The sequence below is a fragment of the Delphinapterus leucas genome, chromosome 21 (assembly GCF_059928025.1).
Source record: "Delphinapterus leucas isolate spDelLeu-1000000601 "Yukka" chromosome 21, BTC_Dleu_Yukka2, whole genome shotgun sequence".
Lineage (NCBI taxonomy): Eukaryota > Metazoa > Chordata > Mammalia > Artiodactyla > Monodontidae > Delphinapterus > Delphinapterus leucas.
Genome location: NC_143149.1, coordinates 17,433,998 through 17,686,760, shown reverse-complemented (window position 1 = coordinate 17,686,760; position 252,763 = coordinate 17,433,998). Strand labels below are relative to the sequence as shown.

General features: G+C 39.6%; 4 protein-coding genes and 1 long non-coding RNA gene across 10 annotated transcripts; 3 read left to right on the top strand and 2 right to left on the bottom strand.

Annotated features, from left to right (window-relative positions):
* The first annotated feature begins 10,558 nt into the window (after positions 1-10,558).
* Positions 10,559-77,771, top strand: ZDHHC2 (zDHHC palmitoyltransferase 2). 2 transcript variants are annotated; one of them, XM_022571093.3, is made up of 13 exons: positions 10,559-10,891; positions 38,803-38,829; positions 39,942-40,036; positions 50,107-50,227; positions 54,325-54,394; positions 55,134-55,166; positions 60,933-61,053; positions 63,189-63,321; positions 66,585-66,711; positions 66,984-67,076; positions 70,878-70,981; positions 72,790-72,864; positions 75,811-77,771. In XM_022571093.3, the coding sequence occupies exons 1-12, from the start codon at positions 10,765-10,767 to the stop codon at positions 72,828-72,830; spliced, it is 1,092 nt and encodes a 363-aa protein (XP_022426801.1). In that variant the 5' UTR covers positions 10,559-10,764; the 3' UTR covers positions 72,831-72,864; positions 75,811-77,771. The 2 variants fall into 2 exon arrangements, with proteins under 2 accessions (XP_022426801.1, XP_022426795.1); XM_022571087.3 differs by having other exon boundaries at positions 10,561-10,891; positions 70,878-70,990.
* On the bottom strand, positions 76,367-99,147 carry CNOT7 (CCR4-NOT transcription complex subunit 7). Of its 5 annotated transcripts, XM_089903669.1 has the most exons (8): positions 98,410-98,574; positions 97,519-97,572; positions 96,595-96,805; positions 94,545-94,738; positions 91,005-91,166; positions 88,116-88,260; positions 85,674-85,784; positions 76,367-84,038 (listed from the first exon to the last, which is right to left on the bottom strand). In XM_089903669.1, the coding sequence occupies exons 3-8, from the start codon at positions 96,709-96,711 to the stop codon at positions 83,910-83,912; spliced, it is 858 nt and encodes a 285-aa protein (XP_089759795.1). In that variant the 5' UTR covers positions 96,712-96,805; positions 97,519-97,572; positions 98,410-98,574; the 3' UTR covers positions 76,367-83,909. The 5 variants fall into 5 exon arrangements, with proteins under 5 accessions (XP_089759795.1, XP_089759793.1, XP_089759796.1 ...); XM_089903667.1 differs by lacking the exons at positions 97,519-97,572; positions 98,410-98,574 and adding an exon at positions 99,045-99,147; XM_089903670.1 differs by lacking the exons at positions 97,519-97,572; positions 98,410-98,574 and adding an exon at positions 99,095-99,113.
* On the top strand, positions 84,021-86,004 carry LOC149744432 (uncharacterized). The gene is made up of 2 exons (XR_016391151.1): positions 84,021-85,431; positions 85,693-86,004. It is a non-coding gene; the product is annotated as an uncharacterized LOC149744432 (long non-coding RNA).
* On the top strand, positions 98,859-137,633 carry VPS37A (VPS37A subunit of ESCRT-I). Its single transcript, XM_022571086.3, has 12 exons — positions 98,859-99,101; positions 111,693-111,767; positions 113,664-113,778; positions 114,321-114,421; positions 125,153-125,378; positions 126,833-126,903; positions 129,472-129,599; positions 129,680-129,738; positions 129,817-129,885; positions 133,543-133,686; positions 135,407-135,487; positions 137,037-137,633. Exons 1-11 carry the CDS (start codon positions 98,977-98,979, stop codon positions 135,485-135,487), a joined length of 1,194 nt encoding a protein of 397 aa, XP_022426794.1. The 5' UTR covers positions 98,859-98,976; the 3' UTR covers positions 137,037-137,633.
* A 7,033-nt stretch (positions 137,634-144,666) lies between these two features.
* Positions 144,667-238,566, bottom strand: MTMR7 (myotubularin related protein 7). Its single transcript, XM_089903547.1, has 15 exons — positions 238,261-238,566; positions 237,976-238,023; positions 201,149-201,271; positions 199,776-199,938; positions 192,383-192,540; positions 183,936-184,064; positions 177,208-177,342; positions 167,963-168,095; positions 155,525-155,646; positions 154,318-154,443; positions 152,447-152,496; positions 150,178-150,378; positions 148,438-148,578; positions 146,971-147,097; positions 144,667-146,252 (listed from the first exon to the last, which is right to left on the bottom strand). Exons 1-15 carry the CDS (start codon positions 238,564-238,566, stop codon positions 145,890-145,892), a joined length of 2,325 nt encoding a protein of 774 aa, XP_089759673.1. The 3' UTR covers positions 144,667-145,889.
* Positions 238,567-252,763: the final 14,197 nt, after the last annotated feature.

The window sequence follows — 252,763 nt, the reverse complement described above, 5'->3', positions numbered from 1 at the left end:
CCAGGATAGCACCACAAATTGGACTATCCTGGTAAACTAGGACAACAGTCACCTTCCCCATGTCCCTCTCTTACTTTTTCTCTTTTATTCCTTCTCTCTTCTCTCCTCTCTTCTTTCCCCTCTCCTTTCTCTTCCTCTTTGTTCTCCCCATGTCTCTCACCAACTCGTTCCATGCAGCTTAAGTGACAATAATTTGCCATGATTATCAGGAATTGGTATGCTCACTAAATCCCTCATATTTGAACTTATGTAGACAAATGCTACAAAACAACATTTTCTTTGCTACTATATTAGTTGTGGCTGCATAACAAATTACCCCAAAATGAAGTGGTCTAAGAAAACATTTATTATCTCACACAATTTCTGAGAGTCAGGAATTCAGGAGCAGCTTAGCTGGGTGATTCTGGCTCAGGGTCCCTCATGATGACCAATCAAGCTGACAGCTAGGACTGCAGTCATCTGAAGACATGGCCGGAACTGAGGGATCAACTTCCAAGCAAGCTTACTCACATGGCTCTTGGTTGGAGGACTCTGTTCCTTGCCACCTGGACCAATCCACAGGGGTGCTCATGACACGACAGCTCACTTCCCCAAGAACAAATGATCCAAGATAGAGAAGACAGGCACAATGCATTTTTACAACCTAGTTTCTAAAGTTTCCCTCTCTCAGTTCTGCTATATCTTGTTTATTAAAAATTAGTCATTAAATCCAACCACACTCGCAAGAAGAGGAATTGGACTCTGCCTCTTGAAGGGAGGAATGTCAAAGAATTTGAGGAGACATTTAAAACCACCAGAGTCCATCCTCTGGCCACAAATTATTTACATTCTTCCCACCTGCAAAATATACTCACCACTCCCAAGGTCCACAAGATCTAATGCATTAGCTCGAACTCCAGAATCTAAATCAGTTCCTGGTATGGATGAAGCTCCTTGGGTATAGTCCTTAAGTACAGGTCCCTGAGTACAGTTCCTTTCAACCTGAAAATGTGTGAACGAACAAGACAAGTTACCTGCTCCCCCTGCCATACACACACACACACACACACACCAAAAAAAACAAAAACCAATATACAATATATTGTACAGTGGTGGAACAGAGATAGATAGCCATTATAGGCATTCTTCTTTAAAAGGCAGGAAACTGGAGGAATGAAGGAGTCAATGGTTGATAGCATTTCTGGAAGTATGTTAAAGTGCTGGAAGTTCTTGATAAAGATTTAGTATTACTCCTGCCTGGGAATAATTCTCCATGGCTCTTAGGTCTATTCTCTGGGCTCTTGGTTCTGCCACCTTAGTCATCCTTCCTTTTCCATAAAAGGTAGCATGTGTTTGCAGCTCTGCGATTTCCTTAGTGGTTTCCCACTTGTAGAAGTCTGGAATCCCAAAGGCCTCCTTTTATTATGTACTGTCTCTGTCCCTGGTAGTCCGAGCTGGCTCTATTTCTATGAAGATAATTCTCTTTAAAACTTTGTGGCTCTCCTATGTATCTTCTTGGGATTCTCTCCATTAGACAAATGCCACACTAACAGATCTCTTTGAGATCAGAACTTCTCTATGTTGGATATCTGCTGAGACACAGAAGACTTGCCCAGAGGTACACTATCCACTTCCAAGAAGACTCACTCTCATGGCTGTTGACTGGAGGCTTGTGTCCCTTGCTACAGGGCTCTTCCATAGGGCTGCTCGTGACATAGCAGAGCGAGTGATCTGAAAGAGAGAGGAGAAAGTCACAGTGTCTTTTTTACCTAGTTTTATTTTAAAATAAATTTATTTATTTTTGGCTGCGCTGGGTCTTCGTTGCTGTGCACAGGTTTTCTCTAGTTGTGGCGAGCAGGGTTACACTTCGCTGTGGTGCATGGGCTTCTCGTTGCAGATCACGGGCTTTAGGCGCATGGGCTTCAGTAGTTGTGGCATGCGGGCTCAACAGTTGTGGCTCGCTGGCTCTAGAGCCCAGGCTCAGTAGTTGTGGCACACGGGCTTAGTTGCTCTGCAGCATGTGGGATCTTCCTGGACCAGGGCTCGAACCCATGTCCCCTGCCTTGGCAGGTGAATTCTTAACCACTGCACCACCAGGGAAGTCCCCTTACCTAGTTTTTGAAGTCATCCACCATCAATCCTGCTTTATTCTATTCATTAGACATAAGTCACTAAGTCCGGTCCACACTCAAGGGGAGGAGAATTAACCTTCACTTCTTGAAATGAGGAGTATCAAAGAATTTGTAGACGTTTTTAAAAAATCACTACAGCTGCATAACTTTTTTCAAACTTTAACTCTTTAATTTTATCTCTGGGACTGTATCCAAAAAATCAATAAAATATAAGGGAATGCTATGTGAGCCAAGCTATTTACATTATGTTATACCAATGAAAAATTTAAAAAAAAACTAAATATCTAGCAATAGAGGAATGGTTTGATGAATTACAGTACTTCTACAGAATAGAATATTGTACAACTATTTAAAATTATTCTGAAACCTGTATAGTAACGTGAAAAACGTTTGTGATGAAATCTTTATGAGAACAGAAAATTGTACATTGAAAAATTATGCACAAAAAAGAGACCAGATAGAAACATACCAAAATAACAACAATGGTGAAATCATGGGAGGTTTATTTTTCTTCGTTTTCAAATTTTCTGTTATGTAGCTGTTTCCAAAATTTTTCTTATGAATTGTTCTGTAATGTATAATTCTGTTACGATTTTTTTATTTTAAAAGAGGTAATTAAAGATAATACTGACTTTATAAATAAGGATTCAGTAGGCATTTATGTATTTTTTTTCCCTATGTAGCAAAAAATAGACTGTGCTCATTTATAGATAGACTTGTGAGGGGTTATATTACTGACGGAAGAGGTAGGGAAGAGGTGACACACTCGAAAGTGGTCATTAATTGGGGAGAATTTAATTAAAGGAGACAGAGTATGGTTGAACACCCTAGGGAGTTAGGTACTCACCCTGCTTTGGCTTGAAGAGGCAAAGGGAAAGAGTATCTGTAGCTCACAGAAGCTGTGATCTTCAGTGATCAGGCTCAGGGAGGTGAAACAAACAACCTTATGTTATTCTCTGACTCTCTAGATCACGAGTCCACCTCCCACTGATTGAACCAACCAGAATCCAGAGTGGAAAGAGTCTTCCAATAAAAGGTGAGCCTCCCATAACACAAAGAAGGGTAGAAGATGGATCTGGAAAAGCAAATGGAAATATCTAGCACATGGGGATTATTTAAAATAGCTGCGTGGTGCTCTGATGAGAAGATTCCAAAGCTCTTACATACAATTTATACCTTTATACTAAAACTGTATATCAACAATGTTTGAGGAATATACATTTTGGCATCAAACTGTTTACATAAAGATGTCCAGATATCACACTAGTTATGGACATTTACACTTTTAGACACAAACACACTGCCCGCATTTTAGATCATGGCAATTCAAACTGATTCTTGCATCTGTTCATACATATCTTACACCAGGTTTTATATTAGTATAGACAGATGTACACAAACCAGAAGGACATTTTCAATGATACACCAGTGACCCTCCTGATAAAGTTATTCCCATTCAAGGAAGAGATGTAGAAGTGGACATTTCCTTTAGCTGGACCATGAATTTCACCAAGGCAAGCCCCTTATTGGGTTGGGTTTAATTTGGTTGGGTTTTTGCTCACCATGCAACCATCACCTATCATAAATGTTAACAGGAAGTCAACAAAATTTGTTCAATGGATGAATGAATGGATTTATTAAAGACTTTATCTTTTAAAGCGCCTAGTGATATTTAAGGAGGCTCAATAGATACATGATTTTTAAATTTTATAAATATATTGGAAACTTTAGCTGTTTTCTAATGATTATAGTTATAATTGACCTTTCTATAGAAAAAATTAATTAGTACTTTTAGCCAAACTAGATATTTTATTCCAGTGTTGGAGGCAGTATAAGTCATTGCAGTGCTGTCTATTTAACAAATAATGGAACGCTGATGCTCTTAACGTTAAAGTCACTGGAATTTGCATTCAAGTATGTATATTCATATTCCTGCTAGTTAAAGAGTAGTTATAAATTTCTATAGGTAACTATCTTTACCACTGTAGAAGTTTCATTATCACATCGTGTATAAAGTCCAATTTACCTCTTACATCCATTCAAAATATTTTAAACCTGCATAATTTCTGCATTATTATTAACATACTTTCCAACAATTCACAAGGTAACTATTCCAAGCTGTCAAGTCTTTTCCACTTCTTCCACTGTTATCGTTACTATTTTATGGAGTTCAAGGGAAAGCTTAAAAGAATGAAAATTTATTACCCAAACCCATTATTTGGTTTAAAGCATAAAATCCAAAACCTCTAATCATTTGGATTTTGAACCTTCAACCACTATATAGAGTTTTTGAAAAACAAAAAACCCATGTTGTCTCATATTCCAGATATAAAGGTTACTGATATTCCACTGCCAATCTAGCATTTCATAGCATGACCCATTATCAAAAAGACTGAAATATAAGCAAATGGAGAAAGGTTTTAGCAACCAGTGAAACAGTCCAAAGAAATTCAGAATCCTGTGTCCAAGTATCACTTGAAAATAATTGTAGACTCAAAGACTCTGAGGTATAAGAAATAACTTACACTGAAAATATTCTAGCTGATGGAAGAATCCCTGATAATCAAAAATTTTTTTCTACTACAAGTCTGAAGCCAACATACTTTTTTGTTAAATGTCATCATTAAATATTTATTCTCCATTTTCCCTGCTCTTTTTAAAGGCCTGAGAAAACCCTGGTAAGATTTTTTTTTCCCTTCTACAGTAACAAATTGCAATGTGAGCTTGATCTCCAAGTTACATTTAAAGTCTTTGACAACACTTGGAAATACTTAATAATATTAAACATATATATATATATATATTTTTTTTTTTCAGGACAAACGAGTGTCTTGAACCAGAGCCAGTGTCAGTTTCTACAAACCACTGGGCAAGACATATTAATTCCACCCCCTCCCACATCTGCCATATAGAAAATCCAGCATGACTAATCTAGCCTACAGCTTGACAGAAACAGAGCTGAATATAACCGATTATTCTTCCGGTCCCCCAGTTATTATCTGCTCAATCAACAGAACAGAAAGTGTCCTGACGGCCACTGGATGCAGACAGACGATCCTGTGCTCAAAGGCTGGAGTTATCCCAGAATAAGGCTGTATCGAGCACTATTGGATGAAAAGCTAAACCCAAGATCTAGCTTTATGGATAGGAATTTGAGTGAAGTATTGAAATATGTTTCTCCCTGCATATCCCTTGAAAGTAATTATTTGTATATAAACCTCAGGTTGAAGAATCTATAGTGTGACCTCTTGTCCCTTTAGTATGGCTCCTGACTCTTTAGATTCTTGTCTTCAAAGGAAGAAAGCTCCTAATACTATTAACCTAAAAGTGTCTTTAACTTCCTATTACCTCTCTTTTTTTTTTTTTTTTTTGGTTTCTGTAAAACAGTAGAGATCTAATTAGAGGCAATTATTTTGTTTCTTGCAATTATAAATATAGAGCTTGCCTCATGAATATTCAGACAAGATTAGTCAGCGCTTCCAATGGAACCTTCTGTGATGACGGAAATGTTCTAGATTTTCACTGTCCAGTACGGTAGCCACTAGCCACATGTGGCTCTGAGCACTTGAAATGGGCTGCTGCAACTAAGGAAATGGAATTATTTTATTTTACTTTAATTAATTTTAATTTAAATTTGAAAAGCCACACGTGGCTAGTGGTACTTACTGGACAGTGCAGGTCTGGAGAGTGCAATTTGAAGGCACCAAGTTGGCTCCCCTGTCCCCAAATTCCTGTATCCCTATTTCTCATAATGCCTTGGTCTCCATGACCCTTTAAGAAATGGGATGCTGAATGAAATTAAAATTCTGTTCCAGTCAAAGTTCTTGGTTGCAAACACAAGTCAATGCCAGTGGACTTACATAAAAAATGTCTTTGCGAGTATGTATACACCCCACAGAATCAACCAGAAGCCTGGAGAATCAAGCTTGAGCTGACACAGAGGAAGCTGATGCCTGGCCAAGGGCCTGCCACTGAGAACAGGCTCCTAGGATGCCATTGCTGGCCTTGACATTGCTGGACGCTCGCCACCACACTGCAGGATTCTGCTGCCCTTGGTCATTCTCTGCTGGCCATTGAACTCTCCTCTCCACACAGTGGCCACGTCTCATCATCTCTAATTGAACTTTTGCCATTGTGTCACCACTTAAAGATCATGCCAGTCCATGGAGAGGAAATACCTGCTCACCTTTTGGGTTCATAGATTCTGCTTTCTCCCCATGTAGGGGCAAGGGAGGGGGGGCTGGTGTAGGCAAAAGCACTCATTTAAGTGAAAAGTTCCAATTTTATTTCTAAAGAGATTAACCTTCGTGCAAACTGTAAAGAAGTGGAAGCAGAAACAGAGCAATTTGCATTCTTTTCAATTTTCTGAATATGGTTTTCATTAGCCACTAAATTATAGCATAAAATTGTATAAATATAAAATAATTATAATTAGTTATAAGTATATATAATTAGTCATGCAGTTATAATTCATAATTTATAATTGGCTTGGTTAAACTAGCGGCTGATTCTATCGAAATCTCTACAGAAAGATGTCAGGAGAGCTGCACCGCTTGGTGTGCGCCTGCCCTCTAGTGGCAAGATGCTATTAACACTATCATGAGATCCCACAGGGCTTGAAAGGCAAGGTTTGCCAGAGTTTTTCCCACTTTACTGTTTTCCTAACGTTTTAACCCAATCCACCAGATACTCCTTAGGACTTTGAAATTCTCTTCCATTATATTCCATTCCACTCCACACCAGGTTGACTGCAAACTATAAATTTCTGAGAACCAAAGTGTATCTTAGCAGCACTTTGAACCACATTCCCTAAACCAAGTTCACTAAGACTGCTTTTATGTTACTTGTGTCCAGAAACGATGCGTGGATTGGGCATACTATTAAGGTCCCACAGAGAATATCGTGGCCACTATTACGAAAATGCAAATTAATACTGGAGTCCTTGATGTCATGGATTTCTGACTTCTAAAGGGATTTTTCTTTTCCCCAAAAGAGTGATAAGCTTAGTTTAAGAAAACAATGAAAGAGGATCTATCGGTATTTTTTTCGGACCGCTCTAAGGGAGGTCCATGCTCCCCAGGGACAGGCTGGGTCCAGGGGCTCCCTGGGCTTGCTTCAGGCTATTCTCGATTCATACTATGAAAGGCAATAAGTAAACATTTTTAATCTGGATCTGGAAGTAGGAGGAAGATTTGGAGTATTAGCCGGGATGGCAAGACAGATTTGAGGTTTGGGGACTGGAGAATCTGGGGACTATTTCAAAGTCGATCTTGACTGGAGAAGAGAAAGATCGTTTCCTATGTGGGGGTCAGGGTATGATGATAGGGGTTTTGAAAAGTGAATGACTTCCATAAAACTGCTGAGTGGGTGGAGCATGGAGGCAGAGGTCTGGTAAGGGCGGAGCTACGGTTCTTGGGGACTGCGTGGGCCAGGTCAGGGGGACTCGCTCTTCTCAGATGCTCCCCTGCCCTGATGCTTGCCTGGCCGTCCCCTTCTTCTTTGCCTTTGTGTTACCCTTTCCCTCCTTTGCAGTGGCTGGCTCGTTTTTTCATAAATAGCTGTAGCAGTTTTATCAAAATTATTACATGGAATTCATAATATGACTTACTGGGTATCTAAAATTGGTGAGTTGAACCTTCTGTACTTTTCTCTTAAGTCTCCAGTGAAGTTCCTCTCTTAAGTCTCCAGTGAAGTTTCTTCTTAACGGTTGATGACCTTCAAATTGTTTTCTTGTTGATGCACAGCTCTAAATCAAGCCAAAAAAAAGGCTCTCTGATCCTAAAAATTAAAGTTACCTTTCCACTCTCATCAGAGCCTAATATCTAGAGATTGGCTACTCCCCAAAGAGCTTACATTTGTGCATGCATGTTCATGCCTGTCTAATTAGAGCCTAGGCAGAGCTAAATCCTATCATCATGTGGCTTTAGAGACAATTATTCCTGAGATAGACTTTCTTTTTTAGGTAAGAGTGATACCCTTGGAGAACTCAGTAATAGTAGTACTCTTAAAATGACTCAAAATAGGTTGCGATTATTCCACAAATATTTATTATAAATATGAACAATAGCATGTTAGATACATAATAAAAATGTAGCCTCGGGGCTTCCCTGGTGGCGCAGTGGTTAAGAATCCGCCTGCCAATGCAGGGGACATGGGTTCAAGCCCTGTCCCGGGAAGGTCACACATGCCGCGGAGCAACTAAGCCCGTGCGCCACAACTACTGAGCTACTGCGCCTGCACTCTAGAGCCCGCAAGCCACAACTACTGAGCCCCCATGCCACAACAGTATGGTACTGGTATAAAAACAAATAGATCAATGGAACAAAATTATGAGCCCAGAAATGAACCCAAGCATACATGGTCAACTAATATTTGACAAGGGAACCAAGAACCGTAGCTCCGCCCTTACCAGACCTCTGCCTCCATGCTCCACCCACTCAGCAGTTTTATGGAAGTCATTCACTTTTCAAAACCTAGAGCCCGTGCTCCGCAACAAGAGAAGCCACCACAATGAGAAGCCCGAGCACCGCAACAGAGTAGCCCCCGCTCACCGCAACCAGAGAAAAGCCTGCGTGCAGCATCGAAGACCTAACGCAGCCAAAAATTAAATTTTTTAAAAAAGCATCTTAAAAAAAAAAAAGTCGCCTCCTTCAAAGATGTTACACCTGCATATTCTTCCAAAAGGGTAAAAGATGTGAAAACTGTCGAATGTTCTCCATTTCTGATCTCAAGACCCTGTAAGACTCTTTGCAGAGAAGCAGCACAGGGCGCTATAGCATCTAATATCTAAAGAGGCACACTTTGCGCTTTCTTCCACTGTTTCCAGTATGGGAAAATTGATCCCTTACTTTTCATTCCTTAAAATTTTTCAGTGACCTTCAACACTGATTTTCTCATTTTGTGGAGGTATATCAGTCCTGGTACGAACTTTTGTTTCTTGTTTTTAGAGTCTTCGGACTGGGAGCATAAATTTGATATCCATGGGAAAAGTTGAGTATTCCAAGGAAGTTATGTTCTTATATTAACCTACCCTATAGGATATCCATAAAGGGTATAAGGCGTTATACCAATATACAGTGATTCACTGGGATAGAAATGATCTCAGAAAGATAATCGCAAAGACATAAGAGCTTAAATTTCTTTATGCAAATCAGTACTTCTTTTTATCTGTTCATTCTACAGATGAATACGAAGTCATTTCATCCAATATGGTTGCTGTGTAGTGTACACACATATATTCATTAATGTTAAAATCGTGCACATTATATATAATGATTATGCACATAATTCAGAGACACTCCATTTACTGGGGTGCTTCCATGCGGAGTCAGGTGCGTTCATAATCAGAGGAAAGGAGAAAGAAAACAATCTCAGAAGCATTCGTTTCTTTTCCGTTTCACCAACCATAAAGCCGGGCCTTCAGTCTCACTACCTTCAGGATTCTTTCGGGGTTTTTAGCAACCACTTTAGAACCAGCTGTATGCTCAGTTGAGAATTGCCACCACAAAAGAAAACACTGTAGTGAAGAACCGGCTGGGAAAAAAGCGTACACCAAGAGAAGCCCCGGCCTTTCCGGAGGCGGCGGTGGCGATGGTTGCTCCTACAATCCCTAAGTGGCTTAAAAGAGTTCAAATTCTCAGAGCACATGATTTGTGTTTCTAACTCCGGTGGTTTCTGGATTCACAACCCAAGGTGTTCCTCCTCACGCACAGTCCACGGCGGACGTCGGCCCCGCAGCCCCTGTTGGTGGTGCATTCCCGCGTCCCCCCAAAACGCCCCGTGCAAAGGAGGCGCCCCAGCCGCTCGCGCCAGCCTCCGGGTCTGGAGCACCAGCCCCGCCCTCGCTGACCCCCGCCTGTTTAGCGGGACCCGCAAGTAGAGGCTTCCCTTCCTAGCAGGAGGCAGGGACGTTGGCCCCGGCGCCTAAGGACGTCGTCGAGGCGCATCCCCAGGGGTGGCGGCTCGCCCGGTCCGCGCGGGGCCGGCGAGGAGTCCGGTCAGTGCACACGACTCCCGTGACTGCCCCTCCCCGGCCATGCCCCGCGCGCGTCTCCGCGGCCCGTGTCCGCCGCCAAGGGTCCTCGCCCCCGGCCCGGCGCGTTCGCTCCAGCCCAGGGGCCAAGCCGGAGGCGGAAGGGCCAAGGTGGGCGCCTTCACTCCCCGCCTCGGGCGCCCCTGAGGTGCCCAGCGACGAGGGCGCGAGGCCCCGGGGCGCAGCGGGGACAGCCCGGAGCGCCGCGAGAGGCCGCCGGGGGGCGCAGCGGGCCACGCCGGGCAGGCGGCCGCGGGGGGGCTGGGGCGCGGGCGGGACGCGCGGAGGCGGGGCGGAGGCTCCCGCCGCCTCCTCCTCCCGGACCTCCTCAGCCTCCGCCTCCGCCTCCGCCTCCGCCTCCTCACCGTCCGCCTTCTCCGCGCCTTCCTCTCGCAGCCACCGCCTCCGCCGGACGGAGGAGCCGGGAGTCCGCGGCGCCGGCTCGGGGCTGCGGGATGGGGAGTTAGCGCCACGGCGGCGGCAGTGGCCGCGGCGCAACCGGCCGCCGCCCCCGGGCCCGTCCCGCCGGGGACGCCGGGCGCGGCCAGCCAGCCCCGGAGCCAGGCCCGCGGGCAGCGGCGGAGGCGGCGGCGGAGCTGGGCAGGTGGATGCGGCTGGAAGATGGCGCCCTCGGGCCCGGGCAGCGTCAGGCGGCGGTGCCGGCGGGTCCTGTACTGGATCCCCGTGGTGTTCATCAGCCTCCTGCTCGGCTGGTCCTACTACGCCTACGCCATCCAGCTGTGCATAGGTGAGTGCGCGCCCGCCCTCGCTCGGCCCTACCCCGCCCCCGGAGGGCCGGCCCGGCCACTCAGCGGCCTCTGCGCTCGCCCCTCGCCCCCTCCGCCGCCCACTCGACAGTCCCGGGACGCCGGGACGCCGAGCGCACGGCGCCGCGCGCCCGCTTTCCCCACCCCGGAGCCTGTCGCGCCCCGTGCGCCGCCAACTGGCTGCTTCTCGGCCGGCGCCGCGGCCGAAAACAGCCTCGCGGCAGCCTCCTTCCACTCGCGCTACCGTCGCCTTCCCCTCGCAACTCTCCGGCTACGGTGTCACCTCCACCCCGACGCTCGCGCAGCCCAGCCACCCCCGCCCTCGGCAGGACGGCACCCGGGACAACGGCGGTGTCCGCCGCCCCAGCCTCCGCCGAGGGGTGAGGCCCGGAGAGGCTGCGCTGGAGGCTGGAGGGCTCCGAGCTGGGCCCAGGATCTGAGCTGCGCCAGACCGGCGCGGGGGACGGTGGCCTCGCGTGTCAGAGCTGCCCATTTCTGGTTGTCCTTAATCCACTTTTTAAAAATTTGTGACAGCCCGCAGGGGCGTTTTTGCTGCCTTTATGATCTTTGAGCGTTGCCAATTGGACACTTGCTAGTGAAGTGGAGGTGGGTGGGTGGTCAGCTACTATAAAGTATTTTCGAAGATACATGCAGTACGCAAGACCGTAATTTACATGTTAGAATAATAGAAGGAAGAAAGGAGGCGACCATCTGATGTTTCTTCATCCGGAGAGCCAAGTGGCTCCAGTCCAAGTTTTAGGCTCCACAATCGGTTGGATGGGGTATTTGCAGCGCTGAAGATGAAAAGAAAAAAAGTTGATTACGCACGATTAGGGAATACAATTCTGTTTCTTAATGTAAGCCGGTTTTTACCTTAGAGGTTTTGTGAAAACTCCTCTGTGTTATCAGAAAAGGTGATAAACCAGAGGATGACCTTTCTGCCAGTGACTTGTGAACGCTTTTTGTGTTTTGTGTTTTCGCCCTCGGGAGCATTAGCTTCCCGTGAGGCCAGGAGAAAGGTTAAACGGTGGCCTGTTTAGTTGAACCTTCTCAATTTAAGTGTTTTGCAAGCTGCAAGATTCAGTCATAGAATCTTCTCTGAAGCCATCTTACCTCAAAATGTTGCCCCTTGTGAGAAATAATAGGTGTCAGAATAATACACCAAAATAATTACTGGCAAAACTTTTAACAGAATTGAGACTAACTTCCCATTTCATATAGTTTTAAAATTTGATATTATTACTATATTGTTTATTGAATTTAGAAACAATATTTCAGTACAAAAGTAGCTTTTTAAAAAAAAAAAGGATTGGGTACCGAAATCATCAAGACAGTGCAACTGAGTATGTAGCATTCAAGTTATCAAAAATGTACAGGAAAAAATTTTCAGAAACGTACTTTTTGTATTAACTGTTAATATTAAAACATCTTGCCTTATTGAGGTATACTGAAATGTTACATAACTATTAGAAACGTTTGTTGTATTTCATTCCTTCTCTTAAAGAGAAGCAGTGAGCAGTTTCAATTACTGTAACTGGTGCAAAAGAGGAAAGTCTCAGAAGACCTCAGTTATCAAAACAGGCAATTTATTTGCCTACATCCTCACATTAAGATAAGAAGCTTAGCCTGATGCAGTCTCATGCCCATCAGGAAGAAACACATGAAGGCTGGGAGAGCTTTTCTTCCCTTACAATTATCTCTGCCCCAGCTGAGTTCTACATAGTATGTCTTACTGTATTGAGTGGACAGGTGATGGGGAGGAACTAAATGGAAAACCGCTGTTTTATCTGGATATTATTTATATATATTTTATATATTTATATTTTAATTTCTGTAAGTTTAAGGTAAATCTAAAGTATCCATGAAATCCACATCACTATTTTAGTAAGTGAAAATTTGACTGAGAGGGGAATGCCTCTTTTTAAACTGCCTAAGTGACATGGCCTGTTTTTGATACTTTCCCTGGAGATCAAAAGTGAAGTCTCATATCATTTCTCATCACTGCCTCCCTCACCTGGTACAGTGCGTGTCATGTTGAAAGCAATAAATAGCCTTGAATAAACAACAAGAACAAAATAATTCAGAGGCAATCTCTCTGAAGTTGTCAGAAAGTAGTTTTTATATTAAAGCTATAGAAACCAATTGTAAGTAATCGTATGAAACGTCTAGATCCTACAGTCAAGAAGACAGAGAAAATTGAAAATGAATTTGATTCTAGACGCTGTGACAGTTTAGGAGGGGTAAGCTCTAAAAGCTTGGATAGCCTTGGTTGGGTGGGAAGTTGAAATTAACTGTACAGTTCCCTTACAGGCACTGGGAAAGGGGGCCACTGGTGTGGCAGGCACACAAAAGCAGGCTTCTCTCCTTTTCACAAACAAAGCAAAGAGGAATGCCAGCCTTCCCAACCGCCCAGCGTTATTCGCATCTCTTACGGCCCTGCCCTTTGTGGATTCTGTTGCTCTTGGAAGTTGCTGTTTACCATCAGATTTTCCAAATTTTACCCATAAAACATTGGCCAGGGTTGGGACCAGGGGATGGGGGTTGGGGGTTGGGAATTAGAGTGAGTAACAAACAGAATAGAAAAACAGGGTGGTTTACCCTGGCCTTCCTTCTGTATCTGCTGTCAGCAGAGATGACCCTGAATATAAATTACTTTGTGCCCTTTGCTGAATTAACTGCAATTTAGGAGTAGTGCTTACCCTGGTATCCTTGGAAACTGGAGATAATGATTCTCATTACAGTTAGTTTCTATATTTAACGATGTGGATGTGTGTGGCTCTCTAGGCACTTTTTCAATTAGCATAATGTTTGCTTAGTGTTTGTATTTAGAAAAAATAAACTCATATCTCTTTTTGGAATATGTGTACATAAAAAATATACGGGATGTACATATATTGTATGAGAGTCAAGTATTTGGGGTTAGTTTCCTTCCTCGTCTACCAAAGAAGAGATAAAATAGAGCTGCTGCTATGTGTGCTCATTTCAGAACATGTTTATCTAGTTAATTGATTAACTGATCTCTTCTAGTCCCTCCTTCTGCCTCTTACTACTCTCTCCACTCCAGCTTCTTTTGTATCTTATCTGTCTTTGGATCCCTTTAATTACTAGTTAGCTCATTTTCCATAAAGTAAGATAAATTCAAAGGGTAAAATCTGTAAGGTGGGTAATTAGGATGCAGAACAGAGGGAATGACGGTAATCTGCAGGCGTGCTTGGTTCAGGGAACATACTAAGCATGGCGTATGTGTTTTCCAGATCCATTATGGCAGTCATTGTGTTAACTTTGTGGAATACGGTGACTGAAGTTTTCCCTTTTAAGTGCTAACATTTAAAATTGTTTTAACTATTTTTATACCTTTTAATTTGATAATTTCAAAGTTACAGAAGAGTTTCAAGAATAGTACCAGAAAGCTCCACATACCCTTGTTTAATAATTTTGGTTTCCACTTTTCTAAAATGTATTCCTTCCCTGCCTTCACCTTAGGCAGGTGCCATGAAACATTTATTATTAAGTTGTGTGCTCATGTGGTTCTGAGTTTGCTTATGGATTTACTGAAGTCATTTCAGAGAATCATGAAGATTGCAAAGCTTAAAGATCATTTAGGCCGACTCTCTCTGGCATTTGTAGATGCGGACATTAAATGTCCAAGAGTTGCTACCAGTTCTATGTCCTTTTTCCAAATTAACCAATGTGACTTCAGCTTCTGTGGTACAAATGTTAAAATGTCTCCCTTTCCTTGCAAACCCCTCACCGAATCTCTCTAGCCCAATGAAGTCCTTTAGCAAGTTCATTAAACTTTATTGTTGTTGTTTAATAAGAGTTAACACAGCTCTGAAAGTAAGGGAAACAGCCTTTATATAATGATTTCAGAATTTTCAAAGGGTTTATAGTTTGGGCCAGATAGTTACAACCACTCAACACTACTGTTGTAGCACAAAAGCAACTTTAGATAATTTAACAAATGGGTGTGACTGTGTTCCAATAAAACTTTATTTATAAAAATAGTCAGCAGGCCAGACAGCCCTTGGGCAATAGATTGCTGACCCTGGATTATGTTAGAAGTTAGACCATTAGAATATTGGGGTTTTACTCATGGTTTTGCAGTCTTTATTATTAATAAACACCTCTCAGAAATGACTGCAACCTCTTGTATTCCACAGTGATTATTGAAGATGTTCAAGAATTATAAGATTAGTCTACATACTTAGGGATCAGTTTAGGAGATAGAAAATTACGTTTTCCTTCTTTTAAGGATATCTTTAAGGATAAAACATATAAAACCTCATACGTGGATTCTGTTATGATCTACCATTAATTCAAGGCCATTGCATGTTCAAGGATGGAGACTGAATGGGGCTCTAAGTTGTTTTCCATCATGAAATGAGTTTGAGCCCCACAGAGAAAGAACTGTGTTTTTGTTATTGGTAAACTATCATTTTTTTAAATTATGCAGGACATTAAAACTTTTTTAGAAAAAACTACTGACAAACGATTTTGAGAATACAAGTGTTACAAGTCTGTAATTATTAAAATAGTTTTAAATGACACAGAAAGCACATCCATAGAAGATGTACACATGCTAAATGTTTAATGCCTAAATACTTAGAAATTATTTCTTGTTGACAGTTGATTTAAAATATATTAGTTCTTTAACTTTTCTTGATATTATCAAATACTTTCAAGATTTTTAATTGTCTAAATAGAGGGATAACTCAACATTTCTTCAGATCTAAAATTCAAATGTATAAAATGTGATATACTCCAAATTCTTGACCCGTGTACCATTTGACTTTAATATAAATGGTCAGTGGGAAAGGAGAAAAAAAGCCTCTGCTTAATGCTTTCTTGGTTCCATTTAGTGTGTCAGAAAACTTTTTAATTTATATATTGGACAATGCAGCATTACTGTTTGCTATTAAATCCTGTTAGAGATGACATGACATAGGTAACGCAGTTACCATGGTACTTAGCATGCAGAGGTGCTCACTAAAAGTCGAATGAATTAATGTCTTTGATTTTTATGAAACAATTGTATAAAGTAAATAGGTAAGAGAAGAGGGTCTAGAAGTCCAAACTCAATTTAAAGTTTGTTGTGGAGAATAAAAGTTTACTTTGAAATGCTTATTGAGAATGCCGTGTCCATGCCATCAAATTAAATACTTGCGCAAGTGTTTCCAGTAGTTAAGCAGAAGCTGAAGGGATGGTTTCTTAGGTCAAGATAATTGTCTCTAGAGAAGGTGCATTTCTGCAAGGTTAGAAAGAGGCCAGCTTCAGAGGGGTTTGAGCAGGGTTCATTCAAAAGTGTTTATTGAACCTTTGTTGTGTGCTAGGCACTTTTTCCCCACAGAGATGATTTAGAGGAGAACTGAATAGACATCTTTTCCTCACAGCTAAGGGGAAAAATTGCCTCTGGAAAAACAAAACAGAACAAAACTGAAGCCTTCCCTCCAGCTTGCGCATGAGGAGAAGGGTTGGTAACTTTCAAAATGCGGCTCCCATGGCACAGGGGCAGGAAGGAGAAATGGAAAATGAAACACCCCACTCCTGGGAGCCTGTGAGTTGGTTGCTGTACCAGTGTTAAATCAGAATGATCAGTACAGCAGGTAAGAAGAGCCGATGGAGAGCATTTCACTAGTGATGACTGTCTAATCATATTATCAATCTACCACATATAAATATCTCAGAGCGAGATTATGACCAGCAATTTTTGCCTCAGCTACGTACTACATGGTTGTTTCAGTTGCCTCATTTCTTACCCAATGCTTGGGCAACTTTTACTGTGCTCTCAGCTTAGGGCCTGTGGCTTGGTGAGTAAATGTGAGAACTTCCTGAACACACCTCATTGAATCCATGGAGAACCTAGCTTAGAAAATGAGCAGAAACCAAGAGAAGGTGGGTGAAGCAGAGCTGACGTCATACCCTTGGAAAGGGCTGCTGCCCTAGTGGCCAGCCATCCCAAGCCCTGGAGCCATCCCAAGCCCTGTGACTCCATAAAGATGGTTCTGGGAGCATCAGCTGGCCGAGCTGTTGTTGTACCCACATCCCAGGCAGCAGGGTTTATTTAGCAAGAGCAGGTGTTTGATCTCTTTGGCCTCCGTAGTAGGAAGAAGTGCCAGGAGGACAAAACCCAAACAAACCAAGAAGACAAATATTCCAGAGATTAGTATAGATGGAGCGTTCTCAGTGAGAAGATTCTCAGTGGACTTTGTTTGCTTCGTTTGTTTTTCTTTTTCATCTTGATGGAAAATTTGTGGTTTTTCTTCTCAGAAAAATGGAACCAGGACTTACATGTTGTAATTTATACTGCTGATTTCATGCATTTTGACTGTTGTATCACATCGCTCAGCTTTCTTTCCTCTAGGAAGTGGTGAGTTCGTGGGCCCCCTGAGACTCCAGCATTGTCATGACTGGAGAAATACTATCTCATCTTACTTGCAAAATGATAGATTTGCCATAGATTCTTAATGTTCTCCGTTGGGCAAACAGTTTTACAAAGATTGTTTAGAAAGATAGTCTTAATAGTATGTGGAAGCCTATGATGTTATATTACCATGTAGATATATACCAGAGAATTAATAATAAAAGCATGACATAATTGAATTAATTTCTTTAATAGTCCATTAAACATCGTTGAAATATTTTTCTCTAATTCTTCTAAGGGTAATTTTATGTTATCTTAATTGTTACCTCAGTCAAATGCTGAGAATGGAAAAGGGTGGAATTTGCAGGGCAGGGGGGTGGGGTGAGGGCAGCTGGGAGGAAGTAGATGACCTGATTTCTTAAGAAGCATATGTTAGCAATAAAGTAACTGGCTATGATTGCCTGAAATTTTTCCTTTCAAAATTAAATCACATTTGAAACGTTTGTGTAGCATTTTTCCTAATTTGACTTTTCATCTGACTATGACTTTTAAATTCAATTTTAAATATTTGTGCCAGAAATGTTAAAAATCCATTTTTATTTGGGAGACGCTGGAGCAAAACGATCTGCTGCATTTATCATCTTAGCGCTTCTCTACACTCTAAAAGATGCATACTGATGGTAGTTCATTTTAGATATGTTGTTGATTACATTTTAAAATGCAAATGAAAGAGAAGTGCTTTTACAGATCACTGAGCTTTATTTCTTTGCCAGTATTTCCCATGGTATCCTGAAATTTCTCCTCATGTAGAGTGTCAGTTAAGCTTTCCTGCTATAAAGTATTTTGACTTCTGGATTTATTCACTAGCATCGCCACCCTAAAGGAACAGAATGGTCCAGATCAGTTCTTCAGTAAAATAAACGCCAAGCAATAATCAAAAAACCTTTTTCTCTACATCCTTTAAAACCAAATACCCAAAGAGTACAATAGTTTCAAGGTAATTTGTTTATCTTCATGGTCATCTTATAATAGCAACAGTCCTTGTAAAAAGCAGCTCATGTATTTACAAGAACTTTAGAGATTTATTTGATTATAACTAGGTGAAATTTGGCAGACCAGAATGCTTTGTAATGCTTATCTATTTTCTCACATATATAGATACAATTAAATTTCTGACTCTGTTTATTGCATTATGTAAAAAGTGGATTTTCACTGTATTTGAATGAGTATGTTTAGAATGAGGTGACTGAAAACCCAGACCAGACTGTGTCCCTGATGGTTTTGGGGGTCCAAAGGTCATCTCAGGAGAGGTAGTAGGTGGCTGAATCTGAAGTGTGGCTTTTCACCAGATTGGTAGGGATGTGAGAGATGGTGCAACTTAAAGTACAGTCTCTGTAATGTCCGTATAATTCACATTGGGAATATGGCAGTGGGAAAAACAGCCTGCTGCAAAACAGCTGATGCTGAGCCCGAATGGGAGACACCTGGTACCATTTACCGCCGGAGAAGAAGATTTCAGTGTTATGAGCCTCAGACTGTAAGTCCCAAGCCTGCTCTGAATTGCAGGGACTAATTTGTGATCAGGGGTGGCCACCTCCATGTGAAATGTTGTAGGAAGAAAGGCAATAAGGGATTTATGTGCTTAACTATGACTAGATTATACAGGACACCTCCAGGGAGGTCCATTAATGTGAAGGGATGCAGGGCAGAGACCATCTGGAATTAATCAAGGTTTTAATTATAGCATATTTTTAATGAAATGCAGCTTATTCCAGGACTAGGACATACTAAAAACTAAGATATGCACAACTGAGAGCTGTATGTAGGTTGGAGGGGGTGGAGAGCAGTGATTCATTTGGAGGCCCCCATAAACTTGCATTTTAGCAAGCAATTTTAAAATCCAAGAATAGAATGCATTTCAAACCATCCATAATTTATTGAGTACCTCCCTAATTTGTTCATTCATTCAGAAATATTTGTTGGGCTTCCCTGGTGGCGCAGTGGTTGAGAGTCTGCCCGCCGATGCAGGGGACATGGGTTCGTGCCCCGGTCCGGGAAGATCCCACATGCCGCGGAGTGGCTGGGCCCGTGAGCCATGGCCGCTGAGCCTGCGCGTCCGGAGCCTGTGCTCCGCAACGGGAGAGGCCACAGCAGTGAGAGGCCCACGTACCGCAAAAAAACAAAACAAAACAAATTAACGGCTCTTAGAGTTTACATTCCAGTTGGAGGATAGGAAGAACAAGAGGCACAGTAGCTTATGTAATGTGTTAGAGGCTCCTAAGTATCATGACAGCAGAGCAAAAATGATGGGGAATGCCAGTGGAAGTTTTCCTTTTTTAGTTTTTAGATCACCATAATAAGTCTAGTTGTCATCTGTCACCATTCAAAGATGTTACATAATTACTGACTATATTCCCCACACTGTACTTTGCGTACTTGTGACTCATTTATTTTGCAACTGGAAGTTTGGACTTCTTTATCTCCCCCACCTATTTCTCTCCTCCCCCCACCAACCTCCCCTCTAGCAACCACCTGTTTGTTCTCTGTATCTAGAACTGTTTAGTTGTGTTGTTCATTTGTTTTTTAGATACTACATATAAGTGAAATCACATAGTATTTGTCTTTCTCTGTCTTATTTATTTCACTTAGCATAATGCACTCTAGATCCATCCATGTTGCTGCAAATTGCAAGATTTCATTCTTTTTTATGGCCAAGCTATATTCCGTTGTATATATAGACCACATCTTTTTATCCATGCGTCTGTGTGTGTGTGTGTGTGGGTGGGTGGGTGGGTGGGTGGAGGGATGGTCAAGGAATTTAAGCAGTGACTCAAAGATGCTGAGGGATTGAACCATGCTTGCACTGGGAAGAAATGCATCTCAGGTGGAGGGAACCGTCAGTATGGAGGCCCTGAGGCAGGAGTGTGTGAGCATGTTAGAGGAGGAACAAGGTCATTTTGGCTGGAGGGGTGTGAGCAGGGGGAAGGGACGTAGGTGACAAGGTCAGAGAGGTGCAGAAAAGGTACAGATTATGGGGCCTCATAGGCCATTGTGAGGATTTTGGCTTTACTGGGGGTGAAACAGGGACCCATGGCGGAGTGCGGAGCAGCACAGTGACGTGCTATGACTTACGTTTATGAAGCTCTTCCTGGCTGCTGCGTACTCTGGGCTATCTACTTCATCAATCCAGGTGAGAAATGATGATCTGTCAGACCATGATGGGGACAGTGGGAAGGGAGAGAGGTTGCCAGCTTCTGTATTTAGTTTTAGAGCCAACAGGATTTCCTGACAGACATTTGGGAGTTGTGAAAGAAAGGAAGGAGCCAGTCGATTCCAATGTTTTGGCCTGAACAACTGGACGAATGGAGATGAGCTGAGATGCACAAGATGTAGGTAGAGTGGAGCTGGGTGGGGATGGGGTGACCGTAGATCAGCAGTGGTATGTGGACATGGAAACAGAGATGCCGAGTGAGCAGTTGTGTAGATGAGTTTGGCATTGGGAAGAGAGTCTGGACGGGAGGAGTAAATTTGGGAGTCCTCAGCGTTTAAATCGATTTAAAGACTTAACATCGGATACATTTGTCCCAACAAGAGAGTGAACGTAAGTTGAGCAGAGACGAGGACCAAAGATGACCAGCACTGAGAGCTGAGGAGATGAGTAGGAACCAGCAAAGAAGACTGAGAAGGGACGACTAGTGAAGTGGAGGAAAACTAAGAAAATGTGGGGTCCTGAAGCGTGGGGAGGAGAAGGTGTCAAGGAGGAGGGAGCAATCGATGTTGACAGATAAGCTCATATGTTAAGTAAAATAAGGACTGAGAATTTAACAATGTGAGATTGAACTCTTGTTTTTTTTTTTGCGGTACGCAGTCCTCTCACTGTTGACTCTCCCGTTGCGGAGCACAGGCTCTGGACACGCAGGCTCAGCGGCCATGGCTCATGGGCCCAGCCGCTCCGCGGCATGTGGGATCTTCCCGGACCGGGGCACAAACCCGTGTCCCCTGCATCGGCGGGCGGACTCTCAACCACTGCGCCACCAGGGAAGCCCTGAACTCTTGTTTTAATTTATTACTGACTATGCTCTGAAGACCCCCGAATTTAATTTTAAAAGTTTTACCAAAATGAAACACATATACCAGTGTGTGAGTCGCTGGGATATCTGGATTCCTTCAATCCACATTAAAAAGACCTTATTCTATTAGACAAGCTTAACTTTCTTATTATCTGAAGATTACCTATAGAAAATTTCATGAGAGCAGTAACCATGACTGGTTACAGTAGTAACCCTGATGCCTGACACAGAGTAGCATTCAAGACATACTTTTCTTAAATGAATGGATGCCCACTGAACTTGTTTTAATTGAGCCTTTTGTGATCGCAGTAGACATTTCAAGCTTCAAAGAACATGAATCTTTTATGAGAGACTTACCTGCTTAGCTTTTTATTATTTGATCACTCAGATGTTCATAAACGAGTTTGTAATATTTTTATGGTTTCAAATTATTATGGGCCAAGTTGTACCCTCCCCCGCCATTTCATATGTTGAAGTCCTAACCCCCAGTACCTCAGAACATGACTGTATTTGGAGATAGAGTCTTTAAAGAGGTAATTAAATTAAAATTAGGTCATTAGAATGAGTCATAATACCAGATGATTGGAGGAAATTTGGACACACACATGTAGAGGGAAGACCATGTGAAGACACAAGAAGTCAGCCAAGGAGAGAGGCCTCGGAAGAAACCAAACCTGCTAAATCTTGATCTTAGATTTCTGGCCTCCGGAATTGTGAGAAGATAAATTTCTGTTGTTTAAGGCACCCAGTCTGTGGTACTTTGTTATGGCAGCCCTAGTGAACTAATACACAGATATAATAATCAAATGGCTCTTTTTTTTCTTTCTGAATATTGAAATGTAATCATCTATAATAAGGATTTAGATGACAACATTAATTTTATAACCCATTTGAAAAGTTAAAAGATTAAGAACTTAGAATATGCAAAACATTTGCCCTAATATATAAGTATAAAATAATCACTAAAAAAATGAGTGAAATGCATTTGCAGGAAGCGCTCAAACTTAGCCAGCATTGCCCAGAGATGCTACATTCCATTTTAAAAGTTTTCAGCTAACTAAAATCTCCCCTTATAATGCTAAAATTTTTACCCATTTTAGATTACAAAAAAGAAAGACTTTCTAAAATATTCAACTCCCCCTTCCTTGCCCCAGCCTTCTTAAATAGAGTATGCTGTACGTAATTTAACTTTAATTTGAAGCTGTCAATCTGAGATGGATACATGTACGCAGTTAATATCCAAAAATACCCAAGACCCTTGAAGTCTTTGGATTTTGCATTCATTCACTGAAAAAGGCCCAGGAGGTGTGGAATTTGTAATTTTGCCTAGGTGTTCTTCTGAATCTCAGACACTGAGAATCTGGGAAGACTCATGAATGAACCACTTCAGTGGAAATGCCTAGCTAGACATCTGCATCTCAACAAAGCTTTGTTTTTCTTTACTTACCACTTCTGAGCTTACTTTCTTGAAAAGATCAAACAACAAAAATCCTTCATTGTAGAAATAACCAGAGATGAGAAAGAAAACTTTAGCTACAGGTGAATATTAGTTTAATTTGTGGTTTGAGAATAGTCTCTGGAGCAGGTGATTTTTAAACGTTTTGATTGTGGTAAAATATACGTAGCATAAAATTTTGCCATTGTACCCATTTACCATTTTGACTGCATTTTAAGTGTGCAGTTCAGTGGCATTGAGTACATTCCCACTGCTGTGCAACCATCACCACCATCCACCTCCAGCCATTTTTAATCTTCCCCAGATGACACTCTGCATCCATTAAGCAATAATTCCCCATTCTCCTTTTCCCCCATCCCCTGGCATCCACTATTCTACTTTCTGTTTCTATGACTTTGACTATTCTAGGTACCTTATGTATGTGGAACCATGTATTTGTCTTTTTGTGTCTGTTTATTTCACTTAAGCATATGTCTTTAAGGTTTATCCATGTTGTAGCATGCGTCAGAATTTCATTCCTAATCATCTATAATATTCCATTGTGTTATATACCACATTTTGTTTATCGGTTCATTTGCTGGTGAACATTTTGGTTGTTTCCACCTTTTGGCTATTGTGTATAGTGCTGCTGTGAATATTCGTCTGCAAATACGTGTTCAAGTCTCTGATTTCAGTTCTTTGGGTATATACCCAGAAGTGGAATTGTTGGATTATATGGTAATTTTGTGTTTAATTTTTGAGGCCCGCCATGCTGTTTTCTTGGAGCAGGTGATTTTGATGGAACTGTGATTCCAGAGAAGCCTGTATATACCCTTGTAAACATATCTAAACCTGAAGGTCTCTGGAAGTGTCTGTGAGGTCCATATTCAATGTCACTGGAGTAGTTTTTAACTACCTTGCCCTTTCACAGTGCAGCAGGAAAGCTGGTGGTCAGGGAATTGAGAGTAACTCCATTTTGCCCATGCAGTAGCTTTCTTCGTTCCTAGGGACTGTGTCCCTCATGAGAACACCGGCCATCAGGTACGGCCAAGGCAGGAATGTTGAGAGCTGCTGGCCTACTGTACGTAGTCTAAAATTCAACAACAATTTTTGGGTAACCAGAGCACTAATGATAACTGGTAGAAATTTTATCTTTTTAAAGAGCAAGATGTTATGAGTTTAAATGGTACATATACTGGGTAAACATGAGCTGGTGGCATGAGCTGGTGGGGAGAAGTCGAGGAAACATACCTGTGTCTCTGGATGCGTCAGTATCCCACGGTGTTAATCATGAGCTAGGTCCTTATACACAGCACAGGCAGTGAACACAATTCATGAATGAATATCAGGGCATTTGTTTTGCCTGCAGATCTAGAGTAAGTGACCGTGGTTTCAGGAACAGAAAACAAAAATCAGCACATTAATTGGTGGAGAGATACAAGTAGGAAACATGAGATGCAACTCACACACTGAGCGGAGAAAGAGACTCAGTCCAAGTATTGATGACTGTCTTAGTTCTGTACACAACTGTGTAGAACTTCCTGTTTACATTAATGAATACATCTAGTTAGAATTAGGTGGTACTTGTATACTATTGTGCTCTTATACTGTGCCTTAAGCAGTAGTAGGGCCCGTCTTTCATCTGTGACCTGCCAGTTTACAACTATGTCAAATTTGCTTTTGCTGCAACTGAATATAGGTACTATCACTGCAATTACTGTCCGGCGGGCTGTGCTAGTGCTGTTGGTAAATGCAGTACAGAGTAAGGGTATGATTTGCTGCAAGTAAGAGGAACAAGGCATACTGTAATTCACGCTGAGATCAAAGAAAGATTGTGTGTGTGAGAAGTTTACTTCATGAATATATGACAGTGAAGTTATAAAAGAAAATACTGACTCACCCTTCAATACCCAGTACAGAAGGGTGAGTCAGTGAATAGTTTAATACCTTTGCATGTTTTAATAGATGTTGCGACTCATTGCTCGACTGCAGTAATTACTGCTGGTGCTAATATTGTTTTAAATCTTTTAATTCATCCCTTCAAGTGTGACACTGTAAATTCTATTCTGATGAGCATCGTAAACACAAAGGTTGGAATTATAGCTTTGTACCTTTCTCTGGAGTACTATAGAAGTGTCAGATAATTTACATGAACCTAGAAATATTGGTTTAATTTTTAAATATGTTATATGTGCTCTGTTGTAAGTGCTCTGGTCATTTGGTACTCAACATGTAGCTGCTAACCCCGGGAGATAGTTTTAGAAGGTTATCTGTTTCCGTGGAGAAGCACACAAGAAGCACTGATTTTTCTACTTAATAAATCAGAAAGCTAATGTTCGGTAGTGAAAAAAAAAATTCTCTCAGTATTGTCCTCTGTGATAATTCTGAGTATACCAGGTAATAAGGGATTGATCTAATGACATTAAAAAATACACTACAAAAATTGTTTCCATCTGATCTTATATGTGTATTTTTAAATGCTGAAATAACCAAAATACAAGTGGGATTTTTGCTTACTACGAATAAATAAATACATACATATATAAGAAAGATGAGTAGTTAACACTGAGCAAAATAATCATTAAGGCCCTTCCAGTTCTAAAATGTGGGTTCTGACTAATGAGGGGGATGTTTTCAGGATTTAAAGTCTCTGCTTGACCTTCCCCCAATAGTAGACAAGCATTATTTGGGAACCGGGGAGAACTTTGCTGAAGGTGTATTGTCCGTACCATCCTGCCTGATTCAGAGGAGTCGGTCATGCCTCTGAGGGCCAACCCAAAGAAGGGCATGTGGAATTGGAAAGGAAGGGGACTGGAGTTGAAAAGACCCAGGCATTGTTGGAACTTGAGTTGAGCTGTAGCCACGTGTGGAAGAGGGGGGGACCCGTACAATTCTGTCTAACAGGGTAAATAAACTCACCTGCCTTGAAATCTGTACAACTTGCTGGCACTGGGAATCTCCTCTATTTTAACTGAGACAGAGGGATCATAGGGTTCCATTGAGTAGGCTTAGAAGTGAGGGCACTGAGTCAGGGACCAGCCCTGAGATCAGTCCCTCGTTTAACAGTACCGCTTAGTACCCCCAGTGAGTCAGGAATTGTCTTGCTCTTTGCCGAGAGGAAAGTGGCAGTGAGTTTTCTCAGGGCCATAATAGTGAGACAAACTCTTCATTCCCCTTTCAAAACTACTGAATCAGAAGACCACACATCCCTAACGATTAAGTACAAACATTCGGTGTGTTCCCAGCCTTCAGTTGGGAAAGTCAGAGTTTACACCAAATGTTTCTGCAGAGCAGAGCTTAGGTATTGAGAACAATGATGTGGTCAAACTGCTAAAGAAGGGAGAGAGAGAGAGAAGAACTTCTAACTTGGAAAATTTTGATAGCGGTAGGAATTACAGATTCCCTTTCCGGGACAGATGTATGTTCCTTCACTCTTCATTGCCAGTTTCTACAAGTGAGGGATCTTCCTGTAAGGGAGTGTACCTGGGCTGTACTGACCTCAAGAATGATCTTTCCCTCTGCTACTGAGAAGGCAGGTCAGGAAGTCCCAGTCTCCTCTCCTAACCTTCTTCCATGCATCACCATCTCACTCTTATCCTTGGAACCTGGAGCTCTCTTCCTTCCCCAGCTCTTGAATTGAGAACTCAGGAAAGCCAAGCTCTCGGCACTGAAATATAACCAAATATTTGAATTTTTTTGTGCCCAGAGTTTGTAAAATGACCTGTTTCCAGGTTATGTTTAGGTTGGTTGGTGGAGGAAGGGTGACAAAAAGAGGACGTCTTAAACCTTGATCTCCAGAACATCCCTCATCACAAGTAACAGGTAGCGGCCCAGGTGTTAAACACAGAGGGGCCACTGTGTGGGAGCAACCAGAGAAGGAACAGCTGCCCAGGACAAAGAAGCCTGGAAGGGATATGCAGTCGGGGGCACCAGATGTCACACATCCTGGGAGGGCAGGTGGAATCCTTGAAAGAGCTTTGGAGTCAGACAGACCTAATATGTAGATCCTAGCACCACAGGTTATGACTGAATGACACTAGGAAAGTTATTTTACTTTTGGGAGACTGTTTTCCCAACTTTTAAAATTATGATAATAATACCTTCCTTACAGATTGTTGTAAGGTTTAAATGAGATAAACATTTGAAAAAAATTAGCACAATTCCTGGCATAGAGTTAACATTTAACAAAACACTCCCTTTAGTTTATTCTTGCCCCTTGTCATCTGACTGCCCCCACCAGCCCAGTGATGCCCTGTCACCCCGACCTAGCCTTCACCCTGCTCGACCTGCAGGCTTATTTCAGAGAGTGTTTCGGGCTGAATTGTGTCTTCCCCCAAGTTCATAGGTTGAAGTCTTAACCTGCAGGACTTCCGAATTTGGAGATGAGGACTTTAAAGAGGTAATTAAGTTAAAATGAGGTCATTAGGGTGGACCCTAATCCAGTATGACTGATGTGCTTGTAAGAAGAGGAAATTTGGTTCTAAAGATATACAGAGAGAAAACTATGTGAAGATACGGGGAGAAGATGCTCATCCACAAGCCAAAGAGAGAGGCCTCAGAAGAAACCAGTCCTGCCGACACCTTGATCTCAGACTTGTATCCTCCAGAGCTGTGAGGAAATAGCTGTCTGATAAAGAGGCCACGGAGTCTGTGGTAGTTTCCCAGACCCCCTAATACAGGAGTCATCACTGAAGACTTGGGGTGGGAGGAACGTCTGCTCTCGTAGCCCAGCAGGTAGGGGAAGAGAATGAGGGCAGCCTCTTGTCTATCCTGGTGGAAGGAGGTGAGTTTGGACCATCCGACAGCCAAAAAGCCTCCCCTGACACAGAGTAGCTGATTTTCATAATATTGTTAATTCACAGTTTTGTAATATTGTTTCAGGTACATTAAGCGTTAGAAAGGCTTTTGATGGCTGATATGGAGGCATGACCACCCAGATAACATACAACTTGCATAACCTTTTGGATCATAACCTGTTCTTTTTTTTTTTAAATTTTTATTAAAGTACAGTTGATTTACAGTGTTGTGTTAGTTTCAGGTGTACAGCAAAGTGAATCAGTTATACATATATCCATTCTTTTTTTAGATTCTTCTCCCATGTAGGCCATTATAGAATATTGACTAGAGTTCCCTGTACTATACAGTAGGTCCTTATCAGTTATCTGTTTTATATATAATAGTGTGTATATGTCAATCCCAATCTCCCAATTTATCCCTCCCCCCACTTTCCCCCCTGGTAACCATAAATTGGTTTTCTACATCTGTGACTCTGTTTTGTAAATACGTTCATTCGAATCGTTTTTTTAGATTCCACACATGAGCAATATCCTATGATACTGGTCCTTCTCTGTCTGACTTACTTCACTTAGTGTGATAATCTCCAGGTCCATCCATACTGCTGCAAATGGCCTTATTTCATTCTTTTTTATGGCTGCGTAATATTCCATTGTATATATGTACCACATCTTCTTTATCCATTCCTCTGTCAACGGACATCATAACCTGTTCTTAAGGTTCCTCTTCTTCCTGTGTCTTGGTTTATATTGACTGGTTTACTGCCATTCATTTTTTTTCTTTGATGTTGCATTGTGCCATTCTTCTGGAGAAGGTCTCCCTGACCATTTTTCCATGGTTGTTTGATAATTTCTAGCACACAAAACATCTAGTTTAGATCAGTATAGTTTGTTAGATATAAATCCTGGGATAGAGGCAGGGGGGATGCATCAGACCACCTGGGAAATCCTACTTCTCCCCAAATTACACAATTTCCTCCACTCCTCACATTGAGATGCTGATGCATGCCAGACCCTATCAGAACCTGGACAGGCCTTGGTGGAGGCCTTGGCATTTCACTGTCCAGAAAATTGTAGCACTACAGCAAGCTAAAAATGCATGGTGTGCTTCTTTCTCCAGGTTGTTTATAAAACTGTTAACACTAAACATTGGGGGAACTCCTACTCTTAAGGTTTCACTGTTTCATGATTTATTTATGCTCCATATTCAACTAACATTTATTGAGCTCCTCATATATGCCAGCTTCTATTCGAGGTGTTTTTACTTACATTACCTAGTTTATTCTCAAAACAACCCAATGAGATAAATATTGAGATAAGACTGAGGAGAGAATAAGTAATTTGGCAGAGATAAAACACCAAACTGGACAGAGCCAGGATGCATACCTCAGTGAAGGACATAGAAAAGAAACAAATAAAAACAATCACAGACTGTGCTAAGTGCTAAGAAAGAAACAGTGTGTGGTGTAAGGATTGTAGCCGGGTACTGGACAGGAGGACCTCTATGAGAAACTGACCTGTCACTTGCAAGCTGAAGGACGATCAGGCGTGAGCCAGGAGTGGCAGCAGGTGAAGAGGGTAAAGACACTAAAGTTTAGTGTGTTCTGGAAGGTCAGCCTGTTTGCAGCTTAGTGAGCAAGAGGATGAGGAATGAGAAGTGATCTTGGAGAGGTGGGTAGGGGCCAGAGTGTGTTGGTGCACTGAGGCCTGAGTAAGGAGATTGGACTTTTAGTGTAAATTCAGTGCAAAGCCACGGAAGGATTTTTAGTGAGATGACATCAATTGACATTTTAAAAGAGACCATGGTTTTCTTATCCCAAAATGAGTATTTAAGGAGCCGTATGGGGATCTGACAAGGAATGTAGACTGCCTGGCCTGTGTTTGTGGTTGGGATTGTGACGTCTGGCTTTTATGTAACCGTGAGAACCCACATTGGAAACCATGTGTTTTCGGGTCCAGATAATGTGAAGCCTTACCCTTATTCTTTGTTTCTGTTCTGAAACTGCTTTCCTGTCCTTGACAAAACAGTTCCTACAAACCCACCGATTCTATTTGTAGAATGACTTTTGCCCCAAGTTTTTATTTTTATTTATTTATTTACTTAAAAAAATTATTTATTTAATTTATTTATTTTTGGCTGCATTGGGTCTTCGTTGCTGCCTGCGGGCTTTCTCTACTTGCAGCAAGCGGTGGGGGGGGGCTACTCTTCGTTGCGGTGCGCGGGCTTCTCATTGCGGTGGCTTCTCTTACTAAAATGGTCTAGCAGCAGTGTCGCCAGTATTCATGGGAATGATTTGATGTATTCTACTGCCCCAGTTTTGATCTCTAATACATTAAAAGTGAACTAGTGCTTCTTGGAAAGTAGCTGAAAGGACAAAGGATTCTGCTTCAAGGGGTTTTCACTGGCCGGTTTCACCAAAGAATTCACTGTCAGTTCAACAAAGCATTTCAAAGAGAGAGTAATTAATTCTGTTAGAGTAACTTGAGTACCAAGAATTAGGGAGGGTATTGATGCCTTGACAGGACTGATAGCAGTGGAATGTTGGGGGTGCAGAACCACTTGGTGGTGGTCGAGTAAGTAACAAGAAATTAGGGGGTAGGGACTTCCCTGGTGGTGCAGTGGTTAAGAATCCACCTGCCAATGCAGGGGACATGGGTTCAAGCCCTGGTCCGGGAAGATCCCACATGCTGCCGAGCAACTAGGCCCCTGCACCACAACTACTGAGCCTACGCTCTAGAGCCCGCGAACCACAACTACTGAGCCCATGAGCCACAGCTACTGAAGCCCATGCGCCTGGAGCCCGTGCTCCGCAACAAGAGAAGCCACCGCCATGAGAAGCCTGCGCACCGCAACGAAGAGTAGCCCCCGCTTGCTGCAACTAGAGGAAGCCCGCGTGCAGCAACGAAGACCCAACGCAGCCAAAAATAAATAAATAAATAAACAAATTAATTGATTAAAAAAAGAAATTAGGGGGTAGAGGCAGTGCGTTTGGATGATTGTTAAAATAAGCTTTCCTGTGAAAGGGCCAGAAAAATGGGGTGGCAGCTAGAGACTTGAGGTCAAAGGAGAGATGTTAGGACAGGAGATATTAAAGTATATTTGTAGCACTATTCCTATTTTCATCTTAATTTTCTGAATCTGAGGGGCTTCTGTTTCTTAACTGAAAATGTTTTACTGTTTTAATGTCCTTGTTTTTTCTGTTAGTTTCAACTTCTATGTAAAATGGCCCCATGAACTCTAAGCTTTTTGAGCAGAGGGATGGAGCCTCATTTACCATTTTGTCCTCAGTGGTGTAACTATGGTAGAGTCAGTGACTGTTTTTCAATAAATGAGTTAAAGATAAGTAGGAAAAAATAGAGCTTGGCTATAAAGTTACCCTTCAGATTCATTCATTAGAACCAATTCTTTACTTTTGGTGTTCTTCATTATCAGACTGAATATATGGGGCTAAGGTATATCTGTGTCAGACTGCCCTAGTGGATTTATACAGAGACGGTACTGTGTTTATGCAATAAAAGTAAATTATTCTTCCAAAACAGAGTTTGAATTTGAAGGCAAGAAAAAAATTCAGATTAAGAAAAGAAATAAAAAATCACAGCAGTATACATTTGTGATGAAAACACCCCAAAACCAGATTGTTCTGGAAAAAATTATGTAACTGTTCTTTGCTAATTTAAGGGGGAAAGTACTTTTTTTTTTACCTACTATGAAGGCTTGTTTTAGTATCTGAAGTTTTGGATGTACTTAGGACTGAAAGTTGAACTAGATTCAAGTTACTGACTAACAGTGGTAGCCTGCTACTTATCAATAGATAACATTTTTGACAGCAAACTCTCAATTGTATAATCACCAAAGCAAAATTTTAAAAAATCAGTTGGTAAAATATAGGACTGGAAGGATCTTTGAGGTGAACCTTTGCTTTTAATCAAGATTGAATTTAAATCAATCTAGACTAAATCGGCTCTAATATTTTTAGAGCTCTTTAGAAAATAGGGTTGGATAGCATCCTTAGGGAATCATATGGGTGTATATATAAAGTTAATTTGAATAGGATTATTTGCAGTCAAGCTTTTAGAGTATGACAAAGGATTTCATTATTGTTTTCCCTCTAGCAGGTACATAAAGTTAGTTTATGTAGTTACTTTGCTGGCTATAATTCCAATTTATTAATTTACAGTAAATAATGAACTTGGCTTCAGAACTTACACAGAAGATCAACACATGTCTTCTTAGTAAACTGTTTCTAGAATAAAATTAGATTCTAGATGCAAGGTGTGATGATTAATTTTTTAATTTTATTTTATTTCTTTTGCGATACGCAGGCCTCTCACTGTTGTGGCCTCTCCTGTTGCGGAGCACAGGCTCCGGACGCGCAGGCTCAGCGGCCATGGCTCACGGGCCCATCCGCTCCGCTGCATGTGGGATCTTCCTGGACCGGGGCACGAACTTGTGTCCCCTGCATCGGCAGGCGGACTCTCAACCACTGCGCCACCAGGGAAGCCCCAATGATGATTAATTTTATGTGTCAACTAGGCTAGGCTGTGGTGGCCAGTTGTTTGGTTAAACACCAGTCTAGCTGTTGCTGTGAAGGCATTTTTTTAGATGTGATTAACATTTAAATCAGTGGACTGTGAGTAAAGCAGGTTACTTTTCATAATGTAGGTGGGCCTCATCCAATCAGTTGAAGGCCTTAAGAGCAAAGACTGAGGTCTCCTGAGGAGGAAGCATCTCTGCCTCTAGTCTGCCTTCAGACCCAAGACTGCAGCATTAACCCTTCCCTGGCTCTCCAGCTTGCCAGCCTGCTCTGTAGAGTTTGGACTTGTCAGCCCCCATAACCCTGTGAGCCAGCCCTTAAAATTCATATTCATTCATGCTCTACCCTCTCTCTCTCCTTCCCTCCTCCCTCCTCTGGCCTCCCTCTCTCTCTCTCTCTCTCTACACACACACACACACACACCCCCTATTGGTTCTGTTTCTCTGGAGAAGTATATTTATACCGGGGTTGAAAAGCATTCTCTATAAGAAGGCCAGATGGTAAATTTTCTTGGCTCTGCAGGCCATACTCTTCCTGTCACAACTACCCAACTCTCCATTGTAGCACAGAAATAGCCATGTAAATGAATGCGTGTGTCTCTGCTCCAAAAAACTTTATTTACTGAAGCAGGTGGCTGGCTATATTTGGATTGAGGACTGTGGTTTACTGACCCCTGGATTAAATGACTGCTTGATAATTCATGTGGAAGAGATAAGTGAGGTATGCCTTTAATTTTTTTTGTATGCATTTTTAAGGATGTTTACTCAAGTCAGGTTTGGAATAAGAAGCAGTTTTTCACCCTTTTGTATATTAGGGGTTTCTACTTTGGCTGACAGTCTGACTCTTCAACTTTGGTTTTACCTGTTTTATTTTTACACAAGAGTTTCTTAAAGATCAATACTACAACAAAAGTATCATGCATCAATTCTAAACTGATGGCTGACCAATCAGCCTTTTCTCTAATGCCCCACTCTGTTTCTTAGAAAAATGACTAATGAGGGAGGAGGAGGGTTAGCAGAAAGGGTGGCCAGAAAACACAACTGGCCCCCCGACCTACCAGTCTTGCAGTTATATTGACAGTTCCAGATTCCAAGATGTAATTCTTTTTTTTTTTCCTGGTACGCGGGCCTCTCACCGCTGTGGCCTCTCCCGCCGCGGAGCACAGGCTCCGGACGCGCAGGCTCAGCGGCCATGGCTCACAGGCCCAGCTGCTCCGCGGCATGTGGGATCCTCCCAGACCCGGGCATGAACCCGCGTCCTCTGCATCGGCAGGCGGACTCTCAACCACTGCGCCACCAGGGAAGCCCCCCCAAGATGTAATTCTTAAAGGCCTTCATTGTCCTCTTGGCAAAAGGAACATTCTTGCAAACACTGGTAATAATTTATCATTCCCACTTTCTCTCTTCCAATAGACCACCAGTGCCAAGAAAGTACTTCAGTTCTTTAGGATCTTTCAACAAGGCAGAGTTCTTGTTGCCTAGTTGTACTGCACTTAATCTGGGAGGAATGTTAAGTCCTGCAGGTAGATTGAAAGTTAGCGATCTCTAAAGCAGCATATTATCATTGTAGGCTATGGAACTGGAAAGAAATTAGGCTAATCCAAGATAAAATTAGGTAAGTTTTTGAAATGAAAATTAGAATCTTGACCCATGGTGTTACTATTGTATGTATTTAGATGGTCACCATATGTATGAAGGGTAACTATTTTAGTGTAACAACAGCAGTGCTCTTATTCTCAAGAGTAAATTGCATCTAACTTTTTTGGAATGAATATAATATTTAGGCCTTTAAAAAAAAAGTCATTGTTCTTATTCATTAAGTTGAACAGATTGTGTCACATCCAAAATAGATCTTCTCACTTTTAGTGAAGTTCTCACATGGACTGACTGCCACATCAGGAATGAAGTCTTTATGTCTCATCATTACCCTGTGTAAGGATGAGTACCACCATTTTTATTTATCACGTTTCTGGAATGACACATCTATATAAAAAGGCAAGATATGGAGATCTAAGTTATTTTTCACCTTTTATTTTTCACTTTGTAAAGTCTATTTTTAGTCAGAATTTTGCATTGATGTCTTTCAGAGGTCTGTACAAATACTACTTGTCTCTTTGTAATTTGTAGTCCCTTTCCTATATGTTATCTATTACAGTTAGTATTTGCAAAATTAAATATCATGTATTATAATTGCTTGTATATTTGGGGGGCTTACTGTGTGCCAGGTACTATGTTAGGTACATTACATGTATTACCTCTTTTAATTCCACAACAGCTCTGATGATATTGCTGTTGTTATTACTACCCTCACTTCATGATGGAATATGTAGAATCACTGTGTAAACCAGCAAGTGGCAGAAATAGGATGGAGCTTTGCCGGTCTTTATCCAGAGCCTTTGCTCTTTAGTTTGGTTGTGCTTAGTAAGATTCTTCTTCACTTTGACAGACTGAACTATTAAAAAGTAAAGTACTAAGGAAGAGCCAAAATTAGGAGGGAAAAACCCTATAAACGTATAAAACCTTTCTATCTTCTTTTAAAGTTGCTTGAAGCCAAGTTGAAGCCAGTGTCTTCTTCAAGCTTTTAATTTTTAGAGGATCATGAACCACTTGGTCGTCTCTGTCTCCTTTGTGTAATGAGGTATTGTCTTCACTTCTGGGGATGTATGCTAGCAGGCAGTACAGATAAGATTACTCTTGGTTTTGCAAATTACTAGTTGAGTTTCTACAGTGTGCTAAGATGACAGGTAAAAGAAATAACTTTGTTCTTGAAATTTTCAAGTCAACAGAAGAATTAACGTTTCTCATAGGTGTGCTTTGGGATTCCACTTTTATGATTCAAATTAATGGTGTTTTCTTCTGTTTGTCTTTTTTTTTTAAGTAAATTTATTTGTTTTATTTATTTTTGGCTGCACTGGGTCTTCTTTGCTACGCGTGGACTCTTCTCTAGTTGCAGAGAGCAGGGGTTACTCTTCGTTGTGGTGCGCGGGCTACTCTTCGTTGTGGTGCGCAGGCTTCTCATTGCAGTGGCACGGGCTCTACGCGCGAGCTTCAGTAGTTGTGGCTCGCGGGCTCTAGAGCGCAGGCTCAGTAGTTGTGGCGCACAGGCTTAGTTGCTCTGCAGCATGTGGGATCTTCCTGGACCAGGGCTCGAACCCGCGCCCTCTGCACTGGTAGGCAGATTCTTAACCACTGCGCCGTTTCTGTCTTTATTCAGTAAACATTTATGGGGCAGATGCTCTATGCCAGTTATTGTACTTTAATAAGGAACTAATTTTAATAAGATCCAGCAGAGCCCAAATCATAATATTTTTGTCACATGCGTAAAACTTTAAAATTGAAAATAAAAGAATTTCTCAGATAGAATTAACTAATGTGCTACTCATTGTGACTTGGAGTAAAGCTCATCTGCCTCCATTTTCTTTTAATAAAAATAGAAATAACTATATTAAATTACCTCAAAAGTCATTTTTACAAAATATGTTAATGATGGTTATAAAAGATTTGAAATTTCTGTGTGTGTGTAGTTGGAGAATAAGTATCAGCATAATTTTTAAATAGACCAAACTGAAATTCTGTGAAATAATAAAATTAATACTGAATAAAACTCAAAATTCACATTAAAACCCAGTAGATCTTTGGAAGATCTGTCATAAATATGATCAGTATTGCTATTTAATTCTCATGTTGATGTAAATAGTCAAATTACATTTGACTTACCATCTATTTTTGACTTACCATCTATTTTTTCCAAAAATGAGTCTGTATTTCCCATATATTATCTTTATATACATATAACATATGTGGCTAAATTATAACCTTTTCTTCAACAGTCATTTATGAACAAAATAGAAAATAACATTGTATTCTATGTGGTTTTGTCTGAGAAAGGAAATGTTGAAATTGACAACTCTTCCACTAAATTGAAAATTACAAGGTGAACCATTGACCCACTAAACAGGTAAACATGGTTGAAAGAACATTAATTTCCTCAAGATCATAAAGCAAAACCAAGTATAGTCCATATATCTGTTAGTGAAATAGGTCAGTTTGAAAGTTTTGATACTGCTGTTTAATCAGGGATAAACCATAAGATTTTGCTAGTATTTATTGTCTTTTTTTTGCTGCGGCATGCCGCATGTGGGATCTTAGTTCCCCAACCAGGGATCGAACCTGCGCCCCCTGCGTTGGAAGTGTGGAGTCTTAACCACTGGACCGCCAAGGAAGCCCCTAACCTATTAAGTCATTTGAAAGTAGTTATACACAACTTTATTTGGAACATATGTAACAAATATGGGATTACTTCCCAGGGTACTATATAAAAGGCTCTCAATAAGTAAAAGAGAAGTAGACCAATGGGAAAGTGGTAATTTAATCAGAAGAGATCGGAAAAGCCAGTCATTTTACTTTTTAATAAAAATTTTTAAAAGTTCACTAGTAATCAGGGAAATGAATACTAAAACAGTGATTTTTTATTTTGGCCTAAAATGTTGACAAAAATTAAAGACATTTTACATTCATAGGAAATTGGATAGGTTCACAATTTGGGGGAGTGTAATTGATACAGCCTTTTTGGACCTTCACATTTAACTCTATAAATGTTATCAGAATTATTTACCGTAAGCATGCATCCATGAGTAACTTGTTTAAATGAAAAAAAAAGAAGAAGATCTGTGAATTTTGAAGTACATTAAGAGAAAAACAAACTGTGAAGGGCAGAAATAGCTTTTTAAAAGATGTCTTTGAATGCATATCCCGTCAATATAATAATGGTCCAGGGCAAAAAACTTCTCACCTCATACTAACTGTACTTTTTCTTTTTTTAATGTCATTTTGTTTTACTGTTTCAGTTCTGACAGCTAGAGTCATGGGTTAGCAAATACATTTTCTTTAAAACACCAGCACCTCTGAAATGGTCATTAAGGGTCATTCCTATATAAATGCACGAATGCATTAAAAGTGCTTTTGCATTTCATTAGATTAGCTGAAGGAGGAAAAATGTTGATCCAAGGAAGAGCTGTAGTCAGTTTTGGAGCACTTTGAAGACAGGGAAGTCAGAGCCTGGAGAGAAATGCATGAAGGGAGAGGTAGAGGTCAGACAGAAAAGCCAGGTTGGTCCTTCCTCTGGCCTCACATTAACGTCTTCACGTATTCTATGAGAAAGTGCGCTATGACTCTCACCTCTGGTGGACAAGCACACTTGTGGAACAGGCCATTTGTAAGTCAAAGATCACCTGTGTCTGCCTGTCCCATCATGGGGATCAGAAAGGTAAAAGGAAATTGAGAGACCAGGAAATGTTTAAAGGAGCCACATCAAGGTTGGTGAGAAATCTGGAAATCATCTATTTTTCGGTACGCAGGCCTCTCACTGCTGTGGCCTCTCCCGTTGCGGAGCACAGGCTCCGGACGCGCAGGCCAGCGGCTATGGCTCACGGGCCCAGCCGCTCCGCGGCACGTGGGATCTTCCCAGACCGGGGCACGAACCCGCGTCCCCTGCATCGGCAGGTGGACTCTCAACCGCTGCGCCACCAGGGAAGCCCGAAATCATCTATTTTTTAGGTTAAAAGAGAACACATGAAGGTCTGCCATTTAGATTTTCTGTTTATTGCTACAGATTGGAAGCCTAGATTCCATTAGGTAGAAGCCACAAGAGGCTCATTTCGGCACCCTCTGATCGTACAGTCATTCTTAAGAGCAATCCAGGAAGGGAGTGGGTTGCTCTCCAAAACGGTGTCTCCTGCTCACTCTAGAAATGGCTAAACGGTAGCTCTCCTGTGAAGGAGGTTGGTTGGATCAGGTAATCTTAAAAATCTCTCACATTACCCTGATTTCAGTGCTTCTTAAGGCAATGAAAATATACTCCAGGACAAAGGCCCAGAATACTGTATCCCTTTAAATAGCCAAGGAGGAACAAAACTACGTAAATAAAGTCAAATCTTCCCTTGCTACAACTGAGATAGGCCAGAGCTTCCTGAAGACTTTAGTACAAATGGAGGATGACCACCACATGGGAAACAAAACAAGTAGACAAACAGAAGGCAAGAAAACTGCTGGAGTGGGGCTTTTTGTCCCAGCTTGTTTGAGCTCTGTGGTCCCTGCCCTCAATCTACCTGCCACCTTGTGATATTTACAGCAGCCCTTCAGGGATGGCAGTTTCTCGGGCACGTGGTCTGGGCCCCTTGTTGTACAGTAGGAAGCAGTTAGTAATCGGGCGTAAGAATTCATCCTTTCAGAAATACGGCAAGAGAAGTGTATGCCGTGGACACAACATTTTTTTCCTTCTGGAAAGCTAACTCGGTGGTTGCCAACTTATAAAGAGCAATCAGTGCCACTGGCAATGTGATGAGCTGGAGAGCTTTCATCTGAGCTCTGTAGTTGGAAGGAAACCCGAGAAACCGATCGATAAAGGAGTGAGACCCGCCAGGGCCACGCTTGGCAGGGTTAGTTTTCTGCGTGGCAGCCAGGGCTGGAGCGCCAGCGGGGGCCTCGTGGAGGGCGGCCACTCGCCTTCCCTCCCCACCTGTCTCCCGTAGTGCTCATCCCTCCTCGAAACAACGTTGAGCAAATATTTAAAGAACGTTGGTTTGAAACAGAGCCACATTATTAACCTACTCAAGCGTCTTCTGTCTCTGTCAGGCCCTCTGTTTGCCATAAGCTTCTTATAACCTATTGCCTGTCTCTTTTCTCTATTTATTTCTATAGTGTCCATGGAAAATATTGGAGAACAAGGTAAGATATATCACTGCCTTCAGTCTAAAATTTTAAAAATCGTTGGCAAAAACAAATAGCATTCATTTTGATTTGGTTGGAGTAAGTCATACTTGGAGAATGTTGGAGTCAGGATGGGTTAAAGGCGTCTCATTCTCTCAGTCCCCAGACTGAATTCTCTCAGACGCTTGGCAGAGAACTTAACCCTGAAATGGCAGTCACTGTGCCAGGTTCTTATGGCTCCAAGATAACAGGAATATCAACAATCTCCTGTTTCAACTCAGAGTCTGACCCCATACCTGAGTCACCTAGATAATTCATGAAAAATATCATTGGGTCTAGTCATCTCACACCGATTTAAGTGCCTTATGGGGTAACTGAATGTTTTAATGGCTCTATAATAGGAATATCAGCTGCTTTTAAAAAGCCAAAATGGCTGTTAAGGTTTAAAAATACCAAACATGCTATATTTTAAATTAAATTAGCATATCTTATTCAACTGTATCTTACACAAGTAAGTTATATATTACTGTATTATGCAGAATTAATCATTATCACTGTGTACAAAATTAATATTTCAGCTTTGCATAAGACTTCAAGACTAAAATACCACACAAAGTGTGTTTAGGTACACTACCTTAAAAAAATACTCAGAATGCTTTTGTTAACAATTGTCCCATGTGATCAGTAAGAAACTTGAACTGCTCTTGGAGGAAATCTCTCTTTGTTCAGAAGATCTCTGTTTCAAACTACTGTCCTTGAAACAGGCCCACCAGATTTGACTCGAGCTGAGCAAAATAGGCAAACCGCTCAAGCAGGAACTGCTTTTGCTATTCTTTGTTAGTGAAGCAAAGTTCTTACAGCCTGAATGTCTTAACATTCGTTTAACACTTTGTTTATTATTTAAAGTTGCAGGCATAGCTGCCTTATTTTTACAACTCAGGAGAGGTCCCCGTAGCCATTTTGCCGATAGATGGGCTTGTCTACAGATGGGAGGGTTCTAATCATGGGCTAGTAAGTAATTAAATAATTAAATTATTTGGTTATTTTAGAACAAGCACATCTTTTGTGAATACCATGATTTTAGCATGTACTTGCATATTAAAGTGACAATTTTGTTTCTCTCATTTTAGTTGTGTGCCTGATTGCGTATCATCTACTTTTTGCAATGTTTGTCTGGTCGTATTGGAAAACTATCTTTACATTACCAATGAATCCTTCAAAAGAAGTAAGTTAAAATATTAGTATAGTTATGTCCTAAAGATGGAAGTCTGTAATACTGATGTCTGAAGAATGAGTTTTATGTCTTTTTATTAATGTTGCAAACTTAGTGTAGTGATTTTTATATTAATGTGTTAATTAAATACTTGAATTTTCACTTGATAAATATTATTTTTGCACTGGATGAGTATTATATTTACAATATTAAATATGTTATACATTCCATTTCTACTTTAGAGTGAGGCAGAAGGATGGATGGATGGATAGATAGATAAAAAGATAGAGCTGAAGGTAGACATATTTCTATTATAATTGTCATACTAATGGTGCATTAGTTGGCTGTCAGCCACCAGAAACAATAACAACAAATCAACGACTTAACTAATCTTCTCTACTTTATTTTTTTTTAAATTAATTAATTACTATATGTTAAATAGAGTTATATGTTCAAATATGCATTTTGAAAAGATCATTCTGGCGAACTTTTTGTTTCCTGGTTTTTTTTGTTTTGTTTTGTTTTGTTTTTTTGCGGTACGCGGGCTTCTCACTGTTGTGGCCCCTCCCGTTGCAGAGCACAGGCTCCGGATGCGCAGGCTCAGCGCCCATGGCTCACAGGCCCAGCAGCTTCGCGGCATGTGGGATCCTCCCGGACCGGGGCACGAACCCGTGTCCCCTGCATCGGCAGGCAGACTCTCAACCACTGCGCCACCAGGGAAGCCCATTTCTGGGTGTTTGATCCTGGTTAAATGTCCTTGAAGCAGAGGACTGTGTTTTACTCAATTTTGGACCCTTGGCACTTAGTCTAGTACATGGTATTGAATAGAAATAAACTCTGCTCCAGTAATAATAATGTAGTTTTAGTAGGCTAACGTTAAAAAAAAAAAAGAAGTCTAGGCATCACTTAGAATTGTTTCCTGAAGTAATCTGTTTGAAATGCAAATGTGGTCAAAAAGGCCAATAAATGTGCTTTATGAACTGGGAAAGGATATTAAAAACAAAACCACAGATATTTGCACAGTATTAATGGCATGCTTGGCCTAGAATGCATTAGATATATAGCCTTTTTTTCTTCTTCTCTCTACTTACTTTTTTTCCTACCTCTTTTTCCTCCCTCCTACCATGTTCTCTTCTTTCCCATCATCTTTCTTACCCTCATCCTGGCCTTAGTTGTAGGCTTGAAGGAAAATGCTGACTTTTATCGTAGGTCATCTCATCCACTCTGGTGGTTTTTGCCTGTGACCTCTGCGTTGACATATCCCAGATCTGTTTCTAGCCTGACCTCTCCCACGAATTTCAAATTTATATATCTCCTTGCCAAACAGCTCCTTGATCACTGCACTGACACCGCAAACACAACACATCTGAGACTGAAGCCACCACCCTCTCCTTCCCCAAACCGTGACTCATCTGTTTCTTCTACGGGTTAATGCCACTGCCAACCACGTTGTCATTCAAGCCAGAAGCTTGGCATCCTTGCACCTCCCCCAGCGTCCAAATCCTGGAAAGGTTTGCACTTCCTAACTTTTCTTTTTCAGTTCAAGCCCCTTTCTCTTTATTTTCCATCCCTGCCGTAATTCAGAGTCTTGGTCATCTCTGTCATCTGAGACATTGCAGTCTTCTCTGTGGTGTCACCCTTGACAATCTTGCCTGCATTCCCTTCGGAGAATTCTGCAAAAATCCATCCTTCACTCTGCTGCTTGTGTCTATTCAGTGACTCTGCCCATCCCACAGGGTGAAGGCCAGTCTCCCTAGTTTGGCAACGATGACCCTCGTCCAAATTTCTAACTCCTCACTTTGTACTCTAGTCGTTCTTATGTACATGGTTTCCTGTGTACACCATGCCATAGTTTTCTTTCTAGAATGTGCTTACCTCCTTTCTCATCAAAATAATTTTATTTTTATTTATAGTGGCAGCTCCTTCTAGGTCTCCTCTGCTGGTTCCTCATTATCTCCTGAACTTCTAAAGCGTTGGATTATCCTAGAGTTCAATCTCTGGACCTCTTCTCTTATATATCTACATTATGACTTTATATACTATCTCATCGCTTTCAAATTACTCATTAGCCTGATCCTCTCTCCTAAACTCCAGACTCCTTTCCTGCTTCCTATTTGGCATCTAATAGGAATTTCAAATTCAAATTCCAAGTACCTGGAAATAAACTTATGATTTTTTACTTGCTCCCCAAATCCTTCTATTCCTACATTTTTCCCATCTCAATAATGGCAACTCCATCCTTCCACTTGTTCAGATCAAAATCTTGGAGTCACCCTTCGCTACTCTTTTTCTCTCAGACGCCACACTCAATCAATCACCCAATTCTGTAGGCCATACCCTCAGAGCACGCAAGTGTTAGCTCGTGCCCCTCCATGCTCCCACCGTGGTCCAAGCCACCAGCATCCCTGCTGGTATATGTACAGCACCCTCTCAGCACGTTTCCTTGCTTTTGTGTTTGCCCTCTTCCGTATATTTTCAGCACAGTACCAGAGTGATCCTTTCAAAACACAAGACAGGACTTCCCTGGTGGCGCAGTGGTTGAGAATCCGCCTGCCGATGCAGGGGACACGGGTTCGTGCCCCGGTCCGGGAGGATCCCACAAGCCGCGGAGCGGCTGGGCCCGTGAGCCATGGCCGCTGGGCCTGCGCGTCCGGAGCCTGTGCTCCGCAGCTGGAGAGGCCACAACAGTGAGAGACCTGCGTATCGCACAAAAAAAGAAATTAATAAATAAATAAAAACAAAACACAAGACAGTTCATATTATTCCTCTGCTCAGAACTTTGCTGTCATATCTGAGCTCACTGAGAGTAAACACCTAATTCTCTACTGTAACCTAAAAGGCTGCACATGGCCTGGCCTCACACCACTTCTCTGACCCTCTGTAATGCTGTTTTAGTCACATTGGTTTCCTTGCTGTTCTGTCAACACACTAAGCATGTGTCTCCTTCAGGGGCCTTGAGAGCTGCTATTACCCCTTGATCTGGAACACTCTTCTCACAGATAACTGCATGGCCAGGTCCTTCATTTTCTTGCTATCTCTGTGTCTCTGCTCAAGAGTACCTTTCAGGCATTCCATGACCACTTCCTCCAAAATAGCAAAACCCTATCCCTGCATCCTTCTAAACCTTACCTTGCTGTATTTCTCCCCATGGCATATCATTCTGTAATTTATCCCATGGTCATTTTTTATACCATCCCTAGAATATAAGCTCTACAACAGCATGAACTTTATCTGTTTTATTCACTAATCCATCACCAGTACCTGGTGTCTGAGCAGTGTCTGACCCCTAAAAGGTACGCAATAAATATTTGTTAAATGACTGAAAGTTGAGAAGTTATGTGTATAGAGGCAGGTTTGTGTTTATAGCTTTGGTGGAAAGTTGAAGTGACTTCTGATTTCTCCCTAAAATTATATGTGAGATCAACAACTAAGAATAATGGGGGAAGTAGGTTGACTGAGGTTTGGAAGAGCAGAGAAGGTTTGAAATAGCAGTTAGAGAGAGAGGAAAAATGAAATGATAAAAAACGTGGAATTGAGGGAGTAGTGGAGTTTCATAACAGTGAATTTACAGTTTTGTACCAGGCCTTGTTGGATGACTTTTGTACAGAAGATGTATACCTTATTTGATTCATATTACTGTAGGAGATGGATATTATTTATTACCATTTTACAGATGGAGCAGCAGGCTTGAACATGAACTAATTATCCTAAGGCATCAAGCGCTAGTATGTGGCAGAGCTAATAACGTTCAAAGCAAAGTCCTTTTGACCATGGAGGCTGCACTCTTGTCACTACACCACGCTCTAGCATGAAGAGTGGACCCCTCGTGGGGGGGCTGTGGAGGGGACGTGTGCCAGGACATCAGTTGGTGCATGGAGGAAAAAAATAGCCAAACTTCTATTTATATGCTGTTCTTTTATGTTTCTCCTTTTTAAAAGTTTCTTATATAAGATACATACTATATTAGCTAATAGCACATCTGTAAATAAGTAAATATGCATATATTGGCAGTGCAGTCTCAAATTATTTTTTATTGGTAGGGGTACATTATCAAAAGAGTTTGGACAGGGCTTCCCTGGTGGCGCAGTCGTTGGGGGTCCGCCTGCCGATGCAAGGGACACGGGTTCGTGCCCCGGTCCGGGAGGATCCCATATGCCGCGAAGCTGCTGGGCCCGTGAGCCATGGCCGCTGAGCCTGCGCGTCTGGAGCCTGTGCTCCGCAGCGGGAGAGGCCACAACAGTGAGAGGCCTGCGTACCGCAAAAAAAAAGAGTTTTGAGACCGTTGTCATGAAAGAAAGAGCCCTTGCTTGCTGGTTAAGAATCTTGGGTTATTCCATTAATAAAATGCAAGATCTTGGGTTTAATCTTCGCTTGCTGGTTAAGAATCTTGGGTTATTCCATTAATAAAATACAAGATCTTGGGTTTAATCTTCTAACTGATTTGCAGCCAGAGACCCCCTCACTTGTAAAATGAGGGTCTTGGACTTCAACTGGGACTAAAAAAGTAGGAGAAGAGATAATATAAGAAAATAATGTAAATATTTTCTTTTCACTGTTCAGAGAATATAATTTTTCAATTCATAACATTTTCTCCCGATATTAAAGTAATATAACCATACGAAATTATATTTTGAAAACGAAGAGTAGGCAGAAAGAAAAAGAAAAAAAAAATCCCACCACACTAATTCAGCCAGTTTATATTCTGAATTTCTTTCTGGTTATTTTTCCTAGTGGTATTCAGAGCACACATATTCCAGTTTTTTTCATGTAATAGTTCTTCCTTGTTTTATTGTCATTTTTAATAACAACATGATATTCTCACTGAAACACTGGATTTTTAGTCTGACCCCAACTTTTCATGTTATAAACAGCGTTGTTAAAGTGTTTGTTCATAGAGCTTTACCCATATTTTGGGTTATTTTTCTTAATATAAGTTCTCAGAAGTTGAATTACTAGACGAAGGAAACTTAAGTCACTTGCCAAATTGTTTCCCAGAATAATTACAGCAATTTCCAAAGCCACCAGTTTTTATCAGAACCTTGGCACTGCATGCTGTTCTTAAGAAAACTGTTGTGAATTTAATAGGCAAAAAAAGTTCTACGTTTTAATTTGGACATTTTAGATACTAGTGAGGTTATATTTTAATTTTTGTCCTAAGTCAAAAACAACTAGCAAAAAAGGAAATACAATTCTTTGAGTTTTCTGTTTATTACTGGATTCTGTTTTTTTTCTTAATTTATGCACCCTTTTAAGATTATACTCTCCTTTAATCGGAAAACTGTGTTTGGTCCCAGATGTTGGTTTCTAATATCATTCTCTAAGGAAAGGAAGAAGGGCTCCTTGGAGAAATGGCTGATTCTAGAACTAGGGCAGGGTATTTTGAAAATGAGCCTGGAGCGTCTTATGCCAAAAAGTGAAAGGTACTCCAAAAAATAAAATAAAATATATCGATGGTGGTATATCAAAGGGACATAGGATCCAGTTGAAAATGTCCCAGTGACCAAAGCCGGAACAATTTCAGCAGGAAAATAAATAAAATAGTGTTCATTTATAACTCAGAGTATAAATAATGTATAACTAAATAAAGTATAAATAAAGTATAAAAACTCAGAGTATAATAAATATCTTTGAGTCTACCGATACAAAGAAATGATTGAATGAATAAATAAATGGGGAGAAAAGAGAAATCTCTTTTACAGAAGAATTCTGAATAATTTATGTACATACTCTGCCCTCAAGGAGGGGAAGAATAAATCTCCACTCCTTAAATGTGGGCTGCATATGGTGACTTCCTTCCAAAGAGTACAGGGTGAAGACAGGGAAGTAATGAGTCACCTTACAGCGGAGAAACCTGGAAAACACTCCCTCAACCAGGTGATTAAAGCCAACATCAACAGTGCTAAGTCACATTGATAGTGTGTTCCCTTGATATGACGTGGTGAGAAGGGCACTTTGCCTTTGTGGTCTTCCTCCCCAAAACCCGTAACCCCAGTCTAATCATGAGATAGACATCAGAAAAGTTCCAATAGAGCAGCATCTTACAAAATACCTGATCAGTACTACTCAGAATTGTCAAACTCAACAAAAACAAGGAAAATCTGAAAAATTGTCTCAGCCAAGAGTAAGGAAACATGAAAAATAAATGTACTGTGGTCTCCTAGATGGGACCTTGGAACAGAAAAAAAGATCCTCAGTGAAAACTAAGGAAATCTGAATAAACTGTGGACTTTGGTTAATAACAATGTATCCATATTGATACATTAATTGTCCTAAATGTACCATGTTAATATATGATGTTAGGAATATCAGCAAGTTGATGAGAGGATATATGGGAACCTTGTACCATTTCCTCAATTTTTCTATAAGTCAAAATTGATAAAACTATTTAAACAAAAACAAAACAGCTTGCATTACTGACCAAAGGACTGCTGCAATCTGGAAGATTGGAGGTCAGGTATATTATCTTTTTCACCCCAGGAGATCTCTCCTTCAGATCTCTACATCTTTCCTGAGATCTGTGATGTGCATTTGTACATAAAAGTGTTCTGAGGGGGAGGGGACTGCATATTTGATGCATTCCAAGATAGAACTAGATATTTTGACATCCATCTTACATAAATAACAATTCCACCAACATGTATTTGGTTTTTAGGACCTGATGGTTGCAGTGTGTAATGTTTATTTATAAAAGTATTAAACATACTAAGGGCTCTTCCATTTCCATCACTCACTAGAACTTACCCCTAAAGTTAAAAGGATCCAGAACTCTGTAGAAAATGTAATAAAATGTCAATGGTTTTATTCCTTTTGAGTATTAAGTCTTTTACGAAACTAACTTTCAATGCTAGGTTTTAAATTACTTTTAGAAATGGGCAAGGGAGATATATCTGCCTGAATTATGGGACTGATGGTTCTGACAATGGAAAGTTAGAGACTAGGATACAAAATAACTTGCTTTGATCTTCAGTGCTCTGACTTAGGCTTCCTGGTACTTTCTCCTTTGTCCATTCCACAGTTCTAGTAGAGGGCTTACTCTGTGCTAAGCTTGATCCCCTTGTGGGGTTACATGCTTGTGGAAGAGACAGACAAAGGACAAATGGACCAACAAAATAATTTCAAATTATGGTGTGTAGCACAAAGAAATCACACATGGACCTGATGGACAGTATGGCAGGGGGAAGGGACAGAATGATCAGGGTCCCTATCTTAGTAAGGGAATCGTGGAAGTTCTTTGAGAAGATGACATTTAAGCTGAAACCTGCAAAATGAGAAGGAGCCATCCAGAAAGTATAAGGAATAATGTTCTAGGCAGAGGAATCAACATGTACAAAGTTCATAGATACTTTCTCCAGATCAGCCCTACCTTTTCTCGACTACTGCAGAATTACAGCATCATTTGATGTTATACATTTTATACCACTCAAATATTTCCAAACAAGATAAACAGTTCTATAAAGACCATCAGTACACTTACCTGTTTGTCAGTGTTTTCTTTTTTAAAAAACAATGAATAATAGCATGTTTCAAATTTTAAAGTAGTGTCATCAACAGGTGCATGGTGCCCAACCTAGAATTTTTAAGTAAGAAAATCTGGCAAATCCTCTGATAAACCAATATGATTGCATATGATGGGTCAATAAACAATTTGGATTTTTCTTTGTTAGGTCTTTAATTCTGTTAGTGAGACCTGAATGGTGACAGCTTTCTCATTGACTCTGCTTCCCAGTGAACTGCTTTTTCAGAGTAACTCTGAAAACAATGGAATAGATTCTAGGAATCCACGATCCAATTGGGAGATAGTTTTCCACCTGTTGGAAATGTGGTTCCCAAACTTTTCTTGGACTCCAAGGTATTTAATCTGCTGCTACTCCTGCCCCAGCCTCTAGGATCAGGCTGCAAGGTCCTATTTTTCTGGGTTGGAGACTCGGCACTGCTCACTGCCACTCACTGCCCTCATTTATATAGTCACGCAACCCGAAAAATTGTGTAAATATATTTCGTTTTATAAACTGAGATTTAAGGTAGCAAACGAGTGAAGAGCACCTGATAGAACGAATACACCAAGGCTTTATAAATGTGGCCTTCATTTATTTGTTATTCGTATTCATTTGAAAAAGGACTGGTTAAAGTGTAATTTGAAACACTATGAAATTAGTTAATAGTAAGCAAATGCTGTGAGCATCTTGCAGGAGGAATATTTAATGTGGAGAATACTTTTTTTCAAATATCTTTCACAAACTCTTAAGGGGCCTAACTGTAACATACCTACTAATTGAATGTAAGTAAATTTGATATACTAATTTGGAATAATTCATATTATGTAAATTTCTACTTAGAGAAAACTTATTTTTATTTTCTTTACCTTAATGAGTCTGAAATTTTACAACTATATTAAAAATCATGCATTTGTGAATATTATGGTACCTTAAAATTATTTACATTTGGAAGCTGAAGATTTGTTTGTTTGTTTTTTTTAATTTATTTGTTTTTATTTTTGGCTGTGTTGGGTCTTCGTTGCTGCGCGCGGGCTTTCGCTAGTTGTGGTGAGCGGGGACTACTCTTCGTTGCTGTGCACGGGCTTCTCATCGTGGTGGCTTCTCTTGTGGAGCACAGGCTCTAGGCACGCGGGCTTCAGTAGTTGTGGCACATGGGCTCAGTAGTTGTGGCTTGCAGGCTCTAGAGCACAGGCTCAATAGTTGTGGCTCATGGGCTTAGTTGCTCTGCGGCATGTGGGATCTTCCCGGACCAGGGCTCAAACCTGTGTCCTCTACATTGGCAGGCGGATTCTTAACCACTCCGCCATCAGGGAAGCCCTGAAGATTTGTTTCTAATTTTAAAATAACCTCAGTAGAATTATCAACCTCTAAACAAAGATTTTTAATTTTTATTTCTCTGAAGATAATTATTTAGGTTCAAATATCATGACCTCATTTTCATCAAATTGTTTTTCTTTCCTTCATTGACATACTTAAATCACTTTTTAAAAACTTTAAAAAAATTGTAAAATATGTCTTACATTCAAAAACCATATATAAGGCACAGTTTAAAGAATAATAAAATGAAAACACCTAAACAGTCACCCAACCAAATAGAAGCATTATTTATATTTGAAGTATCTTCTGTGTACTTCTATGTTGTATTTCCCTGCATTTCTCAAGAAGTAACAGCTATCCTGAGTTTTGTGTTAATCATTTCCTTGTTTTTAAATAATTTTATCATATGTACATATCCCTAACCATAATAATATATAGTAGTTTATTTTATATATCTGTTCAATAGGTTGAGAGTCTTGGTTGTACACAGCTGTAGTTCATTAAATGTTAAGTGCCATATAGGATTCAATTATTTGGATAGATCATACTCCAGTTTATTTATCTATTCCCCTTTTGATGGACATTTGGGTTGTGTTTAGTTTTTTACATTTTAAACAATGATGCTGTGAATACCCTTGTACATGTCTCCTGGAGTACATTTATAGGAGTTCAAATAGACTTTTAAAACCATATTTTTGTGATTATCAAGTTGGAGCCCAAACAAATTTTCATTTTTCTCAAATAAGTATTTTTTTAAATTGGTTGGGTCCAGTTGGCAGTATAAGAAGTAAAATCAATGACTAGTTCTTCTGAGTGCTAGAGAATTCATGTAATGATTATCCCTAAGTTAAAACTCACTTAGATGAGAATACATGCTTGAAGTATTTGTTTCTATTTTTGTTTTTAATTATAACCAATTGAAAAATGCATCCACTGAACCAAATTTGTTTATTTTGCCATTTCATCTATTAATGTAACTAATATTTGGATAGAACTCTACAGTTTATAAAGCACTTTTACATACCTTATTTCTCTTGAGTTTCACAAACATCTGAGGAAGTAGGTATTATTATTCTTCTTCTCTTTTTTTAGATTTATAAACTAATGATCCATGAGATTAACAGACTTGCCCAGATTTTAAATCTATTACCTCTGAATTTATATGCTATATACTGTTAATATTTTATAAATACCTCTTTGTGGGTATAGTAGATAAATATGTTACCATTTCTTTGAGAACACTGATTAAAATTTAACTTTCTTCCACAGTTCCATCTCTCTTATGCAGAAAAAGAATTGCTAGAGAGAGAGCCAAGAGGAGAAGCCCATCAGGAAGTTCTTAGGCGAGCAGCCAGAGACCTTCCCATCTACACCAGGACCATGTCTGGAGGTAGAGGATAACGAGTGCTTTGGCAGGATGGGTTGTGGTGATGGTTAGAAAGCATATCTATACTTGAAACTGTCAAGCACTCATTGAAACACATTGTGCTTCAGCTTGGATTATTATTAAATCTCTCCTGTACAGTCCATAAAACAGAATGGAAACATGAGTAATGCTATGGCACAGAGATCTCAACCAAGTCCGAACTGACTTTACTTCTATTCTGCCTTCGTAGCTGTGACTCAGTGAAGTTGTTAGAACTGCTGAAACTTGATTTGTAGTTGCGTTCATTTTTAAAGTTTTAATTCCTATTCTTATTTAATTCAAAAGAGCAGTATCTGTTATGAACATAACATTGATAATTTTACATAAATTTTAAACTTAGTATGTAAATTATACAAAACTTAATTCGGGTATTGATAAAATTTCTTTATCTTTAAAATTTATGGTTTTTTTTTTTTTTTTTTACAAAAGCAACTCAATAAATCTCATTTACTTGGACTAAGATTTTTAAGGTAATTTAACAGCTATCTAATTAAAGAATTGTCTTAAAAACTGACACACATGGACTGCTGGTACTTGCCCACAAAGGCTCACCCAGAAAGAAACTCTGTGACTTTAGACGTATCCTGTCCCTTTCAGTGGCCACTAGCCCCATGTGGTTGTTGAGCACTTAAAACGTGGCTAGTCCAAATTGAGATGTGCTTTAAGTGTAGAACACACAACTAGTTTCCAAGACTTGGTATGAAAAAAGGACTGTAAAATACCTCGTTAATATTTTTATATTACTTATATTTGTTTCTGACTCACTTTAGAGTCATAATTGAATATAACGCTAAGCTTCACACTTGATTTTTTCCTGTTGCTTTTACTGTTTCTCAATGAGCAAGTGGTCATTCCCTGATTTAATATTATGCCACTGGTTCTATCCCATAAAGAGAGCGATGTGCTTATGTATGTTTACATATATTTACTCTGCATAAGCCTAAACTAATATTGAGGAAATTTAAGCCCCCTAAAAATAAGTTACTACACAAGTTGCCAAAACTAGTTAATGGCGGTGACAGTATCAGGTGCAAAAATCTTGTCTCATTCCTAGTGAAGTGCTTTTTCTGCTAGACCCCTTGCTACACCACATTAAGACCAAGGAGGGAAGTATAAGTCATACCAGGATAGAGTATTACTATTCATTAATAACAACTACCCTTTGGATTTATAAGTTATCTTCTTGTGTGGGTTATGTACTGGTAAGGCTGTCATCTCTTGTATTGTGTGCGTATCTCCTGGGATGAACTTATGTTTCTCAGTATTTGTGACAGTCTGGGACAGAATCTGGACTTCCTGATACAGTCTTTCTATTTTTAGTGCAAAAATTCTGGATGCATGCTAAAATCAATATTAACTGACTAGAGTCACTGACTCAAATTACAGAAAGTATAATAGATTATAATGCTGGTGTGATTGCTCTCCTTCTGGAACATGTGGAACGTAAAGGTAATCATGATGCAGAAAGGGCGTCCAGTGAAGCAGCCACAGTACCCCCAAGGCAGGAATGTGAGCAGGGTCCTTCTTACCCCATCCCCAGCAAAGACCCTTGGGTCGTTTGGATAACTTCCTTCTTCACCCTGCGAAAGGCCGTGGACTAAAGCAACTGAAAGGCTCAGTTGATGTTCACACACTTTATACGTCTTAAGAGAACTGAAGAAAGTAGATGGCAATATAATTTGGGATTTTCCCATTCATTTTCAATCCACAGTCCTTCCTCCAAACCTAAAAGAGAAAAATACTAGCTGCCTATATACTGACTGCTGTACCCAGAGAACAAAGTCAACCATATACGGACTTGGGTGTAGGGTGTAGTGAGGCAGGTATTAAGTCTCCTCATCTCACTTGTTTATCCTGTGCTTTCTTCTGATCCAACCATCTCCTGCTTTCTTACAGGGTTCTCCAAACTCTGTTATATTATCATTTATTTTTATTAATGAGGACTATTTGCTTTCTTAGCTCTCCCTTGCTATCGATCCTTTCCTACAAAAAAATATTTGTAGATTTTTTGACAAGGAAGGTAACCATTAGAAGTGAGGTAATTAGTCTATCATTTTGCACACAGATGTTGGTAATGTTTCCTTTTCAACATGTACCAAAGAAGTTTTAAATCACATAATACATGAATAAATTCTCAAAAAATTCAAGCAAGACAGTTAAAATAAAATGCCCCCTCCACTGTTAAGACTTTTTAAGTGATAATTAGATGGCTCATTTAAAATTCCAGTGGGATGATTTTAGTTGAATATAATATGGCACGTGGAGTGTTTTTTTATTATAAGACTAAATTTCTGTTTCTGAAAGACTGTAAACAAAACCTTTTTCTACGTTGTTTTGATTTCTTGTGAGTTATTGCCCACTTTAATTTGAAAGGTTTTTTTACCCCAGTGTACTTTAGAGATAATCACCACTTGGAGAGAATCTAGCATTGCCCACCAGAACTCACCTGGAAATTCTGTGACTTTAGACCCATGCTGTCCATTGTGGTAACCACTAGTCTTTAAGTTGTGATTACTGACAACTTAAAATGTGACCGTAAGTGTAAAACACATAACAGGTTTCAAAGGCTTGGTATAAAAAAAAGTAAAATATGTCACTAATATTTTATATTAATTTTATGTTGAAATAATATTTTGGATATATTAGGTGAAATAAAATATATCATTAAGGGGCTTCCCTGGTGGCGCAGTGGTTGCGAGTCCGCCTGCCGATGCAGGGGATACGGGCTCGTGCCCCGGTCTGGGAGGATCCCACATGCCGCGGAGCGGCTGGGCCCGTGAGCCATGGCCGCTGAGCCTGCGCGTCCGGAGCCTGTGCTCCGCAATGGGAGAGGCCACAACAGTGAGAGGCCCGTGTACCGCAAAAAAAAAAAAAAATATATATATATATATATATATATATATAAAATTTAAATTAACTTCCCCTGTTTCTTTTTACTTCTTTTAACGTAGCTCCTAGAGAATTTAAAAGTACTCATGTGGCTCACATTATATTCCTTCTGGACAACACTGCCTCACACTTTGATACTTCGCATGAGCCAGTAATACCTTAGACCTTCACTTGGGATGTACCCGTGAGGCTTCTTCATTCAGGAGATGAGCAGGCCATGCCATCCATCTCTGGAATTTCTGAAAAAGAAAGTTATAAGGGAATGATTAAGGAATTATTTCAAAATTGAAAACAACTCCATCTAGGCCTTGTTGTCTTAAAAATAAACCTCATTTTATTCTTAGTTTATAGCAACCATTTCTGTTTTTTAGAGATTATAGTATTAGCTAATATAATCTTGGTAACCGTGTTGCAAGTATTTTTTCCAAATTTTAAGTTCATTAGTATTGGTTTTGCTGGTCCTACTGGACTGCCCACTTAACTGATCTCCTGTAATTTTGGCAGACTGAGTGCATCCTGTCAGATGCCTGTGTACTGAAGGAGCATCTCCAGATCAATCCTCCATAATTGTCTTTGATATCTGTATTAGAGAAGAAAGGATCAGGACTTCAGTCACAAGAATTAAAATTCTCTATTGGAAATACCTCTTGCAATACTCACTTCTAATCTTGTATTTCACCCAGCAGAAAAGATGTGAGTGCTTTCCCAATTCAAGCAACCAATTGAGTTTATTCACAAATTTCTAAAATGTGTTTCTCAAAAAACTTCTAGAATGTGGTTGTATCCTCCCCTAGTTATCCTGGCAGGGTACTGGAAATGAATTGATTTAGTCGAGGGAGACATTCTGTTTACTTTGATAGAAATGGACATGGTTGCACCCTTTGTGAATCTTACTGTGACTGCTTTATAATTATATAGTATACTTATAGTTGAGCGTGCCTTAGAAAAATTTCCCCAAAAGATTTTCTATTCTTGGGAAACCTCTCCAGACAACTGAGGCTATAGGCAAGTCATTCCATTTTTGTATTTACGCAGTCGGATATGTCATTTTTACCGAATTTAAATTCATTATGCTTTTTAGAATTTAAATTTGGATAGATGATTAAAAGCTATTTAATTGTATATTCAATTCACTGTTAAATCTAAGGCTAAGTGGAACTCTTTTTTCATAGCAATCCGCTATTGTGACAGATGCCAACTTATAAAACCAGATCGCTGCCATCACTGTTCCGTCTGTGATAAGTAAGAAAACCTTTTACTTCTAAAATGTCTACATGCTGGTGGTCTTTTTATTTAATATGTTTCTTTCCTCACCGCTTTCCACATTATTTCCTTTTCTCCTTATTCATGCTTCTCAGACCTTTATTTAAGAAGTATAACCAGCATGGTCCCTTGCATTAATATGAGTGTGGCTGAGGGCCGTGATTGGTTGCCCCTCTCCCCCCAGATTTTCGCTGATATGAATGAAGTGCATGATTTTTCGCAGCTCATACTTGGCTGGTTCTAGTTAACAAGTACTTCTGTGATTCATTTCCCTCTTTATAAAGATAACTCAATTGGCTTCATGACAGTCAGATGTTATTATATACTTATACAACAAGGACAGTACTACTTGGCTTAAGGTTGGATATTAACGGAAAAGCTTTATCCAGACTTCGTATAAATCTGTTGACATTTTGCACTTTATCTTTAGCATAAGAGTTGTATATTAACATACTGCTTGTTTTTAGAAAATTGTTTTATTTGCATCTTAAAGTATGTATATTTTGAATTTAAAGTTCTACTATTGGATCGTCTAGAATTGGCTGTAGTGTGTTTATTTTAGATGAAGCCTTTGGCTACTATTCAATTTTTAGATAAGTAAATAACTTTGCAATATTTTACTCACCACGACTCTTTTGAAATAGTATTTCCTCTTTATAATATATTGGGATTAAAACTTTGTGGGATGTTGAGTTTTGTATGTGTGATTTTTTTTTAGATGTATTTTGAAGATGGATCATCATTGCCCATGGTGAGTATGGCTCTATACTTAAAGAAGTTTCTGTCCGTTATAACAAGTTGAATCATAGATCTATTTAAATCTTGTTATAAATGAAATCTTGCCTTAGCTGACCTAGGAGGACCTTTCAGATTAAGTTTCTAGTATTTGTTTAGTTAGCTCAAAAGAGCCTTTATTCGGGAGAGTTTCCGTGAAATAATTTTAACACCAGTAGGTTAACAATGTAAAAGTTATTTTCTCATATTTGCTCAGAACAACTGGTTTTCTTTGTATGCACATGCATAAACACAGAGATTCTAAAATACTTCTCAGAAATTATACCAAAATGTACACATAAATTATACACGATAGTGCACTCAAAGTTTCTAATAAAGAATGAATTCATCTAGAGCTTTAATCTATTTTAAATAAAACGACATTTAGGAGTAGAATAGGAAATATACAAATACACACATATGTTTAAAAAAGGGTTTCCACTTAGAATTCATTAATATTTTTTTTTAAAAGTCTAAATCATGAAATTAGATAACTTAATAGAGGATTATTTGAAAGATCTATTTAACTAATGAAGGTTGATTTTTCTACCTTATAATTCTTCATCTCAATGTGCACATCCCTGTGACAACCACGCTAAAGTTGCCAGCCAGGTCGGATTTAGACATTAAGCATGATCATTCTAAAAGCCTTATCTTCTTTCAGGGATGGCACTAGGGAAAGGTAGATGTGCCCACAAATCTACACCGGGGGTAGGTGGAAACATACATAGTAAATGGTTATCTTAGCTACCGGAAACAATAGAGGAATGTCGGGTTTGCAATGTTATTTACCTCTCTCCAGGGTACCCCGTACTTTTCTTCACCTAGATTTTCTGCTTTAACATGTCAAGGCTAGTTAATGCCTATGAGAAGAATGCTCCTCTCAGAGAAAGTTGTCAGTAAATAATCTCTCTTTGGAGTATTAATTTTCATTTGAGGTCATTCTTTTGCTTTCCTCATTCTTTCCTTCATTCCATTCATTCTGTTCTCTTTCTCAGCAAGTTCTTTCCCCCTGACATCTCCAATTATACGTTTTCTTAGTCCTCCTTATACTCCTCTGTTGATCCTTCCAGTAACACCTGCTGTCAGTCCCTCCCCACTGCCACCATATCCCCACCATCCACCTGTGCATTCTCTGCGCCTGTGGTGGACACTTCCCAAGCCCACCCACTGTTCCTACTTTGGGCACTGCCTTTTCTTTGCTTCTCTGCCTGAGGGCTCTCTTATGTCTGGGGGGTTTGTTCAGCTCATAATCCAGGCAATTCAGAAGTGCCAGGCCATTAATGCTTCCAGAGGCCATTCTCACCCAGTGAGGGCCTGGCCAGGAACACATGCTTTCTCAGCTTTTCTCCTCCTTTCTGGATAGCTGGGTGGTCTAGCTGTGATTGAGCAGAGTGGTAAAGAAATCAGGGACATAGAATTCACTCCCGTTTTCCTATCTTAAAGTGATAATGGATAGTGGTAATAAGCAATGGAGAGCTGGAAACAGGATTAATCCCAAGCTAGTGCACACCTATAAAGCTTGCCATGCCCTTGCTATCCTCAGAAAATTACACATATAGAAATGATGATTTACTACGATAGCAGTCTTTCTGTTTGTTTTTTTTTTTAACTAATTTATTTTTGTCTGCATAGGGTCTTCATTGCTGAGCGCGGGCTTCTCATTGTGGTGGCTTCTCTTGTTGCGGAGCATGGGCTCTAGGCACGCGGGCTTCAGTAGTTGTGGCTCGTGGGCTCAGTAGTTGTGGCTCGCGGGCTCTAGAGCACAGGCTCGGTAGTTGTGGCTCACGGACTTAGTTGCTCTGCAGCATGTGGGATCTTCCCGGACCAGGGCTCAAACCTGTGTCCCCTGCATTGGCAGGTGGATCCTTTAACCACTGTGCCACCAGGGAAGTCCTGATAGCAGTCTTCCTAAACCTGAAATTAATTTGGCTTTAAAAGAAACATAGCATAATTGGATAATCTTTTAAATTTTGACAGACCCTGTTACATAAGGGGGGCAGATGTGACCCTAGAGTTTTTAAAAATGCGTTCAGATTACATGTCTATACACTACCTGTTGTCACCTTCACGCTGCGTGGCAATGTGGAGGAAGTTGAATGGACTCACTGCAGTGCCTTTCAGCTTCTGCGTTGCTGCTTCTCTGCACTGTCACCTCCTGTGCTGCAGCCACTGCCCCAGCCACCATCCAGATCCGGACACTCCCTTGCAGAAAGCAGTAACCAGGTCGACTTGTGAAGGGTTTGGTGCCGAGGACCTAATATTCACCTGGTGCCAGCTAATGGAGCAGCCATTTTATTTATTTTAAATTTCAAATTAAAATTCTAAATGAAAAAATGTACAGATAATACACGCTTGCAGTTCTAAATTCAAAAATAAAAAGGTACAGGTGTTCTTCTTAGCCCCTCCTCCCCACCTCCTTCCACTCCTCACAGGGAACCAGTGTTGGTTGCTAAATGTCACGTGTGCTTTTCAGATATAAACCTGTATGTGTGTGCTTCCCTGGTGGTGCAGTGGTTGAGAGTCTGCCTGCCGACGCAGGGGACGCGGGTTCGTGCCCTGGTCTGGGAGGATCCCACATGCTGCGGAGAGGCTGGGCCCGTGAGCCATGGCTGCTGAGCCTGCGCGTCCGGAGCCTGTGCTCCGCAACAGGAGAGGCCACAACAGTGGGAGGCCCGCGTACCGCAAAAAAAAAAAAAAAAAAAATCTGTATGTGTGCGTGTGTTTAATATTTTTTATACACATAAGAAAAATTTTTACACATTTTTTTTAACACAAGTGTTTGCCTTATGGACTGGGTCTCTGCCTTTTTTTCCCTTCACTTAATATATCCTGGAAATTGTTTCATATCAGTATATAAAAGATCTTCTTTACAGCCATTATGTGAATGTGTAACAGTCACTTACTAAGACCTTTAGTATGTTCCCAAACTGTGGGGAACCTTTTTATCCAGGTCTTGTGTATGATTTTGAAGTTCAGTATCTGTCAACTTTTAGTGTTGGAAAGATCATAGAGCCATACCTCTTCTGTTCTCAGTCACTTCAGCATGTCTGCTGTGGCCAGTTAAGAGTACCCATCAGGGTGCAGGGGATCAACCTCACACTTCTTTTTTAACTAAAGTAGAGATCCTGCAGTATTTGCCTTATTGGGTTTCCTATCAAAGAAGTGCTTTTTCTTTTAATATAAAATTTTCATGTATCAATTAATTATATTAACAGTATACCTTGACGTGCTTGCCAGTGGTTAGGTAGCCCTAATTAAATTAAATAATTTTAGCCTCCGTTTATTGAGTGCCTGTAATGTCTAAAGATGATATATCCATATATCTGTAAAAATCTGTAATCCTTAAAACAGTGACAGATATTATTAGAAATTACTTGTTTCATTTTAAAGAAGAGGAAAGTTGAGCCTCAGATAAATTAAAGAGTGGGCTTAAAGTCATATAGCAAGTTTTTTGGACTTCAGAGGCTACTTTCTTTCCATCCTTTTTTTTTTTTGTATTATGTTCTTTTTCCAGTTTAGACTCAGAAAGCAATTTCCCTAAAACAGAGCCAAGAGCTGTTTACCCTGAATTTAAACAACATATAAGGCATATTTACCTAGAATGTGTTTTATTTCTCCATATAAAGTCATTCAGACTCAGAAACATGCACTTCCTTTTCAAATTGAGTCTACAGAGTAGTAGGCAGTTAAAATGTCTAACCAAAAGCTGTCTGTCATGATGAGACTAAGATGTTATTAGAAATAAATATTATTACTCTATTTCCTCAAGTTCAAAGTACCTATCAGACTCTAAAATATCTACCTGGTCTTTATTTACTGACTTTCTCCTGTTTCCTGGCTCTGACATGGCAAATTACACCATGACCCTAAGTAGAAGTTAAAGTAAGCTAAATTACGTGTTGTAAAATCTACGTTCAAAATCATTTTCCTTTCTATAAAAACGCTATTTGTCACCTAACACAAAAGCTGCGTCTTACATTCCTGCAGGAAGAGAAACAGTCTTTTCTATCCCATCTCATTTTCCCCTCGTCCACAAAAGAGTCGTTGTCTCCATCCACATGTCCAGCCTTAACGCACCCAGCCTTTGTCTGCCCGTTCTCTCCTCTTGAAACCAATGCACGGAAGCACAGGGAATATCCTATATCCTTTTGTGATAGAATACATTTAGGCTAGGCTAGTCTGGAACTGTTTGCAGTATTATTTCTTGCCATTATTTCGTTCAGATGTCGTAAGAGGCAATCTCAGTAACTGGTTTGCACTCACACTGGAATCTCTAGAACTGCAAATGTTACTGTTTTCATACAGCGTGCACCCACAGTTTTGCCTTCTTTATGCATTTGTCATACACAACACCCTTAAGTTCCAAAATTACTAAATCTAATGCTGTTCCCTTTGCCTTATATTTTTTAAGGTAGATGTACACATTTTCCATTTTTGTTCCAAATTTCTGTTTATTCATAAGCCCAGTGTTTGACTTCTGAATTTTTTCAATTACAAAATTTTTTTTAATTGTATGAACACTTAGCATGAGCGCTGTCCTCTTAGCAGATTTTTAACTCCACAGTACAGTTTGCCGACCACAGGTACAGTGTTGTACAGCAGATCTAGAACTTGTTCATCTTGTGTAACTGAGTAAACATTTTTCATATGAACATAGTTTCACCGTAAGAGAGGCAGAAAAATGTTTCAGTTTATTGGCAAAGGCAGTAGAGAGCAAGATTACCTTATACTAACATTAGAGTAGGAACAAAGGTGTTTGAAGAGAGGAAACACCTATGTGTTCTATGCAATGAGTTTGTTATACCAATTAACAAAGTGAACCCGTGAAGATAGCAGCCAGTTCCACTTAGGTGTTGTGTCACATTTATACATTATCTAGGAATTCCCTTGTCTTTATGAAAAGGGGGGAAAAAGCTTTGATAGAAAAAGTGTGACTGTAAAGTATGAGTTGTATTTGTATTTATGTTTATTGGTACAGTAGTTTGAATTCTTACCACCCCTCTTACCAAATAGAGTGATTTCAGAGTAAGGACTGAGAATTATATATCTCCATTTTCGGAATCATAACATATAGAGCTGGCTCTCAGAAAGGATCTCAGAGTGCTTGTTTGACAGATAAGGAAAATGAAATTCTTAGAGACGATAGCACTTTATCAGGGCCACATAGTTATTTAGCATCAAATGTGCACGACGACCTGGCTGTCTGGTTCCCAGTCCTGTTTCTTTTCTTAAACCTACCACTTAATATGCTTTGATAATCTGGTTGCTTCAGTGCTATACTGACGGCATGCAAGTAGTCTCTGAATAAATTTCATCTAATTTGGGAAAACTTGAAAGATTTTTAAATTACTTAATCGTAGTTAGAAATCAAACCCAAAGGCAACGCAGAGAAGAACTTAGAAAATTCCTTTTATCTGCTTGGTATGAGTAGATTTCTCACAGTATCTATGCTTAAGGCATGTGTTTATTTGTGTAACTGGACAGGAAATATAGGGGTCATGATTGATTAAAGCAGTATTACATATATATCAAATTTTAAAAATCTGAACATAGAAATCCATTTTTAGTGAAGTGGATTTTTTAATGTTTGTATGTGTAAAGAAATCTGAGTTATGCTTAAAGAAATGCCAATAAATTTTAAATGTTAGGAAACAAAATACTTGTATTAAGGTTGAGCATATGTATACCTAGGGTGACAATGTAAAACTCATTGAAAATGTTGTTTTTGTTTTGTTAACAGGGTGAACAATTGTGTTGGATTTTCAAATTATAAATTTTTCCTCCTTTTCTTGGCTTATTCTCTGCTGTACTGCCTTTTTATTGCTGCTACAGATTTACAGTATTTTATCAAATTTTGGACTGTAAGTCATTACCTTGGTGACTTTTTTGGTATATTATAGATTTTCAGTAGTGAATTAATCCTGACACTAATTTTATAGAAGAGAGCTAACATATATAGTCAGTCCTCATTATTCGCAGATTCTGTGTTTGTGAATTCACGTACTTGCTAACATTTATCTGTAACCGCAGAGTCAATACTCAACGTAGCTTTTGTGGTCATTTGCAAACATGCACAGAGTAGGGAAAATGTGAGTCACCCACGTGCACATTTCTAGTTGAGATCAAACCAGAGGACCTGCTGCCTTCCTGTTGGAACTCACATACTGTAAATAAGTGTGCTTTTTCATTCTATTTAGTGCCATGTCTTTTGCATTTTTTGTGCTTTTTTGTTGGTGATTTCATTGTTTAAAAGGTCTTCAAGCCTAGCGCTGAAGTGCTGTCTAGTGTTTGAGCAGAAGAAGAGACTGAGATGTGCCTGACGGAGAAAATACATGTGTTTAGTGTTTAGATAAGCTTCCTTCAGACCTGAGTTATGGTGCTGGTGGCTGTGAGTTCTGTTATTTAATATGCATTAAATAAGGTATAAATTAGGTTTTATAAGCAGAAACACACAGAACAAGGTTACGTATTGATCATTTGACAAAAATATTGTGACCAGAGGCTTACAGGACCCTAACGCTGTATCTTCCCAGGAGAAATGGCTCAGGATTCACAAATTCGGTGTTCATGGCAACTTTATAGAACAGCACCACTGCGAATAACGAGAATTGACTATATAAGAAGAATGTTTTTCTTAGTATTGAAAAAATAGAAGTATTTCTTTATGTGTAAAACGATTATTAAACTATTATACCTATAATGTCCTGAATTGTTATTAGATATTGTATATGCTTTAGGCAGCTCATTTGTTTTCTTCACTGTATATTTTAAACATAAGCAAAATGAAGTTAGAACTATGTGTTTTAAATACCCAAAGATATTCCTTACAACACCAAACAATGGTAAAAAATAACAGTTATCCCCTGCAGGGTTGCTTTATTACATTCATTAAATTATCCTTTCTTATGGTAAGGCTTTCTGAATTGCTAGATCACTGATGTGAGATTTGAACCACATTCAATACTAAAGATTTATTGAATCCTGTTATGTGCCAGTTATATTGCTAAGTGCTAGGAATCCACAGGTGAATGAACATGGCCTAGCGTTCAAGGATACTTCCAGTGTCCAGCTGGGAAGAATGATCTCTAATGAATGTCTGAGAGCCTGTGGCATCACTGCTCCTCATTCCTGTGGATGATTTTATTTCCAAACCACAAATAAATTTGTAAAGGCACAACTGGTTTTCACTGTGATGACTCTGCTGTCAAAAGCTATCAGTGAGATCTTGTGACCTGGGTCAATCTGACAGGTACTACAGGATATTGAAACAGAATATCAGAAGGGGACACGTCCTGGCAGCTCTGGTGCTTCACTAAGTGTCCCCAAGCCTGCCATTCTAGAGGGACTCGAGATCTCCTTGGACATACGAACAAGGAGCAGTCTGGGCTTTTTCATCCCATGGGTACTGTAAGGTTTATTTTAGACAGGTGTTATAAACCAGTGTTGATCTTTTTTGTGACGACGTTGTTTAAAGTAGCTTGAAGTATTATTGTGGATGTGTTCTGTGTGTTTGTAGTTGATGCTGTTGTTTGTAGTGATGTAAAACATCAATGAGAAGAGTAGCTAAATTATGCCAATTAACCTTCCATTTTCTGGCATTATAATCAAACTGTTTAAGCATTTGTAAATCTGGAGTATGTTAACAAAACATTTTCAGGAAGTAAATTAAAAGCTATATTTTATAGCTTGTTTTATCTTGTTCCCTACTGATACAGTTTACACACCATAATTTTTCTATGAATTTGGTTATACAAAAGAAAATAAATATCCCAAATTTTAATATATTTTCCATATATATATACATATATATTCATGTTCTAGTAAACATTTATTCGAACCTGAAGATGTATTTTTTCCTCAAAGTTTTAACATAAAGCCATATATCTTTCTCCATACCTAAATTTAAGAAAAATTTTATGGAAAAAATCTTACTTATAAAAGTAGGGGAATACTTATCCCTTTGACAAAACATTTTATTTTCTTCCTTTCTTTATAGAATGGCCTACCTGATACTCAAGCCAAGTTCCATATTATGTTTTTATTCTTTGCTGCAGCTATGTTTTCTGTCAGCTTGTCTTCTCTGTTTGGCTATCATTGTTGGCTAGTCAGCAAAAATAAATCTACATTAGGTGAGTATCCAATTATTGTAGTTAACAGAACTTTAAATACAAAACCAAATAGTCATCAGAAGTTGCCATATGATTAAATGCTAACCTGTCCTGAAGCTGTAAAATCATTCTTGTTTCCCACATTGTCTTGTGGGACAAATACAAATTCACTCATTCCATATATTTTTTGACTGTCCATTGTGTGTAAAGCATTGTGTATATACAGTGGTTAGCAAGGGTGAAATAGTCTAGTGAGGGACACAGAAAATCAATAACCAAACATAAACGTAATTACAAAATGCGAAGTGCTTTGAAAGAAACAAACAGGATGTTCAGGTATGAATCAAGGTCTGGGGATGGTAGAAGGGAACTATTTAGATGGAGTGGTCAGGGAAGAGCTCACAAAAGCAAAAAGTATATTTAAACTAAGAAGTCAGAGCCAGAACATCTCAGGCAGAGAAAACAGTATGTTCAGAAGCCCTGCAGAGATGGGATACAGCAAAAGCAGTGCTTAGCAGGAAATGTATAGCTATAAATGCTTACATTAAAAAAGAAATACCTCAAATCAATAACTTTACACCTTAAGGAACTATGAAAAGAAGAGCAAAAAGTAAACCCAAAGCCAGAAGAAGGTGGGAAATAATAAGGATTAGACAGGACATTATGGAAACAGAATTCTAAAAAACAGAAGATCAATGAAATCCATAATTAGTTTATTGAAAATATCAACAAATATGACAAGCCTATAACTAGAAAGCAAAAAAGAGGACTCAAATCATGAAAATCAGAAATGAAAGTGGGAACATGACTACCAACCTTGCAGAAATAAAAAAGTTTAATTAGGTAAACTTGGGACTTCCCTGGTGATGCAGTGGTTCAGAATCTGCCTGCCAATGCAGGGGACACGGGTTCAAACCCTGGTCCAGGAAGAGCCCATGTGCCATGGAGCAACTAAGCCCGCGCACGGCAACGAAGACCCAACGCAGCCAAAAAATAAATTTTAAAAAAAATTAGGTAACCTAGGTGTAATGGACAAATTCCTAGAAACACAATCTACCAGTGTGACTCAAGAAGAAATGAAAACCTGAATAGACTTATAATAAGTAAGGAGATTGAATCAGTAATTTAAAATCTCCCAACAAAGAAAAGCTCAGGACCAGTTGGCTTCACTGATGAATTCTATCAGACACTTAAGAATTAACATGAATTATTCTCAAACTATGCCCAAAATTAGGAGAGAAGGAAACATTTCCTAAGTCATTCTGTGAGGCCAACATTGCCCTAATACCAAAGTCAGACAAAGACATCACAAGAAAAGAAAGCTATAGACCAATATTCCTTATGAATATAGGTGGAGAAATTCCCAATAACATATCTGCAAATCCAGCAGCACGTTAAATCCTACTTTGTCATGGTATATAACCTTTTATCCCAGGAATGCAAGGGTGGTTCAATGTATAAAAATCAATCAATGGTAATATACCACACTAATAGAATGAAGGGGAAAAAAGCACATTTTTATCTCAACTGTAACAGAAAAAGTGTTTGACAAAATACAACACCCTTTGATGATAAAAACACTTAAGCTGGAATGGAAGGCAACTTCTACAACCTGACAAAGGACTTTATGAGAAATTCTCAGCTAATATGATACTCAGTGGTGAAAAATAAACCTTTGCCCTAAATAAATAAACCAAAGATTCCGTCTTTCACTATTGCTGTTTAGCACTGTACTGGAAATTCTAGCCAGAGAAATTACTCAAGAAAAGAAATTAAGGCATTCAGATTGCACAGGAAGACGTAAAACTATTGTTTTTGTGGATGAAATGATCTTATATATAGAAAACCGTAAAGAATCCACAATAAAAACTATTAGAGCTAATAAAATCTGCAAAGTTGCATGATCAATATGCAAAAAAATCAGTTGTGTTTCTATATACTATCAGTGAACCATCCCAAAGGAGATTATTGAAATTTCTATTACAATTTCAATGGCCTTTCATGCATAAATGGAAAAGCTAATCTTCAAATTCATATGGAATTTCAAGAGGCCCCAAATAGCAAAAACAATATCCACCAAAAAAAATTGTTAAGTTCTTCCTGTTTATAAAACTTGCAACAAATCTATAGTAATCAAAAGAGTGTGATACTGGCTATGAGATTCCGTTATTATAATAGTGAAGATTAATTGTAGTATATAGTCAGTGAATGTTCATTTTTAGGATTCAGGTGAAATCTTATCCCAGCAAGTACTATTAAGGTGAAAATATTGGTATAATAATTTCTAAACAAAGTACCTTATTTCAAATTATATGTAGAGCAATTAAATTATTTTTCAAACGTAAATTTTTCTACTAGCTTTTAACTTCTAGAAACGTCTAGATTTAACTTGTAACACTGAAAGGACTTCCTCTGGACAGTATGGTCCTATAATTATTAAAGTGTTTTATAAAAAGCTATATAACCTAGGTTGATAAATGTTAAGGATCTTGCAAATCACATTTTTCATAGTACCATGACTCTGCTAGTTATATTTTTCCTTTTTTAAATTATGGGCAGAAATCATTACACTTCTATGTTTATTTGCACCCCAAAACTAACATGTTAGATTTTGCATCTCGGCATTATTTAAGAAGAAAATGTAGCATCATAGACAGAACTTTGATGACCTTGTTCAAGTTCCACTTCTGTCATTTATTTTTTGTGATATTTTGAGCAAGTTGCACGGTCTCTCTGAACCTCAGCTTCCATATGCAGAGTGGGCATAACCAGCTATGATGTACGGCTCTGCATTGGACCCTGGTTTGGACAAAGATCAGCTAGAAAAAAATTTATGATTGGATGAGATAAAATTTTAATGAAATTGGAAAATGGAATTTATTAACTGAAAAAAGGTTGTAGAATGTATCTTTAGTCGCACTTTGGTTAAAAAAATGTACATTTGTAATTATTTTCTCTATCCATCCAGCCGTCCATTTAATAAAGATTTAGAAGATATAAAGTTTTATTTGCTTGTTTGCATTTTCTAATTTTCTGCAATGCAGATGTGCTGCTACAAGAATAAAAGGGTTACTTAAAAACTAAAATAGATCTAATCATATTTTATGTTTGTTTTAAAAGAATAGACAGTCTTCATTGCAGGGCTGTTGATAGGCACATAAGCAGTCACAGGAGGCTAGCCATTGGTTTTCAGAGTTTCTTCATTTAATTCAGTCATTTCTAACTATAGGGGTTGCTAGATGATGTGCTCTTTACTCATGTGATTGCTCTACCATCTTTTCTAGAGGCATTTAGAAGTCCAGTATTTCGACATGGAACAGATAAGAATGGATTCAGCTTGGGTTTCAGTAAAAATATGCGACAGGTTTTTGGTGATGAGAAGAAGTACTGGTTGCTACCCATTTTTTCAAGGTACTTTGTTGTGAAAATTTTCAGGGTTTAGACTGAAAATGGAAGTAATCCAACAAAAGAACTCTGTAATTCTGCATAAAAACTATTTTTTACAGTATTATTTTATGACTCACTGTTGTATCAATGTGGAAATCAGTTGACTCACATCTCCGTAAACATACCACATTCAAGCCAATGTCTGATATACACGTTTTGTCCATAATATAGCTATGTTCTACTCACAGAGATCATCTTTTTTACTGCATAATTGTAAGTTTTTATTTTAATTACAGTCTAGGTGATGGCTGCTCCTTTCCAACTTGCCTTGTTAACCAGGATCCTGAACAGCCATCTACTCCTGCAGGATTGAATTCATCATCTAAAAAGTGAGTCCATTTTTTTTTTCTATTTTACTTTCAAAGAATATATTTTATCCTCTTGTGTCCTTCAATTATATGTTCCTTTGAAAAAAAATTTTAAGAACTTAAGATAATTTACTACACTGGTTTCTACCTGGAATGAGGGTGAGAGGAAAGTATGACTGGGGAGGGTTACATAGGGAGCTTCAGTCATAATTATAAAATTCTGTTATTAATCTGGGTGGTCAGTAAACAGGTGTTAACTCTCTATACATTTTTGTTAACGGAAATAAATTGTGATTTTTTTTTAAATGTGGTGCTTAAAAGAAAATAACGTAAGTCCAAATTAGTCCCCCTAGTGATCAGGTGAGCAGACAGGTTAAACTTTCCCTCTGACCCTCCGGGCCTTTCTTCTCGGCCGTAACCGTTATAAAGAGATCAAAAAACTTCCCTGCCTGGATCAGGCCTTTGGAGATGAAGTGGAATCCCAGACATCTGCTTGACAGTCCCGTTAGCAATGGGCACCATATCCTTGGTACTCTTCCAAGACCTCTAAGCATGATCTGAGCCATTTCTGTGGAGAGAGAAAGGAGGGAGTCTCGGAAATTCATTGTCTGGAGACTTTGGTTACTGCTTTAAGTCTCTTTTGGTTCCAGTCTATCAGGCATTTGAGGAAGACCTGAAATTGGATTCTGACTTGGCTACTAACTGCCAAAAGGCAAAACTATCTAAATGTTTCAAAATGCTCTACGTGAAGTTTTAAGTTGAAACATTTTTTTACATGTTCAAGAGAGACTTTTTTTTGATGTGACCATACCTCTGATTTTTAAATGAAAGCCAATAGTAAAAGCATGACCATAATATCATTAGTTAAATTTTAAAGGTTTTCTTAGTTGCTGGAATGCTGTGTTCATAGCACCTATGCTTATAGTCTCCCCATCTAGTTCGTGTTTCTTATTGATCACGGCGCTTTGTCCCTTGGAGCCTCATGTGACCCCAGCATCCATCTCAAGGTGGCGATTCTGGCAGCCATTCCAAAGTCATCTTAAATTGTCATGAGATGAAACCTATTTGCCCCCCCCATCCCTAGAGTGAGCTATGTGCAGTCCAGACTCTGCCAGTTAATGAGGAGGCCGTTCTCATGTGTGTCACATTCAAAGGCACCAGAGTCTTACTGGGTCCTGCCCTGTGAGTTTTGGCTTTAAAATTCCACAGAGCTAAATGCTAATTTTTTTTTTTTATATACCTCAGGGCAGAAAAATCTAGTTTTAATAAATTACTTAGAATGCTTTCCTGCTTTTATAAAAGTTAACAGTAGTTTTCAATAATGTTTTTTATCCTTGTTAAGACGTTTTTGCAGTTTAAGACTATTTGGGTTTTAGAGATAGTATCTCTCCTACTAAATGTACAATGGGCGTTGGGAGAAATCCTAGTTCTGGCACTGTTACCCAGCTAGGTGATCTAGAAGAGGTCACGTAACCTCTCCGGGCTTCTCTTCCCTTTCCTTTAAATGTTGAGATTGGATTTTGACAGCTAAAGTCTCTTCTACAAAATTCTATAATTTCCCCCGATTAGCCCCTATGAATTGTCTATGGCTAGTGCTGGTCTCCCCTGTGTACTCCAGAGTTGTATATTTGATTGTCTACACAGTGGTCCCACCTAAACATCTAAAAGTCATTGCCAGCTGAACAGGTGCAAAGCAGAACTCTTGATTCCAAGCCATCTATACCCTTGCCCCACCCAAAACTCGATTCTTCTTCATTCTTTCATGTATCAGTAGTAGTGACCTCCATTCTCCCAGATGCTCAGGCCAGAAACTTGGGAGTCATACTAGATTCCTCTCTTTCAGGGACCCTGTATATACAGATGTAGATCCTGTCAGATATCCCCTCCAAATATATCTATAACCTGGATACTTTCTTACCACCTCCAAGGCTGCTTTCCTGGTCCAAGCCATCATTTCTCACATGGATTATTTCAGTACCTTCATTACTGACCTTTCTGATTCCATGTTTGCCCTCCTCCAGTTTATTCTCCATTAAAATGTCAGAGTGATCCTTTTAAAGCGTAAATCATATTGTGTCACTCTTCTGCTCAGAACCCTCCACTGATTGTCCATCTTGCTCAGAATAAAAGCTAATGAATGTCCTTACCTTGCGCTGACTAACCTCTTCCCCAGCACCTCTCGATGTCACCCCGTACCACCTTCCCAACACTCACAATCCTCAGACACACGGATCTTGCTGGTCCTCAGATACACCAAGCATGTTCCTTATTGAGTGGCTTTGTACTTGCCAGTTCCTATTCCTAAAGGTTCTTCCTCTGGATATCTGAACGGTCTGTGCCTTCACTTTACTTTCTGCTCAGGTGTAGCTTTACAGTAGAGGCCGCCTTTGGAAACCCTTGGATAATCGTAACTTGCCCCTCCATTCCCTTCCTACTGTCTTTTGCTGTCGTCAGAGCTCTCCTTACCACCTGACTTACTATATATTTATTATACTTCTTCCTCAGTTACAACAAAACTTCCATGAGATCAAAGACTTTACTCACTGATGTAACAGATATTCAATGAGTATTGTTGAATGAGTGGATCCTTGCCATTTGTTAGATTCCTGTTAGCAGTAATGAATCTCCAAGCAGTCCTTAAACCAGGACTTAGTTAGCTGTACTTGGTCTAAGGTCCCTTTCCTGAGGAATAATTAGAATTAGAGTAAAAGAGATATTTCATATGAATAGGAGACAAGCTTTTCTTTTTTAAGATTTTCCTCCCAAAATTTTAGTAAGGGGTTGTTAAAGCAGCACAAAATTGAAATAGTCTCAAATTTTAGGTACGAGGTAATTGTTAAGGAGCAAAGGCATATCCTTTAAAAAATATAATAGTTATAGTCAACTAAAATATGTGAAATTACTCTTGGAAGAATTTTAAGTGGGTTTTTCTTTTGAACATTATTATAATTTCTATTTTGGTGTGTTGTAAAATAATACACTAATAGTTTCTGTGCCAATAATTTTTTTAATCTAAGTGAAATTCTATTTTATGTACATTTTTTTCATACCATCTAATATGTCATATGTGGCATGTCTACTTAAATTTTAAAACCTAAAGTCTTTCTTTTAAACTCTTTATTTACCAAATTAAACGTCAGATTTTTAAGACCTGACAATGTCAGATGTTTTCAACATTCCTGCAAGATAACGTTCAAATTTGTTGTTTCAGTTTTATAGAGAAAGATAGAGAATTCTTTGTTTGTCGAGACCAGTTTGGCCACTTTAGAAACAATAAGTAGGTCAGTTTTTCTCAAACTTATCTTTCTACCATCATCTTCATATATTTTTTTCCATATGCTTTCCACTTGTAAAATTAATATTTTTCTTTAATATTTTTATTTAAATTGCCACTTAAATTTTTTTAAACCAAACTTTATATCACTGTCATAAATGAGAAATTAGTGTAATTTGCCATAGAATATAACTTAAAAAAAAATAAAATCAATAATAAAATACTGTTAAGTTCTAACTAGATTCCCTTACCTGCTAAAGTCTTAGGCTGAGGCCTATTCTCCATATGAAGAATGGAGATTTGCCAAAGTCAGAGATTGTCATTGTATTGTAATCAGAAGAAAGAAAAGTGAACTGAAGGGAGAACGCTTTTTTCATTGTGAGTCAGTGTGATTTAATGCCTTGTTCCTGTTTTCCCCAAATTCTCTTGTGTAACTCCTACAATTATCTTGCACCACAAGTGGGTTGAGTTCCATCCTTTGCAAAACACTCACCCTAATACTATCAAGAGCTAACCTAATGATCATGATGATAATTATTGTTATTCAGTCCTGAAAACCATCAATTTCCTGCAAAGCCATTGAGAGAGTCCCAGAGCCACCTTCTTACTGATTCTCAATCTTGGACAGAGAACAGCACAAACCTGGGAAAAGGTAAAGCTGGTAAGAGTATGCTTGTTCGGCTATTTCGATATATTTTATTTTTAAAAGGTGAAAGTGGTAAAAATTTTTCATTCTTATTAGCTGTAGAATTTTTCTTGTTTTGGAGGCAGACTACCATTGTAAATATAGAACTGTTTTCAAAGAACTGCTTGTGAAGTGCTTTGATTAATGTCTGGAAGCTGTAGAAAATCATTTTGTGAAAAATAGATTTACATGGCCTTTTTCCAATTTAGAAAACCAAATCTTTATTACCGCATATTAAATAAAATGGTAAACTCAAAATATAATTTATTTAAAAATTGGAAAAAGTGCAGTAAGCTCAGACAAAAGGTTGAAAACTATCTACTGAAAGGGATCTCAGATTATGTAGTTTTTACTCAAAAGTTTTATCCATTTCAAAATGTCGAAGTAAAGCCACTGCAGAATTGCTATAACTTTAGCTACCTGTCATTTCTTCATATCCCACTCACAGTTCTCTTGATATTGTTGATTTGAATCTTTTGATGATATGGGTCAATATAGTTTATTGGCAAAAAACAAGGAAGTGTTTGAAGGCAGACAGACCTGATATCAAAGCCCAGTTTGGGCACCTAATCAGTGTGTGGTATTTGTTAAGTTACTTAACCTCCTTTAGACTTAGCTTCATCTTTAACATACTACTTATTTCTCAGGGTTGTTAGTATTAAACAAAATATGTGATCATATGTGCAGGGGTGTGTATATATTATATGTGTGGCCTCCTGAGTGCGAAACCATGCATGCTCAGTTAAGGCACTGTTAGCCAGAAAATCTCCAAATTGACCTATTTAAGTCTTCAAATTTGGTTTCCCCTTCATTTCTAGTCTTTTCTTCAAACCTTTTCCTAGTGCTTGCCTGACTTTGGCTTACTGCACTTTAAAGTGTTTCCTGGTTTATTTGAAATCTCTTTGGGATTTAGTGAAAAACAAACGGATAGTCCTGAGTAAAAATTCTTAAGTCATTATTTAATATATAATCAGTCACATTCTCTCTTTCTTTAAAGAGTCTTGTTCTTGAGAAATGCGTATGCCCTCTGAAGATCCCCGTGATTTGAGTATTCATAATTTGGTCTGTCTCTTCACCTTCAAACATTCCATTCCATTTTTCAGTCTATGGGAGGGACTAGGTATTACCTGAACAAAATTGATGACACCTGTTTGCCTTTTGAATCCCTCAGTTTCCTTAGAGACAGAAGTGATGTATATGTGGGGGGTAGAAAGACAAAGAACTGTCTTTCAGAAGAGATTCATATTTCACTTTATAGTTCTACATTAATGTAGAAGTGATTTTCTGGTTTCTGTGTGCTGTTAGTTTGGAGACATAGATTAATTTTCTGTTACTGTGATAGATAAATTGAGAAATTATTTAAAGTTTAAAGGATGGTGTAAAAGAAGGAAGAGAAATATGAAAATGGTGAGATGAGAAAGGGCTCCAAGATTAGTTTGACAAGAAGGAGGTAGGTAGATGAAGAATTAGAAAACAGTGATTTAAGGTAGTGTGAGAAGTGCCAGGCTCAATGTTTCTTACGTTATTTTATTCACACCCCTACTTCCTCAGGTGTATATATTTAACTGTTTTTAAAGTGCTTTTTTTGTGACACCGGTTGTGGCCAACTGTACTGTATGTGTGTGTGTGTTCTATGTAACATCTTCTAAATACCCATACTACGTACAGGTCACTTTTGGAAAAACACTGGCAGGATTCATGACTGAATAAACAAGTCTCTGCCTATTTGTTCAAAAGCAACAACAAAAATTGCTAACTTATGTTCTTTCTTGAAGGTATGAGCAATCCTGCACTTACCATGGAGAATGAGAATTAACTCTTCTAACAAAATTTACTCATACTTCACGGAAGTAAGAAAAGCTTTTCCTTTATTGTTATGTTTTATATTTTCAACAGTTCTCTAGCTCTCTTAGTGCAAATAGTTTCCATAAACATTTATTTATTTATTTATTTTATAAATTTATTTATTTATTTTTGGCTGCGTTGGGTCTTTGTTTCTGCGCACGGACTTTCTCCAGTTGAGGCGAGAGGGGGCCCCTCTTTGTTGCGGTGCACGGGCTTCTTACTGTGGTGGCCCCCCCACCCCGTTGTGGAGCAGGGGCTCCAGGGGCACGGGCTACAGTAGTTGTGGCACGCGAGCTCAGTAGTTGTGGCTCACAGGCTCTAGAGCGCGGGCTCAGCAGTTGTGGCGCACAGGCCTAGTTGCTCCGCAGCATGTGGGATCCTCCCGGACCGGGGCTCGAACCCAGGTCACCTGCATTGGCAGGCAGGTTCTCAACCACTGCACCACCAGGGAAGTCCTAACATTTACTTATGAGTGACTCAAATACAAGATGTCTTAGCTGACCCTTGGGATTGCATCAGTCATGCTGGAGACCTCTGGACATGGATTTAGCTTGAATGTTAGCTAGTACTTAGGTTAACTTGATAAAATATAAGTTGAACAAAATTCATTTTTATAGTAATGCATTAAATAGCAAAGATTGATCCTAAAATATTGAATTTTACATGACAATTGTCTTGTCATTTCATAGGATCATGCAATTTTTTTTTTTTCTTTCCTTCAGGATATCCAGTGGTCTTATTCTTGACCACCCATTAGTTGAATCTCACTGGGTCTAAATACAAGATAATTATATCTTGTTAGCACACATCTCTGCCACCCCTATTTTTGGTCACAGTAGGACCCCAGAGCATGTGTCATCCTTAAAATACTAGGTGTTCCGAGTCATTTTCTTTAACCCGTAATTTTTTTAAACCTGTAGTTCCAAATTAGTTTCCTTAAAGTGAAATCTATTTATAAGGCTGCAGTCAATAAAAAGCTAAAAAGCTACAATAAGGAGCCCCTTTGGAACAAAGCCATAAACATCTTAACAAATCGAACAACTATGTGTACTGTTACAATAAACAATATGAAGAATTGGACTTGTGGTTGTCAAGGGGGAGGGTGGTGGAAGGGAAAAGGATTGGGAGTTTGGGATTAGCAGTTGCAAACTATTATATATAGGATAGATAAACAACCAGGTCCTGCTGTATAGCACAGGGAACTATATTCAATAGCCTTGATAAACCAGAATGGAAAAGAATATGAAAAAGAATATATGTATATATGTATAACTGAATCACTTTGATATACAGCAGAAATTAATACAACATTGTAAATCAACAGTACTTAAATAAAATTTTTAAAAATTAAAAAAATATATGAAGAATTGAACATTGAAATTATCAAGATAACTCTACTTATAAAACTGTGACCTAGCAAGAGAGTAGCACCTAAAACAAAATTGTGTCGAAGTAGTTCATGGATATCTGGTTTTTATTTTACTTGGTTTTGGTTTTGATGAATAGCCATGTAATTCTGTGTGCCATTTGGCCAGTGTTTTGGTTTTAGATGACTCTGTATGATGGTATAGTAGATCAGATTGATTGTAACTATGGTTAGGATCGTGAAAATTTAATGTTCTTAATTTGGTTAATTAGCGAATACAGTGTAAATTTATGGAAATAATTCTTAAAATATAACTGATTATATAAATATGAGTCATTAGCTAATACCACAAGCAAAGTATTTTACAGAACATAGTTCTGCAAAGCATACAAAGTTTCACAGGATTTTTTTTAGTACATTGAATTAGTTATAATTACCATTGTATGTGAGGTTATCTGTGTTAAATATTTTATAAGCTTACATAGTAACGTAACTTTGTGTGTAAATCCGGTAGATTTCCCAGTATTTGACAAGATCAGTGTTGTGTTTGTTCATCATTATTCTCAACCCTTTGCAGTGCCAGACACATAGTAGGTTCTAAATAAACAGTTGGTAGATGGGTGATAAAATAACATCATTGACGTTTAATATCTCACAGAAAGTTGACGTTATTACACTTAAATATATGACAGTAGTGGTCATAAAAATCAACTGCGTTGACGTAAAAGAAAAAAAAAAGTGTTTTCTGATGTAATGTTTTTCATTCTGTTGACATACCAGTGAAAAGTTCCTTAAAAAATTGAATTTTCCTAAGGTAGCTGATAGTCAAAATAGTTTTTTAAAGTTTTTCCTGCTTTACACCTCAGACTTGCAATTCATTCAATACACATTTATACTGAGCAATATTATCTGATATTGATACACCTAATTTGATTATATTACTAAATGATATCTCTTCTCCTTTTTCAACTACATTAGTAAATGACCTGTGACCTTTTTATAAAATATTTCTTGGTTCAGTATAGTTTCCACACAGTGAAAATGTGCCTAAATCCATAATAGTGCTAAAGTATAGGTTAAACTTAGCCTGCCCAACCTTCACTCTTACCAAATAGAAACTTTAAAATGCTGTGATTCTATGCACATGGTATTCCAGAATTACTTCCCTAAATCCCCTCACAACTCACTTGTCACTTGTAAACTCCTGTTGGCCTCAGACAAATTCAGAACTAAGAACATAGAACCCTGTGGCTCAAACTGGGGCCCCAAACCAGCAGTATTGACATCACCTGGAGCTTAACAGAAATGCAGAATTGTGGACCTTACCCTAGACTTACTGAATCAGAATCTGTATTTTCTGCATTTTAACAAGATCCTCTTCTCTTGTATGTGTGTATTATAGTTTGAGAATTGATGTAAAGTTCTGTCTGTATTCAAGAACTCATCTGATGAGCCTTCTAGTATAGAAGACATTTAATTTTGAACAAGGGATGTTATTGCAGCAATGAATGAGTTGGTTCATTTTTTGTTTGCTTGTATTTTTAGAGTTAACACGAGAGTTTCATGTTTTCTGTTTCATCCCAAGGTAATCAGTGCTGTCGATGGATGGAAGAGGCTTCCCGCAGGAAGGCACCACTAACTTGCTGTTCCCACCCCCTCTGGCTGGATATGCAGAATGTGAATTGACCGTTTCTCTCCGAGCTGTTGCTTAAAACAGAACACATTTTTACTCCAGTATACAGATTGTTTCACCTAACACAAATTCCTCTTAAACATTAAAAGTAGTTATGGTTTATGAATCAAGGACAAAAATATCTTCTATCATAAAAACTTGGAATAAATTCATGGGCCAGTTTTCACCCAGATATTTGGGGAGCACAACTTACCACATAAAAAACCCACTGATCCTCTGATTTTCTGATTCAGAAAATTGAGACTATTAAGGTACTGAGATTTAAAAGATTTCACGTAACATAAGGATAAGCTTTATTTGTAAAACCTGTTACCTACGAGAAGGTGGAGGTAGCAGATGAGACTTGTTTACTCCCTCTGATGTGAATCTAGCCTTAGGCTGCGTGAACTGTAAAAACTATGAATTCATTACAAATTTCAAGTGGCCTGCAGTTGAAGATGACCATCCATTTTTTTTTTTTTTTTTTTGCCAGACTTTAATTCTAGCCTTTGTTCCCTGCTGGAAAAGAAGTGTGATCATTGAAGCTTGAGCTCAACTGGCTGGAAAATCTTTGTCAGAATTAATACATTTCTATTACATCACAAATATATTTTTCATTTAATTATCTGAAAATGGGGGAAAGTCTATAATAACAATTAAGAAGATTGGTTTATGATATTCTTTTGCTGGTTTAGCTTTTAAAAGTCTCTTTTTAGGTTATTCTATTGAACATAGCAAACATTGAATTTTTGTTAAGAATCTCTGATGGGCCAATGGATTAATCCTTTTGACATCTATATTATTTCTTTTTCCTCTCATCAGAAGTATGACAATTAAACTACATAGGTCCTCAAATACCTGTTAAGATTAAATTATGCAAATCATCAAACAAAAGTCATATCCTTTTGGAAATTTAGTCCCACATGAACTGAATGGTGTGCTGTTTGGAAACTGAGTTTAAGATAAACTACAGTGGTGTGTTTGTTGATGCCAAAATGTTCGGCTTCAGTAAATATACTAAGAAGCTCTTGTGCCTTCTATGCACTATTAAAGAGTCTTATTCTTTTTTAATTTGATGGAGTGCAAGTTTTGTAAATGTTAGCAATTAGAATACGCTGTGTACATTTTTTTGGTACTGATTTTGAGAATTTAAAGCAGATTACCCTTTAAGACTACCCAGCTAAGGAACTGGTATTTAAACAAAGAGAAAATGGTATTAAAGTTTTCAAAATCTGAATTAGATAAATTCAACACAAAGTAGACTAGAAGACCAGAGGATAATGGAGTAACAGATCTTTGCAGTTGCTCATCCTTGCTAAAAATATGAAGTTTTATATTAAATAACTTCATAAAAGAACCAGTGTCAGCCCAGTCCATTTTATAAATCATTTGAGTGCAATTCTTTGAGCAATAGGATGGTGGTCTTTTTCAGGTTTTTTTTTTTAAACTAAAGATTTTGATCTGACAATCTACTTCAAGAAAACTCAGAAGATATGATACATTCTTACTTTTATCCTAAAGCATTGTTTGATCATCGTTTTCATTACCTGAAGTGCCAGGTTGGAACCTATAGCTCCTGTTAGAAGTCTTAAGGGCAAGAGCATCACATAATGTATTAAGAATTATATGCAGCCTGATGCTTTTCAAAGCACAGGACTAGAGCTGTTTTTACGGACAGGATTCTGTTGGGTGACCCCTCCTGTCAAACTAGAAATTAGGGGAAAAAGAGGGATTTTTATTCTTTACCTTGCTAGAGTACTGTTAATTTCCCCCCCTCCCTTTAGCTCTTTCATGTAATTATTCAAATCCATAAGTCAATATACATTAGAATCAGATGAAAACATTTTTCAAAATAAAGTTTTTTTCATTAAGTTGTAATGGTTCCCTTTTTGGTTTCATACAGTGACTAATCTTTAAAATGTTTTTTGTTTAGTTTTAACTCTAAGGGGTTATAATTTTTGGAGATGATGGCATATCATTAGATTTGCAGTATAAATTTTATCTGAGTGAACAGAGCGTCAAATAGACCTACATTTTGTATATATTTATAAAATGTACCTTAAAAACACTTTAAACACTGCTTTAAAAAATTTAATTGCTTAACTCAAACTTGAAGACACTTGAAGTATGTCCTGACAGTCCATTAAATGATAATTTTGATTTTTCCTGTTTTTAGAGATTATATCATATAGGTATCAATATTTAAGAATTTTTTCATTTAAAAATGTTGTACAAATGCTTCATATACATTAGCTATTTGCCATTGTGCAGTGGAAGATTTGTTTTTTTCAAAGAGAAAAAAACTGCATCTGAATACAATGATGAGACATTCAAGTAAGTGCTTATCTATGAATTCCCTCCTGTTATACCATAATAAAGTCTGGTTGATCACCTTTGTTAGCTGTCTATATGAAATTGCCTTTGCACTAACAATCTAAATTGCTTTAAAGATATACTTTTCCTAATCATCTACCAGAGCTCCTGCAGGCAAGATTCATGTCTACAACCTGGTTATGACGTAGGTCTTTGGAGAAGTGGATGACAGGATGAGGTGATTGCTCATTAGTAGTTAAAGGAGCCTGAGGACAATTAGAAAAAGACTAACATTTGAGTGTGCTGGAATCAGTAGATGGCTGTTGGAAATATGGCATATGTTTGACAAAAAACCATCTTCACTGGGAAAATCATACACAAAGGTCTTATAAACCATGTTCATAAAAAATTAAGCTAGAAATGTGATTCATGCTTCAAGAAAACCTGTGAAAAAGCTGCTACTCGCTTATATTATAAACTAGCAAATTTTCCCTATTTTGCAATAGTACATGTAAACCTGCTGGGCTGATTCTTACTGTATGTATACTGTGGTGCACACTTACTGTCAAATATTTACCTGTAAAAGTGATAGTTCTGATACTATTATGAATTTTTTTTAGAAAAGCTACCACGTATATTCAAACCTCATAAAACTTAAACGCAAATCCACTTACACTGTAAACCGTGATGAAGGTATCCTCCAGTACGACCATCCCCCTTCCACAGACTACAAATTCTGATCTGCTAACATTTTATCTGAAGTGATGCATTTCAACAATGGATTTTCGCTAGTAACATACATCTCTGGGTAAGATCCTTCTGTGGAAAACTGTTCTAAGTAACCCCAAATGTTTTTTAACAGCCTGCACTCCTTTTCCACATACTTAGACAACTTAGAAGTGTTTCCTCTTACCTGTGGAAGCAAATTGTGTTACACACCTCAAGGATTTGTTACTCTTTTACGAAGACACCACCAGAATTTTTTTACCTTGGTAAAAATCCATAGATTCTAATTTTTATTAAAACTTTAGCAATTTGATCATGTCACTTACTAAAAACATTAAATACCTTCCAACATTAGAGAATTCTTGATTTTAAAACTGAGCAATCTCTTCCTCCACTAGATTAGAATTTCCTACCAAAATATCTTACTTTGTTACAGAACACAGGCAACTGTGTTAGACTTTATAATGGTCCAAACCGTGCACCCTTCCTTTTGTCTTTGCCATGATGGATTTGTTATTCTTTTACAGTAGTGTCCCGATTTGTATCAAGTGGACATCACTGAAGGGATGAGTTCAAGTAGGCTTGTTTCAAAGGAACTCCTGTGGATCACAAACTATGAAGTATCTCCCAGCACGATGTTCAGTATAGCAGGAGGCTCTGAAATAGGATGTTTTTTCCATCTTCCAAAAAAAAGGATGTAAGTAAAGAGGATGCTTGTCCATAATGCAGTCTAGGTTATTAAGAGCTCAGTCTCTGACACCCTTGAATTGTTCTTTACCAACAAAAAGGTCAAATGAAAGTCTGGCCAATGTCAATAAAGACAACTTTAAATCTCTTGAAGCCCTCTCACTGCAAAAGAGTGACAGCAAAAACAAAATGCTGACAACGCCCAAACGTGGATCTTTGATGTTCCTGTTCATATAGCCAATATTCAGTATTTCTGTACTGTTAGTTTACAGGTGGGGGGAAAATGTGTTAATGTTATTCATCTTTTGTGTTGACTTATTTCTGAGTACCAATTAAACCAAAGGGGGCCTTTTGATAAGCGACTTTAAGCTCTGGTTTATGCTAAAGCAGCTCCTTATTGCTCAGAAAAGACATATTATTTTATGATTCATGAAAACAAACTGATTTTTGTTGCATCTTCCAGGGAAGATTTAACAATGTAAGGAGTTCAATCCTGACCTGAATTTAATACTTAATGTTTCTTGTTTGACAGATAAAGGTGCTTAATCAAATTAAGAAAAAAACATAATGCCCCAAAGTAGAGTTCTGTTGATGCTGAATTAAAGAACTGTTACCATGGAAAGCTTCAGTTCTGTTGTTCTTTTATTCAGCTGAAACTAAGACTATTGTCAGAATTTAGGTTTGTTTCTTTTTCTGTCAGTATGTATAGCCCCTAAAGCCTAGTATTGAAAGCATCTTAAATGCCCTAATCATTTATAATGTGAAAGTTGAATGTTTTAAAAAAGCAACCTTGATTATACACTAATCTTAGTGTAACATACAAACATGTTTTAAAGTTCTTTAAAAAATATACTTAGGCAAGAAGTAGAGAATATGGATGAGCCCTGGAGTAATGGCTAGAAAGAATCAACAGAAGGACAGTCTGTATACAGATGTATACTTCAGGTATGGTTTTTTGTTTTTTTTTTTTTGGTTTATGCTCTTTCTACATGGTCTTTGCAGTGGTATAAGACACCAGCTATCAGTAAACAATGTTAATTCTTGTTAGGAAAAGAAAACAGAGGTGTATGACACAAGTGAAATGGGTCCCCACCAAACCAAACACCTTACATTTCCACAAGTTTTAAAATTTGATCAATTAAACTTTTTCCTGCTCCATGCATACTTTTACCACCATCAGTTATATCACATCCTTGTAGATTCCACTTCAGGTTGTACTTAGTGGTTTCTCAACTTCTCTGAAAATATTCTCACCTGTAGTTGTTTCTTCTTTACTCAAACTCAGCACTGGTTTCTCAGAAGTAAAGAACAGCTGGCAGTACTGATAACATCTGACTCATTAAGAGCCAAAGAAAAACTCAATCATTTGTCTTGTTCCATAATTAACTGCTGATGTGCCCCACTCTTCAAGCAACTGTTCTCATCAGAAAGCTGTACACAAAGCTTACGTTTTCTCTGGATACTTCTTTGGGCTACTGCATTCAGACATGATACATAACTCACCATCAGTAAACAGCTTTGCTTGGCTAACAAATGGGCCACTTGTAAACATACTTTGGCTGCAGGCTTATTTTCATTTTTTATTTTTATGAAGAAATTATGCTGTGATGAGATACTCCATTTTAAAATTGCTAATTCTCCTGTTGCTTTCCCATGAGTTGGGAATATTGTGATGAGGGCTTAGTCTGGTTATATCAACATACGTTGTATTTTTTTTTAGGACAGTTACAGTGTCACAGTTTATTAAAATTTGATAATATAATTCACACTCCAATGTGCCTTAAAAAGCACACCAAAGTGCACTTTTCTTGTTTTGACATAGTGGGTATGAATTGGTAATATAAACAAATAATAAAATGTTGTGGTTCAGAGAAATACATGGCACAACTGCTGTCGGGTCATGAAATGATGAGAATGCCATAGGCAGTTTCTGTAGCAGCTACTCAACTTTCCCATTGTAGTGCAAAGATAGCCATAGACAGTACATAAATGATGTGGCTGCAATCCAATAAAACTTTATTTATGGACACTAAATGTTGAACTTCATAATTTTCACATGTCAGGAAATGCTTTTTTTTTCCCCCCAACCATTTAAAAACTATAAAATCCATTCTCATGTCACTGGCCATACAAAATACAGGCAGCAGGCTGGTTTTGATCAGTAGGCCATAGTTTGCTGATTCTTGCTCTAGTAGATTTAACAGAATATGGTTAAGTCCAGAATTAATGGCTTAGGAACATGAAAAAATGATCGAATATCTTTTATCCAAAAGCTAGGTTTAGTAAAGGTTATAATGTTCCTCTTTTAGAAGTTATAAAATATATTAGTTCTTGGAGACAGAAACCAAAACCAAAAAATTGATACAAACTCTGAAATTCAGCAACTACAAACTGAAATTCAGCAACTACATGGCTATTTAAAAGGCAATCTTTATAAAAGATCAAAAGAAAAAGAAACCAATTAGATAGCTAATTTGTGTTTGACTTTAAGAGAAGCCACAGTAAGTTATACCAAATGCATTTACTTTGTACATCTTTCAGAATAAATGGGGAGACAGAAGTCCAGTCTTAACATCTAGTTGAGGTATGCATTAAAAAATAAGCCAACACTGTTGAAATGTAGAAGGCTCAGGTTGATTTTTTTCAATTAAGAGATTAAAAATCATCTAGTTAATGAAGTTACTGAGTTATGTTCAGTTGCCCAAATTAAAAAAAAAAAAAACCCACAATAGCCCCCAAATATTTCTGAAACAAAATTACTAGTCATCAACATATATAAGAAAACATTTCTGAAGCCTTTATTTACAAAAGCTTTAAAAACAATCCCTCTGTTTCACAAATGTTTTGTTTAAAAAGGACCACCCAGTTACAGCATTGAAGTATCATGAATAAAGAATGTACAAGGGAAACAAACCAATGTGGCTAACATTTGGAGATTTGCTAATACTACTGATTGAAGTGCAGATAACACACATCATAACTTGTAGTCCATCATTTCAGGGCAGAGTTAATGATTACCAAAGTGTCTTCCTACACATGCTCTGATCTGGTCACATATTCTGCATGGCTAAATATTTCACAGTCTCTTTTGTCAATATATATAAAATAGATTGCAAAGATATACACAAAAAATAAACAAGCATTACACTCCTCAGGTAATTTTATTAGCTACACTGTATATAGCTAATAAATTTATATTTTTTGTATTTTGTTGTTTTGCACCAAATCTCTCCATTATTTATCTTTGTAGCAACTATGAAAGCACAAATTTTTTGTCTTCTAATTTAATCTGGTACAAAATATACCTAAAGACTTGCAGTCTTTGGATTTTAATGAAATTGATTTGTGTAATCAACAAATCAAGAGCATCATTAGGTATGGCTATAAAATTTTAAAAAATTAAAAATAAGGGTAAATAGCGATGGAATAAAAAGAAGCAGATCAAGGGAAGTGTGCTATCATAAAATAACCGCAGCTTCAACATCTTGGATACCAGTTTCCGCGCAGACACTAAACATCTAATCACAAAGGATTTTTCCTGAAGGGTGTAAAGCTGGTTTGAAAAATTCTTCAGTCACAGAGCAGCCTACACATGCCAATTAGAAACTGACAGACACGAGATGTGCTTGGGAGATTAAGTACTACGTACAGAAACAGCAGTTACTAAGCTCCTCAGTAGTTTTTTTTGTCTTTTTTTTTTGTAGTCTTGCTGAATCAACCATTTGCACAATGCATGTTCTATATTCTGTGGGTCAAAAGCAAGTAAATACTGTATAAAGTTGGCAGATGGTCATTTTTCCAGCTAAGAGCAAGAAAAGCCAAAACTGCTGATAAAACAGAGGATTTGAGTCAGAGTCACTCTCTAAAGTGCAAAATTGATGGTCCACAATCTCAAATAGCTAAAACTCCTGCAGAATGGAAGGGAGACATGAAACAGGGAAATAAATTACAGTCAGTGCTAGTTAATTTAGGAAAGGGAAAAAACCCAAGCTCAAGTAAGTAATGTTGATCAAAGTATTCAATATGATGTACTGAATAGCTTTCCCCACTCTGTCACACACACCTACTAACAAGTATATTAAGGCCAGATTTAACCTGAATGCTTTTCTATTTATTAAGATCTGAGATAGGAATGGTCATACTTAGTACTGAAAGGCAGAAAATAAAATGAGCTATGAGAGAAAAAACAGTAATGTCTATTGTTCAAGGGATTCAACCAGAGATAAAACCTATATACAAGCATGTGCGTAGCTCAAATAAAATAAAAATAAAAGAACTATTTCATGTCATGACTGCTTGTTGGCTTCCTCTTCATATGCATTCCCTGTGCCATTCTGTACATAGGATGAACCAGAACCAAGGCCATACAAATGACCACAATATTTGGCATCATCAATATGATCTTCAAAGAACATCTAAAAAGGAATTTTGGAAGAAAAAAAAGATAATTTTAACCAAAAGGTACCACTGGTAATTTATATTTCAGCAATGTAAGTACTGACTGTTCATTAACTATAATGACAGCTCTTTTCTATGGTGCTCCTCTGAAGCCACACATTTAAATTAAATGTATAAGACTGGCTTTCTCAAGAAGTACAGAGCTCAAAAGAAACCAAAGAAAAAGACTACCAAAAAAATGTATAAACACAACGCCTTTCCTATTAACACTCAGACCATTTTTGAGAATTTGTAACGGAAAAATGGCAGGCATTTTTATTCCATTAATTTAATAATACTTAATCATGAGAATGAATAAAAATAGCCAGTAATGGGCAGGGGAGGGGAAGTTTAGGTTTATAAGTAGCCTTGAGTTTGTGTGCAAGGCTAAGTTGGCTAAAAACAATCAAACCCCAAACATGTCTGGACAGCAAACCCTGAACATTCAGATTAGGTTATTATCCTTAATAAAGCCAAGAAAAATAAAGATAACGAATTAGTAGCAAAGAATCCACCATTAATTGAACCATAAAGGCATTTTTAAATGCAAAACTGAGAACTCAAAAGGTTGTCTTAATTCTCTAATGAAGCACTGGGAAGAAGTACAAAACAAAATATTTACTTGTCATGAACAGTCCAAATCACTTCTGAATCAATACCACTTGGCAAAATAGCTATATGCTTTCTATTGTATGTATTATTAATACATTTCTACAAAAAGTTTTAAATCCCCAGAAGTATTCTCAGTCATTTCTTTAATGTCTAAGAGGATATACTCAAAAGAATTCTACAGTGAATATTTTGCAAGAAGGAAAACTCTTTTGTAAGCAAAAAAGTCCATTCTGTTTTGTTTTTGCACAACTGGCTTTCTTTTCTTTGCATTTAGCTACAATGAAGTATACCTGTCACTTAACCTAAGAGTAGACTTGGGTTCATTAAATTTCATTCTTCCATACCTAACTTCTTTATATTTGAAGAACTTATCTCTGTCTTTTGCCACTTAAGGAGTGTCTGCCCAGCATGGTTTTTGATTTAACTATTTCAGATTTAACCCCTTTAGAATTCAAAACCTCTTGGTAAGAATCTACTAAAAAGCATGAGTCCTACTCTGTAAATCCTCAAAGAACTGAAGAATGGCAAGAGCAAACAGTATTTTCAGCAGCAGTTTTAATACCTAAGAGAAGCCAATGCCAGGGAAAACTTAACATATGGATTCCTTGACTTGACAGAAGCAACACTGATGTGGCCAACAGAAAGTCCTCTGGAGTTCTCCCATTAGTAATGTGTATGACCTTGGATAAAGGCTACCTGCATCTGGCCTCAGCTTCCTCACCTAAAAAATAATATGGTTGGACCTACATGACTTCTAAGGTAGTTTAAATTTTTTATTCTACAAAGAACTTATTTTTTTCATTGCCTTCTGAACTACATTTCAAGATGACTTATGATGACTTTTGATTACTTTCATTCAAGTGTAGTGAGTATGACTTATATGGTACCTATAATTATATACTTCACTTAATATGTACTTATTGCCCCAAAACTCTTGCCATTAGATTTTAATGTTCTCAACCTAACGACCAACTGAGAAAAATGCACTGATGTCTCCATACTTCTCTCATTTTGAAAAAGGCCATTCCTGTGAGCAATGAGTCAGATCCTGCCTGATGCTGTGGTCCTATCCGTTCCAGCTCTAACTGTTCAGCAACTTCCTGTAAACCACCCTACAAGAAAGAAAAATGGCTTGTCAAAAGAAAGAAACATTGCAACACTCGAATTCACAAATTACATAACTTAGACAATGACCAAAATAGAAATGAACTTCAGTATGTAAAGACGGACCTTATGAAGATCAGCAAAAAAACAGAGAATGTGAATTACTGATGTATTTGTTGAATGGGGGAGATGTTTATAATTTAATAAATGAGATCCTAATTGGGAAAATTTATCTTCATCACACTCTTTAAGGCATGTGGCAGGCAAATAACTTCCCTAAAGATATGGGGGAAGCAGATCATATATAAGGTAACAGGTACACAGGGTAACATTTACCAAGTACATCCACAGTCTCTCTATCATCCATCAAGTATAAAACTGACTGTAGGCAGTTACTTCAAATTTTCTTAAGCTTCACACCAATCTATCTCTAAATAGTTTCATCTAAATAATTTGCACAAAACAAAGCTGTTATGATTAAATCCATAAGAATGCACTAAGTGCTTAACTGTGGTTTTGTTAGTTTAAAAAGGTTATGTTGTTATAAGAATACAACTCCTTAGAAGGGTCTGCTAAACACCCTCCTATGTAAATATTGCTAGGATTAAAAAAAAAAAGATAATGTGATTGAAAGAAAGGAAGAGAAAGAATACAAGAAAAGAAGGAGAGAGGGAGTGAGGGAAGGAGAATAAAGAGGGGGAAAATGGGAGGAGAGAAAGTAAAGAAACATCAGGACCAACGACACACACCAATTTCTCTGAATTGTTAAGGCCTCTACCACCAAACTAGCCCTTCTCTGCAACACAGCTTGAAACAGTGCTTTGCACAGCAGCTGCTTCAGAGCTAAAAATAGCACAAGGATTAGGTATCATTAGCAGCTGCTTAGGAGAGCAACACAATAGAGCTACTCAGTACCACTGACTACAGGTCAAAAAGTACCTTTGTCATTAACCTAAATGTTAACACTGCCGGTAACTCGGGGCATATTCAGAATATCTAATATGCTTAGAAATTTTTCAACAACACACACATAATGAACAATAATTCGGTTCTCTGTTCCCCAAAACTGTCATTGTACAGACATGTCAATTTTAAAAAGCATTTCCACAGCCAGATTAAAACATTTACACCTTGGATTCTCAGCACACAATACTTTCAGGAGGTACCCTTTCTAGAGTAATGAGGATAACCTACTGTAAGTTCACTTGAGTCACAGTAGTCTCTTCAAATTGCACAGAATTCTGCTGTTCTTTGGTGCTACAAACGTGAAGTAATATTTCTTAAAAATTTCCCTGGTTATATGCTATATCCTGTAATGAGGCAAGCAAACTTTGGACAAAAGACCACTCTCATGATTTTCAGTTCATCTGTCAAAAGCAAAGTTTCCTTATTCAATTCCTAAATTATTTCTTTCTGCATGAAAGTAAAACTCTTAAAGTTTTTACCATCTCCTAAAAGTATAACCTTCCTTGCACTTCTAAAAAGCTGGTGAGGAGAAAACTTGATTACCCTTGATGTAAGTTCTATGAAGCAACCACTTTACATAAATGTTTTTCCTGAATTACAGCTTAAACACAAACACACCAGAAAAAACAAAACCACTATATTCCTTAGGAGTCTGTACCCCCGTAGTGAATTCATTCTAAGACTAAAGGAGCACTTTTCCTTAATAAAGACACTTTCTTTTCTTTTTGAAAGAATTAATGTTCAGAAGTAACAAATCATTTACACACATGGTAAGCAGTGTCAGAATGTAAGCTGCTGTCTAGACAGGACTTACCCAATCACTAGCACTACTAACAAGCTGACATCTATGGGCCAGGGGAGGAAAAAAAAACCCTCTTAGCTATGTAATTTACTCCTAGTAACATGACCCTATGACTAGACCCAAGAAAATAATCTCTCATGAAGGTAAGCTGAAGGGGAAACTCTTTTTGCTACACAACTGACTATATCTGCACATTGCTGGCCACTTCAGACTTTATCTTGCATGGAAAGATTATGTGCGTGTTGCAAGAGAGTGAGAACTTGGACTTCTGTGCCTGAGAGGCTCAGATTCTGTGCTAGTTTATGTTCAATCTGGCAAGCAATGACAAAAATCTGATCTTCTGTTTAAATCTTGTTGAAAATTTATTCTGCCAATCTATATTGAAGCTCTGAAAAAGGATTTCCTATAAACTTTTATGCAAAAAAGGAATCAAATAATCAGATAATGTAACCGCACTGAACATAAAACTTAAAAATAGGGTTTAAATCAACATCCCAACCCAGCACCTTGTAAGTCAGTCACCCATTCTGAATACTGTGCTGATTACAGATAAAGACATTCGAAGCCTTACTTTGAGATTTTTGCAGCTCTTCATGAGGTACTTCACATCATAAATGACAGGAAAAAACAATCGAAGGATCTCAAAAAAGTCAAGTTCTTCTTCAGGCAAGTTAGAATTGGTCAGGATTTTGATTAAGTAGCCAAAGTCATAACCACTACAAAAGGGTGAAAGAATAAAGAAGAGGGGCCATAAATACCACAGAAATGAAAAGATAAATTTTTTTCTGACACAACTTTTAAGTGAGTCACACTGTAGGCGGAAAAAAAAAAATGAACCAGAAAAAAGTACACAGAATAAAAGAGAAAATAAATATGTTTACAATTATAATGGGAAAAAAATGCCACCTTTTACAGACAGTGTCATTTCATCATTCAGGGATACCAATATACAGAGATCTCTACTACCCTCCTAAGCGTGTAGTCACTAAACTACTATTTTGCTAATCCTTGAATAGAGAACTCTCTAAAGAGTATCAAACTGTCCATAGCAGATAGCTCAAAAAATAAAGATGAAAGGAAACTTGGCAAAAATGTCAAATGACGCAGGAAAACTGGCATTCAGAAGGCAAAAATAATGCATATCTTCGCATCATTTACATAACAAGGTCATACACTTCAAAAACCCAAACGGTAATTCCCTAACAAAGTATCTTCACTTCCCTTAAGTGATTTTATTAATACTACTCTCTTCCCTCAAAATTTTGTTCCTATCTCAATCCCCAAGAGATACTAATGGTAATGTTGAACCTTGAAGCGAAGGTAGTAAAGGCTGAGAACTAGTATCTAGAAAATAAAAAACCAACTCCCACACTCTCAAATCAACACCTCCTCTCCCTACTGTTTGGCTTTTCCACAGCTTTATATCAATACCTCTCTACACTCCCGTGCCACAATCACACCCCTTCTTTTCCCTGTCTACCTTTCCTTTAAGGACCTCCCACAGGATGCCTTCCCTCAAGAGCTCAGCTCCCGCAGATTTCTGAGACAAGCTGTTTTCTTGTACTTCCCTTTAAAGCACATGTATTGTTTTCTCCACGTTTAAAGGGTAGGTGTCACATCTTAATTTTTTTTCCTTATGGCACATAGTTGGGACTCAAATATTTGATGAGAGATGCTATTTAACATATCTTTCAGGGGAGATTACAAATAAAATTTCTATTCAATGTTTAGAATTTTACTTCTTACTTTAAAAAGAGAAAAAAATGTTTTTACATTGAAGACCATTAAGGAATATCAAGGAATAAACAATAAACAGCAGAAACCTTTAAATTTCTGGTAGCTAACAAGGAAGTAACTAACTTTACTGTCTACCTAAAATATGTCAGTATGTTTGCTTAGCATCAATACTAGTAAAAGGAAGATCATATTAGAGTTTAGGATTTATAAATTTCTTCAACTAGTCTTTATCTACTAGAAATAGATTCGAATATGAAGAAAATATTTAATGACATTTAGTAGAATAAAATCTTAACATATCTTGACAAATACTCAAATATATCAGAGTCTAATCCAGACTCTAAACTCTAAGAAGACATGACCCCTTTCTGTTTTTGTTCATCTTATCCTAGTACCTAGCATAGGGTATTTGCTCAGGGTATTTTTTGAAAGAAAGAACCTGTCATACATAGTAATAAAAAAACAGGACTATGCTTTCCAGTTCTTTTGTATCTTCATGACCAAGAAAGTAAAAAAAAAGAACTCAAAAAACGTTCCTGAAATTACCAGAGACTTAAGCCTCATCTCCTGAGGTATAGGCTCAAATGGAGAACAGAGAAAAAAAATGATAGGTGGGAATTGGTGTGCTCAATACTCCAGCTCAAAAATTACTGCTTAGTACTGCATTGAAGCTGACAGTATGAACAGTCCTTCACTATTCTCATTCATCACACAGGCCAGCACTGGAAATTCTAAAGCACGCAGAAACTCTTTTTTTTTTTAAATGTGTGAAGTGGACCAAGTATAAGAACATTAATATATGCAAAATGCAGTGCTTTTTAAAAAGATAACAAGAGGCCAAATAAAATTCCCAAGGTCACTATTAGTCCCTGGGCTGCCAATTTAATTTAGTTTACTTAGATAGGAAAATTCTTTCTCTTACCTAAAAGTCTATATTTACAAAATGGAATTAATTTCCTTTCCAGAAATTCTCTTCAACAATCTGATTTTATTTTATGATAAGAAAGAATTTAAAACTACCACTTACTGAGAATTTACTGTGTGTAAAGCACTTTACTAGATGCTTTAAATACGTTATTATCGACCATTAAAACAATTCTGTAAGATAATTCTTCTAAGTGATTTCTTCCTGACACTCTATTAGAAAAAAAAATTAAAATCCACCACAGAGACCCACGCCTAGCTTTCTCTTTGCCATTTTTTTTCCATAGCACTTAATCACCATCTAACAAACCACAATATACATCTCATCATTTTAAAAAATTGTCTGCCTACTCCCACCGGAATGTAAACTCCATGAAATGATTTTACTCTATTTTGTTCGTAGCTTAATGCCTAGAATCTTACCACAGTGCTTGGCATATGGTAGATAATAAATAACTTTTTTGAAAAATGAATAAATGTTTTCATTCTAAGGCTTAGAAATGTTAAATAACCCTAGGTAACAAAGATTCCAAATGGCACTGCTGGATTTAAACCAAGGTCTATTTTTCCAGCCTGTGCTCTTTCCACATGCAATACTGTCTCTTAGTCCAAAATGGATCCCGTATCATTAAATTCATCTTTAAGCAAAACCAACATTAGCCTGTCAAGAGTTAGGAGACTGCTACATGGCAGCCAATTTTTTGTAACTAAGCCTGAAATTGCTGACAGTGACCCAAGTGAAGTGTGAAGCAGCCAGGAAATGATAACACAAATGCCATTTTCAATGTAATCTTTTTACCTATGAAATGATAACCATTTGACCCCTTCACAGAGGACTACTCCTGATGTCATAAGAAGTTCTGCAAAGTACTGGGTCTCAATTCCTTCCTCCTCATGTTTTTTAAACTGGATACCAGATGTTGTTAGTAGCTCTATAGAGTCTTGGGCATACATGTCCTCCCTGGCAGAAGAAAAAGAAAAACATTCAAAAGTGCCATACTTCAAACTTTTTCTCCCACTTATATCTACAACTACAGCGCCAGAAATATCAAGAGAGAGAATGGGCTTGGGTCCATTTATTCCAATGCTTCACATATATGGAATGAAAACACAACTTAAGTACAAAGGTCATTTAGTATTTTAGAAAAATGTTCATGTAGTAAATAATCATTCACAACAGTCCAATGGTGAGATTTTCATCTTTACTATCAATTTCATTAGCCTTTCACAAGTTAAGTAAATTTAACTGGATTTGAAACAAAGGGTCTTCTTCTAACCAGTGGCTACCACCACAAAGTAAGAGACGTGTCCTTATCGGGGGCTTTCAGTCTCAGCAGCCCTTTTAATGCTGCCAAATGGAGCTGCAGCCCCCGGGGGTGAAGGCCTGTGTGTATCTCCCGGGCTCTCAGCAGGAAAGAGAATGAGTAGAAAACATCTGCTGTGGCTGAGTTAAACCACATTCCGTTTTAAAGAAAAAGGAGATGCCTCCTCTCACTAATGATGAGCCTTTCAAATAGCTCTAATAAGCAGTAAACTGTTTAAAATGAAGGGCTCTGCTAGAATAGCATTAATTTCTTCTTCTAACAACCTTACTCCTAGAAGATTACCTCCCAAAAATCAAGCCAGGAAATCTAAATATAAACCAATCTTTCAAGATTTTACTTAAGCCAAAAAGAAAGCCATCTCTAATTTCTAAGCACAAACACACAGGTATCCAAAACATTATATTAAATCAAAAAAGTGATCAAAATGAAAGTATGTTCCTGAGAATAAATGAAAAGTACTTCATGCATTGCCCACTGGTTGTTTCCTTTTATTTACTTTTAAAATTGTGAGAATACTGGTTTTTACCACTTAGCAAAAAAAAAATTCTACAAAAGCTTTAATAAAACAAAACCAAAAGGAACATTACACTTAGGCCAAAAAGTATCCTTATGGTCTACTCTCTGGAAATCAATTTACTATTAAATGTCTTTGAAAAATAACAAAACTAGCAACTGAAATATTTAAAAACAGAGAGGAACCACAACGATCACTGTAAGTCAAAATTCCCTGGAAAATTTCCCTGGAAAACCCTTGTTACAGAAGGGTATCTGAATAAATCCAAGTTTTTTCATTACACAACAGATATTACTGTCCTTATTATACTAAAATATGTACCTTAAACAAGTAGAATCTCACTCATCATGCCCCAATGCTAAGAGACATGCTTTAGCGATTATAACCAACCAAAGGCATACCAGATTCTTTCTCCAGGCACACATTACTCTGGGCCATATGTTCACTTTACTTTTATTGTAGTTTATTATCTCTCTCTCAATCAGAATTTAAGCTTGAAGAGGGCAATGATTTTTGTCTGTTTTGTTCAATGTTATATCACCAAGGAGTACTGCACTATTCAAGTCAGTATTTCCCAAACCTGACCAATGATAACAATTGCTCAGAGAACTTAGCAACAATATGGATTCCCAAGTCCCACACCTGGACCTAATGAATCACAGCCTCCAGGAGAGAGACCTGGATGAGTACCTCTGGTGTTTTATGATCAAGTATCAAATTATACTTTAATTTTCATGTACATATCAACTCCAAATTCAGTTTAGAGCAAATTCCCAAACATTGGACTTTGGCAATAGAAAGCTGACAGAAGAGTTATAGAAACACTAAGTTATAATGACTATGACCAACTTTCCCCAACACTATGTCCCTGGGGCCTAGCACAGCTGCTGACACATTCATTCTAGGCACTCAATAAAAAAGTCAATTTTCATCTTTCTTCAAAATATCCAAGATTCATGGTGCTCTTTCTCCACATTAGGTAGAACTGGTTTTACCTTCCAACTGACCCTTGCTACTTAAATATTTTTCACTGTATCCTTAAACATCTATTAAGATATTAACATTAGTATGAATGGTGGCAAAACTACAGTAGCCCTCTCTGTTTAAGAAAAAAACGTCTTTCAGAGATTGTAATAATAAAGCAGTTATTATTAGAACAAGGATGTTTCCAGAAAAGAAAAATGTCAACTTTACCAAAACTGAGACACTTAATGGTCACCTACTCACGTAATGCGATCACAGCAGTATCTTAGTAAAGACCAATGTTCTAATGATCAGCTTGGAAAAAAGGTAACATGGAACAAATGAAATGGTAAAGAACTGATTTTAAAAAGGGTTATCTTTTGGGAAAAGGATAAAAGGGAATTTTTGGAACTAAAGTACATATAAATGGTTATTATCAGTTTTAATAGAGATGAGTACCTTTCACCCTCTACCAAGTTCTGGAGCGTATATTATTAAATTCAACAGAGTAAAAACAAAGAGTCAGGCTAAACATAATGCAATTAGAAGCCATACTATTGCATCACTGACAACACTACCCTCTGAATTCATCAGCCCTGCTTTTCTTTAGATCTTATATGCTAAGTATCACATTACAGAGAATGGAGGTTCTTACGTGGCACTACCATTAATTGTCCTACAGCTTCTTTTACAATTTTTCAAATCGGATGTTAGATCATATGAAACAATCAGAGGCTGTCAAATAGAAGGATAGTGCAGTATAGTAATATACTCAAAATGTATTAAACATTTCCCCATCTCACAGTCAGTTTGTAAACAATCTGCCCTTACCCCAAAACACTGGAAACTTCCCTAAGCTATCAAGACTACTCGTACCAATGATATAGAAGTATTTTGAGTAAAGAAACTGGGTTTTGACCCAGGGCTTGAGTTAGAATTCAGATTCTGAATTGTTTCTAAAAGAAACACCAGGCTCAAAGATACTATTACTTCTCCCATATATAACTTACAAAAGGTTTTGTGGACTGACCTGAGAATATAAACATTATATAATATTGATTTAAAAGGAAAATGCACCCAAGTTTCCAAGAACTGTCTTACCACCTGTGATGTGTAATCTACTCATACACTGGAGTATGACCGTAATAAAAATCTCTTCACAAGGATAACTATTACAACAAAAACATATATATTTCAAATTGCACTCAAAGTTTGAAAGCAAAATTAATGTTGTAAGATAATTTTTTCAATCAAGAAGTATTTTCAATACCCAGTTTTCCAAATTTCAAAATAGTGGCAGTCATACTTTTCAGATAACATCTCTAAAACTCAAAGTATTTGCATTTAAGTCTTCTTTAGCCTAATTTTTTTGTCCCATGATAAAAAGAAACGTAAACTTTTGAAATTTTAGGTTTTAAATATTTCCAGGATAATGACACCAAATTCAGTTATAATTTCATTTGTCATACTTGAGGGAAATTAATTCCTAAAATTAAACTAAAAAAAGAAGTTTAGGTTAAATTTATTTCCCACTTACGTCAAATTAAATTTAAAATTAAACTGCCAAGTTGAAGTTCCTGGAGGGTATTCTCCTTGCTCATTCATAAATGTCAGTCCTAGCTGAATTATCTTCAACAAGTCCACATTACACCGCAATAGTTGGTACTGATAGTCAGCATTGCTCCTGAATTCTCCAATGGGTCTTGCAACCACACCTGGAAACTCGGTGTCCTGTAAAATAGTTTTAAGGTTCATTATTTACTAAATGGTCGAAACCACAATCCACATATTCCTAGAATAAATAATTAATTTTGGGTACAAGTCAAAGAATCCTCTTATAGGTTATATTCTACACAATTCACGTTCAATTGCAAAGTACCTTTTAACTAGGAAGAGCATTACTTTTTAGAACCATAAAAGAAAACTCTGCACACTTAACGACTTCTTCTTACTTTAAATATCATATTAGTAAAAAACTACTACGTATTAGATACACATAATAATGCAACTGAGTACTCTATTCCCAAGGAAGGGGGAAAAAGTCACAAATTCATGTTTCTCAACCGGTGTGTGAAACTATGCTCACAGTATTCTAATGTTAAAACCAATGAAGAACTGTTTAAAAAGAATGGAAGATGCACCATACTTTCCGATTGCTTTTCTGAAGTAAGGTTTATCTAAACACCAAAACCCTCCTAATTTCTTGGGCTAAAACAGTACTCTCTCTACAGTCCAGAGAAAGCACATCCTTAAAAACTGCTAAAACCTGCATGCCACCACTCATTCCTGTAGAATGTTAAACACATCTCTAATGTTGTCATTCCTTATCATCTGAGAAAGAAATGATCACTATAAATTCCTACTAGAAAAAAATAATAATTTCATTCTAATTGTAAGTACATCTATTAAATAGGACATTATCTATGTACACTCAAATATTCATATTTTAACCAATCAACCTGCCCCTCCCAAAAAAAGAGTATTAATTTATTTGTATTAAATATACTAAGAAAATAATATATCAGTTTAGTATTAAAATTCAAATTAGGAAACTAAGAACGAAACCTAAATACCAACTCATATGAAGCAGTAAAGAAATTAAAACTTTTCTAAATTCAGTCCAACTCAACAACCACTTTATTGGACGCTATGTGTTATGCTAGGTGTCGGGGAAGAAAGGATGATTAAGACACTAATCTCTTACTTCTCGAAGCTAATAATCTAGAAAACAGTAGAGAAGCCAAAACACAATAGTAAAGAAGTAAAATAACTGAGTAGACAAGCTAGGCAGATTGAACAGTATATGCAAAAGTAGAAATGCTTAACAGTACTGTGTGTCCACGGAACTCCACTGGTAATTAAAAAACAAACAAAAAACTGCAGATCAACAATGCTTCACTGGGAAATGTGAATTTTTTTGTTTGAGAAAGACATTCAGGAGTTCCATCTGGTATTAATATTAGGCCTTAATGTTGCTAGGAGCAGACCTGGCATTCACAGCTAGGTCCTAGCATTCTTCTGCTGAATATAAACAGTTTCACACTATCACATCAGACAAGGCCAGTCTGTAATCATGATTGAACATACGCAAAAACACAGACATTTGTCCAAACCACAAAAATGACCAAACATCTTTCTATCTTGGCTGAGTGACTGTTGCTTCTTTATGGCTTTAGCCTCACTCCAGTCTTCTCTCATTCTAGTTGAGACTCAATAAGATACCCTATCGTGGAATTACCCGAGCTTACTAACAGCATCCAGTTCAGAGCAAAGCCCTGCTTCCTTACTCCTTTCCTAAAACCACCTGGCACAAGCACAAATCCTAAAAGTCCTTTCTAACACTCTCTTACTCAAATGCCCCATGGTTCTAAGAATGCATTTTCCCTCAGTGCAATGAGTAAGAAACCCAACTTGTCATATTACAGGTGTGTTCTTGGTGGTCTTTAGTTGGAGGTCATTGACAAAATTCTTTTTATAATTAAATTAATCACTAAAAAAAATCAGCCAGAAGGGCTGAATTCAAGATGTTTAAAATCCCCTTTCCTCTTTCATAAAAAGCATTTTAAGGATTTTGCTCATAGGCATACCATAGCAACGTAATTATATTTTCGGATAACTTGACGAATTTTCTTCATCTCTTCATCCAGGTTGCAAGCCCAAACTTCACAAATTCTTTGGCTGTGATCTACAGTCGCTGCTGGCATAGTGAGGGCACAAGGAGTCTAGCTGCCAAGCATCAAAATGTTATACTTGATTGAAGATTTGTTTCGTAAAATACTTTATCCTTTATTTATGTACCTGTCAAAATAAGAACCAACTATATGAGGAATCTGAATCACAGAATAACTGAGTTGACAGAAACCTAAGAGATTATTCACAGTCCTTGCTTTATAAGAAAATCAAAGTTTAGAAAGTGACTTGTCTAAAGTCACACAGCTAATCAGTAGGAGAAAAAGGACTACAACACAGGTTTCCTGGTTCTAATATGTTATGTAAAAAGTGTTTTTTGTGTACATACTAATCATTTTTAAAAATTTTTCATTACTTAAAAATTGCTATAAATTCAACTCACTCTCTGAATAAAACTTTATAAAGACATCCCTTTCCAGAAAAAAAAGGAAAAGTGACATGCTGATATACATGTGAAAAGATCAGATCAGATGTTACTAGGGCAAAGATAGTATTTGCTTTTATTCCTCATTAACTGAACATTCAAAGTCTGATTTAACTACAAAATCTACTGGAATTTATTCAAGTCAGATTGGAGGGGCCAAAAGTAAACCAATTAAAAAAAAAAGTTCTTTCTGCAATAAGTAACAGCCACAGAAACTGTTTCCATGTCTGTAACTGTGCATGGGAGAAAGAAAGAAAGCAATAGAGCATCTGCATTTCAAATTTTTTCTTTCTAATTTCCTAAAAACCAGAGCATTTTCCCTGGTTACCAAACATACATGTCACGTTTCTGGTCCCTAAACACAGGTTTCATGGTATATAATGAGAGCAGTACAGACCAACATTGATTCTTGAGCAGGGAAATTCCAGATGCGCTTTCATTTTTCACACAACTTTGAAAAAAATCATAACAGAAAATGTAAAAAAGGGAATTATGACCTCCCCTTCTAAACTCTGCAGTCACAAATGTAACCTCGAGTGCTCTAAGAACAGAAACCAAAGATCCAGGGGCCCCTTCCTTTATAACCCTCTTCGCTAAACACACACACACACACACACACACACACACACACACACACACAGTGGAAAGATCCAGGGCCCCTTCCTTTATAACCCTCTTCACTAAACACAAACACACACAGTGGAAAGACCCTGTAGTTGAACATTGCTTTCCTCCACCTCTCTCTACTACAGTTCCAGAAGCCCCGAAGAGGCATCAGAGGCCCTCTCTTTACTGGAGGTAGCATCTCCGAACAGCTGGTTCCCAACGAAACGCGAGGACAGTACAGACACACATCTCCAAACAGCGGGTTCCCAACGAAACGCGAGGACAGTACAGACACACTCAAGTCACAGATAACTCTCTTCCCTGGCAGAAAGCCAGAGCGAAGGTGCTGATAACCATTGACCGGAGCCGGATGGGCTCCCAAGCACCGCTGCGTGAAGCAATACGAGAAGCTAAGGATCTAGGCCACCGCCCTCCACTCCCAATTTCCGCCCCACAGCATCGAAGCACCAGGTACAAAGCCTTCGCGTCATCACTCTGCGCCACCCCGTTGACATACCCCCCAGCCCCAGTTACCCTCCCCCCTCCACCCGCCGCCCAGCCCTTTCGTTAGCCAGCTGCACTCCAGCTGGCGCCATCGCGCACCCGCTTAGGTTCGTCATTCCCGCCCCCTTTCTACTTCTCCAACCCGCCCCTCCCCCCGCAAGTCTGTGGCAAGATCTACTTGTGTCGCTGAGCTCGCACTTCTCCTCCTCCTCCTCGCCATAGAGACAGCACCCAGCGGCGGCGGGGGTGGCGGCAACGACGGCGGCGGCGGCGGGTGCCCCATAGACACCTCTCGCCCGCCAAGGGGGAAAGGGGAGCCGGAGCTGCGCCGCACCGCGCTGCGCCGTACCGCGCTGCGCCGTCGCTTCTCGCACGTCCGGGCGGGGGCGCCAGATGATGACGCGACACGCAGAGAGGGCGGGGCACGCAGGTGACGGAAGCTGGGGTGGTGGAGACCTGCGCGGTCAGGCGTCCTGACTGGCTGGTTGGGGCGTCAGGGCAGTGAAGGGAGGACTGCTGGTCCCGGGCGGCGAGTTCCCTGTCTCCAGCTGTCCGCAGACAGAGCATGCCCCCCTGACCCCGAGGACCCCCGGCCGGGTTTGCTTAGAGAAGACGCGTCTCCCCAGCACTTGGGCTGGGGCGTCCCTGCCCGCTCCTCCTCTGTCGCTGGGGAACCGCCGGGCTGAGCAGCTGGGAGAAGCAGGCCAGAGCCTTCTAGGGCCTCGGGCCCGGGGACCCGTGGAGGATGAGCTGGCTCTTTCCCCTGACCAAGAGCGCCTCCTCCTCCGCGGCTGGGTCCCCCGGTGGTCTCACCAGCCTCCAACAGCAGAAGCAGCGGCTGATCGAGTCCCTCCGGAACTCACACTCCAGGTGACTGGTCGCCGCCTCTCCGACAGGAAGAAAAAGTAGGGCGGGAGGGCGGGCTGGTCCTAACTACACTCGCAGCTCCTCAGGCCGACTCCCGCCAGCTGCCGCCTTCTGACCTACCTCCCTTCGTCCTGCCTCTCACGCTTGCTCTCCTATCCCTGACCCGCGTTCAGGATTTTCTTCCGGGCCCTCCTTCCCTCCGTCCCGCCCCACCACTGCTCAGCTCCTCTAATTCCGATTTGCTCATCCCTCCTGACACAGCGCTGCTGACTGTAATCTGTCTCATAGTCTGTCTCCAGTATACCTTGCTTTGCCCGGCTTCCACACTGATTTTTCCCTTTGCCCACCTGTTTGCCGCGTTGGCAGAATTCTTAAAATTCTGTACTTGGGTAAAAAGAATCGTGAAGAGTGATCTCCAAGTTTCACAAATAGTGAACCATTTTTGAAAAAACCCCAAAACTGTTTCAACATTAAAGAGAAGGGAAGACGGTTTTCACCAGTGAGTTCTTCTCTGGGAGTGACATACTCAATCCTCTGAAGTCTCTAATAGAAGATTTACCCCGTTCTAACCACCTCCCCCCAGCTGGCAACTATCAGTCTCTGTTCATTTCTCACTTCGTTATTCTTGTTCCCACACTCGGGAATTGCCTTAGAGTCATCTCGATTGTTCTGTTGGCGTTGTATGAGTTGTTCATTTCTAGCGTGGTCAGATTAGAAATATTTTGCAATTCAAATTAATTCAACTGTTTTAATTGTAAACTGGTTTGCTGCAGCCCTTTATATTGCAAAAATCTGTGACCTCTAGTAGTTTTTAAAAATTAGAACTGCCTCTTTATATTATATGAATTATGCAAGTATATTTACTTGAGTGTCAGCACGTATTTTAATGTAAAGATGTCAACATCTTAGTAGACGTTTCATACATTTGAAATATATATATTCAGAGGTATTAAAATTGATTAATTCCTGTGGAAGGAACTTCTAGGAGCCATTTTATCTGTTACACTAAGGATTTTTTCCCAAGCAAGTTATAGTGTAGAATAGTTTTAAATTAGATATAGTGTTAAAAGAAAAAAATCACTGCAAAATGAGTTTGGCTAAAATGAGGCCTATTACTGATTGAACTTCAGGTGTTTCTTGGTTCTTTGTCTCAATTGTTCTGCTTGTTGAGAACTTTAGAAAGGTGAGAATTTGTGGTATTAAACAGGAAAGAATGGCATGGTATTTGATTTAATGGTGGCTTTCTTTTTGGAAAATTAAGTTCATAGAGTTCTTACAAGTCAGTCTTACTCCAAATAGTATTCTCTACTAACCTGTAAGAGCTACTCTTACAAAATATGCTTATGAAACAAGGTGACTCCTTTTTAACAAACAACGAAAGTTTGTCTCCTTAGAAGGCATCGCCTTGGAAGACTGTATACTATGCTAGTACTACTATTGCCAAAATACTTTTTAGAACCATACTTTTGGAATTAATTGCTTTTAATCCTTTAGTATATTCTGTTAGATATTCTCACTGCTGGCAAATTTTTATTCTTTGAGGTTGGAGTTGAATTTTTCAAATATTCCAAAATCCCTTGCTGCTAAAGCTGGTAAATAAGGAAAGCGATTGATGTGAAATTTATTGTATATTTTTTTGGCCTTCAAATAAGGTGAGATTCTAAGGCAGGAATTGCTAATCTAAGGAGTTCTGCAATTGGCTTAAGAGGATCGGTAAATACTCTGAGTCAAATGCAGAAGGGATCTATTTTGTTATGTTTTGAGCCAGAAATTATGGACATAATCAGACATGTGATATTATCTACATATTTGTAATGTTTTATGAACAGCTAACTTTAAGTACTTGATTCTTTTAAGTTCTTTTATAAAAATATTTGAAGTTTTTATTGAAATATTTCACATTTATAAACTATACTTGGATAATTCTGGTGACAGTTAAGGAGGTCATGTACTTCCATTTTTCAAGGAATGGTACGATCCCAGAAAAAATGTCTTCTACCTTTTCTTGTTAAGTCTTCCCTTTTAACTCATGACATACATTTTAAAACTAGCTGGTAAAAATGATGTATGTGTGCAGTATCTGAAAATATGTTGCTTGAGTAATCAAATTCAATACTACAACTTATGCTTAAAGATTTTTGTATAAAAAGACACTGCGATTGGTTATTCTGAAGGTGCACTTTTTAAAAGTTCAAAGAATGTTTCGAACAGTATTTTAATGAATAATAGAAAACTTCCTCAGTTACGAGTATTAATATCTTGCATGCTGCCCACCTGCCTCACGTTTAATACTCCATCCCTTCTCCAAATATAGGGTCAGTAGCTCTTTCTTGGCCATGAAAGCGTCTGACTTCTTTTCGTCTCCTCAGTAGCCTTTCCCACCCCCATTCTCACATCTACCTTCCAACTCCTTATAATTAAAAATAAATCCCACTTCAGGAAAGAGTCTCTTTAATTCCCTTTCTCTAATTAATGTAAGCTTCTTTTCAGTTACATTAAGAAATTCCTACCTCCTCATCTTCCTCAGGCCTCTCCTAAAGGTTAGCTGAATTTTATGTGTATTTTTTCCTCATCTAAGTCTTATTAGTAAGGCAGGGCAAATGGGACACTGTCATAATGATGACCAAAAAAGTGTTTACCCAAAATATAATAACACATTTGTCTGCTATGAAAATGGAAACAAAGTTATGTAGATTACTAGGCTCAAGAATTTTATCCCACCTTCTAAATAACAGTCATCACAGTATTCAATTTACCACTAAAATTCCTGACTTTACAGGCAGGAGTAGAACTAATTCTGTTGTTTCTTTTACTTCCTAAAGAAGCTCACTCTAAGAGACACTGTTGATTTCCCATCTAAATCCATTTCTTCTGATTTCTTGGAAGAACATTATTTTTATATGGGTTCCTGGTCTGCGGGACCAATTATTTAATGGAGGCTGTGCTCTTTCAACCTGCTTAGGTAAATAGTAAATAATGATTGTTTACGCCAATGATGACGGTCTCATTCCCATTGCTAGTTATTGTGGAAGCAAGACAGTTGACCTAATCTTAGTCAGTGGAGTGGTAGGTTGGAGAAGAGGTCTGCTGGGGAGCTGCTCAAAACATTTTCTTAGTAATAGTAGTGTCTAAGAGGAAATGCTTTGTGTTTTGGATATCGTTGTGTTACATGGGACATCTAGAACTGCTTGGATCATGAAGGAAGCAGACTGACTACTGAATGTGGTAGAGTAGAAAGATGGAAAGTCTGTGATAATATTGTGATGCTGAATTAACCAGATCTGGAAACTTCCTTCCTCCGGACTTCTTGCTGTATAAGATTATATGATACATATACATTTGTATTATACATACAAATAACCCCTCACTGTTTAATACACTTCCGGCCTGGTTTTTCAATTATTAATACTTGCAGTTGAAACTGCCCCAAGTGATGCTCACTAATTCCAGTATTTAAAGATTCTTCGAACTGAAGCTGTTAAGTATCTCCCTGCATTGACCCTGCAATCAGAAAATACTAAAATCTGATGGTAGCTCAACAGTTACTTTACCATCCTTACTATCCTGGTTTTTCCTCTCTCACAGTATCTACAGTTAATTAGCTTCTTTATTATTTTATTTCCTTAGCTCTGAAGGAACAACCTGGAGCTGTGTTTGTAAATGGTAATTGTTATCTGTAATTAACTATATAAATTCAAAATTATACAAATAGTACTCTTTCTTTGTTACCTTTTACTTAGGGAGATCAGCTCTCTCAAGTAAAGGACTTCTCCATTTTAATAATCAGTTATGTAGTAATTCTGGTGCTATTTTTATTTTATATTTCATCAGAAAATCTAATTTGGGATTTATTTTTATCAGACTTGCTTGCTTTTTCACTCTGGTGTGAGATGTTAGACAAAATGAATTTGAGGAACATAAATGCAAACAAGCAAAAATTATTGACATTGGGAAAAGCAACATGACTTAGGTGAAGTCTGAGTTCCAATTCCCATCTGTAGAATCAGGAATTGTGATTTTTATTCTGCAGGATTGTTGGTATTTAAGTAATATATATAAACATTTATTAGAGTATCTGACACGCAGTAAACAGGCAGCAGATGGTATTCCTTCTTTCCACTGCATAGAATCAGTGTGCCTGGAACCTTTGCCTCTTAGCCTACATGGATCTAGCCAGCTTATTGTTTATGAATTGCTCACAAGCTTACAGCTCACTTGCCTCTGGCAGGACTACTTCTGACTTTCCATTCAGAAAGCATGTCCATTCCAGAGAGTTCTTTTCTTCACAAATGAAATGTAAGATTTCATTTTGAAAGATTTTAGACAATACATGTAAAGAAACTAGAATGTTATTGGACACACAGTAAGTACTCTGTAAATGCCAATTATTTTATTTTTGTATCTTAAATATAATGGTACCAACCTCATAGTTTTTAAAAATTGTTTTGAAATCTTCTTTTGTTGCCAGTCCTTGGATTTTCTCTCTGATTACCCAGATTCTTTTAAAAAGCTTATAACATCTTTGGAGAGCCTGCTCTTGTATAATTTTCTACCCTATAGCTGTTAAGTTTAACCCCCTGTTCTCAGGTATAAAACTCATGGGTTTCTTAGTAAGCCTAGATTCCAAACCTTTCTTTCTGTAGTTTTTACTGTCAGCTCATAAGGACTGACATGCAAACTTGATAAGACAAAAAGTTTGTAATGAGAGGATATGTGTATATGTTTTAACCTGTCTAGTGTTTATTTTTTAATAGATCTGTTGTCGACATAATTTGAGATTTTTCATTAAAATATCCAAATTTCCAACTTTTAAAAAATAGATTTTATTATTTAGAGCAGTTTTAGGTTTACAGAAAAGTTGAGCAGCACGTACAGAGATTTCCCATATAGCCTTTGCCCTCTCCAACTTTTCTTTTAAAATGGAAAGATCTGGGCTTCCCTGGTGGCGCAGTGGTTGAGAGTCCGCCTGCCGATGCAGGGGACACAGGTTCGTGCCCCGGTCCGGGAAGATCCCACATGCCGCGGAGCGGCTGGGCCCGTGAGCCATGGCCGCTGGGCCTGCGCGTCCGGAGCCTGTGCTCCGCAACGGGAGAGACCGCAACGGGAGAGACCACAACAGTGAGAGCCCCGCGTACCGCAAAAAAAAAAAAAAAAAAAAAAATGGAAAGATCTGGCAACAGTTCCCACATAACAGTGCTTGCTTTGAGCTTAAGAGTAGCTGTCCTATTTACTGGGCTGCTCTTCTCCATTTTACCAGTTTGCAATCACACCCTTTTGTACTACAAGCAACTGCCTTCATTTCATGTACCTTTCTAACTCTTAAAGGTATTTGAGAGTAAAATTTTCTTGGGGAAGAAAATCACCTTGACTTGTTGCAATAAAAAATTCTGTAAGAATCTGCTGTGCCTTAGCCTATTGAAGCTACAGAAACCTACAAAATGTCAATATTTTGACTCTATAAATTTGAACTCTTATAGTGAACTTAAAAGTTATGTATATCAAACAGTCCCATAATTAAGTGAATTTTAATTTGATACATTAAATCATATAGTCTATAACCAGTGATTAAACGTTATAATTTCAGAGTATATGACACAATAAAGCATGTTACCATTTAAAAATTTTCCTAAATAGATGGTAACACTCAAGTGCTATTTTCCCTATAGTAGTATCAGTCCATACCTGCTTTTTAAAAAAAGTTACCACACAGGTCGTCATTTCTCCATTGCCAGTTGAATCCAACCACATCTACTCCTCCCCTCCTACCTCTGAACTCCTTCCAAGCTGTCTCTACTGCCTGCTCACCTAAGCCAAAAACCTGGTCATCCTGTTTTCACTTGGTCATCCCTGCTACCACTGGATTGTAACTATTCTCTCTGCCTGCAGTCTTCTTCCCTTACTTTTTTCTTCCACATGGGTGCCAGAGTCATCTTTTTAAAATTTGAATTTGACCATGTTATTCCTTTCAGTAGCTTCCTAACTCTTGCCAGCCTCCTTAGCTTAAAGCCTGGTTGTCACAGAAGGTGGTGATGTGACTGATGGAAACATGTCAGCAGACACAATGTAAAGTTTCTTTAGGGCAAAGGATATGGACACTCTTAGAGTTATTATTTCCTACTGAAGCTTTCCTAATTGTGTTTCCTCTTGTCTAGAATGTACACTTCATTTCCCCGATTCTCTTTCCTAAGGTTAACTTACTTGACTTTTTTTTTTTTTTTTTTTGCGGTACGCGGGCCTCTCACTGTTGTGGCCTCTCGCATTGTGGGCTCCGGACGCGCAGGCTCAGCGGCCATGGCTCACGGGCCTAGCCGCACGCGGCATGTGGGATCTTCCCGGCCCGGGGCACGAACCCGTGTCCCCTGCGTCGGCAGGCGGACTCTCAACCACTGCGCCACCAGGGAAGCCCCTTACTTGACTATTAAATGTAGCTCAGATACTGTTTTTTAATCTGAATACCCATCCATCCCTGTTTAGGTTAGGTTGTTTCCTCTGTGTTCCTATAGCTCTGTGCACATCTCTGTCATGATCCAATGTCTTCTACAGAACACTGTTCAAAAACTACTGTAAAATAAGTGGTCCGTGTCAAACAGATATAGAAAACAAAATCGAGTACTCTAGAATTTCTAAAAGCCTTTAATATGCTAAAGTGCATCAATATTCTCCAAGAGAAGGATACAGTATGAAGCATCTTCCAAGCAGAGCACTGAACCATCTATTTGAGCTATTTAGCTATTTATTTTAAATTTCCAGTTTCTTAATTATTCATTTTCATATCAACGTGTGTGTGTGTGTGTGTGAGTGAGAGAGAGGGAGAGAGAGAGAGAGAATGCAAATGTTAATAAGGAAGAACCTTTGTATTCTATTACAAGTTAATTACTAAAGGGATGTTGCCTATTAGCTTCAATTATACATCATGGCCCATATCTGGGAGCCCTGCCTCCCAGGTAAAGAGCATTAAGCTAAAATACCTTTGTTTAGCTCCTGAGCAGGCCCACCTGTGAATGACTGCAGGGAGGAAGAAATTAACACATCCCCTCCGGAGGCTGACTGGAAACAGGAAATGTTTGGCCTTACTCCCTCCCCTTTTAGTATAAAAGAAGCCCGAATTCTGACTCAGGCACGATGGTTCTTTGGGGGCACGAGTCTACCATCTTCTTCATCTGCTGGTCTTCCAAATGAAGTCGCTATTCCTTACCCCAACAACTCGTCTCTCGATATATTGGCTTGTCGTGCAGTGAGGAGCTCGAGCTTGGACTCGGTAACACAAGGGCTATTTTCTTTTGTTCCTCTGAGGGTATTATACAAATTGATAGTCTTCTGTTTGCTCATTTAACTCTGTTTCCTTGAAGTTTTGTGTTTGGGGCTTGTTGAGTTCGGTGCACGCTTTGCGTGGTTTTGTTTTGTTCAAACCTTTTCTGTATTTGAGATTCCTGGTTGACTTGTTTGTAGATATTTAATTCTGTTTATCATACCCTGCCTCAGGTGATAGGTGAAAAAGAATGACTCTCTTTGTTATGGGCCAAGCTGTAAGCTGTCTTTTGGAAATGGAGGCTTCCTGGGAGTCAGCAGCTTCCTAAGGCACTGCTACCTTAGAGGCTACATCCCCGTGTTGTTCAGGGGGCAGATATTACTGCTGTCCTCTGGTTGGAACAAGCGGGGCACCAGGAGAGTGCTCTAGCTTCCTGCTGGTCCACGTGTCCCCGCACTGTCTACCCTGAGAGGCGCTCCTGCCCTACCCTCCACACTCTGGTTTGCGTTGAATCGGTTCAAGGGCTTGGAGAACCTTCAGACTGCTCCTACTTTGCTTTGGTCTTATGTTTTGGGTCGTCATTAGTTCCTGTATTTATTTTCTTTATTTTTTTTAACGCTGATCTTTTCCTTAAATTTAATCCCATCTTTTTTTATCTTTCTAAGATTCCTCAAAACTTCTTGTCAGTTTATGGTACTATTTGCTTTCCAGCACTGTTACAGATTTGCTTTTTAAAAGTCAGTTTCGATATTTCTTGGAGAAAATGGGATGGGAAAGGGAAATTGTCTAACCTTCATCTACTGTCTTGAAGCGTCTAAACCCTTTATTGGAAAGGATCACTTAAAAACCCTCCCTTGAGCTACCCAACACTGCCAGAGATGCATGAAATCAGTATCTTGAATTGCTCTTTTTCAGTCACTTGATGTGCTGTGTGCCCCATCAGAGCAAAGGCCACACTATTTCCATTTCCTTGGAAGATGCTGGATATATGGTAGCTGTTCAGTTGAACCTAGTCTTAGTTACAAAATACAAGTTTACACAAAATACTAAGTAAGGAGATAAATGATTGTTCTATAAAAGGAATCTTTTAATCATAACTAGTGCCTCTCTTGCATTTCAAGATCTGCTTGTTTACAGTTTTAGGAACTATTAAAGAAATGTGGATGCCAGTTAGTGACACATGCTGACAAAGTTTTCTGTTGTTGCAGCTTTCTTTAGTCCCGAACAGATCCAGAGCCACTGAAGTAAAGCCATAGTAATTCACTGCTCTCAGAGAACCTAGGAAATAAAATTATTAATGGAAGGCTATTTAAATTTTCTCTGGTGTGATTACAGTATTACTTCAAAGTGTGTGTGTTTACATCCAAAGAGTACTTACCTGTCAGCATAAAGATATGGCTATATGACTGTAAGAATGTTTATCAAAGTATGGTTTATAGTAGTAAAATTGGAAACAATCTAAATATTGATGCCAAAAACTCAGCCTCTGTGCACCAGTGCCAAATCAAATCTCGGAGACAGAGTTTTGGAAGAAGTAGAAAAGAATAGCTCCATTGCTTTGCCAGGCAAATGGGCACACAACAGGCTCGTGCCCTGAGAAACTGTGTCCCAGCCTGGGAGCATTTGGTGAGTTTTATTGCAGTGGTTCAAGGGCGGAGTTGCTAATAAGGATCAGGGTGTGTGCAGGGCCTGCACTCCTTTAATTTGGCCTCAGGTGGTCTCCTCCCTTGTCTCTGCATCCCCTCCCTTCCCTGATTAGCAGCTGTTCGAATCTGCCCTTTAGAATTCAGGGAAGGTAATGGAGGCTGGAGTGTATTCAGTGTATTCCCTACAAACAAGAAACGGAGGACACAGAAAAGCTTCCATGCCCAGGAGCCCCACAGGGTCCTGCTCAGTTTCAATATCTAATAGTATGGAGTAGTTTAAACAATATACTAGAACTTTATACAGCCATTTAAAAATATTGTAAAATAACATTTGCTGATTTGGAAAAATAATTTTTTTTCTAATGAGAATGAATTATTTTTGGAATAACTTTTTTAAAGTTATTTGAAAATAGCAAAAACTTCAAAATAAATTTGTGATAAAGATTCAGGGAATGATTCTTGTTTTAATTAAGTAGGACAAATACCTGCCGTCTAACACAGCTAGTGTAGAGGAGGAAAAGGCTTTCCTTGATGCCCTTAGGGTCCCTGGCTGGGTCTGAAAATTAAACTGACAAAGACAGATTAACAGGAGAAAAGCATAGAAATTTAATTAATGTGAGTTTTACATATCAGGGGGCCTTCAAAAGGAAATGAAGACCCAAAGAAACAGACCTGAGTATTTTATGCTGGGTTTGATGAAGAGTGGACAGTTGTGGAGGAATATGATGGGTTAAGGGGTATGAGGCACATCTTAGAGATATTGCGGGTTCAGTGCCAGACCACCTCAATAAAGCAAATATTGCAGTAAAGCATGTCACATGAATTTTTTGGTTTCCCAGTGCATATAAAAGTTATGTTTACACTATACTGTAGTCTATTAAGTGTGCAATAGCATTATATCTAAAAAACAATGTATATATTTTAATTAAAAATATTTTATTGCTAAAAAATGCTGTTATCTGAGCTTTCAGCAAGTTGCAGTCTTTCTGCTGGTGAAGGGTTTAAAATATTGCAAGAATTACCAGTATGTGACACACAAACATGAAGCGAGCAAATGATACTGGAAGAATGGCACCAATAGACTTTCTCTATGCAGGATTGCCACCATCCTTGAATTTGTAAAAAAAAAAAAAAAAGGGAAAGAAAAGGCAATATCTATGAAGCACAATAAAGTGAAGTATGCTTGTAATTGTAGTAAATGGGGCAGGGGGCATGTGGTTGCAGGGTACAATGATGACATAGCAAGGCCGGTTTGTTAGGATTCTTCTTGGTGTCCCTATGTCTTCTGAGATAAGGATGCTCCTTTCCTCTTGGCATGGGGAGGGCACCTCTTAATGAGGTTTTATGACCTGTTTCAGGGAAGAAGGGTGAGGGGAGAAGGTCAGAGTAACCTTCCTGTTTCTGCTATTTTCTCATACTTCTTCAGCTTAAAATATTCAAGATGCCAAGGTGCCACATTTAGGGGTAGCGTGTCCTGAACCCCATCAATTGCCATGATTAACCTGTTGTTTTGGAATTTGTTAATGACGGTTTAGCTCTCATTAATGTTACAAATATTACCTTTAGTTATTTTTGATACCTCATTTGTGGAGGAAACTTGTCAAAAATTTTAATAAATGTCAAGAACATAATTATGGGAACAGTGAATTGAACACTTCTAGCCAATGATTTAAGTAAAAGTCATCTTAATCAAATTCACTTTGTTTTCTATAAAAATACAGTGTCTGAAAAAATGAGTTAAAACTTTAGTATTACAAATTTAGGCGCCAATTTAGATGTGTGTTCTAAATGCTTATTTAATAATAGCTAACATATATTGAACAATTATTATGGTATTATGTGGGGAGGGCTTTGCATGCATTATCTCACTTAATCTAACAGTTCTTTTAGGTAGATGGGTATTTTTAACATCTGCATTTACCATTTGAGAGATAAGGCTTAGACAGATTAAATAAGTTGTCCATGATCACACAAGTGAATGGTAGAGGATTTGATCCTAGGAAGCTTAGATTAAGAGGTTGTGCTCTTAATCACTAAGATGCTCCACTTGGCTTTGAACTGGTGGATGCTTTTGTGATCAGTATTCCCTTAAAGCATTGGACACCTTAGGGTCCTAAGATAACAAAGGAATAAAAAACTTAAGTCATTTTATTGATTACATAATGTTTATACAGCTGAGAAGGCTGTTGGTATCCTAGTCCAAACGTGATCCCCAAAGAGAAACTTTCATAAAAATTGTGTTAGTCCTAATATTGAATATCTTCGTGAGTCTTTTCTCAACCATTTCTTCTCTTCAGTCATAACCTCATTCCATGGGATGTCAGAGTAGACATCTATGATTTCTCCATAACTCCATCCCAACACTTTTGAACCTTTCAAGCTACCTAAAATTTACATATTTGAGAGGCTAGATTTTTATCAGAAGGCAAAAAAAAGTCATAGTCCAAAAAAGAAAATGAGGAAAATAAGAGGTTTTCTAAAGCTACTAATTGAAGCAACCAAAAGAAAAGTAAATTACGTAATTGCTAGATCTTTCAAAGGTATTTATGCTTGAAAAAGTTTCACGTCTGTTTGGATATTAGGCTTCCTTTCAGCGTTAACTCATTAATACTACTTAACATTTTTCCCTTTGGAAAGATTATGAATGTTGGTTAGCATTCCAAGTGATCCCCCAAAAGATTTGGTTGGTAGATTATAACTGTAATAATTGCATGCCTGCAATTAAAAATAAAATAAAATTCTGAATGTAGAACGTTAAAGTATATGGGATTTATACTAGTTGGCATTTATATTCAGCTGCTAGTAACAAAGACTTCCAAAATAGTAACTTAAACGTGATAAAAGTTTCTTTTTCTCTACATACAAGAAATTCAGTTTGACAATTCCATAGCCATCAAGGACCCAAGCTACATCTTCCTGCTGAGCTCTCCCTAGTGTATGGCTCCCGTTCTCAGGGTCACTCCTGGTCCAGTATGGCTGTTAGAAGTTCAGCTATCAGGGCCAGGCTGGAAGGGAAAATGGACTCATACCAGTTTTTTTGTTCCCTTTTAAGATGCTTTCCTGGAAATTCCACCTCACAACTTTTCTATGTTTTATCGACTGGAACTTAAGTCTACAGCAACAACTTGCTGCAAGAAAAGTTAGAACATTGCTACTCAGAATAAAATCAGGCTTCTCTTATTTAGGAAGAAGGGGAATATTTGGTTTCGGAAAGCAGCCAGCGGTCTCTATCATAAGACTGTAGGAGACATCTCATCCAGACTTCTAAGTTTAAGCTCTTAAGGCCCAGGCTTCCCCAGCTATCTATACTGCTGGGCAATAGCAGAATTATAATCAGAACCCAGATGTCTTGCTGACTTGTTCTAACTAGAGGGCTCACAATTGCTTCTCCTGAGGATGAATTAGATAAAGTGATAGTAAATCGATCTAGCACTAATATAAGAGTTTTTTTGTCTCTTTACCTCACCATCTAACTCCCCCTCTCAGCAACGACCCCGCCCATATCTCAGAATAGTATTGCCTGCTTATTCGATAAACATGATCATTTTCCCCTCAAAATACAAGTTATATTGGCCATCTAAATTCTATTATTAAAATAAAGTAGTTTTAGTAGACTCTAAAAATATTTAACATTTGTTTTTAACATTAATGGTTTTTATAACTTTAGATAAATTTTTTTTCTCAAATTTTCTCCTACAGTATAGCTGAAATACAGAAAGATGTGGAATACAGGTTGCCATTCACCGTAAACAACCTGACAATTAACATTAATATGTGAGTAGAATTGTATCCTATTTTTTCATGTAATAGGACTTTAAAATCTTTTTATTATTTTCTTAGCTATTTTTAGAAGTAAACTGTTTAAAAGTGAATTTATTCCCTTTCTAGTATTTATCTCCCTCTCTAGGAACTATAGTTTATTAAACTTAAAATTTTGTAAAATAAAAGATTTTTTAAGTCATCATTGTAATAGATATTGCTGTAAGAAACTGTAAAAGAGGAAATGTAATAAAAAGACGTAATCGTTTTTATTGTTTTGCACTAAAGTCTAAGCTGGAGGTAGACTGAAAGAGTAAGAATGATAATGACAAACACTCAAAGGGATCATGTGTGGAAAACCATTAGAGATATAGACACTTTTACATCAGAAATAAGTGAAAATATTCTAGTTTTCGGCAACAGATAAACTACGTCAACCAGAAAGTTCAAGACTGAATTTGATCTGCTAATTATTTTTAAAGAAAAAAATTAAAAGTTGAAAATGTAATCATGAGGTTATTAAGTTATAAAGAGGAAAGGTTGGACAAAGTGATTGCTGAAGTACTCATTTAGCCTTAAGTGCAGTTATTAGTCTTTAGCATGAAAGAATTAAGTTATTACCTCAGATTGCATCAGGTGGCTAGCCACTAGAGTGAGTGTTTGGGTGAGGTAAAAAGGCATTTAACTTGAAGATAGGAACCATACTTGTTCATCTTCCTATCCTTATTGCCTAGCATGGTGCCTGCACATAGGAGGCCTTGTTAAATCCTAGTTGAATGAGTGGATTAAAGCATGACTATATAACAGTGACAACTATTATGCTGTGTTATCTTGATATATGGGAGTTTCTGAATCATCACAGCAGCCCTGCAAATTGGAACAAATAGGTAGTGAATAGTGTAGTGGGGAGAGAAACTCAGATTGGTTGGGGTCCAAAGGCCATACATTGCCTTTTTTTACCAAGCTAGTTTAACATCTTCAACTATATAAATGAAGTAGTTTTATCTCTCATCACATGCCTTAGGTAGAGCTAAGTAGGAGAAGCCAACAAGGACCCAGTTTTCTTCTTGACAGTGTTGCCAACACATAGTTTTCTGAGCCAGAAGGGGAACAGAGTGGCAGTTTAAAGGGACATACTGGTCTGAGTTTTTAGAGATTTGGAAAACGGTTCCATGTCCAGTAAACTCTCATTTTTAAAGACTTTACTCCCTAATTTTAAATTTGTAGTAGCTCAAAAAAGGTTAAGGTTTTTACTCTTTATTTTTTGTATTGAGAATTTACTGTTATTTACTTGAAACCATGTGATTGACTTCAAAGTTGGGAGAGATATGTTAATTGAGACATTTAGAAGAGAGCCCTATAGAACCAAGGCATGATGATAGCTACACTGTTCCAATCCTAGCACTTCCCATTTTATCCACTCAGCTCTTTAAAAAATTCAGCATATAATGAAATAATTGTTGGCAGTATTTCAAAAGTAGGAAAGCCATAAGAAAAGTATATGGCCAGAACCTGTGGTCCACTAAATAGCCAGACTGGGTTAAATTAGGGTTCACCTGATAAAAATGCCTGGTCTAATTTTAGCTGAGATTTTGGATAGTTTGGTGTATTGTGTTTGAAAGCAATTAATTGGCGTGGTGTGAAGAATAGTCTATAATTCACGGTATCCTTATTCCACATTAAGAAGGTTTTACTATACTGAATTACTTTATAGTCTTGTTGCCAAAGTGTATCTTTTTGTATACTTTCAATCAACTCAACAACCGTAGTAGAGCACTAATTACTGAGTAATCCAAATGAAAGTACGAAAATTTTATTTGCTTTTAAGTAATTTTGTTTTAGGATTATGACCGTATAATATCACATTTGTTGTCTTTGTTTTTGTTTTTTAATCTGTTCTACCTTTACCAGATTGCTTCCTCCACAATTTCCTCAGGAAAAACCAGTGATCAGTGTTTATCCACCAATACGACATCACTTAGTGGATAAACAAGGAGTGTATGTTACCTCTCCATTAGTAAACAATGTATGTATATGGTATAATTTATTTCAAAAATGTTCACTGTATTTAATAGATAATCCTGATTTGAACGTTATTTGTTTTTCAGTGGTGAGGACCTGTTGATGTTAAGAACTTTGGTTCATAGTAGATCTTTTATAGTGGTTAGGAAGGGATAAAATTCAAATATGCCTTAAATTTCTTAGGATATATATACATATATATGTATATATATGATTGATTAATATGAAGGATGGTAACTTAAATGTACTCAGTATTTACCTTTGAACCTTCAAATTATTGTCAATAGTGAAATGTGGAAATATTTCAGCTCCATTATTGACTAAATAAACTTTTAACCTCATTTATGGTATTGATTCTATAAGAAAATATTGTAAGTTGTGGATTGCTGATAAGTTCAATTGACATAATATCCTTTGCTTTTCATTTAATTCTTGACTTGCAAAAGTGGATTTAAGATTGAGTTTTACAGTTAAATTATCCTAATGAGACTTTATAATCTTTTTCTGAAGATGAATTTGATCACCGTGTATTACTGTTACTTTTAGTTTACAATGCACTCAGATCTTGGGAAAATTATTCAGAGTCTGTTGGATGAGTTTTGGAAGAATCCTCCAGCTTTAGCTCCTGCTTCAGCAGCATTCCCATAGTAAGTATGTTTATATCGAAAGAGTTTGTATATACATTTATTTACTTTTGATCTAAGTAATCAAAATATAGTTTAAAAATTCAAATAATGTTAAAAGGCATCCTCTGTTTTCCACATCCCCACCTTCACACACAGATACATTCATACTTTTCAGAGGCAACTGTGTTTTTCTTTTTTAAGCTGCTTCTCTAATGTTTACCTTCATCTTTCTGAATAATGTATACATACTGCTATCTCTTGATTCTTTCATTTTAGATACTATCTATTGACTTCCTATTATGGATTGATGAGGATTTTACTTATCTTTCACAAACCTTCCTTTTCCCTCATCCTCTGAGAAATTTTTGATTTTTACTTCAACTCATATTAGGTACTTTCATTACATTGACTCTCTGAATATTCCTTGCTGCTGAGCCTCGTACTTTATAATGATTATATTTCCCTGATGGTATAACTTTTTACTTTTCTCTGGAGTTAATAATTACTCCATTTTTCCATTGGTTTTATTTTCTTTGATCTTTTTAATTTTCCACATCTTTTAGCAGCTCTGAAAAATACCTTTCAAATCATTTTTTCACATCATCAAACCTGTCAGGTAATCTCTAGGTTCTGGTATTTTCTCTTTGCAGACATTGCTCCATTTTCCCCCTCCATTCTGAATTAGTTACTCTACAACTGCTATAAAGCTGTCATCCTGGGATTTCCCTTTCCCACTCTCCTGTGTTGGATTCTCCTTTTCCTGCATCCTAAGTTTTTTTCTTTCTCAGGCTATTTCCTAGTTTCTTGCATTACTGCCTCCCTATAGCTTCCTAAGTAACGGCATGTTCCAGTTACTAAGGATGAATAACAATTATCCTAAAACTTGTGGTTAAAATAATGACAACATTTATTTTCCTTGTGAATCTGCAATTTGGTTAGGGACTAATAGAGCTTGTTTGTGCTCCACCTTCTGCATCAGCTGGCATGGCTTAAAACAACACATTTATTTTGCTCACTGATCTTTAATTCAGGAACGGTTCATCAGGGAAAAAGCTCTTGTCTGCTCTACTCATCATCAGTGGGCTCTCATCAGAGGCCTTACCTGGGGAAGTCAACTAGAATACCTAGATGCAGCCTGGGCTTCCTCACATCATAATGGCTGGGCTCCTGGGGTAAACATCCTGAACGAGTTATGAGAAAGTCATATTCGCCTTCTCTGACATAGCTACTGAAGTCATTCAGTTTGTTCTGCTTCATTCTGCTTCTGCTTCATTCAGTTTGTTGAGGCAATCAAGAAGTTCTGATCAGATTCAAGGGGAAGAAAACAGGCCCTTCCTCTTCATGGTGGAGTGGCAAGGTTCTAGAAGAGTATATGGGACCAGAAATAGTGCTGTGGCCACGTTTGGAAAATACAGTATGCCACAAGGTGCTTGGAAGAATAATTTTGAGACTTTTTTTTTTTTTTTTACCTGCAAATGTCTTTAATATACCCTCACACTTAAAAGTTGGTAGAGTTCAAATTCTATGTTGAAGTGGTTTTCCACTGAGAATTTTGAAGGCATTCCTCTATTGTCTATACATAGGCTTCTGTTGCCAAGATGTCCAGTGCCATTTTGATTTCTATCCTTTGTAATGTTTTTTTCTTTTTTTAATTTATTTTATTTATTTATTTTTGGCTGCGTTGGGTCTTCATTGCTGCACGCAGGCTTTCTCTAGTTGCGGTGAGCGGGGGTTACTCTTCATTGCAGTGCGCGGGTTTCTCATTGCAGTGGCTTCTCTTGTTGCGGAGCACGGGCTCTAGGCGCACGGGCTTCAGTAGTTGTGGTGCATGGGCTCAGTTGTGGCTCGCAGGCTCTAGAGTGCAGGCTCAGTAGTTGTGGAGCACGGGCTTAGTTGCTCCACGGCATGTGGGCTCTTCCCGGACCAGGGCTTGAACTCGTGTCCCCTGTCTGCATTGGCAGGCAGATTCTTAACCACTGTGCCACAGGGAAGTCCCTGATCCTTTGTAACTTTTTATATCAGATATTCTGAAATTGCATGATGATACAACTTCATACAATCTTTACTTCCTTTTCCTGTAATATCTCTTGGCTTAATTACCCAGTTCTTCTACTTAATTTCCAAGAACTTTTTCTTGTTCAGAAGTCAGGTGGCATCTTTAACACTGCCTGGAAATCTGCTTAGGCTAGATTATCCCATTCATTGGGTGTATCAGCCCCAGCCATCATCTTTGCCCTCCTGTGTCTTTGTCCTGGAGTCATAAACCTCACTGATATTCTTTATCTAAAAACTGTATTTCCTATCTTCTGTCAGGAAAGAGTTAAATATACCTCATTCACCTTACTTGAAGATATAAGCCAACAACTGTGATACAGTACACATTGTTAAAAAGCAAGTTTGATACATTTCTTAGATTATTTTATAGGTTGTACCCGCTACTGAGATTAAAATAAAGCTGACTGGTTCCAAATTAGTAAGACTATTTCAAGGATAGTACAAATATTCCCTCACATTGAACATATTCTTTCTAAATAACTTATGTTATATTTACATACCTGCTAATAATATACCTTTACCTAAAACTAAAGCTTTAAGATAAAGGTGAGCCATACTTTGAAATAAACAAACTTTTTAGAGAACTTTTTTAAACTTAATTTTTTCAATCATATATTCCCTTGGCTCAAAAATTTTAAAACTGTAAAAGGGTATGGGGTGAAAAGTCTCCTTCCACCTTTTCCCTTGCAGTTTACTTTTTCTTCTTATTGGTATCCAGAGTTTTTCATTTGGGTGCATATGTATAGAATTTCTGAGATATTTTATGCATATACAAGGAAATATGTACACATAGTATTATTCCCTCTTTTTTCACACAAATGGTAGCAAACTATTCCCTTGCCCTTTTTTTTTTTCTCCCCTCACTAAATGGTATAGTTCAGAGAGCTTTCCATGTTGGTTACTAAAGCACTTCCTCATTCTTTATGACCACAAAGTACTTGTTTTATGGATATAGCATAAGTTAACAAAACTCCTATTAATGGACATTTTTGTTGTTTCCAATCTTTCCTGAAAGGCCCATCCTTCTTTGCCCTCAGTGATGCAGTGAATAACATTAAAAGTAATATTTTACCCAAGTGTAATTTTATTTGTTAGATACAGTCTCAAAGTGGTAGACATGTTTGTAATTTTGACTAATACTGCAGGATTGCCCTACAGAGTAAGTTGTACCAATTTCTACTCCTGTACGCAATGCTTATTCCCTTTGCTGACATAGTAAATTATCAAAATGGATCTTCGCTAATTTATAAGCAGAAAATGTGTTAGTATAACTTTATTTGTATTTATCTTACAGTGAAGTTGACAGTTTTTTCCTATGATTTAGAGATTTTTTTTCCTTTCCTTGAACCTGTGTATTCTGTCCTATTCTCCATTTTGCTATTGGGTTGTTAGTCTTTTATTAATTTGGAGAAATTCTTTATATATTAGAGAAATTATCCATTTTCCTATGACATGTTTCAGATGTTTTCCCCCAATTTGTTATTTGTCTTTATTTATAATGGACTTTGTCATGTAGAGGGTTTTTTTGTTGTTGTTTTGTTGTGTTTTGTTTTTTATGTCATGGGATTTATCATTATTTTGTCTTATGACTTTTGAATTTGGGATCACAGAAAGTCCTTTACCACCCCAAGTTTTTAATTTCCCAGTGATTTCTTCTAGTTCTTTTAAGATTTAAAAAAAAAATCCAAAAAACATTTTAAATTTGTTACATTTGGTTTATATTTTATTATAGATATGAGGGCTTGGCTCCGTTTTTTTTTTTTTTTTTACTAATTTGATATTCTTTTTATTATATCTTAATCGCCATATATCTTTGGGATTTTTCTGGATTTTGTATTCAGTTCCATTGATCTACCTATCCATTGCCAGTGTTATGCTTTAAAAAAGTTTTGTGGTTTTTTTTTTTTAAATTATTAAGGTTTTCTAATGTGTTTTGCTATATGGCAGGGTTAATCTCTCTTTACCCTCATTTTTCAGGTACTTTTCTCTATATTCTTATTTATTTTTCCATATTAGCTTTAGTATTATAATTTCAAAATCTGTGATAAATGTTTTCTTCCAACACAATTCCAATTTATGTTAACTTATTATGTCATGAAATATGACATTAAATTATGTCATGAAACAATAGCACTCCCGTTTAAAAAAATTGTTTAAGCTTGATATATTATGGAACATTTCAGTACTCTGATACCCGTTTTTTTTTTTCCAACACCACCAAGTAATTCTCCAGTTCTCACCAGACACTGACTGTTTCCTATGAATTTAACTTAATTCTGATGCTATCCACCGGGAGATGGCGTCAGATCCCACAGATTAGGGGCTCAGTCTCACAGGCTGCTCCATTTCACATACCAATTGAAAATGTATAGTTACCTGTGCTATAAATCACAGGTTCCCATGACCTCCACCTCAGGTTTGAGTAATTTGTTAAGTGGCTCATGGAACTCCAAAATAAATTTACTTATGTTTACTAGTTGATTATAAAGGATATTATAAAGGATACAGATGAATAGCCAGATGAAAGAGGTACATAGGGCAGGGCAAGGTCTAGGAGAGCCGCAAGCACAGGAGCTTTTGTCCCCATGAACTGGGGTGCACCACCCTCCTACCATATGGATACATTCATCAACAAGAAGCTTGTCAAATCTTATTGTTCAAGGGTTTTTTAGAGCTTATTCAGCAGCCCCCGTCTTCCCTGAGATCGATGGGTGGGGCTGAAAGTTCCAACTCTCTGTCAGTTGGTCTTTTTGGTGACCAACCCCGTCCTCAGACTATATAGGGACTCAGCCTAAGTCACCTCATTAGTATAAACTCAGATGTTACAAATAACAAACAAGGGTCCTATCATTTAGAAACTTACCAGGATTTTAGGAGCACTTTGTCTAGAACCTGGTCAAAGACAAATATGCTTCTTATTATACCACAAATACAAAGTAAAGTATTTAGTATTCTATTTTTTTAAAAAGTCTTTTAATCTTTTTTACAAGAGTGACTGACCCATTTAAACTTAACTATATTAATTTAAGTATTGGTATTTAGATAATTCTCATCTGCATTTCGGCCTAAATTACACTAATTATTTTAGAGTGTGGTTCTCTTTGAACTGCTCTAAAAGAAAAAAAAAGTTAAATGTAAAATATCTTTTTTAGGTATAATTGACATGTAACGTGTACAACAGAATGATTCAATAGTAATTTATATTACAAAACGATCACGATAAGTCCAGTTAACACCCATCGCCATACATAGTTACAAAATTTTTTCTTGTGATGAGAATGTTTAAGATTTACTCTTAGCAGCTTTCAAATATGTAGTATAGTATTATTAACCATAATGATGCTGTATATTACCTCCCCATGACTTATTTATTTTATAGCTGAAAGTCTGTACCTTTTGACCATGTTCACACATTTTGCCTACTGCTGCCCATCACCTGCCTCTGGCAAACATCAATCTCTTTTCTGTATTTATGAGCTCAGTGTTTTTTGTTTTTGTTTTTCGTTTTTAAATTCTACACATAAATGAGAGCATATGGTATTTGCCTTTCTCTGTCTGACATATTTCACATAGCATAATACCCTCAGGGTACATCCATATTGTTTTGAATGGCAAGATTTTCTTTGTTTTTATGGCTGAATAATATTTCGGTGTATATATACACCACCTTTTCTTTAATCATCTACTGATGGACACTAGGTTGTTTCCATCTCTTGTCTATTGTAAATAATGCTGCAATGAACATAGGGGAGCAGACATCTTTTCGAGTTAGTGTCTTCATTTTCTTCACATAAATACCCGGAAGTGGAATTGCTGGATCATATGGTAGTTCTATTTTGAGGAGCCTCCATCCTGTTTTCCATAGTGGCTATACCAATTTACATTTCTACCAGCAGTGTACAAGCATTCACTTTTCTCCATAGTCTCACCAATGCTTGTTATTTCTTATCTTTTTGATAATAGTCATTCCAACAAGTTTGATAGTTAGTAATCTAATTATCAAAGAATTAGCATCTTTTCTTGTACCTGTTGGCCATCTGTATGTCTTCTTTGGAAAAGTATCTATTCAGATTCCCATTTTTAAATCAGATTATTTGTTTTTTTGCTGTTGAGTTGTATGGGTTCTTTATATATTTTGGATATTAATCCCTTGTCAGATAGATGGTTTGCAAATATTTTCTCCCATTCCGTAGGTTACCTTTTCATTTTGTTGATGGTTTCCTTTGCTGTGCAGAAGCTTTTTAGTTTGATGTAGTCCCATTTGTTTAGTTTTGTAAGTGAGGTATTAAAGTCCCCTATTTTTTTTTAAAATAAATGTATGTATGTATTTATTTCTGGCCACATTGGGTCTTTGTTGCAGTGTGTGGGCTTCTCATTGCAGTGGCTTCTGTTGCGGAGCACGGGCTCTAGGCACGCAGGCTTCGGTAGTTGTGGCATGTGGGCTCTAGAGCACAGGCTCAGTAGTTGTGGCGCACAGGCTTAGTTGCTCCTCGGCATGTGAGATCTTCCCGGATCAGGGATCGAACCCGTGTCCCCTGCACTGGCAGGCAGATTCTTAACCACTGCACCACCAGGGAAGTCCCAAGTCCCCTATTCTTATTTTATTGCTCTCTGTTTATCCTTTTAGGTCTGTTTATATTTGCTTTATATATTTAGGTGCTGCTCTTTTGGGTGCATAAATATTTATAATTGTTATACCCTCTTGTTGGATTGACCCCTTTACCATTATGTAACGCTCTTCTTTGTCTCTTATTACAGTCTTTGTTTTAAAGTCTGTTTTGTCTGATATAAGTATAGCTACCCCAGCTTTCTTTTGGTTTCTATTTGCGTGTAATATCAGCATAAAGAAGTCCCTTTAACATTTCTTGTAAGGTCAGTTTAGTGGTGATAACTCCTTTAGCTTTTGCTTGTCTGGAAAACTCTACCTCTGCTTCAATTCTGAATGAGAACTTTGCTATGTAGAGTATTCTTGAAAGTGTTTTTCTTTTGGTACTCTAAATATGTCATTCCCCTGCCTTCTGGCCTGCAAAGTTTCAGCTGAAAAATCTGCTGGTAGTTTTATGGGGGTTCCCTTGTACCTAACAAGTTGTTTTTCTCTTGCTGCTTTTAAGATCCTTGCCTTGTCTTTAACTTTTGACATTTTAATTAAAATGTGTCTTGGGGCTCCCCTGGTGGCACAGTGGGTTAAGAGTCCGCCTGCCGATGCAGGGGACACAGGTTCATGCCCTGGTCCGGGAGGATCCCACATGCCGTGGAACGGCTGGGCCCGTGAGCCATGGCCGCTGAGCCTGCGCGTCCGGAGCCTGTGCTCTGCAGCGGGAGAGGCCACAACAGTGAGAGGCCCACGTACCGCAAAAAAAAATGTGTCTTGGTTCATCTTGTTTGGGACTTCCTGGCTTTCCTGGGTCTGGATGCCAGTTTCCTTCCCTAGGTTAGAGAAGTTTTCAGCCATTATTTCTTCAGATAAGTTTTCTGCCCCTTTCTCTGTCTCTTCTCCTGCTGGTACCCCTATAATACAAACCGTAAGTTCCTTAAGCTATCTTCACTTTTTTTCCTTTTTTTTCTCTGCTCTGATTTTGTGAGTTCCACTGCCCTGTCTTGAGTTCACTGATCATTTCTTCTGGCTGATGACTGTGACATCCTTTGTTTACTGATATGGCAGGAAATATTCCATTTCTCACTTTGCTTCATCCAGTCTGCTATTGAATCCCTCTGTAGTATATTTTTCAGTTCAGTTGTTGTATTCTCCAGCTTTGCTTCTTTCTTGTATTTTCTTTCTCTTTGTTGAGGTTCTGTCTATGTTCAGGGAGCATTTTTATGACCTTTACTCTGAACTCTTTATCAGGTAAATTATGTATCTTCATTTCATTTCATTAAGGTTTTTTTTCTGAGGTTTTATCCTATACTTTTATTTGGAACATATTTCTTTGTTTCTTCTTTTTGCTTGACTCTGTGTAAGATAAAACAGTTACCTCTCCCAGTTTTGAGGACAGGACTAGGAGATGAACCTTATCATTCAACCCTACCCTGGCTCTTGACTGTCTCTCAAGCCTTTGTGATTGTCCAAGCAACCTATTATTTTTTTAATAGCTCCCAGGAATTAAGGGTGTGTCAAGACCTGTCATTGCCCCACAGGGGAGGATATCCATACCTAGATTTAGGCTGATTGGAAGCAAGACCTTCTGGCGGCAGCTTTTAATGTATGCAAATATATACAGTTCTGTGGGACCACAAGCTTATTAAGTCCTGCTAGCCACCTGAGCCAGGTGATGAGAATGAAAACATGGTGTCCATTGGCCTCTGTTCCCTGAAGGCACTTCCATAGGCCTTCACATGCATGGATTCCAAGCCTGAAGCCCACCCCTCAGACTGAAGCTTCAGGATAAGCAAATAGGCCTGTTTCACATTAAGACTGTGGGTGTGTTTAAGTGTGCTATCTGCAGTGCCCTGGTGTGGTAGCCTGCCAAGAACTGTCTACAACTGTTACAGTCTCATGGGACCCAGGAATGTCAGCCCCCCTGGCCACCAGAGCCAGGTAAGTAAGGGGCATTCCCTGGTTGGCAGCCACAAAAACGAGAGCACCAAATACAAAACTGGGACACCAAACACACGTAAGATCTCCCCTGCAAGACATGCTGGCGTTCCAGAACATGCAGAGGGAGAGCACAAAGATAGTAGAGCCCGCCCTCTGGAGTCTGTGGAAGGATTACATTCAGTCCTTAGAGTTGTGTTTAATTAGAAGCCTGCCCCTCAGGCTATAGCTATGATAATAAGCTAATAGGCCTCTTTCAGCAGAAAGACTGAGCTCCTGTTGTCTCATGCTGTTCCCCTGGGGGGGTAGCTGATTTAGAACTTGTTCTCCATTTCTGTGAGTGTGAGCCCCGCTGGCTGTCAGATTCAGACAATGTTGTGGTGTCCTCTGGTTGCCACTGCAAAAACAAGGGTATAAGCTCCTTTCTCTAAGATACTGGTGAGCTGGAGTGAGGCAGAGGGAGAGTGCGGAGATGACGTCCACTGGCCTCCATTCCCTGAGAGAGCATCTCCGTGGGTGCCTCAGTGTCAAAGCCCCTGGACAAGCACATAGGCCTCTTTCACAGAAAGACTGGGGGTTGCTTCTGTCTGCTGTCTGTGCAATGTCCTGGGGGTCATAGTCTACCAAGAACCTTCTCTCTGATGGTTACAATCCTGAGGGACCCAGGAACATTAGCCTGCCTGGCATCCAGAGTCAAGCAATCAAGGGATGTTCCCTGGGCAGGAGCTGCAGAAACCAGAGCACCAGATGCATATAGGAGCTCCCTCTGGGTGGTACTGGGTCTCTGGAGCACAGCAGATGGGAAACAAGATGTCGCCCACCAGCCACCATCCCCAGAAAGTATCTCAGCGGACCCCTAGATGTGTGTTAAGTTAGATGCCTGCTGCCTGGAGCTGATGCTTTAAGATTGGCAAGTGAGCCTCTTTCACATTAAATCAGGTCCTCTTCTGCATTTGGCCCTAAGGCAGGGGAGTCCAAGAGTACGAGCCCTGTAAGAATTGTTTCTTAGTTTGCGTCTCGGGGACATGAGCTCTTTTGGTCTTCAGAGCTAGATGTTTAGGGGCTTGTCTCTCAGGTTCAAACTCAACCCTTAACTCCCCAGAGAAAAGCTCTGGGTTTTGAGTTTTCTCCAGCTTGTGGGTTGTCCTGCTGAGGGTGAGGTTTATGGTGAGATTGTGTCTCAGCTTCTCCTACCAGCTTAGATGTCATTTTCTTCTTGTTTGCCCAATGTGTAGGAGCTGCTCAGCTAGTTTTTAGGGTTTTTTTCAGAGGAAATTGTTCCCTATGTAGCTGTTGATTCAGTATTTCTGTGGGAGAAGGTGAATTCAGGATCTTCCTATGTCACCATCTTGATTCAGAACCCAATATTTATTACCTTGCAAAAATAAATTATTTTCTGATTATATCTTGAGTACATACTGCTGTGCCGCTTTTTCTAATATATACATAGTTTTTTGTTTTTTTTTTTTGAGGTATGCGGGCCTCTCACTGTTGTGGCCTCTCCCGTTGCGGAGCACAGGCTCCGGACGCGCAGGCTCAGCTGCCATGGCTCACAAGCCTAGCCACTCCGCAGCATGTGGGATCTTCCCGGACCGGGGCACGAACCCGTATCCCCTGCATCAGCAGGCAGACTCTCAACCACTGCGCCACCAGGGAAGCCCTATACATAGTTTTTATATGCATCTTTTTTATGTTTTAACATTTTTAACAGCTCATCTATATATTTTTCTTTGAAATTTTCCAGAAAAGCAGTCTTGACTTGCAGTCAGATTTTGCCAGATATAATGAAAGCTACGAATTTATTCAAGCTACAGTTGAATACATTTCCTGGACTTAAATGTTCTCCATTTCTTCTATGAAGATACACATTGATGCCAACAGAAAGGCCATATTTGAGTTTTGAGCATTCTGTTCACTTCCAGTGTGACCAGTTGAATTGTATATTTTCTGAAACATTTTTCTTTTTCATGGAAAGAAATGAAAATTTTCTCTTGAGGGGTGTTCATATTTTATCAATTTATATCTGATTCACTTATATAATTATAATAACTAATGGCACCTGCCATCTGTACTGCATAACCACTGTTATTTAGAACAATTTAGGAATACTTTTACAAACTTACCCCTAAAATCTAACCTCATGTTTTTCGTCTCTTTCTCTTTAGCCTGTACAGTAAAGCGGGTGGGACGCCTCCTTGTGCCTCTCCGGGTTTTCCATTTCTTCCTCCATATCCCCCACAAGAAGCTACCAGGACTGTCAGTTCTTTATCTGTTGCTGACACTGTTTCTTCTTCAGCGACAAGTCATACAGCAGCCAAACCTGCTGCTCCTTCATTTGGTGTCCTTTCAAATCTGCCACTGCCTGTTCCCACAACAGACACTTCAGCACCGGTTGGTATCAGATAGTAGTTTGTACCCTTGAAATATTCAGTCAACATACATTATATCCCTCCAGTGTGCCAGCCACCATGGCACAAAAGATAAAGAGATTAAATCACATTTTCAACTTAAGTAACAATTTCAAAGAGGTAACCAGCAAATAATTAAATAATTGTAAGTAGAAGAGATAGTCTAGAGCTATGGCAAAGACACAGTTAAGGGAATAGTCAGTGCTCCCAGGGACCATCATAGAGCTAGAAAGATAACTTTATAAAAGATGCAATTCTTTTTCTTAAACCACTTTATCCTTGGTGCCTCAAAGCATGCCTGATGCATATAGTAGGTGCTCATTCAAAATGAGGCAGATGAATGAATGGATTTACACTTGGGGCCAAATTTTGATAGATGGTAATGAATTTGCCAGGATGTTAGGGGGTCACATAGGGCAATTCTGTGAAGAGGCAACAGCATTGACAAAGATTTGGGAGCATAAACCAGATGGCATATTTGTGAAGCTGCCTGTTACAGAGCCCTCTGGTTGTCATATAGGACACAGGCAAAGATATGAGAAGGATTGTATAGGAGAAGCATGTATCAGCTTATGGAGGGTCTGCTCTAGCATACTGAGGACTTTTAATCCAGTGTCTCATTGGTGTAAAAAATTGTGTGTTCTTAAGTTAAGCTGGTATCTGCTGCCATGTGGGATGTTACTGAGGGAGAGACTGTGCATTAAACATATTAAAGGGATTTTAAAACCTTCATTTTTAACCCTTAGTGAATATCACCCATAGTAATACTCAAATATTAAAAAAATATCATAATCAACTTTACTAATTTTAGTGTTTGTAATAATTTAGAATATAGACCCATTAGAATATAGACCCAAGTAGACTTCATTTTTCCAAAACCTTTCATCATTGTATTAATGAATATTATGAACAAATTATAATTAGTATAAATAAAATTACAAGAGAACTTTTCATGGGTCCTTGATTTTAAAATGTCATCTATATTCAAACAATGTATACTCTGTTCCTTATCTACCCTACTCTCTCATGGAACTTAGGTAACTATTCAGATTTTTGCCAACTTACTAATTTTTCTATACTTAATGCCTTTCACTTTGAGACAAACATTCATATACATCAATGAAACCCAGAGATAATTCTCCACATATGTCACAGATACACTTAGGAGATTTATTTTACAACCGTATACTTGTCCAAGGGCTAAACACAGGTACTCACGTGATCCCCATTAAAAAAAAAAGTAACCCTCTATGTATAAAGATACACTGAAAAAACAGTGAAGAAAGAAGGGGAGGGTAAGGACAATGTGAAGTGCAAAGATTAAGTGTGATAATGAAAACAGTTATGGGATGCAGTACATTAAAAATTACTTTTACAACCAAATAGGAGCAGTCAAAAAGATGGCTGAAATTTAACACCATTTCACACTCTCTTTAGATAAGCCAAAATGGTTTTGGTTACAAGATGCCTGATATCCCTGATGTATTTCCAGAACTCTCAGAACTAAGGTAAAAAAACTAGGAGAGTAACATTGGTGTTTGTTGTCTATTTAATTTGTAAATAGAAACCACATCATCATTTTCATATCCATATTAAGTTAAAAAAAACTTTTAAGTCATCACTCTTCCTATATTGTGGTTGTCTTAGTGGGAAAGTTCTATGAATCAGTCGTATGTCTTGTAGGTTATATTTATTGAGTTACTGGTCTGTGAGAAATCCTACAGTTAAAAAACGTTTAGCTTTATTTGATCCAGTGTTTTACAGTCACTTGTAGGAAGTGGTGATGTGTTATTCTCTGCTAATAATTAATAAAGTTTACACGCAGCACGTACACGTTAAAGCAGTCATACACGGAGTAATGCTTGCAGCAACCCGTGAAGTAGGGGCTGTTATTGTTGCCGTGTTATAGAGCATTCTCCTCCTCCTTTCCTTTCTTCCTTCCCTTTAAAAACATTATTATGAAAACATCAAAAATACAAAAAGGTGAACCTCTTTGCCATCTTCCAGCTTTTTTCAGGCAGTATGGGTATAGGTCAGGATTATTTTAAACCAAATCCCAAATATTCTGTTATTTTTACCTATAAGTTCTTCACTAAATCTCTCCACCAGGTAAAGACTTTTCCTTTGCCATAATCCCAATCCACATCATCATCATACCTCACAATATGAATGCTCATTCTTTAATTCTTTGATATTATCTTATTTCCCCAGGGTCTTAATAATTAAATCTTTTGGTTGGTAGTTTATTTGAATCGGGGTTCAAAATAATATCTACCTATTGCATTTGAATACTGTTATCTTTTATAGTTCTTTTAATCATGAACCATTTCTCCCATGTTTATTAATATGTATGTACATATACACACAAACATATATATACACACATATGCATGCATACATATACATACAAATATATATACATACACATATAAACACATAGAGAGTAAATTATACACATATTATTAAATATTTATGTAAGAAACTGGTTATTTGTCCTATAGAATTTCCCATACCCTGTTGTTGCCTGATTGCACCTTGTGGTTCCATTGAGGGTGTTCCTCTGTTTCTCATATTTCCTTCTACTGGTGGCTAGATACAGAGTTTTGATTAGATGTAGGTTCAATTTTTTTTGTCAAATCATTACATTGTACACCTTAAACTTAGACAATGTCTCAAGAAAACTGGGGGAAAAAATTTAGGTTTAATTCTTTTGGCAAGAATATTTACATCATAGTTAGTGCATATTTCCTATTACATCACGTACGGCAGAAATGATGTCTGGTTGCCTTTTTTTAGTGACATTAGGGTTGAAACACTTGAAATCACTGACTGTGCATTATTTCATTAAGGATTGCAAATGTGATTTCCTACTGCCAGAATTAGCCAGAAGTCTATGAAGACTTTCCTTCATAGAAAAGGAAAGTTTAGTTATATTGAAATATACTTCATACAGAAAGACAAAATATATGCTTGATTTTTTTCCTCTTAATTTATTGATTTTGAGAATAATGAGTTGATGCATAAGCTAGCTGCAAAAGTTCTGATAGGCGAGTTTTTGTTTTTTTATGGTTGTTTTTGAGTTATTATAAACTCATAAATTAAAAAAGAAATTTGTGTTTCAGTCCATTCAAACATTATTCTTTTTGCTGCTTAAACAGTTCTATCTTTAGTCAATAGGAAACTCTGGCAAAACAAAGATGTCATGGGCTCAACATGAACATTTTTTTTTCCCTGACCTGAAGCCAGCCATTTCTCTGAAAGGCACTTGTTCTTTTTCAAAATAACAATACTAATAAAATAACAATATCAGTAGTGATTATTGAAAGCAGGATAAGTTTTTGTTTATTTGTTTTGTTTTTTACACTTCTTTTGTCTTTAGGATATAGCGCACCAGAGATGTACAGCCAAATACTATTTTTTAAAGTCTTTTCAGTAAAATTTCTCTGGATGATTATATAACTTAGGAAAAAAAACCAGGTTCATTTATTTCCATTTGCTTTGAATTTTAGAGACTGCTTTTTCTTTTTTAATTTTGTTTTTTAATTATATAATGCATTTATATGGATCTGTATGTAGTCAAAACTGAAAGATAGGTTCAGAAAGGTTTCCCTCCCTCCCTATCCCACCCATCCAGTTCCCTCTTTCACTCTCTGGATATGATTTTTGTTCTGGGATTGGCCTTCCACGATTGCTTTTTAAAAACATTTTTATGACTATATGTACACAGACACATATACATGTATCATTTATTGTGACAGCCACATACCTAGTAGGTAAATAGGCTCAGAGGTTAAAATTGGTAGGTTATTAGGGCTGTTCATAAACCCTCGTCTTCATAGTCCTGTAGTGACTTGACACTGTACTGTATTTAGAGTACTTTTTGTTCTATTGTGATTGATGTTTTATTTGCTTTTAAGGTTGTAATTTTCCTTCTTCTGTGTCTATATAAAAATATATATGTCAAAAATTATTTAGAACTCTATCAGCTGAATAAAACTGAAAAATGGTGAATATTTATTATGGAAAAAAACTAGATGACTGATATTCATTAACATTTTTTTCTGTTGTGTTTCTAGTGTATCACAACTTACAGATATGAATGACCAAGAGGAGGTATTACTAGAACAGTTTCTGACTTTGCCTCAACTAAAACAAATTATTACTGACAAGGATGACTTAATGAAAAGTATTGAGGAGCTAGCAAGTATGTCTTTCCTTACTTATTAAATTTCCTAAGAAAAATGTGATCTTTACCTAGCAATAAACTAAAAATTTATCTTACAGGAAAAAATCTCCTTTTGGAGCCCAGCTTGGAAGCCAAAAGGCAAACTGTTTTAGATAAGGTGAGTTAGTTATCATTTTTTAAGAAATCCATACAATTTTAAAATAGAATTAAATAGCATTTTAATTTTCTCTTTTAGTATGAATTACTTACACAAATGAAATCAACTTTTGAAAAGAAGATGCAAAGGCAGCATGAACTTAGCGAGGTAAGATTGTTTAGCTCTTTTACCATAAGAATTTTTAATCTTAATGTGCATGTGCCACATTCTTAAATTCATTATTACCAGAAAACATTTATTAGGTATCTGAGTTTATCTTATCTGTTTATAAGTCATGATAAACAGCTCTAAGTTACACAGATGAACAGCTGTCAGTTATAAGCCATTGTGAATCAGTTGTGCTCATGCAAGAGCATTTGGTTCCAAAATAGAAAAATAAAAAGCCCCATAAAGAACTCTTCTGGGAGAGTTATTATAAAGGCAGTTTAACTCTTCTAATAAAAGCTACCAACAAAAATTTAAATTTTAGACTACTTGTAAGCCTATATACAAGTATCTTAAATGAAAAGTTAGCAACTTGAAAAATATAATATAATATATAAAAAGTATAAAGTGTAATTCACCACAAATAATAGATTTTATGCTAGAAATATGTGAAAAATCAAAAACTTCATAAAATTCAACCCATGTTCCTAAAAAAACAAATCTTTAAAAATAAAAAGGGCAAAAATCATTTAAAAAATTAAAATAAATGTCAGTAACCCAATCATAATATTCTGTTTCCTTTAAAATCAGGAATTCTAGAAGGTAAAGCCAATTTAGTAAAACATAAAATAGAAATAAGACAACAGCAAAAAAAAATGATGGTAAAGGAGAATATAAATTTATAATAGATTTCAGATGATCATTCTTTAGAATAAAATAATAGTAGCTGACATTGTACAATTGTTGTATCTTTTGTATTGCACTAAGCTATTTACATATATTGCCCATTCCACCCAAAACCCTATGAGGTAGATGTTGTTACTGTTTATCCATTTTGCAGATGAGGAAACTGAGGCACATGGATATTCAATAACATCCCTGAGGTCATGTAAATAGAAAGTATCAGAGTCAGGAGTCACATGTAAGCAGTCCTCCCTCACTTAACTGGAAAATCTGACAGAGTTAACTAAGATACCTGTAGATGCTTAATAAAGCTTAGTAGATGCTGAAGAAGCTGTTCACAATAATCAGCATCATTCCTTAGACAAACTCTTAGTAAACTAAGATAAAATTAATTCCTTAATTTAATAAGGAAACCAACAGCAAACATCATACCTAATGACTCAACATTTTCAGGATCCCTTTAATGTTAGGAATGAGACAGTGATGCCCCAGTATCACTGCTATTTAACATTGCTTGGGAGGTTCTGGCCACTGTAAGAAGACAAGAAAAGGAAAAGAGGTATAATGTAAAAGAAAAGATGAAACGGTTGTTAACCAAAACCAAACAAGTAAAAATCCTAGCAAATTGAGAAGGTTTTCTTCTAGATATCTCGCAACTACCAGTGCAAAATGAAGTAGAAGAAAAAAACTCATTTACAATATAAACAAAACTGTAAAAAATTTAGAACTGAACCCAATGAAGTAAGTTAGGAAACTTTACTGAATGACACAAAAGAAGACTTGAAGAAATAGAGTAACAGAATATTCATGGACTGAAAGATACAGTATTATAAAGATTTCATTCTTCCCAAAATAACTTAAAAATCTTCTATACTTCCAATCAAAATCCCAAGAGTATTTTTTTAATTTAAACAGATTTATTCTAAAGTTCTTCTGAAAAACTAAACAGGTTAAACTAGTCAAGAAGAGCTTGAGCAAAAAGAAACCCTTTCCCAATATCAACATACACTATAAAAACTCTTTATTTAAAACAGTAGAGTAGCCTTGTAGGAAGCAAAAAATAGTTCTATGGAACAGATTCTGCAGTTCAGAAACAGACATATATATGAGTAATTGGTTAGAAAAGAATGAGAATTTAATAAAGGCAGTCCATTTAGAAAAAAGTTAGATCCCTATATCATAGCATACACAGAAGAATACTCTAGATAGAGTAAGTATTTAGGTGGAAACCATAAAATTATGAGAGACAACTATCTGCTAGAGGTTTTTTTTAGGATTATGATGGGAAAATCCTTTCTAAGCATTATGACAATAGGCAGAAGCATAAAATAAAAAACTGATGATTTAAGCTATATATAAATTTAAACTTTGTATACATTGAAGATTATAAAATCAAAAGTGAAGTAAAGGGGACAAATATTTGTAGCAGATATAACAAATATTAATGCCAATGGTCCATAAAGAAACCTTACATACAGGCAAAGGGAAGAACAGGAAACTCACAAAAGGAGAAATATGAAGGTCCAATAAACATTCTGATATAGCAATTATTCTGACTTCTTGAAATGTTTAAAAAAATCCTTGATTCCTAGGATTGTCTCTATAGATGTGCTCACTCAGAACCTCTGAAGATGATGACTCTTCTATACTCTAAAGTATGGAAACCACTTCACTAGACTGTTGGTGCCATTAGTGCAGGAACCTGTCCTGTTTTTTTCCCCCTGTATACCCAATACCTTGGTCCAGTGCTTGGCACATGGTACGTACTCAATAAATATTTAATGAGTAAGTAAATGGAAACATTTGAAAAGATGCCTAACCTTACACTAATAAGGAAAATTACATTGTGTGAGCGAGACTTGTAAGGATAGATAACCAGTGTAGGTAAAGGTGATTAAAAATGGTGTATTTCTATATATACCTGTATGTGATGTATCACAATGAGATACCATCTCACACCCACTAGGATGACTATTAATTAAAAACAGTTTTAGTTCCTACATTTAGATCTTTAATCCATTTTGAGTTAAATTTTGTGTATGAGGTAAGGTAAGGGTGCAACTTAATTCTGAACATGGATATCCAGTTTTCCTAGCAATAGTTGTCCAAGACTGTCCTTTCCCAATTGAATGGTCTCGGCACACTTTTGAAAATATTTGGCCATATGTATGAGTGTTTGTTATTTCATTGATCTATATGTCTCTTCTGATTGCCAGTACCATACTGTTTTGATTACTGTAGCTTTATAGTAACTTTTGACATCAGTAAGTATGAATCCTCCAACTTTGTTCTTGTTTTTCAAGATCGTTTTGACTATTTGGGGGTCTCTTGAGATTCTCTGAATTTTAGGGTGGATTTTTCTATTTCTGCAAAAAATGCTGTTGACATTTTGATAGGGATTACATAGACTCTGGAGATCACTTTGGGTAGTACTCTCTTAAAAGTATTAAGTCTTCTGATCCATGAACACAGGGTGTCTTTCTACTTATTTATGTCTTCTTTAATTTCTTTCAACAATGTTTTGTAGTTTTCGGTGTCCTTCACCACTTTGGTTAAATTTAATTCCATCACCTTTGCCATATTCTGTTCATTAGAAGCAAGTCACTAGGTCCAGACCACACTCAAGGGGAGGGGATTATACAAGAGCAGGAATACCAGGAGAGGAGAATCATTGGGGATCATCTTAGAGGGTGCCTACCACAATGATCTGATTCTTAAATTCCCAAGAGAGGACAGTGATCTCCCCAGTTTCTCTCACTCAATAGCTTGTAGGCAATGCATTGGTTTCTATTGTGTTAGGTAGCCATCTCATATCCAAAAGGTGAGGACTTAGATGGGACCAGATTTCCTCAAAAAGAAGCTTTGTAAGGCACATAATGAATTGCTTCTCCCTACCTCTACCTCTACTCCATTTTCCTTCCCTCTAAGGAGTTTTTCTGAGCATTAGAAACTAATATACTTGATTTTCTTTTTCAGAGCTGTAGTGCGAGTGCCCTACAGGCAAGATTGAAAGTAGCTGCACATGAAGCTGAGGAAGACTCTGATAATATTGCAGAAGATTTCTTGGAGGGAAAAACTGATATAGATGATTTTCTCAGTAGCTTCATGGAAAAGAGAACAGTATGTAATACTCTTCAGTTGAGGACAAGTGACAGCGTAATATCAAATAACTTATGTATATTCATGAGTAAAAAAAACCTTAGCACATTACTGAGCTGGAGTTTTGAGTGCCGTGAGAGGAAACTGAAGAGCCTCTATTGAGAATGATAGCAACATCCTGCTATCACTTTAAACCTGCTGCTTGTGAGTACACAAGCAGGTAAATCACATAATGGTTCTGTTTCAGAAGTGATAGTATCTGTATCGTTCTGTAGTAAAGCTAGTAAATTAGCTTAAGCCTAGTCTTAATAGTTGTAATATACTCCTGAATAACCTGTTTCACAAGTTGTTTAAAAAGAGAATAACCTATATAATGTCTTTGTTAGTTTGTTTGTTTGTTTGGCTGTGCCGCACGGCTTGCAGGATCTTAGTTCACTGACCAGGGTTTGAACCCAGGCCACTATTGTGAAAGTGCCGAGTCCTAACAGCTGCACCACCAGGGAATTCCCTATACAGATTTTTAAAATTTTTTTGTTTTTAATATTACTGAGAACATTCTGGGGATAATTTCTGTTCTAGTATTTCCATTTTATATATATATATATATATATATATTTTTTTTTTTTTTTTTTTTTGGCGGTACGCAGGCTTCTCATTGTTGTGGCCTCTCCCGTTGTGGAGCACAGGCTCCGGACGCGCAGGCTCAGCAGCCATGGCTCACGGGCCCAGCCGCTCCGCGGCATGTGGGATCCTCCCAAGACCGGGGCACGAACCCACGTCCCCTGCATCCACAGTCAGACTCGCAACCACTGCGCCACCAGGGAAGCCCTCCATTATATTTAAAGAAAAAAATTTTAAGTCTGCTTAGCAGTATCTTGTCCTTTGATAGAGTCCTAAATATTTACCTAATTTCTCTGAAACATCACAGTTTAAAAATAACCTTTTGTTAATAAACGTTATAAAACAGATGTGCCATATATATATATGAGCTGTTAAGGAAAGTGTGGCAGATTTTATTATCCCCGTTTTCCATGAGAAAATTTGAAGTACAGAGATATTAATGACTATGGTTATAGCATTAGTGAAGCGTCGATTTTGGGTCCATTTTTCTTCAGTACTGTATAACTGTATCTTGAAGTTGTTTTTGTTTTATTTTTAGCTGCGTTGGGTCTTCGTTGCTGTGCGGAGGCTTTCTCTAGTTGTGGCGAGTGAGGCTACTCTTTGTTGCGGAGCACGGGCTCTAGGCACGCAGGCTTCAGTAGTTGTGGGTCATGGGCTCTAGAGCTCAGGATCAGTAGTTGTGGTTCACGGGCTTAGTTGCTCCACAGCATGTGGGATCTTCCCGGACCAGGGCTCAAACCCGTGTCCCCTGCATTGGCAGGCGGATTCTTAACCACAGTGCCACCAGGGAAGCCCTGAAGTTTCTATTTGTTAAGCTTCCTGGGTAACAACAATAGGATTTATTTTCATATTTTTAAAACACAGATATTTGAAATTATATAATCAGAGAACTGGTATAAAGGATCAGAGTGTGTTTTACATTCTGGAAGTTTACAAAGATTATCTTCCAAACAAAATTAAAACTTTTTTTTGATTCTTAAATTCTGCTCTACCTCAGACATCCACAGTTTAAATAATGTCAACAAGTTAAAAGATTCTTACTTAGAATTCTGTCAAATTTAGCTAGTAGTAGGAAGATTACTGGAGAAGTGACTGGTATTTTAAATAATTTGTCTTCTAGATTTGCCACTGTAGAAGAGCCAAGGAAGAAAAACTTCAACAAGTGATAGCAATGCACAGCCAATTTCATGCTCCACTATAGGTAAATTGTATTCTAGAAGGTTTGAGTCTTCAGGCTATTGCATGGCTATTTTTAATGAAGTGTTCTTACTAGTGTTTGTTCAGCCAGCTTTAAGCATAATACTGTCGTTATAGCTATTGTGCTATATAACATGTAGAATACTTTATATTAAGCATAATGTTTTATACCTAAGCATATAACCAGTAGAAATTGTTTGCATATTTTCTCAGTATGATATTGGCTTAAATGAATTTTTTTTTCAGTATTTGATAGCTACTTATGTAGAGTTTAAACTGTAATTAGTTCCTTTCTCTCAGCTGGTGTGGGGAGTATACCATAATAGTTGACATATTTCTCAGTAGTCTCTTTTGTCATTTCTTCCTTTAAAATGAATTTCTGCTCTGTCTCTTTTCCATCTCACATCAGGATTATTCCAGTAACTTTCTGACCAGTCCTCTGACTTTAGGGTTTCTCCTTCCTGCTCAGCACTGACAGAATGATCTTCCTAAAATACCACTCTGTGATAACATTTCTCTGCTCCAGGACCTGCAATGAACCCCTAGGGATGAGAAATGCCAAATTTCTCTCGCTTATATTTTAGATCATCCATTTTAATTTTCCATTTTCCCCTTATGTTCTCTCATGTCATGTTGTTTTTTCTACCACCATATCTTTGTTCATGCTCTCACCTGATCTCAGGACACTCTTCTGTTTTCCTCTCCATCTATCTTGTTTTAGGAATGACCTGGTGGCAAAGACTAGCTCCCACCTCAACAACTTTAAAAGCTTGTGTTACTGGATAACGCAGGGAAACAGAGCCAAAATGCAGAAAAGTACACCTCAGTCACCTGGGAGTGAAAACACGACATGAGGCCATCAGTAACCAAAGCAGCTCCTCTTAGACCCTTCCCACGACTGCTTGTTTTTCATTTTTGCATCTCTCTTCTTTTCTGTCTCTCACTCCCATGTGCTTTCTCACTTGCTCTTCAGAGAGCTTTCTTTGCTACCCACAGGCTTGATCATATCATGACAGTCCAAACAGCCAGTGGAGACTGACAAGGGTCTCACCACAAATTCAGGGAAAGAGACTGGCCCTGCATAGAACAGTGTGCATCCTGACCTCAGCAGTTTGACCTAGAGATTGGTGTCCTGTGTTCATCTGCCCGCTCTGCTGGGCTAAAGGAGTAGACTTTGAGAAGGGAGCATGGGAGGTTCCCTTAAAAGGGATCAGGCTACAAGGGAGGGAAGTGACAGGCATTTCTCAACCCCCATTCAAACTCTCTGCCCCTTTTCTCAATCTAATTCTCCTTAACATTAGTAGCAACACTGAATTGTTTTATTTTACAAATCAGACTGTTAATCCCTGAGGGTAAGGGTTGATTTTTAATATCAACTATGCATTTCTCAAGGTTGAGAAGTCAGTGGGCACTGAGTAATTGCTTACTGACATGAGCATGCTAGAATCCTTTCCCTACCTCTTTTCCCTCATAGTCAGATTATCTTCTTATAGGTAAATCTTAATTTATCATCTTAAATTAAATCTTAGGTTTTGATTTTCTTTTCTTTTCAGATTTTCCTGAAAACATGAACTGCCAAGAGAGGAATGGGACACAAGACTAAGCACATTTATATTTATGATTTGCAAATTGGCATTTCATTACAGTGGCTGAATACATAGATACACTATATAGATTGTATACAGAACTGAGACTGATTTTGTACAGATTAGAATGATTGCTATGATCTTTGCTTTGAGAAATTTTTCTGCACTATTTGCACTAAAAATGTTTATTTGTTGTTGATAAATCCTATCATATTTAAGTTCCACTGCTGTTCCTCTCTTACTATTGATTAAATAACTATGCATGTAATTTTAGCTAGTTTCAATATTTTATAAAATTACTTCATTTAAATTTGTAATTTTAATTTGAAACTGCCTCATTGCTTTATCAAGAATGGTTTCGATTTTTTCCTCTCAACCTTTTTTGAAAAATTACCATTTCAACTGTAGAAAAACTGTTATTCTTCCTGTTTCTTTCTGTATGATAAAACTTTCAGAAATAATTTGTTTTTAAATATTCACAGTGTCAGGAGACACCAAACCTGCCAATGTGCCGTCTCAAGGAAGTAACTTTTAACTCATACAATAAATCAAGAGTAAACCAGCGTTTTTTACTTATTGTTGTCTTATTTTTAAAATTAAAGTTGCACTTAAGAGGTAATACAGGTAAATAAATATTTTACCTAATAGAAAAAACTGTGTTTCATTTAAAATAGTCCAACATAAACTTTCACAGTAACTCTTATTATTTTTTTTTTTTCGGCCACACCGCGCGGCTTGCAGGATCTTAGTTCCCCAATCAGGGATTGAACCCGCATCCTCAGCAGTGAAAGCGCAGAGTCCTAACCACTGGACCACCAGGGAGTTGCCTCATGCTAACTTTGTAAATATAAGTATCTGCTGGGTTTGTGGTTAGATAAGGATATGCTAAGTTCCTCATGTTGAAGTTTAAAACAATATTTTTGTTAATAAATAGTAAATTTAAACACACAAAAGTCAGTGAATTTTTCTGACCTTTACTGTGTTAGCTTTTCATAACAGAAAAGCTTTAATAATAAATAAAATTAATAATAATTTTTAGGCAGTCTAGTTTTTAATAAATTTAATTGGATTTTCGCTTTAACTTGTACTGTGTTAAACAGTTTGCTTTTATACTACGTTACAGAATGAATATATTTTATGGGTAGCTGTGAAAGCTACTTAAGTAGAAAATCTTGAACTAGATATCTGAGGCTTGGTAGAGTATCCAGATCACAGAACAACCTAATGACAGTTTTTATTTAAACTTCATCACAGTATGGTTGCCATTCCAAACACCAGCAGACGGTACAGTTTTTTTCTTTTCTTTATTCTTCTTTCTATACATGTCTTAGCAATAGTACTTTAGGAAAAACAAAATTTTCTTAGACTTGAATAATACTTAGTCTATGTGTGTGGAAGGGCAAGTATTCACACGGACTATAAAGATGTAATTTGGGTAAAGAAATTAACTTTTTTTAATCACCTGTCTTCCTGGTACTGTGCTAAGGGCATGCCATTTAATCTTCAAAATGACCAGACGAGGAAGGTATTATTATTCTGGATGTGTAGATGAGATAACTGAGGTAAGTGTTTCAAATTTGTGGCAGTCTTCTGGGTATTGAGGAACCTTTCCTTACTGTAGTGGTCACAGAAGCTTCAGCTTTCCCAGCAGTCACCACAATGGAGGACACGGTAGTCCCGATCTTCTGCAAACAATCAGGAAGCTTTCTGAGAAACCAGGCCGAGCCCAGAACAAGAGGCCAGCAGACCACAGCCATTAATTCATTTGATCTAATTTTATTAAGTCCCTACCAAGAATGAGGCACTGTGGAAATACTATACAACGATGACTCAAACATGGTCTAGGTGTTTAGGTACTTACCTTTTCCTCCACCAAAAAAAGAAAAAAAGTCATTTTCTTATATAGTAGATCTCTTCTACATAATCGCATAAGTAATTCATCTCAATGTTTTTTATTCTTTAAAGTTGAACGATCCCAGTTTCATTCTGTACCAGTTAACATACCTTGGTTTCTCCTTTTAAAATTAATTTTTTAGATAACCTCCTTACAACCCAGTCATTAATAAGAGGAGTCTGATCATCTTTACCTACATTTAACCGACAAATCAGTTCAGATAATAGGTCATATAAGTCATCCAGGATGGACAATAGTCTGCATTTGAATATGTATGTATTTTGGTTCTGTTACTACAATAAAAATTTTAGTGGCTTTTCTTTAATCTTATGGATATATTATTTTCTTCTTAAAATTGGCTATATTGGAGAAGCAGTGCCAGAGGAAGAAAAAAAAGCCTGCCAAAGCAGAGATTCTGATTTTACTTTAACACATAATAGAAGACTAGATGGACGTCACAATAGTACAGAAAAGCTTAGGAGTTATTAGATTATTCAGAGTAGGGGTTTGTTATGGGTAGAAATTTAAAGGCTAGCATCTCAAAAATAGAAGAAAGTTGTCTAAATAAATGCGATACATGCTAAACATAATGTTTCAAAGTTGGAAGATTTTCTAGGAATAATTCTAAACTAGGAAATTTATATTGAAATAGAGATTGACAGGTAAGTCTGATCATAATTCATATGTGCTTAAATTGAAGGACAGCTCAGATTCATTTTTAGGGAAAGAAAGTAAACTAATCATGTGCTCTTAAAGAATAAAAACCTATGCCAGGTTTTCCCTTCTCTTCACCTTCCTTTATTCTAAAAAAGTTCCTTTGTTGACTGCTGAGTCATGATCAAAATGCTTACCTACTTCATATTATTAAATTTTCCAGAAAATCAATAATAAATCACTTGAGCTCTAAATATTACTAGTTGGGAAGTAATCTGTCTTGAGTCAGTTTTACATTGGTTTAAACCAACTGCTCTAAATAAAACAGTTCCTTGATGTTTGATTTAAAATGAGAATATACTGTTAGAGATTTTAGCCTTGTTGGATTGGCCATGCTCTTTTAAGGCTCTGTCCAGCACAATAAAGTTTTAATAAGCAATAAAGGTAACCTTTTTAAAATAAATTTCAGTGTTAGGTTAACTTTTAAGTAGTCTAAATTATGTTTTGTAAAATATTTGGTGTGGGGCTGAAAAAAAATTTTGTGTCTGATGTGGAAAGCATCACATTAAAGAACTAAATTTTAAAATATCAAAGATTTATGGTATTTGCTTTTCAAAATAAATGCATAATTCTGTTTGGTATAGTTACTGTGTTTTTTTTTTAATTTGTTATTTATTTTTGTAGATGTATACTGCCAAATGGAAGAAATTAAAGTCTCATCCTCAACATGAGGCAAAGAAGTTTCTAAGAGTTAATAATCAACTACAAGAGTGGTATGAAGTGAGTTATGTTATAAAAATGCAAAAGCTATTACAGCTTATCCTAAGTATCATTAACAAGGTATTCCCTGCTACAGAAAGTTTGTACCTTTTGACCACCTTTCTCCAATTCCCCAACCCCACCTCCACCTCAGGTTAACCACAAATCTGATCTCTTTTTCTCTAGCTTTGGTTTGTTCGTTTGTTTTAGATTACACATATAAGTGAAATCATACAGTATTTGTTTTTCTTTGACTTAGCATAATGCCCTCAAGGCCCATTCACATTGTCGCAAAAGGCAGAATTTCCTCATTTATTATGTCTGAATACTATTCCATGGTGTGTGTGCTTCTTTATTCATTCATCTGCTGGTGGACAGTTAGGTTGTTTCCATGTCTTGGCTATTTTAAATAATGCTGCTATGAACATGAAAGGGTACAGGTTACCTTTTCGAATTAGTGTTTTCATTTCCTTTGTATTCCCACAAGTAGAATTTCTGGATCATATGGTAGTCCTATTTTTAATTTTTTGAGGGTCCTCCGTACTGTTTTCCATAGTAGCTGTACCAGTTTATGATCCCATTAACACAAGTACACAAGAGTTCTCTTAAATTCACATTATCACCAGCATTTCGTATTGCTTGTCTTTTTGATGTTGGCCATCCTACCAGATGTGAGGTGATATCTCATTATGTTTTGGTTTTGATTTGCATTTCCCTAATGACCAGTGATGCTGAGCATCTTTCCATATACCTGTTGACCCTTTTATATATCTTCTTTGAGAAAAATGTCTACTCAAGTCTTTTACCCATTTTTTAATTGGATTTTTTTTTTTTGCTGTAGAATTGTATGAGTTTTTTATATAGTTTGAATATTAACCCCTTGTCAGATATATGGTTTGCAAATATGTTTTTCCATTCCATATGTTGTCTTTTCACTTTGTCAATTATTCTTTGGCTGTGCAGAAGCTTTTTAGTGTGATGTAGTTCTACTTACTTATTTTGTTGCTTGTGCTTTAGATGTCATATCCAAAAATCACTGCCAGGACACATTCCAGTGAGCCTTTTTTCTGTTTTCTTCTAGGAGTTTCATGGTTTCAGGTTGTACATTTAGGTCTTAATCATTTTGAGTTCATTTTGGGGAGTGGTATAAGATAGTGGTCGTTTCATTCTTTTACATATGACTATCCAATTTTTGCAGCACCATTTATGGAAGAGACCATCTTTTCTCCACTGAGTATTCTTGGTTCCCTTGTCAAATATTAGTTGACCATGTATGCTTGGGTTCATTTCTGGGCTCATAATTTTGTTCCATTGATCTATTTGTTTTTATACCAGTACCATACTGTTTTGATTACTATAGCTTTATAGGATAGCTTGAAATTGGGAAGTGTGATGCTTCCCGCTTTGTTCTCCTTTCTCAGTATTGCTTTGGTTATTCCGTGTCTTTTGTGGTTCCATATAAATTTTAGGATTATTTTTACTACTTTAAAAAATGCCACTGGAATCTTGATGGGAATTGCACTGAATGTATAAATGGCTTTTGGTAGTACGATCACTTTAACAATATTCTTCCAATCCAAGAACACAGGATGCCTTTCCATTTATTTGTGTCTTTGATTTCTTTCATCAGTGTCTTGTAGTTTTCAGAGTAGAGATGTTTCACCTCCTTGGTTAGGTTTATTCCTAAGTATTTTATTGTTTTTGATGCTCTTGTAAATGGGATCATTTTATTTCTTTTTCAGATAATTTCATTGTTAGTATATAGAAATGCCATTGACTTTTTACGTTACTTTTGTATCCTACAACTTTACTGAATTTGTTAATTAGATCTAACAGATTTTTTTTTCGTGGAGCCTTTAGAATTTTCTATGTATAAAAACATGTCATCTACATACAGAGACAGTTTTACTTCTTCCTTTCCAATTCTGATACCTTTTGTTTCTTTTCCTTCTACTTTGGTCTACTTTGTTGAGTAGAAGTGGTCAGAGTGGGCACCCTTATCTTGTTCTTGAAATTAGTGGAAAAGCTTTCAGCCTTTCAACAGTATGATATTAGCTGTGGGCTTATCCCTTGTGGCCTTTATTATGTTGAAGTATATTCCTTGTATACCTAATTTGTTGAGAGTTTTTATCATGAATGAATGTTGAACTTTGTCAAATGCTTTTTCTGCATCTAATCAGATGATATTTTTTTCCTTCATTTGATTAATATGATTTATCACATTGATTTGTGTATGTTGAACCATCCTTGCATGCCAGGTATAAATCCCAGTTGATCATGGTGAATGATCCTTTTAATGTGCTGCTGATTTCAATTTGCTAGTATTTTATTGCAAATTTTTACATCTCTATTCATCAGGGATATTGGTCTGTAGTTTCCTTTTTTGGTAATGTTCTTTTCCAGCTTTGCTATCAGTGATGCTGGCCTCATAAAATGAGTTTTGGGACTGTTCCCTCCTCTTCAATTTTTTGGGAAAGATTGGCATTAATTTTTAAGATGTTTTGTGAAATTCACCAGTTAAAGCCCTCTGGTCCTGGGCTTTTCCTCCGTGAGAGATTTTTGATTACTAATTCAATCTCTTTACTATAATTGGTCTATTCAGACTTTCTATTTTGTCCTGATTCACTCTTGATAGTATGTTTCTAAGAATTTTGCATTTCTTCTAGGGTGTCCAGTTTGTTGGCATATAGTTTTTCATAGTAGCCTCTTACAATTCTTTATTTCTGTGCTATCAGTTGTAATGTCTCCTTTTTCATTTACAATTTTGTTGATTTGGGTCCTTTCTTTTTTCCTTGGTTTACCTTTTCAAAGAACCAAGTCTTAGTTTGGTTAATCTTTTCTGTTGTTTTCATATTCTCTTATTTATTTCTGCTCTAATCTTTGCTATTTCCTTCTGCTAACTTTAGGCTCAGCTCTTCTTTTTCTAGTTCCCTAAGGCGTAGAGTTAGGATGTTTATATGGGATCTTTCTTGCTTCTTAATGTAGGCATTTATTGCTGTGAACTTCCCTCTTAGAATTGCTTTCGATGCATCCTGTAAGTTTTGTTTTGTTGTGTTTCCATTTTCATTCGTCTCAAGATACTCTTTATATCCCCTTTAATTTCTTCTTTGATCCATTGGTTGTTCACGAGAGTTTTCATTCCGTATGTTTGTGACTTTTCCAGTTTTCCTCTTGTTATTGATTTCTAGTTTCATACCATTGTGGTCAGAGAAGATACCTGGTATGATTTCAGTCTTCTTGAATATACTGGCTTGTTCTGTGGCCTAACATGGTGTATCCTAGAAAATGTTCATGTCCACTTAAGAACGTGTATTCTGCCGTTGATGAACAGAATGTTCTGTATATGTCTGTTAGTACTTTTGGTATATAGTGTGGTTCGAATTTGCTATTTCCTTATTGATTCTCTCCCTGGATGATCTACCCATTGTCTAGAGTGGGGTATTAAAGTCCCCAACTATTATTTTATTGCTTTTATTTCTCCTTTTAGCTCTGCTAGTTTTTGCTTTATGTACTTAGGTGATCTATTTTTGGGCAGGGCATCTGTTTGAGCACTGAGGGGGAGGCAACGGTCATTGGCTGAGATAGCCTGGTAGGACTGCTGGCTTGGTTCCCCTCCCACCCAAGTGAGGCTGTAGGATGGGCTTCATGGTTGCTTGGATTCTGTGATGTTACTAGACAGCTGAGACTGGATACTATACTCAGCATTAGGTGGGGCTATGAAATTAGCTTCCCTGCCCTGGTGGTGCAGCAGGATGGGACACAAGGCCTGCACAGCTCATTGTTTGGGAACCTGAATCAGGCAGGAGTGTGCACTGAAGGTGCAGGCCACCAGTCTTGCTCTGCAGACAGGGAAAGTCACAGGCTGTGCTCTCTGTTCAACTGCCCCTGTAAACGGGGCTGTTGGATGGGTTATGCAGTTTCCCGTGTGTTCTGGTAAAGCTCCCTGGTCAGGCAGGCTGATGCATGTTTTCAGCAATAAGTGGGGCTACAGATGAGTTTCCCTGCTCAGGCACCGTGGGAGCAGCAGCTCGAAGGTCACTAACGCTGTTTGTTCGTGGTCTCAAGTCAACCTGTGCCCCAGGTTCCCTGGCCAAACAGGGCCACTGGCTTTGCTCTCAGGGCAGTCAGCTCTGCCCACCCGCTTCTCAGCTCAGGCACTGCTGGGGTATGCAGCTTCCAGGTGTTCTCACCACCCCTCCCTATCGGGTGGGGCTCTGTCTCCTGCCGGGGGAGGACTGAGAAGGCCCATTTCAGGCAGCTCCCAAATCTTCCTGAACAGGCTTTCTGGTCAGTAGGGGCCAGGAGCCACAGTCTACAGCAGAGGTGCCATGGCTCAGCTCTTCTGCCTGGGCGTGGGCAGACTGGACTCCAGGGCCAGCAGCACGTCCCCTCGGGAGCCCAAGCTAGGCAAACCGGCACCTTGTCGCATTCTCTGGTCAGACTGCACCACCGACTGACCGGACTCTGTTGATGAACGGGGCTGCTGGCTGAGACAGCTGTGTGGGCTCTGCAGGCAGAACGTCGATCAAACAATACTAACCAGTCACACGGTTCCTAAGGTAACAAATGACAGAACTTACTCCACGTGGTAAACAGACATGAAAACTAAATTCTCTAGTTCTTCCGTGACATCTTCTCTCATTGAAATGGTGCCCTGTGACTTTATACAGTCAGTCATACTTCAGGGATCAGGCTGGTGGTTGACCCACCCTGTCCTGGTGATGTGGCCTCTGGAGTAGTAATAAAAGGTTGTTATTAGAAAAGAAGTTAATATGATCCAAATTCATATTTAAGAACCAGAGAGTAAATGTTGTTTCTACTTTATTAGGTGGTACACTGGTGTTAGAGAAAAGTGTGTTGTAAGTCTTAGCGTTTTTTAAATAAGGAGCAATATGAAATTCCAGGAAAAGGCAACGAAATTATTATAACGATTTAAAATATATTACCTAAGAGAAAGTTAAAGTGAACAATAAACCTGAATGATAAGCTTAAGAGCAGTTACAGAGCTCATCAGTTACAGAAATATGTCTATTAGCCACAATGTGTTCCATTATTAGAAATACTGATAACAGAGTCAGGAAGGAAGGTAACAAAATATTTTAGGAAACAGAATATGCATCTGGAAGTGAAATAAGGGGAAAGACTAAAGTGATAAGTGTGAAGAGGTCAGGGCACTTTCTGACCAGCTGCAGGCTATCAAGGAAGATTTGCATTGATAACCTCAGGTGATGGTAGAGGTCATTGCTCTGTAGTGAATGGAACTTCTTCCACAGTCTAGAATGATTTTCAAAATGGGGAATCATTTTCCTTATACTTGTTTGATAAAAGAAATGGCTACTTCCTGTTCTTCAACACCTGAAGGAACTAAAAGTTGGGCTTTTCTCTTTTCACTGCTACATTTTATAATTCTCAAGGACCTGTATCATTTGTTGGGCTACTTTGTCGTTCGTTTGAAATTGCACTGTTCCCTTATTTCTGGAACGTGTTTCTGTGTGTCCCCCCAGGGGGGACCTTCAGGCCGTGAGAAACACGGCCTCGTCCGAATCCCGGTCCTTGCCGCTGTCCTCACTCGGCACACACTCCCCGCCGCTGGGGGAGCGGCAGCTCAGATCCTCCACCCCAGACTCTTGGTCACTGTTGGCTGACAGATCTGGGTCTGAGCTTTTCAAATTGTCTTGGGTTAGAATCAAAGCAGAATCTTCATCGCCCTGTGAAGGGCTCCTGGATGGAAATGATTTCATATTCCCGCTGTAATCCTGGGGAGTGTTGGCTGTGCTGTTGTCTGAGGTAGAAAACCCTGAGTGTCTGCTGGGTTCACTTTGCTTACTCTTCACTTGAGTGCGATTTAACTGGACTTTCTGAATCTTTTCCAGCCTCTAAAAAAGAAACAACAATTTCAGGGAACGATCATAAATCATGTATCTTTTTTGTATATGCATGCCTAAAGGTATTCATTACCTTCCAGCTGGGTATAATGTTAAATAAGAACATGGGATTTAGACGGACTTGGGTTGAAAACTAGACTTCATGACTTTGGACAAAATAATTAGATTCTGTGAGGCTTGCTTTCTTCATCCCTAACGTAAGGATGGCACTGCCTTAGCACAGGTTTTCTATAAAATGCAGAAAACGTAGCATAGGTAGAGCACCTGGCATCCTTCTTTCTGTATCTATCTGGTTTTACGTAATGACTTTCACCCTGTGAACTCAAAATACATTTTTTTAAAATTAGGAGTGAGGTGTTCATTATCTAATTTTTTAAATTAAGATATAAGTAGCTCACCCTCTTAAAGTGTACAGTTCAGTGGTTTTTTAGTATATTCACAAGGGTACACAACCATTCACTACCATCTAGTTCCCTAATATTTTCATCATCCCCGAAGCAAACCAAGGAAGCGAGCCAAGCCAGATGTCTGAAACGTATCAAGTGCCTATAGGTAAGTGCTCACCTTTGGGGGCTGTGTTTCCTGTTACCCACCAGCTAAAAATGTGAAATGGCTCTGTTGCTACATTTCACACATCCCGAGTCATGAGAGGCTTTCCCAGAGCAGTGATCATCACAAAATACGGTTAACAAGAGCAAGTGTGTCTTACTTCTTCTAGGGCCTCGAGTTCTTCCTCCAGCTGCTGGGTTTCCTCCTTCACAGCCATAAGGTAATCTGTGACCGACTGTCGGGGCTGCAGTCCCTTTTCAAAGCGGTTATACATTCCACTCCAAAATCTAGGGAGGACAGCAGCGCTTCATGAAACACCAGGTCACAATCTGTATATCCACATCCTCGAGTCTTCTAAGGAATCTTTCAACCCACAGTCCCACCGTCCTAATAATAACCAAATGCAAAGCACAGGCTCAAAAAAGCCACTTTACTAAGGTGATAACTTCATGTTGATGTTTTCATTTTCTTGAATCAGTAGACTTCTTTCGGGGAGAATAAATTCATGAAGTCTACTTGTACAGATGGTACTGAATTAGTAGGCACATAACATATTTTTCTAAAACAGACTGAAGGTAGTACATGTTACCATTTTCTTTCTTTTTTGGGCTTAAGAAAATGGCTCTTAGTTTGGAAGTCAACTTGAAAAATGAGTGTTTGTATTAACGTGCAGAATCTTTCAGCCACAAAGGGAGTCTTTTAAATTTGAGGGTTTTCGCTTGTTTTTATCACAACCACCAAAAATTTAGATTTACAATAAATCCTCCCTTTTTTATCCTACACAGTAAAGCATACTGGAATGCAAATGAGAATACAGGTGCACTTTGCTTTACTGTGCTTTGTGGAGATGGCGTTTTTTTTACAAATTGGAGGTTTGTGGCAACCTTGTGCCAAGCAAGTCTATCAGCACAATTTCTCTAACAGCATTTGCTCATTTTGTGTCTCTGTGTCACATCTGGGTAATTCTCAGAATATTTCAAGACTTTTCAGTATTATTTTCTTTGCTATGGTGATCAGTGATCTTTGATGTTACTATTACTACTCACTGAAGGCTCAGAGATGATGGTTAGCATTTTTTAGCAATAAAGTGTTTTTAAATTAAGGTATATAACATGGTTACATTGTTTTTTAGACGTAATGCTGTTGCACACTTAATAGACTACCGTATAGTGTAAACATAACTTTTATATGCACTGGGAAACTAAAAAATTGATGTGACTCGTTATTGTATTCACTCTCTCGCAGTGGTCGGGAACCAAAGCCACAGTATTTCTGAAGGTAAGCTGTGTCATGATCACTACCTAAACCTGTGATTCCACATTTAACTTCTAAAGTCCTCTCTCCCTCCCTCCCTCCCTCCTTCACTTTTAAACAAACTGGAACTTACATTTTTAGGATATCATTACTACAAAACATTGACTTCTAAAGAGAATTCCACATTTAGGGGGGAAAAGAGAGAGAGAGGAGACATTGGCAAAAATGCCAGATGAGATATTTAAGCATCTTCCTTCAGTGTGTTTGCATCCAAAAAAGCCTTGAAGCTCATACACTTCAACTTCCAAATGGTAAAAAATGCCAGAATCCAAGTTCATAGCCATACTTGTTAAAGTCCTAGAGGTTTACATACTTGTACATGAAGTTGCATGGTGTCATGGGGAGATGGAGGGTTCCCTGGGTCTGACTGGGATCATCTCTAAATAGAGGGTTCAGGTAGTCACCCCGATTCTTCCACAGGTGAGCCCATAAAGAGTATGTTCTTTCTTGAATTCTGTTAAAAAAAAAAAAAGCCTTGAATATAGCTTATCTTCATTCTTACAAATAGTAGACATGTAATATTAAAGCTGGAAAGGGATCAAAAACTGTTATCTGAACATCAGGTGTCCCTGTTCTCTAGCAGGGAAATTTGCAACCTGTGTCTTCATGGTACAGCAGGAGAGCTCTGTAACAGTCTCGACTCCTCTGCTGTCCGTACTGGCCTCAGCAAGATGCTTGATCCCTCTGAGTGTAAAATAAAACCACAAGAATTTTCCCCCAAATAGTCGTTGGATTTTTATTATTTGCCAGGTACTATTTAAATGCTTCACATATTTTCTCTCATTTAATCCTCACTGAATTCCTATGACATTTGTCCCTTTTGCTAATCTGGCCCAACAAATCACAAAACTACCTAGGAAAACAGGTGAGCTTAAAGGATGTACTAGGCTACTTTTAAATCATTACGATTTATTGGAATTAAAGTTCCTTGGAGAAAACATCAACTAGTACCTACTGGAAAAAGTCATTTTCTTTCCATTCAGGCTCTATAAACTAGTAGAGTCTTTTATTTGAACTGATCATTTCCAAAATTAAATCCGATATTATATATACCACACTTAAAGTCATTTTATTTTATAAAAATTTCAAAAATGTTCTTTGATTTGCAGCTCTTAAGTCACTTTGTGTTACGTTTTTGACTTTATAAAACGTCCACATTTCATCTACTTTTTCCCTCTCAATAAAAGCAATCCAGTTTTAATCTGAATAAGAGAGTGACCTGAGTTTCTAATTTACTTTCCCAGTTATACAGTAGTCCACCTTTATCCATGGGATATATGTTCCAAGACCCCCAGTGGATGCCTGAAACTGTGGACAGTACTGAGCCCTGTGTATACTGTGTTTTCCTATACATACACACCTATGATACAGTTTCATTTATAAATTAGGCATAATAAGAATATCCAAAATGCCAGCATCACTACTCTTGAACTTTGGGGCCATTAAGTAAAATAGGGGTTACTTGAACACAAGCACTGTGTTAACCTCGACAGTCAATCAGATAACCGAGACAGCTACTAAGTAACAGGCGATCCCAGGCAGGATGGAGAGGGGCAGCACAAGATTTCGTTGTGCTACTCAGAATGGCTCACAATTTAAAACTTACGAATCGGTTTTTTTCTGGAATTTTCCATTTAATATTTTCAGACCATAGTTGACCTTGGATAACTGAAATTATGGAAATCGAAACCATGGATAAGGGGGACTACTGTACTTGCAATTCTTATGACAGTATATCGGCCAAAGATGTCTAACTCTTTCCTTTTAAATGCAAAAATTGCTTTCTCTGACTCCAAGAAGCTTCCTTTCCATTATCAGTACGTGAAGTCTACCTACCTGTCTGTGGACGCTAGGCAGGAACTGGGCAAAATGGACTTGTACCTATCTTTGTCAGCTGATGGCATTAAACTGTTAAAGTGACATCAGGAAAAAGAAAATAACTTTACTCTGTCAGTATAGATGTGTGGGTAAAACAGTCTTCAAAACGGTGGAAGGCCATTGAAATTCTCAGTCACAAACTCTTTCGATAAAAATTAAACACTGAAACACTTACTTGAGTTCTTGTCTCTCCTTCTGGCTGTTACATAGGAAGTTTCCAAACTGGCAGGAATAGATGTGGTGTTGAATATGAATCAAAAACCTCTCATTAAACTCAAAGGCACAGGGAAATTGTTCCATTAACTGCCAGACGCACTCAATGAACTGGTCAATAACTGGAGAGATTTCTTTGGGATCACCATCTAGGTTGCCATATCTGTAAAACAAAGTATGAGAGACGTTACGGCAGGGTTTTTTGGGGTTTCTTTTTTTGTTTTTTTTTTTTAACTCGAAAGCTATAAATGCAAAAACAATCATAGAAGCAACCCTAGTTCCTAAACATCTTATCTTATAAACCTGGAATGCAGAAAGAAGTGGATTTAACTTCTTTAATGTCAAAAGAAACTTTGTAGTGAAGGTCTGGGCAGAGAAGGGACATGTTGACGTTATAATTACAAAAGAAAAGTGTTAGTGCATTCAAGGAGTCTTTCCATGGAGAGAGCAACCTTTCATTCAAACGTGCGAAGTACATCAGAACTTCTGAAATAAATCTTCCACTTTAATTAGTGACCGGGGGAGAATGGGAAGAAATGTCTAAGCAACTTCAGAGTTTTTCGTTTTTGCATGGTTTTGTTGGGAAGAAAAGAGGAAGAGAGACAGCTTTAAAAAAAACTGGTTCCCCAAGTTTCTAGGGATATTTCCATTTCTAGACCAGTGTTAAAGCTTGTCAATTTATTTCCACGTGACCAGATTCCCATATACCTTTATATCTCTCGTATCACTGTTCTCAAGAGTACATCAGGAATCTCCTCCCTCATGTTTGTACTGATTTTTAAACGAAGACTGCCTTGTCCTTTACACTATTATGTGAATTTCAGAAAGAATCCAAAAGGACGATTTGGGTGCCATCAAATACAGAATAACAATATAGAACCTCATCTTCTCAGACATGGATAATCAGTTTGAGGAATAGGAATGAGCAAGGATCGGTTTAGTAGTTTTTTCCAGGGTGGAAACATTAGAAACTGCCTGGAAACGTCTCAAAAGGTTTAGTCCCACTCACCTTTGGTCGCTTTAAAAAGGGGTTGCCCAATATGTTCTTTCCTCACAAGACACATTAGCCATTTCTATATTCTTTCTGCCACAGATCCTCTACCTCAGAGATCCTAAGTGCCTATCAGACAGTCGGTGGAACCCCCAAAATTGAAAATAACAATTGATCGTAAGGTTACTTAATTATTTGGGGGCTTTAATTTTCTCATTTGTAAAATCGAATCACTGTGCTTTCCGGGAAAGACAATTAATTATAAAAATAGAATTCCAGAAAACCACATAATAAATGCTCAACTAATGCTAAATGCAAAAACTTACAAAAATAAATATGGGCAGCTCCATAAATTGAGAATTTATTTTAGGAAAACATTCAAACAATCAAAAATGTATATCAAAATCTCTAAATTATTATCAGCACGCTGCCTAAATTTAAATTTTACCTCTAAAAGACGAGACCATACCAGCTACAACAAGTAACACTCAGGGATCAGAGACACCAGAACACCCGTCAGACATTACCATCCACACTAACCAAATGAGGCCAGTAGCTTCTGTTTACTGAAAGCCCAGTAGATGGGCTAGTAGGCAAGGAGCTGGGCTATTCACATATACGGTTTTAAAAGCCTTGCTATAACCCCGTGGATTAGGGAGGGTCTCCCCTTTAAACAGACGGGAGGCGAATGCTCAGAGAGGACAGATGCCCAAGGCCACACAGTAAATGCCACAGCCTGGATTTGAGGCTGGATCTGTTGGGCTCAAAGCCTGGGCCGCTGTCCTACATTAGCTCTCCAGAGACGCCTGGGACACAAATGCCGCAGGATGAGCCCAATTTAACTCCCCTTGTGGAAGATCAAAGAGAAACGGTTCCACAGGCATTTCACAACGTGCAGCTTAAAATGAATGTTTGCACTTCAAAATTGGAATAATTTAGTAAATCAAATGTGTGTGGAAGGAAGGGAGAGTCCATCCTTTCTAGGTCGATTAATGAACAAGCTTCTGTCTCTTCTGGAAGAACTTAATATTAGTTCTGCTCAGTAAATACCAACCGTTCTCGAGTTAGAACTTATTTATCTGTGATACACATATTTAACAAAATTTTAACTTCCTGAATAAGGTACACAAGGAAACTCTGAAAACAAGGCTATTTTCCCCCACTCAATTGAGAACTTCAGAAACAGATTATCTTTTTTATCCTAAACATTCACTACAACAGATTTTAAAATATTTCTTACCTGTGATTAAACTTATGACCAAAGGAAATCCAGTCCTTTTCAATTAATACCTATACAAGATAGAATATAAATATCATGGAGAGAAGCAAATGAAGGAAAACAAGAGACCAGCACGAATAATTCTGAAGGATTCTGAATTCAGAGGTTCTTGGAGCAGAAGTCACTCTCCTCCATAACCTGCACATGAACAAACACTCACTGTCCACCCCTATAGAGATGCATGTCAGAGGGCAAAGTTGAAAGCCTTCCATAGGAAAAATAAACGAGAGCGGACATAGGAAGATGTAATGCCACCACCCACAGAGTGCTTTCAGTGAGCACTGTTCATATTGCTTCATGTATGATCTCATTTCATCGTGGGGCAGGGATTATCACTCTCATTTTAGAGAGGGGGAAACTGAAAGAGAGGTTAAATACTCACCGAAGATCACGCTACTGGCAAGTGGTGGATGCCACCTCGTAACCGAGCTCCAGAAACCACCACAGCCCATCTAGCCCAACTCTCAACCAACAGGCAATGCTGCTTGTCAATATAATAGCAAATAGTAACCGTTTTACAAGAAACAATTCGGGATGTTTTCCAGTGATCTTCAGTATACTTTAGAAGAATTCTAGAATGATGAGGGTCTGGAACGTATTAGAAGTTTCAGCCCTGCTTTGGAGTTAGGAGTAACATGAGTTTATACTCTCAAATTGTCTGGATTAAAAAAACAAAAAACTTTTTAATCAAATACTGTAGGATAGTACCATCAACATCACCAATGCTCTAAAACAGCCAGAGCTTTTCCCTTAAAAAAAGTAAGGATTGGTTGAAGTTTGGCCTTGACAAGCTGCCCGGTGATGTGTGACTCAGCCTCCCCACTCTCCAGACATAAATGAAGGACTCCAGCCCCTAACCTCAGTCCAGGGGAGGGGTCTGAAGCAGGAATGTCACCCTGAAGTCTCAGTGCTGTCACAGGTGACAGGAAGTTGTCTGACGCATTCAAAACAAAAGGAAAGAAAAAGCCCAAGAGCGGAAACCTGCCACTTCTCTCTTGTCCCCAGAGTGTCAGCTGATAATACTCGATAAAGGATCCCAAGCATGGATTCAGGATCCTCTGAAGCACTTTCTACCAAATCATGGTTCAAGAGGCAGGAACCAGGTAACCTCCCAGCCGCTAGGAAGTCCCTGCAGTCACTTTAAGATTTTGGTTCTGGCTTAGCCAAAGCTTCACCCTTCCAGGCAACTAACACAGATATTCTGCAGTTGGAAGCAACATGTCAAGTTCTGATGCACATCTAAAAGGTGCAAAGTCTAGGAGAGGATGTACCCATAATTTCAGCAAAGAATGCAAAAACACTGTCAAGTTTTCAGTATTCTCTGGATATCCAGAGTTGTGAAGGACAATTTAAAATATAAAAGCAGTAAGTGAAAACACTTTTTCCTATAGAAAGGTTTTTCTCCAAATATTTTTTCTGGAAAGTGTTTTCTGTTTTATAGTCATGTTACCTCAAACTTGAAAATATATATCAAACTTGAAATATATATATCAATATATATATAAATCAAATATATAAACTAGAAGTATATATATCAAACTTGAAATACAAATGAGATATAAAACTATTTTACAAACTGCTAAGTAGATATTTTATATTTGCCCCCAAATTCACCTTTAATAGCATTGATTTGAATTGTTTCCAAAATCCCAGAAATTCACCTTCTTATTCCAAGCCTATTTCCCTTTCCCCCTTTAATTAATCATGCTGATCTACTAAGAGAAAAATAATGTTGAGGAGGAGGGGGAAAAGTTGCCAATAGTTGTCAGAAGAGAGGTCCATTCTGTCCAGGCACTGCGTGCATGGCACAGTGGCCAAGCGGCCACACTCACCATGAAGCCCTTCAGAGTCCGGTAGTGAGGGTCCAGCAGGAGGCTGGCCACCGAGCACACCTGAGCAGTCCTGTCCCAGCCATCGGAACAATGAACAAGCACACTTGCCCCTTCCTCTGAAACTGCCTGAAAAACAGGATGGGCAAAGGATGGCTATCAACAGGAAACATCATCAGAATTAGCTTTGGCTTTGTACTCGGAGAAAGAATCAAAAAAAGATTTACAGGCAAAAAATCAATACCAAAACCTGTTCCTTCATTTATTGAGTGTTCACGCCCCCGTGTAGTTAGGGCGGAGCCAAGGAGAGGTTTGGTGCCGGTAACTGAAGCGTCACTTCCCTTCCCTTATATCCAGGAGCCATGAGCCCGGCTTCTGTACCATATACAAGCAGGCTTCCTGTGTGAACGTCTCCTAGCCCACCTTCAACCCGCTTCCTCCCTGCTGGGTTTCCACTTTAAGCCTTTCCAAATGAAATTCTGGAGCTGCTGCTGGCTGCAATCATTTTCAAAACGGAAAAGACAAAAATTATAAATTGTAAAACTATGAAATTAGAGATAAAAGGAAAAGAGCCAAGTGAAAGTGCCCAGCACTGAATAAATATTTGTTAAATAAATGAATTATCTAATAAAGGGGAGCATACCATGTCATCAGAAAAGATATGGTTGTCTTTAGGTATAAATCTGAGGGGAATTTACTTTTCTAAAAAAACGCACTGAACAACAAAATAGACAATGCATTCAAAAGCAACTTCTGTGAAAGTTGCAGCAAAATCTTCCTCTGGCAGAACAGAATCTACCTGCCAGGTTCAGGAACGTGACTTGCTTCTGCCATCACTGAAAAGGGGGAGCTGTTTGCTAAGATGGAAGCTTCAGGCCTCGGTCACTCAGGTGACTCACATTTGGATGTACCCTCCTATAGAAAATTCTTTCCTCCACCCAGGACCAAGCCTAACTGAAGAGAGACCATTCTGAAAGTATTTTACCACTTGATCGCCTTGATGATACACTGTCAACTGAACACCATCCTCTCTTTCACAAAATCCCATCTTCAGAGGGCAAACTTCATGGAGGTCTGCAAAGCCAGCTCCCCATTTGGTATCACCCAGTTTAGTACAGAGGAGCTCACGCGAGGCAACAAGATCTCCATGCTGAAGTCAGAGTACACTGGCTGCTCTGCCCCATAATTTCCATTCTCTGCATTCGCATACCTTTGCAATGAAGATTCCTGCATCCATGATGGCCTTAATATGCCTCAACCAGCCAGAGTTCTCCAGTCCCCAAAGAAAATCACTCACGGAGGGAGATTTAAGTTCACACACTGCAAGATAAATCGTGTTACAGAAACAAAATACAGAAAATCTCTCATTTTACATGTGATCATATTTGCAGGCAGTTCGTTAATGATTCCTTCACTGTAGTATTTTCTGGAAGACTTGAGTCAAGATAGACGCCCAAGCTTACTCATTCTACTGAACAGTTCCAAGTAAGGCTTTTCTACCTTCTTTGGTCACAGGGGACACTGCATCTGTTTAGGAGTATTATATTAGTAAAGTTTAAACCCCAATAAATGAAAATCATTGAATGTTACCATAGTAAAAATAAGAGAAGATTTATTTATTCTTCCAGCAAAGATATTCAAAATGTGCCACCAAGAAGCACTTGAGTAAGAGTGCCCTGGAGGAAAAGACTCCTATAACGAACTCCAGCACTTTCCCAACTAGAACTCCATCATCCGAGCACTGCAGTTGCGGACTGCTGTAAAAATACAAAACAGAGCTGTCCTAGAAGTCTTAAATGGAAATGATCGAACTCCTGCTACCAACAATCCTACCCAAAGGGAGCAAAGCGTGTGAACTTAAACATGAGGCCCTGCACTTCTGAATGCTTCTAGAGCATCAGGTTAGGGCCTTTCCCTTTGGTTGAAAATGAAGATAATCCAGGATTCCAATGATACCTATATTTTACAAAACTAAGGCAGGTGTGTAAACACTTCTATCATATTATCACAAACAATTTCATCTCGAGAGCTTATCTTTTAGTTAAGCATGAAAAAACTTTAGGGCTCAGCGTTCTGACTACATATCACAAATATGACATTCCAGAGTTCATGGGGTTCGTCCCTTTTGAGGAATCTTATAAATTAATCAATGAAAATTAAATAATGTTCCATAGATTTTCTTTGTTTAAAGTGTTAGTTTGGGCCTTGATTTGTTCACGTTTAAAACAGGGAAGGTGTACTAAATTATATCTAAGTGCCCTTCCAACTCTAGACTCCCAGATTCAACTTTAAGTCTATGAAAGCATTGAGCATTTGCAATACATAAAAACAGTTGACAATGTCTAATTTATCAGATGCCCTCCCCTCAAATATGCCAGATAACAGAGGGTTCGGTCGTATTTCCCGCAACGTAAGAGCCACACAAAAAAAGCACAAGTAGTTAAATTCTGAGTCACAGAAGGCAGCAGTGAGGAAGAAAATAACACCGAGATTCCCAGGTTTTAAGGCCCTTCTTAAGAAAAAGCCATATCGTGAATATGTTCAGGCAAGAGTCCAAACTCTTCCTTCCAAAAGCTTGCCCTGAGCTGGAAGCCCAGCTGGAGAACTGAGTTCTCTCCAGCATTGCCCTGGTTCAGGACACTGTCCCTTTGAGGTCACAGTGCTGCTGGCTCCCCACCAGCAGCAATTTAGATTGTTCCAGGAAGATTAACCTGATTTGCAGTCTTCAAACGTTTTTGCACGTGTGCCCCTCCACTGATTTTTAAAACTATGTACCCATAGCACAGGGAGATCAGCTCGGTGCTGGATAGGGAGGGTGGGAGGGAGGGAGACGCAAGAGGGAAGAGATATGGGAAAATATGTATATGTATAACTGATTCACTTTGTTATAAAGCAGAAACTAACACACCATTGTAAAGCAATTATACTCCGATAAAGATGTTAAAAAAAAACAAAAAAACTTTATGAACACTGAAAAACAAAAAAAACTATGTACCCTTCTCAGGCACCCTGGAATAACGCACCATAATAAGACTGAAGGTGGGTTCGCCGTCTGTAAGGTGGTAAAAGGACAGTTCGTTACGGGAGGTGGGAAAGGACGGCTGGTTCACACCTGGACGGAGGAGCATCTCTAAGGCAGGTGAGGCAGTTTTAGGAAGGAGCACTTGCAGAAGTCAGTGCCATAAAGCCATCCAGCCAGGGCGCCCCTGGGAAACTCTTCCCGTGACCTCGGGGTGTATGTACTCTGTGAAGACAGACGCTGAATCTGCTGCAACTGAAAAATGCCAGCCGTGGTGAGAAACTGGGCCGGGCGTGGCTCTGTCCTCAGGGAGGCGGACGGGGACGGGCTGGCCGCAGTGCTGCCCAGGCCCTCCGTGCAGTGCACATGATGCAATCCCCGCACCCTCTGTGCTGCGGCCTCTCCTGCGGGCACCTGCTGTTTGGTCTTTCTGTCCAACCCCGGCCGTGACCCAGACCGTTCAACTTAATCCTAAAATACACACATTCCACCATGTAGAGTCTCTGGACCCACTGAGTCCTTTCAATCTTCCGCAGATAATACTGACTTGCAAACAGTTTTTTGTGGGTTTTTTTTTTCCCACTGAACTAGCCCAAATTTCTGGTGGTCATGATCGGGCTCAGGGCTAGCTGGCATCCTCCTTCATTTCAAAAAGTCCAGGGAGCTACAGGGATATCTTGGCATCCAAGCTCAGACGCTCAGTCCAAGGACAAATGATCCCTTTTGCCTTCTCTTCTCACCCGGTGTGGAAATGACAGCAAGTTTAAAAATACAGACGCCAGGCTCTCCAGCAAACTGGGAGGTAGCCTGTGCCAGTGGCAAGAAGGGACCGGCCAGCTCACAGAACAAGGCCCTAAAAGGTGCTGTGGAGAGGATGCCCAGGCCACCCTCTTCGCTGGCTCACGGCCCAGGGGACCAGCTGCCGCATCTCTCCCAGGTCAGCTCCCTCCTTCCACACGGAGGATGGCTCCTTGTTTAACACATCTGCTTTCAGGAACATTAAAACTGGGTACATTCAATAAAATAGCCTCCCGAGGTTTCACGCAAGGTAACGGCTGAGTGTTTCCCCTCACGTGCTGAGTGGCCATTGTTAAGAGCAATCAGCCCACAGGTGATTAATACACATGGACAGATGGGGGTACACTTGAGACTCCAAGAATTAGCACCTGGATTTTTAAATATAAAACTGGTGGGTTTGTTTGGATAAACTCAGGATAAGGCAGAAATACTGATCGGTTCACCCTTGTTGCCAAAGCTGAACCAATATTTACAAACCATTTTGCGGAACAAAGTTCATTTCAGCTGACCTCAGAGGCGTCAGCCACAGATCACAGAGAACCAGACTTATTATACTAACCTGGAGTTTAATGCCTGGGTCTAGTGACATTTGTTTTACATAACAGGGCAACTATATCCCACAAACATATAAAAACAACACTTAAAAAAAGATCGATAATTACGGCACCTGAGGAAATAGGAAATTTATTTGGAAGAAAATTAACCTCCCATGATCCTCCTTAGCTATTTCCTATACCAAGCTCATTTCTTCCTACACAGTGACTGGATGGGGATCAGTGAGGGTGCAAAGTCTCCATCTGAACCCTGTGGGATTGGTCTTTCTTGTGTCTAAGATCTAAGGTTGGAAGGTACATGGCCCTCCCTTACTTGCCAGCCAGACACATACCTGAGCTCTCCTCATGTTTTGTCTCCTTCCCATCTTGGAGTCAAAAACCCAAGCCCAGTGAAACGGCCTTCAAAGAACTAGCAAAATGATGGTAATCTCCCTCAACTGAACATCCCAGCAGGCGATACCATTCAAAGAGGACTTAATTATGGCCTGTACAACAGAAGTGTTTGGTAAAGCCTGCCCTGTAGTCTCCCTTTTTTACTTAGAGCCCACCCTGGTGACAGAATAAACTCTGCAGTGAAGTCTACTCAGTCTATTAATGTCAGTGCCGCTCTCCTCCCCCTGCCCCTGCCAACGGACATGGACCCTCTTTATAGAGGCCTTTACATTAATTGGAGAGATCTGTATATTAGCTTCTCTGTATATTACTGGACACCAATAAGATTCCAGCTTTGTTTGTGATGCTATTTTCTGGAATCTCCACACAATTAACAATGCCATGAAAGCCATTTTTGAATAGCCTTGTCGTCCTCTAAAGAATTCGATGCTAATATCAAATGGTAAGTTGCGATCCAGCCTAAATTCTGTACACCTGTGCTAGCACTGCTTGCATTAGCAGCATACGTAACTATATGCAAACACACATGGGCGTGAGTATGTGTCTGTGTCGAGCTACTAATAAACATGTATGTGTGTGTAAATGCATGTATACACACACACATTCCAGTAATACTGATTACCATTGACCTAAAGAAAATCAAGCAGCTGGTTCAGAAAAGAATGCCGTATTAGCATTTATTAGCTTTGCATATGAGTTTTGTGTCTAAAGACACAATTTGCCACAAATAAATTTTAAAATACATATGCCCATTTATGTTACATTTACCATATATAAGGCTTGGGAGTTGGTCATTTTCTCTCAGTGAACAGGAACTCAACCAAAGACAGGGCTTAAGGAATGAGCAAGTCTAAATAGGAAACGTAAGGCAGATGAAAATAGAAAAGTCTAGTCTGCGAGAAGGAAGGGGTGCTGAGAGCCTGTGACGTCAGGGTGGATGTAAGATATTAGTGGCAAATGCTGGAGAGAAGGCCGAGAATCATGTGAGATTAAGATGTTGGCAGCAAATAACAGAAGTGGTGAAATAAGCAGTACACGTGGCTGGGGACGTAACTGGTGGAAAAGCATTCCACGCTCATCACACCGGCTGAGCAAAGCTGCAGGACCAATGCACCCATCGAATCTGAGGCCACACTGTCACTGGCAAGCAGATACTGAATTGCCCCATCCCACCTGCAGCCTTATGGGAAAACTGCTCACCCTGTGGCTAATATGAGTCATGTCTATCTTTAGTTTTATGGGAGACACGTTCTTCTATAAGTGCTCCTTTTGTAAATGTCCTAGTTATGCAAAAACTAGCTGTCATGATTAATAAAATGAAAACAACAATTCTGAGGGTGAAATTTTTTGATCTTTGAATTGTCCCAAGGAACATCAAGATACAGCACAATTAGAATAAAAAACAGCCATTCTTCTCCCATTAAATCTTTGTTTTCTCTTGTCCTCTCCTTTGCTAAAATCACCCAGAGATGAGGTCTTTGGCTTTGACATCCAATTAAACCATTCAACCATCTGATCTACCCAAGGACAGCCCTCAGGAAGATCACTTATGAGAAAGCATCGTCTTCTCTTCCCACCAGGATTTTCTGCCCTACATCAAGATCAGTAACGTCACTTTGTATTAATAAATAAAGCCTTTTTCTATGCAATGCCCAGCATATAGAAAACTCTCAAGAACTGTCTGATGTACAGATGACTGTCTAAAATAACTATGTAGCTCCCAGTGACTTCCTCTACATCCATTATCTACCATGCAGCATATTTTACTCCCAATTTTCAGATTAGCCAGTGTGGCTTAAAGAGTTTACTAAGGCGGGCTTCCCTAGTGGCGCAGTGGTTGGGAGTCCGCCTAATGATGCAGGGGACGCGGGTTCGTGCCCCGGTCCGGGAAGATCCCACATGCCGCGGGGCGGCTGGGCCTGTGAGCCATGGCCGCTGAGCCTTTGCATCCGGAGTCTGTGCTCCGCAATGCGAGAGGCCACAACAGTGAGAGGCCCGCGAACCAAAAAAAAAAAAAAAGAGTTTACTAAGTCATCCATGGTTACTCGGCCAGCAAATAACTGAGCTGGAGTCCTGGCCACAACACATACGACCCAAAGCTCACGCTCTTTCCTCTCTGCCTCAGTGCTTAGAGCATTAGATCTCAGTCTAGATCGGGCGACACCAGCCAGCCACATTTTACATCCTCTTACAACAAAGAGAGAGCCAGGTACACACTCTTGATGCATTTCTTTCTTCCAAGTGACCATGAATTGATAACTAGTGGAGCCTGACAAAGAGACCTGTTGCTCTAGTAGAACACTTATTAAAAAATCTTACCGCTAGGTGGAGCTATCCAGTCCACTTTAATGGGAAAGTAGGTTTTCTGTGTGGAAACCCATGCCATGTGCTAAATTTTGAGGGACAGTGACCAGATTTTCAGCCAGGTCTTATTGGCTGTCTCGTCTAATAGGTTAGTAATCTCAGGAAATTAATAATGGGGAAAGTCAGAAGATCGAGAACTGGAAAAAGATCAACCTTTATAGCTTTTCATTAGCTCATAGCTGGTAGAACCTCATAGCATAAACTTGTAGGCCATGTTACAGGAAATACTCACTTTGAAATGAAAAACTTAAATGTGACTATAAAGGGTTGAACTCTTCCATTTCTTCCAGGCTTACTTAGCCATCGCCACATAAAGTAATGAGGTGAGGAAGAAAGAATCAAATAAAAAGGACACTGGGACTGACAGTTACAACCTTACCTCTGAGCAGAGAAAAATACTTCGTGGGAACCTCGGAGCCAGGTGTGTTAGGGACTGTCCCCTTCTAGACCTTGGTGCACCCGAGAGCACCGGGCAGGGACGCCAGAGCAGGGAGTCGTCACATGAGCACAGCACCCGTGGCCGTGGTGCCTCCCATGACACACTCGAAGTTCTCTGCTTTTACCTGTCCCTTCTACACCCAACAAAGGTTCTGAACAATCGGGCCTCACAACCTTCACACACGAGCACAGGTCACATATCTCTGGGGCCTCCTGACTTTACCACAGAACTTTCACCATCATCACTGTTCCCAATTCTAGGGGAAACGATAGAAGTGGTTACCTCTTGGGGCCTGCTAAAAAGATTCCAATCTTTCCAGTTGAATCTTACAAACAGCCCTTCACTGTAGTATTGTCCAAACTGCTGAATGGGCACCGGGCCTTTGTTCCTGTGCTCTGGACCTGCTCCCATCTGATCGGCTGTCAGGCTGAGGTTTGTATCTCTGTCAGACGACTTGCTGAGAAAACACCCACCAGGCCTGGCGTGGGGTTTATTAAATTATTTTTGGTGAACTTGTGCTGAGTGGACACAGACCGTATCACAAGGCAAGCACTTCCATGCCTCTGAAATTGTGCTTACTCCATGTCTCTTGAATAAAAAAATTAAGGAAAGTCACCCATAAGAAAGCAGGGAACCTATCAAATACCCACTTAGCTGCCTGAATTAATCTACAGTCCATTAGCTTATCCATTTTACGCAGTACTTATTTTAAACTACTGTACTGCTTCCCAAAAAAAAGCATAATGCACCTTATACTGGAAAGCACTTTACAGTTTGCAAGGAATCTTTGTGAACAAATCTGTGAGTTAGACAGCAATGATATATTGCTTACATTGTTTTACAAATACAGGAAATGAAGTTTGTTCATGTTTACTAAGAGACTAAGGCAAGAACCCAAACCCAGATCTTCAGACACTTAGGCCAGGGCACTTTCTACCCAAGCCACCACCTAGAGAGACTGTAAAGCAAAGTGGTTAAGAGTATGGTGTCTGGGACTTCCCTGGTGGCGCAGTGGTTAAGAATCCACCTGCCTATGCAGGGGACACGGATTCGAGCCCTGGCCCGGGAAGATCTCACATGCCAGAGAGCAACTAAGCCCGTGCGCCACAACTACTGAGCCTGAGCTCTACAGCCCATGAGCCACAACTACTGAGCCCACATGCCACAACTACTGAAGCCCGTGCGCCTAGAGCCCGGGCTCCGCAACAAGAGAAGCCACTGCAATGAGAAGCCCGTGCACCGCAACAAAGAGTAGCCCCCGCTCGCCGCAACTAGAGAAAGCCCGCGCACAGCAACGAAGACCCAATGCAGCCAAAAAATAAATAAGTATATTAAAAAAATTAACAGTGTCCAGTACATAATAATCACCCGTAAATGTTATATCATCATTACCATGTGGGTGGTTTTCTGTGAGCCTGTCTAATAAAAGAACCACAAATCAACGAGGATCACGGTAAAATGATGGAAAGTACTAGGCTCAATTCTTCCTCTGTTATGTGATACCAAGAAGGGTATGTCTTTAAAAACTTTTTAATTAAAAATGTAATACACTGGACTTTGTAACTGGAGAGAGGCGCTCCTACTGGTCCTGAAGAATAACCTGTCGTGTTGTGAACAGCTTATGTGGAGGTCCAACATGGCAGAGAACTCTAGGACCTAAGGGTGACCGCCAGCTGACAGCGCTCAGGGTCCTCAGTTGAATGCAGCCAATAACCTGAATCAGCCTGGAAGCAGATTCTGCCCCATCCAGGTTTCCAGACAAGGACAGGGTCCGGCTAGCACCTTGACTGCAGCCTTGTAAGATCCTAGGCAGAGGGATCCTGGCTTCCCATTGACACATGAGAAATGCCCAGACTTGTGACCCTCAGAAACTGTGACCTGATAAGTGTGTATTGTTTGTGTTCCATGTAATGTACCAACCATAGATAATTTTGTAAATAAAGAAGGAAAAAGAAAAAATTCACCCATCGTCCTCTCATTCTAATCCAATTATCATCCTGGAAATTCTTCCTAAATATGGTTTACTGTATAGTGAATCAGAGTATGTATACAATTTTACAACCTGAATTTTTCACTTAGATTATACACGTTCTCCCATGTTAGTAATATATTTTTCACATTTATCATTTTTAATGGATGCAAAATTTTGTATCAAAAGGTAGAGTGTTTAGTCAGTCAACTATTGTTGAACATTCCTGAGGCTTCCAAAATTCTATTATTAATAAAACACTTCTATCAAAACAGGCATTATATGTCTTTTTTTTAAGCCATATTTTGGATTAGTCCCTAAGGGGAATTAATCTGGTAAAAATATGTATCTCAGAACAAAATATATTAGGTACCTCTTGCCAATTTCAATGATACTAGAAATATTTAAAGTACTAGTTTTACCATATTCTTTTCAGTATTGAATATTTTAATGTATTTGAATTTAAATATTTAAATTTAATCTTATTTAAATTAAAAAAATTTTTAAGTGAAAAATGGTACTTTGAGGTTTTAACTACCTTTCTTTAATTATCAGAGCAAGTTTAAATGTTTTTCTGTTTGTTTCAACTTATTTTTCTTTAAAGAATTAGATTGAGTTGCCAAACTTCACTGAGACACTTTCTTCATCTATAAAGTGCAGATAATATTACGTACAGCTCACTATTGCTGTGAAATCAAATACAGGCAGACCTCATTTTACTGTACTTCACAGATATTGTGTGTTTTATAGGTTGAAGGTCTGTGGCAACCCTGCATCGAGCAAGTCTATCGGCACCATTTTCCCAACAATATTTGCTCAATTCATACCTCTGTACCACATTTTGGTAATTCTCGAAATATTTCAAACCCTCCACCAGTGAAAAGATTACAACTCTCTGAAAGCCCAGATGATGGTTACACCTTTTAAGCAATCAAATATTTTTAAATTAAGGTAGGTACAGGGCTTTTTTAGACATAATGCTGTTGCACACTGAATAGACTACAGGATAGGGTAAACCTAACTTTCACGTGCACTGGGAAACCAAAAAGTCCGTGTGACTCACTTTATAGCGATATTCATTTTACTGAGGTGGTCTGGAACCGAACCTGCGATATCTTCAAGGTCTGCCCATTCGTGAATCATTTAAGTAAAAATACTGAGGAAGCCCGGCACATAGCAGATGCTCTGTTTTTAGTGAAATGCACAAATCAATGAATAAGGGGTCAGTTATACAGAACTACACTGTGGCCAACAATATTAATCTAAGATTCATGCAGAATCCAGACACGCCGAAACTAGGGGTGGGGAGAAAGGTCAATTTTCTGAGCAACAACAAAAGGTGGAGCAGGTTGACTGAAAAACAGGAAGGTGTCACTGCCATCATGTCTTTCCCATAAACACCCGCCTACCTTGAAAACAGGTATTTATTTACGAAGAGGCGCGACAGTGCGGCTCAATCTCAAAGCCCGGATGTCAGGTAATTCCATGTGCCCCTCTCTCCCTCCCTCTCACTGATTTCCTCCCCCTAAATCAAGGATGCCCTAGGAGGTTTTTATTTCCACATCTGATAACAATTTCCTCAGCCACGGAAAGAGCCTATTCCAGGTTCTTCTACTGCCTGTTTCAACAACAACAAAAGAAAGAAAACATAGAGCATCCTTTTATTATTTGAGGGAAAAACCATTATTTATATGATCAAGAGGAAAGGCTCTGTGGAAAGCACTTAATAAATCACACAATTGCTACATAACTGAAAGGCTTCATTATTATCTCACTGGGAGGTGTGAATGCCACAAAATAGTTTGGTTTAGAACTTAGAAACCAAAGTCATGCAATCAATCAGCTCCATAAAAGGACCTACACCGGATGTGAACTTGGTCCTAGATTTCAGTTTCTGATGAAATATCCTGCAGCTGTTGCTCACAGACAGGGCTATTTTGGGCCAGAATGCAAACAGTTTTTCATTTCTGTTATTCAGAATCTCTCCTGATAATACCAATATCCCTGATAAGAGAAATTTTGAAAAAAAATAATAATCATGAAGGGAATGCATTATTCCACTTCCTACCAAGTGACCAGCAGTACAAACCTTCTGATCGCTTTGATGCCAAGACAGCTGTTTGAAGGATAAAAGCCTCAGAAGGTGGGTCTGATTGCATCAGTTCATCAGCTGAGCTTCCACGAGCAGTTTATAATTTACTTGGTAAAAACAGATAGTCAAACATTGGTCAAGTCCCCTGAAAGGCATCCAGAAAGTTGTCCTTGCTTATTGCACTGACACAGAGCTGAAAAAGTGATGCAGAAGAACCATGATCCCTTATGAAACACAGGCTGCCCTCCCCCTGGAACTCGGTCCGTTTGCTGGTCCTTTAGAAATAGCGAGTCGGACCAAAGGTATGAGGGCAGCAGACATGGTTCCTAATAAGAAACCAAGTAAATGCTAATTTTAAAACAAAAGCCAAATCGCCATGTTCCAAGCACTCCTAGGAGCTGCCTTCTGCATAGAAGAAAATACATATTCTCAAAAGTCAGCTTATGAAATTACCAAATGAAAACTATAAAGCATGCAAATGTTTTAATGATTCTGATATTGAACACTCTTCACACTAAAACTAGACTACCCGTTCAGTTACAGTACCAAGCTAGTCCAGTTTTTCAATGTCTAAAAAGCACAGCTTATAGCAGGGAGAGCCACACCGCCCATGATAATCTCCCAAAGTTTACGAAGTTTAATGCCCAAGGCATCCTCCTGTCCCCTGAGACATGGCAAATTTCACGTGGAGGTAAGATGGAGATAGACAGCTCTGGGGCCGTTATTTTTTTTTTTTTTTAATGCAGGAAGAGGTTTCATCTAACCATTCAAACCCTCAATTTTAAACTATTTGCAATCAGGGGCATCAAAGTGTGGACTCACAGACTGTCAGGGCTGGATGGGCCCACAGAAATTATTAGTCCAATCCTCTCCATTTACAGCAGGTAACAGAGCCCCAGAGAAGGTACATGACATGTTCAAAGTCTCATAATGACTGAGATGACCCCAGGAATCCAGGAAGGAGAATGGCAATCAGGCTTGTCTGTGACACTCAAGTTCCTCCAGCCCCACCGCTAGCTTCTCACTACATCCTGCTCTGATTAAGCACTGAACTGCACGGGTTACTGAGAGCAAATGTGTATCCCGAGAAAAAGGGAATTCGGCACTTTGTCCCTCTTCACTACAGACCCCGCATTTCCGGTTCAGACCGGACTGCCCACTTCCCTGGCACACAGCGCCGCCTCTCCAGGGCTCCCCCCGAGAAGTGCGAGCCCAGCATTTACAGCCTCCCCTGGTCCAGAGGCACAAAGCCCTGGGTTATGCATCCTCTTTCTCTTCAGTTCCCACAAGAGGGAGAAGTGGTGGAGATAACAACAGACTCCTCCTTGGGCCTTGACAATCGCGAGAGCATAAGCAGTAAACGAGGCTGGTTTTGCTTGGAATATGTGATTCCTGGCAATTAGTTTACGGCTGGTGTGGCCACATGAATAATTCCTCTACGTTGCATAACCCAGCTTTGCGACCTGCTCTCCCTGTGAGTACAGAAGCCTGGGCGTACGTGTCTCGTGGTGCTCGCTGGCTGGGGTGGGTGGAGGGAGCGCACTGCAGCAGTAGCTGCTGATGGAGGGGAGAACCAGGACCCCCCAACATCCTTCTCATGGCCATTCAGCCGCTCGGGTTCAGTTTATGAGCCTCACGTCCACACGTGGACAGCTGGCGGTTTCGACGTCGGACTGCTTTATCTCCCAATGGTCTTGAATATGGGTCGAACTACAATTATGAGAGAGAAAGAAAAAATATCCCCGTGCACTTTTATCTTAGGTGTTAGGTACCACCGGAGAGAGCCCGGCAGCTAATACCACGTGACAAAACCACTCCACGATGACACCAGAAAAGAAGAGAAAAGCTGTTACATGTTTAAAGAGTCCCTGCATTTTGATACTCTTCCCAACTGATTCCACCCTTGCAAACAACATCGAAGTAAAGCACAGTTTTCACATCAACAGACCATCTTATTCCGTCTTGGCATTAAAACATTTAACTGCATTTTTTAAATGCTGTGCATAAGGAAATGGTTTACCTTCCAGCATTTTTTGCAGACTGTTCCTCATGACATGGATGTTCTCTATCCCGATAAACTGAAACTTGATATTGGAATAATTGTCTTCGCTCTCATAGCCTTTCCCTGCAGCACGATTTGCCATCGCATTAAGCTGCAGTGGGCAGCAAAACAGAACAGTCACCAGTGATATTCATGAAACAATCACAACACTTCACGGCTAATATCCATAAGAACATTCAACATGATGTGCAGAAACATGCTTTAAACCCCGGGAACACCGCGCTGGGCTAGGTAGCTACAGACACTCGTGCTGAGCTTACGTTCAACAACATCAGTTTGTCGATGTGGCAACATTTTCTGAGCTGGAAGCATCCTAGAGATAAGCCCTTTTGGAGACGTTCCCTGTCAGAGATGCCAAATCCAATGTGGGATTCTGTACAGAGCCAAGTCGCCCCAATTTAATACCAAACATGACAGCCTTAGGTTGGCAGAAGAATATCTGCAGATACAGTTGGCAACATAAAGCTCTGTAAGTTAAAGTATTATATCTTCCAGTATTAGAATGCCAACAAATACATCAACATATAGGAATAGTTACGTCATTCTAATTTGCCTACAAGAATCCCTCAGGTACCCAGCTCAACTTTGAGCAGGAAATGCTGAACAAAACAGAGAGAGGGCAAGACATGTCCTCTGGCCACCCTATTTAACTCCAGAGAGGATTTTTTTCTATCACATTCATTATCATAATTTCATCTATAAAAAGTCACGGTTCCTAATGCAAACTGGGTTAAATGGTGATGGACTTTGAAGAAGAAATTTATGATATGCAAACTTCTGCCTTATTCCTGTGTAACTAAAATCAAGAAGCGGACAAGTCCTGCCTTAGCTGAGAAATACACAGATTTCTAGAATGAATGTATTATTGTGAATACTCCATTCTTGCTGTTCAGCTAAGTGGGCCATCACATCCTAGACACCAATATGCACTGACCATTCTCTTCCTCTGCCCACAAAGGGCAGAAGGGCTAGCCCAGGCAGAGAACTCATTACCAAAAACATATCCGTTTTTAGGACCACAATGCAGCACTCGGGGGGATATTCATACTTTTTAAAAATCTAAGCTTAAGAAGCCAAGTTAAGTTAAAAGCATACGTATTTTTTGACCCAGATTTCCTATGTGTGAGAATCTGACACTATAAAAATACCAGCACATAAAGACAGATGTCCAAGGATGTTTACTGCAATCTTTTTTTTTTTTAATAGTTGAGAGTGAAAAAACAGAAAACCTATGAATATCTCCATAGGGCCATGATTGGATGAATTATGGTATATTCATACCCTGGACTTCTAATAGGCTCAAGTAGAGACACAGAGATAGAGATAGACAGATATATAGATGTCTAGATATTGCAGGGAGAGGGAGGGAGGAGGGAAAGAAAAAAAAGAGGGGTGGGGAGGGAGGGGAGAAGAGAGGAGATACTGGGCCATGACATGTGAAGTGAAAAGAGTAAGCTCCAGAATAATATTCATACAATTAACCCATTTTTTGTAAAACAAGCCGACCTACAGACATGCATGCTGGGGTAAGCAGAACAGAAATGAATGGAAGGCTATACCAATTTCGCAGCTGTTGCAGCAGACAGACAGAGGCAGCACGTGTGGGGAGCGGCTGCCAATACTACTCCAGATGCTCCTCCAGGCTTTGTTACAAACCAGATATAGTGGGTTTGTAAATTAAATAACAGAAAAAAACATATGGCAGGCCCCTCACTTTCCTGCTCCGTGATTCAGCTCACATGACATCAGCTGGGGCACGCCCCACTACCCTGTTTCCCACTTACGAAAAGATCATCCCCTTTCTCCCAGGCATGCTATGAGAAGGATAAAGGGTTTGGTCTCAATAAAGAAAAAAATATAAAAATAGTGTTATTTTTAAGACAACTGATGTTCATGCTTTAAATTTTAAAAATATTTTAAGAGGAAAATTTTTCTAAAATTACCTATAGACATTGTTCTTTTGAAACATACTATTATAAAAGTATCACTGGTTTGTATAATTATTTTCCAAAGTTGCTGGCTTATTCTTTACAAGCTTCATAAATAAAATGGTTAATAGGATATGTGCAAGTATCTTTATGTTACATGAACCTTATGTTTATTCTGTATCTTGAATAATTCAAGTTAAGCCTTCTCACCACATACCATACTCTTTTTAAACAGTGCAGTGAATAAAAACCAAAACACTATTACTTTAATCTATAATTAGGACCCTATGTTCACATTTTTTAGTAGTTGATTACCTATGACCTAGGAGAATTTATCGATGGTCTTCTTTAAAAGCAAAGGAGCCACACAAGATGGCCTCTTAAAAGTCAACGGTACTTCTCATGATGAACAGAAGGTGGCAATATTTAATCTACCATCCAAAGTGTACTTTCTCAAGGTTTCCACATATTTTACAGGCCCTGTCAGGATAATGGGGCACTAGCTGACCCTTCAAAGCAGAAAATACAGTTTCATAATTAATAAAAAATTCAGAAGCTATCTTGGACCTATAGGTATATTCATTCAGTTAGAGTATCTCTTATATAAATAAAACACTAAGTCTAGTTTGGTGCCCTGTCCCTTAGGCTGAGAACTCCATTTCACAGGCAAAGAAAAAGCTGTTCATTTCGGCCCCTAAAAGTTCTCAAATAGTGTAAAAAAAACAACCTCAAAAGGTCACATACTATATGTTTTCAATTACAGAATGTGCTTGAAATGACAAGCTTATAGAGGTGGAGAACAGATTAGTGGTTATTTGTGGTGATGTAATTGTTCTTTATCTTGACTGTGGTACTGAATATACAAACATACATATGTGATAAGACTTTATAGACTAAACACACACACACACACACACACATACACACACACACACGACTACAGTAAAACTGGGAAAAACGGAACAAGATTGGTGGATTTTATCAATGTCAATATCCTGGTTGCAATGCTGTACACAGCTTTGCAAGATGTTACCACTGGGGGAAAGTGGGTAAAATGTACAAGGCATCCTTCTGTATTATTCCTACAACTGCATGTGAATCTACAATTATCTCAACATAGAAAGTCTAATTTAAAAAAAAAATTCTCAAACAGATAAAACAATGGAGGTAACAGCATTCCAGTTTCAACCTATGCTTAAAGAACACAACGGACAACTGAAAAGTGGTACCGGAAAAAGTGCCCTGTTTCCTAATCCAAGGTCACTCTGCTATTTATTTGATCATCTCAGCATCTTTGGGTGCAAAAAAACTCATAAGTGAAACAAAAAAATTCACTCATTCTCAACAAACACTTAACGAACGCCTACTGTGTGCCAGGCACTGAATGGAATAAAAACGTGAATAAGAAGTAGTCTCAGCCACCACAAGCTTATCATCAAGTATGGAAGTGCGAGCACACAACACCAAATAACGACAGATAATACCCACCAGGACTGGGCAGGAGCTGAGAGCCTGGTGGAGGCGGTGGCAGTAGTTAGAATCTGGAACAGCCCCACGTGGCCTAGGGCCTCAGGGGTAACGTTTCATGATGGACTTTAATAACCAGGAAGCATGGAGAGAATGGGGGAGGGCATCCCAGACGAAGCGATGAGAAAGGGAAGAGGTAGGGTATCAGTGGCCACCAAAGAAGCAGGTGGGTATCAGTTGAGTCAACCAGTGCGAGCACAGCAGGAGGTTCAAGTCTGGCGGCAGCAGCAAGAAAGGAGGCTAGAAATTATTAGGGTCCTCTACACACAAGCTCGATTAAGAAGTTCTAACTTTATCCGTAGCAGCAGAGAGCCACTGAAGGCTTCTGAGCAGGATTAATTGAAACATTTGAGATTTAGTATCCATGACAGAGAAGACCCACTGGAGTGGGGCAGAGGACGTGAGCTGCACAGAAAGGTGGCTGGTCTCATTTATGGCCAGGACTCTATGCATCAAGCTGGCACAGAGCAGGCACCCGGTGAAGATTTACTGACGGGCTGACCGACCAAATGAATGTGTTAACAGAGTGAGGCTGAGAGGTGAACAGGCCAAGAATGTTAAAAAAAGAACAGAATCAAATTCTTTCCCCCACAATCTTAAATCATCAATCAGACACATCAAAATCATGGAAACGCAGTCAACCCCAATCTGCATATCAAGTTCAAGGTCAGCCGGTCAGCATCTCAGTCCCGGAGTCTAGCATTTCAGCAGAGCACATTCTGTACCTGAATGCCAGGACCTGATCTGACGTGGCTGAAAAATGAGAATTGAAGTTGGTCTTGGCAGAAGGAGGCCTGGGCCACGTTCTAGCCTGTGGTGTCAATTAATGGTCCTTTTCTCTCCCTGCATCTGTATCTGGTGAAATGAAGAATCTTATCTTGTGATATAAACATGAAAATAAGAGATGATTTTATTTCTTGCAACTACTGTCTACAACTGTGCTAACCAAAATCCTCCTTTCCTACCCCCGAAGGAAGAATTAATAACTTTTAAATCACCGTCCAGCTCAACTTAAAATCCCAACCCCATATATGATGCAAAATTTTCTCCTCTTATTATAGGCTGTTTGGGCTGGTGAGGGGTCTGCTCTGGTACTTTCCTTTTCCTCCTTCTTCTAGGCTCTATCTTTATATTGGGGAGGGGGATAAAAGAGGAGGTAAATATCTCTTTGTAAAGCTGGACGAGGCTGCTGTTCTCTCTCCATTGGTCATCACTGCTTTTCCGGTTAACACTTGCTGACCAGCACTGCCCTCTCTGGCATTAAGTGTCCAAATCCTAGGGCAAGTCCATGGGCTCCCGGGAGGAGGAGGTACACAGCTCGCTGACATGAGACCCACCTTGGCTTGAGCCTCTTCCGAGGCCCCCGGCTTCCCTCCCCAGCACGTACCCCACAGTCGGCCGCAGCTGGGAACCTCCAGTTGGGGGTGGAAGCCGGGCCTCAGCAAGATGGCTCACGTACAAGTTTCTTTCTCAGTGTCCACTGGACCCACAGGTCCCCCCTCCATCCCTGTCCTGCCAAAGAGGGAGAACAGATGCCCCACTGCCACTAAACGCCCACGGCTCCCCTTCCCCTGCTCACTGCCGCAGTGGAACAGGTCGGCCACACATCCCACGCCGAAGTGACCTCCTAGCTGCCCCTCTGTCACGCACCCCGATCTCTACAACAGATCCTCCCAGATCCCCCCCTCACAGGATTCAGTGAGTGGAAACCACCTAATTACTGATTCCAGAGACACAGGAAAACTTCCAACATGACCTCCTGTCTCACAGCTAAAGAATCGCTCACAAGGTGAAATCAGAGGCCGTTTAACCACTAAGCTGTCTTTGGAGGAAGAGCCAGGACAAGGGGCCGGGCGTGAGCTGAGCCCCCGGCCGGCCTGCTCACCCCTTCCCTCCACTGCCCGGCACCCCTCCCAGGCCGCCAGCGTCAGAGCCTGGCTCACAGGCCTGCTCACACCTCTTGCCCCGGCCTGAGCGTGTACGAGCCTGTGGTTGGTCCTTCAGCTCTGAGTTTCCAGCCTCCCTGCAAATGTGCTCAGAAGGGGAACGCTGTGGAACCTGACAGTGGACCCAAGGCTCCCCTGGATATCGCTGTCAACAGACCGTGATCAAACAGAAGTAGCATGGGCTCAGGCGTCAGATAAGCCTAGATTTGAATGGCTTGACCTTGGACACATGACTGAACCTCTCTCAATCTGAGACCTTACCCATAAACAGAAAAGAACAGCTCCTAATTTGCAGGATTATAATAAGAACTGAATGGGAAAGTGCCTGGCATTTTTACAAGCTCAGCAAAGTCCTAGAACAAAGTAATGTTAAAGTCATGAGTGAGGCTGAGATAGAAGGAGTTCGATATCATTTTAAAATCCAACAACTATGGCATCAACATGATCTCCTATCTTCTTAATGCACCAAATTCTAGCAGTAACATATGACCTCGAGGGTATGATTTTTCTTAACAGATACTCAGTTCATGCTGAGGCCCTCACTGCCTTTGCCTCCTGAGATTTTAACATCAACAAGTAATGCAGAGGCTTTCATCTGAACAGGCAGCATCCGGGGCGAGCCTTGCTCCAAGGACAAGAATGACTTCTAGCCTTTCTCCTTTTCAGTAAACCTGTGAGCAAACCTGGCCAGGGCCCATCTGTCTGTCCACCACCCACAGCAAACATGGACCGGGTCTCCCGGCTACCGAGGAATAAAAATCAACGGACGTGATCTTTAAAAGAATGAGAGCTCTAAGCAAACAGGTGAAGACTCCTGCGAAGGTGTGTGTGCCTGGGAAATAGGCAGAGGGCATGACTTGTATGAGACACCAATTTTCTTTAAGGGATTAGCATCCAACTTCTTATCGCCAAGAGCAAACGCACTCAGTGCTAAATATAGCCTTCAAATCAAATCCTCTGGATTAATTTATGTTACGTCTGGACTATGCCTGGCCCAACAGCTGCCACATTTCCCGGAAGGTCTGCACAGCGTAGTACACGCTTGGGTCGTTGGCCCTTAAAGCAGCAGGCGAACCTGTCCGCCTTTATTTAAACCTAGGAAAATGGGATCGGAGAAGGGCACCCCAATCCACTTTAAAGGCCCTGTCTTCCCGTCCTTTTCTTATCTTGTCTTCAGTACGTGTGTCTAGGACAGGCATGCATTCAGTTGTCTCTGACTGTTAGGCAATTCAGAGCAGCTCCACTGTCCCGACGCAAAGGGCACAATGACAGGAGGGAAACAGTCAATGCGAGAAGGATGAAGCAGAGAGAAAGCACAAATCGAAAGAGAGAGTAAGAGTCAGAGCCTGGCATCTTTCGAGTGAAAACCTTCAAGCAGAGAAGCTATTTCTTCCCCAGTCTGAAGCTCTTCCCTGCTGTGCTTTGAAAATCTGTCCAAAAGGAAGGGACTCCTTTACGTGTCATCTACTAGAATGTGATCCAGCTGCAACATGTTTTGTCCTTGAGCTGCACGGTTGGTCTGCTGATCTGGTATCTGAGAGTAACTCATCCTCACTGCCCACCCCTCCACGGCCATCCCACAGCTACCCTCCCGTTAGAGAGGAAGGGACTGTTCTGAGGGCAGTGATGTGAGTGATCTTACACTGGGCAGACATCAAACTTAGTGATCGAGACCGTGAATCACAATATTTAATGAAATAGGGCTCAGAGAAGCAGTGAGATTGCCAGTCTGAGTGGCTACACAATGGATGGCATCCAGTTTCCATGATTTCTCTTATCGGCCACAAGTATAGACCCTATCTGTAATTACCCACTCCTAACATCAGTGTAGACTTTGAAGTGACTTGGGCCGTTGGTCATATTTCCTCCTTCCTGTTCTAATGTTTCTATGTCCTTATGTGTTCTTTTTTGATAGCTTCTTTGACATAGAATTCACATGCCATACAATCTATCCATGTAAAGTATACAGTTCAATGGTGTTTGGTATATTCACAGAACTGTGAATATACCATGTCACCACAATCTATTTTTAGAACATTTTAATCACCCCAAAAAGAAACCCTCTACCCATCAGGTGTCGCCTCCCATTCCCCTAGCGCTAGGCAACCACCACCCTGCCTGATGTCTCTACGGATTTGCCATAGAGACATTTCATATAAATGGAATCATACAACATGTGATCCTCTGTGACTGGCTCCTTTCACTTAGCCTAACACTTTCAAGGTCCATCCATGTTGTAGCACCTATCAGTACTTCACTCCCTTAGTAATAATAGCCAAAAAATATTCCAGGGAATGGATATACCATATTTTATTAATCCATTCTCAGTTGATGGAACTTGGTTGTTTCTACTTTGGGGCTATTATTAACAATGAATATTCACTTAGAAGTTTCTGTGTGGACATATGTTTTCATTTTTCTTAAATTAGGAGTGGAATTACTGGGTCACATGGTAACTTTTATGTGTAACATTTTGAAGTCCTTATGTTCTTTCAACCTTTTTATGATTAAAAATTCTTTCACACTGTAATTTACAAAATAAAGGTTTCTTAAAATCCTCCTCTCACCTCACAAGAAAAGCCACTGTTAACAGTTTACTATACATACCTTCAAACTTTTTTCAATGAAAAAACTATAGAACGTATAATTTTTATAATTTAATTATTATTACATACATGGCATTACAGATTTTCTGTAGCTCACTCTTGTTGCTTCACGGTCTATCTTGGACACTGTTTCACCCACGTGGAAAAAGAACACGCAGCTCTCTCTCACAGTCATAGGCCCAGGTCTATTTTCATAACTGGCAAGAAATTCCTATGCCAAATATGTTGAATAAAGGCCATTTCTCTCTGTCACCTCATTTTGTCCCATATATTCCATGGCCCTGTAGGTGATTTTGTTTCCATGTATTCAATGGCACATACCTTTGAGGACTCCATGTGTTGGCTGGTTTACAAAGAAATGGGCCTAAGGAGTGAAATTACAAATTATACTTGACCTGACCCTGACTAGTGTCAAGAACATATAAAGCTGAGTGGGTGGTAAGCATTAAGATGGACTTGGTCTACCCGTTGATAACTAGATTATTTCCTGTTGGTTGTTCTATTCAATTATAAAATTAATATATGAATACCTGCATAATTATAAAATATTTTCAAACAAGGTAAGTAGAAAGTTCTCTACCTCCCTCAAGCCTCCCCCCTTCTCCATGCAATTTTAATAGGTTAGTGTTTATCCTTCCAGATCTTTTTCTATTTTAATTTAAATTTTTACCTACCTATAGTTTGGTTTTTTCCACAGACACAGTAGTATACACTTTAATTTGTGACTTTTCTTTTTTTACTTAACATTACATTTTGTAAATCTTTCCAAGTCATAGCTACAGAGCACTACAAGTGGAATTTGCAATAGAAGAGGTGAATATCTCACAAAAACTGAACTGTAGGAATTCCACAGTAAATTTCATACTGTCAGAGAAGAAACGGTCCTTTTATAAACAAACCAAAAAAAATAATGTGGTATATTTAGGAGAGTAATCTCCAACACGAAACCACACTTTCATTGTATGCACTATGTACCAAGCACAATGCTCAGAGCAGGGGAAATATCAAAAGTACCTGCCGACCTCAGGGGCCCCAGAGGCAGCTGAGCAGGGCAGCCACGCACAACTGTGCAAAGGGAAACAGCGCCTCTGCAGATGGGGCTCCCTGAGCGGGTGAGGGTGGTCAGGGAGCATGGCCCCATCTCCCATTCCATGATTCAGAGCGGCAAAGACACACACCAGCATGGTGACACCTACTTTAGGCCGAGTGTCCACGACGTAAATGAAGTCGCTTCCTGGACTGGCCTTCCTGATGGCCTGGAGCATCTGCTCGTCCTCCAGGCACCGGGCACTGAAGCCAGACAGGGGCTGGCTGCTCCGGCAGATGGAGACCTGGGGGGAAGCAACGCGGCAGCATCAGGCAGCAGTGCGACGGCACCTCCCCGGAACCCTCAAGACCACCCTCACAAGGCCCCCCAGTTCACTGACGCCCACCACTAGCTCGTAAAAGTATCAATGCCTTCTAGAAACCGAGGCTGCTTTCTTTCTAACTCAAGTCAAGAAACCACTATATGGGCAAGCAGTGCAAAAAGTTTCTCTGTGTAAGAAATTAGGAATGTGTAAGGATGTTTAGGTGGGACCCAAATTATGAAACGTAAAGCCAGTTAAATATCCTACTTTCCTCTTCACCACTACTGTTTCATCTTCTTGCCAAAGTAGAAATATAAAGTAACTATTCTAGTAAAACTTATAAAAATTATAAAAGTGACTTCTTTAGTGTTTCCATCATTTACTAGCCCACTTAGAAACAACACAAATACCAAAAACCAATTCTAGGGCTTCCCTGGTGGCGCAGTGGTTGAGAGTCCACCTGCCGGTGCAGGGGACGCGGGTTCGTGCCCCGGTCCGGGAGAATCCCACATGCCGCGGAGCGGCTGGGCCCGTGAGCCATGGCCGCTGAGCCTGCGCGTCCGGAGCCTGTGCGCCGCCAACGGGAGAGACCACAACAGTGAGAGGCCCGCGTACCGCAAAAAAAAAAAAAAAAAAAAAATTCTAATCCTAAATGGGGGAGTTTTCACAGTGATGAAGCCCAGGCTGCTGCTAGCTTCTAAGGACAGCAGGCATGGACCTGGGCTGACCAGGTAAGTTAGAAGCAAGGTCTTTCTGGGGAATTGATCTGCATTCTATTCTTCGATTTCTCTACTCTGCGATTCTAAGAGTACACTACACCACTGCCCTGGTGATGCAGTAGTTGAGAATCGCCTGCCAATGCAGGGGACACAGGTTCAAGCCCTGGTCCAGCAAGGTCCCACATGCCACGGAGCAGCTGGGCCCATGTGCCACAGCTACTGGGCCTGTGCTCTAGAGCTTGCGAGCCACAACTACTGAGCCCACATGCTACAACTACTGCAGCCTGCGCGCCTAGAGCCCATGCTCCGCAACGAGAGAAGCCACCGCGATAAGAAGCCCGCGCACCACAACGAAGAGTAGCCTGTGCTCGCTGCAACTAGAGAAAGCCCACGCGCAGCAACAAAGAGCCAACGCAGCCAAAACTAAATAAATAAATGAATAAATAATATATACACAACAGCATAAACAATATACATAACAGCATAAACATTTCCCTGAGTTATTAATAGGTGAGTATAGCCACAACCTCACAGCTGTAAAACTTACACTTTTGTGGCAAAGTACTTTTTATGGATTTAGATTTATAACATTTAAATTGAACTCAAATCACCAAATACAATCTAGGAATGACTCTTCTGAAGAACTGAGCCCAGGCACCCCCTGTGTAAGAGGATGCAGGCAGCCCCCCAGCTCGGGGCAGGCTGAGCAGGGAAACCTCCCCTGAAAACAGCCATGGCCCAGCCCGTTCAGGGCGCCTGCATGCAGGGCTTCATCCTGGAAGCCACTCCAGCTCTGAGTCCAAGCACAGCCTAACTGTCCTTAAAGCCCATGCCAGCACTCCTTAGCCAGGGTTTGGTGAGCTTTGGCACTCCTCGCTGGGGAAGGCAGGGATGATTCTTACTAACCATATGATCCTCCAGCAGAGAAGCTCCCGGCAGGACCGAGAACTGCAGACAAGTAACCGGGCAACCGCCCGAGGGTTCCAGTACCTTCTGTGACAGAGAGGGGCAATTGCTGAGGCGCTCCAGGAACTCTGTGCCTGCAGCCAGAATTCAGGGGGCCAGTGCCTGTGGAGTGGGAAGCAAAGCAAAGGGGCAAGAGAGGGGCTCCAGGGCTGCTGAATTCTCGAGCTGTTGGCAGCAGAAGTCCAACCACAGAGTGGAGGAGAAAGGGCCCCGGGGGTCTGACCGTGGACGGGAGGCCGGCCAGCAGCAAGGCAAAGTGACGGCAGGGACCAGAGGGGGCTTGGGGACAACAGGCAAGCTGCAGTGGATGGATAGAGAGTAAAGCGCTGCAGATGCTCTCACTGCGCTCATCCAGGCTCCCGTCTCCTATGATGTGCAGAGGGGTCACGTCAGCCGCTCTGACTGGAGCAGAAAACAATTCTGAGCTGGCTTTGTCTGGGCTAAAGAAATACTAATTAAGGACAGCTACCATCAGGCAATTTCTTAGATCCTATCAGAAGAGCTAGACGGGGAAGAGACCATATCTCAACGGGGAGAATTTGTCCAAGGAAGCATACGGCGCATCTAAACTCACTCAACTAGTGCAGGTCCAATCATGAAATGAAGCCAGCTAGTGACAACTATTACTACTTACCTTCAGGCTGAGAGCAGTTTTCAGTGAAGGGTTAAGTCAGAACAGAGTTACACTATGAAATGTAGTCGATAAATTAAACCAGATATATTAAATGTTAATATTTTGTAGTTACATTTTCTTAATAGTCTATAGATAGGCTCCAAACAGAATTCCTCACTGACTCAGTGACTGCTGGCATAGAGCTGTCCGCTTTGTGAAGAGCGGTGAGTAGTCTCTAAGTGCCCTGTCCACCCTATACACACCTCAGAGAGTCAAGACTGTTGAGAGAATTGCACCATTACCTGGCAGCATTTCTTACTGATGTCAGCCACCTGAGAGCAGAGATAAGACTCCTCAATGGTAAACTGTCATGAGAGCCTCATTTATGAAGGCTACTGATAATGTATAAAACAGCCAATATTTTTTGAATGCTTATTATGTGGTAGGCACTATTAGAAGAACTCTGCGTATTTTTATTTAATCTTCCCAACTACCATATACGGTAAGATCTATTTGCTCCATTTTATAGATGAGATAACCACAGCACAGAGAGGTAAAGGAACTTGCCCAATGTCACAGAGCTAGGAGTTGAATCCAGGCAAAATATTTTCTGAACCAACATAATATAGCGCCCATGTGTGTAAATAAGTCAAGAAGCATGAAAGAGAATTAAGAGGCAGGATTCAAAAAGATCTGGCTTTTAATCCAAGGTGTGTTCTCACTTCCTATATAATCTTAGGTAATTTACCTATCATCTCTGAACCTTGGTTTTTCTCATCTTTAATACAGGGATAATAATAATACCAAAACTACAGAGTGTGATGAGGTATATAACACTCCTAGAACTATGTCTAACACATAGTAAGTTTCAATAAACATTATTTATAAAAGAAGGGCAAGAAGGTCTATATTTTTCTTAAGGAAAATTGCCTCTTTGGAAATCTTTCAGACTTGGGCTTCCCAAAGATTTGTACTGTGATTTGGGGATACCATGCTATTAATGATTTAAAGCAGAACTGCTTTCTTAAAAGTAATTAAAATATTTAGTAAGAAAGAACAAAGGATACCGCGGCTTCCAAACACAAGTGACACTGATACATCTCTAACTGTGATCTACAAAGCTGTTGAACCGTTTGATATCCAAAAGGATTCTGGAGGCTCTATGTAACTCATGTGTGGTTTAAGGCTTGAAATTAACGTTAAGTGCTGCCCTTAACAGCTGGTAAAATCAGCAGGGCCTCAAATGGTCAGCAGCAAGCTCCCCTCCATACTCTGCTTCCGTGGATTAAGTCCCCAGCTAAGCAACCCTTCTCGCAAAGGACCAGATGCAGCCCCTTCTCATCCCAGAGCAGTGCGTTTCGTTCCCTGCCAGCCCATGGAATTACTCAAACCAGCCAATCACATGCCCCCCTGGGAACCAGGGGTCCACTCATCCTCCTGAGACTACAAAGCCTGCCTCACACCATCTCTGCTGGTTCACTCTATTCCTGAGTGCAACCTTCCTACAGCCCTGCCTGCCATGCAGTGCCTTCCTCCCCTGGGCAGTGGGCATATGTAACTAATAAACCTCATTTGTCCAGTGTCAGATGTCATGTGTTCAGTCAGCCCAGTAAACCCTAGGGCAGGAATCCTGACCTCACCAACGGGTGAACAGGAAGTGATTACAACTCCATGTATGATAAAAGCCGGTCCAAAGGTAATTATGTACCATCAGCGGGGGGATTTATATCAAAGGAGTCTCAACGGGGCTTCCTGTTCACGACACGAGGTACATGTCAAGCTTTTTCTTAATCTAATCACCAATTCCCACTACCCAACACTGGCCAACTCATCTCACCACCCAAATCTTCAGTGCTCCTTGGGAACAAGGGGCTATGTGAGGGGCAGAATTTAACTAGAAAATGTGATACTCTTATTCCCAAGCCTGAGTTCTACTGGGGTAGGAATACATACTCAAGTCTAAAAAGTCTAAAATCACAAAAAGGAAGAAAGAAAGGTCCGCAAACTTAGGTACTTTATAGCTGTTTACTTTTCACGGAAGATGCCTGGTTTACGTGTGGGTTTTTCTGAGCAACAGCATGAAGTACTGCACTGATATTTCCTGTGTCTCCCACCGAACCACAGAAATCCACCTTCGCTAATGATATCTCCCGCTATAAAAACCCCTGGTCACCTTGGAAGCATTTACATAATTAACCTGGATATTAAAACCTGAGCATTGTTATAAAACCACAAATTTGGTCGTATTCTACTTGCAGCAGAGATTTTAGGTCGTGGGTGTGGGAGAGTGGGCATGCATGTACATGAAGTATTTCCCTGGGCAACCAGAAATGGTTTCTTAGCAATGCTTAGAAACCTTCTCTATCTTGTAAGAAGAGCTAAAACTTAAAGTACTGTTTGCTTTAAAATTTTAAGTACAGGAAATCAATTATTTTTAACCATAACTGATGGCTGTGTGAGTTCATTTCCGGGCTTGGAGATCAAGTAAAGAACAGAGCACGAGAGCGGGAATGGGGTGATGAGGGTCTGACGTCAAGAGGCAAAGAAGCTGGTCTCTGTGGCCTAACTGCTAAAAATTCTATCCTATCCTCAGACATTACATGTTTGCCCTTTATAATACTCACATTGACAAAAAAATTCCTTTTCTCAAGAAAATCAAAACAGAAGGAAAAGAAGTAGGATCAGGCCTAAGCTCACTTTCTAAATACCCGGTCCATCCCTACCTCTGACATAACAATCAAAGATTCTCCCTCCCTCTCCTCTCTTACTTCTTTATCAATGGATGCTACAAAACAAAAGTAAATGTTCCTGGCATCCTAAGTTCAAATACAACATCATGAAATTCCACATCCCTTTTCATCCCATCATTTTTTTTTAAAAAAGAGATTCACATCTTCCTTTGCCTCTCACCATCAGGCCAGCTCTGTGTAGGCTGAGATATATTTGGAGTCAAATAATACAGGATATTAATGAAATACCTGCCTTCTTTAGGCCATTTCAGAGCAGTAACTGAAAATAAGACCATTTATATCCTTTCAATTAACGGACCTTACACGGCTGAGTGAATATCTCCCTTCAAAGTAGGGCACCACAGAAGGCTATAAGCTTTACTCTGGCCAAGCTGGCACTGCTCAGTGTATTTCTGGAAGCCCCCTTTTAAGAGCGGACACAGATCCTGTCCCACGCCCTGCCTATAGGTGCATGCACGGCACACACTCACACACATCTGTTGCGATTGTTTATAGTTTGGGATTAAAGTCAAATGAGGCTATGTTATCTCACTTGAAAACCAAACGTTTTCGCCCGGCTGAAGTCACATGACCTCTAAAGCAGGTAACGAAGATCATTCTTGTCTCCCCAAATTTGTCTTCTCATCCTCCACAGAAATGGAATCACAGCTTTTAGCTGTGATTTCCACAGTTACCCACAGGACTGTCTTTTCCCACAGGCCCTGTGCAGTTCTGATCAACAGGATAGGAGCAGCACTGTCACATGGCAGTTTTGGGAGCCTCCCTCTGAAAGCAGCGAGGGCACCACTGCACCCCCTTCCATCTGCTGCCGCGCGGAGGTCACGGCTGGAACTAAAGTAACCTCTCACGCCACGAGATGGGGGTGACACCCCAGGGCTGGCAGAGCAGAAAGGTGAGAGGAGCTCGGGTCCCTGAGGGCTGAGTGGGGCAGAACCAGGACACCAGGCCCTGACTGCCTACCTGGGGAGTTTTATGTGAGAGAAAATAAAATTCTATCCTATTTAAGCCATGGTTACTTATGGTCTCTCTTAGTTGCAGACAAACCTAATTCTAGCTTTCACCAATATTATTTTAAAAAATGAAACTTGCTCTCCATAAAGAAAGATTTCTTATACTGAAGATACTGAAAAAACATATTTATGTTGCATTTAAAAAAAGAAGAAAAAGAACGTGCCATGGCTTTTAGGAGCTTTTCTAAAATAGGCATTCCAAAGGCTCTTCAGTACAGAGCCTCCCAAGGTGACCAGTTAGAAGAGAGGACAGCGCTCGCTCAAATGATTAAGGTTAGGTGTGTTGTGACTCTCTCCCATTCCTTTATTGTCAAACAAACACGGAAGGTCAACTTCTACAGGAGATAAGGGTTTAAGCACAGTTGTGTTGTGTCATGTCGTACCACACACACAGCAATATCCACATACTTTAAAAAGAATTCAAACCCACACACACAGCAGAATTCCCTGGAAAAGGCCTGTTTATGATAAAAGAAGAAAAGCAAAGCATGGAACAAAAGCATGCCTCGAGACTTACGTGGTTATCTTTATGGTAGTAAGAAAGGACAGGAAATCGCCGTCTGCTCCGGAATTTGGAACTCCCCACGATGATGTGTGCCGTGGCCGTTCTGGGAACGTACAGCTCCGTAGGGTAAGAGTCACAAACCTGTTGTGGAAAGCACAAGGGCATGTTTTAGGCAATCTAGCCATACTTTACAAACTGCCACCAGAAATTCCATTTCACTGGGCTTACAGGTTGCATATTTAAGTGTTCTTAACCAAGTTACAGAGCCACTTCAGAGAAGTGGAGTGCTGGTTCTAAGAAATCACAGTGAAGCAAAGCAAGACACTCTTCATCATCCTGCCCTGAGGCATTGCCCCTTCTCTCCAAGGGCTCTTGGTGGCAGGTAAGACAGTGACAAGCGAGCATTTCTTTCATCGAAAAGGGACAAACTGCAATTCTGCATCCTGGCAACTGGGAAAACTTCAGCTGCCTGTTTAAGACAGCCTGACGCTGGGAGACAATGTCCTAAAATGTCAGCACCAGTGGTGACCTCCTCAGGGCACCTTCCTGTCCCTGGCACACCCTCTGTGCGCTCCTATCTGAGGTGACGGTCAAGCCAACACCCTCCCCAGACATCTTCCCAAAGCCCACCCACTCTTCAGGGGCCGACCCAATTCCTCTCCCCTGCGCTCCCACCCTTCACCACACACTACGACAACTTTTTGTTTCTTATGTGACGATTTTAGAAGTGGTAAGAAATGATTTACCCTTTCTGCGCATCCCTGGCACTGATTTCCCCCAGTGGAAGCTCTAGCGCCTCGGAATGGTCCAGCAATTCTGTCAGAAATCAGGGGTTTAAAACCTAGCTCCAACTTGCCAACTTCACGACCTTCAAGAAGTCAAACTACTGAGCACTTGCTATTCTCTAAAACTGACGCGGAACAGAAATGACATCCCCCGGGGCTGATACAAGGACACCCATGACGAGGCTCTTCATCAACCATTAATCCTGACAGAAATGGGAATGGTGGCCACAGTAATAGTAGTCGACTTCTTGCTCGACATATTTTGCTTTGATGGCAGCCAATCCATCCTTTTGCAACACGAGGACCGTTTAGATGGCAGTTCCTGAACTTTGTTTATTTCCTAGAAGTCAAGCACCTCCTTGGGCGCTTCAAGAAGAGTCCTCAAGCAGGTATAGCAGCAGGGGAAATGTGTGTCTGCACGTCCTCTAACCATCCCGCCCGTCCTTACCACTCAAGGGACCGAAGGGAACGAGAACCCGTCACAAAGCTCACATCAGTTGTTCTGTGACAACGCCTCCCTCGCCTGCCCTCCTGCCTACCTTGTCTGCTTCCAGCCTGGGCACCGCATTGAGAAGGAGACAGATGGGCCACAGAAGTGAAGTTCCCAGGCCCAGAGCATTTCCCCAACGGCATTTTAGGCAAGATTACCAAAGACGTCAACGTGGGCTCTGGCACTGAGACAAAAATCCCAGACCAAGAACAGATGGTCCAACCTACTTGGAACCTGAGATTTTACTGGAATTACTGCCCACAGACATTACACTTGCTTCCCTGCAAATCTGCTGTCAGGACCTCTCTGGAGTCAGGCAGCCAGAACATTACTACACAGACCACACCTGCGCGTCTGAGTTCAAGAGACGTAGTCATTGCACCAGACTTAACAATGTTTTCTTAAAATAGCAGTTTTAAAAAGGAAATTGGTAGGTTTTCAGTAAGTTCGCTAAGTTTCAGTAAGTTCAGTAAGTTAAAACAAGTCCTGTGTAATTTTTTTTTAATTAATAAGGGAACGATTTTCTTTGTCCTCCGCTAAATAAGCCTGCCTGGAGTGCCTGCATGTCTTGGTTCCCCTGGCCAAGAGGAACCTTTTTTGGTAATTCTTTCACTCATTCAACAAGTTTTTTTTTTTAACTGAAATATATTTAACATATAACATATAACACTGTATAATTTAAAGTATAAAACATATTTATTTGATACATTTGTACATTGTAATACAATTGCCGTTGTAGTGACAATTAGCACCTCTATCATGTTACATAATCATCCATTCTTTTTAGTGGCTGGAATCATTAAGTTCTAGTTTCTTAGAAGTGTGATGATTATCATAGAATACTGGTGTCTATCAACAAATTTTTACTGAATACTTATTATGTGTCAGGCATTAGGTTAGGTGCTAGAGCAGTGATGAATAACAAAAGATTTACTGGTCTCAAGGAGTTCACATTCCCAGGAATCTTTGATCTCTGTTGCCCTGGTTACAACCTCCCAATACATGTATTTACCACTGCAGCATAGTATCCATCTGAGGGCCAGCCAAGGTTCTGTATTTATTGAGGACCTGTCACTCAGTTGAGCACTTTAGGGCAAGGGTTAGTTGTCAGGAACTGAGATATATCTATAAAGACAACGGTCTTCTTCAACATTTAAGACCTAAAATTTATTTCAAGGAATTTATGATGTAATGGGGAGAAGAAAAGGGGTATGAACAGCATGAAATGATTTGTATATACATAAAATAAAATAATACATAATACATAAACTATAGCTGTAGAGAACTGAAATAAACAAGATTTTTAAAAATTACTGGTTTGGGTTATACTTTCAATTTTATTCCAAGAGAAATAGATTAAAAATTTAACCTAGTAATGAATGCCAATTATTTTATTTAAAGAAAGACAATTTTAAGAGTTAGGTACAGAAAGGAAATCTTAGCTTAGAGAGTTAGATTACCAGAAGCAAGTGTCTTATAAACAGGGATAATAGCAATGTTGATAGAGGTGATTATGATCATAATAATTAGCCTGCCCAAGACCACATGGAGAGAAAAGGGCAGCGCCGGTTCTGGAACCTAAGTCTCTGTGCGCTATGTATGGTGTTATTTCCACCATGGACAAAAGCTTCTTCTCCATCCGATGACATCACTAGCCCCACTTACATCAAATAACTTGTGAAAAGAAAGAAATAACTCTTATAAAAGAAGGGAGGAAAAAGTAGAGGTTTTTCTCAACCATGAGGTTAAAAGCAAAAGTAACGGATGATGACGTAATCTTCCCGATGAACTAACAGTCAGAAATAGTTTGATAGAACCAACTTTTCTTATATTTTTAACTGGTAATAAATGAGGGTTCATCACCTTTCTCGCTATTTCAATGATATTTGTAAAATCAGAAAATCCCCTAGGTTTTCACCTTTTCTGTTTCAACACAGTTTGTTGATTGTTAGTTTGGGTTTGCCGTGTATTACTTTTGGGAAAAAAATGCTGAGTCACTCACGTTTTGCAGTCTCTATACTGTAGGACTTAAGTGACTAAACGTGAGTCATGTTTGTGGTGCTAAGTCTAGAAGGAAACCTCATGAAAAATAACAAGAACCTGTGTTTTCAAGAAAATATTATTCCACAAGACGTGCCTTAGCCTCATTTTCTTCCCCACCCAAGTGTGTGTCATATTTTTTTTAAATTGTAAAAGGATATCCTATTTTCTTTACTAAACTTGGATTTTCCTGCCTTTCATTTCAAGGCTAGAAATTCACTGCAAAGGTTGGCTTTAGCATGGGAACAAACTATTACATTAGCCAGACACTTTATAATGATTGAGACAAAAAGGAACCAAATGTCCACTCACAGTGTAAGATTATGATCGTTAGATTTAAGGGTAATTACAAAGAAAATTCAGTATCATGAAAGTGGCCATTCTATCCCAAATAATCTGTACATTCAATATATCCAGAAGAAGGATGTGGAAGGACCTGACTTGCAGAATATCAAGATTTACTATAAAGCTATAATAATCATAATTAGTGAAAATGTAACTATGGAAATTACACAGTGTAAACTGGGACAAAGGTTAGCGAATAGACCAGGATTTTTTCTTAAACAATATGCTAAAACCATGAAACAAACTAGGAAACACTGACAACTCAAAACTTCTGAGGATTAAAAGATACTCTAGGCACAGTACATAAATATCTCCCAAGAGGAGATATTTGCAACAGCTATAAATGACAACAGGGCAATGTAAAGAAAACCACACTGAGATCTATTTCACACCAATTCAATTGGCATTTTCTCAAATTTAATGTTTTGATTAGTTAATAAATTCACATGGTTATAAAAAAAATAAAACAATACAAAAAGGTGCACAGCCTCACCCTTGTGTTCCATTCATCCCATTCCCACCTACTTTCTATGTTATCACTTTGGGGCAATTACACATCCATATGAACAAGTCTTATTTTTCTCCCTCTTTTATAAAATAAAAGGTATCACACTATATTCACGATACTGTGCATTGCTTTTTTGAACCTAACAATATACTTCAGCGATCTTTCCTTATCAGTACATGGAAATATTCTACATGTTTTTAATGGCTACACACTAATTTAATTATACGAATCGACCCAAAATTATTTAACTGGTCCTCTATTAAAGAAATTTGGGTTTCTTCTAATACGTGCTTTGATAAACAATGCTTCAATAAATAACTGTGTACGTCACTGTGCGTTTATGCTAACTCTTTAGAAGAAATTCCCAGAAGACTGTTGGGTCAATAAGTAGGGATACCACCAAACACTGTAAATACCAACTGTTGGTAAGTCTGTGGGGTAATGAGAAATCATATCTTAGATGTGTAAGTCCACGCAAACACTTTGGAAAAGAATCTGGCAACAATGGGACTTCCCTGGCGGTCCCGTGCTTAAGACTTCGCCTTCCAATGTGGGGAGTCCAGGTTCAATCCCTGGTCAGGGAGCTAGGATCCCACATGCTTCGCGGCCAAAGGACCAAAACATACAACGGAAGCAGTACTGTAACATATTCAATAAAGACTTTAAAAATGGTCCACATCAAAAAAAAAAAATCTTAAAAAAAAAAAAGAATCTGGCAATATCTAGTAAGGCTAAAATCCACATACCCTCTAACTCAGAAATTCTACTCCTAGGTAGAAACTCAAAATGTACTATGAGTCATATATAAGCCAGATAACGGCTTTATTTGAGATGGTAAAACAAAAGAGAGAAATAAAAGAAAAAGAATAAATAAAAGTTTAAACTATGGTATATTTGTAAAATGGAGTATAAGACAACAGTGAAGAATGAGTAAACAAGAGCTATAAGTTTCAACAGTTACTAACTTCTTTACATCTTGGACAGTTACTTAATCTGTCTCTGCCTGAGTTTCTCCATTTGAAAGCAGGGATAATAACAACACCTACCACACAGGACTGCTAACATCTTTTAAGCTTCTAGAACATAGCCTGGCATGTGGTAACTATTATACATATGTTTGTTAAATGAAATGAATCTCACAAATACAACTTGAGTGAAAAGTCAAGTTTCAGTAAGCAACATTCAGCACGATACCGCATACAGAAAGTGTAAAAAAACGCACGAAAAAATACTACATGCTGCTACTTACAAACGTAGAAACGTTATAAATAGAAAGGAATGACAACACCAAATTGCAGTCAGTGACCCTGGAGCAGGAAGTGATTTGGAGGGAATATTAAGGAGGTTTAACAGCATTGGCCATGTTTGTTCTTACATAGTATGCAGCTCCCTGCCGTTCAATTCATTATTTTTCAAAGTTTTGTGTATGTTGGAAGAGTGGCATAATAAATAAACAGCTGTTTTAAAATGAAGAATAATCAATGGAAGAAAGCAGTAAGATGTATATTTCCAAAATGATTACAGGCAAATACAAGAAAAAAACTATCTAGCTATAGATATGAAAAGGGGAAAAACATGACTAGTAAAACCACAAAGCACAGTATCTAGAACAATGTCATAGATATCAGTTACTGCAAAATCAAAATCTAACCATACCTAATTTGAGAAAAAACAACACATTCCACCCTCACAACCCAAAGATAACTACTGTTAGATTATTATTATTATTATTTTCCTGCGGCATGCGGGATCTTAGTTCCCTGACCAGGGATTGAACCTGGGCCTCAGCAGTTAAAGTGCCAAGTCCTAACCACCGGACCACCAGGGAATTCCCACTGTTAGATATTTTTTAAAAGGACAAAACATTCATATAGGATCACTGAAAGTAACGGGATAAGTAGAGCTCTACCAGGAAATTCTGACAAGAAGAAGAAAACAGTAGAAACATAATAATACAAAATAGAATTCAAAGCATTCACAGGAAAAAAGGATATTTTAAGTTGATAAAAAGCACACCAAACAGATGTCCTAAACCATTATGTGCTGGACAACATAACTTCAAAAATATATACTGCAAACACTTTAGAAATGTAAGGAGAAAACGTCCAATCAACAATCATAATGGGAAATTTTTACATACTTCTGTCAGAAATCAAGTGAGCAAAGGGACCAAAATAACATAAGAAACTTAATTTAGATGGAGACAGAATTTTATACCCAAATAACAGAGAATATACATTTTTTCCAGACTCAAAACATTGATAAAATCAAATATTGATAATTAATCAAATATTGGGTGTTTTATGAAGACATAAATCTTCAAAAAATCCCCAAAGTTCAAATCTTACAGGTCACATATACTGCTTGCTATACAAGGGAACAGAAATTAACAACCAAATACTGATCAAAAGCAAAACCATCAATGGCCTGCCTGCTTGAAATCTAAAAAAAAAGATTTAAGCCTCTTATGCCTTGTAATTGGTCCTGGGAATTTATCCTTAGAAAATAATTTAAAATATGGGGAAAATCACACAAACAAAGATATTACTCCCAGAACTATTCATATGGCAAAAATTATGAGTAATCTAAATGTCTAATAATAGGGAAATATTTAAGTATATTATGGTACATTCACTTGATGGAATGTTACACAGTCATTTAATTACTGATACGAATACTGTCACAATATAGAAAATCCATATGGTAAGGTGAAGAAAGTAATCAGGATTCAAAATATGCGGCCAGAAATGGTCAGTTAAGAGTGGACAAGATATAAATGGTCTGCATGTACAAAACTACAATTCAAGAGATGAAGGCGTGAAGATTAAATTGAGAAATCACTTATCCCACTATCAAGCTGTCAAAAGATTTTTAAGAAATAAACTCTTTAATGGTGAAGGTACAAAGACTCAAGCATTCTCCTACACAACTGTTGAGAATTTATATAAATTGGTACAATCTTTCTTTTTTTTTTTTTTTTTTTTTTGCGGTACGTGGGCCTCTCACTGTTGCGGCCTCTCCCGTGGCGGAGCACAGGCTCCAGACGCGCAGGCTCAGTGGCCATGGCTCACGGGCCCAGCCACTCGCGGCATGTGGGATCTTCCCAGACCGGGGCACGAACCCGCGTCCCCTGCATTGGCAGGCGCACTCTCAACCACCGCGTCACCAGGGAAGCCCTGCAGTTCTTTTTGATAATATGTACAAAAATTTGAGTAAACCTTTTGACATACAAATTCCACCTTTAGGAATCTGTCTTTAAAGAAAAGACTTTTAACATGGGCAAAGGTACAGTTACCAGAATGTTCTCACTATGTTATTTAAAATAGTGAAAAATAATAATAACCTAAATGTCTAAAAATTAGAGATTAGACAGATAGAATATGATATAGCCATACTATGTCATATTATATAATGTTTTAAAATGATATAAAATATATTTATTGACAGGATAACACTCACAATATGCTATGTGAAGAAAAGCAAAACACAAGGCATATGTAGTATGATTCCATTTTTGTTGTATATATTTGAACGGTTCCTTTGCCCTGACATTTTCCAAACAATGAAATGCATTACTCATGTAAGAAAAAAGTTATTGGACTATGCAGATGAGAAAAAAATTAAGAAAAAATTTAAAACCTTCTAGAAGAATGTTAGGGCAATGGAATGCCGGCTCTCTTCTCTTTTGTAAATTCTCTGCAATGTTCTTATGTACTTTTATTACTGAAAACACTTTAAAAATTCACAGGGAAACCAACACTGATTTGTAAGTCCACCCTCAGGGAGCATATGGAATTGGCCCTGCCCCTCCTGCTTCGCTGCATCGCCCATTCCCTTCTGTAAGTGCAGACATATTTCTCCTCATTTCTCTAGGGAAGGCTCTTGGTGACCTTGTGTACCAATCAAGAGTTCAGTGAGCACAGAGAGCTCATGCCAAGCTGCCAGCAGAGCCTCTGTGATTCCCCAGCCATCACTCACTGAGCTATAAAAAGACTGGCTGGGAGAAGGAAGGTGCTGGCCCTGAGGCCCACCACTGGGCCTCTCCGGGTTTCCACTCCCTCATCCATTAGAGGAGATGTTCTCTGGGGTGACCCTGTTCACACCTTCTGATTCTAGGTGCAAGTAGGAAACAGAGCTGGCAATAACCAAGGGAGACTTGGGAATCCACACATCTGTACCCACAAAGAGCTATCAAAGTTGAAGGGGATCAAACAGAAGTCATGCTAAACTATGTGAAATCATGGCTTCATCTGGATTAAGTATCTGCAGTTCACCAAATGCCTCCACTCACTCTGTAATCTCTGTTCACATCGCTGAGCTGCCAGTAATTATCAGGGAGGCCCATTCGCTTGTACTCTTCACTGAGATCGATCAGCATCCAGCCTTGTTCCCTTTCTTCTCTATCCAGCTTGGGGTTGAATGAAAAGCAGTACAACTCCTCATATTTCACTGCAAAAAAAGAAAAGGGGAGAATAAAGCCAAATCAAGCCAAGTTAAAGCCAGAATCAAATTTCCCCAAATGCATTCTGTCTGGGCTGGAGAGGCCAGCCCAGCTTCTCACCCCTCGGGGCTCTCCCAGGGTACCCTGTCTCTGAGGTGGGTTCACCCACCTCTTCCCAACAACGACACGACCTCAGGACAACTGAACTCAACTTCACAAGAACTTCTTTTCTTTCAGGAGCATGGCCTTCCCCATCTTGTTTTTTTGTTGTTGTTTGTTTTTTTTGAGTTGCTTCTGAAAGCGAATATATTTTCAGACCACATAAAATATGGAGATTAAAAAGTAATTAAGAATATATGTGTACTTACAATAGCTAAGACACAGAAGTAACCTAAGTGTCCATCAACAGATGAATGGATAAAGAAGATGTGAGATATATATGTGTGTGTGTGTGTGTGTGTGTGTATATATATACATAAAATAAGAGTATTAGCCATAAGAAAAAATGAAATATTGCCATTTGCAGCAACATGAATGGACCTAGAGATTACCATACTAAGTGAAGTCAGACAAAGACAAATATATGATATCACTTTTATGTGGATTCTAAAAAATAATACAAATTAACTTATTTATGAAACAGAAACAGACTCACAGACATAGAAAACAAACTTATGGTTACCAAAGGCGAAGGGGGGGTGCAGAAATTAGGAGTATGGGATTAACAGATACACACCACTATATATAAAATAAACAATAAGGATTTCCTGTATAGCACAGGGAACCATATTCAATATCCTGTAATAAGCTATAATGGAAAAGAATCTGAAAAAGAATAATATGCATAACTTTGCTGAACTCCTGAAACTAACACAATATTGTAAATCGACTATAGTTCAATTTTTAAAAACAGAAAAAAAAAACCATATATATTCCTTAGAAAACCAGAACTCAAATTTGTTTATGTACGGCTAGGAGCTACCTACTGGACAGTGCAAATCAAAGCATTTCTGGTGATAATAAATCGTGGTTGATACTCAGTGAACCCTTGTTTCATTCCAGATTCTGTTCTGGTTAAATGTACTGACCCATCTAGTAAGCATCATGACAGGTCTCCTTGCACAGATGAGAAATCTGAGGCAAAGGGATATTTTGCAGCGATCCCAGGGTCACACAGCTAGGAGGTAGGGAGTCTGGCTTTCACCACCACGCACTCTGCCCCCGCTCCAAGGCAGACCCTTCTCTCTTCTCCCCAGACAGGCCGCTTTTGTATATTTTCTTTCCAACCATCCCCCTAATCTTTTTTTTTTTTCAACAGAATTTTTCCTCCTTACAGCTTTCTTAGATCATCCCATTTGTTCCTTCATCTGTCAATGGCGTTCAGCATGGACACTTCAGTGCTCCTAAATGTGTGTCTGGAGGACCAACAAAGCATCTCACCACCAGCAAAAGGCTGCAATAATACACAGGCAGCCTAAGGTCAAAACTCAAGTTTCCAGCTTCCTTTGATTACTACTGAAATGACTCATCTACTAGAATGATAAGATAAGGGTCATATTTTAAGTACCCAACTTTTGAGTTAGACATGCACTCTTTCTTGTAAAAAAGAAGCGAGAAGACTGGGGTTTATCAGTGAGATAAGCTATGTCTATTTCATTCTCTCTCGATGTCGTATTTCTAAATTTGAAAATTGAGCATACTGAGATTTCAACGAAGAAAATGCACACATACAGGTACATGTACACGCAACACACACACTCACACACACAGCACAGACACTTCCAGTAAAAACGGTTTCTTGTCATCTTAGCAAATTGAACAGACAGCATATTAAATTGACATCCTGTTCTGGGAACGGTCGGCTCAACACTGACATATGTTTTCCATCTCTAAGTACCATTTTCATGACTCAGGCTTCTGATATCATAATGTTAACCACAAATGCAATTTGTTTAAGATGCCAAGAGAATCTCTTGAGAAAGCCTCAGTTCCTTCAGTGAAAGAAGAGCTAAGGAAGATGGGGTAATAATGGAAGTTAAATTCCATTTGCTAAATGCCTACAAATAGGTTTAAAGGTAGAAGAAGAAAACCATTCTATGATTGCAGGGAGTTTTCTATGTATGGGCTCATTCTTGCTGTCATTGGGAAGAGGTGAGGAAACTGCACATAAATTAATGCAAGAATAACTTGTCACCGACATTAAGAAGATCACTCTTGAATTGGGAGACATCAGAATGGGTTGCCACTGAAATAATGAAATTTTCTCTTTCAGTTAATTTTTTTTGGGGGGGGGTTCGCGGGTCTCTCACCGTTGTGGCCTCTCCCGTTGCGGAGCAAAGGCTCCGGACGCGCAGGCTCAGCGGCCATGGCTCATGGGCCCAGCCGCTCCGCGGCATGTGGGATCCTTCCGAACCGGGGCACGAACCCATGTCCCCTGCATCGGCAGGTGGACTCTCAACCACTGCACCACCAGGGAAGCCCTCTCTTTCAGTTATTTTTAAGGAAAAGGGTGATCAACCATACCTTTGGCCCAATTTACCTAAAATTCTACATGCGGGCAGAGAAACACATTTTTGTCAGTCAAAGCTCAGTCTTGTTAATGTGGGCAAGCTTCTTGCCCAGAGGCCAGCTCAGGAGAAGCCCTCAGCTAAGAACTGTCTACTCTGAGAAATTAAGAAATACCATTAACAAAGTTGTAAATTTTACTGAATATTTCCCATTCATAAGGTTTTGTTCCCCTCATCTCCATCTCTTGCAAAATACACAGCAGAATGTTTAGTAATCAACATTATTAAGATAAGTTAAGTAAGGTAGGTAAATTAAAACCAACAACAACCAAAGTAGGGCTTTGAGAAATCTCCGGTCCTTACAGAATCTGAACTGGGAGAAAATACTTATGTGCTTTGGGAAGGCCAAATCCCTGATTTTCCACCCACTCTTAAAACAAACACGTTAAATACTCCACTGGCTTTTCACGTCGCAAAGTCTAGGCCATCACATCCAACATAAAACGCCTTTTGCTGATCGTGGCCTGGCACCTTCAACAGGGGATGCATTGAAGGCTTTGCCCCTTGGGGCCTCATGACTAGGAGGGCAAAAGAGCTCCCCCAACAAGAAGCAAACCCTCAGCATGCCTTTGGATGGTGGGGCGGGGGGAGGAAACTGAATGTGCACCTCTAATTAAAAAAATTTTCAGAAAAGCTTATGTGGAAATCATTCTAGCACTTCCTTTATTTACCTACCTAAATCATATAACTGCTAAACAAGGGCAGACTTCTATTTAGAAAGAAAAATGGCAATTTCTCAAATACTACATTAAACTAAGAATGAGTAGCATTTTGTCTGTGGTTCTAAGAAGGCCAAGTCAGTGTTTCAGGACTAAGCAGAGGCGCATGAGCTCCACCCAAGCACAGAGACACACAGATGGGATTGACCTTATCTTATTTTAGCATCATTGTCCAGCGCACGCCTTAGCACAGGGCAGCATGCATGTGTGGCTGCAATCGACTGATACCTACTGCTCTCATCAACTCCTTCCCGCTCAGATAATCCCCCTTTCTACTCCTGGAGAAGACATGGGCCATCAAGTGGCAACTCTTTCAACCTGGAAGCACCAAGCCTACAAATGGCCTTGTCTCGGCATCTAACCTCTGCTCCTTCCTCCCGTAAGAAAGGAAAGCGTGTTCATTCCACCAAATAAGAGAGCCTTCGGGCAGAACAAAGCAGTTAGGAAAACAGAAAAGAAAACATGGGGGCATTCTCTCTTATTATTGACTAACTGGGAAAAACCGAAGGTAATTTATACTAAAATCAAAAGTACTTTAAAAATCGAGGGCTTCCCTGGTGGCGCAGTGGTTGAGAGTCCGCCTGCCGATGCAGGGGACACAGGTTCGTGTCCCGGTCCGGGAAGATCCCACGTGCTGCGGAGCGGCTGGGCCCCTAAGCCATGGCCGCTGAGCCTGCGCGTCTGGAGCCTGTGCTCCGCAACGGGAGAGGCCACAACGGTGAGAGGCCCGCGAACCACACACAAAAAAAAAAACTAAAGGAAACTTGTAACAACCAATGTAAAACCTGAATAATCCAATTACATTATTGACTGTTATGCAAATTTTTTTAAAAATCGAAAGGAAACACAAACATGAATTAGCATCAGCAGAATGTGAAGGATGAGGAAGGAAAGGGAAAAGTCACCAGCAGTCACTGGAAGAACACAGAGGTTTTAGAACCCAAAGTAAACCCTAACCCTTAACTTTAGAAAGTTAAATTGCTCTACACGCCCTAATGAACTCAGGCAACTGAAAATAAACGTAGTTGAAAAACCATTTAAAGAGGGGTGAGAAGATAACACAGCTATTAATTGGACTTTGCATATTAAAAAAAAATGAGAACTTTCTTGTCTATTTTGAACAAACAAGTGCTCAAATTAAACATCAGGATTGTGGAAGCTAACACATAGTAAAAAAGGGCTATGGGACCCGGAGATTAGTATCATCAATAAAAAGGAAATTGTTACTGTAAAAATTGCTTGAGTGGCACTGACTGAGATAAGAACAGTAAAAAGTTAAATTAGGCAAATTAGACTATATCAATCCTGAGATTTTTAAAAATCACAATAAACATGCTGAAGAATTAGGGACTAGGATGGGCTGAAAAAATACTGCAATTTAATAAAAAGTGGGAAAATAAACAAAAGAGATGGCTTAAATATTAAAGGACCCAAGAATGCTACAGAGGGAAAGATAATTGATACAAAAAAATAAACAGCAGGAGGCTAATTAGAGGGAGGAGAAAAGAAAGAACATGGGGAAAATGGAAACCCTCTGAGAAACAGGGGTCTTCAAATCAGAAAAATGTATAACCTTATTAGTACATCAGATCTACAGCATTAATTTCTTTTCTCATTTGGGCCACAGCCCTATTTTAACTTATCTCTTTACGAAGAATTAAGGAGCTTACTGGATTTGGCTACGTTATTTTTTGGCTGGGATCTTTTAGAGTCCATGACCAAATTCTGACCAATCTGAATTCATATGAAAGACAAACCAATAAAATCTAGACAAATTTTTTAGTCATTTGATTTACCCTTATCCCAGAAATCGTAATTCGGTGAAGACAGACTCGCAAGAGCTTTGAAGCTATCTCCTTCACAGGCCTTGACTGAAATGGACTCCCAAACATTTCTTCTTTTGTTAAAAAAAAAAAGTGTCCTCTACAGGACCTTAGCTGTGCCCATAAGGGGAGCTGAAAACACATGATTTGTGCTGGTGACCAACCACAATAACCCCAGAGATGGATATTGTGCTGCTGGAATTCAAAGTCATTTCCCCACCAAACACACACACACACACACACACACACACACACACACACACACACACACACACACACACACACACATACCCCTCTTCTGAAATATCTTGAGGAGTGCAAAGGTGTAATTTGTAAAAGGTCCTGGGATGGTCTGAGAAGCCACCACACTCCTGGTGGAAACTCCCTCCACCTTGCCTCACCTCCACCCAGATTCAACACCCTGCTTCCACGGTGACAGGCTGTAATATGTCCTAATTTTAGCACTGCCTTTAGCATTAAACTGTGAAGCTGCTTGGATTCTATTTCCTCTTCCTATACTCATGAAAGTACTAGGTTTTACATAAACTGGCATTTCTAATTCCAATCTTCCACAATGCTGGTGGCTTTTTAAAAAATCTTCTAAGGTAATGGCTTTAATTCAATTAATGACTATAATTTCTTTCTTTGGTCTCTGGCTACAGCTAATACTGAACTCCCAAAACTTCATCTTTAAGAAAAAGTGTATATTTTTAAAAGCAGGGGAACACAGTGATTTTCCTCCCTGGGGACCCTCGCAATGTGAATCTGGGCACTCACTGTCATCTGGGGCCAGAGCCCTCACCGCCACTGTGATCTACTCTTCCAGTGCCTCAGCCCTTTCCCAGTTCTCTGGGCTATTCCTAAATCCCATTAATCCGGTCAGAGCACATTTATCATCCAGTACATCCATTAATCAGTGACACAGAAACTGCTGGCGCGCAATTCCCCTTGCATTCTCTGCTACATGCAACCTCACGTACATCTTCCCAGAACTTCTGTTCCAATTATAGTGCGCCCTCCAAAAAGTTCAACTGCTTTTCTGGCTAACTCGGCAGTTCTTTTCAACACACTGAAATGAAAAAGCCTCAACGGGCTGACTTGAAAGGGGAGCAAAGTCAAGTTCATAATGATCAGATTCTGATGTTCCCATCACGTAACTTTAGCTCTCAGCTCTCAACAGACAATACAGTTGTATCATAAGAACCTGAGGACCCAACCAAATGCTTTGAAGAGTTTACAATCAAACTTCTTGTCCTGAATCAAAAAGCATTTAGTAAAGTAACTATAAGCACACGTCCTATCTCCCTTATTAATGACTTCTGGGTAAACACTACCATGGATGTTACTCTTATACAAATGATCTCCTTTCACTGTATACTTCCAAGACACTGAACGAAGGAACCCTACAGTTCACACAAGCCACGTACACTAGAAACACCTGTGTAGATTTTCATACATTTACAGCATAGTAAGCTATAAATTTCTTAAGACTTAAAGCATAATAAGCTATAATTCTAAAGACCCTACGTTGAGGGATATATAACCAGAGAGTAACTGATAGCATATATTTTTCAAATCAGCCATTCTTCCCACAACACTTAAGGAGGTTTTGTTTAGGAGAATCAACATATACATACCCCGAACATTCACTGATGCTAACAAAGGTCTAGTTATGCCAACCTTGGGAAATACATATCACTATCAAAAAGCAACAGAAACCAAACCTTAAAAGCCCCCAAATAGGGAAAACTGCCCTAGACCTGTTTGATATCAATGTTTTCCACACAAAACCATTTGTGGGTTTTGTCTTAGGGCTCAGTCAAGGTGGCTTGACTACCACAGTATCAGAAGGGCATACTTTGGGATGATTTCACCCCGAAAGTGAAGCACAACTAAAACCCCCTCCAAGATAAAAACTATGACTAATGAAAGAAGCTCATACAGTAAGTAACTCAGACAGAGGCGCCCCCCCAAAAGACAAGGAACTCTATCAGTCAGATTTCTTGGCCTCATCTGAAGGCTGGGATAATTCCTAAAGTACTGTAATTATGAAGGATTATCCATATTTCTTCAACACAATCTGTGAATGTCTTAAGAGTGGGTCCAAGCTGAATGCCGAGCCGCTCTGCCCTACCTGGCCTTGCAAGGCGGATGAGAGAGATGTAAACGTCATGGCAGTCCCTTTCCTGAGGGATGATGAGCTGTAAGAGCTGAAAGTTCTTGCAGCGAATGAGCAGAGGGCACCCGGTAGCCGTTGTCGCCTGTTTCTCGATGGTGGAAATCTGACTGTGAAGAATCTACCACCAAAAGTTAATGTGGGTAAACTAAGCACAAATAACAGATACATAGGACAAAAAGTAACACAGATCTCTGAGCCACACACATAGACAAGAAACACTCCCTGACCTTCAGCTGGCTTGCACTCAGATGACAAGAATCTACGTGTTTGGGGTAAGAGCCCACTGTCTGAATTTAACATTTTATTCTTCAGTGCCAAGCTTTCTGATATCCAAGCTAATTATATGAAGCAAACTATTCGGCATACAATTCTGCACAGGTCCAGGTAAGGGAACATTTGGGCCGTCAAATGTTGAAATGCACTGAGTAGCTAAAATTAAACAAGGTCATGAGAAGTTAGTAAAGTAAACCTTGCAATCAACAAAAGTTAGAGACAGCTCCACTGGGAGGTGCCACCATGCTCCTCAACTCCACATGGAATGCTCTCAAGTTCAACAGCAACGTGAGATTGTTGTTTTCGAAGCTCTTGGTGGTCAGGCAGGCTACAGAAGAGATTTACTTGAAAGGAAATCATGCTGAAGTGCTCAGGCGTTTCAGGAGGGTCTCTCTCTGTTCAGCCCTCAGTGGCAACACTTCATTCTTTAAATTCCTCTCCACTAAGTAGTGCCTGCCACCTTCTGCTGAAAAGATAAAGTCTACAGACTACAGAAAAGGCAAAATCTACAACTCAGGGACTCTGGTTCTGGTCATAATGTCATGGTTGGGTGGCTATATAAAATAAGAACATCTAATGGTCTCATTATTATGTAGCAGAAATACCTGATGATGGGACTGTTCCCTAGACTTTTTTTTCTTTTTTAAGTTATGAGAAAACCACAGACAACATAATAAGATGACTAAACGGCCTGCATTACAGGATGCTACAAATGAAGTGGATTGCAAATAAAGCACTGTGGAAATGCTGTATCTGGTACACTAACATTATTGAATCTCTACTTGACAGCTGTGACACGAAGCACTTACAGCTCTGGCTATTTCTATGTCTCTGATGATGTTCAAATAATTGGTGCTTAAAATGAGTAAACAGATCAAGTGGATGTGCCCCTTTACAGAAAAAAGGCAAGACCCACGTTCCAAGAAGAGTCCTCTGAACACCCAGACGCCAAATCCCACCCTCCTCACCCTAAGGACAAACAAAAAAAGAGGGGGTCAAAACTTGTTACTTAAAACAATGGAAAACACATAAAGCCAACAATAAGGAATGCATACCCATGTTTCTTTCCTTGTGTCAGGTGCATTTTCCACAAATATGACATGAGTAGCCGTCAAATACAAAGTACCAAGGGCCGCCTTTTTAGAAGATATTCGATCTACCAAGCGGACATTTTCAACCTAGAGAAATCAATGTGACAGGGTTAGAGGAGAGCAAAAAAGCTATTCACAAAAAGCAATCAGTAAGTAATCTCGAGCTTAATCCAAATATGATTTTGAAAATTCTCCCAATAATAAAAACCAAAACTTTCCCTCTTAATTAGATCTCACAATGATTCTGTATATCAAAGGATAAAAATTCACCAATTCCTTAAATGTACCACAAAATAGTTATAGACCCTATTTTTTTTTTAAGATCTTTACTGGAGTATAATTGCTTTACAATGTTGTGTTAGTTTCTGCTGTTTAACAAAGTGAATCAGCCATATGCATATACATGTCCCCATATCCCCTCCCTCTTGCATCTCCCTCCCACCCTCCCTATCCCACCCCTCTAGGTGGTCACAAAGCACCGAGCTGATCTCCCAGTGCTATGCGGCTGCTTCCCACTAGTTATCTATTCTACATTTGGTAGTGTATGTATGTCCATGCCACTCTCTCACTTTGTCCCAGCTTACCCTTCCCCCTCCCCTTGTATAGATCCTATTCTTTAAGAATACCCTTTCTGTGTTTTAAATAGGTCAACATTTTTACTTCACTGTAATTATGTAATTTTAAGGCAGGAAGCATACACATGAAAGTTGAGTTTACACATTAACTATATATGAATAGCATTCTATTAAAAAAATAATGTATTTTCCTATGTGTTTCTCAGTTGTAGAAATGGCCCCAAGGTTATCTGCTTCCATATAAACTAGTAGGAAATACAAATATACATACAGGAGCAAAAAGTATCAGAAGAATGTTCTGCAATGCTTAGCAAGAAAATCTACCAAATTAAGATGCTAATATTTATAATAAAATCTTTCTAATAAATAGAATTCTCACCCCTGAGCTAAAATTCAAACTGCTACAGGAGACTTCTGGAAACAACTTTTATCAAGCATACATCTCTGAAATGTAGAGTAATTTCAAGAATATGTGCATCGGGGTCATTTCAATATGAAATGTAAAGGAAATGACAAGACAGTTTCTACAAACGAAAAAAGCAGCAATGACGACTCCAATAAGGCAGAGCCACCCCAAACACTCGATGAACATTCTAGTAAGGATGGCAGTGCTTAGCAATGCTACTTACTACTGCCAAGGATTAACCATCTACAAAAAGATATACTACCAAACGTAAGGTAGACAGCTAGCGGGAAGCAGCCGCAAAGCACAGGGAGATCAGCTTGGTGCTTTGTGACCACCTAGAGGGGTGGGATAGGGAGGGTGGGAGGGAGACACAAGAGGGAGGGGATATGGGGATATATGTATATGTATAACTGATTCACTTTGTTATAAAGCAGCAACTAACACACCATTGTAAAGCAATTATACTCCAATAAAGATGTAAAAAAAAAAAGAAAAAGACACTGGCTCAACCCTCATCCCTCAAATCAGGATGGTGACTTGCTTCCATGAGGCAGCTGAGAGACTAGTGAATCATATGTGCTCCATTCTTTCGTCTGATATAGAAGCTGTTGTGCTGATGCAGTTGGAGAGCCCAAGGCTTCTCAACCGCTCCAGGAAGCCCTGCGGGGACAGCGGACTAAATGGACACCCCTCAGGACCGTCAGGACAACTCCAAGGGCAAACATCACTCCACACATTCCACTGCCTCAGTTTCCTCTGAGCCCTTAGAACCAAACTAGCCTTCTGGGAATAGTACTTGAGGGTGTTGTCCCACTTCTTCCCAATTTCCAGGGGTCTAATGAGGCAAATAAAGAATCAGGTATTTACTATATTTGGGGGGCATACAATTTATGCGGGGGGTGGTTGCATCATTCCTGAGGCCTTGTGAATGTCTATGTGTATCAAGAATGGTCATTCAACAGCAGTGTTCTTAACCTACCAGCTTATGGCTTCAAAAAATACTTCTTTTGAGGGCTTCCCTGGTGGCGCAGTGGTTGAGAGTCCGCCTGCCAATGCAGGGGACATGGGTTCGTGCCCCGGTCCGGGAGGATCCCACATGCCGCGGAGCGGCTGGGCCCGTGAGCCATGGCCGCTGGGCCTGCGCGTCCGGAACCTGTGCTCCGCAACGGTAGAGGCCACAACAGTGAGAGGCCCGCGTACCGCAAAAAAAAAAAAAAAAAACTTCTTTTGTTACTACAGTGCTCCACATTCTTTCACATGGTTATTCATCAGCCTGTCTCTTTCGTAAATGGTCCTCACATCATTGGTTTACTTTCATACCAGGTGGTCATCATTTCTTATACATTCATGAAAACTGTTTATATAGTAAGGATAGTAGCCTATGGCTTAATTGTTATTTGTATGTTTTATAACTGCCTCTTTACCAAACTCTTTTACTAGTTCTAATAATTCTTTCACCAAAGTCTCTTGGATGTTCCAAGTAGACAGGAATATTTTCCGTAATAATTTCTCTCTTCCTTTCCAATATTTATAACTTCATTCCCCTTGTTTAATGGCATTAACTAGAACCTTCAGAATAACAGTAAATAACAGTGGTAACAACACTCTTGTGTTGCTTTTCATTGGTTTAATAACAGTTTTATTGAGACAGAATTCAGATACCATACAATTCACCCATTAAGAGTATACGACTCAACGCTTTTTAGTATATTCACAGCACTGTGTAGATCATCACTGTGCAACCACTACTACCGTCAATGTTAAAGCATTTTCATCACCCGAGGAGGAAACCCTGTTCCCAGTAGCAGTCAGCCCTCTTTCCCCACTAACCACCTCAGCACTAGGCAACCATCAATCGACTTTCTGTCTCTATGGATTTGCCTATTCCAGACACTTCATATGAACTGAATCGTACAGTCTGTTGTACTCTGTGACTGGTTTATTTCACTTAGCATCATGTTTTCAATCCGTGTTTCAATCAAAGTTCATCCATTTGTAGAATGTGTCAGTACTTCATTTATTTTTACTGTCAAAAATATTCCATTATATGGATATACCACATTTTAATTTATCTATTTGTCAGCTGATGGACATTAGGGTTGTTTCTACCTTTGGTTATTATTACTATTATTTTTTTAATTATTTATTTATTTTTGGCTGTGTTGGGTCTTCGTTTCTGTGCGAGGGCTTTCTCTAGTTGCGGCGAGCGAGGGCTACTCTTCGTTGTGGTGTGCGGGTCTCTCACTATCGCGGCCTCTCTTGTTGCGGAGCACAGGCTCCGGACGCGTAGGCTCAGTATTTGTGGCTCACGGGCCTAGCTGCTCCGCAGCATGTGGGATCTTCCCAGACCAGGGCTCGAACCCGTGTCCCCTGCATTGGCAGGAAGATTCTCAACCACTGCGCCACCAGGGAAGCCCTGGTTATTATTAATAATGCTGCTATGAACATTCTTATACAAGTTTTTTCTCATACAAGTTTTTATGAGGACATATGTTAGGTGTATATATACCTAGGAATGGAATTGTGCCAGTTCATATGTAACTCTCTGTTTAACCTTTTGAGGAACTCCCAGACTATTTTCCAAATCCAAAGTGGTTGTATCATTTTACATTCCCACCACCAATCTAAAAGGGTTCTAATTTCTCCATGTCTTTGCCAACCCTTGTTAAATAATTTTTTTTGATCATAGCCATCCTAGTAGGTATGAGATAGTATCTTGTGACTTTTAGTTGCATTTCCCTAATGGTTAATGATGCTAACATCTTTTCATGTGCACATCTGTTTTTAATGGGAACACTTCCTATATTTTACCCTTGAGTTTGATGTTGATTTTTTTAAAAATCACATAGTGGAAGTGACCTACTCCTATAAGAGTTTTGATTTTTGAAAATGAGGAATGAACATCATGCCTTTTAAATATATATTTGGATGAATATTTACTTTTTTATTTTAGTCCTGTGCTATTAATAATAGTAATAGATTTCCTAATCCTTAAAGAAGTCTTGGATCTTGGTATATGATCAACTTGGAATCGGTGTGTTAGTGTTTCAATACTCCTTATATTTTATCTGCTATAATTGTTTTATTCTTGTTTTCCCTTTTGGTTTTTTTGCATCTATGCTTTTAAGAAATCATTACAGTTAAAATTACATAAATTAATTAGGAAGCTTTCAACATACAAATTACTATTTGAAAGAAATATGGGTACTTCTTTATTCAGAAACAAGACTTTAATAATTCATTCAATTTTTTGTGCAATTATAGATCTGTTCAACGTTTCTATTTTTTACTAAATCTCATTTTGATAGCTATTTTCTTTTCAAATTATCTTATTGCCGATTTTCAAATTCTTTACAATCTTTTAATTCTTGTCTGTGCGTAAATCCCTCTCTCCTTACCCCTTCTCTCATTCCTAATATTGTGAACTATGTTCTTATTTCTTTGTGATTAGGTATGCATATGTTTTTCTTCTAAGTAACAGGTCTTGGATTTATCAAGTTAATTTTTCTCTTTTCCAATCATTACTTTCTGCTTGTGTTTGTTAATAAATGTTTTAACATGCTTTCCTTGAGTATATCATGTGGTTTTTGTTTCTTTGTTCACTTTAATTTTTTTTATAATTTTTTTTTTCTTTTTGGCTGTGCCATGAGGCATGTAAGATCTTAGATCTCTCCCGTTGCAGAGCACAGGCTCCGGACGCGCAGGCTCAGCGGCCATGGCTCACGGGCCCAGCCGCTCCGCGGCATGTGGGATCTTCGCGGACCGGAGCACGAACCCGTGTCCCCTGCATCGGCAGGCGGACTCTCAACCACTGCGCCACCGGGGAAGCCCTTTATTTCTTCTTTGACCCAAGAGTTCTTAAAGAGAATATTTTTCAATTCCCACGGGATTGGATTATGGTATTTAAATTTTTGTCATTAAACATTCTATTCTGAAGTGACTATGAGAAAGATATCATGGAAGAGACTGTGGGAGGAGAAAAGCAAGGGGATATATTATTTTTAGGACATTTCTATGGGGAAAAACTCATTTGCATGCTGAAATGTGCCTAGCTAAATTAACCAGAGGTCCAGGATTGATATACCAATTAAAAATATCTAAAAACAGAATGTAAATAATTCTCTCTGCACTTAGAACCAATGAAACAAAACTTTATTAGGGTAACCACATTGAACATAAGATAATATTTTGAAGCCAAAGTATTTAGTATGAATTATTCTCCCTATAGAAGTGAAGAAAGCTATACCACTTAGATTATTTTTAGAAAACCTCAGTGGAACAGAAGAAGGTTTGCAGATGGTGGTAGGTTAAAAAACTTAATGAGATTTTTTCCATGTCTTTTTGTTAACTTTGGATGCTGCCGCAGGAAAATTACATTTCAAGATTTGGCAATCGTTCTCACAGGTCTCACAGCTGTCAAAAGTAAGGCTGAAGGGGAGGGAGGGGGAAAAAAATGAGGGAAACACCAACAGCATGATTTCCCAGTGATGTAATAAAAGAAATGAGTAATAAAAATTAAAATCCCGTAATCTGAGAATTTCTGTGAAGATGAGAGCACTAAAATTGGGACCACCACGTGGTTTACACTAAGGCAGCCAGAACATTCTTGACTGTGATGCCAGAGTCAGTCAATTCTAGAAAAAATGAAATAAATCTCAAGAGTTTGGGCGCCATCATGAAGACCCATTGGTTCAATAACTCTGCCTCACTGTCGAGCTGATTTAATTCTACCTCACCTACACATGTAATAAACTATATGGTAATAAGGCTTCTTTCATACTTGGAGAGATAATGACTCTTAGGAAACCACCAGCTTCTCTTTTTTTAGATATAAATTAATTTTATTTATTTATTTTTGGCTGCGTTGGGTCTTCGTTGCTACGCACAGGCTTTCTCTAGCTGTGGTGAGTGGGGCTACTCTTCATGGCAGTGTGTGGGCTTCTCATTGCGGTGGCTTCTCTTGTTGTGGAGCACGGGCTGTAGGCTCACGGGCTTCTGTAGTTGTGGCACATGGGTTCAGTAGTTGTGGTGCACGGGCTTAGTTGCTCCACGGCATGTGGGATCTTCCTGGACCAGGGCTTGAACCCGTGTCCCCTGCAGTGGCAGGTGGATTCTTAACCAGTGCGCCACCAGGGAAGCCCAGGAAACCACCAGCTTCTTAAGACAAAGTTATTGCAATTCATTTGCATGTTCCTGGGAACACCACGCTTAAGACACACTTGGCATTCGTGCTCTGCAAATGGCAATTCATCTATGCAAAAGATATTACACGATTATCATTAACTCTTGAGTGTACATTTTTCACTTTCTGACATTTCCAAAAATGGGATGTATCTTATGATTAATGTGGTAAGAAGCCACTGTGGCATTTAACTGGCAGCACTTTTTCTTTCTCTGTGGTAAATAAAATCTCAGTGCATTTTACAATCACTGATGTCTTAGGTTTGCTGAAATGCAGTTAAGTTATTAGTCACTGGCATATAAATTATATTTGAAATCATGGGACTGAAAGAGGTTACCTCGGGAGAGCATGCAAAGTGACAAGAGGAAAGACCTGAGGGCATCCAACACTTAAAGCTCTGAAGGAAGAGGAGGAATCAGAAAAGCAAACTTGGAGGCATGGCCAGTTAGGAGGAAAATCAGGAGAGCGTGCTGTCAGGGGAGAGGGTGCAGAGGGAGTGGTTTAAAAGGAGAATGTTTATGCCGATTGCTGCTGAGAAACCAAGTAAGGCAAGAACCGTAAAATGCCCACTGGACTCAGCATCACGGAAGATGCAGAAGGGGTCGTGGGAGCCCTGGGATCAGAAGCCGTAACACAACGGCTGGAGGAGTGAACTCATTAGAGCCGAGAAAGTGGAGATTCTACTCTTTGTGGAAGTAAGGGCAGAAGCCAGAGCTGGGAACCTGACCACTCAAACTCCATCCCGGAGCAGCAAAAGACCAAAGCATGCAAAGAGCTTTCCAGAAGCAACAGGCAGGTCAAGACAAAGCAGCCTATGAGGGTTGCCAACCAGGGGGCGTCTCACACTGTGATGCACACAGGAAATAAAGTAACTCCCATTCGGAGGAAACTGTGAGAAATACGTTTTAAAGGATTAGAAAAAGGAGATGAGGATCACTGGGCAAGGATTTGTTTATCCTGCTTGTACTGAAGTCTCCCCAGTCCTACAAAGCTTCTCCTCCAGCTTTTAAAACTGGTCTTTTTAAAAATTAAGAAACATGCTTATGTATGCAATGTTTAAAAATTCAGAAATACAGAAGAGGGAAAGAAACTCACCCTAGGCCCATAATTGAAACACAAGCACTGGGACTTCCCTGGGCGCAGTGGTTAAGAATCCACTTGCCAATGCAGGGGACACGGGTTCAATCCCTAGTCCAGGAAGATCCCACATGCTGCGGAACAACTAAGCCCGTGGGCCACAACTACTGAGCCCGCACTCTAGAGCCCGCGAGCCGCAACTACTGAGCCCACGTGCCACAGCACCTGAAGCCCACGCGCCTAGAGCCCATGCTCTGCAACAAGAGAAGCCACCGCAATGAGAAGCCCACTCACCACAACGAAGACCCAACTCAGCCAAAAACAAATAAATATTTTTAAAAACCACAAGCACTGTGAATCTTTCGGTGTATTTTAGAAAATATTTATACCTTAATTTAAGCATTTTTTGATTACGTGGCAAAGTGCCAGGGGAAAGAAACCCAGGGATGGGGAGGAAAAATCTAATCTCTGCCGTTGCTTTACTGAACCTTTCCTTTGCCCCAAATCTTCAGGAGAGTAGGTTGTATACTGTACTGCCTTGATGGGTTGGACAAGGGCTGTGTAATTAAGTAAGGGGCGGGTTTTAATACAACACAGCTGAGTCATGGACCAGAGGTGCCTAAATGGATGGTGAAACAATCTATAACCTGAACTAATTCAGTCGGAGCAGAAGATTATGCTAGAGGAGACTGTGAAAGTGCAAACATCCAAGGGAACCGGCAGAAATTCTGGGAAGAGCTTTGGAATTCTGAAGGGAATAGAATGGAGGTGTTCAAAATAACTACCAACATGGCATGGGTCAGGCCAATCCCAGCCGTCAGTTGGCTCATGTAAATGTTACCAAAATAATAATAATAAAAACAACAATTAAACATTTTTGGAGAACTTACTCTCTGCCATGCACTGTGCTGTCACTGCATATCTGACCTCAGTTAATCCCCACAATAACCCCATGAGTTAGGTCCTCACATAATCTTCATTTCACTGTTACGTTTAGAGACCCGACAAATCTTCCCAGGTCACACGAGCAGTACATGGGAAGGCTCAGCTTGGAGCTAAGGTCTATCCAGCTCCAAAGGCCAAGCTCACAGGTCACCGAGGCTGTGGATCCCTGGTGAATGCCTATGAGGTCATTCTAGTTCTGTTACCCAAAATTAATATGTTTAGGATAACGAGTTAACAATTATTTTAAGCAACTTTATACATGAAATTAGTACTTGAAAACAGAATGCTGGGACTTCCCTGGTGGCGCAGTGGTTAAGAATCTGCCTGCCAATGCAGGGGACACGGGTTCGAGCCCTGGTCCGGGAAGATCCCACATGCCACGGAGCAACTAAGCCCGTGTGCCACAACTACTGAGCCTGCGCTCTAGAGCTCGTGACCCACAACTACTGCACCCGCACACCTAGAGCCTGTGCTCCACAACAAGAGAAGCCGCCGCAATGAGAAGCCCGCGCTCCGCAAGGAAGAGTAGCCCCTGCTAGGCGCAACTAGAGAAAGCCCGCGCGCAGCAACGATAGACCCAACACAGCCAAAAATTAATTAATTAATTAATTAAAAAAAAACAGAATGATTTAAGAGAAAATTATATTGTAAAACTATATTCACAAACCGCTATGAGAACATTCTTCTTTGAGATAAACCCAAAGACAAAAGGCCTGGGAATGGGCTACGGGAACCCAAATGTTGGCACGAGGACATGTTCGGGATTCTCAGAACCAAAAGAAAGAACAGTAAACATCCAATTCCACTCAACAAAATGCCTTTGTGTAGCACGGTGTTAGGTTCTGGGAAGAAGAACAAAAGGCTGAATAGGATGGAGTCTTTGTCTCATCCTGAAGAATCTTACAGACTCAATGGAGAAGGCTGTGCCCCAGTTTAATAGCCTTTTCATTCCCATCCCTGCTCTGCTGAGGTTAGATTGAGAGGAAAAAAAGCTTTCATCAGCTTTTCTAGGCCGAGGCTGAAAAGCCTCAGTGAAAACATGGGGCCCCTCCACGGCACTGCCAGGCCTGAAACAGGACACAAGTATGGCTGCATCCTTCCCCCATCCATCACAGGGAGACACAGCCTCTCCTCAGCCATTCTCCATTGCACCACCTTCTAATTTCAATCTAAATAGAACAGAAGGCTTTACTTTCTACCCTGCAGGTTGAATACTGGACTACTGAACATTTTGGGGTTCTAGAATCATCTCTGACTATCTGGAAAAGAAAAGCTGCTCTGTAGGACAGGGAGTCCAAAGTGCAGTGTAGGGTTACCTTGTAATGAAAGAAAGGAAAATGAATGGCACTGGCCACCGGTTTTGCTTAGGCTGAAGATGAGTTCTCTAACCCGTGTAAAGCAGGCTGAGGGTCACGGCCAGTCAGCTGGGGGAAGAGATCCAGAGGCTGCCGAACAGGGAGAAATCAAAATGTCTGCAGCGGCCAAAACCGAAGACAAGTTTATGTTCTAATCTAAGAAAAGCAACTAGATAAATAGTTTGTCGTGCTAAATTTGGTATCAAGACATTTTCTAAGTCCAGCAACATGAAAAGTAAAATATTTGTCTGCAAGGCAGGAGGCCTCGACTCTGGTTCTGGTTCCGGTTCCAGTTTTGAAAGGGAACCGTTGGGTGCAGACAGCTGAGTGACTCCGTCTGGGTTCTGACTCCTGTAAAGGACCTACAGGTATTTAATGCCTTCCCACACTTGCACAGGTTAACTCAGAGGTGCTTCAGAGAGACGTTAGAAAACCCAGAAAACAGCAGTTGTGAAAATACACACGATAATGACTCAATATTAAATCTCAAGAAATTTAGCCCCTCGGTAACGTGGTTGGCCAACAAAGCTCTCGCGATTTCCCAAGGAAAGGAAGCGCCAGCCTCGGCCACGGCAGATGCCACAACACTCTCTGAAAGTGGCCCAGGGGCTGCACTGCAGCCCAGCGTTCGGGGCCCAACAGAGAGAAGCCCCCGAGGGCACAGCCCGGCCTCAGGTATCCACCGTCTTGGGTGCAGAGGCTGTGCTGGCTTCAAGCAGTGCCCACTACCTGCTCACTCACTCACGAACTGCTGAGAATCACAATCAGGCCAATCCAGGACTCTTCTAGAAAAGCTGAAGGTAAAGAAGGAAGCACCATTGAGGAAGATTCCTCTCAACTTCTCCCTTGAGCAGAAGGGACGAAAGACGGGTAATAATAACAACAACACTACTCACATTAACTGAGCAACTGCTGAGTGTCAGGTATCGTACGAAGTGTTGTCCGCACACTATTTCTAACCCTGGCTGAAAACTAGACATAGTGGTCCCACTGAACAAATGATAAAATACACATGCAGCCTGTAGACCTACTGCCCAAGGCCCCGCAGCTAGAAAGCGGCAGAGCCAGATTTCAGACCAGAAGTGTCTGACGCCCACACCTGTTCCCTAGATGTGCCCCCATACTTTACCCCCTCGGTCCAAGCCTAACACTGTAAATCCTCCATTTTCCCTAAAATTTCAATGACAGAGTTACACGGTTAACACGTAAAAAGTTCTGACTAGGGCTTCCCTGGTGGCACAGTGGTTGGGAGTCCGCCTGCCAGTGTGGGGTCGCGGGTTCGTGCCCCGGTCCGGGAGGATCCCGCGTGCCGTGGAACGGCTGGGCCCGTGAGCCATGGCCGCTGAGCCTGCGCATCCGGAGCCTGTGCTCCACAGCGGGAGACGCCACAACAGTGAGAGGCCCGTGTACCGCAAAAAAAAAAAAAAAAAAAAAGTTCTGACTAAAGCTAAAGCACTTATAACTCGGTGTAGAGCATTAAGTTAAAATGGCCACGTTAACGCCCTCTAGTCACTTCACTGGTCTGGAGGGGTGCATGCCCGCCATGGTACTGAGGAGGCCTGGGGAGCCTGGCTCCCACGTGGTCCCAGGACCAGCTGGCCAGAGTCATGACAGGTGCTCTGGCCTGTTTCACGTCATAAGGTGCCATGACCTTCTGGCAGCAGGAGAACCATGTCAGGAATCAAGGTGCACTTCTCACCAGCCACGCATCAATTTTAGAAATATTTCATTTATGGTAGATGTCCCTGTGACACTAAGTAGGATTATTTTTTTAATAAATTTATTTATTTTATTTATTTATTTTTGGCTGCATCGGGTCTTCGTTGCTGCAAGCAGGCTTTCTCTTGTTGCGGCGAGCGGGGGCTACTCTTCATTGCGGTACATGGGCTTCTCATTGCAGTGGTTTCTCTTGTTGTGAAGCACAGGCTCTAGGCGCACAGGCTTTAGTAGTTGTGGCACGAGAGCTCAGTAGCTGTGGCTTGTGGGCTTAGTTGCTCCATGGCATGTGGGATCTTCCCAGACCAGGGATCGAACCCGTGTCCCCTGCATTGGCAGGTGGATTCTTAACCACTGCGCCACCAGGGAAGGCCAAGTAGGATGTTTTAAGTTTGAACCCAGAGCTCCTGGACAATGAATGATTCCACCTGCGAGTAACTACATGTGTGAGAGAGAAAGAGGAAAGGCGTCCATCTCTGTAGTTATGAATAAACTGTAATTACTGACAAACAAGTTCATAACAGAGACTTCGGAGATTTCATTCTTGCTCTCACTGAATGCTCACCTCGTGTCTGTGATTCCATTTCCCCTGTTACAGTTGTGGTAACGACAGAGTTTGCAAAAAAGATGGGCTACTCAATGATAGTTGCAGAATATTTTGACATAGATGAAGAAAAAGTGAAGCAATAAAACATTCTTCAGACCACTTGGAATTGTCATAATCTCTTATAATAGGGAAAACAAGCATCTGATTTTTCCAATTGAAAAAGAAGTACTTTCAGGCTTCCCTGGTGGCGCAGTGGTTGGGAGTCCGCCTGCTGATGCAGGGGACACGGGTTCGTGCCCCGGGCCAGGAGGGTCCCACATGCCGCGGAGCCTGCGTGTCCAGAGCCTGTGCTCCACAACGGGAGAGGCCACAACAGTGAGAGGCCCGTGTACCGCAAAAAAGAAAAAAAGTACTTTCAATACTGTACTGTATATTTGAAAGTTGCTAAGCGAGTATATCTTAAAAATTCTCATCACAAGAAAAAAATTTTTAACTATATGAAGTGATGAGTGCTAATAACACTGTGGTAATCATTTTGCAATATACACATATATCAAATCATTATACTGCATACCTTAAACCAATACAATGTTCTATGTCAATTATATCTCAATAAAACTGGAAAAATAAAATCACATGGTAGGGACTTCCCTGGCGATCTAGCGGTAAAGACTTCGCCTTCCAATGCAGGGGGTGTGGTTGGATCCCTGGTCAGGGAGCCAAGATCCCACGTGCCTCGCGGCCAAAAAACCAAAACATAAAACAGACGCAATACTGTAACAAATTCAATACTTTAAAAATGATCCACATCAAAAAAAATAAAATAAAATCGCATGGTAAAATGTCATATAATAAACTTGTTTGCAAAAAAAAATTTAATTAAAGAAATTAAGAGATACACATTTTTCCTAGTTGCATAAAGTTGCTTGAACTCATAAAAGGGGGTAGTCAGGGACTTCCCTGGTGATGCAGTGGTTAAGAATCCGCCTGCCAATGCAGGGGACACGGGTTTGAGCCCTGGTCTGGGAAGATCCCACATGCCGCGGAGCAAATAAGCCCGTGAGCCACAACTACTGAGCCCTCGCGCCAACTACTGAAGCCCGCGAGCCTAGAGCCCATGCTCCGCAATGAGAGAAGCCACCGCAATGAGAAGCCCGCGCACCACAATGAAGAGTAGCCCCCCCTCACTGCAACTAGGGAAAGCCCGCGTGCAGCAACGAAGACCCAACGCAGCCAAAAATAAGTAAATAAATAAATTTATTTTTTTAAAAAAAATGGGGGTAGTCAGGAAGCTTCAGGAGTTTTCTAATCCAGCCGTTTGGTAGAAAAATCAGAAACACCAATCCTTCTCCCAAAAGGCAGATTTAATCTGTTTAAAACTATAAAACTAATGAAAGTCTTTTCCCAGGACCATTTTATTCAGAGGTCAGATATTGGAGAAGAAATGAGGGGAAGGCAAAAATCACAAAACACAATCCAAGAAAATATATGGCATGTAACCAGAAGAAATACTTAAGACATCCTGCCCTTCATAAAATTTATAAAATATCTTTGACATAACACAGAGAGAGATGCGGGTAGGATACACACATTCAGACTGCATGAAAATAATCCTATTTTCAAGCTGCCTGAAAAATTAAGTCTTTTAAAAATGTATCCCGCTATGAAGCTAAATTATTCTCTAAAACTTAGTCAATACAGTCAGATATACTACAAAGCAAGGCACCTATTAAAAATCCCTGAGATGGCTGCCACCCATCAGTTTAACCTTTGTTAATGTAATTAATTTATTAATTCATGTTATTAATTTGTTGAGTGTCTATTCCGTGCCAGAGACCCAGACCGGTTACCCAGAGACTCCTAATTAGTAACACTGCCCGCAGATTACGTGACTCCACCTCTGTCAGGACTCTTCCAGGAGCAAGAGACAGAAGTCTCAACTTCATACGGCTGCAGCCAAAAGGGATTTTAATGAAGCATTTAACCATAACGATCAGACTGGCCAGGGGTTCAAAGCCCCCAGCCCCACCCCCACCCCCGCCATCTCTCAGCAGGGGCCCCTCCATCTCTGCTGGCTCTCGGCTCTCTGCTCACGATGGCTCCAGAAACCCAGCCTCACCGGATGCGTTCCCCGCAGCCCATGCAGCCTCACTGCATTTCACTGGGTCCTACGCCTACACTTAAGCCAGTCACAGTGGTCACAGGAATGACCTGATGAGTGGCCCGGTTTGAGCCACACAAAAGCACACAAACTGTGGGCAGAGCAGGCGTGGGCCCTCAATGAGCCCGGGGGAATGCACAGTGAGCAGCCAGAGCCCGGCCCACGGCTACCATGCCCTCTGTTCCCAGCTTGTCATCCTACTTCACGCCTTTGTCACATCACTCGCTGTTCAAAGCCTCAGTGCTCCCAGTACTACTGATCAGGGCCTCCCACAGCCTGGCAGCACCTTACCTTTTCAGCAGGTTCCTTTCTTAATACCTAAAACCATCGCCAACACCATATAATAGAGGCCACTGATTATTCTCCAAAGACAGACTGAGCTACCATAATCTGCACATGCGCAGATAACCCCCATGCTGCTGCTTCCTCCGACAGCATCTACTAGCCTACAGAGCCCGCCTCCTCAATCTTACCCCCTCAAGCACCAACTTCTGTCCGGACAGAGCCAGTATCAGGCAGGTTAACTGAAGTGGGAGGGTTCAGATCTGGAAAGACTAAAACCCAGTTTGAAACAGACTCATAATCCAAGGAGTGTAGACACACCCATGGGTAGCTATTGGTAGAAAAGTTCATTCCGATAACCTTGATCTAATTTTCAAAAGTAAGAGGTAAAAGAATGAATGGGTTTATCCAGAATATTCTGTTATGCTAGTTGCACAAAAGGACAATGAAAATAAAGATTCTGAACTGTATGCATGTTATAAGGATGTTTTTAGTGTGTCAGCTTTCAAAGTGAAGAATCTACGTATTTCCCCAATTGGCTGGAAAATTTAAGACCTTTCTCCACACAAGAAATAGGTACTTGACACACTTATTTCTACAGATCTACAAATCTCCAAATAATTCCAATAAATAAGGTTATACTCTGAAAAATGTAAGTTGTGGGAAATTTGCTTTTAAAAGAAGAAAAAAGTCAGTCAACTTTCCTATATATAAAAGGATGTTTTTGGGAATCCCCTGGTGGTCCAGTGGTTAGGACTCGGCGCTTTCACTGCCATGGCCAGGTTCGATCCCTGGTTGGGGAACTAAGATCCCACAAGCCACGCGACACGGCCAAAATTAAAAAAAATTTTTGATTAAAAAAAATAAAAACAAAAGGATATTTTTATCCAGCTTAAGCCAAGGTAAAGGAAATCTCTTGATGATTTCAGATAGCCCTGAATGCCTATAAATGGGCACAATGTTGAGTTCCATCTGCCTATACAATTGTTCAAACAGTTGATTTGGGACTTCCCTGGTGGTGCAGTGGTTAAGAATCTGCCTGCCAGTGCAGAGGGACATGGGTTTGAGCCCTGGTCCGGGAAGATCACACATGCTGCGAAACAACTAAGCCCGTGCACCACAACTACTGAGCCTGCGCTCTACAGCCTGCAAGCCACAACTACTGAGCCCATATGCCACAACTACTGAAGCCCACACGCCTAGAGCCCACGCACCGCAATGAAGAGCAGCCCCCGCTCGCCACAACGAGAAAGCCCATGCACAGCAACGAAGACCCAATGCAGCCAAAGATAAATAAATAAACAAATAAATAAATAAAACAGTTGATTTGACTGACATTCAACTAAATTTTAAAAATTCCCTGAGGGGGACAATAAAGCTAAAATAGTAAGTGACACAGACCTATATAGCTACTTAAGAAATAAGATTGCTAGCAATTCTTGGAAAAGACAGAGAAAAGAAAAGGGAGCCCATTTTTGCTCAGGGGAAACTATAAACGTTATGCCAGCAGCCAAGCTCATAAATAAAGTCAGGCAGTTGAGAGATCTGCACAGGGCCCATATAATTTATTTTGGTAGGATGACCCTGGATGTGTAGGCTTAAAAGAACATGCACTGTTGAACAAGAGGACAGTCTCAGGATTTATTTCAACACCACCTTAAAATAACCTCAACCAAAAATACCATTTTCAACAAGCATAAATAAGAGAAAAAGAGGAAGAAAGAGATTAAGAGGAAAATAAATGAAGAACAGATGCTGGGCCCATTGTGACTCAAAGAATAAACCTATGGAACAACCTATTAAAGATAGCTGGCTTCAAAACAATAGTATTTTGAAAACTAGAATAATATTGGGAGAATAAGACCCAGCTAGGAGGCAATACAGAAGGCAAAGCTTATCTTATTATGATGATTTTCCTCTAAAAATATTTCTAAAACGCTTCTGAAGTTGACGTATTTTTGACAAAGGCACCACAAGCAAAGGATTAAACCATCTACTTACATAGCTCTTTGGAAACTATGGGAAACCAGTTTTCCAAGGGCAAACTGTGCCAAATGGAACTCATTGCTGGTCCAAAGAGAGGAGACAGCCTGGGCACAGAGAGAACCGAGTGGTATATCCCACTGCCCCTCCCACCATGTCCTGGCAAGTATCGGTGCCAGAGGGCAAAGGGGTACAGCCTGTCCACGCGGGCAAGGCCAGTTTCCAGCCCATTTACACATTCCCATGCCTCACCCTGGGCTCCGAGCCCCCAAGGACAAACTCTATAATCGGCACCACATTTTCCCCTTTCTCATCTTACAGGACACCCCTTGGGAGCCCATCATTCCCATTCTGGGAAATGAGTTTACAGCAGAATGCCGCGCAGACACAAAGATGTGGAAGCCTCTTCTGAGGCCCAATTAGAAAGACTGCACAACTGTCCTGTCACAAAGAGCTCTGAGGTCCCCAGGAGCGTGAGGACACCACTCACCCAGCACAGCATATCCCCTCCAGCCTAATACCCAAGACCCGCCTCCTCAATACTGCCTCCCTTTGACCATCCCAGTCCACAGAGATCATCCTCTCTGTGGACTGGGAATTGCTGTGGCACTTCTGGTCATTACTATTTATTTCCCATTTATTCTGCACTGCCTTATTACATGCTTTTTTTTTTTTTTTTCGGTACACGGGCCTCTCGCTGTTGTGGCCTCTCCCGTTGCGGAACACAGGCTCCGGACACGCAGGCCCAGCGGCCATGGCTCACGGGCCCAGCTGCTCCGCGGCATGTGGGATCTTCCCGGACCGGGGCACGAACCCGCGACCCCTGCATTGGCAGGCAGACTCCCAACCACTGCGCCACCAGGGAAGCCCCATTACATGCTATTTTTACTGAACCGTTCTAATTGTTTCCCAGAATGCATATTCTCAAGGAAGGTTCTTTTATTTCCAATATTCCCTGCAACACCATGAACAATGCAGGCCCACACTTACATTAGAACTGTGGGAAGAAGGAAAAAGGAGATGCAGTCCTTGGCTTACTGGCATCCTGAAATGATGGACCATTACAATGATATCAGAGCAACATGGCAACCCCTCGACGAGAGGCTCCTTGAGGACGGGCACTATGTGTTTTTCATCTTTGTACCCTAATGCTTAGCACACGCATGTGCTAAAATATTCGTCCAGTGACTGAAAGTTAACAGCACTATGGTAAAAAGAAAGTATGTGAGGGCTTATAGGTAGATTCAGGTATGATTAACCAGGAATGCTCTATTTTTGAATTTGAATTTTCAGACAAGGTAAGTAATACTCAGTGATGGAAGATGTTGCAAGGACAAGAAACAAGGAATAAAGACAAACAAAAAAACAAAACAAAACACCAAACTTCATCTGCAAAGGTGAAAACTAAAACTAAGTGCCGTGGGACTAAGAGGTTTTACCTTCTTCTGCATAGCTGGGGTACAGGATGCAGCTGTGGTTGAACAAGCAGTCTTCAAAAGTTGCTGTGAACGCAAGCCAGCAGGTAAAACAAAAGCTGCACCATTAAACTAGATTAGAGATTTTTAAAAAAACAAAATAAAAGTCTTCACACTGGGAAGACGTTACCCAGGTGGTATAGAGGCTGACAAGTTTCAAGAAACTTTAGGTCATAAACTCTTCATGTGCTTGCTGTGATTATATAGATCTTTTTTTTTTTTTTTTTTTTTCCGGTACGCAGGCCTCTCACTGCTGTGGCCTCTCCCGTTGCGGAGCACAGGCTCCGGACGCGCAGGCTCAGCGGCCATGGCTCACGGGACCATCCGCTCCGCGGCATGTGGGATCTTCCCGGACCGGGGCACGAACCCGTGTCCCCTGCATTGGCAGGCGGACTCTCAACCACTGCGCCACCAGGGAAGCCCTATATAGCTCTTTGTAACATTCTTTATTTGAAAAGTTGAGACTGTGCAAGACACCATGTCTTGCCAGTTTCTGGGTACACTGTAGAACTAAATTTGGAGTTACCAGGCAAGATTTTTTTTCGTGCTGTCATTTGTAATGTTTTGCAAGAATCCTTGGGGTTAAAGTTTTGGTTACAATGTTGCTTCACTTTTTAGAGCCTGACGAAAATCTGTGAACTTGGTACTAAATCCAGGTATAACATTTTTTTTGGAAGCCATATTTATATTTTCTTATAAAGTACTTTTGAATTAATAAAATATTAGCACACATGTGAGAGCACTGAACCCGAACCACTAGAGTACCAGGAAACACTAGCTTAATTGTGTTAAAAAAATAAGACAGATGTTAACTAGACTTATTGTGATCATTTTACAATGTATACAAATACTGAATCGCTATGTTGTATACCTGAAACTAATAATACTGCTATATGTCTCTTACTCCTCAATTAAAAATTTTTTCACAAAAAAAAAAAAAGAAGAAAGAAGGCTGTTGAAAGATAGTGAAGCTTGGACCCAGTCACATTAAACCATTTCCTTGATTCATTCCTTCAAGGAATCTTCACTGTGCACCTTTCCTCTGTGCCAGGCACAGAGTGCTCTGGATGCTGCGGCTACAGCAGTGGACAAGACAACGTCACTGCCCACGGGGAGCTGGCATTGTCTGGGGGGGCAAGGGAACAGGCAATGACAAATAAACAAGCAAAGCAAACAAACAAGCATATATGCATGCATGCCAGAAGGTGCTAGGGAGGAAACGGAAGCAAGATAAGCAGTTGGGTGGGGAGGGGCATCAGCATGTCCAGGGACTTCCTCTCCTATAAAATGACTGGACATTTCAGTAGAGACCAAAGGAAGTGAGAGAGCCGGCCACAAGGCAATCTGGGAAAACAGCATTCCGGCCCAAAGGAACCATTGCAAGACCTTGCACAGGAAGATCTTTGAATAATTCAAGGGGCTACAAGGAGGTGGGACGTCTGGACCAGAGTTGGTGTAGAGTGGGGACGAGTTGCCACAGGCAGCTGGGGCCATCTGTCAGGCCTTCCAAGAGGATGCTAGGACACTCACTGCCTTTCACTCTGAGTGGGCTGAGAAGCCCACGCTGGAAGGTGTACAGGGGAAGAAAGGTAGCAGGATTTGGCAGATAAACCTTCTAAAAGTGGACGATTTTCCAAGGTCTTGACTTCCAGTGATTATATCTATATTGCAATATTGGAATATTTTTGTTTGCTTGATTCTTCCCTACAACGTAAGTTCCATTAGAGGTTCCACTAGAGAGCCTGTCTTGTTTACCACTGGATGGATCTCCAAGGCCTAAAACAGCACCTGGCCTACAGAAAGCACTCAAGGAAGAGCTGTTGAAGGTCCAAGTGAAAGAATACATGCATGAATAGGGTCTTTGAATCGATCCGCTTAGCTCAAGAAGGCAGAACCCCTTTGGTACACCACCACTACTCATGCAGGCTGAGCCGCTCACTTCCATGTGTAAGTCAACTCCACCTTGACCATTCGAAATAATCTGTGCTTTGCTACATGCCCCGAGGAATGAAATTCTTTCAGAGCTTGGCAGTAAATTTCTTTCTCCGGGAATCTGTGATAAAGTGTTTTAATACATGAAAAAGAGGAGAAAAGTAAACACACAATTTTTATAAAGTTGTCACAGCCTGCCACAAAACGTTAAGTGGGGTTATTTTTAAACTATTTTAAATGGCTGAGGGAGGAAGGGTTGGGCCTATGTCCTGGGAAGTACTTTAACTCCCAAAGGCTTCAACTAGCTGTCCACTAGCTGTCCACCAGGGGAAAGGGCACCAGAAAATAGTTTACACTGTTCCTGGCCTAAGAAATATGGTACAAAATGAGCTTCTCGGCCTCCCTCTGAGTGTAACAGAAGAATACAAACGGAACCATCACACGGGACAGAGTCACGGAACCCTGGGTGTGTGGTCAAGAGGTTTAATTTCATGCATACTTCACAGCTTGTCCCATTCAGAATGGAAAAACCAATAAAAATAAACTTTAAATAAGGATAAGAAAATACATGCACATCTGTTCTGTGAAAACAAGCATTCCAGACACTGTGTGCCTGTGGAGATATGACAGAAGTGATAGCTAAACCAAATCAGTCAATAATGTGAGTTCAAGTGAGAAATGTTGAAATTCACGAATAAATAAATAAATGTCCAGAGTGGACATATGCAGGAGGTTACACATTCATGTCTTGATCATTCCTCACAAGCATTCAAATATTTCAAGGTATGAAATGTCTTAATGGTATCCCTTTTGAAAGTTTTAATGCAGACACCAATGTTACCATGTTACTTTCATCCACTAAAAGAAAAAAAAAAAAAATCAGGACCGTTTTCTCAGTTTCTTCCCCACACATCCACCCCAAAAAGCTTCTCCCTCTGGAATCCTGGATGATGTCACGGAGGCTTCTTCTCCAGGGAACGGAGGCCACGACAGAGGCTTCCTGAGCAAAACTTGACACCTTACCTAAAATTCACGTGGTGGATGAAATTAACATTTTTATAAAAGAAAAACATGCTCTCAAGTATGGGTGTGAACTAGAGTTGGGTGACAGAAAGGGGCTCTTTGTAGAGTGCCCTCAGGGGAAAAACTAGTCAACCCCACTGTAAAGTGAGGAAATGGATGAGTAAATCAAATGAAATGTTTGGATAAAGAGAAAAATTTTTATTCTCAGATTTCATAGAAGTTCTTCCAGCATACAAACCGGTGACCACCTCCTTTTGCAATGATGATGGTAATAAAATTAAGAAAAACAGCTAAAGTTTACTAAATGCCACATTATTAAGTATTTTAAATGTATTCTCTCATTTAGTCTCCTAATGAGTTACAGATGAGAAAATCAAGGCTTTGGGAGACCTCAAGTGACTCATTCAAGACCATATACGTAGCTACAGTAATCAAGATTGTGTGGTACTAATTAAGGATAAATACGGAGATCAAAGGAATAGAACTGAGAGGCCAGTAAGAAACCCAGGCATCTATGGTCCGTGCAACTATAGTGAATTAATTTTCCACAAGGTTGTGGAGATAATTAAAGGGTATAGGTCTTTCAATAAAGGATGCTGGGACAACTGGAATCCCACATGCAAAAGAATGAATGTAGACCGCTCTCTCACACCCTATACAAAAATTAATTCAAAATGGATCAAAGACCTACACAGTGAAAATCTTTGTGATCTTGGATTAGGCGATGGTTTCTTAGATATAGCACCTGATGTACAAGCAACCAAAGAAAAAACAGATAAATTGGACTTCATCACAGTTAAAAACTTTTGTGCTTCTAAGAACAACAAGAAAATGAAAAAAAGACCCACAGAATGGAAGCAAATATCTGCAAGTCATATATCTGAGAAAGATCTGGTATTCAGAGCATACAAAGACTACAACTCAACAATAAAAATACAGGTGGCACGTATGCTTTTTTTTTTTGGCCACACGGCACCAGGCATGCAGGATCTTAGCTCCCCAGCCAGGGATCGAACCCATGCCCCCTGCAGTGGAAGTGCGGAGTCTTAACCACTGGACCACGAAGGAGGTCCCTTATAGATGGCACAATTAAAAATGAACAAAGACCTATAATATAACACAGAAGAAAATCTTGATGATCATGGGTTTGGCGATGACTTTTTAAATACAACAGCAAAGGCGTGATCTACAAAAGAAAGAACTGATTAGCCAGACTTAATTAAAATTAAAAACTTCTGCTTTGCAAAACACAGCCAAGAAAATGAAAAGACAAGCCACGGATTGGGAGAAAACATTTGCAAAAGACATTTCTGATAAAAACAACTCGATTAAAAAATGAGCCAAAGATGTTAACAGAGACACCTCACCAAAAACATACAGATGGCAAAATAAGCATATGCTCTACATCATGTGTCATCAGGGAAATGCAAATTAAAACAGCGATGAGTTACCACTACACACTGACAAGGACAGCCAAAATCCAAACACTGACAACACCAAATGCTGACAAGGATGTGAAGCAACTGGAACTCTCATTCATTGCTGGTGGGAATACAAAATGGTACAGTCACTTTGGAAGTCAGTGTGGCAGCTTCTTGCAAAACTAAATACACTTTTAGTATGTAATCCAGCAATTACTTTCTTTGGGATTTATTCAAAGGAGCTGAAAACCTGTACACAAGTGTCTATAACAGCTTTATTCCTAATTGCCAAAACTTGGAAGCAACTAAGATGTCCTTCAGTAAGTGAGTGAATAAACTCTGATACAGCCACACAATGGCATATTATTCAGGCACTAAAGAGAAATGAGCTAGCAAGCCATGAAAAGATACGGAGGAAACTTAAATGCATATTATAAGTGAAAGAAGCCAATCTCAAAAGGCTACATAATGTATGACTTCAACCATATGACATTCTGAAAGAGATAAACTTATGGAGACACAAAAATAACAGAGGTTGCCAAGGGTTGGGAAGGGAGGGACGGATACATGGGACACAGAGGATTTTTAGGGCAGTGAAGCTACTCTGGATGATACTACATTGAGGGATACATGTCATTATAAATCTGTGCAAACCCATAGAATGTACAACACCAAGACTGAACCCTAATAACCTATGGGCTTTGGATGATAACGATGGGTCAATGTAGGTTTATCAATTATAACAAATGGACCACTCTGGTGAGGGATACTGATTACGGGGGAGGCTATGCATGTGGTGGGGAGGGGTATATGAAAAATCTCTGTACTTTCTGCTCAATATTGCTGTGAACCTAAAACTGCACCAAAAAAAGTATTTAAAAAAAGGAAAGAATTTGAATAGATATTGCTCCAAGAAAGACACACAAATAGCCAATAAGCACATAAAAAGATGTTCAACATCATTAGCCATCAAGGAAATGCAAATCAAACAACAATATGAGACCATTTCACACCCACTAGGATAGCTATAATCAAAAAGACAGACAATAACAAGTGCTGGTGAGGATGCAAAGAAACTGGAACCCTCACACAACGCTGCTGGGAGTATAAAATGGTGCAGGCTCTCCGGAAAACAGTCTCAAAAGATTAAACATATAGTTACCATGTGACCCAATAATTCTAGTCCTAGGTATATACCAAAGAGAACTGAAAACATACACAAAAAACTTGTATATAGGGCTTCCCTGGTGGCGCAGTGGTTGAGAGTCCACCTGCCGATGCAGGGGACATGGGTTCGTGCCCCGGTCCGGGAAGATCCCACATGCCGCGGGGCGGCTGGGCCCGTGAGCCATGGCCGCTGAGCCTGCGCGTCCGGAGCCTGTGCTCTGCAACGGGAGAGGCCACAACAGTGAGAGGCCCGCGTACCACAAAAAAAAAAAAAAAAAAAAAACCTGTATATAAGTGTTCATAGCAGCATTATTCATAATAAACAAAAAGTGGAAACAACCCAAATATTTATCAACTGATGAATGGATAAATAAATGTGGGTGAATATACACAATGGAATATTATTCAGCAATAAAAAGGAATGACATACTGATACAGGCTACAATATGGATGAATCTTGAAAATGTTATGCTAAGTGAAAGAAGCCAGTCATAATGGACTATATACTATAACATTCCATTTATATACAATGTCCAGAATAGGCAAATCTGTAGAAAGAAAAAGTACATTTGTGTTTGCAGGAGTGTGGGGAGACAGAAACTGGAATTGATGGGTATGAAGCTGGGTATTCATAATGGGTATGAAGTTTCTCTTGGGGGTGATGAAAATGTTCTGAAATTAGATAGACAGTAATGATGGTTACACAACACTGTGAATATAACAAAAACCACTGAACTGTATGCTTTAAAAGTGTGACTTTTATGGTTATGTGAATTACTTCTCATTTTTAAAAATTATGCCAAAAGTTAAAAAAGTCATAGGAAGTGGCAGAGTAAGAATTTAAACTGTGGTCACTTGACTTCAGAGCCACACTGTCACCCCCCCACACTACCACACTAACAGCTGATGTTCATTTGTCAAATTAAGCATAGGTGGAATTCATTCATTCATTCAACAAATTCACTCACTATTTATTCGGCACTGGTTATGTGTTAGGGAATGTTTTTGCTTGTTTTTTTTTTTTTTTTATTGTGGCAAAATACACATAACATAAAATTTACCATTTTAAGTACATTCAAAGTGCTGTGTAACCACCACCATTATCCCCAAACTTTTTCATCACTTGAAATGGAAACTTTACATCTATTAAGTAATAACTTTCATTTTCCCTTACCCTAGCCCCTGTTAACCTTTATTCTACCTCTAAGAAGTTGCCCATTCTAGACATCTCATAGAAGTGGAATCACCCAATATTTGAAGCTTTTTGTCTGACTTATTTCACTCAGCAAAATGTCTCAAGGGTTCACGCATGCTGTGGTATATATCAGAACTTTGTTCCTTTTAACGGCTACATAATATTCCATTATATGTATATACCACATTTTGTTTATCCATTCTTCTATCGCTGGACACTTGGATTGTTTCCATTCTTTGTCTATTGTGAGTAATGCAGTTATGAACACAGGAATACAAGTATCTGTTTGTGTCCCCGTTTTTAACACTTTTGGGCATGTATCTAGGAGCAGAATTGCTAGATCATACAATAATTCTGTTTAAGTTGTTGAGGGACTGCCAAACTGTTTTCCATAGCAGCTGCACCATTTAACATTCCCACCAGCCACGTCCGAGAGTTCCAATTTCTCTACATCCTTGCCAACACTTGTTATTTTTATTTATTTATTTATTTATTTAACAAGAGCCATCCTAATGGGTATGAAGTGGTAGTCCAGAGTGGTTTTGATTTGCATTTCCCTAATAGTTAGTGATGTTGGACATCTTTTCATATGCTTTCATTTGTATATCTTCTTTGGAGAAATGTCTAAAGTCCTTTGCCCACTTTTTAATTGAGCTCCTTGATTTTTTTGTTATTGTTGAGTTATAAGTGTATTAGTTTGCTTTGTGAAAACAGATGAAACCAGAGAAAGCAAAGCAGAATCTTTCATATCACAAAGGAACAATCTAGCATACCTTTAAATATTATATTCCTCTCATGCTGAGAAATGTATTTGTTTACTGTCCATCTTGATACATGATAGGCCAAGGTGGAAAAGAACAAAAATTAAACTATTGGGAGTAAATATATTATTTATGTACAAGATAGAAAATTCAATATTCAACTGAAAATAATTCAGTGTTAATTATTCCTTAAAAACAACGAGATCCATAGGAAACTCTGACCTAACTACAAGCATATGGCTTATGAGAAAATTTTCCAGAATATGTATTTATTGACTGAATTTATTTACATCAGACTATTTTCAAAAGGATTTGAGACCTTTATAAAGTGATAAAAAAGAAACAGTCCTATTAAAAAAGTATGCCACTCTTGTATTGCCATTCTGTAGTTCCTTAAGGAGGTTCCCTGATCCTATTAAGGAAATCGCTTGTATGTCTTAACAGGCATCTCAAACTCAGTGTGTCCAAAACTGAGGCCTGGGTTCCCTCTCACCTCACTTCCCATCTTCCCCTCCTGTAGCTGTTCCTGTCTCAGCAATCCACCCTTCCAGGGTGGGGGGCAAACAACCTTGGCGCTGTTCTTAACTCCTCTTTTTCTCTCCTCTCATCTCTACTCTGTCAGTAAATCCTTAGCACTCTACTTGTAAATACATTGTTTATTTCCACTTCCACTGCTACCCACCACCCCCTCTTTCCAGCTTTGCCTACCCTCCTACCTCCACCCAGTTTATTTTTGCCCAAGAGCCTGCTAAATGTTAACTCCGAGCTCGGATTCCTCCTGGGGATCTCCTCACAGCCAGGTGAAAGTCTGCACGTTCTCTGTCCCTGGTCCCCCTCAAAGCTCATTGCCCACGACTGCCCCATCCCTGCCCCTCACCCACCCTGTCTTCCTATTCCTCCTTGAAGACTCCAAGCACATTCCTACTTCCAGACCCTCTGCTGTCCTTAGGTGAGTGGATGCCTTGCTCCCTCACTTCTAGGTCTCTGTTCAAGTGTCATTTTATCAGGAAGGCTGTATTATCAGCATATATCAATAACCACCCTAACTCACTCCCACCAACATCCCTCTCCTTGAATTTTGCTATTTTTCTTCATAGAATTTTCTCCATCTCACACACACACACACACACACACACACACACAGTGTATATCCCCTAATTAGAAAGCTACCTGGCAGCTACCTGCATTTACACAGTATAGAATGAATAGGGATTCTTAAGGTCTGTGACACACCATGTGTTCTGTACCCACACCCAACTCACACCCGAACAACCAGACTTCAACTAAACTTTTGCTAAACCTACTAGAAGTGAGGATTTCAAGAAATGCAGGTGGTTTTGAGGAATGCTTAAAAAACTCCTGCTTAACCACAACTTAGAAAACTAAAGAAAAGGTAACTGCCGCTGTTACACGCTAGTGGCGTGTTTCACTGTAACGAACTTATCAGCCTTGCTTTTGAAGTGAGATAGTGTATTTGATTACACAGACTACCTCCCCAATATTGTCAAATATTGGGCAACGGAAGAGACTTTAACAATTGGGCAATAATCTGTCTTAAATCAAAACAAAATGCTGACCTTGGTTCTTTCGATAAAACCAAACTGCAATAATAAGAAAAAACAAGGCGCATGTTTAATAATCCAGAGGCAGCCTCAAGGCAAGAATGTGAGCAGGGCTGCAGAAGGCCTCGCCCTGGGAGTGTAAAGCCGGACCGGAGTGAGAACCCAGACCACATTCTCTCCCACTCTCAACATCCAAACACAAGATAGCGTAGCTGCTGAGAAAACAAACTTTGCAGCTACACTGTCTGGTTCTGCATCCTCACTCTGCCCCTTTTAAGTTATTTCACCTCCATTTCCTCATTTGCAAAATGGGGATAATAATAATACTTACACCTAATAGAGTTATTTCAAGGACTAATGAAATGAGTGCCTAGCACACAGCAAGTGCTACTGAAGGATTTTCTTTCACCAGTACTATTATTATATTGCTACTGTTACAAACAGGCACCAAAAGTATATTCAATCTCACCAATAAGCAAAGCTATAGTATATAAATTAATGAGAAACCACACTTCACATATCATTCTCATAAGAATGAAGGAAAAAAGTTCCTCTGCTACACTGGCAAAGCAGACACAACTCTAGAGGAAAATCTAGCAGAAGATATCAAAAATCTTTAAGATATATATAGAAACGGAACCCAAAATCACACTTTAGAAATTTAATCTGAGGCAACAGAGAGATCTGCCCAACAATTTAAATTCACTGATGTTTATCACAGTTATTTGTTCTAGTGACGAAATGGAAGCAAATTAACTATCAAATAGTAAGTCATAATAAACTTGGTTAAAAGCTGTGAAATGCCTGAAATTTTAGTCTGCTTGCAACCTAACAAGTTAGCCTGCCGCAGCTTCATGGTTGCTGAGGGAAGACACAAGACTCCTGGGTCAGAAACAAAGGACTTCATTACTCTGCACACCAGGAAGCAGGAGCTCCATGTCTGCATCAGGTGCCTACACCCACCCCTCCCCACCTCCCCAGTCTGAGGGGAAACAGCAGCCCAGTGGATGCTGCACTCAGAGCAGCTCTGTGTCCCAGATGAGGAAACTCAGAGCTCCGAGCATCATACACGCCAATCTTATAAGAGGGCTGCTAGCAACCCTGACCAACCTTTGGCCCCGAGGAAAATGTTCTTTATTACCCGGACAGCAAACAAATCTGCCCTTTGCCCAAGGGAGAAACTATTTCTCTCTTCCAAGGCTGTTGACTATAAAATCACCCTTGAAAAGATAATTTCAGAATAAAAGAACAGAAATGTTTACGACCCACGGAGAATTAACTGCCTCCCAACACTAAATAACTTATAACGCATCCACGCAATGTGAGACCATGTAGTTACAACAAATCACTTTTCAGAAGAATGTTTAATAAGGTGAGAAAAATGTTTATGGTATACTATGACATACAAAACACAGACTCTCACTCCCCAAATTACACACACACACAGGCACAGAGAGACAGAAAGAGAGAGGGAAAACAAATGTAATTTTGTTTTATAACACTTTTCCATTTTTATACAAAGAAAAGGGCTCACAATATACAAAGTTAACAGCAGTTCTTCTTGGGTATTGAGATTGTGTATGGCTTTTATTTTCTTTCTGCTTTTTTGAACTAAATTTTCTGTAATGCATTACCTTTTTAATCAGAAAAAAAAGGGCTTTTAAAAAAATATACATGGATATGACATCAAAAACACAAGTGACAAAAGAAAAACTGGGTAAGGTGGACTTCATCAAAATTCAAAACTTTTGTGTTTCAAAGGACACCATGAAGACAGTGAAAAAAAAACCTGACAAAACGGGAGAAGACATTTGTAAGTCATATATCTGATTAGGGACTTATATCCATAATATATGAAGAACTTTTGCAACTTGATAATTAAAAAAGACAAATAATCCAATTAAAAAATGAACAAAGGATCTGAATAGAGAGCTCTCCAAAGAAAATATACAAATTGTCATTAAGCATATGAAAAGATGCTCAAAATAATCAGTCATTAAGGAAATGCAAACCAAAAGCATGATCAATACCACTTCACACCCACTAGGATGAATAAAAGAGACAGACACTAACAAGTGTTGGCAGGGATACTAAAAAACTGGAACCTTCACACATTGTTGGTGGGATCTTAAAATGGTATAGTCACTTCCAGAAAACAGTCTGGCAGTTAAAGATATATACAAATATATATACATACTATACACACACACAAAAACAACAATTATTGAAATGGAGAAATATAAATAGATAATTGAGGAAAGTAATAAAATAGTCAATAAACATATTTTTGAAAATGCTTCAACCTCACTAGAAATAAAAAAAAATGTACCATGAAATAACGCAGTGCTATCCCCCCTTCAACAAATATTTTTCAAATAATTAAGCAATGGTACAGTGAGAAAGACACTATGCCCTATTTCTGAAAATTGATGTAATATTTTTGGAAAGTCATTAGGCAACATATATCAACCATAAAATTGTTCATCTTCCATGACACAGTAATTCCATCTAGGGCTCTAGCCTATATGCAAATAATAATTAATAAATAAGATATTCTTCATTATATTATTGGAACAGCCTTATGGGGAAATGGTTAATGTGATAATGACATTTCCATAGGATAAAAAAATCACATAGTCTTCTAAAAGCATGTTTTCAAAGACCACAATAAGGTAAATGAAAAGAAGCACACTACAAAATTGAATTGGGTGATCCTAAATTTCTAAACAAGCAAACAAAAAGTGTGAGTATTCATGCAAAGAAAAAAAAATATCAGAAGGAAATATACTCACATATTAACAGTGGTTAATTTCCATATTTTTCCTATTAAGGAATTAAAAGTAAATATACTTTTATAACCTGAAAATGTATACTTTTTAAAATAAAGATGAAAGAGATAACACTTAGTGCCGATGGTATAATGACAGTGAATGACACAGAGAAAGCCAATCTTCTCATGACTCTATTGATCTCTATCACAAAGAGATCTTGCAAATGACATCACTATTTTCAAATGGGGGTATGGAATTTTGAATTATAAGCTGGTGAGTTTGACATTAAATCTAGGCAAGATTCTAAAATGGCTTCTTTAATGGAATTTTGTATGAACCTAGAAAAGGAAACTATCAGTCAGCAGGAGGATTCACTCAATCATTCGCAGGCTACTTCAGTTTTTTCTTTGACGAGCTATTTGGAGAGGTGATGGAAGCCAAGTTTATTAAACGGTAAATGGCACCAAGCTGAGGGAACTAGTGTATCTGTTATCAGGATGGAGAACCTGAGAGAGAGGGTGAACTTCAGCCACTAAGAAGTCACATCTGCCTAATTTAGTTTCTTCCCTGGATAAGATCATGGATGAGGTAATAATAGAGGGCAAGGCTGTTAAATAGTGGATGGTACCCGACTGAGAGGAATAGCAGATGTATATCAGGATCCAAAAACAGTGTTAGGGATTAAGCAAGAAGCTAAATCCAATGAGATAACATTCAAAAAAGCTAAGTGTAAGATACTATCATTCAAGGAAAAGGCAAGGGAGACTTGACTTCACAGCTCAGTGTGCGGAGACCACTTCAGGGCTCTCTTCCACAGTCAGCTCACCAGAAGGCCACTGAGCTGTGGCTCGAGGATATTTAAATTTAAAAAATAGTTAGCAAACTTTACTCTCTCCCAGTTCAACAAAACCTGAAGTAATCATATACTTTTTTTAACTCATTGAGTAAAGTAACCAGGATACAAAGGGACTTAAAACCAAGCCACTGGTTGGTTGCCAGAAAAGCAGGGCTAAGCCAACTACTTCGGTGAGAGGGAAGGATTATGGAGGTGGTGGCATCCTAGGGAATCCTCGAAGGGCCATTTCCTGGAAGGAGGGTTGATGTATTGGGGAACATTCCAGGGGACAGAGCTAGACACAATTACTAAAAACTACACTGAGCCAGATTTTGACTCAATATAAGGAAAACTTCCTAATGGCTAGAGCTGTCCATGGTCATCGTGGATTGCCAAGGGACACAGCAAGTTCTCAGCATCAGAAGTAGGGAGCTCGGGCCAGCTGGGCACTGGGCTCAGAGGAAATTCAAACAGGATTCTAGTCTATTCTCCCCTCAGATGCCTGAAACACGTTCATGTCTTTGCTAACGAGAGTCATCCAGACTCTGCTTAAGACACCTGTAATCCTTCAAGAGATAAACTAATTTCTCTTCTATAACAGGTATCATTGTGGTAAAGAACTTCTCTATACGGAGCCAAGACCTTCTCTTCCGCAGTCCCTTCATTTCTGCTCGCTGGGACTATAAAGAGTTTTTCTAAACCCTGGACCATAAAGAAGCTTTCCAATACTGAAAGGTATCACGTAATGAGAATCCTTATAAAGACTGTTGCTACTCTCATCATTCCACTCTGGGCAATAATTAATTAAGAAAGCCGGACCAGGTGTTTTCCTAGGGGCACAAAACCCACATCCCTACGAGTGGATACAGTTTAAGCAAACCCTGCTCAAATGAATAATATGCAACCATTAAAACAATAAATAGGGAGATGACACCTGCATAGAAAATATATATACAAAATAATGGTGGGCAAAAAATTCAATAAGAGAGATAAAACATGCTATTTTCAACTATATAAAAAGGGCATATTATCACAAATTAGAACTGAATTTGGAGTGATGTAAATATAACTTCATCTCATTAGGTTGTTTTTCTAAGAAATTGTTTAAATGTATAAAAATAAAAATCTATACTCCCGTTTTTGTTTTTTTTTTTTTGCGGTACGCGGGCCTCTCCCTGTTGTGGCCTCTCCCGTTGCGGAGCACAGGCTCCGGACGCGCAGGCTCAGCAGCCATGGCTCACGGGCCCAGCCGCTCCGCGGCATGTGGGATCTTCCCGGACCGGGGCACGAGCCTGTGTCCCCTGCATCAGGAGGCAGACTCTCAACCACTGCGCCACCAGGGAAACCCTATACTCCCTTTTGATGCAAACCTAACAATAAAAATCTATACTCCCTTTTGATGTAAACCTATCTCTTCACCCATTTAAACAATTAGTCCTAAAGTGCCTAGGTTCTGAATACTACATAAATCATTCTAGATTATTAGATGTATATATAAAGGAAAAAGATTTAGTTGTATAATATGTAAGATGTACTCATAGTTTCCTCAAAAATTAAAGTTACTATATGACCCAGTAATTCCACTTCTAGAGATACACCCAAGAGAAATGGAAAGTTATGTTCTCCCAAAAAACAAGTGTGTGAGTGTTCATGTGCAGTGCTATTCATAATAAACAAAAAAGTGGAAATAACCCAAATGCCCATCCACTGATGAAAGGATAAACAGAATGTGGTATATCCACAAAACAGAATATTATTCTGCAATAAAAAAGGAATGAAGCACCAACACCTACTACAAGTTGGATGAACCTAGGAAGGGTTATGCTAAATGAAGCAAGTCACAAATGGCCACAAATTATATTACTCATCTATATGAAATGTCCACAATAGGCAAATCTAATAGAGACAGGAAGTAGACTAGTGGCTGCCAAGGGCTGGAGTAGGGAATGAGGACTGACTACTAATAGGTACTAGGTTTCTTTGGGAGTGATGAAAATGTTCCCAGTTAGATAGTGGTGAGAGGTACACAACATACAAATATACCAAAAAAACACTGAAATGGGGCTTCCCTGGTGGCACAGTGGTTGAGAATCCGCCTGCCAATGCAGAGGACACGGGTTCGTGCCCCGGTCTGGGAAGATCCCACATGCCGCGGAGCGGCTGGGCCCATGAGCCATGGCCACTGAGCCTGTGCTCCGCAACAGGAGAGGCCACAAACACTGAAATGTACACTTTAAAATGGCTAAATGGTGAATTTTATGTTATTTTAATTCTGTCTCATTAAAACAATATATAATGACAAAAGACATATCATTATATATATGCTATATATTTTATAAAATATATCGACATCCACAAGTACTTAATACTATTAGAAGACTGACAATATGGTACCTAGCATGGGTACAATGCACAAAAGGCCTGGGTTACTAAAGAAAATATTAAAAACTGAAGGGCTGAAATTAAGAATCACTCATTCCTTCTATTATCCAATTATTAATTTACTGTGTGCTTACTTGGTGCCAGAAACTATGTTAGGTGCTGTGGATACAGGGGTGAACAAGATGTGACCCTCACCTTCACAGGGCTCCTGGTCTAAAAGGGGAGCTTGACATGAAACAAATAATCACTTGCATATATATAAAACATGTATGTAACAAGGGGCATAAGGTGAAATATGGGTTCCATGACAGAATATATCAATAACAGGCAGCCCTGATTTAGATGGAGAATTGGGCAATACCTTCCTGAGGAAATTATATTTAATCTGAAACTATGAAGATGAGAGATTTAGGCAGGTGAAGAGCGGGGATAAGAGTCTCCTCCGGATGGAACAACAGGTGCAGAAGACCTGAGGCAGAAAAGAACCTGTCACATGTGAGAAACCCACGAAGGCTAGCTGTGATCAGAGGGTGGTGAGTGAGAAGACGACTGTCACAGAATGAGGCTGAGAAGTAAACATGGGTCTGTCCAGGCAGGCCACTCTGGGGATTCTCACTCTATATCCTGGGTACAAAGGGAAGCCACCCAAGAATTTCAGCAGGGAAGTAACATGACCAATTTGTGTCATAAAAGCATCACCCAGGCTCCCTCTGTGGAGGAGGGATTGGAGAAAAGCAAAGAGGAGGCTGTGAGAGTAACAGCTGTGAGAGTAACGGCTCAGGCCAGGGATGGGGGTGGAAAGGAACAAAAGACATTTTCAAGGTCTATTTGGAGTTTTGGAGGTCATCACATCTTCTATTTTACAACTCAAATTTACATGTGTGGGAAAAAAAAGTCTTCCAGAAAGACCAAAACATAAAAAGTAGAGATTACTTCACCAAGATCCTAGACACATTAGCATCTATCCGATAATAACCCAAACCCTACAAAACACTTCAAGTTACTTCTAAAAGCCCTGAAGGCTTTATATATAACTAAGTAACACGTGAACCCAAATTATCCCTAAGCTTCTTGCAGGGTTTTTTCTTACCAGCAAGTCTTCAGAGTGGCAGAGAAAACCAGACAGAGAAGTAGAAACAAAAAGTTCTCTGTGATGCAATACAGGTAATGCTTGGTGTCCTAACTTAAACCCAACTGCAAACTAGCTCCTCCTTGGAACATTTTCTTTTTCTTATACAGGAACCATTCCGGGAGAGAAACACCCTGCTTAGTATACGCTCTGTTAAAGGCTTCTGTTAAACAAACACACACACACACACACACACACACACACACACACACACACACACCACACACACACCAGCAAGAAAGATGTGCAAAGCATCCAGATTATACATGGGTATCTGTCTCCTTACACTGCACTCCAGAGACTGAAGCAGAGCACAGAGGCTGTGATGGATATCGCACAGCTTACAAAGAGTAAATGAATGACTTCACTGTAATAGGAAAACAACTGTACATTATACATGCATTTCCCTTCCTCTTAAAATAAACCCCTGCCAGCCACATGGTAAATACACTTCAAACTTGAGTGTATACCCCTCACAAGCCACCTAAGACATGAAATCATACAATATAAGACAAGCTATCTATTCAGCACCCCCAGAACATAATGGAAGCCCAAAACAAAGACGACTATGACCATCAAAAATTATACATTTTACAACACAAGCTCTGTAAGTAGTACGGTCCCTTTTCATTTATACTGTGAAAATTAGTATTGCACTTAAAAATGTAAAATGAAATTGTTTAAAATATCGAATCACTATGTTGTGTAACAAGAACTAACACAGTGATGTAGGGCAATTACACCTCAAAACAAACAAACAAACTCATAGAAAGAGAGACCCAATTTGTGGTTACCAGGGGGGCAGGCTGAAGGAAGGTGGTCAAAAGGTACAAACTTCCAGTTATAAGATAAATCAGTACTAGGGATGGAATGGATAACATGATACATATAATTTACACTGCTGTATGTTATACATGAAAGTTAAGATAATAAATTCTAAGAGTTCCCATCACAAGAAAAAATTTTTTTCTATTTCTTTAATTTTCTATCTAAATGATGATGGATGGTCATTAATTTATTGTGGCAATCATTTTATGATGTATGTAAGTCAAATCATTATGCTGTACACCTTAAACTTATCCAGTGCTGTATGTCGATTCTATCTCAATAAAACTGGAAGTGAAAAATAAAAAATTGTTAATTGTTTTAAAAATGTAAAATAAAATCATATTGTTTAACCTCAAGGAATCATGTCATCATTTCTATCTTTATCGCTGTTAAGGCTTTCAGCATCTTTGAGGGAGTAATGATTTATTACAATACACCATATTTACACAACTGCCTGACAGCATCTCCAATGCTCCTGCATGTTAAGACTCAGCTCTTCGGGCTTCCCTGGTGGCGCAGAGGTTGGGAGTCCGCCTGCCGATGCAGGGAACATGGGTTCGTGCCCCGGTCCGGGAAGATCCCACCTGCCGCGGAGCGGCTGGCCCGTGAGCCATGGTCGCTGAGCCTGCGCGTCCGGAGCCTGTGCTCCGCAACGGGAGAGGCCGCAACAATGAGAGGCCCGCGTGCCACAAAAAAAAAAAAAAAAAGACTCAGCTCTTCTAAGAAGCCTTCCCTCACCCTTTATGGTAGAGCTGATCCTCCATCCATTGCCCTCTCTGCCCACTGTCCCTTGTACACATCTCTCTCCAGATTTACAACTGCCTCCGTTCCAGACCAGGAGCTCCCTGGTCTGGAGCTTCACAAAGCTCACATAGGGGCTTCTCACAGGAAAGGTTCTCCAATGCTTGTGGAATGAAATGAATGAATAAATGGATTGGATTCCCCCCAATCTCTGTAGCTTTTAATTTTTTTCCACCTGCATTATCCTAAATGTTCATGACTCTCAACTCAATGAAATTTCAGACAATTATCCATTTCCCCCCATTTCCTTCTGTTTCCTGACAGAAGATTTATGGTACAGGGTGTTTATGAAAACAGGTTTTAAGAACAAGTGAGAATATTGCTTGATGTTCAGGTTTGCACACATGGCTTTGTAGAGAATGAGTTTGAATAAGGATGAGAAAAGGCCTTTACTCCCGAAATTCATATTCCATAGGAAGAAAAGCACTCAGTGTCATGTCACCCTATCACTACTGACATTCACATCAGACATCATTTTTATCAAGAGCCCCCTTCATCATGACAAAGAAAGGATGCCCCTGGCAAGGGCAGAGGGAGTTCATGAGTTAAATTCCTCATTCCAGAATAAATTATTTAGCACCACTTAAACCCTGAAAGCTCTGAGCCACCTATCTTGCGGTTTATGGCACTCTCCTCTAAGTTTACAATTTCCTGATTGTGAAGCAACAATTTAATTCCATAGTGCAAAATCAATACAACTTAACTTTACTGTTGGAACTCACATTATGTGGCAAACTGAAAGATTTTATTCTTCCACTGACATACGACAATCGTAAAGTTGCCTTTATAAAGAGAAACCATTCCGGAATTTAGGAATGAATTTTTCTGACTGGACTTACTGCACAGCAATGGCCCCATGAGATGAATACGATCCCTGGGGCCTCCTAAGTTCCGCCCACTCAGGCCCAGCTTTGACTTCACTGTCAGGACCTAGATTTTGAACAGGAGATCATCCCGGAAACGCAAGGCGCTATAGTGGTAGTAACAAGAGACAGCCAATAGGTTCCTGAAATAGGTTTTGTCACTAATTTAGGGTTTTTATCAGGAATGTCGATCACCTTTTTCGCTCTAAATTTTATTACTAGTACAACCATGAACAGTAAGGTTTGGTACAGGGGTCAACGTTTCCAGTGTTATTTAACTGAAATGATCTGGGACCAGTCGCTTTTGTTGAGTTGGCAAGATCTGGTGTTGTTTAAAACAGACCAGCGGACGAATCTGTAAGCTGCAACCCACTGGAAAAGGCAAGAAGACGGAAGGATTGATAATATTCAGCCTACGCGAACGCTGCCCATCTGCTCGGTGCGAGGTCCACTGCAGCTGACAGCCTGAGGACCAAGAAGCAGAAGGGCGAGTTGGGCGGGTCTGAACCCTTAGATTCAACAAGCTTCCCGACTGCATTCAACGCACCTGCACGTAACTCGTTTCCTTGCACCTGTTATTAGGAAGGCTTGTTCCTCTTTCAACTGCTCAGAGCAGCCAACAGAAAAAAAAATTTTTTTAAAGCAGCAACCTAGTGCTAGACCAGAAGGGAGCGTTTATCAGCCTATCAGCAGCCCCATTACTCTACTGGCAGTCAGGCTTCCCTCCCGTCCTGCCCTCTGTCCACTGAGCATCCCCAAGGACAAGAGGTTAGATCCAGCAGCAGCCAAGGCTAGGCCTGTGAGGCAGCAAGAGGAAGCCCAGCCTCCCGGCGAAGCGGGAGAGGCTCCGGCGCCTCCTCCTCCCTCGCTGGCTCGCGGTGCCAGTTCGGTCTGCGCCGGACAGGGAAGCCGGGCCTCCAGCCGGCTCAGCATCCTTCCTCTTGCTCCCGCTCTCCCTCCTACGCCCGCGCCCGTAGCACCAACCTTAGGCGTGCGGATGTGCTCCATGGCGAGCCCGCGTCTCCTGGTCCCGGGCGGGCGAGGCCTCACGTACCTGCGCGCGTCTGCAGCGCGGCGGGAGGGACGCGGGGAGGGGGCTTCGCGCCCGGGAGCGGGCGGGTCTCGGGCTTAGCTCCGCCCTCAGGTGCGGCGGCGCCCGCGCAAGGCAGGCGTGCGGGGCCCGGGGCGCCCGCGCGGCCCTAGAGCGCGCGTCTCTGCGCCACTGCCACCTGCACCGCCTGTTGCCGCCCCGCCCCTTGCCTGGCTGCCTGGCTGGGGTCGCGGGAGCCAGAGCCGCTCGCTTCCTCTGAAGAAGGGCAGCCAGCGTAAGACTGTCGGGTTACTGTTCCCCGAGACACAATGGGGGCCTTGCGGTGGGTGTGGCCTCTTGGAGGAGAGATGGGACCAAGCGCTGCTCCACACCGACCATGGGCTTCCTTCCAGAGCGTCCCAGGATAGGTGGGACTTCAGGGTGGGGCAGGAAAAAGGCTGCCACGAACACTCCAGATCCAGTGTGGCCTCTTGGGCCCTGTCTGTATATTTCACCACAGGCGGCAGAGCATTTGGGATGAAGGTGGAAATAGCAACAGTGTTAGCGCCCGAGAAAGTGCTGTTAAGGCAGGCATCTCACATCAACCTGTGACTTTACCGTTGGAAGAGACACTTTCCCTTGCGCAGTACTGGATGCTCATTTGACATCTTCACTTAGCTCTAACTAACTGAACTGGAAGATATAGATAACAAAGCATCCATTATAAAGCATCATTCTTCCATTTATGATATTAAGAGTAGTTGTTGCCACTGTTAGTACTAAGCCATTTGGAAAAGCCAAAGGGAAGAAATGCGCGCCACCCACCCCCGCCTTTTTTTCTTGCAAACCTGTGTGTAAAGGTTTACCATAACTAATTATTTCATAAAACTGTTCGTAGTTCTTAGAATAATATCTATCCAATTTTTTCCTAGCTCTTACTCATCTCTCTTTTACCTGGATTGTAAATTCTTTGGCTGTAGACATTGGTTTTTTTTTTCTCTCTTTTTGTCCAGTCCATGGTAGGCACATTGCAACCTTCCAAATAAATGTTTATTTAATTAATACAGTATTGCATTTTTTAAATTTCCAGGTCCCCTTCACATATCTTTTATCATTTCATCCTCCTTCCACTCTGGGAGGCAATTAGGACAAGTTCAGTAAACTGATGTTTGCATATGGCAAAACTGACCCAGAGTATAATTTCTTGTTACTAAAAAACACCAGGAATAGCGTCAGGAGCACTCTGGTTCCAATTCAGCCTCTGACCTCATTCCACTTATTAGGATAAGTTAACATAGAATAAGCTAGAAATAAAATAACAGTAGGGAAAGAAATCTCTATAAGTAAACATTTGGGTTTGATCTAACAGTTCTCTGAGGAATCCTCCTTGACTTGACCCCCAGCCCCGATCGCTATCCAGCTTATTAGATCACAAGCTGTGTTGACCCCAGACAGCCACTCTGCTCTTTCTCACTTTCTCTGCACTGCCTCATGCCCCCATGCTTCACTGCTTCTCTGAACCACCACCCAGTGGGGCAGAAGAGATTGAACAAAGCAGCAAGAGCTGGTGGGCAGTGGAGTGACAGAAGCTAGAATACACGTGATCCTAAGTAGGGCAGAAAGTGAAACCAGCCATTCACTTAGTTAAGAATCACTGATATTAATTTACTGACGGTCATGCACAAGGTACCATGGCAGATGCTGGGAAATGGAAGGGAGACCCAGAGGAGGAGGATACCAAGTTCCATAACAGTGATATGGATAACACCAAGGAAGTGAAAAGTAGACCAGTAAGATGGCAACAGAGCATGTGGAAATGCCAAAAGTAGCCTCAAGGAGATTGACCTGCTTCCTACATTTTCCATGTTAATTATATGGAAAATAATAGGTGAACTCGGGATCATATACCTAATGCCTAAAGTTTGCTACTGTTGCATTTGTTATGAACCAAGGGTCATGTGGATAAATGTTGCACCTCTGAGTGTTCACAGAGCAGAAATCTCTCCATCTGGCACCAGAACCAAGAAGTAAGAAGGGTAGAAAAAAATGTATTCTTCTAACACTACAAAATTTGCAGAGGGATCCACATCCAGATTTATACTGCATCAATTTACTTTTTACACTACAGAGTCACTTTGCCCAGTGGGTTGGAAGATGGCTATTTGTTTTTTAAGCTAGCATTTGTGAATCCTGGATGGAAAATTCAACAAAACTATTTTCACCATCAAGCAAAACATCAGACAATAAGGTTAAGACCTAGTTACCTGCATATTCGTCAAACTACTTCTTCCCTTGACAGCACACAATATATAGCCCTCATTTTATCTTTAGTGCTCATGCTTCAGTGCTTTTCTACCTCTGTGAAAACGGTAGATATTTAATTCTCCTTTCCCTCACGGGCACACAGGAGACTATGCTTCCCCACTCTATTACTGTTGGGTGGGACCGTGGACCAGGGCTGTGGAAAGTGACCTGTGTCATTTTGAAGCCAAAGTTCTGCAAAACCTCTGTGGCCCTCCAGCTTTCTCTTCCCTTGTCTTGTTCTTTGGAGATCTTATCTTGAAATTATAGAGAAAATAATGATGATAAATTCACTCTGAGTATATAACGTGACTGTGGCCACAAACTATTCAGCATTAGATTGACATGAAGAGAAAAACAGGCTGTTTCTCCGAGTCATTACTTGGAAGGGAGCTACTCTGAAGTGTCACAGCAGATTCTTTTGAGTGAAAAGAACAGCTTTTTGTAGCGGTGGTCGTTGCAGGATCCACTGAGATTTGGAGGTTAAGTTTTGTACCTACCCTCGCCTATGCTGACATTCTAAAGAAGGGACTCTGAGAGTCAAAATAATATACCTCCTGTGTCTCTGATCTTTTCTCAAGGTGGTTGATAATGTCATTAAAGAGGTCTGATGACACGTCATCTGCCAAGACCTCAACTTTATTGTGTGTTACCAAACTTCTTCTGCAGAACCTCTCCTTAAGAAATTTTTATCACACGGATAGTCTAGTTGCAAATAATATTACTATAGGAATTTTTATATCCAAACTTGATATTCACAGGGAACTTCCCCAAATGCTGTGATCTTCAGTGGCGTGAGGAGATGTGGATGCTTATCAAACACTTGCAAGACTTTTTCTAGAATTCTTACATTTCTCCTGAGGCAACTAAAACTTCTGATTTGGAGTGAAGCCAAGAACTCTTTCCTCAGGAGGGTAGTATTGCTAATGATTACAAACTCAGTAAAATCCTATTCAGCACTGCTAACCCTCAGCGGTCCATGAGGATATGAGTGGAGGAGGGCACCCATCTCTATACAAACCGAGCCTCAGCTAGAAGCAGGCTAGCTACCCAATAGGATAGGGTTAGAGCTGCATTTGGGGTTCTGCCTAGAAAAAATAACATCCTCACCTCCAGGATTTTTATAAAGCCAATGATGCCAAATACCAATGTCTTCTTTGGCCTCGCCCTATGCCAGACATAGAGAATAAGCACTCTGTGGATTGCAGGCAGCTCTGCCCTTTTTCTAGAAACCAAAGGGGACACTCTGGACCAGCATAAAAGGAGCTCTTACTCTATGAACAGGCAAGGTTTTAAAACAGACTCGCATATTTTGTTCTCCCTCCAAGAAGGCACATCACTCAGACACAAGTCTGTATCCTCAGAGCACTTCCTGTTTATTCCCTTCCCACTGCTGTCCCTTCAACCATCATTTTGATGCAGACAATTCCCATGTCAATATTTCTAATCCTAAATTCTCTCCATACCTCACATATGATATTTCCATCCACCTGTTGAGTACCTCCACATGGATGTCCCATTAATGTCACAAACTAGGTATAACAGACAGGCCTATATTCAAGTCACAGCTGCAGCATGGGCTAGCTGTGTGACCTTGAACAAGTTTTTGACCCCTCTCAGCCTCAGGTTTCTTACCTGTAAAAGGGAGATAATGATAATATCTGTATTACTTTCTTTTTCTCAAGCTGAGGAGTAGATATCTATATATAGAGAGAGAGATATCTATCTATATGTATATGGATGTTTATTACATTATTTCCTGTTTATTTGTATATGCCTGAGATAGTCCAAAATAAAAAATAAAATTGATAGCAAAAAATGGGGCATAATTACACCTCCTTCTTGGGATGGATGTGACAATTCAGTGAGATCGAGCATATATTTTGTGACTAATATTTATTGAGTGTTCTCTGTGAGCCAAGCACCGAGGATAAAGTGTGAACCAAAGCAATCACAGTCCTGCCCTCAAGGTGCTTCTGTCTAATAATATCAGCTACTATTATTATTATCATTATCTTCTACCTGATACCAAACCTCCTGTTGACGTCATTATTTCTTTTGTTAATCTCAATCACTCAAGTTCAGAGCCTTTGAGTTGTTTCTGGCTCATGTCCCTCACTGGCCCCCATACCCAGACAGATGCGGATTCCTCAACCACATCTTTTCCTCAGCTGATCCTTCCCCTTCCTTTCTCACTGCCATTGCTCTAAGATCCTCATTGCTTCTTCCTGGCTGGAATATTAGCCTCTTCTGCCAGATCAATCCTCATGAAAAGCAACTCTCATCATCGCTCTCCATCTTAAACACTTTCAGGTGGTTTACACTTGCCTTTTAATTAAGTACCATCTCCTTATTCTGTCATTTAAGGCCCAGTCACATCCTACCTTTCTCTTTCTCTTTTACAAACTCAGCAAAGTTAAGTCACTGGCACTTAGTAGGTGCTCAATAAATATTTTTTGAATGTATCACTTAGTCAACCAATCACTTTCTATATCCTGCATTTACTTACCTTTATGTCTTTGTTCATACTATTCCTGTGTATCAAATCCCCTAGGTTCATTTCAAGATTCACTTCAACATTCCCTCCAAATGCAGTTCTTCCAAAATAACTCTTGTCTGTTCATTCCAATAAGCAGAGATCGTCATAAGCAGTTTATTTTCATCTGGAAGTGTAATTTTATGCATCTCTGTCACAACTTATCCACAGGGGACCTTAATCAGTCCCCTGTTCCAAGAATCACGCTGGGTCACTACACTGACAATGTCATGCTGGTCGGATGGAATGAACAGAAAGTTGCAGGGGTCCAAGATGCCCAAGAAAAACACACATGTGTCAGAGGATGGGAGATACATTCTGGGGAAATTCAGGGTCCTGCCATCTCAGTGAAGTTTCTAGGATCTGCAGTGGTGAAATAGCTTCTCCAGCATGAAAGGCAAGTTGCTTTGCTTTGCGGCCCTCTAGCCTATTACAGAGTTGGCCATCAGGCCCACCAGCTCTGACTGGGGCCTTGGGTAAGAAAAGGGTCTCTAGCTGATTTGAGTTGTGGTGGAAACAGATCTATGACAGTGGCTTTTTGACCCCAGCAGATCCATATACGAGGAGGTGATAAACATTAAATGAGGTCATAAGGGTAGGGCTCTAGTCCAATAGAACTGGTGCCATTATAAGAAGCGGAAGAGATCTCTCTCTCTCTCTCTCTCTCTCTCCCTCTCTATCATATGAGGATACAGCAAGAAAGCAGTCATCTGCAAGCCAGGAAGGAGAGCGCTCACCAAAAACTTGGGGGACCTTGATCTTGGACTCCCCAGCCTCCAGAACTATGAAAAATAAATTTCTGTTGTTCAAGCCACTCAGTCTGTAGTATTTTGTTATGGCAACTCAAGCTGATGAATACAAATACATAGAGTGGTTTGCACTGATCCCAACTTGACACAGATATTTAGAACAACATAATTTATGAAGTGTAAATATTTCAGGCTTCAGAAACTTAGGAATATAAAGGCAATCACGTGAATATTAATACCTAAAATCTCAACAGCCCTAAGCCTCCATCTTCATTATATAGAGTCCTCTTCTTCCTAATACTTGCAGAGGAACCAATGTGTATGCACAGCCAGTCCTGGTGGCTCCCTGCTGCACTGCTAGCCAGGGCAGGATCCTGCTGCAGCAGACGCAGTGAGAGGCAAAAGATGCTGCTGCTCTTGCTGCTGGGAATCTGCTGTTCTCGATGCCAGGGAAGCTGTCATGCTGCCTCTATCTTCTGATTCAAAAATCAAACTTGCACTCAGTTTGGAGGATTTCTCACATCAAAGATGTTCAGTATTCCAGAGTATAAGAGTTTTTTCCTTTTCCCACCATTGTTCCACTCTGGGTCTTCGACAGCTTCATTCAGTGCCAATACTCAACTGAGACTTCGTCCTCTTGTAGTCCGTCACTGCCATTGTCAACACTGCTACTCTGTGGTCATCGACACCTGCACTGCTGAAAACAGGCTCTTCTCAAAGTTTGTGAGATTGTGAAGCCGCTATCGCACTCCAGCGCGGGACTTCTGCCCACGGCAGATATTCTTGTGAAATGAAAGGTAAGACCTTCTTATGAAGCTCATTTAGGGTTTGTCCAAAGCAGAGCTCCTGGGTTGCCAAGTGTCAGAGTTCACAATCTGTCAATACGTGGACATTGCCGTTTTCCACCAGGCGCCGAAATGGAATGTTTCTGAGATCAGTCAGAACCTTGGACGCAGAACCACCACACTCCCTTTCCGACATCAAGCCCTGATGCTAGGACGTACCTTTTATTTTGATCCCGTTTTCAGTCGTGATGAATTTCTCTCTCTTTGGATGGAGTTAGGTTTTGTGGGGCAGGTTGATATCATCACAGGCTCCCTAATTCTTCAGATTTTCGCAAATATCTGTGCAGCATTCAAGTTTTTGTAAATTCAGGATGTTCTTCAGCTCCCGTGAAAATAACAGTATTCCAACGGATCCCTAGGGGACAGGATTCTGCCTAATCCAACAATCTGGATGCATCTGAGCTCTAGCTCCAGTCCACCCAAGACTCCCTGTCACGTTTTGGTTGGTGAAACATTAGAAGCAATAAATATCAAAAATAAATAGAATTTTGGACTTCCCTGGTGGTGCAGTGGTTAAGAATCCACCTGCCAGTGGAGGAGGCACAGGTTCAAGCCCTGGCCCGGGAAGATACCACATGCCACGGAGCAACTAAGCCAGCACACCACACTACTGAGCCCCTGTGCCACAACTACTGAAGCCCGTGCCCCTAGAGCCGGTGCTCCACGACAAGAGAAGCCACCACACTGAGAAGCCCGTGCACCGCAACAAAGAGTAGCCCCCGCTCGCTGCAACTAGAGAAAGCCTGCGCGCAGCAACAAAGACCCAATGCAGCCAAAAATAAATTAATTAATTAACTTTTAAAATAAATAGAATTTTAAAATAAAATGTGGCGTGGCTATATGTGAAATACTGTATGAGCTTGAAAGTTTTTTTCCCAAAGGATATTTAATGACATAGAAAGATGCTCATAACAAAATTTTAAGCCAAAAAGCCAGATACTAAACTGTATATACAGTGTGACCTGAGTTGTGTTTCAAAATGTGTATGTGTATATGTGAAAGTAAAGAGAGAAAAAATAGAAGAAAAAAACACAGGCATAACAATTACATCTGGGTGTAGATTTGTGGTGATTATAATTTTGTTTTTTTATATTTTACAAATATTTACATTGCACATTTTAATAATTACAAAGAATGCATACTTTAAAAAGGTAATTTCAAATAGAAACAAGTAATAATAATCACATCATAGTGTCAAGAGTCAAAGCAAATATTTTTGTGGAGAAAAAATTTATTTTGTTTTTTTAAAAAGACTACTGAAGAGTTGAGAGAATTTTAAGTGTATACTTCCTAAAATTTCAGGTCAAAAATAATCTTTCTGAAAAGTAATCATTTTTCAAGGATAAAATCCGGATTATTTTCCATAAGGAAACAATAAAAACAATATCCCAAGTGTGTAACAATAGCTGGAAAAAGAAAAGAGGAGGGTGCTCCCTCCTGACTTGTAAGGATTTTAGCAATGCTGTTTTTACAACCAAAAAAAAAGCCCCAAAGATTTTTCTATGAAGTACAATCAAGCTTGGAGGAATGTTCTGTGCTTAAAAGCCAATGTTCTATAAAAAAATTACTTAACTGACTTTAACTTTTAGTAAAAAATCTGAGATGTATCTTTGGTGTTTGGGTCACGCGTAATTAATAAAACTTTATCTTAATCCCCTTCTTTTTAAAATGTAGATGCAGATGCTAAGTATTGGCAAAATACACATGAACATAAATCTCATAGCCAGGACAATTTGAGACGCTTAATAAACAGATGTAAAAGTTGTTCTTGGGTTACATTAGGGTTTCTTGTGGAGATAATGAGTAATTTTGAATGCTGGCTCTGCAAGGGAATTTTTCCATCTCTTCTTTGGCAGAGAGGATATTTTTGTAAACAAAATCAGTGAACAAGGTTTGTGCAAGATGGTGAACTAAACACGGATTTGATCTGGCTCTAACTTGCTGAGAACCACCTATGTTTGCATTTGGATTTGGCAGATGTGATTGACTGTCTTGCCACGGCAAAGACAAGCCTAAAGAGCTTGAACACGGCACAAGATAGGAACCCCATCATCTGAAGGTAGAACAGGTCACATTTATTTTCAGTGTTTTGTTCTTGATCATTTGGTCATTTTTCAGGGAGTCTGCATGAATAATCGCCAACTTAGGAATGAATCATAGTCCAAGGGTCGCATTGTAAGAAGGTTGTTTGGTTCTCAGATTTCACAAACGATGACAATTTCTGGGCCATTCCTCAGAAGGGTCTGCAAACAATGGTACTAGTCGTCCTGTTACTTCCACTGTACTGAATTCCCACGTATGACTTTACATCAAAACGCATAAGGAACATTGCATTTTAGGAATAGACCTCCTCCCTCCACCTTAGAAGCAGGAGGGGCCACTTCCACAAGCCCCAGAGCAGCCTTAAGTGATGGGGTGCCAATGGAAGTGACTTCTCTTGAAGAGCAATATCTCAACTCTTTCCTCTTTACATTATTAGGTTAGAAAGCACCTGGAAGTCATAAAGCTCTTTAGGTTCTGTGGTCTTTGCAGACTATGAAACGGTATTCCACCAGGATAGATAGAGGATTACATATATATAACTCTATGTGTGACTATTTTTGCAGTCATATATAGAATATCTCAACCACGATAATGTGTCAATAAAAGATCTGCTTTGTAGAATGCTCCCAAATTTTATGGTCATATTTGTTAGCAATTTGTTCATTCATTTTGGTCTTGGGAATAGCAAACACAAAAGATTTTAAGAACATTTATAGAAGAAAAAATTTAAAGAGATAATTCCTTTTCCTGAAAATTGAGAAAGATTGATCTTATTCTATTTTAACTGATGGCATCCTGGTCCAACTTTTGAAAGCGCTGTTTAAACTCTAAAAGTCTGAATTAAAGAACAAAGGAGAGTTGAGAGAGGTAGGGACTGACACAACAATGATTTCCCATGACCTTATATTAATGACCACCTTTGTATGCCCAGGATCCCTGAAAACCAAAGCAGGACACAGACTCACAATTGACTAAACAATAGAGCTTCCCTGACTAGAAAGTTTTAAAAATCACAAAATTCCCTAATAGTGGTGTAAATGGATTATCATTCATCTCTTTTCAGGATACATAACGCATATGCTAAACACCAAAAAGCAGGACAAGTACATAGAGACAAAAAAAATTTTTTAAGTAATTTCTTATCTCAATTCTAGTTTGCTCGAGTTACTTGAAGTGGCATCAGCATGGAACAAAAGCAATTTCTTTTATTCTTAGGAAGAGAAGCTTACTAGGAAAAAACCGCATAGGATTGAACAAGAGAATGTGACGATGTTCGTTGACTCTACTAAAGTATTTATTGTGTGAAAACTGAACACCTGACTTCTTTGTGCTTTGAAGGAGGAAACAGCTGGCAGAAGGTCTGGGAACTTCCCTAGGCCTTCGGATCTCTGGAGTGTCTCCAATCTAATTTCCAATGTTTAATTTTAAAGATTTTCCATTTCTACCATTAGTGCCCTTCAACTGTCAGTCCTGAGCTTCAACAACCTATTTCTAGCATTTTGTACATTTTATTTCTTTACATTTTCACTCACTATTTAATACATACTTGATAGGCTTAACTTCAAAAGTCCATGTTTCTAACTCAGCTAAACACCTGACCATGACTAATTACTTACATCTGCTGCAATTGTCATATCACTAGTATTATTTTTCTACTACTAATTATTTAAAATAATGGCAAAATGTATTAAATATTCAAATAATTGTACAAACTCTCCTGGACAAACCAAGAAAACAACGTAGTTTAAAATACTATGCCGGGCTTCCCTGGTGGTGCAGTGGTTGAGAGTCCGCCTGCCGATGCAGGGGACACGGGTTCGTGCCCCAGTCCGGGAGGATCCCACATGACGCGGAGTGGCTGGGCCCGTGAGCCATGGCCGCTGAGCCTGCGCGTCCGGAGCCTGTGCTCCGCAACGGGAGAGGCCACAACAGGGAGAGGCCTGCGTACCACAAAAAATAATAATAATAATAAAAGTAAAATAAAATACTATGCCAACTGGCCAGCAGGGTCAGCATGAGACACCTCTAAGTGTGTGTTCATCACTCATTAAGGAAACGTTGACAATCTGCAACTTGGGGTCATCATTATGGAATATACAAAAGCGCAGGTTGTTTAAAGTCATGTAGGTTATTTGTAAGTCAAGGTATTCTCTTCACTCCTTCACCTCATCCTTTAAGTAACAAAGTATAATTCTATTTTCTGAAAAAATTTTAATATCAAACTTTTCATACTATGGAGAGTGAATAATACCTCAATATAAATTTATCTCTATAAATAGAAGATAGAAAAATATATGTACACACACACACACACGCACGCACACACGTGTTCTCTGCACCAAAAGAGAGCTCACTTCCAATTGTAGAGAAGTGCATTTGGTGCCACTGAGATTATTAATACTTTCCTCAAATTGTTTCTCCTACAACATAATGGGAGGCACTACCCAAGAAAATCACTTCATTTTAATCTTTTTGAGCTTAAAAGAGAAAGAATTTTCAGTTAGCATAGAAAACTCTAAAACCAATTATACGCACCGCTAGTGTTTTGTATTGTTTGATTATTTTTGCTTAATTTGATTTTGCTTTCTTTTACCTTCTTGAGAGGCATGATAATGGGGTGCTTAAGAGCATGGGCCCCTAGGGCCAGCCCTCCTGGGCTTGAATTCAGGCTCTCCACTTACCAGGGGCATAAGCACTTCCTATGCTTAACCTCTCTGTGCCTCAGTTTGCTCACCTGTAAAATGGGAATTAATGACTGGGTTGTTGTAAGGAATCAGGGAGTGGTGAATTCAAAGCAATTGGAGCAGTGCCTCTCACCTTACGCCCTCGAAAACCCCTCTTCTTGGGCCCAGCTCCTCTTCCACTTCATTTCTCTTTTTTAACTCAAAATAGGCAGAAGGGAAAATACAGCATTTCTCACTAATGGGCACTATAGGGGTATTTGGAGTGGGACAATTAATTCATGATGCAAGACTGACCCACAGAGCGTCTGTTGTCCTTGATCCCTGAGCACCAAATGCCCGCGGAACGTCCAGTCGTTGTGACATCCAAACACAGTGCCCCTCCCCAGCAATATTTACAAATGCCTCTTCGTTCCAAATGCCCACCTGGGTTAAGAACCACAGTAGATACTTACCAGTTACTTTCACAGATGTCAGCTGAAGTTTAAGGGGAAAATATGGAAAGGATGGTAGATGAAACTGACAATGGTAACATTAACAACTACAATTTGTTGAGTCCTTATTATGCGCTAAAGCTTATAACAGATCCATAAGGAGAGGAAGGAATGAAGATTTAATCATTAAATAACTAATCTGTGTCACAGACGTGTCAAGGTGATATCAGAATTTGAATTCATGGTTCTCTTACCCCACATCTTGTGCTCTTGTTCAACAGCTAGATAGCTTACAGCTTTAAGTCAACTAAGTCAGCTGACCCTCAGAGAGCGCCATAAGTTTGACCAAAGACCAGATTTTATGCAACGTTAACACACTCATCTTTACGTCTATACGGTAGACCTTGAACAGAGATGGTTTTGCTCATCTTGAGCCCTGGACTCTTGACTTTAATGATCAGGTAGAGTTCAAACAGTTTGTAGATAGATATAGATAACAATACCTGTAAGAATTCCTATGGAATCCACAAAAAGTGTATCAAGACTAATTGAATTCTCAGTCTGTAAAGTAAAAAGAATATAAGCCAGAAGTCTCTGGGTCTTCCTAGCCTGTGGATGCGACTTCCATGGGCTCACTGTCTCCATTTGCCCACATTCCTGTCTCCAGAAATGTTACCCCCAGGCATGTCTAGACATTCCTAGACATGTCTAGACATTCCTAGAGGCTTACTGGATACACCCAGGAACACCTGTTCTCCTCAAGCTCCACTCCTGCTTCTGTCTTATGAAAACCCCACCTGGCGGATACGTCCTCATCACCACTGCTACCGTCAATGAGAAGGTTACCGTCAATGAGAAGGTTAACGTCATGCCAAGGGGGTTGTTTCCTGGCACTTCCAGGCTGACCATTTTGAAGGGCGGGAACCATGCTGGGTTTCTCACAGAGGTGGGCAGGATGCCTCTCTCCCCAGCTCTGGGTCACATTTTTCTGAATTGCAAAGCAGCTCTGTTTGAGTCCAGAGTCCACAGAATTTCTCATGAACTCCTTTAATTAGTGGCTCACCCATCTTTCCACTGGTGCTCAAACCTGTGTGATGAAACAATGTGTCAGTCATGATTTCCACCGTCCTTGCCTCTAGAGAAAACAAAAGCAAATGCCCTTATTTTGGTGGTTAACTTTATGTGTCAGCTTGACCAGGCTAAGTTGCCCAGTTGTGAGGTCAAACACGAGCCTACTTGTTGCTGTGAAGGCAATTTTTTTTTTTAGCTGTGGTTAACAGTAGACTTTGAGTAAAGCAGATTACTCTCTGTAATATGGGTGGATCCATCCAATTAATTGAAAGCCTTCAGAGGAAAGACTGAGGTCCCTAAAGAGGAAGGAATTCTGCATCCAGGCTGTCTTTGAACTCAAGACTGCAACGACTCCTGCTGGAATTTACAGCCTGCTGGCCTGCCCTGCAGATTTTGGACTTCTAGCCCCCATGATCACATGAGCCAATTCCTCAAAATAAATCAATCCATATCTAGATCTAAAAATAGAGAGAAGATAGATATAGATATGAAAGATACATAGAATACATATAGGATCATAGAATGTCCTAACAGGATAATAGGATAGAGGATAATAGAATATATATATAGGATATCAGGATGATAAAATAAATATATAATTATAGATAGCCTATGATGTCTTCTATATATTTTCTGTATATATCTCCTATTGATTCTGTTTCTCTGAAGAACCATGACTAATACACTTAGCAGCTTACAGACAACCAAAAAGTACTTGATCATAGCAACTTAAACAGATGCTCAGAGAGACAGCACCTGCTTGCAAGGTCAGCAAACCAGCATGGATCGATGACCATGCTAAGGTCCTCTGGAACACTATTTTATGTGGTAGGTAATGATTTGTAGGAGATACAAGGTGGGTTAGGGTATTAGTCTCGGTTTCTCTCACCTAGGACTCTAAACAAGCTAAGGGGATACCCACTGCTTTGACCTTGCACCGTGTTGTTCTTTCCCCACCCAACTGGCACAGGGGTATCTGCTTCTTCAAGAACATTCCTACCACCACGATTTCTAATTCCACCACAACTGTAATTAGCTGACCTTTGCTGACGGTTTCCTCTTTCACCCAGATGTCAGCTGGGACATACTCACTCTCTGAGATGAAATTAGCTTAAACCCACAGTCCAGGCCCCATGAAATCCACATTTCTGCAGAGTTTTACATGAGGGGGAAAGTCAACACAGGTTCTAGGGTCCTGTTGCCTCTCTTCCATGGTTTGTCATCTTAGACTTACAACTCAGTTTTTCCTGTATTTCTACATAAAACAACTCAAACCAAATATTTGAGAATATGTAGATAATACTGAAGATATATATTTTTTAATTTTTAGGATTGCTTATGTCACATCACCCAGCACAGTACTACCAATCTGAAAACACCTATTACTGTAGTGAATATTATTTGAAATACGAATTGAAGTTCCCTTTCCTTACATTTCCTTTTACCATTATCTTTCTTCCGACTACTCAGGCAGCTCTAATATCTTTTATGTGCTCTTAAGAGGAGGTCAGATAA

What these genes read in the sequence shown, in the direction of transcription:
- VPS37A (XM_022571086.3), top strand. Translation starts at nt 98,977, where the DNA reads ATGAGCTGGCTCTTTCCCCTGACCAAGAGCGCCTCCTCCTCCGCGGCT. An exon ending in CTCCGGAACTCACACTCCAG is followed by an intron (nt 99,102 to 111,692) that starts GTGACTGGTCGC and finishes TTTCTCCTACAG; the next exon opens with TATAGCTGAAATACAGAAAG. An exon ending in GCTTCAGCAGCATTCCCATA is followed by an intron (nt 114,422 to 125,152) that starts GTAAGTATGTTT and finishes CTTTCTCTTTAG; the next exon opens with CCTGTACAGTAAAGCGGGTG.
- ZDHHC2 (XM_022571087.3), top strand. Translation starts at nt 10,765, where the DNA reads ATGGCGCCCTCGGGCCCGGGCAGCGTCAGGCGGCGGTGCCGGCGGGTC. An exon ending in CACCAGGACCATGTCTGGAG is followed by an intron (nt 50,228 to 54,324) that starts GTAGAGGATAAC and finishes CTTTTTTCATAG; the next exon opens with CAATCCGCTATTGTGACAGA. An exon ending in CACTGTTCCGTCTGTGATAA is followed by an intron (nt 54,395 to 55,133) that starts GTAAGAAAACCT and finishes ATTTTTTTTTAG; the next exon opens with ATGTATTTTGAAGATGGATC.
- MTMR7 (XM_089903547.1), bottom strand. Translation starts at nt 238,566, where the DNA reads ATGGAGCACATCCGCACGCCTAAGGTTGGTGCTACGGGCGCGGGCGTA. An exon ending in AAGGAGAGACAAGAACTCAA is followed by an intron (nt 148,579 to 150,177) that starts GTAAGTGTTTCA and finishes TTTTTTTAACAG; the next exon opens with AATTCAAGAAAGAACATACT. An exon ending in CCATGCAACTTCATGTACAA is followed by an intron (nt 147,098 to 148,437) that starts GTATGTAAACCT and finishes TGTCCTCCCTAG; the next exon opens with ATTTTGGAGTGGAATGTATA.
- CNOT7 (XM_089903667.1), bottom strand. Translation starts at nt 96,711, where the DNA reads ATGCCAGCAGCGACTGTAGATCACAGCCAAAGAATTTGTGAAGTTTGG. An exon ending in AATTTTAAATTTAATTTGAC is followed by an intron (nt 91,167 to 94,544) that starts GTAAGTGGGAAA and finishes TTCTTCTGCCAG; the next exon opens with GGAGGACATGTATGCCCAAG. An exon ending in AAATGGTTATCATTTCATAG is followed by an intron (nt 88,261 to 91,004) that starts GTAAAAAGATTA and finishes ACCCTTTTGTAG; the next exon opens with TGGTTATGACTTTGGCTACT.